At 44.6% G+C, this 288358-nt stretch overlaps 1 protein-coding gene across 6 annotated transcripts; it reads right to left on the bottom strand.

Annotated features, from left to right (window-relative positions):
- Positions 1–51634: 51634 nt before the first annotated feature.
- Positions 51635–271106, bottom strand: ASAP1 (ArfGAP with SH3 domain, ankyrin repeat and PH domain 1). Of its 6 annotated transcripts, none has more exons than XM_060243208.1 (31): positions 270643–271106; positions 231820–231906; positions 186210–186339; positions 146463–146535; positions 135371–135516; positions 132120–132194; positions 131755–131804; positions 126346–126475; positions 123183–123268; positions 121552–121627; positions 119368–119454; positions 110684–110784; positions 107308–107377; positions 97117–97161; positions 92595–92682; positions 91932–91980; positions 85600–85763; positions 84919–85052; positions 84519–84610; positions 82203–82389; positions 81557–81642; positions 79535–79650; positions 78508–78575; positions 76706–76813; positions 73097–73328; positions 67857–68027; positions 64610–64676; positions 63328–63386; positions 62022–62380; positions 57609–57731; positions 51635–54600 (listed from the first exon to the last, which is right to left on the bottom strand). In XM_060243208.1, exons 2-31 carry the CDS (start codon positions 231876–231878, stop codon positions 54526–54528), a joined length of 3306 nt encoding a protein of 1101 aa, XP_060099191.1. In that variant the 5' UTR covers positions 231879–231906; positions 270643–271106; the 3' UTR covers positions 51635–54525. The 6 variants fall into 6 exon arrangements, with proteins under 6 accessions (XP_060099191.1, XP_060099188.1, XP_060099192.1 ...); XM_060243205.1 differs by having other exon boundaries at positions 61878–62380; positions 270643–271103; XM_060243209.1 differs by lacking the exon at positions 67857–68027 and having other exon boundaries at positions 61878–62380; positions 270643–271103.
- Positions 271107–288358: the final 17252 nt, after the last annotated feature.

The raw sequence follows: 288358 nt of genomic DNA, 5'->3' as shown, positions 1-288358 counted from the left end.
TGATGGTGGGGGCTTCGAGATCCACACAATAGCCGCCCTGAGCCTGCCTTGCTGGGGAGGGCGGGATATAAATAAAATAAATAAATAAATATGTATGAAAGAGCCACATGTTTGGTTCCCCTGTATTCCACAAAGGTGTAATAATAAACAATTGATAACAAGTGGATCATAAGAGAAAGTCCATCTTGAGAGTCCAAAATGCCAAGTTTGAAAAAGGCTGCAATACAGAAATATCTTGTCCCACACAGCGATCTCAAAGTGCAACATGGCCCCTAGGTGAAATTTGCATGTTTCGATAAGAATTCTTCCTCAGGCAACTATTCTCCGGAACCGAAGCTCACAATTTTAGGCATTGCATGAGTCTAAACATTCAGAAGCGGCTTCCACAATTCTCCAAGACTTGTTATCAATTGTTTATTATTATACCTTGGTACAATACATTGTGCTCACAGTAATGTATTGCATGATTATGTTACATTAGAGAATAATCACTCGGGAAAAAATTGGTGGTTATAAGTCTTGTCTTCACGATTTCCTTCAGTTTTGCTCCACCTGGATGTTGGCAACCCTCGTTTTCAGTTTAGAAACCAAAAAGATCAAAACCACATTTTGTTGAAATGGAAAAAAAAGCACCACATATTGGAGTATAATATATTTTCCCACTTAAACCTTGACTTTTACATTTTGGAGGAAAGTTCGTCTCTGCGGAGAAGCCAAGGCACCAACCGTAGTTGCAACACCTCTCTCTAAATTTTTCATCTTAACGGCAACCAAAGGAATAATAGCCAAGAAGAGTTTTGAAAAATACAATTGCAACAGGACACAACGGGGGAGGCAGGAACCAGCCCTTAGCACAGAGCTATTACAGTTCAGGGTATCTTCTCTTGACAACTGTGGGCTTTGCTGGTTAGCAGATCTGAAAACAAGCCAAGGAAACTTTTGACCCACATCGATCAGCCGTTCGGATTGTTAGAAGGTAAAAAAAGAAGACAGGCCTGGGTCTGTGAGACAAGATTGTAGAACGGAAGGAGGGAAAGAGAATTATACTCTGCCGATTTGGCTCCCGGCATTTTTCCCAGCCAATTCCGCTGCTTGATTAGTTCTTTCTCTTTGATCCCTATAAATCCAATCTCATCCCTGACATATGCAGTATTAAGAAGTCCCCCACTGGGAGCGCGCTGCCTCTCAGAGCTTTCTCGTGGCTTAACAAGAGCCGGCGTGGCAGGGATGAGGTGGGAGAGCTGTGAGCTGGCAGGTCCCCAGGCTCCAATCTCACCTTGACTCACAAGGTGGCCTGTCTGGTTATTATATAGCGAGTTCAGTCAACCTGAGGTAAGCAAGAACGTTTATTGAACAAGAGCAGAACTGAAGTCAAACAAGCCACGCCACTCCTTATATCCACTTGGCTTGAGTTAAACACACCCCCTTATGTGGGCAGCAATCCACGCTATTGGTCTCTTCAGGATCCTTCATTTGCATTTGAGCCACTTGTGGGAAGGGCGGGATATAAATCTTAAATAAATAAATAAAATTTCCTGAGAGAAATGCCTCACGTCCCGATTGGCTGGTTCTAAAAGAGCAGCCAATAGGAATGTAGGCATCAGGCATCCTGGAGGGCAATGAAGCGTGCTTCAAGGTCAACTAATAGACGTAACAAAGTAGCAGTCAAAACAACCAATACACAACACCAGTTGACCCCTTTTTTCCTCAACTTCTGCTTTTCGAGCACAGTCAGTGTGTCCTTGAACATAGTCAAGAGCAGGGCTTTTTTTTCCATTATAGCCTATGGGAATCAGTCTCCATAGGGAATAACGCACAGGCACTCAGTTCCAGCTGGCTTGGCATCCGGGGGTGTGGCCTAATATGCAAATGATTTCTACTGGGCTTTTTCTACAAAAAAGCCCTATGTGAAACAACTGTGTCATCAGGGGGTGTGGCCTAATATGCAAATAAGTTTCTGCTGGGCTTTTTCTACCCAAAAAGACCTGGTCAAGAGACTTGGGATGCTACAGGACTGCCAAGAGGGTCTTGAGGCTTTCCCCCAAGTCTTGGGGGGGGGGGGGCGCTCTTCCTTCTGTACCGGTCCTAGGGTTGCCAATTCCTGGAGGTTTGTGGGGGGGAGGAAGTCTATGGAGGGAAGGATATAGGGAGGGAAGTAGAGTCGCCAGCTCCAGGTTGGGAAATATCTGGAGATTTTGGGGGTGGAGCCTGAGGAGGGTGGGGTTTGGAGAAGGGTGGGACTTCAATGGAGTATAATAGCACAGTCCACATTCCAAAACAGCCATTTTCTCCAGGTGGATTGACTTCTATTACCAAAACAAAGTGGGAGTCCAGTAGCACCTTTAAGGCCAACCATCTTTTACTTAATAAAAGGTTTGCAGGTCTTAAAGGTGCCTTTGTATCTGACAAAGTTATGAACACACAGAAGTCCTATTAGACAACCACTCCAAATGTACGTGGGAATGGAAAAAGTTAAAAATAGCTTCAGATTATATGGCCTTCTATCAGGCCCTCGAGTAACTGTTGTCATCTGCTTCCTTCTCCTTCTCTCTTGCTTCCTTCTGCATCGCAGCTTGCTTTGCCAGGCTTGCTCAATTGCACAGGAACTACAGAGCAAAGTCTCTGTTTTCTTCATTGGTTGAGGCTCTTCCCTTTGGGGAGGAAGGGGGGAGGAATAGCTTGCTTTGCCAGGTTCTCTCAATCGCACAGCAGAGCTGCAAAGCCAAGCCTCTCTTCCTTCTATTGGCTGAGGCTCCTCCCCCTCCTGGTCCCCAGGGAAGGAAGGAAAGAGCCAGAGCTTCCTTTTGCCCAGTTCCCTGGATTCAATGGGAGAAATACAAAGAAAGCACCTTTAAGACCAACTAGTGCTAACATTTTGAGCATGTTTTAAGTTTTTAAAATATATATATATATATTTAGTTGTGTTTGTGTCCTTTATAACGTATGTATATCTCTGCTACCTAATCTTAAGTAAGTACATACATGGCCTGGCCCAGCAAGGTCTCATTTATGTCAGATCCGGCCCTCATAGCAAATGAGTTCGACACCCCTGCCCTAGGCTCTATCGCAGCCATTTGGCACCCACTGGAGGAGCAACTGAGCTTCCCCATATGGTAAAATGACCTCTTGTCTCTCCTCCCCTTCATTTAAGCATCACTTTTAACCAGCATGTGCTCAAACCTGGAATACTGCTGACCTTGTGCATACTCTTCCACCCCTGTCATACAGAGAATCCCCACTGGAAACACTCCCATTACTTGTGACTTACAACCGGAGATTCATAGGTTAACCTGTTTGTTTCCCTCTTCCTTGCGGTGCGCGCTCTAACTGGGACTCTAAAACCAGAGCTGAACAAGCCAGCTTTTGCACATGAGCCGTTTTAATTCGATTAGAAACAGCATCTGGATGCACCCGCCCCACAGACAAGAGACGCAAGCACAGATCAGCATTTTCTACAGCAATGCCGAGTTAACCATTGCTGCTCAATCATTGACTTTTTTGTGTGTGTCGATGAGACTCTATTGCTGGCCTTTGGCAGCCGAGCACTTTCATCTCTGCCCAAAGAGCACTCTATTAGCCGCATTTGGCTCAAGAACGATTCACTTATCAGCTGCCCCCGCCAGAGAAGGCCAAATGAGTTTTGGATCATTCCCGCCCTCTGACATTATATTCATTGATTGGGGGAGAGCTCTGAATAGGTGTCACAGTGCCGTCTGGAAGAGCAGGCCCTAAAAGATTGGGGAGCCACCTGAAATCAGGTCTTGTACCATTTGTGGCCCAATCCAGCTCCAGACTGGGAAATCCTTGGACCTTGCTTAACATAAGAGTCACATAGAATTAATGTCAGATGTTTGAGAGCCACAAGACAGGAATGTCAGAGAGAGGGAGGGAGGGGGGAGGGGGGGAGATACATTTGAAAGCTTCTACACAGAATAAAACTTTGTTGATCCGTCTCTCTAGCTATCTGTCTGGCTATCTATCTATCTGTCACTGCTCATACAGCTAGAGCCTTAAGCGCAAAAGAGAGCGGTTAGAATAAAATAAAATGCCTCCCTTGGTATTTCTTCTGCCGCTTAAATATTGCCCCTACAAGTTTTGCCACGGTAAGAGCATCAGAATCATTCGTATCCGATCACAACCAAGTCCCCTGTGCCCTCGTACTATGAGGCGCCTCGTTAGACCTTCCCATCTTCACTTGGTGGAGCTTAAAAGGAGCCACTGGGCCCAAACTTTATTCTGCTTCTTCAGACCAACACGGCTATTCAGCTGGATCTACCCTTGCTGGGTCATTGCAAAGAGAAAATGGAAGAGAGAACGCAGGATGTTGCCCCCAGCACCTTTAAAGAAAGAGTTGGATAAAAACACAGAGACAGAACGCAAGCTTTTCTTTTTTTCATGGCTAATGAGACTTTTTTGTTGACATGGGAAAACATTTTTTCGCAGGAACTCCTTTGCCTATTAGGCCCCACACCCCTGATGTAGCCAATCCTCCTGGAGCTTACAGTAGGCCCTGCACTAAAAGCCCTGTAAGCTCTTGGAGGATTGGCTACATCAGGGTGTATGTGGCCTAATAGGCAAAGGAGTTAGCCACCGCGTATTGTTGGAACTCTCTGTCTGGGGCAGTGATGCTCTGTATTCTTGGTGCTTGGCGGGGGCAAAGTGGGAGGGCTTCTAGCCCCACTGGTGGTCCTCCTGATGGCACCTGGGTTTTTTGGCCACGGTGTGACACAGGGTATTGACTGGATGGGCCATTGGCCTGATCCAACATGGCTTCTCTTATGTTCTTATGAGTTCCTGCTACAAAAAAAAAAGCCTTGACAAAGAGTATCATCTGCTTCAACTCTGCCAGTAAGTCAAAGGTAGAGGAATTGGAGGGGGGTGGGGCACGTGAAGAAGCTGGCACCTACACTTCCCTTTCAAGTTCACCGCCTCAGCCCAACAAAGTGAAAGGGAGAGGGACATCAAGGTATCCGGTAACTGGGTTGCAGAGATATTTGCTTCGGGGCCTTGCGAAGCTTAGAGATGATGCTGATCTGTTACCTTGTGCTGCTGGTGGTGGCGCTTTCAAGAGTAGGTGCCCTGTCATGTTTTCGAATCGGGTTACGCTGCGGTAAGCAAAACAGTTTGTCCTTAAAGGCCAATTTCTACGAAACACTTTCCATGCAGAGGACGCATTACAAAGATGGGAAATTTGCAGTTGCACCATCGCATCCCCCCTCCCCCCACCCCGAAGTGGAATGGGCCTACAGGTCCAAGACTGTTGGGGATTCCTGATCTACTTGCAGTACCTTTCCAAAGTCTCAGGGAAGGGTCTTTCCTTAAACCCCTCCCTCCCCCCCCCCAAAAAAAATCCCATTCATGACTTAGCTGGAACACCGAACTTCAAGCTCCCCACCCCTGGATTCTGTCACTATAAGCAGGGCTGCCAATCTCCAGGTGACACCTGAAGATCTCCTGCTATTATGATGGATCTCCAGACAAGTCCCCCTGGAGACAATGGCTCCTTTGGAGGATGGGCTGTGCAGCACTGTACCATGCTGAGGTCCCTCCCCTCCCCAAACCCCACCTTTCCGAGGCTGCAACCCCCACCTCAAATCTCCAGAGCTGTCAAATCATAACGACAAGGCCAGCGGAGAGGGTGCAAATAGGTAACCACCATTACATTGGCTGTAGCTCCATTATGAAAGATTATACGTGATCATCCCCAGATCCAATGAACTGCAGTCTTACACTTGTAATGTTTCTATAATGTGTGAACTGACCCTCCCCACCCCCAAAGTGAGCCTCTCTTTAAGTTTTTTTTCTGACCTCAAGAGGGGCTTTCCCCCCTCCAAATCTAGGTACAAGAAAACCTCTTTCTATGCCCTTAGTGTTCAATTCCCCCTCCCCACAGAGATCAGAATACTTAAGAGGACAGCTGAAATTACATGCCAAATTGGGGGCAGGGACAGGGTTGCCAAACCCTTGCTGGGGGTGGGGGAACCCCTGGTTTTGCAGGACACTTCCCAGCTGACAGCCAGCTGGCCAGTGTTACCTCTCCGATGTCAGCAACATGACATCACTTCCAGGTGACGTCAGCAACATGATGACATCACTTCCAGGTGACGTCAGCAGCATGATGACATTACTTCCAGGTGACGTCGGCAACATGATGACATCACTTCCAGGTGACGTCAGCAGCATGATGACATTACTTCCAGGTGATGTTGGCAACATGATGACATCACTTCCAGGCGACGTCGGCAACTGACGTTGGCAACATGATGGCGTCATTGCCAGGTAATGTCGGCAACATCATGGCATCACTGCCAGGTGACGTCTGCAACATGATGACATCAATTCCAGGTGACGTCGGCAACATGATGGCATCACTGCCAGGTGACTCCAGCAACATGATGACATCACTTCCAGGTAATGTTGGCAACACAATGACATCACTTCCAGGTGATGTTGGCAGCATCATGGCATCACTGCCAGGTGACGTCAGCAACATGTTGACATCACTTCCAGGTGATGTCATCGCACTGCATGTGCAAAGCATACACAGCAAAAGATCCCGGAAAGGACCCAGGATCCCCTCGCTGGCAGCCAGGCAGGACCTAGCAACCTAGGCGAGGACAAGCTTGAATCTCTGTGCCCTGTTTCTAGGGCCTATCATGTCCCCCCTGAGTTGTCTCTTTTCTAAAGTGAACAGTCCCAGACTCTTCAGCCTTTCCTCATAGGGAAGGTACTCCATCCCCCTAATTTTCATGGAGGCCCTCTTCTATACTTTTTAAGAACATAAGAATGTAAGAGAAGCCATGTTGGGTCAGGCCAATGGCCCATCCAGTCCAACACTCTGTGTCACACAGTGGCCAAGAAAACCCAGGTACCATCAGGAAGTCCACTAGTGTGGCCAAGACACTAAAAGCCCTCCTGTGGCAGTGAATTCCACATGTTAATCACCATTTGGGTGAAGAAGTACTTCCTTTTATCAGTTCTAACCTGACTGCTTAACAATTTCATTGAATATCCACGAGTTCTCGTATTGTGAGAAAGGGAGAAAAGGACTTCTTTCTCTTCCTTCTCTATCCCATGCATAATCTTGTAAACCTCCAGCTATGCAGTGTCTTTTTTGAGACACAGTTACTCCCAAGATAGCTGTATGGTGAGATGTTGTGCATTCTCTGCCCCACGGATTCTCACACCCTTTTCAGAAAGCTACAATTCGGGAAATGATTATAAAACCATGGCACGTCCATGAAGCAGTTGGGTCCTCAGTTAATCATAAAGAGCTCAACAAGACACACGGAGAAGAACTATCTTTTAAAAAATCATTCTGGCAAGATAAAAATAAGCTATCAGACAGGTTGATGATGGTGCCAAAGTGTGGATTTCGCAAGTTCACAGCATTCAAATTTAAATTATCTCAGCAGATGCCCCAAGAGAAAGATCTAGGAATTTTCTTGGTGACTCTTTAAGAAACTGTACATTTAACACCTACACAATGTACACACTGGAAATTAAAAAAAAAAATTTAAAAAGTGGATTAGATTAGATAGATTCATGGAGCAGAAGTCTATCAATGGCTGCTAGCCATAGTGACTGAGGGGGGCTTCCAGGCTCATCCCAGAGTCAGGGGGCAACATCAGGGGAAGGCCTCCACCTCTACAACGCCGGTGCGCGGGAGTAGGCAGAGTAGGTGGCTGCCTAGGTTGCTACCCTGCCCTGGGGTGCCACCAGGCGCCCCATTACTCCCCTTTGTCCATACAGAGCGGTCCTCTGATCCTGCCTTGAAGGATTGGAGGAGTGCTACACAATGTAGTCTCCCAAGAGTCTCCCACTGTTTTAGCAGTGCCCAGCCACTTTTGGGTTGAAAGCGGCCGAGGAGTACCTTCCCATTGCGCTCATCACTACACTGCTCGGCCGCTTTCAACCGGAATATGGCCCTGCACCGCTATTACAGTGCATTCTTCAGAGACTTCCAAAGAAGCCTCCAAAGAGCGTACTGCAGGGGAAGTGGAGGCAGCGCAGCAGCACTCTTGTGTGCCGCCCATCGCTCCCTCGTCCCCCGCTCACCTAGCCTGAGCGATGACATCACTTTCGGTGACATCATCGTGCCACGCACATGATTATTAACACAGAGGAAGCTTGCGAGGAGGGGCGTGTCACAGGGGGTCTGCCTCGAGAGCACCAGGGCTGCACCTCTATGCCCTGTTGTTGGCCCTCCAGAGGAACTGGTTGGCCACTGTGTGAGACAAGATGCTGGACTAGATAGACCACTGGTCTGATCCAGCAGGGCTCTTCTCATGCGCTAATGAAGGCCTCGGCCTCTATGCCCTGTTGTTGGCCCTCCAGAGGAACTGTTTGGCCACTGTGTGAGACAGGATGCCGGACTAGAGGAACCACTGGCCTGATCCAGTAGGACTCTTCTGATGTTCTAATGAAGGCCTCGGCCTCTATGCCATGTCCAGAGGAACTGTTTGGCCACTGTGTGAGATAAGATGCTGGACTAGATGGACCACTGGTCTGATCCACCAGGGCTCTTATGTTCTAATGAAGGCCTCAACCTCTGTACCCTGTTGTTGGTCTCTAGAGGAACTGGTTGGCCACTGTGTGAGACAGGAGGCTGGACTAGATGGACCACTGATCTGATCCAGCAGGGCTCTTCTTATGTTCTAATGAAGGCCTCAGCCTCTGTGCCCTGTTGCTGGCCCTCCAGAGGAACTGGTTGGCCACTGTGTGAGACAAGATGCTGGACTAGATGGACCACTGGTCTGATCCACCAGGGCTCTTCTGATGTTCTCTGTTTTCCCCCGTTATATTTTCCTCTCTTTCTCTGTCCCTCTCTCTCTCCTTTTGCTGACTAACAGCAAATGAGAATCACAGTTCTACATAAAACCTGGAAGCCATTGCCCTAGTTACTAGCTGGGAAACTGGCATCACAAACCAACGGAAGACTTCGCATTAGATTGCTCTCGAATCTGGGATAGTAATCTACTTCCCCTTTAGGAAATATTATTTTTAATAAGTTCCATTTAAGGCTACTGTGTAAAACCTAGCTGAGTTATCCAGAGGTGGAGGAGGAAGCTGAAGGCACCAAGGGTTTCTCCCAATGCCATTTTAAGTAAAATTACTCCCAATGTTCCTCCTAATTTTTTTTTCTACTGAGCAGAGCAGTCCACATGGGCAGTACAAAACCCTGTGTGTCTCCAGACTGCCGCTGAGCACGGCTTCCTGTGTTAATAAGCAGCTGCTCACCCCCATAGCTTACAAGCAGGGTTGCAAGAAGATCAAATCAGTCAGTCCTAAGGGAAATGAACCCTGACTGTTCCCTGGAAGGTCAGATGCTGAAGCTGAAATACTTTGGCCACCAAATGAGAAGGGAGTACTCACTGGAGAAGACCGTGATGCTGGGAAAGACAGAAGGCAAAAGAAGAAGGGGACGGCAAACGATGAGATGGCTGGACAGCGTTGCTGATGTAACAAACATGAATTTGAGCAGACTTTGGAGGATGGTGAAAGACAGGAGGGCCTGGCGTGACTTGGTCCATGGGGTCTCAGAGTCAGAATCGACTGTGCGACTGAACAACAAAAACTGTGTTTTATTATTTGTAAAGTTTTATTATGGATTGTATTCAGGGCTTTTTTTTTTGCAGCAAGAACTTTTTTGCATATTAAGCCCCACCTCCCTGATGTAGCCAATCTTCTAAGAACTTACAGGGCTCTTGGTACAGGGCCTACTGTAAGCTCCAGGTGGATTGGCTGCATCAGGGGTGTGTGGCCTAACATACAAAGGAGTGCTTGCTACAAAAAAAAGCCCTGATTGTATTATTTTATTAAGCTGTACACTGCCCTGAGAGAGCCCCGTGGTGCAGAGTGGTAAAGCTGTAGTACTGCAGTCGGAGCCCTCTGCTCACAACCTGAGTTCGATCCCAGCGGAAGCTGGTTCAGGTAGCCGGCTCCAGGTTGATTCAAGCCTTCCATCCTTCCAAGGTCAGTAAATTGAGTACTCAGCTTGCTGGGGGGAAAGCGCAGATGACTGGGGAAGGCAATGGCAAACCGCTTCATAAAAAGTCTGCCATGAAAATGTTGTGAAAGCAACATCACCCCAGAGTCGAAAACGACTGGTGCTTGCACAGGGGACTACCTTTACCTTTACACTGCAGTCTAAAATCTAATCTAAATAAATAAATTAGTATTTGAATAACTGAAGACATATTTATCACATATACAAAAAATGCAGGTGTTTATTGCAGAATGATTTTAAAACAATTACTGGCCCAAATGCAGCCTCCGCTCAGATTAAAACCATACAGTTTTCTCAAACGAAGACCTTATGCGACCCTGACCAGATGCGTTTCGGCCTTGCGGCTTCCTTCAGTGATCAAGCATCATTATTATATGTTAGCTTCAGACAGCGCAATGTTATTACAACAATTACTCAATACAGGGCCAAGTTGAGATTGTTTTCTAATCAATATCCGTGACTCAAGTCACAGATACAATTAAGAGGCCTCCTTTGAAATCACCTTCTGCCCTAGTCAGGTACGCATATCTTGACTGGTAATATAATTGTGTACCTTCCTACTGTGGTCCAAAGAATATCAATGTCAAGTGCAGTATGGAGCCAGTGTGAATTATGTTATTCTCCTCTCCAGAGCCAGTTTGGTGTAGTGGTTAAGTGTGTGGACTCTTATCTGGGAGAACCGGGTTTGATTCCCCACTCCTCCACTTGCACCTGCTGGAATGGCCTTGGGTCAGCCATAGCTCTCATAGACCTTCTTCCCCTGTAGTGGTTAAGTGCGCAGACTCTTATATGGGAGAACTGGGTTTGATTCCCTACTCCTCCACTTGCAGCTGCTGGAATGGCCTTGGGTCAGCCACAGCTCTCATAGACCTTCTTCCCCTGTAGTGGTTAAGTGCGCAGACTCTTATATGGGAGAACTGGGTTTGATTCCCTACTCCTCCACTTGCAGCTGCTGGAATGGCCTTGGGTCAGCCATAGCTCTCGTAGACCTTCTTCCCCTGTAGTGGTTAAGTGTGCGGACTCTTATCTGGGAGAACCGGGTTTGATTCCCCACTCCTCCACTTGCAGCTGCTGGAATGGCCTTGGGTCAGTCATAGCTCTCATAGACCTTCTTCCCCTGTAGTGGTTAAGTGTGCGGACTCTTATCTGGGAGAACCGGGTTTCATTCTCTACTCTTCCACTTACAGCTGCTAGGATGGCCTTAGGCTTGCCAATCCCCAGGATCCAGCAGGGGTTCTCCCACTTTCCCAGGCTCCTTCCTGCTCCCAGTCAGCTGGCTGGTGGGGGGAAGCCCCGCCCATACAGCCACCATATGCCTTTCCACCTTCGGAGGCTTCAGACTCCGCTTGGAAAGGCTTCCTCTTGGGATGGTTGCTCTGTGTTACTTTGAAGAAGTTGGAAGTTCAGCAACTCATGAGTAGAGATGCCAATCCCCCGCTTCAGAGTCATCAGAAACGGGGGGGGGGGGAATGTCTGTTGGGCACTTCATCATTCCCTATATGGAGATCGATTCTCATAGGGTATAATGGGGAATTGATCTGGGGGTATCTGGGGCTCTGGAGGGGCTGTTTTTTTTTAAGTAGAGGCACCAAATCTTCAGCATAGCATCTGATGACTCCCCTCAAAATGGTCTCCATGTTTCAAAATGATTGGACCAGGGGGTCCAATTCTATGTGCCCTGAAAGAAGATGCCCCTATCCTTCATTATTTCTAACGTAGGGAAGGCATTTAAAAGGTGTGCAGTTCCTTTAAATGTGATGGCCACTCCTTTTGGAGTTCAATTGTGTTCGTCATAACTTTGCTTATGGCTCCACCCCAATGTCTCCTGGCTCCACCCCCAAAGTCTCCTGGCTCCATCTCCAAAGTCCCCAGATATTTCTTGAATTGGACTTGGCAACCCTAAATTGCCTTAGGGTCAGCCATAGCTCTCACAGAGGTTGTCCTTGAAAGGGCAGCTTCTGGGAGAGCTCTCTCAGCCCCACGCACCTCACAGGGTGCCTGTTGTGGGGGAGGAAGATAAAGGAGATTGTGAGCCGCTCTGAGATTCGGAGTGGAGGGCGGGATATAAATCCAATATCCTCCTCCTCTTCTTCTCCTTCTCCATTTTATCCTCGCAACAACCCTGTGAGCAGGGCCAGCCCTGCCACTAAGCAAACTAGGTGATTGCCTAGGGCGCCAGCCTTCTGGGGGTACCAAATCGGGGCCCCCGCATGTGATTTGGTGATGTTATCAGTGCAAGGGGGGCATCAGAAGTTAGCCTTGCCTAGGGTGCCAGACAGTCTGTGATGTAGGTTAGGCTGCCTGTGATGTAGGTTAGGCTGAAAGTTTCTGACTGGCCCAAGGTCACCCAGCGAGCTTCCGTGGCACACGCCAGAATTCAAATCCGGTTCTCCCACATCCTAATCCGACACTCTTAACCACTACGCCACACAATGTGTGCTACACGTTCTGAGAAGTCGGAGAGGGAGCAGCAAAGATCGGAGGGCAACCTGGAGAAGACGACGGCTCAGGAGCATCCGCCCTGTGATAACTTTCGCTAGCAATTCTGGCCATTTTATATCTACATTCAATAAGCTGAGAACTGGCTTTACAATAAACCTCTTAAGGGTCTCTGTTATCTGAGAGCAACGCGACCGCAGCCTGTCTCGCTCCCTTGTCTCTACCCCGCTTTAAAGCCCAATTAGCTCTGCTAAGTCATTTCTTTGTTAAAAAAACCCGCATGGCATGATACTTTGCCGGCTTCTGGAATTAATAATACCGAGAATGTGTATGTTGAAACCATACGGCATGCCTTATCTCAGCTACTCCCCCCCCTCCCCCGGCAGCTCTGTAAAATAAGCCAGCCGTCATCCCTCACTTCAAAAATGTGGAGCGGAAGCTACAGATGTGTGATTTGTCTTAAGTGTGCTACGGAAGCGAGATTCGAAACAGGGTCTCCCTAGCTTACGTAGCAACACCACATCACTCATGCACAGATGCAGCATGTGCATGTCCAGCATAACTGCATAAAAGCCAAAGAGACAACAGAAGCATTTCCTGGAAAGGGGAAGGGGATGAAATTGACTAGAACAGAAGGGGGGGCAGGTTGCAAGAAACTCTGGTCAATTGCTCACAGTTTGGTGTTGTAGTAAATGCTCCCTCTAAGCCAGGAGTCCCCAACCCCTGAGCCGTGGACGAGAGATGTAAAGTTTTTGGAAATTTTGAAGCTCGGGGAAAACCCCCGATTTTTTCCCGTTTTTTTTCTTTTAAACGGAAATTTTCGGAAAAATTGAAAAAACAGTGCTGCATTAGCATTTTTTTCTTTTTCAAATTGAAAGTCATTCTGTTACTTTAGGAACATAAAATATGACTGTGGGCAATTTTACTTAGCATGAAATGATCACAACTAGCATATTAAAAATATAGTGTATCCAAACAATTATTACAAACGGAATTTACTTTTAAAATAATATTTATTTGTAATTGTAACAAATGGAGCAACAATCTCCCGATCTGTTTACTAGTTTATGTGGAACAGACAAAAAACCCTCCACAAATCAATTTTTAAAAATCCAGAAGTAACCATGATTCATATTTCCTTTCCACAGTATTAAATAAAAATAAAAAACTCATTCTCATAAAAAGAATTGAAGAGGGGGGAAGTGTATAGAAGGGAGTGCAGGACTAAGTTTCAATGAATGGGCATGACCTAGGACTTGCTTGTCTTCAGTGCACAGTGCACAGAAATTAGAATAATCTGATACCATACATATTCTTCAGAAAGGATTTGGAAAATATTTGAACACCTTGTCTTAAAATATTTTATTCATTATGTTAAAATAAAAAGTTCCATAATCATTTTTTTCTTTTTTTTTCAATTTTTCCAATTTTTTTTTTGGGGGGGGGGGGAGGCTTCAGGAAAAAAATAGGGAAAAATCGTTTTTCCCCAAAATTTTTCTGGATTTTTTCCAGGCCGTCACATCTCTACCATGGACCAGTACCGGTCCGTGGCCTGTTAGCAACCAGGCTGTGAGCTGCATAATTATTTCATTATATATCACAATGTAATAATAGGACATTGGATTTATATCCTGCCCTCCACTCCGAATTTCAGAGTCTCAGAGCAGCTCACAATCTCCTTTATCTTCCTCTCCCACAACAGACACCCAGTGAGGTGGATGGGGCTGAGAGAGCTCTTACAGCAGCTGCCCTTTCAAGGACAACTCCTATGAGAGCTGTGGCTGACCCAAGGCCATGCCAGCAGCTGCAAGTGAAGGAGTGGGGAATCAAACCCGGTTCTCCCAGATAAGAGTCCACATACTTAACCGCCACACCAAACTAATAGAAATAAAGTGCACAACTGCATCATCCTGAAACCATCGCCCCTCCCCCTGCTCCATGGAAAAATTGTCTTCCACAAAACTGGTCCCTGGTGCCAAAAAGGTTGGGGACCGCTTCTCTAAGCTGCGGAGTCTTGTGAGCAAAATTCTACTTCATGAGCTACTGGTATTAAAAGTTGTGAGCAAAAAATTTGGCTACTGCATAAATTAGTCTGCTCTGTGGTCATCCTTCCTGAGCTAAGACAAAAATGTGTGAGCCAGAGGCTAAAAATCTGTGAGCTAGCTCACACTAACTCAACTTAGAGAGACACTGGTAGTGGTTAAGTGTGTGGACTCTTATCTGAGAGAACTGGGTATGATTCTCCGCTTCTCCACATACACCTGCTGATGTGACTTGGGTCAGCCACAAGTTCTCTCAAGGCTGTTCTGCTCAAGAGTAGTTCTGTCAGAGCTCTCTCAGCCCCACCTACCCCACAGGGTGCCTGTTGTGGGGAGGGGAAGGGAAAGGAGATTTGTAAACCACTCTGAGACTCTTTTGGCTAGTGAAGGGCAAGGTAGAAATCCAATCTCTTCTTTTCGCAAGTAAATGTGCATGGGATTGAAGTTGAAAAGACACACACAGAGAAAGAGAGGGAGAGACACAAAGAGAGAGAGATTCTGTAGCAAGGCTACTTCATACTTTATGGATTACCCAGGCTAGGTCAGGAGGTCCCCCCACCTCGTGTCAGACACAATCCAATAACATACAAACTGTAAGTTCTCACCAGTTTTTTTGTGTGCTACACTCCATTAGCATCAGATTCAGGATCACAGTGTGCTTGGAGAAGGGGCTTCTGCCTTCCCCCTCCACCATTTCACCAGCCCATAACTGGGGTGTTGGGAAACGCACAGGTATCCCAGAGAATACAGGGGTCTCTCCATGTTCCCCAAACAGCTGAAATTACTTCCCTTTGAAAACTCCTCCTCTGTGAGTGTTGATTTCCAGGTATTTTTCGAATATTCGTATCTTTTGTGAGGAAAAACCCCCTACTTTTCCTAATATGTGCACATCATGATCACCAACATGGTTGCCAGGGCGCCTGGAGAAGTAAGCTTGCATCCGCCTGGCCAGTGAATGCGAGTGATGCTACCCAGGAACTACATAAGACTCCAGTGTACCTATTAACAAGTACATGAGCGCTTGAGTCAGGCACAGAGTGTCTGCAGCCGCGCTCTAACCTGTCCCCGCCATCACGTGGAACCCGCCATGGCAAGGAGGAGGCTACGCCGCCACGGAGCTGTCCAGGCGAACGGTGTGAAGCGTTAAGCATGGAAACCACTGTGTTTTGCTTACACCACATGTAGCCATCTTCCTGCCTGGTTGGGCTTCATTCCTTCTATGTGGGAACCTCACGTACACACCTTGAGTCATTCCTAGCCCGCAAGCAACCCACTTAGTTTATGAATGGATTAATGGCTCCACTATTAATCCTGATTGCCCAGTGGTTTCCTAAACAACTGTCTTCACCCCGGAGAGTTGAGAAAGAGGAAGAATCTCTCCTGATACCATCAAGCCTTTTTGTCTACACCGGAATACCTAGGTGCATATCTGACTCTCTATTGTCCCTTTCCCAGTTAATCCCATCTCCTCTCAATCACCCAGTCATTCCCACATTGATATCTACGGAGCCGCCCCAGGCCCTGTCGCAACCTGGAAGTTTCCAGGATGCCCAGGATGAAGGTGATGTTCATTGGTTGAAGTACACACCCAATCAGGTGTCGCCATTAACCCACCATTGGTCCAGCCGAAGTCCAGCCTTCTTGGTCATCAGCAGAACCTCCCATTACCACCCCCAGTCACCTCCCATCCCCTCAGGACTAAGGTGACTCTATATAACCTGTGGACTAGCTACCCACAGGTGTGCCTTCTACTCAGTAAACCCCCATTCCCGCTGGGTAGTAACACCCCCGATTCCTGATCAGTTTCGGGACCTTTCCCCCATTTCCTCATTCGTCGCCATCGGAGCCTTCCATTGGAGTCTGCGAGAGGTAGTATTGCCCTGTATGTCCATTCCTTTATGTTCCCCTATCGATCTCTCTATTTTTCCTAGACCTGCATGAATGTGTGATTGATTTTGTACCTTGTGTGAACGAACTATTGTTTCAAATAAACCACAATTGATTTTATCAAATTAGAGTTCTTTATTGAGCATTGACTCTCTGATCGGTTGAGCCTCGTATACATAGATAAAAGATTCCGTTTAGGGGCTAGCTGTCTCTCACTCTAATTCCCCAACTTTATTTTGAGAGCAGTTTCCCTAACACTTTGCAATCTGGATTTGGCATCACAGGCTATTTGATTTGCAGATTTGATACTGGGAAATGCCAAATTCCATTTAGCGTCCTGCCACCTATGAGAGTTTTTGATTGATTCAGCTGATATCCAAGGGTGGAATTCTAGCAGGAGCTCCTTTGCATATTAGGCCACACACACCTGATGTAGCCAATCCTCCAAGAGCTTACAAAAAAGAGCCCTGTAAGCTCTTGGAGGTAGGGTTGCCGAGTCCAATTCAAGAAATATCTGGGGACTTTGGGGGTGGAGCCAGGAGACATTGGGGGTGACAAGCATAACTGAACTCCAAGGGAGTTCTGGCCATCACATTTAAAGGGACAGCACACTTTTTAAAATGTCTTCCTTCCATAGAAAATAATGAAGGATAGGGGCACCTTCTTTTGGGGCTCATAGAATTGGACCCCCTGGTCCAATCATTTTGAAACTTGGGGGTACTTTGGGGAGAGGCACTAGATACTATACTAAAAATTTGGTGCCTCTACCTCAAAAAACAGCGCCCCCAGAGCCCCCGAAACCTCCAGATCAATTCCCCATTATACCCTATGAGAATGGATCACCACATAGGGAAGAATGAAGTGCTCAGCAGACATTTCCCTCCCCCCCCACACCCCGTTTCTGGTGACTCTGAAGCGAGGGAGTGGCCTCTCTACTCACGAGTTGCTGCCAACATCTTCAAAGTAACAAAGACACACCATCCCAAGAGGAAGCCTTTCAATCGGGGACTGAAGCCTCCGGAGTTGCAAAGGCATATGGTCCTCTGGGGGCGGGGCTTCCCCCCACCGGTCAGCTTACTGAGGGCAGGAAGGAGTCTGGGAAAGCGGAAGAACCCCCACTGGAATCTGGGGATTGGCAAGCTTACTTGGAGGACTGGCTACATGAGGGGGTGTGGCCTAATATGCAAAGGAGCTCCTGCTAGAATTCCACCCTTGCTGATATCAAAGGTCAAGATGGCAATATTACTAAACAGCTCAAAATCCAAGGTAAAGATTATTTTCAGATTTGCATGTCTGAATATTCCAAGTGTCACTTTCAAAAAAACATTTTTTGCAAACTTCCCCAATATTTTCAGATGTTTCAGATATAGAGTTATCAGTTGAGGGTTGGGAAATACTGTTGATTTTTTTTGGGGGGGGGGGCGGGGGTGGAACTGCAGAGGGCAGCGTTTGAGGAGAGGAGGGACTTCCAAAGGATATAATGACTTAGAGTCCATCTTCCAAAGCACCCATCTTCTCCAGGAACACTGATCCCTGTTGCCTAGAAATCAGTTACGATCCCAGGAGATCTCCAGCTACAACCTGGAGCTTGGCAACCCCATCCAAGGAATGCATGCTAATGCAAGAACTAGAATACAGACCAGCTCTCAAATGCCCTAAGCACAGATGCATTTCCCTATGCCCCAGTAATACCCCTACGCTCCAGTAATATCCAGTTATGGGCTGGTAAAATGGTGGAGGGGGAAGGTAGAAGCCCCTAGAGAGCCAGTTTGGTGTAGTTAAGTGCGCGGACTCTTATCTGGGAGAACCGGGTTTGATTCCCCACTCCTCCACTTGCAGCTGCTGGAATGGTCGTGGGGCAGCCATAGCTCTAGCAGAGGTTGTCCTTGAAAGGGCAGCTGCTGTGAGAGCCCTCTCCAGCCCCACCCACCTCACAGGGTGTCTGTTGTGGGGGAGGAAGGTAAAGGAGATTGTGAGCCGCTCTGAGACTCTTGGGAGTGGAGGGCGGGATATAAATCCAATATCATCTTCTTCTTCCCCACTTCTCCTTCATGCACCTGTGTGTGTGTGTGGGGAGGGGAGCATGTGGGTTTCTCCCGCCTCTCTGCCAACCTGGAGCGATGACGTTGAAAGAAACTGACCAACCCCGGAAACTCGAGCCTGCTTCTTCCCAAAGTGGCTGCTGGAATCTGGGTCTCTCTTCTCTAAAGGTGATTGTGACCACTCTGAGACTCTGAGATTCAGAGTATAGGGCAGGATATACGGTAAATCCAATTATTTCTTCTTCTTTTCTTTACACAGAGACCAGCTAAATCCAGGCTCAGCAGAGAGCCTTTATTGCAAGACGGGGCTGCCTGTAACAGGTGCACCATTCGCATCAAAAAGGCAAGGATGGGTATTCTTTGGGCCAGCATCTGCTCGGCCATAAGGGGATAATCTGTGCTTATTCAAATGAAATCTCACCGGCTCAGCCTGCACTAAGTGGCCTAGCACGCAAGCGGATGCTCACATTCCCTTAATTACGGCCAGCCATCTTAAAAGCCTTCCCTGGAATGTGTGAAATTAAATTCCATTCCCTGTGAACACTTGTAGAGTTGGTGTGTTCTAGGCGAGTACCCAGCCCCCTTCAGTTTCCATCTCCTCCTTCTTCTAGCGTAGTTCAGCAACACTTTATGAACAGAAGATGTTCGCAGAGCACTTGTGGAATTTATTGCAAGGTGAGGAAACATGAAAGCCCGTTTGGTGTAGTGGTAGAGTGCGTGGACTCTTACCTGGGAGAACCGGCTTTGATTCCCCACTTCTCCACTTGCACCTGCTGGAATGGCCCTGGGTCAGCCATAGCTCTTGCAGGAGTTGTCCTTGAAAGGGCAGCTGCTGAGAGAGCCCTCTCAGCCCCACCCACCTCACAGGGTGTCTGTTGTGGGGGGAGAAGATATGGGAGATTATGAGCCGCTCTGAGTCTGTGATTCAGAGAGAAGGGCGGGGTATAAATCTGCAATTCTTCTTCATCATCATCATGGGCTTTATGGAACTTAAGACTCTTGGGCTGGGTTTGGCTTTTGCTCATCCTTTGTTTGATTCATCTGTCATACAATCAGGGCTTTTTTTTTGTAGCAGGAACTCCTTTGCTTATTAGGCCACGCACCGTTGATGTAGCCAATCCTCCAAGAGCTTACAGGGCTCTTAGTACGGGGCCTACTGTAAGTTCCAGGAGGATTGGCTGCATCAGGGAAGTGTGACCTAATATGCAAAGGCGTTCCTGCTACAAACCCCCCCCCTGCATACAATACTGGGTTTGCGTCTGGGGAGAAGGGTAAGGCAGGAGTTTCCAAGGAGTAGCTACTGGTAGCTTGTGGGCTGTTACAGAGCAGCTTGTACATCACCTAGAAGACCCGAGAAAAGATAAAAAGGGTGTTGCGCTTACCTGTAAGCAGGGGTGGAATATAGCAGGAGCTCCTTTGCATATTAGGCCACACACCCTGATGTAGCCAATCCTCCAAGAGCTAACAAAAGAGAGCCTTGTAAACTCTTGGAGGATTGGCTACATCAGGGGTGCGTGGCCTAATGCAAAGGAGCTCCTGCTGGAATTCCACGCCTGCCTGTAAGTATTGTTCATAGAGTTGTCTTCTGTGCAGGCACACATCCAGCCTGAGCAGACCCAATGCAGGTCCACATAGAAGACCAAAGATGAACAAAAATATCTGCTCTAGACTTAATCTTTAAAAGAAATGTTTATTTCATAGGATATATTTCACAGAGGTTAGATGGCTGTGTGACAGCAATGCTGGGTCCATGAATCAGGCAGATCACGAGGGGGAGGGCAGGAAGGGCTGCATCAGTGTTTCGTTCTCATGGTCCTTTCTTACATGCCCAGGGAAATGCTGATTGCCACTTTGGGGTCAGGCAGCAATTTTACTCCAGGCCAGTATGGCCAGCAATCCTGGAGAGGTTGTGTGTGGGGGGGAGGGGGGCGTCTTGCCATTTTCTGGGAATGGAACAGGTTTCATTGGGTGTGCGTGGAGGGAGGTACTTGTTAATTTCCTGCATTTGTGCAGGGGGTTGGACTAGATGACCATGGAGGCCCCTTCCAGTTCTATGATTTGTTTATGTGCTACTTTGCCAATAGATTCTCTTTTGAGCCCATGTTCCATTTCTAGGATAGAACAAAACTGGGTAACATGCCCAGAGGTAGGAGGAATAATTCAGGATCAATTTTTCCTCTAAGCTGAGTTTACTGTGAGCTAGCTCAGTTTTTTTTACTGTAACAAAAATTTTTATTTGTGATTTATTTGTGATATATTGAAAAGTATTCTACTATCAGAATCTAAATATAGTTCAGGGGTTGGACTAGATGACCATGGAGGCCCCTTCCAGTTCTATGATTTGTTTGTGTGCTACTTTGCCAATAGATTCTCTTTTGAGCCCATGTTCCATTTCTAGGATAGAACAAAACTGGGTAACATGCCCAGAGGTAGGAGGAATAATTCAGGATCAATTTTTCCTCTAAGCTGAGTTTACTGTGAGCTAGCTCAGTTTTTTTTACTGTAACAAAAATTTTTATTTGTGATATATTGAAAAGTATTCTACTATCAGAATCTAAATATAGTTCATCAATACATTACACAATTTCCTACCCATCCCACCCTCCAAATTGTGACCTCCGCCGGTATACAAAACAAATTAAAAAACCTTTTAAAAGTAAAAAATTTATCTTAACTAGCTCAGTTTTTTAGCCTCCAGTTCACACAGTTTTGTCTCAGCTCAGGAAGAATGGCCCCAGAGCAACCTAATTGATGCAGTAGCTCACAACTGTAATGCCAATAGCTCACAAAGTAGAATTTTTGCTCACAAGACTCTGCAGCTTAGAAGGAACATTGTTCAGGATATATTTTGTTACTCAGAAGTAGCTTTCATCAAAGAAAATGGTAGTGGCCAATGGAACAAGCTTACATGCTGATCCTTATGCTAAGGTCTCACTGGGTTGCTTCTAGAAATATTGGGCAAGTGCAAGAGAAAATTAAACATACCTTGCAATGGATGCATCAAGCTTTTCCCCAGTGAAACTGAGACTTCAATCTGCTGAGCTTTTGTTGTGATCGAAAGATTTCATTCCATCCTTCTAGACAGCTTCCAATCCTCACCAAATTAAAAACGCCCCCGCAAAAAAGTCTTCAAAAATCACAACAGATCAAATAACAAGCTAGACACTGCTGAGGGAGGGAGGGAGGGAAGGAAGGATAACACAATTCATAGCTGAATATCTATAAAGCCTCCAGAGAAATGCCTAGTGACACAACTGTTGCCTCTTAGATGGGCTCACAGACACAACTTTGTACATACACCCACCCCACGGAACAGCCACAATTGCCTGGGCTAGGTTCCGAGTGGCTAGCAACGGGGACGTCATTACGCTTCTACATTACGTTGAGAAGGAATATAGTAAAAGGTGAATGCAGTGACGCATGGTGTAGATTTGCCTCTTTTTAAAACTACAGTTTGATGCGCTAACCATAATCAGACGGTATCTGGAGAAGTGAGCTTTGACTTATGAAAATACACCCCCTGGGAATTTCTGAAGGTGTTTAAGATGCTACCGGCCCAGAATTTTGATACGCTAATGGAAGCATGTCCTGACCTGGATGACCCATTCTCATTCATCTCGGAAGCTAAATGGAGCTGGTCCTGGTCAGTATTTGGATGGGAGACCACCAAGGAAGCCCAGGGTTGCTACACAGAGGCAGGCCATGGCAAACCACCTTCTGTTCATCTCTTGCCTTGAAAACCCTGTGGCACAAGTCCTCTGCGACTTGGTGATGCTTTCCACCACCGAGGGAAGAATACAATTGAAAGCCGGTTTAGAATTTGACCTGCTGCTTCCATTTCCATATTTCTTCCCCCAAAGAAGAATTAACCCATGGAATTCACTGCCACAGGAAGCGGTGGCAGCTACAAGCACAGACAGTTTCAAGAGGATAATGGAAAAAACATATGGAGCAACTGGCTGTCATCTGCTTCCTTCTCCCTCTCTCTTGCTTCCTTCTGCATCACAGCTTGCTTTGCAAGGCTTGCTCAACTGCACAGGAACTACAGAGCAAAGTATCTATTTTCTCCATTGGTTGAGGAGATAGCTTGCTTTGCCAGGCTCTCTCAATCACACAGCAGAACTACTGAGCCAAGCTTCTCTTCCTTCTACTGCCTGAGGCTCCTCTCCATCCTGGTCCCTGGGGAAGGAAGGAAAGAGCCAGAACTTGCTATGCCTAGTTCCCTGGATCCCCTGGGAGAAATACAAAGAAAGCACCTTTAAGACCAACGAGTGCTAATGTTTTAAGTTTTTTTTTTTAAAAAAATATTTGTGTTTGTCTGTCCTTCACAAAGTTTATATCTCTGCTACCTAATCTTATATAAGTACACACACGGCCCAGTCCAACATGGTCTCATTTATGTCAGATCCAGCCCTCATAACAAATGAGTTTGACAACCCTAGTATAAATGGAACACTCTGTCTGGGACAGTGATGCTCTATATTTTGGTGCTTGGCAGGAAGGCAACAGCGGGAGGGCTTCAGGAGCTCTATCCCCACTGGTGGACCTCCTGATGGATGAGTTTTGGCCACTGTGTGGCACAGGGCGTTGGACAGATCCAACATGGCTTCTCTTATGTTCTTATTTGTATTAACACACACTGCATTCATGCTGTCTCATTCACAGTTCTCAGTCCAGATAACTCCTGTCAACTGCGGACCCATCAACAGAAAAACTAGGAGGAAATCAGAGGAACAGAAATCGCGGTCATAAAAAGAACTCTCTGTCTCTCTCTCTTTTCAAGAGGAGTTTCGTGGCCAGTAGCCAAGAGGAGTGTCCCATCTGGACAACACATGAACCGCCTCAGAAGATAACGCTCATTTCTGAATGACACGGAATTCTGTGGCTGGCAAAACGGAAATTGTGTGCAGCTTCTGTGTAACATCCCAACACCTCTGATCAGCCGTTTTCAGAAGCACAGGCATTCGAAGCACCAAAACTAGGTTGGGAACAACAGAAAAATTCTATGCATTCACAGCCCCCCCAAATTATTTTCACTACAGGAAACAGCCAACACCCTGACTTGGATAGCCCGGGCTAGTCTGATCTCATCAGATCATGGAATCTAAGCAGGTTGACCCTCGTTTGGATGGGAGACCACGAGGGACATCTAGGGTTGGTACATGAGGCAGGCAATGGCAAGTCACGTCTGCTCAGCTCTTGCCTTAAGAGCCCTATGGGGTCACCAGAAGTCATCCCACCACCAGAGAGAAGAGGTAGGACAATTACTAAGTCCATAGATCTGGATGGGCCAGGCTAGCACAGTCTCATCCGATCTTGAAAGTTAAGCAGCGTCGGCTCTGGTTAGTACTTGAATGGTTGCTATGCAGAGCCAGGGAACAGCAAGCCATCTCTGCTCATCTCTTCCCTCGAAAGCCTTAAGTCAGGGGTGTCAAACATCTGGGCCGGGGGCCAAATCAGGCCCCCAGAAGGTTCCTGTCAGGCTACTGGCTGTTGTGTGCTTCCTTCTCCCTCTCTCTCTTGCTTCCTCCTGCATCACAGCTTGCTTTGCAAGGCTTGCGTAATTGCACAGGAGCTACAGAGCAAAACCTCTATTTTCTCCATTGGCTGAGGCTCCTCTGTTGGGGAGGAAGGGGGGGAGGGAGAGGTTGCTTTGTCAGGCTCTCTCAATCGCAGAGCAGAGCTCCCGAGTCAAGCCTCTCTTCCTTCTACTGGCTGAGGCTCCTCCCCCTCCTGATCCCCTGCGGAAGGAAAGAGTCAGAGCTTCCTTTGCCCAGTTCCCTGGATCATGGGAAAGATACAACAAAGCCTCTGTGTATGCAATTTAAAACAGCCTGACTCAGTTACTCATATTCTTCTTGACTGTCCCCTATATGATGATATACGCCTTAATATTTTCGATCCAATTTTGCTCAATGTGACAGGCTGCTCAGATGCTGTGAAGGTGCCTCGTCTCCTGAATGATTCATCAACCGCAATAACTGAAAAGGTAGCCTTATTTTTAAGTTTGGTAATTAAGGATCGATTGCTTAATGTTTAGATGCAGATGATCAACATACCTTTTCTCCTTGTTACCCCTATACCTGTTCACTGTTTTATTTACTATTTGTTATGCCAATAAAGGCTACTATTGAACTGATACAAAAAAGCACCTTAAGACCAACAAGTGCTAATGTCTTAAGCATGTTTTGTGTTTGTCTGTGTCCTTTATAAAGTTTATGTCTCTGACACCTGGCATGACATTTCATGACACACGTGGCCCGGCCTGACAAGGCCTCATTTATGTCAGATCCAACTCTCTTAACAAATGAGTTTGACACCCCAGCCTTAAGGGGTCACCTCCTGGGAGAGCCAGTTTGGTGTAGTGGTTAAGTGTGTGGACTCTTATCTGGGAGAACCGGGTTTGATTCCCCACTCCTCCACCTGCAGCTGCTGGAATGGCCTTGGGTCAGCCATAGCTCTCATAGACCTTCCTCCCCTGTAGTGGTTAAGTGCGCAGACTCTTATCTGGGAGAACCAGGTTTGATTCCCCACTCCTCCACCTGCAGCTGCTGGAATGGCCTTGGGTCAGCCATAGCTTTTGCAGGAGTTGTCCTTGAAAGGGCAGCTGCTGGGTGAGCTCCCTCAGCCCCACCGACTTCACAAGGTGTCTGTTGTGGGGGGAGAAGATATAGGAGATTGTAAGCCGCTCTGAGACTCTGATTCAGAGAGAAGGGCGGGGTATAAATCTGCAGTTGTCATCTTCTGAACCAGGACGGCTCAGGCTAGCCCGATCTCATAAGCTAAGCAAGGTTGAGCCTGGTTCGTGTTTGGATCGGAGACCACCAGGGAAGCTCTGGGTCGCTACGTAGAGGTAGGCAACGGTGAACCACCTCTGAACATCTTGAAAACCCTGTGAGGTATCAGTTAGTCAGCTTGACTTGAGGGGGGGTGGAGTAGCTTTTTGAAACGCAGGCACACAGACACCCAAAGGCCTTTGTCTGCAGAGCCACTATCTCCAGAAACGAAGTCAGGCTGTTTGCAATAATATAATGGCCTGTTGGCACATCTGGTGATGAGGGGTGGAATACTCTTCCCCCCCCCACCCCGCAACCCCCACCATGAGTCCATGACCACCACCACCATGAGTCCAAAGCAAATCCTGCCCACAAAATGACCCTTCATCCAATTAGATAAGGTAGAGAAAGAAGTACTTTTCTCCCTTTCTCACAATACGAGAACTCATGAACATTCAATGAAATTGCTGATCCGTCAGGTTAGAATAGATAAAAGGAAGTACTTCTTCACTCAAAGGGTGATGAAAACATGGAATTCACTGCCACAGGAGGTGGTGGCGGCTACAAGCATAGCCAGCTTCAAGAGGGGAATGGATAAGCATATGGAGCAGAGGTCCATCAGTGGCTATTAGCCACAGCTTATCGTTGGGTCTGGGGCAGTGATGCTCTGTATTCTGGGTGCTTGAGGGGGGGCACAGTGGGAGAGCTTCTAGTGTTCTGGCCCCACCGGTGGACCTCCTTATGGCACTTGGTTTTCTTGGTCACTGTGTGATACAGAGTGTTGGACTGGATGGGCCATTGGCCTGATCCAACATGGCTTCTCTTATGTTCTTATGTGACACAGAGTGTTGGACTGGATGGGCCATTGGCCTGATCCAACATGGCTTCTCTTATGTCCTTATGTGACATAGAGTGTTGGATTGGATGGGCCATTGGCCTGATCCAACATGGCTTCTCTTATGTTCTTATGTGACACAGAGTGTTGGACTGGATGGGCCATTGGCCTGATCCAACATGGCTTCTCTTATGTCCTTATGTGACACAGAGTGTTGGATTGGATGGGCCATTGGCCTGATCCAACATGGCTTCTCTTACGTTCTTATGTGACACAGAGTGTTGGACTGGATGGGCCATTGGCCTGATCCAACATGGCTTCTCTTATGTCCTTATGTGACATAGAGTGTTGGACTGGATGGGCCATTGGCCTGATCCAACATGGCTTCTCTTATGTCCTTATGTGACATAGAGTGTTGGATTGGATGGGCCATTGGCCTGATCCAACATGGCTTCTCTTACGTTCTTATGTGACACAGAGTGTTGGACTGGATGGGCCATTGGCCTGATCCAGCATGGCTTCTCTTATGTTCAATTAGCCAGTGCCTCTAGCTTAAGTGAGGAGCTGCTGCTGCAAAGCGTCAGGAGGCAGGTAGAACTAGAGGACTAGGCTCTTGAAGGGCTTGAAGGTGCCAATACAACCTCAGGCTTCCTGGAGCATCAGCCCAGTTGATTCTCAGTAGGCAGAGAGGGGCTGCACATCTGCAAAAACACCCAAACTGCATTTTTAAATATAATAAAATATGCATGCTGAGGTTACTTTGTTGTGCTTTTTAACGTCACAGAGACCACAGATCCAATCTGCATGCCGCAGAAATGGGCAGACGTAGGCCGAGACACAAGCCCACCCTCCACCCCAACCCCTGGAGGATACCGGCTCCAACAATTGGGACCCGGCCTGAGGGGTAAACTGATCCTCCCCAATCTTGAACCAGGGGTCAGCTCATAGGGTTGCCAATCCCCAGGTGAGGGCAGGGGATCCCCCATTTTGGAGGTCCTCCCCCTGCTTCAGGGTCATCAGAAAGTGCACGTGGGGGGGGGATGTTTGCTGGGCACTCATTATTCCCTATGGAGACTGATTCCCATAGGGTATAATGGAGAATTGATCCACAGGTATCTGGGGCTTTAGGGGGGATGTTTTTTTAAGGTAGAGGTACCAAATTTGCTGCATATCATCCAATGGCTCTCCTCAAAACACCCTCCAAGTTTCAAAAGGATTGGACCAGGGGGTCCAATTCTATGAGTCCTAAAAGAAGGTGCCCCTATCCTTCATTATTTCCAATGGAGGGAAGGCATTTAAAAGGTGAACGATCCCTTGAAATGCGATGGCCAGAACTTCCTTTGGAGTTCAATCGTGCTTGTTACAACCTTGCTCCCGGCTCCACCCCCAATGTCTCCCGGCTCCACCCCCCAAAGTCCCCAGATGCCCCCTCTTAAATTGTGGAGTCCCGTGAGCAGAAATTCTAACTCGTGAGCTCCCGCCATGAAAGCGGTTAGCTCCTACATGAATTAGTGCTGCGGCAGGGGTGGGGAGGTGGGGGCATGTTTCTGAGCCAAGATAAAAATGGGTAAGCGGGAGGCTAAAAAGCTGTGAGCTGGCTCACACTAACTCAGCTTAGAGGGAACGCTGGTTCGGGGTGAGGGTCAACTTCCTTCACCATCCCGGGAGCAGGGAACAGAACCTCTCTCTCCACAAGGCCTCGGATTCAGCAGGAGCTCACAGGAGAGCAGCTCCTGAACCTTTCTGAGGGTTCCCCCTCCTCCTTCCCACCTTGTGCATTGAATAGCAGGCGCAGCTGCATAACAATCCCTGGATGAGCTCCACCACCTCTTTTTCTACCAAACGACCCCCTGCTCTCCACCCCACCACCCCCAAAAATCTCCGGTTCCCTCCAATCTCACCCCACCCCCTGCTCAACAAACCTCATTGCAAAGACATACATCCATCTCTCTCTCTCTCTCTCTCTCTCTCTCTGTCTCTGTCTCTCTCTCTCTCCCTCCCTCTCTCTCTCTCTCTCTCTGGACCTTGGAGAAAACAAACTAAGAAATCAGGCCGGGCAAGAAAGGATCTCCGAGCGTGCTTCCTCGCGAGTAAGCGCCCCTCCTCCGCCCTCCCCTGGCGCCACAGGGGGACTTACTTCCGACTCAAGCGGGAGGGAGGGGGGGAGGACGCGAGCTGTTGACATCCAGGCATGCATGCATGCTTTCCGCACCCAGCTCTAATATGGGAGCCCCGGGAGGGGGGGGGGGCAAAGCGTTGGCAGCAGTTTGGAGAACCTCTCTCCCCCCCCACACACACACCTCCCCGCCACCCGCCTGCCAACTTCCTCCTCCCCCCCAAATAAACCAACCCACCGTTAGCTGCAATAGCCCCCAAGAGGGATGTGAATAAAGAACAATTCTCCTAAATGCCAACGACAGCAGAGTCCATTTATATTATGCACGATATGATTGCCGCTTGCATTATTGCCACCAACAACCCCCCCCCCCCTTGCACAAGAAAGAAAAGCCTTCCCCGCTTGGCAGCGGAGCCGTCTCATCAGCATTAAGGACCGCAGGGCGCTTAAGCAGGTCGCTCACCACTCAGATCCCCGGGGCGATGGAGAGGCAAAGGCAAGGCACAGGGAAGAGAAGAGAGACCCAGATTCCAGCAGCCGCTTTGGGAAGAAGCAGGCTCGAGTTTCCGGGGTTGGTCAGTTTCTTTCAACGTCATCGCTCCAGGTTGGCAGAGAGGCGGGAGAAACCCACATGCTTCCCCCCCCCACACACACACACACAGGTGCATGAAGGAGAAGGGGGGAAGAAGATGATGATGATATTGGATTTATATCCCGCCCTCCACTCCCAAGAGTCTCAGAGCGGCTCACAATCTCCTTTACCTTCTTCCCCCACAACAGACACCCTGTGAGGTGGGTGGGGCTGGAGAGGGCTCTCACAGCAGCTTTCAAGGACAACCTCTGCTAGAGCTATGGCTGACCCAAGGCCATTCCAGCAGCTGCAAGTGGAGGAGTGGGGAATCAAACCTGGTTCTCCCAGATAAGAGTCCGCACACTTAACCACTTCACCAAACTGGGGAGGTTGGGGGGCACACACTTAAAAAGAAGAATTGGTTTTGTACCCCCACTCTTCACAACCCAGAGGTTTGAAGTCTCCTTCCCTTCCTCCCTCTTTTATAGCATTGGAAAAAGTGCAGAAAAGGGCAACTAGAATGATCCAAGGTTTGGAACACTTTCCCTATTTAGAAAGGTTGAAACGCTTGGGGCTCTTTAGCTTGGACAAACGTCCGCTGCGGGGTGACATGATAGAGGTTTACAAGATTATGCATGGGATGGAGAAGGTAGAGAAAGAAGTTCTTTTCTCCCTTTCTCACAATACAAGAACTCGTGGGCATTCGATGAAATTGCTGAGCAGTTAGGTTAAAATGGATAAAAGGATGTACTTCTTCACCCAAAGGGTGATTAATATGTGGAATTCACTGCCACAGGAGGTGGTGGCGGCGGCTACAAGCATAGGCAGCTTCAAGAGGGGAATAGATAAGCACATGGAGCAGAGGTCCATCAGTGGCTATTAGCCACAGCGTATTGTTGGAACTCTGGGGCAAGTGATGATCTGTATTCTTGTGCTTGTGCTTGGAGGGGAGCACAGTGGATGGGCTTCTAGCCCCACTGGTGCACCTCTTGATGGCACTTGGGTTTTTTGGCCATTGTGTGACACAGAGTGTTGGACTGGATGGGACATTGGCTTGATCCAACATGGCTTCTCTTATGTTCTCCGCAACAGATGCACTGGGAGGTAGGTGGGATTGAGAGTTCTGCCAGAAACTGCTCTTGAGAGAACTGGGACTGGCCCAAGATCACTCCAGCAGCTGCATGTGGAGGAAGACGAGATGGGATTTATACCCCAAGGTCATCCAGCTGGCTTTATAGGCGGAGGGGGGGGGGAGAGAATCAAACCTGGTTCTCCAGATTAGAGGTCACCTCTCTTAAGCACTACACCTAACTGGCTCTAAGCCAAACAGGATTCCTTAGCCACCTTAAAGACCACCACATTTATTATTGGCACATGTGGACTCCAGACTACCCAAAAGGAGCTCTTTGAACTCTCCCCAACTGTGATTGGATTGATTGAAAATGTAGATATTAGGAGGCCTCAGATTCAGCAAGAGCTTAAAGGAGCACAGCTCCTGAACCATTCCGATGCCCCCCTCCTCCTCTCCACCTGCCTTGTCCATTGAATAGTAGGTGCAGCTGCATAACAATCCCTGGATTAGGAGAGCGGGCAGCCAGCCAGCCACCAGGAGCTTTGCCACACTCCCAGCAGCCCTCCTTAACCCCTGGAGAAGCCCACCCTACCCTTTCTCCACTTCTTATGTGATTTTGGGTGGCGAGTGGGTTGCTGGCCTTTTGGCTGGAGGCGGGGACAGCCCAGAAGAGCCCCAGGCGAGTGAGGCCTGCTTGGGCCGGCTGGATCTCTAGCCTGCCCAAGCAGGCCTTGCTCGCCTGGAGCTCTCCTTTCTTGCATCAGGTTGCTTTTGGCTGGGGAAGGATATATGCTAATGAGCTCCACCACCTATTTTTCTACAAAACAACCCCTGGATTAGTATTTAGGGGGATTGCCCAGTTGGTCTACATACCTGTTGTATCAACCTGGTTGTGGATTTTATATCCTTATGTGCTTTCTGTGTGTCATTCTGCCATACAACAAATAGTAAATATGAAAGATATTGGAAAGTGAGGACCAGGGCTTTTTTTGAGCAGGAACACATAGGAGCGCAGTTCCAGCTGGCTTGGTGTCGGGGGGTGTGGCCTAATATGCAAATGAGTTGTTGGCAGGCTTTTTCTATAAAGCCCTATCTGAAACAATGATGATGCCAGGGGTGTGTGGCCTAATATGCAAATCAGTTCCTGCTGGGCTTTTTCTACAAAAAGGCCCTGGTGAGGACAGAGCAGATCCTCTACAGGGGTATCAAACATGTGGCCCGAGGGCCAGATCAGGCCCCCAAAGGGTTCCTAGCAGGCCCATGAGCCTGTCATCTGCTCCCTCCTCTTTTTCTTGCTTCCTTCTGCAACACAGCTTGCTTTGCCAGGCTTGCTCAATCGTGCAGGAGCTACAGAGCAAAAACTCTACCATGACATTTTATGACACACATGGCCTGGCCCAACAGGGTCTCATTTATGCCAGATCTGGCCCTCATAACAAATGAGTTTGACACCCGTGCACATCCAATGGCCCCTATATTAAAAAAGATGGCGTGAGGTCACCTCCGAGAGGAGAGTGATGGAACGTAGCCGTCTGTTAATTACTCTTAGCATCCCACAATTAAGAACATAAGAGAAGCCATAGTGGATCAGGCCAATGATCCATCCAGTCCAACACTCTGTGTCACACAGTGGCCAATATATGTGTGTGTATATATATTAAGAAGAATTTATCTGCCCAGTCGCCAAGTTTGATCTATTTATTTCCCTTCACTATTTATTTCCTTTGGAATTAAACCCAGACAAATGTAAACTGTATAAACCCGGGGTGGCCAAACTTGCTTAATGTAAGAGCCACATAAAATAAATGTCAGATGTTTGAGAGCCACAAGACATGAATGCCAGATGCTTGAGAACCGCAAGACATGAACGTCATATGTTTGAAACCTGCAAAATGGATGGATAGAAGGAAGAAAAATAGATGGGGGAGAGGGAGGGAGAGGTGGGAAGAAAACAACTTTTAACTTTAATTGCATTCTCTACACCGCTAGCTGGCTTAGCTTGGTGAAGTGATTTAAAGAGAGAAATTCCTTCTCTAAGCCAGTCGGTGGGGCAGTGGGGGCTTCAAGAGCCACACAGTATGTGTGAAAGAGCCACATGTGGCTCCTGAGTCACAGTTTGGCCACCCCTGGTATAAACTAAGCGTGTTATTCCAGTTTGGGTTTTACATCCATTAAACACCCTTATTATGCTGTATGCTAATTTTCTGGTCATTCTCTACCTATGCGTGTGGATCTGCAATTTCCGCTTTACTGTACCTGAAGAAGTGTGCGTGCCCACAAAAGCTTCTACGCAGAATTAAACCTTGTTGGTCTTAAAGGTGCTGCTAGACTTGAACTTTGTTCAGGAAAACAAAGATCTAATGAAGCTGGGCCATCCAGACCACCCAACCCCTCCTTAAAGTCACATAATACCTTTTGTTATGGCCAACGAGAATAACCCAATGAGCAAGCATTAGAGTTCACCAGAAATCTTCATCTGCATGACCTAGTGAGCCACCAACCAGTGCTGAGGACCAAACTGCACCTTACAGCAGAGGTTGGGGCTAATTTTGGTTCCTACTTAAAAGCAACCGTGTGTGGGGGAGGGCGGGGTGGTATGTTTGAACTCTTTCTCCCTGTGCCATTTGCTGGGAGATTACTCATTCAGTTGACGGATCACTCAGTCTTCGCCAGCCCCACAGGGGAGAATGAAGGTATTGAAGGAAGGCTGCCAAAAACAATTCCATCTGGGCGAGTCAGAAAGACACGCCTGGTGAGATACATTCAGCTGGTGCTAGAAACACATGCTGGTAAGGCACCCAGTTCTGAACTTACATTCATTCATTCATAGAGAGCCAGTTTGGTGTGGTGGTTAATTGTGCGGACTCTTATCTGGGAGAACTGGGTTTGATTCCCCCACTCCTGCACCTGCTGGAATGGTCTTGGGTCAGTCATAACTCTCATAGACCTTCTTCCCCTGTAGTGGTTAAGTATGCGGACTCTTATCGGGGAGAACCGGGTTTGATTCCCCACTCCTCCACTTGCAGCTGCTGGAATGGCCTTGGGTCAGCCATAGCTCTCATAGACCTTCTTCCCCTGTAGTGGTTAAGTGTGCAGACTCTTATCTGAGAGAACCGGGTTTGATTCCCCACTCCTCCACTTGCAGCTGCTGGAATGGCCTTGGGTCAGCCATAGCTCTGGCAGAGGTTGTCCTTGAAAGGGCAGTTGCTGTAAGAGCCCTTTCAGCCTCACCCACCTCACAGGGTGTCTGTCACGGCAGGGAGAAGATCTAGGAGATTGTAAGCAGCTCTGAGTCTCTGATCCAGAGAGAAGGGCGGGGTATAAATCTGCAGTCTTCATTCATTCATTCATTCCGTTAGATTTATATCCCATCCATTCTACAAAGACTCAAGGTGGCTAACAACATAAAACAAACAAAGGCAACATTAGAACCAGTATTAAAATCATAACAATAAAACAATCAAGTAAAATAACCATGATGCTACTGCATCTATTATAGGCAGATTGTATGGTGACATCCTCTCTCCAAGGCCATCGAGTCTTTGGCAGTTGGTATTAATACAAGATGAGTCCAGGTGGGGTGGCAGCCCTCTCCCATTTAGACGTCTTATTCCATCTTAAACAATTCAGTCTTACAAGCCTTGCAGAACTGTGATAAGTCCCGCAGGGCCCTGATGGCTACTGGGAGGTTGTTCCAGATCGTTGGGGCTGCCACAGAGAAGGCTCTGGTGGAATTTAAGAACGTAAGAGAAACCATGTTGGATCAGGCCAGTCAGTGGCCCATCCAGTCCGACACCCTGTGTTACACAGTGACAAAAAAAAAAAACACCCAGGTGCCATCTGGAGTTCCATCAGTGGGTCCAGGACACTAAAAGCCCTTCCACTCTGGCCCCTCCCCAAAGCACCAAGAATACAGAGCATCATTCCCCCAGACAGAGTTTCATCAATCCCCATGGTGGCTAATAGGCACTGATGAACCTCTGCTCCATATTTTTATCCAATCCCCTCTTGAAGCTGGCTATGCTTGCAGCCGCCACCACCTCCTGTGGCAATGAATTCCACATGTTAATCACCCTTTGGGTGAAGAAGTGCTTCCTTTTATCCACTCTAACCTGACTGCTCAGCAATTCCATTGAGTGCCCATGAGTATTGGGAGAAAAGGACTTCCTTCTCTATCCCATGCATAATCTTGTAAACCTCTATCATGTCACCCCTCAGTTGACGTTTCTCCAAGCTAAAGGGCCCCAAATGCCTTTAAGCTTTCTCCACAGGGAAAGTTTTCCCACCCTTTAATCATTCTAGTTCCCCTTTTCTGGACTTTCCCCCCTTTCTTATTGACTGAATGCCCTACATAAAATATCCAATTTTAACTCCACAGCCAAAGAGAACTGAGGTGTTTGTGGTTGCAAGATCTCCTCAGGCTTGCAATAGGCTTGGGAGGGAGGACTGATCATGATGGTTTTAGAGCTGATCTCTACACACACAGACACACACAGACACACACACACACACACACACACACACACATGCCGCCGCCATCTGTAAATCCTAGTTTGTTAATTAACTTAGAGCAGCTTTGCAGGCCAAACATCCCCCTCTGCTGTTCAGAGGTGGTGATGAGACGTAACCCAGCTTGAGATGGAAACGGAGGGCAGAATTCCTATGCCCATAAAAGAGGAGGGGGGCAGGGGGTCTTCAAGAGCAGGGGTCCCCAACCCCTGGGCCATGGACTGATACCAGTACGTGACCTGTTAGCGACCGGGCCATGAGTTGTATAATTAATTCATTATATATTATAATGCAGTAATAATAATAAGACGACAACATTGGATTTATATCCTGCCCTCTGCTCCGAATCTCAGAGCAGCTCACAATCTCCTTTATCTCCTTGCCCCGCAACAGACACCCTGTGAGGTAGGTGGGGCTGAGAGAGCTCTCCCAGAAGCTGTCTTTTCAAGGACAACTCCAGCGAGAGCTATGGCTGACCCAAGGCCATCCCAGCAGCTGCAAGTGGAAGAGTGGGGAATCAAATCCAGATCTCCCAGATAAGAGTCTGTGCACTTAACCACTACACCAAAATAAAGAGCACAGTTGTATCTTCCTGAAACCATTGCCCTGCTCCTCCCCCCACCCGGTCTGTGGGAAAATTGCCTTCCGCAAAACCGGTCCCTGGTGCCAAAAGGGTTGGGGACCGCTGTTCAAGAGGATGGCCCACATCCTGATGGTGGAAAGTGCCATCAAGTCAGAGCCAACTTATGGTGACCCTATAGAATTTCCAAGGGTCCCGTGGTGGGATCAGCTTTTGCAGATGCCTCTGCAGACATCTACAGAATTGGGGCTGAGTTGCATCCCACTGAGGTCACTACTTGGGGGGGGGGGTCTACGTGTCTAGGGTTGCCAGGTCCCCCCTGGCCAGTGGCAGGAGGTGGGAGTGGAGGGTTATCGGATCCAGTTAGGGAAACTCCTGGAAATTTGGCGGGGGGAGAGTCTGGGGAAGACAGGGTCCTCAGTGGGATGCAATACCATAGGGTTGGCCAAGTCCAACTCAAGAAATATCTGGGGACTTTGGGAGGGGTGGAGCCAGGAGACTTTGGGGGCGGAGCCAGGAGCAAGGGTGTGACAAGCAGAATGGAACTCCAAAGGGAGTTCCGGCCATCACATTTCAAGGGACCGCACACCTTTAAAATGCCTTCCTTCCATAGGAAATAATGGATAGGGGCACTTGCTTTGGGGGCTCATAGAACTGGACCCCCTGGTCCAATATTTTTGAAACTTGGGGGGTGGTTTGGGGAGAGGCACTGGATGCTATACAGAAAACATGGTGCCTCTACCTAAATAAACAGCCCTCCCAGAGCCCCAGATACCTGTGGATCAATTCTCCATTATTTCCTATGGGAGTAAGTCTCCACATAGGGAATAATAGTGTTCCCAGCAGACATTTCTCTCCCTCCCCCCCCCCCACCGCTTTCAGGGGAAGGACCTCCAAACCAGGGGAATCCCTTCCCCCACCTGGAGATTGGCAACCCACAAAGAGCTCTGCAGATAGTGGAGCAGGAAAACGGGAGAAACCCTCGGCAAAAACCAGCCTCCAAATTATAAACAAAGAACAATTTTCATTAGTAGCATAGATAACTGAAGCTTCATACAAATATTGCATAAGTTGACAAAAGTGCATAAGGAACACCAACTCGCACCCAGGGTCCTTTAAGAGACAAGTCGATGTCCAGTCCTTCTCAATAGTTGGGCATAGGAGTCAAGTTGCGCCTTTAAGACCAACCAAGTTTTATTCAGAATGTAAGCTTTCGGGTGCTCTAAGCATTCACACGAGAACTTATGTTCTGAATAAAACTTGGCTGGTCTTAAAGGTGCCACTTGACTCCTGCTTTGTTCAACTGCTTCAGACCAACCCGGCTGCCCGCTTGGATCCAACTCTGACCTTAACGCTATTGATTCTTAAACATAGTAGGCCTGGGAATGTGCTTTTAGCGTTCAAATCGGCAAATCTGTACACATTTCTTCCTGTTTCAGCAATGTTCTTTACTGTCTCATCCTTGAGAACAAACAAATGGCTTTATGCCCAGAATCCATCTCAGAATGAATAGAACACATTTGGAAACAAATCTTCTTTGGGAAAGCGCCATTCAGTGCTCTGAGGTGTCTAATATCGCACCTTCTGAGGAAACTAATTCAGTGGTTTAATGAAATCATGTGAGGTTTGCTATGATCGGGACTCTGAAACTATGGCAACTGTTGTTTCTACAACAGAAGGAGAGTCAGGAAAAACAGGAACTGGGGGTTTGGGGTGGGGAGAGCACACTTAGCCTACCTGCCAAAGGAGGAGATGAACGGGCATTATAAAAACCTGACTGGGGAAGAGAGATGTGGGCAAGGTTACCAGGTCCAGTTCAAGAAATAGCTGGGGACTTTGGGGGTGGAGCCAGGAGACTTTGGGGGTGGAGCCAGGAGCAAGGATGTGACAAGCATCATTGAACTCCAAAGGGAGTTCTGGCCATCACATTTAAAGGGAATACACACCTTTTAAATGACTTCCTTCCATTGGAAATAAGGGATAGGGGTGCATTATTTTGGGGCTCATAGAATTGGACCCCCTTGTCCAATCTTTTTGAAAATTGAGGGGTGTTTTGAGAAGAGACACGAGATGCTATGCTGAAAGTGTGGTGCATCTATCTAAAAAAAAAAAAACAGCCCTCCCAGAGCCCCAGATACCAGCAGCTCAATTCTCTGTTATACCCTATGGGAATTGGTCTCCATAGGGAATAATGAATTGCCCAGCAGACATTTCCCTCCCCTCCCCTGGTTTTCTGATGACCCTGAAGTGGGGGGAGGGCCTCCAAACTTGATGGTCCCCTGCCCCCACCTGGGGATTAAAAAAAACCCAACCAAGTGAAATGCACTGGAATTCACAGTGGCCTTGTGAATGGACCTTTAACAGAGCAAATTAGGTAGTTTATGCATTACACCTGCAATCCCTCCATTTTAGGTGGTCAGTAATTGACAATTTTTACTGGCTGGTAGCCCTTTGGGAACAATGAGAAGAAATCGGTTACAGACTAGAAGTGAGATTTAATCACATGGCAAAGGTATGTGAGGTTTCCGGAGGTTTTTATTTTTCTATAAACAAATGAATCTGGTTATTAAAATGTATTTTATTGCTATTTGGCTTTGAAAAAGCCCACAAAGGTGAAAACAAGGCTTAAGGTCCCTGGAGAAGCCTGTTTGCAAGCACTTATGAAATCTGATAAGCGGCCCCATGGCGCAGAGTGGTAAAGCAGCAGTACTGTGGTTTGAACTCTCTGCTCATGACCTGAGTTCGATTCTGGTGGAAGCTGGATTCAGGTAGCCGGCTCAAGGTTGACTCAGCCTTCCATCCTTCCGAGGGCGGTAAAATGAGTACTCAGCTTGCTGGGGGAAAGTGTAAAAGACTGAGGAAGGCAATGGCAAACCACCCTGTAAAAAGCCTGCTGTGAAAACGTGAAAGCAATGTCACCCCAGAGTTGGAAACGACTGGTTCTTGCACAGGGGACCTTTCCTTTCCATGACATCTGATAAGAACTAATTGCACATCAAAGAATCTTTGGACTAGCTCCAGCACGTTTGAAGCTATTGGAGGAGGTCCGTCTTCTTCATATTGTATACAGCCAAGCAGGAATAAATACTACTGTATAGTGGGTTCTGTAAGGGCCCTGTGGCGCAGAGTGGTAAAGCTGCAGTACTACAGTCGGAGCCCTCTGCTCACGACCTGAGTTCGATCCCAGCGGAAGCTGGTTCAGGTAGCCAGCTCTGGGTCGGCTCAGTCCCTATGGCTCCAGTGAGCTAGGCAGTAACACCCAAGGTCTTCCCTTGAGCCCACATACATAACAAACACTGGGACAACAATTTCAAGAAAAGGATTGGTCCTTTAAGAGAGTCTGGATCGGTATCGGAGAGTTTATCCTGCCTGTGTTTGTCTGTTCTGTTTTCATAAGAAGTTTTGTTGTGTAATAGGAAAATATTTTTGTAGTGGTTTGTAAGATTAGATAAGCTGTTCTAGTTTCCGGAGTGTGTGGAGTTTGTGGGACATTTTGCACAGCGGCTTGCCTTTTAGGTCTTTTCCTACCTGGGGATTGGCAACCCTAGTGGGCTACATATGGCAGGATCTGACTGGCCAGGCATCTCTCAGGGGGGCAGCTGGAGTCCCAACTCTGGATTGGGTATGTGGGTGGAGTCACCAAAGCAGGCAGAGGTTTTAAAAGGTGGGTTCCTCCTTTGTTCTGTATTCAAACACTTTGCCCAGACACTGTGACCTCGGGCCCTATCTGTCGCAGGCAGTGGGGAGGTTGAGGGATATGTGCTGTTCCATTTAAGGTCACTGGGGAGGGGCCATGGCTTAGGGGAAAAGACCATCTGCTTGGCATGCAGAAGGTCCCAGGTTCAGTCCCCGGCATCTCCAGATAAAGGGACCAAGTAGGAGGATGGGAAATCCCTTTGCCGGAGGCCCAGGAGAGCTGCTGCCAGTCTGAGTAGACAATACTGGCTTTTTGCTTTCTTTCTTTTAAATCACAAGACACTCAACTTTATTAAACTGTAAGTAAACTAATCACAGAGCGAAAAGCGCAGGAGAATCATACCGTTTACCCAATGTCTGACCAATAGACAATACTGGCTTTGATGGCCCAAAGGTCTGGCTCAGCATCAGGCAGTTTCATGGGATAGAATTATAGAATCACAGAGTTGGAAGGGACTTCCAGGGTCACCTAGTCCAGCCCCCTACACCAGGGGTCCCCACGGCCTGTTAGCAACCGGGCCATGAGTTGAATTATTTCATTATATATTACAATTTGGTAATAATAATAATAAGACGACTACGACATTGAATTTATATCCTGCCCTCCACTCCGAATCTCAGAGTGACTCACAATCTCCTTTACTTTCCTCCCCCACTAGAGACACCCTGTGAGGTAGGTGGGGCTGAGAGAGCTCTGACAGAAGCTGCCCTTTCAAGGACAGCTCTGTGAGAGCTATGGCTGACCCAAGGTCATTCCAGCAGCTGCAAGTGGAGGAGTGGAGAATCAAACCTGGTTCTCCTACATAAGAATCCGTGCACTTCACCACCATACCATACTAATAGAAATAGCGTACAATTGTATCATCCAGAAACCATCCCCTCAGTCTGTGGAAAAATTGTCTTCCATATAACTGGTCCCTGGGGCCAAAAAGGTTGGGGACCGCTGCCCTACATAATGCAGGAAACTCACAAATACCTCCCCCTAAATTCACAGGATCTTCATTGCTGTCAGATGGCCATCCAACCTCTGTTTTAAAACCTCCAAGGAAAGAGAGCCCACCACCTCTTGAGGAAGCCTGTTCCACTGAGGATCACATGTCTTGTTTGGTAACTTAACTAGACTCGTGTTAGACTCAAGGTCACGTGCACCTTCTGAGGTGACCTTGTGTCTGTCACAAGTTCTCACGGAGCTGTTCCTCTCAAGAGCAGTTTTGATCAGAGCTCTCTCAGCCCCACCTACCTCACAGGGTGTCTGTTGTGGGGAGGGGGAGGCAAAAGCGACTGTAAGCCACTCTGAGACTCCCTTCAGGTAGTGAAGGGTGGGGTATAAATCCAATCTTCTCCTCCTCTTCCTCATCCTTCCTTCTATTTTGCTGTATCTCCTACCTACGGTAGCTATTTCTCACATATGTGTTCTAGTTTGATCTGTCATAATGAAGCTTCTTTCCTGTTTAAGAAAGCAGTCTGTGACTCAAGCCATTTTCCGTAGACTGCTCTTACATGCTAAGGCAAAGGTGGCCAAACTTGCTTAATGAAAGAGCCACATGGAATAAATGTCAGATGTTTGAGAGCCACAAGCCATGAATGTCAGAGGAAGGAAGGAAGGAAGGAAGGAAGGAAGGAAGGAAGGAAGGAAGGAAGGAAGGAAGGAAGGAAGGAAGGAAGGAAGGAAGGAAGGAAGGAAGGAAGGAAGGAAGGAAGGAAGGAAGGAAGGAAGGAAAATAGATGGGGAAGAGAGGAGGGAGAGAGAGGTGGAAAGAAAGCAACTTTAATTTAAAATGCATTCTCCAAGCTGCTGGCTTGCTTGGCTTGGTGGAGTGATTAAGAGAGAGGAATGCCTTCTCCAAGCCAGCTGATGGGGCAATGGGGGCTTCAAGAGCCACACAATATGTGTGAAAGAGCCACATGTGGCTCCCAAGCCACAGTTTGGCCACCCTTGTGCTAAGGACACACATACATCACAGGGTAAAGTAGCTGGAAGCTCTGCCTTTTGTACTTGCTTAGAAGCCGCCTCACTAGGGTCCCCCAAGGCATTGGTCACAAAAAAGCCCAACAGGAACTCATTTGCATATTAGGCCACACCCCCTAGTGCCAAGTTAGCCGGAACTGCATTCCTGCTAAAAAAAAAAGTCCCGGGAACACCAAAGTAGCATGTTTGGGTGGATGCTGGTTAAATACGCCTTTTTTGACAACCAACCTTTGCACTAAAAACAGACATGCCAAATTAGCCCTTAAGCCTGTGGAAACAGACCTGGTAGTACCTGGACTCAATGGAACCAAAGAGGTGGGTGATTGGGGCACCTAGTAGTTAGGAGCAAGGGGTCGGGGCTCTTTCCTAAAGCAAGCAGAAGAAGATTTGGAGATGGAGAAGATGTTTTGTGTTACAAACAAGCTGTTCAGAACTTGCCTAGGCTTGAACTGAATTTCAGCTTCAAGAATAAACAGTCCTTCCTGTTTTTCACCCTCTAAGACATCCTGCTTTCTGCTGAATGACTGTAAAGCCTAACACAACAGCTGGGATCTCTGGATCGAGATGGTCTGTTCTTATTATTGTTTTATTGAAAATTTCCCAGATATAAAAATGAAGAAGATATTGGATTTATATCCTGCGCCCCACTCTGAATCTCAGAGTGGCTCACAATCTCCTTTACCTTCCTCTGAAAGAGCTCTTGGGTGGGGCTGAAAGAGCTCTTACAGAAGCTGCCCTTTCATGGACAGCTCTGCAAGAGCTATGGCTGACCCAAGGCCATTCCAGCAGCTGCAAGTGGAGGAGTGGGGAATCAAACCCAGTTCTCCCAGATGAGGGTCCACACACTTAACCACTACACCAAACTGGCTGAGAAAAAAAGACTTAGAAGGGGGGGGGGGAGAAAAAAAATGAATTGATGATCTATGGATTTGAGGAGCAAAGAGAACTTTAAATATCAGAAAAAAAATAGGATTGGTTGATTAGCACCAAAAACTGTTGTTTTAAAATTGTATTAATATTTTTAAATTGCAAATTGTTTAATTTTAACTGATATTATTGTAATTGTTTTTATTGTTTTATTGTTGATATTCAATGTTGTTAGCTGCCCTGAGCCTGCTCTGGCGGGGAGGGCAGGATATAAATACGAAAAATAAATAAATAATAAATATGAATAAGATATTGTGTAGTTACTGTAATTGTAACTATAAGTGAGTATATTTGGTTTTATCACCAAAAAACTTTTTGAATTTTTAAGAGATATGTTCCTCTGGGATATGTCACTTGTTCCCAGAGTTCAGTCCAGGCTGCTATTTTTTTTTAAAAAATCTCAGTCTTAAACACAGTTTATGGCATGCATATCTATCTATTTGTCTGTCTGTCTGTCTGTCCGTCCATCCATCCATCAAGACCGCTGGCTAGGTTCTGTTCCCAGATTTATAACGAACGCAAAAAGTGAGACAAATAGGCCAAACTGTAAATCTTAAAAGTGTCTTTTTAAAAGGTTTAAAGGGTTAAATAATAATTTTTTATATTCTTTTTCACTGTTATAACCCTCAAGTCATCAAATCTTAATATGTAAATGCTTTGTGGGACTTTTTATAAGGTACTTTTAAGGTTCTTCTAAATGACTTACATGTTCTGGTCAATGACTAATAATAAACTGACATCCATCCATCCATCCATCCATCCATCCATCCATCCATCCATCCATCCATCCATCCATCCATCACATGCCATAAACTGTGTTTAAGATTGAGATTTTTAAAAACAGCAGCCTGGACTGAACTCTGGGAAGAAGCCCAGTGACTTCCTCCCAGAAGCACCGTCAAGATAATTCCACTGGGTGGTTTTTCTAGATCGTCTTGGTGAAGAATAGGCGGACCAGCTGTAAAGCTCTGCTGCAAAGATGTCGTGTAAAAGATCAGCGCAGCAAAGCCACGCCACTTCCAGAGAACTCTTTGAAACAGATGCAGGTTGTCAGTTTGTCAAGATAAATTCAGTGCTCAGTGATCTGTCTTCAGCCACCCTCACATGGCCTAGATGCTACACTCCCTTCCTTCCTTCCTTCCTTCCTTCCTTCCTTCCTTCCTTCCTTGTAGTGATGCGGCTTCCATATCCCAATAGGCCTGCTGACATATGAAGTTGCTTCATCATGAGTTGGATGATTGGCCCAACTGGTTTGGTACTGGCATTTGGTCTCAAACCAGAGAAAGCAGCTGCCCAGATTTCACTCCTGGGGAGCTTTGAGAACTGACCTTTGGAGCTTGTGTAGGCAATGCCTGGGACCGAACAGTAAGCTACAGCTGTTCTCTGTTCTTCCTGTCAGTCAGACACTTCTCTTCCAGTAAAACAATGGGCATAGAAATAGGGTTGCCGATCCCCAGTTGAGCAGGGGAATCCAAAGCATAAAGCTACCATGAAAACCAGCCTCCAAATAGACCAATAATGCAAAAATTATACAAACAATTTCCACCATTGAAGTGTTATTCATTGTTGGAAATTGTTGGCGTTCTGACCCAGTATTTGAAATATATTGCGAGAAGCTTGAAGACGCTAACGCAAAACAGGGGCACTAGTACAATCCTGTTGCCTTTGTGGATTGCTGGCTGCATATATTCAAGACATTGGATTTACTTGGACATTAATTATTTTCACTCAGGACTTTCCTAAACAATTGGCATTGATCTGCAGAAGAAAAAGGAACTGGTCTCCTGGTGAATACGTTCCTTGTATGACTCAAAAGACTGATTGACTTCACTTTCTTGGAACAAATATATTTAATGTTTGTGTGATTTTTGCATTATGGGTCTAATTGTTTATTTGGAGGCTGGTTTTCACAGTAGCTTTATGCTTTGGATTCCCCTGCCTTTCTTTGCCGCGATTCTCTGTTTTGGTTGCACAAATCCCAGTTGAGGGCAGAGTATCCTCTGGTTTGGAGGCCCGCCCACCCACTTCAGGATTATCAGAAAGTGTGTGAGTATGGAGGGGGGGTTGAATGTCCACTGGACACTCCATTACACCCTATGAGACTGGTCTCCCTAGGGTAAAATGGAAAATTGACCCGTAGGTATTTGGGGCCCTTGGGGGTATCATTTGAGGTAAAGGCACTAGATTTCCAGAATAACATCCGGTGCTTCTCCTCAACCCCCACCCCCAGTTCCAAAAAGATTGGACCAGGGGGTCCAATTCTATGAGCCTCCAAAGAAGGTGCCCACATCCTCTATTATTTCCAATGAAGGAAAGTCATTTAAAAGGTATGTGTTCCCTTCAAATGTGATGACCAGAACTCCCTTTGGAATTCAATCATTCTTGTGACAACCTTGCTCCCAGCCCCACCCCCAAAGTCTCCTGGCTCCACCCCCAAAGTCCCCAGATATTTCCTGAGCCAATCCTGGCAACCCTACATAGAAATAATCCATGCAGGTTAAGTCTCTGATTTTCCATCCCTCTAGTTTCCTCTGATTTCTCAGAATTAAGTCCACCTATCACGGCAGTTTCAGAGGTTAGCTGTGTTGGTCTGTACCAAAACACTTAGATTCGAACAAAAAATTTTGAGCCCACCTTTAAGGCCAACAAAAGTTTAATCCTGGGTGGAAGCATCCGTGTGCAAGCCCACTTCTATAGACCAAACTTTGTTGGTCTTAAAGGAGAAGGAAAGAGCCAGAGCTTCCTTTGCCCAGTCCCCTGGATCCCATGGGAGAAATAGAAAGAAAACACCTTTAAGACAAAACAAGTGCTAACCTTTTAAGCATGTTTTAAAATTTTTTTAAAAATATTTGTGTTTGTCTATGTCCTTTATATAAGAGCCCTGCGGCGCAGAGTGGTAAAGCTGCAGTACTGCAGACGGAGCTCTCTGTTCACGACCTGAGTTCGATCCCAGTGGAAGCTGGTTCAGGTAGCTGGCTCCAGGTTGACTCAGTCTTCCATCCTTCTGAGGTCGGTAAAATGACTACCCAGCTTGCTGGGGGGGAAAGTGTAGATAACTGGGGAAGGCAATGGCAAACCACCCTGTAAAAAGTCTGCCATGAAAACGTTGTGAAAGCAACGTCACCCCAGAGTCGAAAATGACTGGTGCTTGCACAGGGGACTACCTTTACCTCTTTTAATGTCCTTTATAAAGTTTATATCTCTGCTACCTATACTTAAATAGGTACACACATGGCCTGGCCCAACAAGGTCTCATTTATGTCAGGTCTGGCCCTCATAACGAATGACTTCAACACCCCTGTAAATATAAAACATGTGACTCAAGGTTGCTTTGAACTCCACACTTTGTAAAAGCCAAGTACAAACTCTCAAGTTGCTTACCCTTTCATTCCAATGCTATTATACAGCTGACAGCTGAAGACAATGTACAGGAATTGTTTATCCCTTCCCACTTGAACGGAGGCCTTTTTCATTTATAAGTTCTGCTAGGCTAGATAAAAGCCGCCACCTGTGAAATAAATTTCCAGCTACACACTAAAGTGTGTCACCTTTAAGAGTGTCTTATGCAGCTGGACTGTTGCCGACCGCATTGTGCGTGGCTCAGTGTGAACACAGGGTGCTTGCTCTGATGTGCCATAAAAGCTAAACTTCTCTCCAAAAAGCCCAGTCCTGTTTCTGGTTCGACAGAGACTCCCATGGTTTAGAGCAGGGGTGTCAAACTCATCTGTTATGAAGGCCGGATCTGACATAAATGAGACTTTGTCGGGGCCGGGCCATGTCGGACTGGGCCATATGTGTACCTGCTTAAGATTAAGTAGGAGAGATAGAAACTTTATAAAGGACACAGACTAACATAATTAAAGATTTTTTTTAAAAAACCCCTTAAAACATGCTTAAAACATTATCACTCATTGGTCTTTATGGTGCTTTCTTAGTATCTCTCCCATGGGATCCAGGGAATTGGGTAAAGGAAGCTCTGGCTCTTTCCTTCCTTCCTCAGGGGAACAGGTGGGGTAAGAGCCTCAGCCAATAGAAAGAAGAGAGGCTTGGCTCAATAGCTCTGCTGTGCGGTTGAGAGAGCCTGGCAAAGCAAGCTCTGCCTCCCCCCCCTCCTTCCCAAGGGAGGAGCCTCAGCCAATGGAGAAAATAGAGGTTTTGCTCTGTAGCGCCTGTGAGATTGAACAAGCCTCACAAAGCAAGCTGTGATGTAGAAGGAAGCAAGAGAGAGGGAGAAGTAGATGACAGCCAGTTGCTTGGGGGCCTGATAGGAACCCTCTGGGGGCCTCATTCGGCCCCCAGGCCGCCTGTTTGACACCCCTGGTTTAAAGTCTTCAATTGAGATGTAATTTTATACTGCTGCATAACACTATTGTATATGTATACGTGGAGTTGTTATTGCCAGTCCACATTTGGTCTTTGACCACCCATCACTTATGATACTATAAAATAATGCAAAGTGTATCTGTACTTTATCAGGCAGTACAAAGATATTTGTTATGAGTTTATGGTTGATGGTCTACTGTAAGTCTAATTTTTTGCTCTGCTAATATACACGTGAAACTGGTCGAGAAGTAAGGGTCTGAGAGAGGGTGTGTGGATTCTCCACCTATCAGCCCCATCTGCCTCTCCCAGGGGTTGAGTGAGAGACTGAAGCTTTATTTATAGCATGGAAGATAGTAGCATTTTGCGAAACTACGATGGAGCTCATGCATCTAGCGCCAGCAAAAACTGAGCTAGAGAAGTTATAGCAGGGGTGTCCAAAACTTTTGGCTTCCCTGGGTCACACTGGAAGAATTGTCTTGGGCCGCACATAAAATACACAAACACTAACGATAGCTGATGATGAGCTTTAAAAAGTCCACGCATAATTTCCGTGATATTTGCCATCACGTATAAGCATAAGGGGGGGGGGGTGGAATCAGTTTTTAAAAAGTCCCATTCCTCCCCAAAACACAGGGCCTTAATGTCCTTTCTGCTTCCAAGTCTTGCTGCAGATGGCTCAGAACTGAAACAGGAACCAAGCCAGGCAATGCACTAAGCTAGGGGTAGGACAGGCAAAGGTCTAGCCTAGGGTTGCCAAGTCCAATTCAAGAAATATCTGGGGACTTTGGGGGTGGAGCCAGGAGACATTGGGGTGGAGCCATAAGCAAAGTTGTGACAAGCCAATTGAACTTCAAAAGGAGTTCTGGCCATCACATTTAAAGGAATTGAACACCTTTTTAAATACCTTCCCTACATTAGAAATAATAAAGGATAGGGGCACCTTCTTTCGGGGCTCATAGAATTGGACCCCCTGGCCCAATCATTTTGTAACACAGAGAGCATTTTGAGGAGAGTCATCAGACGCTATGCTGAAAATTTGGTGCCTCTACCTCAAAAAAACAGCCCCTCCAGAGCCCGATACCCCCAGACCAATTCCCCATTATACCCTATGAGAATCGATCTCCACATAGGAAATAATGGAAGTGCCCAGCAGACATTTTCCTCCCTGCCCCCCGTTTCTGATGACTCTGAAGCGGGGGATTGGCATCTCTGCTCATGAGCTGCTGAGCTTCCAACTTCTTCAAAGTAACACAGACACACCATCCCAAGAGGAAGCCTTTCCAAGAGGAGTCTGAAGCCTCCGGAGGTGGAAAGGCACATGGTGGCTGTGAGGGCGGGGCTTCCCCCCACCGGCCAGCTGACTAGGAGCGGGAAGGAGCCTGGGAAAGTAGGAGAACCCCCGCTGGGACCTGGGGATTGGCAAGCGTAGTCTAGCCTGGGGTAGGCAGCAGCCAGCAACAGACCACCAGGCTACCTCAGTCACCCACCCCAACCATAAAAGAAAAAAAGCACATCATCAGAAAATGTACCAATATGGTGCCTGCCAGGAGCAAACAAGAACCAGGCCAGACTGCAGCAAGCCCCACAAGCCCAGACAACTATAGTGACCTCCGCAACAACTTCCACAAGTCCAACTCCGCCCCTCCCCCCTCACTCTCTTACCTGGAGTCCAGAGAGGCGTATTGCAGGCTGCTCACAGAAGAACAGGAACACTGAAAATGTGGAACAGGCTCTGCTGGCTGGTGAATAAGAGAGGCTCAACCAGGCTGCAATGCTCACTACTGCTAGTAGAATGTTTGTATCTGGCGGGTGTCTATATCAATGTTGTGTAGACCCACCTACTCTTAAAACTGTCCAATTGAGAGCCTGATCCACTATGACAGCACTTTACACCAACAAATGGGAATAGATCCAGGAGGAAAATGGGGGGAGGGGGTCACCCACTCTGCCTTCCTCATAACGAGTGGTTGTTATAAGGGAGCCCCCTATCCTGAATCTTCCCTTCCCAGCCAGCATAGCCCACCTACTGCTCAAACACCCCTCCCCGCACTGTTCTCAGGAAAATGCCTGGCTTTCTGATTCTTGTTTTCTTTAAGAATGATCAATGAGAAATGGAGAGCCGGGAGGGAACTTAAGTTTCAAGCACAACAAGCAAGCAACCTTTAAATGTCCTTTGCTTTCCAGAGAAAATTCTGCAGCTGCATGCTTCTCTCTGCACTATGTTCGTTTCTTTCAGATAGGTGAAGGTGGGCTCCTTATACAAAGTATCAGTGGGCGCTTTGGTTAGCAGGAACAAAGGGGAAGAGCAAACTGCCCATTTGAAGGTGTGAGGCAGTCCGTGAGGGACTCAGGCTCCGTCCCGCCTTCTTCCTGATTTGTTATCCCCCCTGAAGCCTGTCCCAGCCCCACTTAATCCAGCACTCAGTCTCCTTAGCACCAACAGGTGATACGAATGAGGGGTCCAGAGGAACTGAGGCTGCAGAGGGGGCCTATAAAAACTGTTAGGCAGGCAGGCCCCTTGGTAGCTGTGGGGTTGGGTGGAAGAGATGTTTGTTTTGCTCAGTTCCCAAACCATACCTCTAAAATGTCCAACACAGGGGGAAGGGAAATCATTGGTCCCTCTCAGAAGCTTGGAGCAGAGGAGGGGGGGGGAGGGAGTAGGCAGATTTTTTTTTTCACACCAGGCCCTGCTTCCTAACTGAAGCTCAGTTTTTGCTGACAGACTTGGCCTTGCTTTTAAAGCCATCCTGAGCACAGAGGACTGTCAGGAGCAAAAAAAAAAAAAAGTGTGTGTGGGGGGGGGGGCTGGGTCCTTGATTTGTTTTTAAAGCAGGAGGCCTGTTTTTTCTGCATGCTTTTTAAAAAAACCTCTCTCTCCAGAGACTTCTGTTTCTGTGCGTCTCTTTTCCAGTCCAGCTATAGAGAAGGGTAAGGGGATTCTGGAACTCCCAGTGAGGAGATGGGAGGGGGAATGCAACAGAATCCACCCGAGGCAATGGAGCATCTCCATTTTGGGGACAGCAAGCCCAGCTCCACCGCGCACAACCCCACCTCCAACCTTCATAGAGAGGGGCCAGCAGCCCCCCCAAAGGGAAAACTACCGCCCCACCGCACAAGCCCACCCAGGAGCTTGGGAGGCTCGCTCTGCTACTCCCCAACTTTCCCAGAGAGGGGCCCACAGCCACCCCTGATACCTCCAGAGCACAGCCGAGGGCTTTTTGTCCTGGGTGGGAGATCCAGAGGGGCCACAGCAGGAAGAAAGAAGAGCTGGAGAGCGCCCAGGAGCAAAGGAAGAGCACTCACACACACATGCTCTGAGTCAGCTCTGGCACCGTCTCTGGTAGTAGGGGGGAAAAGCAAGCAGGAGGGAAAGCAACCAGATGTAGCCTCAGTCCCAGGATCTGCTACCGTTGCAGCACACAGTTCCAGGTGCTGTTTTAAGAAAGTTTATGAGTTTGTGTTTGGGCTGCAGGTTGGACAAACTTGAGTTATAGGATAAACTCTTTCTTTAAACAGACTGCTACACAAGAAACATTTTGTCAGTGAGATTCAGACTGCATGTCCTTCTGGTAAGGGAGAAGTGAGGGGCCATGGTTCAACAGTAGAGCATCTCTTGGCATGCAGAAAAACCCAGGTTCAATCCCTGGCATATCCAGTTCAAAGACCTGGCAGTAGGCACAAGGATGGCACGGACACTAGGGAAACTAGGTGATTGCCTAGGACGCCAGCCTCCAAGGGGCACTGAATTGGGAGCCCCCCATGTGACAGAGCCCCGTGGCGCAGAGTTAAAGCTGCAGTACTGCAGTCCTAAGCTCTGCTCATGACCTGAGTTCTATCCCCAGCGGAAGCTGGGTTTTCAGGTAGCCAGCTTGAGGTTGACTCAGCCATCCATCCTTCCGAGGTCGGTAAAACGAGTACCCAGCTTGCTGGGGGGGAAAGTGTAGATGACTGGGGAAGGCAATGGCAAACCACCCCGTAAAAAGTCTGCCATGAAAACACTGTGAAAGCAACATCACCCGAGTTGAAAATGACTGGTGCTTGCACAGAGGACCTTTCCTTTCCATGTGACTTGATGTAGAACTTCCTTAAGTGAAAGCCTGTCCTTTTTTAACATGATAGGGCATGTATAGTGAGAGGAAAAGAGGAATTGCGTTTCACCTATTTCTTTTGTATCCGTTGTTCAATCTGGTGCTGTGCTAGAGGTATGCTTGTGAACATTTTCTTTTTATTAAATACTTTATACCTTTGATGCTGGAAGTGGTTCTTTGTACCACATAGACCTCCACTGTCTCTGACGTGCTATTTTAAAAGGAATGCTGGGGGAAGACAGGCAGTGGGCAATTGGCTATACTTCCAAGGGTGCACATGGCAGTAAACTGTACCTTGTGGTGACCAGGCATTGGGCAGCGGGAGACACAGAGGCAAGGCACCAAAACTTAGAAAGGAAGCTGGAAGCCCTGGCCCTCCTGTGACCATCACCACATCCCTCTGGCAGTGAATTCCACATTTTAATCACTCTCTTGTAAAGTAATGTTTCCTTTTGTCTGTCCTGAACTTACTGCCCCATCAGCTTCATTGGATGCCCTCGCCCCATGCAAAATTTTATAAACCTCTATCATGTCCTCCCTTCGTCATCTCTTTTCTAAACCGAAAAGTCCCAGGCCCTTCAGCTTTTCCTCAAAGGGAGTGTGCTCCGACCTCCGCACCCCAATAATCTGGATCACCCTCCTCTGAACTTTTTCCAGCTCTGGAATGTTCCTTTTGAGGAAGGTTTTTAAATATCAAAGGTGGAATCTCAAGGCATACAGACAAATATGACTTTGTAAACTAACCGAAATAAACTAAACCAAGGGTCCCCAATCTCTTGGCAGTGGACCAGTACCGGTCCATGGACTGTTAGCAACCAGGCCATGAGTTGTATAATTATTTCATTATATATTACAATGGAGTAGTAATAATAATAATAAGGCGACATTGGATTTATATCCTGCTCTCTACAAATTTCAGAGAGCGGCTCACAATCTCCTTTACCTTCCTCCCCCACAACATACACCCTGTGAGGTAGGTGGGGCTGAGAGAGCTCACTCAGAAGCTGCCCTTTCAAGGACAACTCTGCGAGAGCTATGACTGACCCAAGGCCACTCCAGCAGCTGCAAGTGGAGGAGTGGGGAATCAAAACTGGTTCTCCCAGATAAGAGTCTGCACGTGTAACCAGCACACCAAACTAATAGAAATAAAATGCACAACTGTATCATCCAAAACCATTAGGGGTCCATGGAAAAATTGTCTTCCACTAAACCGGTCCCTGGTGCCAAAACGGTTAGGGACCGCTGACCTAAACAAACAAACAAAATAGCCTGATGGTGATTAAATATCCTCCAGAATTGATTCCTCACAGGCTCTCTGCACTCAGCAGCAGGTGAACGCTTTCAATCCTAGCGTGATCCGAGGGACCCAGAAACATCTGTTTGTGCATATAATTTAGGAAACGCAGTGAGCCTGGTGGTCTCCCCTGAATACACAGAAATGGCAATTCTCATTTTAAGCTTTGCATAGCATTGTAAGGGTTTTCAAGGACAACTCTGCGAGAGCTATGACTGACCCAAGGCCATTCCAGCAGCTGGAATGGGTACAATAAAAGAAAGGATGGGTACAAACAGTTCAAACAAACAGGTAGATAAATAGAACGCCAAATTAAGCTGCTATGTGTCTCTCATAGCCTTATCCTTTATTATGGAGTCCTCTGATCTACTAAATAAACACGCGCCATCTACAATTTGAGACCAATGAGACCTGCTCTTCCCTCAAACTGAAGACTCTAGGTGATAAAAGGACATTCAGATGTTTTGGGATCAACTGAATACATTTATTTAAAAGCAATTTTAAATATTAAAAAAGTAGAAATTAACACATACAGTACTCAAACTGTCACATTAAACACATGGGAGGAGACGAGTGTATTGGTGTAATGATGACTGCAACATTCAAAGGAGACTTCGGCTTCTAACTAGGTGGGACTAATCAGATTTGCCTTCTATCCATGTTGAAGCGCTGGGTCATAAAAAATAAATAGCCATTGCTGTTCAACAGTAAAACGACACACCTTTTTGCAGAACAGACTTCCCTCTTCTGGGGGAGGGGGGGGGGGAAACAAAAAAACAAACAGAATTCCCAAATACGCCATGTACAAAATTGCAGATAGTGGCTCTTTGAGTTCAAATATAACACTGTACTTAAACTCAACCTATATTATCATACATTGTTTTTTTTTAATTCTCCTATGGACTCTTCAAATCACCCAGAATAGTCAGCTCTTGTTCTTTTTATTATTATTATTTTTTAGAAAAAATTCATATTATACTACTTCAAAAAAGCATACAAAATAATAGACATTTGACTCTACATCATTTTACACATCTTGATCTTCTTTATATGCTTTGCCGCCCTTTTTTTTGAACGGTGGATTTTGAAATTGTTGTAAAATACACTTGACAAAAAATAAAGGTAGATCAGCTTTGTTCTTTTAATACATCTGAAGCACACTGCGTTGATAAGCGACATGGAATGCTAAGTCATTTGAGTTCTGGCTTTTGTAGCAACGGCATGAGTCTGAGAACACTGACAATGGTAACACTGCAGAGGTGAGGCCGGTCGGCTCATTCACACGTTTGCACACTTAATCTCTTTCAACAAAATGTGTCATGAGACGGAGGAAGCAACTATTTTTTTTAAAACCACTTTCCAATAATGGCTGATAAATATTTTTGCTATTCTTCATGCACGACTTTTTGATTATTAATTTTTTTTTTGCATGTTAACCATTTAAATAAAAATAAATATTCACCGAGTGTGGGGTTTGTAAGACGTTGAAAGCGAAAGCCTCAGAAAGGTTTAATCTGAACTTGTGCTTTAGTGAAAGGAAACACTTTGACGGGGGGATCACAGGCGGAATCAGTTTCGAAGTAAAAAAAGATAAGATAAGGAATACATTCCGTTGCCGAAGTAATATTGCCTTAAAGCAACATTATATGCCAGGTAAACCTAACAGGACACACGGAGTTGCACGACAAGCCGCTCCTGTTGATCGTAAACCAAAAGGCAGCCCTCAGCTCGGGTTACGATCAAAGATCAGACTGAACGACAATAAATAAGCCTATCAGAAATGATTATGCCCTTAATACGTTAATAGTCTTGATTAGGATAAGGAAAGGGCTGAAGCAGCAAGTAATACGATTTTATAACTATAAAGCTACCACAGGTCAAAATGCATCCTTCCAAAGTGATCAGCTTTGTGGTTCCATGATTGCTGGCGAATGCTCAGAGCTCAACCCTGAACCATAATTAGGATTCAGTAAAGAAAATGTAATCTCCCCAGGGACGCACTGCTTCTCGGGTTTCTCTAATTAACAGCTGCCAATTTTGGAGGAAAGGTTATCTTTCACTTTCATTTTCAAAACCATTTAACACTTTCCATTTTCCCAGACCAGGGCTTTTTTTGGTCACAGGAACTCCTTTGCATATTAGGCCACGCCCCCCTGATGCAGCCAATCCTCCTAGAACTTACGGTAGGCCCTGTGCTAGGAGCCCTGTAAGCTCTTGGAGGATTGGCTACAGCAGAGGTGTGTGGCCTAATATGCAAAGGAGTTCCTGCGACAAAACCCCCCCCCTGCCCCAGACTATTCCACTAAGTGGACATCATAACTTAATATCATCCAGTGAGTCAAAGACTATTGGGGAAGGAGAGAGGGAACCCCCTTAAATCCCCCCCAGCCTAATTATTGTCTAGGGGAGTCAACTGGTTAGAAACAAATACATTGGCTCATCTTTTGACCAACCAAAGCATCCCAAAGTTGTACTGCTCAATGTTATGGGCTAATATAACATTCCTGCATGAACACAGATGGCAAGGAAGGATCTGAATTCATAAACAGATTATTTTTCTTGCACGTCCCTGGTTCGGTGAAGGGAAATGCTCTCCATCAGATACAAGTTCTTTTGTTTTAATTAAACACAGACGGTGTCAAAGTGAGGTAAATATCATGGGGGGGGGGGAACTGCAACTAATATAATACAAACATGAAAATGCTGTTCACCCACACACTGTGAATTACTACTGTTTTATCTGTAGCGTCAGTGAATATTTCTTTTGCTGGATGCGTACATTGAACACTTTCAACAAATACCGAGGAAGTGGATGTCACAAGCTGGAAATCCGAGTACAATGGGAGCTGGAAACTTGGCTGGAAACGAGCCAAAGCAGTTCATTCTGAAAACTGAACCTAAATTCTCCGCTAGTTGTCTATTTTTCTTTCTTTTTTAAAAAAAAGAATACTGGTTTACTTGGAATGGTGATTTCTGTACAGTGAAACGAAACGGAATGAGACCGACCACATCTTAAAGAGCTGGTAGCCCATCCATACAAACGGACAAGAGAGATGGAAGTGCTTGATGCCGACGGGAGCTTGAGCAAACTCGGGAAGGTGTGCCAGGTCCCAAGGCTACCGTAATACTGGCAAAGGCAGAGGAACACCATCTATTTACAAGACGAGGGTTAAGTCACCGCACGGGGTGAGCCGTAAACGAGCTCTCGTTCTGTAACAGCCGTTTTATATATATATACATATATATCCACAATTGTGCACAGAATTACAGGGAGGCAGCAGCCATTTGCTTCATGCTAAAAAAAGCCCGTCTGAAGGGGAAGGAGGTGCCAACGCTCCGGTTTCCCGTTCGATTTAGTCAGACAAAATGTGGACAAAGGATACCGGGAAGACCCCTTTTCTCTCCGGCTGTCCTTCAATGTGGCCAATCTGCAACGAAGGAAAGACAGTGTTGTTTTGGGGGGTGGGTGACCGCACTTGTTACCCATGTGATGCTTTCAGGTATTTTCACAATAAAGACAACGACGACATTGGACTTATACCCCGCCCTTCTCTCTGAATCAGTCTCAGAGCGGCTTACACTCTCCTTAATCTTCTTCCCTCACAACAGACCCCCTGTGAGGTAGGTGGGGCTGAGAGAGCTCTCACAGAAGCTACCCTTTCAAGGACAACTCCTGAGAGAGCTATGGCTGACTCAAGGCCATTCCAGCAGCTGCAAGTGGAGGAGTGGGGAATCAAACCCGGTTCTCCCAGATAAGAGTCTGCACACTTAACCACTACAGGGGAAGAAGGTCTATGAGAGCTATGGCTGACCCAAGGCCATTCCAGCAGGTGCAAGTGGAGGAGTGGGGAATCAAACCTGGTTCTCCCAGATAAGAGTCTGCACACTTAACCACTACAGGGGAAGAAGGTCTATGAGAGCTATGGCTGACTCAAGGCCATTCCAGCAGGTGCATGTGAAGGAGTGGGGAATCAAACCCGGTTCTCCCAGATAAGAGTCTGCGCACTTAACCACTACAGGGGAAGAAGGTCTATGAGAGCTATGGCTGACCCAAGGCCATTCCAGCAGGTGCAAGTGGAGGAGTGGGGAATCAAACCCGGTTCTCCCAGATAAAGAGTCCGCACACTTAACCACTACACCAAACTGGCTCTATGTATTAGCTAGGCTGACAGCAGGAATCAAATAGGTCTGTCTCTTGCCTTCAAGAAGCACATAGGTCAAGGAATATGTATCTGTTCCATCCTGAATTCAAATGAACCCAGCTCGGAACAGCTTTGCGATTAAGCTAGTTTGAAACAATCTGGGATACTTTTAAATAACAGAAGTTTCAGAAGCCTACTGGCCTCCCCTCTTTCCCTGCTAGGGATCAATTAATTGTACATATATGCTTCTTCCTTTCTGCTCTTGTCTTTACCTTGCAGATATCTACAGCTATTCAAGATACACCGGTCAACTGGAATCCCGCTTTTAACCATTAACCATGTCACCGATGGTCCTCAACGCTCTATTCATATTATAGCATGCGGCATGTAAATACTTGTGCAGGCAAGAGACTCCAGAGATGGTTTGCTATTGCCTGCTTCTGGTATTTCTTAGTGGTCTCCCATCCAAACACTAGCCAGGGCTGAACCTGTTTACCTGAGAGCCAGTTGGTGTAGTAGAGTATCTGGGAGAACCGGGTTTGATTCCCCACTCCTCCACTTGCACCTGCTGGCATGGCCTTGGGTCAGCCATAGCTCTGGCAGAGGTTGTCCTTGAAAGGGCAGCTGCTGGGAGAGCCCTCTCAGCCCCACCCACCTCACAGGGTGTCTGTTGTGGGGGAAGGAGATAAAGCAGATTGTAAGCTGCTTTGAGACTCTGATTCAGAGAGAAGGGCAGGGTATAAATTTGCTATCTTCTTCTTCTGAGATCTGATGTGATCAGGCTAGCCTGGCCTAAATAAATATTAAAAACTGGTCTCCAAAAACCTTAACCTTCCCCAAGCAGACTCTTTCCCCCCTTTACCTAACTCCAGTCTATCCCAAAAACTCACTGGGAAAAACTCAATTCCGCTGTCCTGCTGGAAAGCCAGGAGGGTAGGACCCCTCTGACCTTTTCTGGGAGGGTGTTCCAGAGGAATCAGGCAGCCACTGAGAAAACCTGGGCACAGACTATGGCTGAAAATGGTTTAGAACAAGGGGGCAGGGATTACCGACAGTAAATTTTACTGGAAAAAACAAAGCTGCCATGCAGGAACATGTTAGGGAGAAGTGACCCTTCAAACGAGCAGGCCCCAGGTCATTAAAGGCGTTATTCTAAAAATACTGTCCCAAATCCCCTTAAATGCATAGCACTATTTGCACAGCTCCTTGGATTTTGACCTAAATATTTATTTTTTATCAACCCACCATATGAGGGAGGGGGTCCTAGTTGTGCTCACAGGACCTTGCTGCTTTCTTCCCACCCTCTTTTGACGTGGAATGCTGCAGCATGGCAGTGCCCTGTCACAATCCTGTACTACTAGAACAAGGAAACTTATGCCTGCCCCTATTCCAATTTTGCCTTAGGGCAGCTGATTGGCTTCAGTCATTCTCCCATTGAAGCTAAGGATAGGTTTCTGGTTGGTTTTACAACCTAAGCCTTATTTCATTGAGAAAGATTAAGATGGGTAGCCATGTTGGTCTGTCCGTAGCAGCCGAAAAGAGTAAGAGTCCAGTAGCGCCTTAAAGATTAACAGCATTTGTGACAGGGTAGGAGTTTTCGTGAGTCACTGCTCACTTCAGATATCTTTTGCTTTTTTCTGCTGCCATAGACAAATATGGCTTCCCATCTTGATCTAGAAGCTCTCGACATGACAAACAGCAAATGGGGAACATTCCAAAGCAGTCTTGCTTCCCGCCATGAAGTAACACATCACCTCAGAGCAGGGGCCATTTTGTAGAAAAATAGGTGGTGGAGTTTATTACCATAACTCATTAGCATATGCCGCCCCCCTTCCAGCCAAAAGCAACCCGACGCAAGAAAGGAGTGCCCCCCCCCTGGCAAGCGAGGCCTTCTTGGGCTGGCTAGCGATCCAGCCAGCCCAAAAAGGCTTCGCTCGCCTGGGGCTCTCCTGGGCCGCCCCCAGCCCAGTCAAAAGGCCAGCAAGCCACCTGCTGCCCAAAATCACATAAGAAGTGGCATGGGCTTCTCCAGGGGTTAATGAGGGCTGCTGGGGGCGTGGCAAAGCTCCTGGTGGCTGGCTGGCTGCCTGCTCTCCTAATCCAAGGACTGCTATGCAGCTGCACTTACTATTCAATGGACAAGGTAGGAGGGGAAAAGGAGGTGGAACCCTCAGAAAGGTTCTGGAGCTGCACTCCTTTGAGCTCAGAAACTGCCTCAGAAACTTCTGGGTGATTCCTCTTTTATGGAAGATTCATTTTACTTTTTAAAAAGCAAAATGCAAAACGATACATACCCACCACTCTTGGTCCTCTTCACCAGTTACAATGATAATTTCTCCTTCGACAAATGTAAGCTCGTCGTCATTGTCTGCTTGGCAATCATAGATTGTCTTCACTCTCCTAACTTTGTTCTTCCCCTTTAAAAAAAAATCTTATTTTAGTTCAGAGAGTTTTTTTAAGGATGGGAAAATGTGTTATTTACGTAAGGTTTAATACTAGGAAACCACTGACAAACCAGGATGTTTCTGCCCTTGTTTAGAATATCCCCCCCTCAAAAAAAAACAAACACCTAGCTTTGAAAACCCCCACCAATGTCTTTTCCTAGGAAAACACTTGTTTTTTTCACCTTCTTTAAAAATAAATATTCTAATACTTTCTACAACTTATGATATCCTGGCATCATAAAAGAATTTTGTATGTTTCCTAAAACACTTTTTAAAAACTGCCACTCTGAGAAGCAGCACAAGGCTTGAGGCACCTGACTGCAGCCACAACTACACAATGCAAGTGTACAACCCGGGAGTTCATATAAGAACTTGGAAAAGGTCCCTCCCTCTCTCACACACGAAAAGCCTCTCCACACTCCTATTTCCTTAGCATAATCTTGCCCATGAAGCACATTAGAGCCACTAGTTCAAAGTATCTGTAACTTAACCCTATGTCACAGGCTCTGGGTATTATATACACCTTTGTTTCCTGCTGCACTGCAGAAGAATGTATTTACTTAGACTTATTTAGAACTTGTATACTCTGCCTTTCTCCCCTCAAACTGCACCCCCCCCCCCAGAAAACAAAGAGGGCCAAGAAGCTGGGATGATGAAAGAAAAATATTAAAAGTTCCAAAATGCTGAAACTGGCCTCAATGTTGCCTCCATTCGGATCTAAGACCAAAGTCTCTAATATTGTAACAGATATTAATAGTATTTTGACCCATCCATCAAGTTCGCAGGAAAAACCTGTGAACTTGCTTAGCACTTTCCGTGTAAGAATGTCATGAAAAATGGTTCGAGTACCAATGAACGCAAAAACCCTACAATACTTAATTTTGCCTCAGATGCTAAATACAGACTTGTGGCTAGTAAACAAAAGGACAATTTCTAAATGCAAAACAGAATATTATTCACTCCTATACAATTGCATCAGAAGGGTTTTTTGACTTTCAAAAGTTTTAATACCTTGTCGGTCTCTATTACAGATCGACACAATAGAAACCATGTTTACACTGTACATTTGCAGGCAGGGATTCTCTGTTTTATGTATCCCATCTGATAACTGAACAGGAGCTAACATTGTTAATCTGTGGTCTATAAAAGAGCCACTGGATATTTCCACCTGGGTTATTTGCTTCAAGCGTCATACTGCTGGGAAGTGATTTTTTTTTCTCCTTGCTTCTCCACAACAGTTTGGTGCACCATCTATGCACCTCTCAGTGTTTCCTTAGCTTTTCTCCAATCTTTCTCAAACCAGCTTCCCTCTAAAGTTTTTGGGAAAGACTGCAGCAAAGCTTGGACGGCTGTTTTGTGGGTGTGAAAGTTCAAATTTTCTGAGCAGCATCCATTTCCCCTATGGTAGCTATTTATTCCCCCCGCTGCAAAGGGTTTATCCTTTACTCACCCCTCCAATCACAAGTTCAATAGTATTATATCAATATACCTTTATACCAATATATGCATCAAGGTCTCTGAATTCCTAACGTTCATTTTTTAAGACTCCAGCCCTTTTCCTTGAGGAGGAAAAAGACTGATCTCCTGAAAGAACAGGCCAGAGACTTACCTTAAAAAAAAAAGGAAGTGGGGGGGGGGGGGAAAGCTGGGAATTCACAGATCCAAATTCATATTTTAGTAAAGCAGGATATTGATATACCGGATTCGTTACAAAGTGCTGGTCATTACCTTTAAAGCCCTATATGGCCGAGGACCTGCCTACCTGAGGGACCGTCTTTCCCCATATGAACCCCAGAGAGCACTGAGGTCAGCAGGGAAGAACCTGCTGACTATCCCCAGGCCGAAAGAGGTAAAACTACAGAGTACCCGCATGCGGGCCTTCTCTGTGGTGGCTCCACACCTATGGAACCAGCTCCCGGAAGAAATGCGGGCCCTGCGGGATTTTGAACAATTCCGCAGGGCCTGCAAGACCATCCTCTTCAGGATGGCCTTCACCGATTAAAAAGAGAGACTGCTAAGTAAATTTACCATCTGCTGAAATAGCACCAGGATGTTAATTTTATTGATTTTATTAATTTTAGAATCTTAATTAAATTGTTAAACTAGTTATTGTTTTAAACATTATTGTATAAGTTAATGTATTGACTTGATGTTGTTAGCCGCCCTGAGCCTGCTTCGGCGGGGAGGGCGGGATACAAATAAAATGATGATGATGATGATATAACGCTATTAAATCACTGGAGGGAAAACACCTGATCTGTACTGGGGAAACCTGTTGTGTGGAACCCCTGCTGCCACTGCGCTGTATTACAAGCTACAGGGAAACTAAAGAAGCCTGTTGCCACATGTGAACTAGTCTTCCTCAAAGCCACCATGGTGTTGGTTAGAGTGTGATCAGGGTCGCACAGGTTCAAACGTTTGGGCCAGTCACTCTCTCTTAGCCTCACGGTGTTGCTGTGAGGATCTGTCCCCTCTATGTTCCTCTCCCTGCAGAGAGCCTGTTGGTATCCTGGCCTGTGTGGTGTCAGGGAAGAAGCCAAAATCTGTTATGCCTGCATATCATGGGAAACCACAGTTAAGTCTAACCCTGGTTAAAAATGCCAGATTCAAACCACGGTTTCAGCTCCTGGTTTCATTAAGCCCCGCTGACGAAAGTTAGTGGACGATCTGCTTTTGGATGACACTAACCACAGTTCAACTTAACAAAGCCCAAGAAACAACATATATAATATATATTTGAAGCTAAGAAGGCCGACCCTGCTTAGCTTCCCGAGATCTGACAAGATCAGGCTAGCCTGGGCTATATCTGGGTGATTAATGTTTTTTAAAGACAGACATTCACACTTCGTTGTACTGTGTAACCTTTGGCTTTGTATGCTGTACTGATCTCTGGCTTAAAACTGGGATGGTCAGTGTTCCCTCTAAGCTGAGTTAGTGTGAGCTAGCTCACAGTTTTTTAACCTCTGGCTCAGACATTTGTGTCTTAGCTCTGGAAAAATGGCCCCAGAACAAACTTGATTTATGCAGTAGCTCACAACTTTAATTGCCAGTAGCTCACAAAGTATATTTTTTGCTCACAAGATTCTACAGCTTAGAGCCTGGGGCATCAAACTCATTTGTTATGAGGGCCGGATCTGACACAAATGAGACTTTGAGGGGCCGGGCCATGTTGGGTTGGACTGAGCCATTTCGGGTTGGGCCACATGTGTACCTATTTAACATTAGGCAGCAGAGATATAAATTTTATAAAGAACGCAGACAATCACAAATTAATATTTAAAAAAAACTTTAAACATGCTTAAAACATTAGCACTCATTGGTCTTAAGGATGCTTTCTTTGTATTTCTCCCATGGCATCCAGGGAACTGGGCAAAGGAAGCTCTGGCTCTTTCCTTCCTTCCCCAGGGGCCTTGGGGGGAGGAGCCTCAGCCAATGGAGAAAATAGAGGTTTTGCTCTTTAGCTGCTGAACAATTGAGCAAGCCTTGAAAAGCAAGCTGTGATGTAGAAAGAAGCAAGAGAGAGGGAGAAGGAAGCAGATAGCCAGTTGCCCAGGGGCCTGATAGGAGCCCTCCAGGGGCCTGATTTGGCCCCCAAACTGCATGTTTGACACCCCTGGCTTAGAGGGATCATTGGTGTATGTGTGTGTGTGTGTGGGGGGGGGGGATTAAAATGTATATTTTCCAGAGATATACCATATAGCATTGTGCAAGTCCTAGACCAGGGGTGGCCAAACTTGCTTTACATAAGGGCCACACAGAATAAACATCAGATGTTCATGAGCCACAGTACATGAACATCAGATGTTCAAGAGCCAAAGACAAAAAGGAAGGCAGATAGACAGGCAGGCAAAGAGATGGGGGGAGGGAACAGTGAAAAGAAAGCAACTTTAAGTGCATTCTCCCAGCTGCCAGCTGGCTTGGCTCGGAGAAGTGATTTAAACAGAGAAATGCCTTCTCCTAGCCAACTGATGGAGTGGTGGGGGCTTTGAGAGCCACACAATATGTGGGAAAGAACCACATGCGGCTCCTGAGTCGCAGTTCGGCCACCCCTGTTCTAGACAAATGATGACAGCAGCAGCAAAGCCCGTCTGCAAATACAAAAATAAAAATTCTACATACCGTGTTTATCTTTCTAGGGAGTGGCACTGGGGTCTCTGGCAGGGCATGCGTTACATCATTGGAGTCTTCTGATGCTTGCTTTTGGATGGTCTCTCTAGACTGTACCTTTGGAGAAAGATCCACAGAATGAGATTTTTGATTTACCTCCAAGGGCTGAGGCTTTGGCGATACTTCTCCACCTTGAATCTTAGCCAAAGCGTCTCCCAGCTGAGGCTTTGGAGGAAGGTCCTTTACTTGTGGCTTGGGAGGTAAATCTGCTAACTGCGGTTTGGGTGGCAGATCACCCAGCTGAGGTTTCGGGGGTAGTTCTCCTGGTTTGGGGGGTAGGTCTCCAATTTGAGGTTTCTGAGGGAGCTCCAGAGGCTGTGGCTTTGGGGGCAGGTCTCCAGGTTGGGGTTTCTGTGGCAGGTCAATAGAAAGCGAAGCTGACTTCTGGAAGATTTCCAAATGGGAGGACTTATCGATTGAAGGAAGGTGAATGGTTTCTATTTTTCTTAGTGCCACTGAAATAGAAAGTGAATTTCAGTATCAGCCTTTAAAAAAAACAAAAAGCTTCAGACCTACTATTCACTGTCATTCTGCAGCTGCTAGCTAACCACCACTGTGGGATTATCTCAATACCTATCAATGTCAAGTATCAGAAGCAAAAATGAAGACCTACAAATAACCAAGCAGTTTTATAACAACAAAAATTACAATGGATACTTATATCTGGCACCCAGCGCCGGTCTGTGGGTGCATGGCGCCCCAGGCAGACTCCCTGCCCACTACCCCCCCTGCCCGAGAAGAGACTTCGTTCCCCCTCCTTCCCGAAACTGGAAGTGAGGGGAAGCGAAGTCTCTTTGCATCGTGGGCTCTTCAAAGAAGCTGCGCCAGCTGCATCAAAGCCAGTAAGGACCAACCTTGGTGCAGCATGGCACGCCGGGGGGGGGGGGGGGATGGGACTGGACGCAGTGATGGAAGGGGAAGGGGGTGGCGGCAGGGGGCTTGCGACAGGGAGGGAGGCAAACTAGGCATTTGCCATGGGCACCGGGGGTGAGCCCAATTTGGAGCCCCCTACCTCCCGGTGCCCTAGACAACCGCCTAGTTTGCCTCCCTCCCCGCCACAAGCCCCCTGCCGCCACCCTCATTGCGTATTCTAGGCTTGCGCCAATTCATGTAAACATAAGGTAGCACTACAGTGATTACTTTTCATGGCTATCTCATTCTTCCAGTTATCTCAAGAAACATGCATGCAGCAACCTTCACATAAATGCAAGGCAGTGCTACAATGCTTGTTCTGTCCTCCTCTAAGGGTGCAATGGTAAACAAACAAACTTTACCCCACATCTGGCAAATCTACTGCAGCCAGTTATCACTTCCTTGCATGGATTTCTATTTACCTCTTTCCTTTCTTCCAGATGAAATTCTAAAGCACATATAACACAGATACATTATGAACAGCCCTCACCTTTTTGAGGTAGTTTAGGAAGGACTCTTGGGCCCAGAGCAGTCTTAGCGGTACTGGTGCTGATGAACAGAGATGTATAAGATCACAAGTTAATTCTGAGTTTGATGCGTTCAAACATAAGATTAATAAAACGTCTCACAGTATTACTCAGTAGATGTAGTTCTCTATGTTTGCATAGTCGTATATTCAGAAAAGGAGTTAGTACAACAACTCTGGAAGAGGTTATCTTGAACTGTCCATATAAGAGACCGTAAGAATGCAAAACATGGCACTGGAGAAACAGAGAAGAGAAACAGACTAATTCCACCTTAAAGACTAATCAATTTGTGGCAGGGTATGAGCTTTTGTGAGTCACTGTTCACTTCTGCAGAACAGTGAGCAGTGACTCACAAAAACTCATGCCCTGCCACAAATTTTGTTAGTCTTTAAGGTGCAACTGAACTCTTGCTCTTTTCTATTGCTACGGAAAGATGAACATGGGCTACCCATCTTGATCTACCTCCACTGGAGCAAGTTAGCTCTTCGGATTCCGAGAACTGCACACAAGTCTATTTTAGGCAGGATCAACAGGTACAAGTACATACAGGCTCTAACAGGAACTTCAGCACCTGCCATGAGAGGTGGTGTTGCTGTGGCAGTTAAGAGTGTCAGACTAGGACCTGGGGTAATGGGTCTGAATTCTCACTCGACTATGGAAGCTTGATAAGCGGCCCACACTTGACTATCATTCATGCGTGTGTGTGTGTATGCAAGGAAAACCCAGCGGCTTGTTTCAGTTCTATAAAACTAATTCCGGCTCTACAAAGCTTCTAACAGATTGGTTGCAGGTCTTTTGGCAGTTAACTGTAGCAAGCATAAAAACTTTCCCCCCTCTTGTCATTCACTTCTCTACATTAAATCATGGTATGCGAAACAGTAATGATACATTTAATCATCTGCAAGATGACATAATGAGAATTGGGCAAAGTGTAGCTTGAGTGCTACAACTGCCTTGTCAAGACTGCTTGCTACGGAAAAGCTTCTTTCCTCCGCCACTGTCCAAAGGACATATCTAAATTGGGGGTGGGGGGGCAGGGCACTGCAGACATGGCCTGTGAGCTTCACATTATCTGCTACACGAAACATGCGTCCATGAAATGACATAGCCAACTGAAAACCAAAAACGAGTTCTATCACAAATAGACATACTGGTTTTCTATGGATCTGTGAAAGTCTAGCCATACATATGGATTAATAATCTTTCATAGCTGTAGCGAATATAAAATATAATATAAAATCTTACCCTGACTGTTGAGACATGCCTTCAAACTTGTTTGCGGCCTTTGTTGCTGGTGGACCCAAATCATTACCTAAGTAAACAAACAGATTTCATTCTAAATGTAAAAAGTAGAAGGCAGCACCATAAATTGCACAAAGTAAGATTTTTAGGGAATGTACCTATTTTTTTTCCATGGATAACAATGTAAAATCAGAAGGGGTACTTATGATCTACAAGCCAGTGAACTGTGGAGCATCTGTCTGAACGATTAAAACCAGATATTACTATATTTACGTAATTCTTTCAAGCTCCTCAATGTTCCTACAGAAAATAATATTGATCAACACTGTTTGTATGCGCACATGTGCTTTTGTGCTCAAGGTGCTATGAAAGAAGTTGAACAAAAAGGTAAAACTTCTCGATCAAAATTTAATCCACATTCGGGAATCACTATTTCTGTATGGATTCCACTAGTCAGTTTACCAAATTGTACCCAAACAGTGGAAGGAGACATGCTTGAAGGTACTAGTTCAGCAGAGCAACAACAACAGTAAAGGTTTCAGTTTATGAAAATACTAAATATTCTTTCACTATTTTGTGTGTGTGCATTTTTCGTATCACCTCCTTTTACTACAAAACAGAGAATCTACAGATTACAAGAAGTACTATTTACAAAGCCAGTTAGCAACAAATCCAACCTTTCTGGAAGGAATTCAGTTACAACCTAGCAACCAAAGAGAAGGTACTACATTTAAGCTACATGCACACAAAAAAAAGCATGATGGTTACCTGGAGTGCCACTACAAAATGAAAGACTGCCATTCAAAAATGTCTGTAGCCATGCAATAAAAACTGCAAGACGCTGCAAGTTGCTTAAAACAAAACAGCAGATTGCAGAGCATCCTCAGTGTTTGTTCCATTCCAAACAGATGCTTATTTGTGCAAAAGGTGGCCTCACACAATAAAATCAATGACACAAAAAAAGAGACACATCCTTGGTAAGAAATAAGGGCAGCACAGTGGGTATTCTAAGACAAATGGATTTATATACATAAAGTATATTCCCTGATGCTAATTAGAGTTAGCACAAGGCACAAATGAAAATCTGGAAAATGATGGTAATGGCCAGCATGGGTAAGAGAAAAGGTGACATTAGGATAGCGTTAAAACAAGCTGTTGTCTATGGCAGGGGTGGCCAACGATAGCTCTCCAGATGTTTTTTGCCTACAGCTCCCATCAGCCCCAGCCATTGGTCATGCTGGCTGGGGCTGATGGGAGTTGTAGGCAAAAAACATCTGGAGAGCTACCGTTGGCCACCCCTGGTCTATAGTATCACATGAAATCTGATCTAAGGAAAGGAAAGCAGCAGTCTTAGCCGCCCACCCAAATATTTAAAAGCAAATTAAGTGGGGACAATTTCATTGGAGGGTGGGAGTGAGAGCACAACATTAGTGCAATGGCAATTCTCACTTCATTTTAAAGCCAACAAAAACCTCCAGAGCTCTCTCGACAGATACGCAACCACTTAAGTTTTCGAATCAGAAGCAGCACACAAATGTGAAAATAAAAAAAACAGAAGCCCAACAAAAATGGTGAATAAAGGCTGACTACAGGCATTTCCATTTGTCATACAACAGCGGATGGCTTACTAACATCTTTAAAAAAAAACCAACTAAGTCACATTAGGCTATTTGGCTGGGCTTATGACAGCTGGAAATAAGCGGGGGGCGGGGGGGAGAACATGCTTCAAATGGTGTTGCTAGCTCTGCCCCAAGATGCCTGTAACATCTGAGATGAGTCAGAGGAACATTGTTACCTGCCACCTTTGTAAAAGATTACTCAGTTTGGCCCGAAGTATTTAATTGAAGAGTGAGTCAGAGGTAATTTTCCATCTTCCCTGCTGCTAACATTTCATTTCTTTAAATTCTACATTTGATTCATCATAAACTTGCTTGGGTGTGTATGATTGTTGCTCGTCAGCTGACGCGCGGAGGTTAAAACACTAATTTAGATCTGTAAGCCTCTGCTTGTTTCATGATAACATCTTACACCTACTTCAGAGCTGTGATGCCAACCCTTGTGCCATTTCCCAAAATGCCGAGTACCAGTCAAGCAGAGGATTATATTTCATTCTTCAGAGAAGCCTGATCCTTTTCACTAAGTCTAACTGGACCTTTTTTTTTTGTTTGGTTTATTGAAGACTGGAGTCAAGTAACCTACAGGCCTTGGTGCACTTGCAGAGAGGTAAAAATTGTTTAAGAATTGTCCTACAAGGCCAATTTGGGTTCAAAAAAGCATCACGTTTTCCCCAAGGAATTTAACCAATGGTAGGCTTCGGAAGCCAAGGGATTTCTTTGGTGAAAAGCACAGAAAAAAATTCTGCTGTCTTCTACAACTTGCTCTCTACCATGAAACTTGGGACATTTTCAGCAGACATGAGACAGTGATGATGCAGTAAGGAAGGGGCAGATGGCTCAAGAGAGCCGCACTCCCTCACTCACCTTCAAAATACTTATTAGGAATGCCTCAAGAAGGTTCATGTGGGTATTTACATCTCTGTAGACTTGGGGGAACCTCAAGAAGGCTCATGTGAAGATTTACAACTCTTTGCAGACTGGCTGAACTTCCCATATTACAAACAGAAAATTCAACATCCAACTAAACAAAGCTATGCTACCAAAATTCTGCTGCACAGATACATGATTTCCTTCTATGTCTTACCACCGGCAGAAACAAATGGGACATTCTCTGGACTAGCACAGAAAGCCAGCAGGTTTGTCAGGTGGAATGAGCAATTTATTAATTAGCAGCCGTTGGTTCGATTTAAATGGAAGCCAAACCATCTTCCGTTCTGACAGATGCAAGTAGGCAGCCGTGTAGAACAAAGTAGAACAAAGTAGGAGCCCAGTGCCCCTTTAAGACCAACAAAGTTGAACTCACGTTTTGAATAAAACTTTATTGGTCTTAAAGGTTCGCTTGACTCCTGCTTGCTTCTACATCTTCCGTTCTATAGCCCTAGTTTACGGTCAAACCATGGTTTAGATCCGCTTGTCTGTCTTCACTTCCAGTGTGCTGAATACTCCGTGCTCTATTTGCAGTGGCCTCCGGTGTGAAATCGGAACTGAGCTGAGGCTATTCATGATATCCATATATACACGCACCACGAACAAGAATGATCTACATAACAATATCTATCTATGCACACACATACACACATATATATATTTATACACCTCTCCAAGTTCTCCTTCCGAAGTGTTTTCAAACTCACCCCAAGGAATTTGGCCCTTATTCTGGGGTCCATGAGGTAGTGGGCTTGGTGGGTCAGAGAGGGTTCTTTTGTGTCCGGGGGGTGGGGGAGGGGGCCTCTTCTTAGACAGGGTGGAGCTGCCGCTAGTGGTTTGAGTGCCTAAAGGGAGGGTTGAAGGTGGGCCAGGCGCACCTGTAAAACCAAACAAACAGCTGCTTACCAACACAAGGATGAGTTAACACCAAAGCAGCACGGAAGGAATGAAAAAAAAAAAACCCAGACCACAGTAAAGCATGGCAAAGCACTGAAAACAAAACAAAACAAAAAAGCAAGCCATTCCAAATTTCGGTACAAAAAACAATCAACACCACTCCTGAAATCAACAGCAAGGTCTTTTGCCTTTCTGACTACGCAAGCAGTGTGACTTGAATGCCACACACACACACGCATGCGGGTCGAAGCGACTGCAAGCAAGCACTAGAGCTTAGTATTTAGACACAGCAAGAAGCTTAAATTACTTAATCTTTACAAATTTAAAATTACATGGGACAGAACAGCTGCGGCTTGGAAGCTGCTATCTATAGAACACACCGCCGATGAAATAAAATATTATCTGAGATAGCTTTCTGTGTAACAAATCTGGCAGATTCCATAATTGCCGATTTATTACATGTTTGCAGTTTTCATTTATAAAAACATTATTTAGGAAGGCCACTGCCCACATCTCTCACTTGCAATCGTTTGTAATAAATAGTTCACAGTTCGTTCAAAGTATGGCACAGGAAGGGATGGATGGGGAAGCGTATTAGAATTCCCTTTGCATCAAACAAAACAGATCTTGGACACAGAGGATCCACACTCTCCTAGCCTCGCCTCCCCATCTAAAACCCAACGCTAAAAATGCAAACTCACTTTACAGGATTATTGTAAGAAATATACAGTTAACTTTATGAAGCAATCTGAACACACTATATAAATTCAAAGGGTTAGCATCATCACGGTGATGGAACAGGCCGGCTTTGACTTGCAGACCACTGCTGCTGCTCACTCACCCTTGGGTTTACGGCTTCCTTCCACCAGAGTACTCATTGCCGCCACCTGTTCGTTTTAGAAGACTGCAGATTTATACCCCACCCTTCTCTCTGAATCAGAGACACAGAGCAGCTTACAATCGCCTATATCTTCTCCCCCCACAACAGACACCCTGTGAGGTGGGTGGGGCTGAGAGAGCTCTCACAGCGGCTGCCCTTTCAAGGACAACTCTTGCGAGAGCTATGGCTAACCCAAGGCCATTCCAGCAGCTGAAAGTGGAGGAGTGGGGAATCAAACCTGGTTCTCCCAGATAAGAGTCCGCACACTTAACCCACTACACAAAAACTGCCTCTCTTTAGGGATTTCCCAATGGGATTAACAAGAATCCCAGTTCCCCTTCCTAGTTTTGAGGCCTGGGCTCGGGGAGTCCTGCTACCCAGAGACTGGTTACCATGGGGACCAATTACAACTTTGGGGCTCCCTTGCACACAGACTGCTTTCCTCCCAACCTGGGACCCCTCTTGCATTAGCGTGTCCAAACAGTGAGGATTCTAGGTGGTATAGAGACTGAGAGCCAACCTCCAAAGTCAAAAAAGATTAACTGAAAAGAAAATATTTACCAGCATACATAAGCGCAGTATTAGATCAGCAAATAGATTTCAGAGGAAAATTGGTCATGAATGAAATCCCCTTTCCCTGTTCTAGCAGAAAAAGAGGAACTAACGGCATCTCTGGTACCAGGAACTGCAGATTCAGAAAGAAGGGTGGGGTATAAATCTGCCGTCTTCTAGTCGCTGTATGCTTCAACAGAATCTCTGCATTAAGTCTTCTGGCTAGCTCATCCTTAATCTGTATAAGCACTCAGACAATGCTCATGCAAGTGCAGTTAACCAAGCCTTACTGCAATCTGTAAATCGTATTTTTACTGTGTTGCATAAAACTCTAAAATAGTTCATGTAAAATGTGAAAAATTGCCAGTGCCGAGTTAATTAAAATAAGCTGAATGTGATCACATTTTACTAGTTATCTCAAAACAAGGCAATTGTTTTGGGACTCACGTTTCCGTAACATTTGTTAACTTTACCAATGCATCTGCTTTATAGGTGGGCAGACAGAGACACCAGGATGCAGTTCTTTAGATTAATTAAGTGGGCACAGTTGGGAAGAATCCAGTAGTGCTGGCAAATACTCCCCTATTAAAACTAATGAAGGAATTTACCAAAAACGTTCAAATAAAAAAAAAACCAGTGTAAGAAAAACACTGAGAACGTGTTCTGAGCATAACTTGATTCAGGGTGTGAAAATAGTAACTGAAAACCTTTCGCAGAGATGACTGCATATTCAGTGTTGAAGACAATGCTATCTAAATTGTAAAATAAACTTTCCTACTAGATAATATTGATGTGTTCCCCTACGATACACCTACCAAACATAGTGCACTAATTTCAGGCTTTTGAAACCTAGGAGTTTACTGTATTTTAGCATAGGTGGTGCTGAATCAGAATTAATTAAGAGGGCCTATACTTCATCAGTAAATACTATGCAGGGCCTTTATCATCCAGTGCAGAGGTCTCAGTGGGAAACAGAATAAACACACACAAATAAACAAGATATAATGGAACCATAATTCCTGTTAATAACATCTCTAGTACCAGAAGAAAAAAGGATTTTGTTAAAAATAGCACTTTAACAGCATCTGTGGGGTTCAAAACGGAGCTTGAGGAAATATAAGTTGTTCACTGATACTTCAAAAGAGACCTGTACAGCTTCCACCTCTGTGCAGTATTGCAGAACTCTGCATGTTAGAAACCTAATTTCTAAACAAATCTCATTAAATGCCATTTGTTCCTAACAAATCTCATTAAATGCCATTTGTTCATATCACAAATTTGGCCCACAGAATATCTTAAGGGAAACTCTTTGAGATAACAAAGCAATATAGCTGGAGCTGTGCTGAAAGTTCTGGCATTTTGATTTTTGACTGTAGTGTCCTCAAAAGACCTGAAATGTTTTGAAAAAAGCAAAATAAAACCCAAACAACAGCAAAAACCTCAACCACATACATCCTGAACTGTGTGAATGTTTGTTTATATTATTTCCCAGGGGTGGAATTGTAGCAGGAGTTCCTTTGCATATTGGGCCACACACCCCTGATGTAGCCAGTCCTCCAAGAGCTTACAAAAAACAGCCTTGTAAGCTCTTAGAGGAATGGCTACATCAGGGGTGTGTGGCCTAATAGGCAAAGGAGCTCCTGCTAGAATTCCACTCCTGCTATTTCCTACTACTTTGGTGCCATTTCTCCCCATTCTCATTACTTCTTTCTTGTCACTCAGATAATGATCCCAGCTAGTTGGGGATAATGAAGTGAATGGGATAATGTCACAATGCTAGGCATCCCAGTCAGATGCAATATTTAACTACCACTGAGTACATTAGAACAAAGGCAATGCCGGGTCATGCGGGCCATCCCAGTCATGTTGGAATGGGATGGTGTCCTAACACTACATAACCAGATTGGGTTACCTGCCAATGTTACTGAAAGTGAATTGCACCAATTCAGGATGCCTCCTGAACAGACAATCACTAGGGACCCTCCCCATACACACACTGAAAGCGGTATGTATGCTTTCTGCGACTGCTGAAAAGTGATACTGCCCTGCACCCTTCTTAGCTCAGGCCTAGTTTTGGCTGCATTATCTAGAGAGAATGCTCAGCTACCGAGTCTTGATGCAGTGTCTATGTGCTCTAGTGGCACCATTCTCCTGTGTATCTGATCTCACTTTGTAGTCCATGGACTAGGAGACTTGATCTTCATGACAGCCAATGCACATACATGGATAATGCTCAGCAGGTTTCACACCTTTATCTGCTGGCGCAGCAGCAGTGTAACCTTTCTTAAGTTATTCTTTACACAAACTATGAGATGCTGGCTTTTAAAAAAAAAGGCCAAATGAACTGAGGATCCATAATCTTTAAAAGGGGATAGTTAAAGACCACTATATCCTCTGTAAGGACTAGACTGGGAGAGACGGTCACAATATCTAATAGGGCCTGTGAATTTTGTACAACATTACATGCAGCAATTGTGAAATGCACAATCGGGGCAGGGGGGCGGAGCTGATGTCACCCAGCAGCCACAAGCCAAGTAATGAATAAACAGAATACCCTCATAACAGAATGTATCTTAAGTGAAAGGGGGGGGGGGAATGCATATTTATTGTCTTAAATCCTGATTGAGCAGAAAGGCACAATGTTTTAGCCAGTTTTGCTGCACTAGACTTTAAAGGAAAAAAAAAAGGTAGACCCCTGTGCAAGCACCATTCATTTCCGACTCTGGGGTGACATCGTATCACGACGTTTTCACGACAAACTTTTTACGGGTGAGTTTGCCATTGCTTTCCCCAGTCGTCTACACTTTACCCCTAGCAAGCTGGGTACTCATTTTACCGACCAAAGAAGGATACAAAAAAAATGCAGATGACCCTGGCTGGAGAAGAGCAGCAGGCAGGTAGAGTTCCCCCCTAAGCCATTGTTTCACAGGGGTAGCTATGGTGGTCTGCAGTAAGAGAGCAAGATTCAAGTCCAGTAGCACCTTAGAGACCAGGAAGATTTCCAGGGTAGAAGCTTTCACAAGCCAAAGCTCCCTTGGTCAGATACATTTTGCAGTAAATACACAATCCCCACCCCCCCGAACTCACAAATCCTTTTTGATGACAAGGAAGCTATTCTGGTGGAATGGTGAGAAGAAGCCAGATACATTGCAGGACAATTTGCTAAAGTGTTCAAGAACTGTAGCTGTATTTTTCCTTCATATTTGCTAAAGGCACGAGAGTCATCCTGTAGCCTTCTCCCGATGCTCTGAACTCTTCTCCGCAGTAATTTATGAAGCACCAACCGACAGCACAGCATGCAACATTTAGTTCTCACAACCTGGATTTTTGTTTATTGTCAATTTTCTTATTAAAAGGCAAAACTGTAAAACAAACACACACACATAACCCCCGAGAAATACAAAGAACTGCATGCTTTTTGCCTCAAAAATATTTCAGATGGATTTTCTTACTAGTTATTGCATGAGCTGACAAATCTAAGTGTTTCAGTTTGAGCGGTGACAAACACGGTATTTCAGAAAGCTAAATCACGCTGAACATTTGTAGAAGTGAGGAGGAAAAAAAAATAGCCCGTCATGGTAGAGAACAACAAATGCTTACGAATACTTAGCGACATACCTTTGCCAGCGTTTCTGGGAGGCAGCGGAGGGGCATCAGCTGCAGTGGGAGAAGTGGCCGAGTCCATGCTTGCAGAGACAAAAATCTGATTGGGGAAAGCTCCATAGGAGAGTCTCTGTTTGTCTCTCGGAGTGCTGAGGCCAGGAAGAGCCATTTTGTCTTGGGGGGAAATACTAGAAGAATGGCAAAAGCTCTGGGGTCTCGGAGAGCGTTCCTTCTTTATCGGACTGGGCTGCGGAAAGATGTAACAGTTATAAATATGTGCTAGGTGGTTCCACTGAAAATAACTGAAACAGAAATGAGCATTAACGAAGAATTTTGGATTGGATCCTACACAGGACTTCCCTGAGTGGAAGGGGGGGGGATTTTTGCTGGTTCCCTTCCTTCCTACAGACTCCCAACTCCCCATTTTTGCTGTTCCTGGGGCTCCTCTGTGCACCCCCCTCCTCCAAGCGACATTTCAGGAGGCATTCCGACATGCAGTGAGAGGTGAAGAAGGCATGCTTCACTGATGGAAACATCTTCTTTCAGAGAAAATGTTCCGCAAGTTCCAAGCCTTCGAGCGCTGTAGTTCCCTCATGATTATTCAAAGAGGAAACGGTCCAATTTGGAAGCCGTATTCTTGAACACACCAACATGTGCCCATGCCTCTGACGTGCTCAAGAGCTTTGTCGTCCAACGGCGGAAGTAGCTTTACAGGATGCATGCAAATCTGATACTGGCCGCAAAATGAATCGGGGAGATTCCTAAATCTACGAGAGACTGATGAGCACATTGGGAGTCACATGCATTTTTAAGACAGGGAAGACAATTTTATACATTACTCAGCTACATCACACTTTGTGGTGAGGAAGTCTTGAGGGGTGGGGGAGAAAGATTAGAGAAACAGCTTTTCCCACCTGTCTTCCAAAATATGTATTAAGAGTTCTATGGAATGTAAGTACCCCTCCCCGGTAATTCTCCTGTCAAAGTGTCCCCCAAAGTTCCTCTTCTTTAGAAAGAAAACGGCACTGGTGCTGTTCTATTAGCATTCCATTTAATTATGGAGTCATGCTCTTAGAAAGCCACTTTTTGAGATGGATGTATAGATGTGACAGAGCTGTGAAGCTGCACAGAATGATACCACCACATCCAAGAAAGACAATTCTAAGACAGGGATTGACTTAGGGTAGAGAGAATCTGGCAATTATTTGGGGGTGGAACACTCCATCAAGCCAGAGCTGACTTATGGCAACCCCAAAGAGCTTTCAAGGCAAGAGACATTCAGAGGTAGTTTGCCACTGCCTGCCTCCGTGACATGACCCTAGTACTCCTTGGTGGTTTCCCATCCAAATACTATCTAGGACCGACTCTGCTTACCTTCCAAAATCTGACGAGATTTGGCAAGCCTGCGCTATCCAGGTCAGGGCCCAACAATTAATTAACAGTGATCAAGATTACACAATTTGTTCTCTGATTTTGTAAAGGAGTAAACACCCACTGAATAGCCAAAATTCAGAAAATCTAAATAAAACATGGTTGCACTCACCTGTAATTGTGTCTCCTGTGCGATCACACATGAGACTGCTTGAGAGCAAGCCTGCTGCAGAGAAATCTTCTACAAGCTTTTAGGATTTTACAGTTGAGTGCTCCCCTTCCCCTCGGTACAACAGAGCTACAGGCTCTGTTCTCGCCCAAATGGCCAAGTGACGAGGGGTGGATGGAGCATTCTTTCCTTAGTCCTCTTTCTGCCACTGTAGAGATTATGAATACTGAGTATGGTCCACAGCGGGGAAGGAGGGAGGAATGTGTGTCTGCACAGAAGACACTCAATGAACATCAGTTACAGGTGAATGCAACCATGTTTTCATCTTCGTGTCTTCTGTGCAGTCCCACAGGGGAGAATAGCAAGCTCACTTACCATGGGGGTGGGTGCGGGCCGGTTAACAGAACAGTGATTGCAACGCTGCTTTCCCAACAGCTGCTTCTCTCCTAGAATGTACAGCAAGAGTTTAGTGTTTGATGAACGTCAATGGAGAAGACCGAGTTGCAGCTCTGCAGATTTTTCTGATGTCAAGGCTGCACTGAAAGACTGCTGAGGATGTTTGTGCTTTAGGGGTGAAGAGGCTGCATGCCTTACAAGAGGATGTATTGTGCCCTTCCCCCAAGCATGTGAGGCACTGCTAATAGCTGTCATTTTGTGCCACAATTGTGGCATTTCTTAAAAAGCTGCCACCTGTGATATTTTTTAAAAAAAAAAAATAGTTTGTGACAAAAACATACAATTTCGACAGAAATTGTCTGAAGAGATCGTTCAAAGCTGTAGTAGGTCCTACTTCAACAGTGGCAGAAAAAGGACTGAGGGAAGAATGCTCCTTCCACCCCATATCACATGATCATTTGGGTGGGAACAGAACCTGTAGCTCTGTTGTGTCAAGGGGAGTAGGAGCACTCAACTGTTCTAGAAAACTCCATGGCAGGCTTGCTGTCAGTCAGTCCCACATGTGCCTGCACAGAAGACACAAAGATGAACACGTTATGCCCGTTCTTATTCAGTGTACATGCCACCGTGCAAACTACGGGACTTCAAGAAGCACCTGGTGGATTAAGACCATTTATTGTTTGCTCTCACAATCTCTGTGTAATCCCTGAATGGATGTTTGCATATTATTTACAGTCAGCCTTTCTCACAGGGAGTCAAGGCGGATTACACATATGACATTTAGTATTGACACATCACCTTACTACTTAACACAGCATCTTAAGTAGTTTACAATCCACAAAACCATGCAGTGACATGGCATAACATTAAACGAACATTTTAAAGCACGCAAGGAATTGTCATTCCATTCAGGCATTCAAAGGCTCTCCGGAACAAAAACATTAACATGAATCACCAATGTATAAACACTAAGGAACAATACATCTGACACAATTAGGCACACAGAGCTGCTTAACCCCAGTTATTATTGTTCTTTGAATATGTTAGCAATTTAATGACTTCAATCCAATCCAATCTCTACATTTTTTTAAGCTCAATTCCTGTTTCTGAACTTTCTCCTTTTGTCCCCACCACCCCATTCTACCATTTAGCACCAATCATCTGTTGTACTGGCAGGCATTTGGAGACATTCAGCCATAAATGCATTTGGAGACATTCAGCCATAGGTGCATGCGTGTAGCCTACTGCCATTCAGGACTATCAATGCATTGGGGCATTTATCTACCATTAATTACATTCTACAGGCGAAACTAGACAATACCATGCCCCTGTGTCCACCGAGGGCATATGGCGCCACTTTAGAGCCTTTTAAAAACTTTTAAATCTTGCCCCAGTGTTTCAGCTCGTTCCCTCGATGCTGTCTCCACTGGGACTCCCCGCTACTGCAACTTTAAAAGTGAAACAGGCTCTACAATAGCAGACCTAGAGTCATGGAATCATCTAGTTTGGCCCTAAGAAGGACATGTCTGACTTCCTTCTAAAACCACAATACAAGTGCTACATCTGTAGGCCAAAGCAGCAGCTCTCCTAAGCTTCAGAGGCCAAGGTGCAAAGACGGAGGCACGGAAGGTGCAAAGGCACTACTACAAATCCAAGATGGAAAACGGTCACCCAAAGCTCCTCTTTACCTTGTCATCCAAGTCATCATCACTTTCATCAATTTCTTCCTGCCGAAGATTCCACTCATACTCTACATGTACATGTGGGTTTAGCTTTCCGGCTTTGGCCTGAGAAAGCTGAAAAGACATAACTTGGAAATGTGAATCTTGCATCTTAAAGGAAAAACTTACTTCATTTCCCCACATTTAATGTATGGGTCACCTGGCTGTACACAAGAGGTCTAGAGTGTCCATCTAGGTAATTCTACGAATAAACCTTATATTGAAACATCTTAGCCTCTATAAAAAAAGAAAGAAAGCTAACTTCTTTCCTTGCAAGAGTAGCACTTTGGGAAAACAGGGAAGCTCTTTGTTGCCAAGGGTGGTGGTGGTAAACGAAAGTTTCATGGAGCACTGGGGTGGGGAATATATGAGTTGCGAAAATGCTGTCTGACTAAAACACGACAGGTGGCCACTACCTAAGAGTCCTCATGCTCTTTTTCAAATAAAAATTCAGGATTCTGTATTTTGGTGCTAGGTATACAAGGGTTGAATCCTAAATGCTGGGAGCAAAGCTGCACCCCTTCTTATTATAGCTGTTTTGCTTCCTGACATTCAGCTGAGTCAGTGGGCCCTTGGGAGTAGTATGGAAAAACAGATTCTATACAGATTCTATACAGAATTGCCCTGCCAATTAGATATCGGTATCATTTTAATCCCACAACTATATCATGCGTGGGGTTTTCTACATGGGGATGTGCTTGGGAGCTACTGTGGTCATTGATATAGTGCAACAGCAATGGGGCCTCTGTATTCTCATATGTTCCTGCCCCAGTCCCCCAGGGCAGCCACCCCATGTCACTGGGGGCTTTCTCTCGCTCTCTTTTTGTTTAAATTGGCAACTGACATATCATTGTAACTGACATAACATTGTAATGACTAGGTCCTTTGAATTCCTACATTTGATTTAAACAAAGAAGTCTGCAGCCCCTTTTGCTGCGGAGATATAAGAGGAAAGGCAATATCTCCACAACGAAATCACAGAATTATAGAGTTGGAAGGGACCTCCAGGGTCTCTTCCCAAGGTCATCTAAGTCCAACCCCCTGCACAATGCAGGAAACTCACAAATACCTGCCCCTAAATTCACAGGCTCCTCATTGCTGTCAGATGGCCATCTAGCCTCTGTTTAAAAACCTCCAGAAAGGAGAGCCCACCACTTCCTGAGGAGGCCTGTTCCACTGAGGAACTGCTTTTTTTTATTTTTTGCAATACTGGTAGTTCCAAGGAACTAGTAGATAGTTAATAATGCTATAACAATATATGAAATGCTGATTTTAAAAAGCACATAAAATGACTTCCTTGGGGCCTAAGGGAGAGGAAATGGCACAGATGTGAGGACTGCCCATGTGGTAGTCACCTCCAGCATTTCTTAAAACGCTGCAGCAAGGTAGGAGTGAGAAAGTTTGCCAGAAAACTGAGGGAAACCCAGTGGGCACACGAGAGCACTGTGATGCTGTGGGGAAGTGTGGGGACACCCAGCTTCCCAATAGCATCCTGTGTGTAACTGACCTACATTTCCATAATAAATTTATATCCTGCACTATCACCCACATGGATTCATAACGGCAGCTTCCAACATCAACAAAAAGAAATACAAAATAAAGAATAAAAATGACACACACTACAGCATGTCAAAACCAGTCATAAATCAAATGGACTGTGCCACTGAAATAAAGCAAGCCATAAATTCCGACATCTGAAAACACAAGAACCGTAAGATGAATCACCCAGCACAGATAATAAGGAAATACGATACTATTTTTTTTCTTACCAAGTCTTCACACTGAGTTGCTTTCAATCGCTTCGCCACATCCAGAGGTGTCTCTCCAGTTTGGTTTACTAGTACATTTAAATAAGTTAAATAATTATTCAAACTGTGCTATAAAATGTTAATCAAATTCAGTATTCTGAAAAGCCAATTGAAAGCAATATGATTAAATGAAGATCAAACTATAGCTAAACAAGCTAATGTTCCTCAAGAATAATTTGATTGTATTATCTTATTCTTTGCAGCTTCAAGTTATTCAGAAATAAAACTTCTGAACAAGAATTCAAATGCTACAAAATTACCATAATTAAAATTATGGTTTCAAAGAGACAAGGAACATTCATTTGGGCTGGCCAATTTACAGAATGAAAAAGAAAATCAAGGAGGGCAAGTGTATAGGTTTAGAGCAGCATACAAGATGAGATTTGTCTTTCTTGGGACGTAGAAGAATAGAGATGTTAGGGGAGAAATTGAGTGCTCTGAGTATCAGGGATTCAGGAACAATGCTGATTTTGTCTCAGGAATAAATACCACTGGGGTGCTGCTGACCATTCCTCTTCTATGTGTAAATCTGCAAATTTATGGATTTTCAGGGGGATACTTTAAAGCTCAATATTCTAAAACAGCTGTTTAAAAAATACATACACATAAAATTGACCTTGTAGAGGTTGCCCTAAATTTTCACAATTTGGGAAAGCAGGGGCAAAACGGGGGTCCTTTTAACAAGCTAACATCAAAGACAAAATAGCTGAGCTCAATCATCAAAGGTGAATTTTAAATATAAAAAAACCCTTCAGATCAGGAATCACCGAGAGATTTGCCCTAAGGAAGAAGGTATTTTTTAATTACTCGAGAAAGATTTTTAAGAGCTTCAAGGCTTGTGATCCAAGTTGAAAATGCTTCCTCTAAATGGCACAGCCATACACTTTTGCAATGAATTCTAGTACCCATTTAAAGACAATGTTCCTTTTAAAAAGTTGCTGTATTGCTTTTAAAAAAAAAAAATCCCAAAAGAAGCAGACGCGCTCACCTATATCAATAGTTGGCTTTCCCTTCAAAAGCAGTTTCAAACATTCAGGCTTATTATATATACTGCAGTAGTGCAGAACTGTATTTCCCAATGCTGCCTGTTTATCCAGGTTACCACTAACATCAAAGGGGGAAAACGGTATTAGTCCACAATGAGAGATAATTCAGCTTCACATTATGTGTTCCATATAGTTCACTTGGTCACAAATGCACATGGACTTTTACTCTATAAAGAACAGTTAAGAAAAAGAAATATTGACTTGGATCAACCATCTGTGCAAAGAATGCAGATGTCTGATGTCTCCCTCTCTGTTGCTGCAGTTCCTTTAGACTCCCCAGAAATGCCAGTCCTGGGATTGTGAGATCTGCAAGGAGGAATCGCTGTGCATGTCAGAGGGCTTGACTGAGGTAGGACAAAGGAAACAAAATTGTTCCTCCTCCTTCCACAAGCACAGCTTTGTTGAGGAGCAGGTATCTCCTCGCTCTAGCTCCCTGGTCTGTGCAACTCTTCTCCATGCAGATCCTGCAGTCACAGGAATTATCATTCTGGGTATTAGAAGGGGCTGCAGAGATAGAAAGGAATATGGGAAAACTGCACATGGATGGCCAGCTAACAAAACAGCAGCAGTAGCTTTGATGCTGCTCTGAGTCCCCTGAGCAATGATATCTACACTATTCTTATCTGAGTCCTCTGAAATACAAAAGTAATGATACCTACACGTACTCTTTTCTGCAGTACAAGTCATCCCACCATTCTGGCCTTCTCCCTGGTAGAATATTATACAGAAAATATTCTTGTTTGCCACATTTGAGAAGAGGCATGCATGAATTTCTAGTTACGTCACAACTGCAGATAAGTTTCCCAGGTCTGTTGATGTCGCAATGGCAGAAAGGCAGGGGGGTTATTGTACCCAAACCCAGAAATGACCATAAAGACTTCCGGAAATTTTTATCTTTCAGCCTCTCAGAAGCATGCTGGGGGGAAAAAAACACTAAACTGCTACTTAACATAGGAACATCAGAAAAGCCCTGTTGGATCAGACCGCAGGTCCATCTAGTCCAGCATCCTGTTTCACACAGTGGCCAACCAGTTCTTCTGGAGAGCCAACAACAGGTCACAGAGACCAAGCCCTGTTGTTGTCTTCTGGCTCTGGGATTCAGAGCTTTAGTGCCTCTGAATGTGGGGGTACCCCTCACTCACCATGGCTATAGCCATCAGTAGACTTACATGATGATGATGATATTGGATTTATATCTCGTCCTCCACTCCGAATCTCAAGAGAGCGGCTCACAATCTCCTTTACTTTCCTCCCCCACAACAGACACCCTGTGAGGTGGGTGGGGCTGAGAGAGCTCTTACAGCAGCTGCCTTTTCAAGGACAACTCCTACCATAGCTATGGCTGACCCAAGGCCATTCCAGCAGGTGCAAGTGGAGGAGTGGGGAATCAGACCCGGTTCTCCCAGATAAGAGTCTGCACACTTAACCACTACAGGGGAAGAAGGTCTATGAGAGCTACGGCTGACCCAAGGCCATTCCAGCAGGTGCAGGTGGAGGAGTGGGGAATCAAACCCGGTTCTCCCAGGTAAGAGTCCGCACACTTAACCACTACACCAAACTGGCTCTCTCTCTACACAAAACTGGATCTAGCAGAGTTCCTCTTATATTTGATTGGGACAGTGGATGTTGTTATTCCATCGGCTTGGCCTCCCTCGCCTGTCATGATGCTATCTTATCTTAATTTATTATTACATCTTTGGGCCTACAGCTGTACTGTTTTATAGAATGTGCCCAATGGACATATATGCTGCTTGTTTTTATTGTATTCTTATGGTTTTAATTTGTAGCTTTTAGTTGTTTTAATTTTTGCTGTTATCCGCCGCCCTGAGCCCGTTCATGGGAAAGGGTGGAATACAAGTTAACAAAAAAATAAATACATAAATTTAAATTCATTCAGAGAGAGAGATTAGGTCAGGAACATAACCAGCACATTCGGAATAGAATAATAAGCAAATAATTTTTACCAGTTTTGTACAAGGAAGTCAACGAGATGGAGTGAGGTCTGGTCAGCCGACCGGACTGCTACATGAAGGGCAGTTTCACCTGGCTCCTAGAAACAAGACAAGCGAGTGTTAGTCAAAACAGTTATGATACAAACACAGCTCTTGTTTCAGACAGAATACACTAAAGACACTCACGGAATTATTCGCCTCTCCCCGACTGTTATAAATTCAGGAAGTCAGGCATTCCTAATGTAAAGTAAATTATTTCTGGACAAAGGAATACACAGTGACCGATTTCCAACTCACCTTGTTCCGGTTTCGTTGCTCCTTTTCCCTGGCACAAGTTGCCCCAAGCTGGCGAGTTGCCCCACCCTTTTTCAAGTTCCCTCCACAGCAGACAGAAAACGGTTTTCAGAGGATCCTGCCTGCTGCGGAGGGAACTTGAAGAGAGGTGGGGCGACTCACTGGTCCGGGGCAGCTTGTGCGAAATCCAGCAGCAGCCCCACAGAGAACAGGAGAGTGAAAGTGCCGTAAGGCTAGTGGAAAATCGGTCAGTGTAACAGCAGCCCACTTTGAGATAAGCTGGACTGCTGCATTGTTCTGATGCAACTCAGGCACATCTTTCTAAACCTTCTCTGAACTGCTAATACTTTTTTAGATAACTTACCTGTCCAGGCTCCAGCAGTGGCTCCATTAGCTCTACCCCTTCTGCATAGACTTGTATTAGTGCAAGTAAATCCCTGGATTTAATAGCCTCAAGTAGTTCATTCAATTTAGCTGCTGCAGATGCACAGGTCTTTCTGGAGAACTTGTGATCTACATACTTAGCGGTAATAAATTCTTTACGCGCAGTCCTGAAAATGAGAAATACGTTGTTTGAAATCACACGGGCACCAGCAAGCAGCTCTTAATAACTTACCAGAGAACAAATTAGCAGTATGGTAATCTGTCAGTGCTTCCCCGCCCCCTCTTTTTCTGCTTTTACTAAGAAGAGAAGGCATAGAAAAAATGTTCAATCCCTGTATCATTTAAAAATGCAAATGTCGAGCTACTGAGACCAAATGAAAGTACTATCCTGAGTATGGAAGAGAAGTATTGATAGCATTTTCATTTTTTAAAAGAAGTATATATCCAAACCCTTAGAGCAAGGGTGGCCAAACTGTGGCTCGGGAGCCGCATGTGGCTCTTCCACACATACTGTGTGGCTCTTGGAAGCCCCCGCTGCCCTGTTGGCCAGCTTGGAGAAGGCATTTAAAGTTGCTTTCTTTCCACTCTCCCTCCCTTCCCCCATCTATTTGCCTCCCTTCCTCCCTCGTGGCTCTCGAACATCTGGCGTTCATGTCTTGCTGCTCTCAAACATTTGAAATTTATTCTTCGTGGCTCTTAGGTTAAGCAAGTTTGGCCACCCCTGCCTTAGAGGAATGAAGAAAACCTTGACAAGATGGCTTAGACATGGTGCCCTAAGCAACATTTCTCATATTCAAGCAACCTAGGAAATGTGGCTAGCCCACAGGTCCTGCCTTGCCTGTACGTCGTGCGGAAATGCTAGAAGGGATGTGTGAAAGGGTGACAGAAGACAGGTGTTAAGACAGACATACTCTGGAAGCATTTTGGGCACAAACAATTCAGAAATAGGTTAAGTGGTGGCTGGAGGCAATAGAAGACCACAGTGTCGCTTTGGAATTAAAAACAGAAGGTGTTCCTTTGAATTTAAGTGGTGCTGTAGCCAGAAGCAGGGCTCAGCACATAAGCAGACACGCACAGATAGCTATAATCTTTTCATATCATGAGACACAATGCAGAAAGCATACAGAAATGGAATTTTTAGTTAGCTAGTAAAAATGTTAGCCTATAAACCTAGTTTGTCTTGCATGAATATCTGAAAATGACTTCCCATTTCTTTACACAAACAGTCAAAATAATCTGGCAAAGGTGACGAAAGTACATTCATAAGAAAAACTGTCTAAAAATTGGTTTAGTGCCATATGTTGAGCTCTGTGAATTCACTGGATGCTATGAACTGATGAGGATCTTATTTTACAAGGGAATAGCAATCTACAAAAAGCAGTATCTAAGCTGGTTCTAGATGTCCTCTCTCTCTCTCTCACACACACACTTTCACCCACCTATTAATATCTCCTATCCTTTCTTTTCTCTTTGTCTAATCAAAGTTCTATGGCTCAATATCTTGCCAATCGTATTTTTATAGTTCAAGCAAGCCTCTTCACTCAAGGATGAAAAAGGACGCATCTCCTGATCAGGTAACAGGGTTAAACTACTTATCTGGCAAAATCATGACATCAATGCTACTTAGAGACTTCTTTTTGAAAGGTTTATCTAGTCTTATCCCATTGCATGAGTATGACTTCAACCAGGTGAAACTAGCAGTTAGGGGATTTTTTAAAAAATCTGGAAGGAAAAAAAAGCCCTTACATTCCTTGAGGGATGCCATGTGACACGGAAGTTTGCTAGCTAAATTAATTTTTTTAAGTTTGATGTTATGTTGTCCCTCTTGATCCAGGAAAAGAGGCAGCTGTTTTCAATCTTTTCTTTCTTTTTTACGTATAGTAAAAACTTTGTTATCAAGCACTTGAATACCCAGAACACTATGCTGCCCTGAGGACCACTGTCTACTTCCTAGCCGCCGTACAGCTGCATCCTAAGGCACATGCACTCTGTTCCCTCCTCTCCAGAAAGCCATTTTGATGCTGTGAGTTTTTTGGTAGCTGGTGCTGCCAGCTGACATCAACTGCTGCTGGCCTGCCTGCTGCATGGTGTAGCTCTGTGGGGGAAGCATAAAAGTCCTACCAGGCATGATGGCAGTCTCCAAGGAGTTTGGTCACTGTTGTTTTTTTCATGTAAGAAGGGTGAGGCAGAGTAACAAGCTCAAGTATCCAGAACATCTAATTAACTGGTAACACCCACTGCTCATGACTGACGGGTAACAAAGCTTTTACTGCACAAAGTTTATTTCATTACTTACATATCACTTGTTGGAGTAGGCTTTGGAGAAGGACTTGGTAAATTCCCCTCCATAATCTCATTAAAACTATTGTTTCCTATATTCTTGGCCAGCTGTGACAGGAACAAAAGATAGGGTCATTAGGAGCTTGCTTTTGGTATAGGATTTTTGAAAGAAGTTATTTTGAAACTTAACTCATGTTTAACATGTAATAATACCGGCCAACCCACAGAACTATAGAAGAGACATATGAGACACCCTTTCCTTAAGAAACACAATGTGTCACTAATAATTTCACATTTAGACTATTACAGAATCAAGATCCCTGCTGAGAGAAAAAAATAACACATTACTAATACCATCAGTGGTAACAGCTAGTATATAAGTATTCTAAAGATAGCCGTTTTTAAACATCGCTTACCAAGAGTTCAGACGTTCCTAATTTGTCTAGCTCTAAAGACTGGATTCGAGAAATATGAACACCCATTTCTCTGTGAATTCCAGAACACTCTATACAGGTTAAAATGCCCAGGTTTGTGGAAAGCCATGTTGGATCTGAACAAAGAAAAGCAGAGGATAAAAAAGCACGCGATGTTTAAAAAGCATTTTCTCTGCCAACCAACTCAAAGTTGTATATGGTTTGCCACACCTACATTTTAGCCTCAAAGCAACCCTGTGAGGTAGGAGAGGTTAAGAGTGACTGACACAAGGTCTTCCAGTGAACTTTGGGGAGAGACTGTGACTCAGTGGCAGAACATCTGCTTGGCATGCAGAAGGTCCCAGGTTCAATCCCCAACATCTCCAGTTAAGAAATCCTTAACTGATGTGAAAGACCTCCGCTTGACACCCTGGAGAGCCATTACCAGTCTGAGCAGACAATATGGACATTTTGATGGATCAATGGTTTGATTCCGTATAAGGAAGATTTGTATGTCCATGTGTGTTCAACTTCATGGTGGAATGGGGACTAGAACCCACGTTCCCCAGTCCTACTAAGGCATTCTAACTACTATGTCAATACTGAATTGATAGATACTTCAATTTCTATGTGAAAACTCTTAGCGATTATGTCACCTATAACACATTTAAAGTACATAAATACCTGGTGATCCGCAATCACAGCAGACGTCGTTGCCAGGTAATCGCTGTATGTCATCAATAATGGCTTTTGTAAGATCCTCTAAACTATTTTCGCCCGCACTTTGCTCTCCACGGAATGCCATATTTAAAGCTTCTTCTTTGCTATTGGTCAATACGGATATCCATCTAATATAAAAATATAAAAAGTTTTAAATTAAATGTAAGGTTATTTTTCTAATACCACAGTCTAGGGAAGACAAGTGTCCGATGGAGCTGCAGCAGGACAAGCGGAAGTGTGCCAATGATAAAGACTTGAAACAGTGCACTTAATGGGGCCTGAAATGGTGTCCATTTTACAGCTTTAGAAGAAGATGAAGAAGATATTGGATTTATATCCCACCCTCCACTCCGAAGAGTCTCAGAGCGGCTCACAATCTCCTCTACCTTCCTCCCCCACAACAGACACCCTGTGAGGTAGATGAAGATATTGGATTTATATCCCGCCCTCCACTCCGAAGAGTCTCAGAGCAGCTCACAATCTCCTCTACCTTCCTCCCCCACAACAGACACCCTGTGAGGTAGATGATGATATTGGATTTATATCCCGCCCTCCACTCCAAAGAGTCTCAGAGCGGCTCACAATCTCCTCTACCTTCCTCCCCCACAACAGACACCCTGTGAGGTAGATGAAGATATTGGATTTATATCCTGCCCTCCACTCCGAAGAGTCTCAGAGTGGCTCACAATCTCCTTTACCTTCCTCCCCCACAACAGACACCCTGTGAGGCAGATGAAGATATTGGATTTATATCCCGCCCTCCACTCCAAAGAGTCTCAGAGCGGCTCACAATCTCCTTTACCTTCCTCCCCCACAACAGACACCCTGTGAGGTGGGTGGGGCTGGAGAGGACTCTCACAGCAGCTGCCCTTTCAAGGACAACCTCTGCCAGAGCTATGGCTGACCCAAGGCCATGCTAGCAGGTGCAAGTGGAGGAGTGGGGAATCAAACCCGGTTCTCCCAGATAAGAGTCTGCAAACTTAACCACTACACCAAACTGGCTTTACAAATGCTCTCAAGGGAAATTACGAGAGCCACCAACGTAGCTGGATCAAGACAGGTGGTCATGTTAGTCTGCCTGTAGCAGTAGAAAAGAGCAAGAATCCATTAGCACCTTAAAGACTAACAAAATTTGTGGCAAGGCATGAGCTTTCGTGAGTCACTGCTCACTTCTTCAAATGCCTCAAGTGACTCACGAAAGCTCAACATACAACGCAGCTGTGTTGTAGACTTAATGCAATGTGGTTCGGGTCATTACAGGCCAGAGCTACGCATTCCTGGAATTACCTGATTAATATTATTCCGCAAAATCTTTTTCATTGTAATGGTCAGTAGATAGCAACTTCTGACTAAAGCGTCTGAAAACATTTTTTCCACTTTGTACCCAAAGGTTTGAGAGTTAATCCTTAAAATATCGTTTGCAGATACAATTAAGATTTATTACTAAGAATCTGATTAGTCACCGAGCAAACATATATTTATGTTTTATTTTAATCTCTACATTTTAGCTAGTATACTTTATGAGGCGGATTCTGACATGTTAAAAACCGTGATATAGCCATTTGTTGCCAACCAATACATCAGATACACTGCAAGCCACATTAATGTCTCACAGAGATACACGATGCTGTGTGATTAATTTATAAGTAATTGCTTGAAACAAAATGCATTTGAACAAACAGCACTGCAACGATTTGTAATGCTTGTTTAAATTTCTACGACCGGAAAAGTGTCATTAGCTTTCGTTAATTTATAGCAGTCATTGCAGTTCTATTCGCAGACTTAAGAAATCCAATTTAGCACTGACAGAGCATTAAACAATGCTCTTAGCAGCAGATTCCTAGCCACTGAAGCTGAACAGCGTTACTTTGTTCTCTTGCGCTGTAGCTGATAGGAAAAGGAACGACCATTTCCCCCTCCTACCACTAGACTGCGCTGCTCCCTAGCTGTATGCTCAGATGGATTCCACATCTCTCCTTGCTTGTGCAGAATCCAGGAACCAAGGAAAACAGAACTGCAGCTAAGGCCTTCTGCTAAGCATAGTCATAATGTGTAAGACCAGGGCTTTTTTTGCAGCAGGACCTCCGTTGCATATTAGGCCACACATCCCTGATGTAGCTATTCCTCCAAGAGCTTACAGGGCTCTCCTTACAGGGCCTACTGTAAGCTCTTGAAGGACTGGCTACATCAGAGGTGCATGGCCTAATATGCAAAGGAGTTTCTGCTACAAAAAAAAAAAGCCCTGTGTAAGACCACTCACACAGAAACCTGCCAGGGAGCAAAGGATGGACAGACTTACTGCAGGCAAGGTAAATTATTGCATCTCCTCCCCCCGCTCCCGGTAATGACAGTGAACAGTTTAGAAGGGACAAAATTGTTTTGCAAGACTGGCTTTCTCTTTGCAGCAAAGGAGTAAAGAATGGAAACCACCTAAGGCATTCCACCTTGTTTACGTCCCATTTTTATGTCCTATTATAGAGAGGAACTGAAAGAGAGAAGAGTAAGGGCAAGGGGATGAATAGCAGCCAGGTATTCAATGTAAAGCTGATTCTCTAGGTACCTGCTCTGGAAGATTCTACAGCCTCTAGAACAAGGGAGGCCAACCAATCTGGCTTCTAATTTGTTTCAGGGTACAATTCAAGTGGGTGGGATGGATTTTCAAAGTTTGGGACCAACTCAAACGACCACCTACTTCCTTAGAAATCTGACCTGCCATTACGGTCACCTTTGGAGGCCCTGCTTCAGGTAACCCTGTCTTCTGAATTTAGGTGGGTGAAAACTCAGGAGAAGGCCTTCTCAGTCATGGCACCAAACGTCTGGAACTGTCTCTCCAAGGAGATAAAGTTTTCTCCTCTTGTGCCGTCTTTTGCCAGCAGCTGAGATTTGTTTTGTCTGGCGTTCCTTTATTGATCCATCCTTCCTGACCAACATACTAATTGCTCTTTTTATTTTGTTGTACATATTTTGGCCCTTTAAAAATTGTTTTAATGATCCATTTCTGAGGGACATTAACTTTAATGGCTTTAAAATGTTATTTTATCCTGTATGTTTTAATTTGGCTGACTTTGTGTCCCTTGTGATGGCAGACAGCTGGAATATAAATATTAGATGGATAAAACTTTGATAAGTGGGCAGAAATTCTCCTCCCAGAACTGAATTGCCGATCAAATTATGCCTACAAATCACAAGAGGCGGCATGATTCATTTCACATTAGGCCAAGAAAGAACATGATTTTGGTCTATTTAACAAGAAAAAATAAAAATGATCTACTGCAAATATGTTTGAGCTCCATGATTCATGTTTTATATAACACACTGCTGATTGAATAGTGTAAGGAGAATTTGGTACGTCTCAGAAACAATTTTTTTTTTCCGGCATTCACTTCTCATTCAAAATCTGGGTAGCCAGTGCTAAATTCTGCAGGGCAAAATTATGTCATTCAATCTATCACTATTTCTGGCCTCAGATGTTTGCTTCCTCACATCAGCCAAAACTACATACACGGATTTAATACATCAGACAAAAGGCACGTGGGAAAGAAAAATCTGCAAAACAATCTTTATCAGTTCCTATTTGCACGGCTATTATCAAGAAAAATATTTTATCACTGTCTCCAACAGCAGGAAATTAGCCTTCCCAGTATCCACAGAAATGGCTATAACAATAAAGACCCACTATCTAAGGATAATGTCATGGATTATGGAAGGACAAACACCCACCGTGGGGATGCAGCTAAACCTAGCTCTTAGTCCATACGCCTGTTCAGCATTCCCACTTGCAAATAAGTTTACCTCAGTTATATTTTCACACTGAAACCGATGGGCAGCAGGTTCACGATGGACAAAAGGAAATACTACTTTACACTGAGAGTGGCTAAAATAAAATGTGGAATAAACAGCTTTAAAAGGGTATTAGATACCCTTCCCACAAAAGACACCCTGTGAGGTAGGTGGGGCTTTGAGAGCTCTCCAAGAGCTGCTCTTGAGCAGAACAGCTCTGAAAGAGTTATGGCTGAACCAGTCATTTCAGCAGACGCACGTGGAGGAGTGGAGAATCAAACCCGGTTCCTGCTCGTAAGTCCATGTGCTTAGCCACTATATAAAACTGGTCTGAGCCAGCAGGGCTCTTCTTATGTCCTTATAATGGCCACAAGCATAGACAACTTTACAAGCGGATGAGAAAGATTCATGAAGAATAAGCCTATCAATGGCTACTAGCCATAGTGACTTCGGCAACCTCCATGTTCAGAGATAGTCAATCTTTGAATCACAAGAGCGAGGAGGCAACATCAGGGGACGGTCTCAGCTCTGATGCCCTATTGGTGGCCCACCAGCGGAACTGGATTGCCACTGTGCAATAAAGGATGCTGGACTAGATGGACCTCTGGCAGCAGGGCTCTTCTTATGTTCTTACACAAACACATCAAAATCAGCCACAATGCAAAGCAGTGTTGTTATCACTTTTTGATGCTCTCCTCCTTCTGGAGGCAGTTTACCACTGCTTCACTTGCAGCTGCTGGAATGGCCCTGGGTCATCCATAGCTCTTGTAGGAATTGTCCTTGAAAGGGCAGCTTCCGTGAGAGCTCTCTCAGCCCCAGGAACCTCACAGGGTGTCTGTTGGGGGCGAAGAGGTAAAAAGGATATTGTGACTGCTCTGAGACTGAGTATGGGGTGGGATATAAATCCAGGATTCAATATAAATCCAATATCTGAAAAGACTTCTGAAAATTGGCAGACCCGCTGGACCAGCGCTCCGAGAGGAATGGGAGGCTGCAACTGGGCAAGAAAACAGGAAAGCGGTAATGCATGCAGGCAAAAACACTGGGATTGAAAGGAGTTCTTTTCCAGGGTTGTTTTAGCTCCCAGACAACCCGCTAAGCAACTCTGCTCCCAGGAAGGAGGACTGCATCCTCAGCCTACTTGCAGACACCATATTCGATTCATTTTCGTATTTTTCTTGCGAACTTTTCCAGAAAGTATGAGTGCATTTTCAGTGTGCAGCTTTTATTAGAAAAGTTTATTAATATTATGTACAGAAAAGAAAAAAAATACAAAGTTGACATAGAAGGCTAACTGGGTGGTATTATGTAACAGTTGGAGGGGTTGGTGTCCTGTGTCCTTCAAACTAAAGAAGACGGGATTGTGGCTGAGGGGTGGGTGGGATCTTTCCAGGGTGTTTTTGCCCCCTAGTCCATCTTTAACCAGTTGAAGAACCTATCCCACTCTCCCTGCAGAGACTATATTAATTAATTCCCTTGTTCTTCTAAACCCATTCCTTGTTTTATGGTAATTGCTATGCTTAGCTCCTCTGCAGAACACCTGAGCTGTAAGCAATAAAACCATCCTGGCTGGCTATACCCGGGATTCATGAATGAGAACAATAAAGGTTAGACTCTACTTTATAACTAATTCGTTTTGGAAGACAGATGTAAACATGCTTGCAGAGGAAACAACAAAATTGGGATGCAAGAGACAACACGCATGCTCGAAAGGCTGTGTGCAGGAGTGGTTGTGTGGCTACCCCACCCCCATGAATGGCTTGCTGATCAGCTGATAAATCACTGACATAGTTATCTAAGTTTCGCAGGGCCTGTAAGACGGAGCTCTTCTGCCAGCGGGTGTTCCCTGAAATCATTGCTTCCCCCAGCACCTTTACCATCTAGGTGTTTATGTTATGCTGAACACTACCCACCTATATGTGGTTTATGATTTGTTGCCAATGATGTGGATCATGGTTTCTGTTAATTCTGTAATTATGACATTATTTAGCTTGGATGTAGTTTGTTTAGAAGAAGATGATATTGGATTTATATCCCACCCTCCACTCCGAAGAGTCTCAGAGCGGCTCACAATCTCCTTTACTTTCCTTCCCCACAACAGACACCCTGTGAGGTGGGTGGAGCTGGAGAGGGCTCTCACAGCAGCTGCCCATTCAAGGACAGCTTCTGCCAGAGCTATGGCTGACCCAAGGTCATGCTAGCAGGTGCAAGTGGAGGAGTGGGGAATCAAACCCGGTTCTCCCAGATAAGAGTCCGCACACTTAACCACTACACCAAACTGTTTGATGTTTTGTAAGGTTTTTTGTAATGTTGTAAGCCACTCAGAGTCCGTTTGTGGGACAGGGCGGGGTATAAATAAAAAAAAATTAAATTAAAATTAAATTGAAATATTTGCACTTGATGATTATGAGGCAATCCAAATCCACAGGAGTTTGAGCATCCCTATTAACAACATGCAAAGCGGCCCCACCCAAAAACTAGTTTCAAAAGCAGCACAAGTATTAAAACACTCTTACGCTACGTAGTCTTGCTCATCCTCTGCTTGAAAGTGGTATGTTCTGTTATCTGGAATACAAAAACATGATCTTCAAAATACTGAACACGTGTAATAGATTTCATATTGTTTTAAAGGTTTCAAAACTTTGATTACTAAAAATATTTAACTGTAAACCTATGTTGAAATGAATCAGAAAAGCCACCAAATATCTACTTTTAGCAGGAAGTGTTTTAATTGCATCAAGAATGGATGATGCTAAAGTTGCTTATAAAAATATCTAGCAAGGATGATCACAAAGTAAATATGTGATTTAGGCTTATCATCCCAACAACCTAAACCCTCTCAGCAAGACTCCCTAGGCTGATGTATACCAAAGATATGCTAACATATTTCAGTGTAGAAAAAAGTTGAATTCCAGTAGCACCTTTAAGACCAATGGCATATTGCTTCATGCTTGATGGTTTGCAGCATGGTTGCTATGGTCTTTGGTGCAACCGCCATGCTGTTTGCACCTTTGAGAGGGGGGTCTCTTCTCCACATTTACCCTATGCTTAGCAAGCACAGGATATCAGCTCCTGCCACTAGCATGCAAGGTCTTAATGCCCACTTCTTACTAATCTTTAGAAGATCAATCCACTATCTGCATTCAATAAAATGCTAAAAACTTTAAAATACAACATACGTGATATCAGGTCAAATGATTTCTTATCTTCAGCGTTTGGTTTGACCTGGCAAGTTAGTAGATTCAGTTTAGCAGGCTGCCTGTTTGACTAAAAAAAGGAAAATTAATTTTACTTATAGCACTATCGATTCTCAGACAATACATCACAGGTGTCTGTTTCCTTCCACTATTGCAATTTTTCTGTTCCCACTCCGTGAATCAATTTATCTACAGGTTGATATTATCAACAGTTCCCTATAAAAATGTGACCAGCTCCCTATAATAATGATAGAAGCAGCACAATCAGGCAACCCCACAGGTACGGCAGGGGATTCTACATACTTAGGGTTCTCCCCTGGAATCCCAAGAAGTGTTGAGAACACAAGAACATAAGAGAAGCCATGTTGGATCAGGACAATGGCCCATCCAGTCCAACACTCTGTGTTACACAGTGGACAAAAAACCCAGGTGCCATCAGGAGGTCCACTAGTGGGGCCAGGACACCAGAAGCCCTCCCACTGTGCCCCTCCCAAGCATCAATAATACAGTGCATCACTGCCCCAGACAGAGAGTTCCATCTACCCTTTGGCTAATAGCCACTGATGGACCTCTGCTCCATGTTTATCCAACCCCCTCTTAAAGCTGTCCGTGTTAATTTATAAAGTAATCAACAGAAAGGGAAAATGAAACAAAAATAGGACCTCAGGAGGACTGAACATGTTCCAAGAAACACAGAACATTGAAAACACTTAAGAGTCAATTAAAGGAAGATGGGGGAGGGGGGGGGATGGCCTGCTTTTAGGCTCTTGAGAACTTATACTTTATGAAGAGGAATATTTTGGGTGTGGAGTATTTCTCCCCTCCAACAATTCCTTATAGACCCAAAGCTTGCGTGCCCCTTATTATGAGGCAGAACAACTGTACTTTTTGTTCACTTAGTAAAATGCTTGGGAAGATGAGTTTCTCTAAAAGAAAACTTATTGTGATTCAAAGTGCTAGGCAACCTATTGGTTATCATTTGCAGCATTGTTATTCTTTAGAAATACTCCAGTATACATCTCAGGGAGCTTCTGACAAGTCCCTAAGTACATGATGCACGGATGCCTGTAAACAAACACTGACAGCTCCCCCCCCCCCCCACACACACATCATGTCCATTCCAGTGAAAACAAGAGGAAGTCTCGGCAGAGCTCTCTAACAAGCCCCTGCTTTCCTGTCCAAGGAAGAGGAGGATACCTTCCAGCATGGAGACAAGAAGCTACAAGTTGCCGCTGCTTCCTGCTCCAAGGGGAAGAATCACCCAACTGTCAATGATGCCTGTCTTTAATGAGAAAACTCCTTCGGCAAAGCTAGAACAGAGGACGAGAACAACTGCTACTCACTCCAAATGGCCCCCCTCACAAACATCTTTTCCTTAAAGCGGGGGGGGGGATAGCTATCGGTACTCTGACATATGTTTATAGGTAAGCCCCTGAATTGTTTGGTGGTATTTTCAGATTATCAAGAAAATTACGTACCTAAACGTGGTTAGAGATTCAAGTGGGGAGCTGCGTTGTTCCGAAGCAACAGAGCAAACAGAACCTTTAAGGCCAACAAAGTTTAATTCTGGGTATAAGCTTTCATGTGCAGGAACACCATCAGTTGGATTAAGTGCGCATGCATACAAAAGGTTATACCCAGAGTTAAAATTTGTTGTTTTTAAAGGTGCCATTAGACTCAAACTTTCACCTAACATGGTCATGGTTTGAGAGACTGACAGCTTGAACACAAGGAAGCAATAGAACAACGTTTGAGTCCAGTGGCACTTTCAATACCAACCAAGTTTTACTCAAGGTATGAGGTTCAGTGTGCATGCACACTTCCTCAGATACCATGAAACAGAATTTAACAGTCCATACATATAGGCAGAAGAGCCCCGTGGCGCAGAGTGGTAAAGCTGCAGTACTACAGTCCGAAGCTCTGCTCATGACCTGAATTAAGATTCCGGCGGAAGCTGGGTTCAGGTAGCCGGCTCAAGGTTGACTCAACCTTCCATCCTTCCGAGGTCGGTCAAATGAGTACCCAGCTTGCTGCGGGGAAAGTGTAGATGACTGGGGAAGGCAATGGCAAACCACCATGTAAAAAATCTGCCATGAAAACGTTGTGAAAGCAACGTCACCTTAGAGTCAGAAACGACTGGTGCTTGCACAGCGGACTACCTTTACATATAGGCAGAGACTGAGCAGTAAATTAGCATACAATATAACGGAAGATGTTTATCAGATTCGGGAATAGTTTATATGGGCAGTATCTACTAAAGGTTCAGATATCAAAGGTAGTTTGATGAGGCCTATAATCCTGTTCTCTAGCTTCATACCTTCCCTTGAAGTAGCTCACTTAACTTAGGCTTTACTCCACCTCTCCCAAACTCTACTGAAAGAACTCGGCAACAAATTCATACAATTTATGCATTGTTAATCGTTCAATCATATGAATAGCATAAAATATCTGGTGTTCTCATTTGCAGTCTCATAAGAGAAAGTCGAGTTCAGAATTTTGGACCTCCATGGCCATATCAGTACAGAACCTCTACAAATGCAGACATGCCTAAAAATGTCCTATCTTCTAAAACATGCATTAGGTAAGAAGAACAGAGTTCTCCTGTTCTTCCTTTAATGTAATACAAAGGACATTCAATCCACTAGTTTTCTAGAACATTTACGGACTGGATTTGATTTTGCTTTCCCATAAAATTAAATATTTGAATCCACCATATAGATTAATTTGTCCACCCCCAGCTATTTCAAAGTGAAAATCTATTCCCCCAAATGTTTATCTGTTGACAATATACACTTTTACAAAAAAGACATTGCCAATTTCATCATCTAACACTGTAAAGGCAAGCATTTATTTGTGCCCTGTCTAGGACTGACTTTTGGAAATCTGGCTCCCCTATGCCAGATTTGCCTGAAGTAACCACAGACTTCAACAACACATGTTCACATTACTTAGAATCAAGGTGTGACTACAGTATCACATCCTGTCTACAGTGATGTCCAGGTTCTGTAAAGATCGCAGTGTCCCTTTAATACATAGCCATTGTTTTTAACTGACTTCATGGGCAAAAGACCAAAGTACTACTTCTGCATACAGAAACAGATTTTTTGCTTGTGGAGTGATGACTTCCCTCATGCAATCTATTTATGCAAGCTACTGACGGCAGAAAAAAAGAAAAGCAAGCTGCATCCGAAGACCGCCTTCTGTGCATGGATTGCTCCAACCTCTCAGTTGTTTGTTGGGCTTCTATTGCAGTCCTTTTAAAGTTTTGAAGGGACTGCAGAAGGCAGCCTGAGGATCAACTGTGCAGAGGGCGCAGAATGTCCTGATGGCTCGGCTTAGGGCTGGCTTCTCGTGCAGCCTAGTTTAAACTGGGCTCCAGGAGAAGCAAGCCTCAGAAGTTGCTGTGCCACAGGGAGCAATTTGCTAACCATGGCACAGGAGATGCTGGGGCCAGCTTCTCCTTCAGTGTGATTTAAATCATGCTGCAGAAGAAGCCATCCCAGTCAGGATCTGCGTGTGGCGGGGACAGACCTTTCCGTGGCATGCAGACCCTGCGGCCACCTTCTCAAACTGCACTGCAGGAAAAGCCATCTCAGCCAGGTCTGTGTGCAGCAGGGAGAGATCTCCCCACGACACACAGATCCTGGAGCCAGTTTCTCCTGCAACATGGCTTAAACCGCACTGCGAGGGAAGCTATCCCAGCAAGGTCTATATGTGGCAAGGAGAGATTTCCCTGTGGCATGCAGATCTTGGGGACAGCTCAGTGCCGGATTAAACCCTGTGGAGGCCCCTAGGCAGTCAAAATCTTGGGGACCCCTTTGCAAATTTATCTCAGAGTCGGAGAGCCTACCCTGACACCCACAGCCCACCCTGCAGCCTGCAAGTAACTTCTCAGAAGCCCCTTTAACAAAGCTGGAGGGGAGAGGCAGAGAGGCAAACTTGGCAACACCACCAGCAGCAGACGACGCACCAGGCAAGTTGAGCAAAGAGCAGCTCAGTTGCTGGCTGCATGTGCAGGCTCTGAGGGCTGCAAGCAGGGGGGAAACCCAGGGTGGGGGGAGCTGGCACAGGGTCCCTCAAGGTGTGGGGGCCCATAGGCCAGTGCCTACTTGGTCTAATTGTTTATCCGGCCCTGGGCCAGCTTATCCTGCAGCACAGTTTAAACTTCACTGCAGGAGAAGCCAAGCAAGACCCAGGATTTGGCTGGATATTTTTTACCGGTGTTTTTCTTCTCAGGCCTATTGGATCTGGAAAAAAATTGGGATTTCTGAAAAATTCCTGATCTTAATAGCATACAAGAATTGGGATACAGGATTTTTTCCAGGTCAAATAGATCCAAATAGTATAATTTAAAAAAAAAATGGCACACCCCAGTCTCTACAGATATTTGAATCAATTCCCAACCACTAGACAAGTCCAAAGAAAATAGAAATAACAGATGTGCACTGACAGAGAGCAAGGACACTGGAGTTTCCACACTTAAAACATCACATACAAAACTAACCTGAGGTATTTTTACAAATCTCTTTTTCTCCGATACTTCCGGGGGCTAAAGAAAAGGTCGTGTTAGACTGGGTCAAATTGACTTATGATGTCACAATATTACGCTGCATAAAACTGTGCCACAGAGGGAATCAGAGCAGTGTGGCATAATCGAGTACTTACAAGTCCATGTTGGCTTCTAATTCACCATTTTAACTATTAACAGTACAGCAGAGCCAAGGGGGTGGGGGAGAGTACTTTTTTTGTGAAACAGTTTGCACCCCTGCAACAAGAACATCCTCATTTGGGTGCTCTTTTATGCTTCCCAGCAGAGGTGAGTATTATCATCAAGAACACAATCCACACACTCTTGTGAAGAGGGGAACTGCTGGTTTGCATTCCACTTTTTTGTGAATCACCTCCTCTCTTATGTCAGCAGTCATTTAACAGAGGTGACTGGACAACGGAATCCATCCACCTGCTCTCTTGTTAAGACAGAGCTAAAATTCACATTAGAGGGAAGACCAGCACCAGCCAAAACTCGTGATTTTAGCCTAACCCAGGGGTCATTTTGTAGAAAAATAGGTGGCGGAGCTCATTAGTATATAGTGCTCCCTCCCCAGCCAAAAGCAACCCGATGCAAGAAAGGAGAGCCCTTGGCCAGCAAGGACTGCTTGGGCTGGCTAGAGATTCAGCCAGTCCAAGCAGGACTCACTTGCCTGGGGCTCTCCTGGGGCCGCCCCCCCCCCCACTCAAAAGGCCAGCAAGCCACCCGCTGCCCAAAATCACATAAGAAGTGGAGAAAGGGTGATGTGGGTTTCTCCAGGGCTGCTGGGGGTGTGGCAAAGCTCCTGGTGGCAGGCTGGCTGGCTGCCCACTCTCCTAATCCAGGGATTGTTATGCAGCTGCACCTACTGTTCAATGGACAAAGTAGATGGAGAGGAGGAGGGGGGCATCGGAAAGGTTCAGGAGCTGCATTCCTGTGAGCTCCTGCTGAATCCAAGGCCTGGCCTGACCACTCTCCATTTGTGCAACTTAGCAGCTAAGAGACTGAGCCGTCAACAAGGAAGCTTCGGGAATCTCATCACTACAAAATGATAAAATGTGCACTATGTCAACCTCCTTGCAGCTTAATCAAATTCTTCTAAAAGTAGCTACTACAATATTAAACCATAAAAATCAACAATGGCTGAATGTAGCTGGAACTGCTGCCTTTCTCAGTAGCTCATATATTCAATTCAAACTCAATTATACGGCACACTTGGGACCCCCCCCCCGACAGCTGTACAGGTACGGCCCCTTGACCCATGGGGCTAACAGCAGCTGAGGGAGCAATTTAGATCAGGAAAATGTCATGAGAGAAAAGAGTTAAACACCTGATCTCCCAACACAGCTCCTTTGATTAAATTAGCAATCCCATGGCATTCCTTTGGAGAAAAAGAAAAGCAACAGATAAAGTCTTACAGGCTTCCGACTTGAGTCTTACAGGCTTCCGACTTGAATGGCAGCTAAACGTTAGAGCAGATGTATTCATATATATATTTGTTGCCAGGGGTAGAATTCTAGCAGGAGCTCCTTTGCAAATTAGGCCGCACCCCAATGTAGCCAATCCTCCAAGAGCTTACAAGGCTTTTTTTTTGTAAGCTCTTGGAGGATTGGCTACATCAGGGGTGTGTGGCCTAATATGCAAAGGAGCTCCTGCTAGAATCCTACGCCTGTTTGTTACCCTGCAGATCTCCAAATTCTGCAAGGTGGAGGGAAAGTCTTCATCCTTTCCTCCAGTGTCATTTTTGCCAGGAGAAGAAGTTATTTGCCCCTTCCCTCTTCACAGTGTTTGGAGCTGGGCGGAGGGACAAAGACATTTTTAAAAGGCAGTCCTCACTAATTTGGGTTGGGCACCTGTGTCCTGACACATGGCAAATGTAATTGTATTTCAGCTTTCAGTCCTTTAGACAGCTATTATTATTATCTGTAAGACAGATCTTAGCTGTATCAGGTCTGTATCAATAGAGAATTAAAATCAGTACAAAAATGTTACATTTCAGAAGAACAAACTGATCAGCATTTAGTGTTTTCAAAAGAAAACTGAGGGGAAATCCTTCGATTTGTGCAAGTGTCAGAGCAGGTCATCAGTGCACCATGGTGCAGAGTGGTAAGCTGCAGTACTGCAGTCCAGGCTCTGCTCACGACCTGAGTTCGATCCTGACGAAAGCTGGGTTCAGGTAGCCAGCTCAAGGTTGACTCAGCCTTCCATCCTTCTGAGGTCAGTAAAATGAGAACCCAGCTTGCTGGGAGTAAAGTGTAGATGACTGGGGAAGGCACAATGGCAAACCATGAGATAAAAAAAGTGCTGTGAAATCATCATGATGCGATGGCAACCCAGAGTCGGAAACGACTGGCGCTTGCACAGGGGACTACCTTGACCTTTTAACACTCATTTGTTTTCAGCACAGAAATAATTCTCTGGTAATACAGTTATAAATTACATTATGCACAAAACCAAGTGATGAGTTTTTCCTTCATCTTTGCACTAGGATGCATTGGGGTCATTAAAAAGTTCACTCAAGAGCTCTGAACAGAGCAATGACTTCCTTGTTGCTATCTAGTGACTGCAGAAGCAGTCAGAACAAGTAGCTTCCATTATCTAATACAATTTGATCCCATACTTCCTCTAACAAGCTCAGAACGGTGTATGTGGTTTTTTCCCCCCTTCCTAATTTAATCCTCACAACTGCCTTGTGAAGTAGGCAAGAATAAGAGTTGGGGACTGACCCAGCAAGCTTCATGGCTGATCTGAACCTAGTTCTCTCAGATCCTAAATCCCACACTCTAACCACTGCAAGGACACTGGCTCTATGGTCATCTGAAGACTTCCAATCTCACACATTTAGGGGCTGTGGGCAAAAATGTGCATATTCATATATTAATTCAGGTCACTTCCAATATTCTTTTTTTTAAAAAAAGGCAACAAGCAGTACACATATCAGAAAAGACTGGTGTTACAATGTGCACCCCCAAATGAGAAAGGGCCCTGCAATATCAAAGATTTCAGGTTTTCACAGCTGGTAACATCATTAGGGTTTGTAGAATCTTTCGGGCTCAAGTGCCATGTTCTACTGGAGAAAGTTTTCCTTCCAGACGTTTCATTCTCAGCTGCGGAGAACATCCTCAGTTGCTCTGGCTGCAATGCCACTGAGGATGTTCTCCGCAGCTGAGAACGAAATGTCTGGAAGGAAAACTTTCTCCAGTAGAACACGGCACTTGAGCCCGAAAGATTCTACAAACCCTAATGGCCCTGCAATACATTAAAACCTAACAAATGCATTGCAATATAAGATTTCTACAGGCCACTTCACCAGATGGACAAGGAGATTTTATCATTATTTACTTCATTTTACCTCGCCTTTCTCTCCAATGGGGACCAAACGTGACTAACATTGTTCTCCCCTCTTCCAATTTATTCTCACAATCACCCTGTACTACACTGGCTAAATCAAGGTTTTAACAAAGTAAGTTGCAAGCTTTTTGTCCCCAGAATGTTCTATCAGTATGGCTGGAGGGCAGGAAAAAATGGCAGAGCCCCAAGTTTCATGTGTGTAGCTTTCCTCAACTTGAGACCATGAGGTGTCTTAAGAAAAAGTTATGACACTACTATTTTTGGATTAGTTCCATGGGTCCAGCATAGTTACCTACAATTTAATTGAGAAACAATGGAAGAAAGAAAGGTGTTTTTCTTTAAAACAAAACCAAAGCCTTTGTGTTATTGCAAGAGTCAGCAGTAAAGCAGAAATGTCATTCCACACAGAGCACAAATGAACATACAACCCCATCAAGTGAATACAAGATTCAGTCCACGTCAGCCAGACCAGTTTAGTCTCTGCTTCTTTGGAGCAACAACATTCAGTTCATAAACATTCACAACTTGCCCAAATACCATCACAGCTGGTCACATACTCAAGAAAGGAATGACTGCCAAAAAAAAAAAAAAGTAAAAAACACCGAGTTGTGCTGGAGAGAACAAAGTAGCAGAAATGAGACATGAGCTAAAACAATGTGTATTGTGTGAAGTATGGTTTATAATCTCAAAAAAACATTTTTGCAGTATGGTTTAAATGCTTAAACAGCAAAGAAAACAAAAACCTCTGCATGGTGAAAGAATGACATTTTCCTGCTTTGACATTTAAATGACCATTTGCTATTTTTATATCCCTTAAAAGCCTTGATACAATTTTTTAAATTCTCCTTCCAGCCTCTACACTTGCCAGATTTCATCAGATTTAACATCTCTTTTTTGCATTTCTTTTTATATTTCAATTTGACTCATGAAAGTCAAGTAGTTATGTAAGACTGAAAGGATGAGATATTAACATTCATGCCGCTCACACAGAGAGCAGTAGGGTTAAAGTATGCATCTAAGTGACATTTCACACACAAGGAGGGGAAGAGAGGCAAGGCTCGCGTGTCACTTTCTACTGAAAAATGACCAAGGGACCTTTTTGGCTCAGCTCATCCATCTTCTTAACACAAGTCTCCTTAGTTTAAGGGATTTGTTAAAAAATCTATTATAGTTTCTGAACGCCACACAAAAGTTACAGATAGGGATGGGCACAAACCGGTTCAAAATTCAGGTTGAGCTCGGCCCAGTTCAAAGCCCCCTAAAACGATGTTTGGGGAAGGCGCCTTCCCTGAACATTTCCTGGACTTTTGTCTGGTTTCACAGCAGGCCACTTAGACCCAACAGCTGAGGTCAACCGTTAGGTTTAAATAGCTGCCAGCTGTATCAGCCTAACAGCGGGCAGGCACCCCAGTTTTGCTGTTAGGCAAAAATGGCTCCCGGCCATTTCAGCTCTCTGTTTCACTTCCTCCCACTTCAAAGCGGGGAGTGGGGCAAAATGGGCAGGTCTAACAGCTGCCAGCCATTTAAACCTAACAGCTGATGAGTGGACCCACTGTGCTACCAGCCATTTCTGCTCTCTGTACAGCTCCCCCCCCCCTGCTTTGAAGTGGGAACGGAGTGAAACTGATGGGTTGAATGGCTCACAGCCATTGAAACTTAACAGCTGACAGGTGGACCCGCCATGCTGTTGCGTTTAAATGGCCGCCAGCCATTTCAGCACTCTGTATGCTTCCTTCTGCTTCAAAGTGGGGAGAAGCGAAAGGCTGCTAAAGAGGATGCTAGCCATTTCAACTTAACAGCGTGGTCAGAGGGTCAGCCCATCAGCAGTTAGGTTCAAATGGCTACGTGCCATTAAAATGTTTGCTTCACTTCCCCCTCAGGTGATCTTCCCTTTCTCTTGGCCACAGCTGGGAGAAAGGGGGATCTGAACTGGCCAGGTGGTTCAGACATTTTCGGTTCAGATCAGGAACTGCCCCGAACCTTGAAATAAACCAGAATGTTTGGGGTCATGCCCATCTCTAGTTACAGATACTTAGAGCAAAACACAAAGCCTTGCAATAGGAATTCTTGTTAGGTATCACAACAGAACGTTGTTTTTACACAAAAGTTTTAAAAGCATCTCTGGTTTCCACAGCTTTGCATTACAAATGTAGAACTATAATAGCCAGAATTTTCATTCACTGTACAATTGTCTCTCTTTGGCAATAATAACAATTATAAGTTAATGGGTCATTCAGGCTTTATTTCCAAAAAACCCTCTAATGCTGCAGCATACACTATTAAATTACTTGGAACTTTCACACATCGCCAGCAACACCAGGTCAAGTTCAAGGCAGATGCAAGTAAGCAGAACCTATCATGATGCTTTGGTCCATGCTGCATCATAATTCATACAGCAACCTCATTGTCCAGCAATCTCATTCAATTATTACACAGCATCCATAGGAGACACAAATTTTATGTCTATTTTGCAGATGACTCCAGGAATAAAATCTCTCAACGTTGACATTCAAGGTGTGAATGCTTTTCAGACATAGGGCTGGATTCAAATAGGTTGTCTGCTGGCATTATGATACTTAAGTCAGTGGAATGGCACTTCTGTTGGAGGAGGAACAGGTGGCAATTTCTGTTCTTATCCTTCCCCCTATTGCAAACCTTCCCTTCATTCTCATGCATGAGGGCTCCTGATACCCAGAAGCAGAAATTCAGGAAGCTCAATGGCAGGAAGCCAAGGTCAGGGAAGACAAGAAAGTCCCATTCAATGAGCCTCATTCCACACGCAGATCTTTGGCCCAAACCCATGATCAAAAAACCATGGCGCACAAGAGCCTAAAAGATGACACTGAAAGCTTTTTATACCCCACTTTTTGCTATCTTAAGGAGTCTCAAAATGGCTTACGATCACCTTCCCTTCCTCTCCCCACAAGCACAATAAGGTAGGTGGGGCTAAGAGAGTTCTGAGAGAACAGCAAACAGCCCAGGGTCATCCAGCAGTCCTCATGGGGAGGAGAGGGAGATGAAACCCACGTTCTCCAGATTAGAGTCTGCAATACTTAACCTGATGCCTCATCCATAATCACAGATTAATATGGTTTAGAGTAGATAGGGTATTTCCCGATCTCTTTAGAATGGTTAAGAAGTCAGAACCACCTCTTGGACTTGCGTATTTCTCACAATCAAATCTTCCCATTCCTTCTCTTTTCAGGGCTACACTTCTGCAAAAACCATTTCAACCTCTGTAAACTAGAGGCTGAACACTGCACCTAACCATGGACATAACATTAGCCATTGCTCATGCTGCAGATGGAGAGATGAAAGAATGCAAGCGGGAGAAAGGAAACAGGGTAGCACCCAAGTTTGAGAGGCAGTTCTAATCTCCTAAACATGGCTAAGAGAAGGGTAAATCTTTCATTAATAGTGGAGTTGCATGACGCTGAGAAACAATTAAATTGAGGAAGAAAGGATAGACTGAAACTCAAAATATTCAGGTGGTTAGCTGTGTTGGTTTAAAACAGCAGAACAAAGTTTGAGTTCAGTGGCACCTTTAAAACCAAAACTTTGTTGGTCTTAAAGGTGCCATTGGACTCAATTTTTTTTTTAAAAAAATCAATATTACTTCTGAACACGTAGTCTAATTCCTAAGGACACTTATGCATTTCCCTATTTAAAAAGAAAGCAAAGGATGATTCATCTAAAAAGTTATCTAGCAAACAAAACATTTACCTAGTTACTGTGAAACACTGCTCTCAGACTTCCATCTACCTCTGGTGAAAGCAAAAACAACAAAAAAGTATTTCTTATAATGTTGACTGTAAATTATGTACTTTTAAAATAAACTCAAAAGTTAGCTGACTTTCCCTTCAGTTGGGCAAATTCACCAACCTATCCAATTAAATGATCAAGAAAACAAAAACCATTGTCTATGAAATTTATGATCGCTTGATTTTCAGACCCAAGAAATATTACTCCATAAGGCAGGGGTGGCCAACGGTAGCTCTCCAGATGTTTTTCTGCCTACAACTCCCATCAGCCCCAGCCATTGGCCATGCTGGCTGGGGCTGATGGGAGTTGTAGGCAAAAACATCTGGAGAGCTACCGCTGGCCACCCCTGCCATAAGGTATTGGGTTGTACAGGAAACCAAATACTGTGCAGTTAGGGAAAGAATTCATGGAGATAAAAAAATGATACTTTTGAAGATTACATGTGAGCAAGAACCCCATGATGAGCACTTTAAACTTTTCACATGAGGGTTCTTTCATATGCACAGTTTATTTGCTATGATCACAGTATCATCTCCACACATTTAAGATAAGCATGAAGTGCCAGATCTGTGAAACCACAAGTCACTGTATTTGTTCGCTTACTCTATGACTACAGTCCCATATGCATCAATTTCCTGTGACTCTATGTGTTGGTAGATTTATACAAATACCATCTGATCTTATTTTCTGTCAATTCCACCACGTTTTCAGCCTCCTAACACTGTTTGCATGTCAACTGCAGTACTTTCCCATTTCTTATTTTCTAGATTTTTGCAATGTCCCTAGAGGCTGTTCTTTTTTCAGCATATCTCTTTCTCCTCAAACAATATAAGAGGAGCTGTTCCATTTTGGATACTGCCTTACTTTATATGGCTGTTATAAGATTTTGGTGAGAAATGCCTAGGACACTAAAAGTGTGACATAAATGGTAGTGGAAAAAAGCAGAGGGAAGCACCACGGCAGCCCATTTCTGTTTCCCAGAGGCCAAACATCTCATGGTCCAAAAGAAACCCCCAATTATAAAGGAGTATGCAAGGATCCAAATCCTCTTGTCCTGTCACAATGGTTACCCAGAAGGAAAAGCAATGATCCCACCAATGCCCCCCATCACTTATAGAAAATATTTAAACAAATGCTTATGCCACTTGCGCTGTGCCAGAATTTTGTAGCGGTTAGTGTGGGATTAGCATCTGGGAAACCTGGGTTCAAATCCTGACTCTTCCATTAAACCTGCTGGACCTCTGAACTCTATGGAGAAAGGGTGGGATAAAAGTGTGATGAACATGACAATGAGCAGATGCACACAGTTCCATTTCTGTGTAATTTTTTAAAAGGCTTTATCAAATTGTGCCAAACAGCCCAGTAAATTCAGCATATCTAATTAAATAGCCACCAAAAGTGGCCATAGATGGAGATGTGTAACCGAGTCTAATGACAGTTAATTTTTAAAACAGTAGGTGCTTAAAGTTGGTCTCCATGCACAGACTCTTAACAAAAATCTACTACTAGAATAATAGAATCATGGAGTTGGAAGGGATCTTCAGGATCATCTAATCCAACCCCCTGCACAATGCAGGGAATTAACAAATGCCGCCCCCCCCTAAATTCACAGGATCCGCATTGCAGACAGATGGCCATCCAGCCTCTGTTTAAAAACCTCCAAAGAAGAAGAGTTCATATTCTATATTTAAGGAGGAAGAGATAAGTGGTAGGAGACAGCTGGGCTTGTTCAGAAGTTCCTTATTTGACTGCAGTGTTTGGGAAAGCTTTCTCTTCTGTTCATTATAGAAACCAGACTGACCACTCTCCTGAACAGTATCTACTCTCCATTCTTTACTGTAGATAAGAGGGAACAGTGGTGGCACATGTAGTCTTTTTCATTTGCAGCCTGCTCTCTTTGGAAATATCAGCCCTGTGGCACAGAGCGTTAAAGCTGCAATACTGTAGTCCTAAGCTCTGCTCATGACCTGAGTTCGATCCCCGGCGGAAGCTGGGGTTTCAGGTAGCTGGCTCGAGGTTGACTCAGCCTTCCATTCTTCCGAGGTCAGTAAAATGAATACCCAGCTTGCTGAGGGGAAAGCGTAGATGACTGGGGAAGGCAATGGCAAACCACCCTGTAAAAAGTCTGCCATGAAAACGTTGTGAAAGCAACGTCACCCCAGTCAGAAACAACTGGTGCTTCCACAGGGGACCTTTCCTTTCCTCTTTGAAAAAGCTTGCCCCCAAATGTAAAGAACTCTCCCTCTCTTTCAAAATTCAAATGAGATTGCAAAACTGAGGGTTTTAGGGCATTTGAGGTTCCTTGACAGTCTTGAATTTTTCCAGGGACAGAGTTTTACAAAGCAGGCATTGTGGAGTTTTAAGATATGTGGTTTTAAAAAAAAAATTTGTGGAAATATGGTTTCAATTCACTGTCATGAACCTCAGGGCCCTCTATTAAGAAGAAAATATTAAAATAAATATGTAAACTATTGCTTATCTCTTTGCCTATTTTGATGATATGGCTGAGGCAGTGAGAGTATTAAGAAAACACAAAGCCCTTCTCAACTCCAGAAAAAAAAGGAAAACGATTTGAAGAATAGTAGCTGATAAGACTTTTACTCTTAATGAGGGTTAGATGTGTACTCATGAATACACAATTTCAACTTCTGCACTTAAGGATCAATGAGCAACACATAACTCAAGCTGGTGCTATTTCTAAAAAAACCCCTCCCTTCCAATGTATGTTCCTTTGGTAGAATTAGCAACCGGATTCTAGACAAATAACACTAAAACACCATTTATTATTCCAAGCAAGAATGAGTGGGTTGGCAAGTTTTATACTTGGACAAATGGAGGGTAGAGGGATTTCAGCCAGGCAAACTGCAAAGAAAGCAAATAATTCTGTCTCTTTGCACAGTGCCCAATACCTTGTGGTAAAACTTTTAAGTCACCATAGTACCAGCCAACACTTTAAATAATGCTGATTTCAGTAAGAGAAACACGCCAGTGCAGTATATTCATCTCATTATATACATGTGAGCAATGTTCAATTTGAATAGAAACACTACTTACGGTTGCATGTGATATGGTCAGAATACCATTTTTGACAGTGCATTTTCTTCTTTGCCATACTTTTCTTAGCCTAAACATGAAATAAAGGGACAATGAGCCATATTTCATAAGCAATAGTTAGAAGCAGTGTTCCCTCTAAACTGAGTTAGTGTGAGCCAGCTCAGGTTTTTTTTGGCCTCTGGCTCACATATTTTTGCTTTAACTCAGGAAAAATGGCCCCACAGCAAACTAATTTATGCAGTAGCTTATAACTTTAATGCCAGTAGTTCATGAAGTAGAATTTTTGCTCACAAGACTCTACTGCATAGAGTATTGGTTAGGAGTCATGTTTGTTAATCTCCTCTGAACAAGTTAAACACACTGGTTCTATGACAGGTTCTACAGAAACAGCACATTTATGCTGATTGGCATAAATTAGGGTCAAACATGAATTTTATTAGGATGGGTTTTGTGACCAAATGTTTACCTCTCCCTGAATTTTTTAAAATCAATATCTGAACAATAGGTGTTTTAAGAATGGGTTTATATGCTGGGGGATCCCATTCCTCCTATAAAATTTATGCATTTTTACAACCCTAACACCTATGAATCCTAGAAAACATACTCCTGTGCTTTGCAATATAGAAAATAACTAGCTTGCTACCTACTAAGAAACATTTTAAAGGGGTTTTTTTTGGTGTTCCAAAAACCCCAGCTTTTTGTCGTTCTACATTTTCTTACCATTCCCATATCTCAGACTCACTGAAGTGACAACCTTCTAAATTGAAAGTTTTCCAGGTAGTTGCAGACACACAGGAAATGGGGAACAACAGCATACCCTTTTATCTGTAAGTTCTGCTGCTCAAACTTTCACAGAATTAGAAGCTGGTGAGAGTGAAACTACAGGAACAGGAAGTTGTGGGAATCAGCTCATCCCTAGTATAAATTCTAAAAATAAACATACTTCAACTAGGTATAAATCTGGTTTCGGTTTTCTATTGTTTCTGGTTTGGTAATGTCTGTTTTCTATGTCGTTGTATACTGAGGTAACTGACAAAATGAGCTTTGATTCGTGAAAGCTCATCCCCACAAAATCTTGTTGGTCTCTAAGGTGCTACTGGATTTGAATCTAGCTGTTCTGTTAAGCTGAAATCAAGACTGTTATCCTTCATTTCTTATACAGTTCATTTCAAAGCAATTCCATTCCAAGGAAATGCAATAGTTGCACATACGTTTTTTATGTGCACTGGGAAGCTCTGCAAGGGAGAAAATTGTATTATTTTCTTCTTCAATGTTTCAAAATCCCTATATTTCTTCAGAAAAGTCATTAGACTCAAAGCTTTCTATACTGTATTTCTTGAAGGACAAAGCGTTCGGCTAGTGCCACTTTTTCAATATTGCAGCTTGGCTTTATCTGCGCTTCATTCATGTAAGTGAAAATCCCACATACAATTATGTATAAGGAAGTCCTACTGCTTTCAATGGTAGTTCACACAAGTGGAGGAACACAGCAATCTTTAGACAAACAGAAGAAGGGACTCAGGTTCCGCCCCCCCCCCCCCAATCAAATTGCAGCTGGCTTATAACCTATAGAGACTCTGTAGGGTTTCCAAGGCAAGAAGTATTCAGAGGTGGTTTGCTATTGCCCTTTCTCCATGTCACGACCCTGGTATTCATTGGTGGTCTCCCATCCGAGCATTGACCAGGGCTGACGCTGCTTAGGTTCTGTGATCTGATGAGATCCGGCTAGCCTAGGCTTATCCAGGTCAGAGCAAAGACTAAAGTTAGATTTATACACATCTATAAGCACAAGCTTAATTGCACAAGCTTAGTCTTGATAGGAACACAGATCGTAATGGCCTAATAGAATAGAATTGCCAATGGTGCCATAAAATCTTCTGAAGATATCCATCATTATCTATGGATATATCAATTACTTTCATATATATCCATACAGATACAGAAATGTGGACAAACACATCAATGTCCAACAACCACAGACTAATAAGTATGCAGGTATCCTATAGTGGAGAGCCAGTTTGGTGCAGTGGTTAAATGTGCGGACTCTTATCTGGGAGAACCGGGTTTGATTCCCCAATCCTCCACTTGCAGCTGCTGGAATGGCCTTGGGTCAGCTGTAGCTCTCATAGACCTTCTTCCCCTGTAATGGTTAAGTGCACAGACTCTTATCTGGGAGAACCAGGTTTGATTCCCCACTCCTCCACTTGTACCTGCTGGAATGGCCTTGGGTCAGCCATAGATCTCATAGACCTTCTTCTCCAGTAGTGATTAAGTGTGCAGACTCTTATCTGGGAGAACCAGGTTTGATTCCCCACTCCTCCACTTGCACCTGCTGGAATGGCCTTGGGTCAGCCATAGCTCTCATAGACCTTCTTCTCCAGTAGTGATTAAGTGTGCAGACTCTTATCTGGGAGAACCAGGTTTGATTCCCCACTCCTCCACTTGCACCTGCTGGAATGGCCTTGGGTCAGCCGTAGCTCTCATAGACCTTCTTCTCCAGTAGTGATTAAGTGTGCAGACTCTTATCTGGGAGAACCAGGTTTGATTCCCCACTCCTCCACTTGCACCTGCTGGAATGGCCTTGGGTCAGCCATAGCTCTCATAGACCTTCTTCTCCAGTAGTGATTAAGTGTGCAGACTCTTATCTGGGAGAACCGGGTTTGATACCCCACACCTCCACTTGCACCTGCTGGAATGGCCTTGGGTCAGCCATAGCTCTGTCAGAGGTTGTCCTTGAAAGGGCAGCTGCTGTGAGAGCCCTCTCCAGCCCCACCCACCTCACAGGGTGTCTGTTGTGGGGGAGGAAGGTAAAGGAGATTGTGAGCCGCTCTGAGACTCTTTGGAGTGGAGGGCGGGATATAAATCCAATATCTTCTTCTTGTATTTCTTGAAGCACAACATATTCCCACCAAATCTCGGAAGCAGGGTTGGTATTTGTATGGGAGACCAAGGAAGACTCTGCAGAAAGAGGCAATGGCAAACTGCCTCTGCTTAATCACTTGCCTTGAAAACCCTATGGGGTCGCCGTAAGTCAGATGCAACTTAATGGCACTTTATACACACAAATACACCTATACAAAACTTAGCTCAAAGCAAGATACAAATTCTCTGAGGAAGCAACGTTAAGTTTATCACAGAATATTTTACATTTATGCACATACTGAATTTTTATAAAGATGCTGGCTTCAAATGCTGGAAACAGTCACCAAAACACGGCTTCTTACTAGGTTTTCAATGTAACAGAATTGTGAAAGATCTTATGAGCTAAATTAGAATGCTCTGCAAGATGGATCTGTGACATGAAACAAATTCATCACCTGTTTAATAGTAAGAGGTAATTCCTTGCTTATTATTATAGTTTTTCTAGAGTACGTACCCATCACTTTTCTTTAAAAGATACCCTTTCTTCTCACTGCCATATTCCTTATTTCCCTGAAGCTGGTGCATGCTGTAGCCTCCTTGCCTACTCTGCGAATCCTAGAAACAATGAAAGAAACAAACATTTTTTTTTCCTTTTACTAACCATTTTTAGAAGACGCTGTTTTGCATAATGCTCCCAACTCATTATATGAATCTTTTTGAGCAGTAAAAAAATTAAGGCATATTTTGAGAAGATGATGAAGGCTTTAAATGAGAATTATGGAATAATGAAGTAAAAAAAAAAATGACAGAATTTTGGGAAAATAGTCAATAAACAAGTAAAGCTATACATGCAGCATGATATGTATACAATTACCTTATTTATTTGGGTTTACTACAATAAGCTACTGGGTTTAGTTTATGGTTTTTAAAAAAAAAATGGAATGAAATCCCTTATATACGTGTGTGCAGGCCTATGTGGTGTGCGAATGTGTATATACAAATAGATGGAAACACAGAGGGTAGCACCTGATGAAAGAATGCAGTGACAAAATGGTCTGCAAATTCATTACAAAAGCAATGATTCATTAAAGCATTGACTTACTCTCCTAGACTTCCATCAGGAAAGGCAAAGGCAACATAGGAAGAAAAAAGTAGAACATTTTAAGACAGCATTATTTGATAATAGAAGAATATTTTTGCTTGTTTTGCAGCCTCTGCATTTACATCGTTTACACTGTAGCAGCATCAAGTAATGGTAGCTTGATATTCCATAGCCACTGCATGCTGGGTAATGGGCCAAATTTTACATCACTCCTTTCAGAAATGGGGAAAGGGGCCAGTGATGGCAAATAACAAATGACAACCATTTGACAGCATGAATTGTTTTGATGCAACTGTCTCTCTTTTTCAGTCTGAGATTCCCTGCTTCACCAGCTAATGTCTAACAGCTACAACTTTACTGCTTACCCCTTCCTTTTTAATACTTGCAGAACAGGGTCCACAAATAAAAATTGCTCTGGAAGGGTAGCCATGTTAGTCTGCTGCAGCAAAACTAAACAGGCAGCTGGTTTCCCACCTCACCTAAGCACCATCAAACAATTGTCTTTATTTACTTGTTTGTTTGTTTGTTTACTGTAGATTTATATGCCGCCCACTCTGCAAGCGGATTCTGGGTGGTTAAGAGTCATAATAAAACAATGTAAATACAATTATAAAAGAATAAAACACATTTAAACAATTTAAAACTACATTATTAGGTGCTATAAAAAGATTTCAGAACAAAGGCGGCTTCTCCGTATCTCAGTTCTCTGTTCTTTATATTACTCTATTAGTGGTCTTGCAGATGATATTGTTTAGCAACATAACAGTGGCAGCCTCCTCCCACATTACTTGTTGTAGACCTGATGGAAAAGTTTGGTTTTACAAGCCGTGCAGAATTGGGAGAGGTCCCGCAGGGCTCTCGTGGCCTTTGGGCAACCTCTGAGCTCTTGTGGCAACTCCAGCAGGGGACTTTCACGGCATGTGAGAAGCAGAAAGGTTTGCACCTTAAAAGATTAAGCAGCTTAATCTTTTCATGAGTCAGAGCTCACTTCCTCAAATGCAGAGAAATGTACATCTACATCTATCAGGCTGCAGTAGATACTCAGGAGGAGTGGGAAGAAGTTCGAATCAAAAGAAATCAGTTCACCTAGAATAGGTGTAAGATATTTTCAACCAACAAAAACAGATCAGAATGAAATCCAGTCTAAAGTTTACTGTACTGTTAGTTGGGGAGCTGAGCTCTGATTCCTGAAAATTCATGCTCCAGTAAATGCCATTAATCTTTAATATAACATCAGATTCTTCTGTAATTTAAATAAAAATAATGTATTTCAAGGTGCACTTTAAGCCCTATTCATACATTCTGCTCTCCCTGGATAGAATTCTGTAATGGCAGGCAAACAGCAACATCTGAACCAACGAATCCATTATCATGTCTGCCACTGGATGCAGTTTGCGGGGCAGATTCCCAGTGTGTTCTTTACCCCTTAACATTCTACCTGTGGGCACAGTCAACTCAAGATTGTTTATAAAAATTAAGCAGCAGTGGGTGGAAACGACAGACTCAAAAGAGACAGAACCAACTATACATCAAGGGAAGAGAACACAAAAGATGGATCAGAAAGGTATTATCCTACAACTGTCTGCCGTGACTTAGATCTTAGCCAATTGATGTAGCAATCACCTTCCAGACTTTAGTATGGTCTTCTGCAGCTTTCCTTCCCAGCCCTTAGATACAGGGCTTGACACTTTTGGCAGCATCTCTGTTACCAGTGTGACTTTTTGGCATTTTCAGATAACCCTCCAGCCTTATAGGCACCTATTCCTCCCAGGTTTTGTTAAATGCATATTTGAACATTTTATAATGTTCATATCACAGTGGCCCACACCACCAATGCCAAAATAGTTTATTTTAAAATGCTCAGCTTTAGTCACATAATATTAGAATTCTACAGAAGGTATATGGCAAATTCCAAGTCATATTCCGTTTATGAACAAGACCAGTAATTGTACAAAAACACATCAAGACAATTTCCGTACTTTAATAGACATATTCTGACTACACACCTCTGAAAAACAAGATTCTACACTACTAAGATTTCTTCTCAGGAAAGTCACTACTGCTATAATCAATACTGCTATTTTGGTTTTAGCTTCATTTTAAAAAATTCTGAAATGAACTTCTCATGCACACAACTATTATGTTAATCGTGAAGACTGATACCTGAGGCACAAATAATTACAGCATATGCAATAATACAAAGAGTTTAAGAAAACTGGACAACAAAACAGTTAATCTCAGAAATGCTAATCAAAATCCAGTCCTTACTAATGTTTATTTAACTTTATTTGTTTAAACACTGTTTAGCCACCTTTCTACCTTATAGGAACTCAAGGCAGCAGGGGGGATGGGAATGGGAAATCTGGGCCACTTGGGAAAGAACAGTTAAGCCTTTGCCCCTCTCTCTTTTTTAGGTATTTCAAAATTTATCATTTGGCAGCCAAAAGGCTCTTGTCCTCTTACTCTTCAATTGTGACCCTGCATAATCTTAAAAGGTCTAGAGAACTTCTCAGGATTTGGAAAGATACATGAGAAGGGAATCTGCCTGCTTGGATATTACCAAGTTTGGCAACCCTACCAGAATGCAAATTTCTGGATTCTTCCCATAACACTCATTTCTAGAGTTTGTGTGCTTATGTACGCGAGCAGGGATGTGTTTTATATAAGTCTCAAAACTGCACGTTGCAGAGCAAGTATATATATAAATATAAATAATACGACTGCATGTTAACTGATAGCCAAAGGAAGGAGCTCCTTAAAATGTGATTTCAAATTAGCTGAGCAATAATACAGCTATTCTGCTATGTTATATGCCCAGGGCCCAGACATCCCCTTAAGCACATGCAAATGCACCAGGCTCCTCCCTTTTTTGTTCAAACGTTATTTTAGTGCACTGCAGTGGAGGTCAGCAGATGTGCAGAACCATCTTGAAGAAGTAGGTCACAGAAGCACCACTGTACAGACACTGCTGCACACAAGGCCCTTTTGGGTCCTGACACAGGTGCTCGTTACTAATAAGGTTGTTTTATTAAAATACATAGCTTTGGAGTACTGAGGGGTTTTTAAAAATGATTTTAAGAAGTATGACCAGAATTTATTCTACCCAAACTTCCCTGCCAAGATTCTTTAAACACATCCAGACCCGCTCCCTGTGCTGCTCCCGGGGGACCCCCTTCCCTCAGGAACAGCATTTTGGGCCGCAGTGAGTGGGGAAGGAAGAGAAGTCCCACTTTGCAGTCAGAAATCTCCTCCCTTTGTAGAAAATTCCAGTGCACTGAACTCATTGGCAGCTACTTCAGACAAAAGAATATTAAAGTATTATACTGCAGATAAAATATAATATTATACAAAGAACACTAAAACATTAAATGATAGCTAAGGTGTACCTCAATTATGCTAATTTATAAAGGCTAGAGAAACTTCAGCTTCCCACTACGAAATGTACATCATTCTGTTCCTTAATGCAAGACTGGGGACAGATATTTGCTAGCTTCTCTTCAAGGTACAATTTTTATGGTTTACTAAGCAGACCATCTGCTACAACTATAATTAGAACATTATTTCCTACGTAACCAAGCAATACGCATTTTAAATATTCTAAAAGGTGCCCTTTAAAGAAAGATGTTAAGCAGCATTTTTTACGACTGGCTGGAATCAAACACAATATTTAACTTCCCATCTGACTTTCTATGTTCACATCTCAGTTGATGTCATATTGGAACTTAAGTGTAGAAGTACATCAATACTTTTGCCTGAGGCAATTTTTTCATGATCCTTTCAGCTTACTTGGAATGTAACAATATACCCAATCATATCAGGAGACCCAACCTGTTTTTAAGAGCTACACACTTTAACGGGCTTAATGAGTAGATCAATCAACTAAGAAGCATTTCAAAAGGTATAGAAGCATCTTAATTGGCAGAAATTGCACGTTAACACAGGTATTTTTTTGAGGCTACAATAAATTCTGGCATGTGACATTCTGTTTCCTCTAACAATGGTAGCTTTTGTTTGTTTGATTCCATTATTTCACACTTCCTTCAATATCTCATGGTGGCGTATTTATCGGAGTTTTGAAAATGAGCCATTCATTAAAAATCAACTAACTAGTTAAAAGACAGATGAACAACTACAATTGCTTAAGCTGACTGGCAGCATTGCTGACGATGCAAAGCACTTAACAACACTCTACCTTGCCTCAACAGATGACTGAGGGCTTTTTTTGTAGCAGGAACTCCTTTGCATATTAGGCCACCCCCCATGTAGTCAGTCCTTCTGGAGCATATAGTAGGCTCTGTAGGAAGAGCCCTGTAAGCTCCAGGAGGATTGGCTATATCAGGGGGGTGTGGCCTAATAGTCAAAGGAGTTCCTGCTACAAAAAAAGCCCTGCTCCTGTCCATCTTTATCAGAAAGTGTGAGAAAATAGTCAGCAGCACTTTGTGGCAAAGGTCAATGCTTTGGGGCCTCCGGTGTGGGATGGATCTGGTGGAGCTCTGCACACTCAAGGGCACAGGGGTAGCAATTCCTGACCTCTGAGCCATATGGCATTCTGTTTTGTAGTGCTTCCCAACCTTCAGCAGTAACTTAGGTGGGAAGAGGGTGCAAGGGGGGTTGAGACTCCTGTAAAAATTTGCTCACGTGCGTCCTAGATCTAATCTGTTTTTCCTGTTCACAAAGACTAAGGCAATAGGGGGAGGGGGAAGAATTCGAGAAAAAAATCTATAAAATATCTAAAATACAATTAAAAATTATTATATGCATTCCAAAGCAGGAAAGTTGCCTAGAAGGTATGCGAGGGGGAGGGGGGGAGAGATTAGAAGTAAAAGGCAGAGATGCTCCAAATTTGGATAATTTGCATCAATCTTCTGTACAGAAGATGGTTGCAATAATATCCATGCTTGACGTAAAATTATCTTTCCTGGGGGGATGTACCTAGGGAAGTACGGCAAACAAAAATGACAGATGATGAAGGCTTAGAATTAGTGGGCAAATCAGAAAAGATTCCTTGGAGCTAGATGGAGTTCTAGTATGATGAACTTAAGGGTGAAACTGCTATGCTGCTGAAAGCATCTTCCTTAGCTGAATGGGAAGGTAGCCAAAGCAGCTTTTAAAACAGAATCCTGCAGGTGGGTATGAAGAAATCAGAAAATTGCAGTCCCATGAAATTCTGCCACAAGTAAACTGGTGGCAAGCATTATTAAGGCTAGAGTTATGAATTATGTAAAAGAAACACAGCTTCCCAAGAGAAAGCAACTTTGTATCAGCAAAAGGAAATCTTGCCTCTTAACTTTTCAGAATTATTTGTGAGAGTCAGACAAGTAGAGAAGGGCAAAGCAAGCAGATATTACACGCTTAAGGTTTTCAAAGAAGCTTTCAACAAAGCCTTCTTACTAAGAATTTTAAGAACCCAGCAATCATGAGATGATCCAAGGAATGAGAGCTCTTTGCTCCAGCTTTTGTGTCCTTCTCTCTTCTTCTCCACCTTCCCAATGCAGATTTTAATCTCTTCCTCATGAAAGCTTTCTCAGAAGCCAGAGGTTTGGGACAGAGGGCATGCGAGAGGCAGAATGAGAAGTGTATCCCATGTACTCTATGCTCCAAGCCACCACTGCTGCTGTGGGTGGGTTGGAGGGGAAAGCGTCTCTGATCCAGATACCCTATCAGCTGGGTACTGCATGAAGAGGCTTGGAGAAGAGGGGTAGATAGTGTGCATGAAACACTGAGACCAGAGCAGAGAACCTTCTCCCTCGCCAACCTCTCCATTGGAGCTACAGTTTATCTCTATTTCCTCTTCCTAGCAGGGCTCCCTCTCTCTCTTTTTCTCATCTCCCCCCCCCATCCCCTCTCTCTTTTACTGGCATGGTTGGGCTCTCTCCCTCTCTCTGTATCATTTCTTGTCTCACTGCAGCCTTCTATCACACTTCTGCTGCCACACTGTAGTATTTTTGTGAGGTTGCTAGGCAACCCATAACGATGGCTGAGAACTTGAAATATTATGTTGCAGGGTCTCTTAAAAAAACCAAAACAAACCTTTTATATCTTTCCCACTTTCTCTTGTCTTAATGGTTTTTTTGCAATCCTGGGAGTTTCCTGAAAAATCCTTGTTCCCTGTACATGGCCCTGATGCGTGGATTTAATAATCTACATCTAGGGCCATTTTCTGAATTAGATATAAAACAGAGATGCGCTTACCTGTAACAGTAGTTCATCAACATCTTCTGTGCAGACACACATTGGGACTGCGCTTGCACAGGCAGGCCATGGACATTTTATTTTCTAGCTTAAAAGCTCAAATGGGGGCTCCTTGCCCCTTAGGAAGCTGTGCAAGAGCAGGGTTTTTTACTGAATGTGTCACATGCTGCTGAGGTGGATGCCCCTCTTTTGCTCAGTTCCTGTGTAGCTGCCTAGAGCTCTCCAGTGTCTTTGTACCATAAAAAAGGTAAAGGTAGTCTCCTGTGCAAGCACCAGTCATTTCCAACTCTGGGGTGACATCACATCACGACAGACTTTTTTTTTACAGGGTCCCCAGTCATTGACACTTCGCCCCCCCCCCCCCTCCAGCAAGTTGGGTACTCGTTTTACTGACCTCGGAAGGATGGAAGGCTGAGTCAACCTTGAGCCGGCTATCTGAACACAGCTTCTGCCGGGATCAAACTCAGGTCATGAGCAGGGAGCTTGGACTGCAGTACTGCAGCTTTACCACTTGCGCCATGGGGCTTCTTTGTACCATATCCAATACTTAATTAAAAATATCATACACATACGCAATGCCTCGTCTGAAACCAGGTCCACGGGTGAAGAGCTCTTGTGTGGCCTCAGATTTGGTAAGTTAGTTGGTATCGCTGGTACTGATTGGACCAAAGGAGGGCCGGAGTGTGATTCCAGAGAATTTGAAACCACAGGAGTGGTTGACAATGATGCCATACTAGGGGTTGGTTTTCTCGGATCGGAGGCTAACACCTTCTCCTAAAGAGCAGCCTTAAGTCTTGAGGCTCTGTCAGATCTTGCTTTGGGAGTAAATTTTTGGCTTATTTGAAAAGCTCCACATTACGGGCCTCTCTGAGACAAATTAAGCACAGTTGATCTTCCTCTGTGTGAGGCACGTTAGTCCCGTGATGGGAGTATTTTCTAAAGAGTGCCTTGGACGTCATTGTTTCCGAAACCACAGGCACTGAGAAGAAAACAACGAAAGTCCTGAAAAGATAATCTCCACTGTAGGAGTAGGCTCTCAAAATATTACAAGAGCTTAGAATGTTGAAAATAGTTATAGGAAAAAGCAACTCATAGAGAAGATTAGAAATATGACTTGAGTCTCATGGTAGCAAAAAAGGAATGGGGGTGTCTGCCTCAGGAGTACGTGATACATTCAGCACAAAAACTCACATATGCACAGGCTCCTAATGGGAGCTATTTTAAGCTTTTAAGCTTGAAAACAAAATGTCTGCAGCCAATGTGGGGCTGCACAGTAAGAAGGAAGATGAATGATGCTGGCACACAAAAACACACGCACAAAAAGAGGATCGTAACACCTGAATTAGGTCTTGAACATATGAAGCTGCCTTCTACTGAATCAGACCCTCAGTCCATCAAAGCCAGTATTGTCTACTGAGATTGGCAGCAGCTCTCCATGGTTTCAAGCTGAGGTTTTCCACACCTATTTGCCTGGACCCTTTTTAGCTGGAGATGCCGGGGATTGAACCTGGGACCTTCTGCTTACCAAGCAGATGCTCTACCACTGAGCCACCATCCCTCCCCTGAGCCACCGTCCCTCCCCTGTCTTTGCCCAACTTAGCTACTACATTTGAATAATTCTACCAATATGTACTGAAAGCATCCAATTTTAAAAATGCGCAGTAGTGGCACTACTAGAAATGAAACATTATTTATGGTGAACATTTTATTGACAAACCAAGCAGAATATTGCATTAAAAATGTCTGCATAAGCGTCATGTATTACACCTTAGCAAACATCACACATATAGCAAGGGGGATATGGTCAACCTAAATTACATATCCGTAACATATCCACAGCGGAAAACACATGCTTATTGAGTATGTGTAAAGTGGCATGTAAACTTTCTGCTTTAGATTCTTACCTCCTTCTGATCAAGTTGTAGTGAGGATTTTATCAAGTCTCTGAGTGCGGTGAGCTGCTTCTTTTCTTCATCTTGCGTCTGCTTTATCTAGAGAGACAAAGCAATACCTATTTATTTAAATATTCTACTCATAATTATACATATCAATCATGAAGTTAAACAGTAGCATCAACTGAACATTACGATGGATTCTGGTGGACAGCCGTGTTGGTCTGAAGCAAGAGAACTAAGTTTGAGTCCAGCGGCTCCTCTAAGATCAATAAAGTTCAATCCTGGGCGTAAGCTTTCATGTGCATGCAAGTGTGGATGCACATGAAAGCTTGCACCCAGAATTAGACTTTATTGGTCCTAAAGGTGCCAGTGGACTCAAACACTGTTCACTTGACCATTATGTATGCTTTTATTCTATACTGATATACAGAAATTCAAGAGAAATTTAAATCAGAAGTGGCAAGGAACAATCAGCAGATGTCTGGCAGCAGAGGAAGAGGTGGATTTATATTTCCTCCTTCACTCGGGGTCTCAGAGTGATCTCCTTCCCTTCCTCTCCCCACAACAGATAACCTGTGAGGTCGATGGTGCTGAGACAGCTCTGAGAGAACTGTGACTGACTGTCACTGACCCAAGGTCACCCAGCAGGTACAAGTGGAGGAGTGGGGAATCAAACCCATTTTCCAGATTAGAGTCTGCCACTCTTCACCATTACACCAAACAGGCTCTCAGCATTTAGTATGAGCACAAGGGCACAGATGGGTCCCTGTTCACTCCAAAGCAACTGTCTTACTGTCCCAGGGATAAGTTTCCAATGTGGCCTTCTCAGAGTGTTTTGGCCTTCTTCAGGACATCCTCAAAGCAGGCTGGCCTGAGAAGTCACTCCTTTAGTTTCCTAGAGCATCCAGTCAACACCAGCTTCATGAAACTTGGCTTACCCTATTGCTTGACTACAAATTATAAAAAATCCCCAAAACTGTAAAACACGATCTTCCCTAACCACCTACTTTTAAATTCAGGCCCTGCACCTGGGACTCTCAAGGTGGCTGGGTAAGGAGTGGAAGGTTCTGATTATGTACAGCAGAGGAGAAAGTTGGCTTTGTGCTCATGTTGTCACTGGGAACAAGCTTTTGCCTTCTTCATAAAAACGTCTCTTCTGGGACATGAAAGAAGTTATACTGTCAGTGCTGGAGCTCTGAACAAAGATTGTGGGAACAATTGAACAAATGCTGGGAAAATTTAGGAAACTACATAGCTATAGGAAGTTGGAAAGGAGGAGGGGGAAAAACTAATTCAGGTTAGAATTTCACATGCTTGGGAAGCTTCTTGATGGGGATTAACAACTGGAAAACAGAAGAGCTTTGGGTTGATTCAACAAGGGCAGTCTTATTTTTGGTTTTAAAAAGTCTGAACATGTTTACAGCTACTGTGACCACAATCAGAGGAGAATTTTTTGTGCGTGAAGTGAACAGTGGTCTGCTAATGATCATATGTTAATTCGCAATTTGACTAACAGTCTTTGCTTAATTTCTATTATACAAGTACAAAAAGATTTTAATAAACTTAAGAATACAAATATCCATAACAACATTAGCGTGCTATTAAGTCACAAATACAAAGTACAAATATCAACAAATCTATTAATAAAACATAAATATGTCTCTTCAAATGCAGAAATCATAGGCAAGCTAGAATTTAATACTTCATTTTAAATGCTAATGCAATTCAATGATCTGTTACCAGATACATAAATCCATATAAATACATCAATGAATTTCTCTTGCCCATTTGTTTATAGTAAGATTAGTCATTTTCATAATTCAACAGATCTTATTAAGACACTGGAAGATGCTCTTAGTAATTTTCATAATTCGCCAAAGTCTTATTAAGACACTGGAAAATGTTGCTTTTCCTAATCTCTAGACAGCCAGTATATTTTATTTTTCAAATAAATTTGATATGCAACTCTCAAGAGGACAATAGAAAGCAGTATCATTGAGTTTCAAGTTGCAATCTTCAAGCTATTGCCTTCAAACTAATCCAGTGGGACTATTCCGATCTGTTTACATGGTATGAAGATTGTATCCTCCAACGAAGATAATTCTTTGGCGAGTTAAACAACTAAATATTTCTTTTATCCTTTGGTAAGAATCCTCAGACAAACAGAGAATATATCCAGATCGTATTACTTACATTATATAAATCAGCAGCCAATTTTTCAATATACTGTTTTAGTTTATCAGCTGTTTTCAAGCCATCTTGGAAGAAACTATAACGGAAAATACCTGTGATTTATCAGCAATATATGAGTTCAATGTTTTTAAAAAACCACCAGTGCTTAAGAAAACTGAACATCTTAATAAAAATCTGGAGTATACCCCTCATATGCCCTCCCCCACAAATATACAAAAGTACAATAAATATTTGCTTTGCATATCATTTGCATATGGAATAAATATTTGCATATCATTTGCAAAACCATAGCTATTACTTCAGACAATTAAAACTTACATTTTAATTCTTACATTTATATATATGCAATGGTTAAAAAGTAAGGATTAAAATGAACTTGCATTTAATCATATGCATGAGCGCCCGTTCATTAACACAGGAAACCTGGCTCAGCAGCAACCTGGAGCAGTGCAGTCTTGCACTGCCCACTGCACATTTTAACATTACAGCAATGACATTCAGCTCAGGATGCAAACTGCTCCACTCAGCCGGGGGGGGGGGGGGGGGCGAATTAGAGGAACAGTGAAGTACTGTTTGATATGACAGGGGCTAAATTGCTCCTTAATATCAGTTCAAGAACTGCTGGATTCATCAGATACATATCAGTTATCAACCTCTTCCACAAATATCTGCATAGCCTCTGACCAACCTGTTTTGCTGGAAGGCTACATTTCCCATCTCCCCCATTTGTCTTTCTAGAACGGTTCACATTATCTTGTACAAAGCTGCCAAAATTTCAGCTGATACTGACAGTACTCTTGACAAACCAAATTTGTGGCTCAGTGGTTAGCCATCTGCTTTGCATGCAGAATGTATGCCATTCAATCTCCATCATCCCCAGTTAAAAGGATCAGTTAGCAGGTGATATGAAAGACTCTACCTGAAAGATGGGAGAACCACTGACTGTTTTGAGTAGAAAATACCAACTCTGATGGACTAATAGTCTGGTTCCATATAAGGCAATCTGATGTATTAATACATGTTTGTTAAAAACTAGAGCCCATATGAAAAAGTTGGCCTTCCACATGAAGAACTAAGCATTACTTTATTTGTACTGAATAAAAAATGCTATGATTGAGGTGAAAGAAAGATTAAGCAAGAATTCACCAGAAGGAGGGGGGAAAGGGTATTTTTAGTTTGAAAATGGAAGGAATATTTAAATCTTGCAAGCATACAGTTAACACCGTAACACTTTGGTCCATCATCGCTCATGTATTCCTCTGGTGCAAGCTGCCTTCTACCAACACAAGATGGTCTCATGCCAATGCAATAATGCATTTGGTGAACAGAAGCCACCAGACACAAGAGGAACACAAATGCACCAATGGGACAAAATAATAACATCCAACACTCAGTACACAGGGGGATACATCAAAGAATAAAAGGATACGTTACATTTTAATGCATATAGTGCATCTAAATAGCAAAGTGATCATGATGTGTGTGTTTATGTGCTTTTCATTCAATTTTATAATTTTAACTGTATTTTTAATTGTTTAAATATTTTAATGTTTTTCTCTTTGCTGCCTTATGGACATTGACTGGGTGGAAAGTTGGAATGAATATGTTTTAAATAAATAAATCATACTTACTTGCACTGTGCATGATAATATTTAATAAGGTTCTGTAGAAGATCCACACCTTTTTTTGTTTTAATTTCATTAACCTTAATGAGATACTGTAGAAAGAAAAAGCAAATCTTAGTAGATAATTTTATACTGGTACCTCAGATGTGTTCAAATACAGGTTCTAGTTCAGATCTGTTTAACAAATTCAGCAATTATCTCAGAAGTTGCCTTGCAGCTGACATCTAAAGCTTTCTAATAATACAATTTTTTTTTAAAAAAAATTGTGTACAGAAAAGATTAGCCTTTCACAGTAATCTTGCATCTATTTCAAAGTCATTAAATCATGGGAAATTGTTTCAACTGTACCTTTTTCCTACAATCCACCTTTTGAAGTGATTTCTGAGAAGCATAGCAATGATGTAATCACTGATGAAATCACCACAGACATATTAAAGGTCTTATTCAAATGTTTCCCTTTTATACACAAAATATCATGAAAAATGAATATATTGCCCTTTGATCCCAAACGTCTAACAATTACCATTTTCTTCATTTGCACAATTTATTCTACAATACTTTTAGATTAGTTCATCCTAATTCTATTTTGAACATTTTATTATTATAGTTCTACCTCCTGTCCACTGGAGACAGTAACAGTCATCTTCTAACAACATTTATCAACTTATAAATCCTCCAAGATGTAGTGGTCATGGACGAGAATGTCTAGGATCGCACTGCCACTTGACCATAATGTTTGCTCACTGAGTGATCTTGGGCCCCTTAGTTTCACTCAGTCTAACCTACCTCATAAGGTTGTTGTGAGGGTAAAGGTAAGAGGGGAGCTCCTGGCATCCTTAGATGAAGGGTGGGATAAAACATTATTGATAATGGACAAAGCATAAGGTACTAGAGACCAGGTGCCAACGGGCATAGAGAATGCTTTAAGCGTAGAGCTACAGCAAACAAAATTTGTATCAAAACAAATATATTTATTCTATAAGTGTACACAATAATATAATTTAAAACATAGGACCTGAATATCAGGCTACATTAAGAGTAACCAAGAATAAGCTTTACATAAACTGTTATAATATCTTATACAAAGCTGATGATAAATATCAAATGTGACCAACACAGGACCATATGTGTTTTGGCCTCAAAAGCCTTCTTCAGTTGTCAGTAATACATAACATAGTTTTAAAAAACGTATGGAAAATAAACAATATAAATCAATCCTGACCACGAGATGTTATCTGATATTTGATATTTATAATTTCCAATACAAACCTGATGATACTCTTAATGTAGCCTGATAGTCAGGCCCTATGTTTTGAATTATATTACTGTGTACTCTATAGAATGAATACATTTCTTTTGATACAAAATTTACTTGCTGTGGCTTGACCCTTGAAGCATTCTCAGTGAGTTTCAGGTTGAGCTTGCTTCCTCCCTTCTCCTTTGTTTGCCAACTGGAATGGGTCAGGAAGCGGGCTGAAAGGTAACATGGACAAATGTGGCCTACACTTGGGTAAATGGAGATGCCAACATTTCAGTGCACCATTATATGGACTCTAGAGGCGATCATTGGTAGAAGCAGCCTCCTTGGAAAAACTTAGATTTGCTTATGCATTAAAGCAATTGCACAACTGTTTTACCATCCAAACTTGGCTTACATTCATTTTAATACAGCTAAAGGAGTAACGGTATAGCACAATAATCCCCAAAACATGAAGAACCGTCACTAGGCAAGCAATAAATTACTCGGAAACTGCAGCTAGTGCAGAACACAGCAACGCGGCTGTTAATGGGGTCCCCTTGATGGGAGCACATTCAGCCAGTGCTGAAAGAACGGCACTGGCTACCTATTGTGTTCTGAGTCTGTTTCAAGTTGTTGGTATTGACCTTCAAAGCCCTATATGATCGGAGGCTTGTCTATCTTCCGGACCTCCTTTCTACACATGTTCCCCAGAGAGCATTGCGTTCAGGTACACAACATCTATTGTCCATTCCCGGACCAAGGAAGGCCAGGCTGTGCACATGGTCCAAGGCCTTCTCACTGGCAGCACCTGAAATGTGGAATGCACTCCCAGAGGCCATAAGGGCCCTGCGGGACCTCTCTCAATTCTGCAGGGCCTGCAAAACTTGAGTTATTTCAACAGGCCTTTGGTACCTAAACCAGGAGAGGACTGCCACCCTATACTACTGAGAATTTGTGATCACTACGGGCTGTTAATAAAGGATGATCCCGTCTAGGTTGTTGCTTAACAGCACCATAAAATGTTTTAAATGTATTTATTGTTTGAAGTTATTGAACTGATTGTTAGCCGCCCTGAGTCCGCTTGCAGAGAGGGTGGGATAGATATTTAAGGAGATAGATAGATAGATAGATAGATAGATAGATAGATAGATAGATAGATAGATAGATAGATAGATAGATAGCCAAAGCACTCAATTCCACACAATGTTCTGGGTACCCACAAAGTCCATATGAAGACCCTGGGTTATTTATTCTCTGTTTCAATAATAAAATCTTCCACAGTGGTGTAAACTTAAATTATTCACTGAGGACTCCAAGAAGGAACGTAACAATCAATCCGGCAGAGAGGGCGGGATATAAATAAAATAAAATAAAATAATAAAATAAATCATCTGTTATTTACTTCAATCTCTTGTCCTTCATGTGAACTCCAAACCAATGACTGGATTCAAGCACAGTATCGTTAGGAAGGGTATAGTTAGTGTTGATCCTACTTCCTATGAAGCACTCTTCTTGGCATCCTCAGTGAATAATTTAAGCTTGCACCACTGTGGAAGATTTTATTATTGAAATGGAGAATACATAATTCGGGGTCTTCGTATGGACTTAGTGGGCAACCAGAACATTGTGTGGAATCGGGTGCTTTGGCTAATTATTGATTATTAATTAATTGTTTGTCTAGTGATGGTTCTTCATGTTTTGGGGATTATTATATTGCATTCATTTCAGCCGCATCTTACAATGTATGTGAATCAGCCCCAAGAGGAATCTAGGACCCAAATAAAATAAATAACTAGAGACAAAACAATGATAATCAAATATTGCTTAGCACTCAATACACATTTCCTTCCAAAGAGATTTCTTCACCAGGACTGACAGAGTGCTTCATAGGAAGTAGGAACAACGCTAAACATTACAGTGATTACTTACTTCACACATCTGGAGCTGAAATAGTCGCCTTTCTTTTTCCATTTCTTCTGCTATCTCTGCCCCCGTAATCTCTGTTCGTATCATCCCATGTTGTTTTGCATGTTCTCGTTTTTCCTTTTCAATTTTTGTACTGTAATAGTAAGAACATAAATTCTAGAAAGGTGAATGTGATTTCAATAAACCTAGAAAAGTAGGGATTCTGGTAATACAGAGAGTGACCCTGCTTCACAAACAATAAAATATTTTTATCTCAAGTGTCTGCAACAGACAAATCACGTTAAAACATGTTCCTCTTTTAGAATTATCTTGAAAATTGATTAAGCTGATTAAAATAAATCAGATTATATGTGATCATAAGACATAGGTGTATCAATAATGTGTCAGCCAAGCTAAACTTCATTTAAACATGGGTATACTCGTGTCCAAACCATCCTTATTGTCATGGGATTGATCTGCAGTACTCTTTTTGGGGGGGGGGGGGGACAACAGCAGCAATCCTTCCTGTTATATGGCCAGTAGTCTCAACTAATCTATCTCTTGGAGTCTCTTGTTGTCCTGAAGATATATGAAGGCAAGCCAATCGTAATGTGAATATAGTCATAAGCGATATAACTAGGGATGCTCCAAAAGTGGCTACTTCAGCTCATTTCCCATTCTCCAGCAATGATCAGGCAGCTATTTATTTTATTTACATGCTGCCTTTCTCCCCAATGGGGTCCCGGTGCAACTTGCATTGTTCTCTTCATCACCACAGCCTTGCAAGACAGGTTAGGCTGAGTGCGTGACTGGCCAAGGTCACCCAGCAAGCTTCCATGGCTGGTCACAGCTTGTTTGCATGTCTTCAACAAGAGCCAGCTATTTGCAGTCATCAGAAGCCAACTCCCAGCTGCTGAAAAATCAGCTGGAAGGGAACCAGCTTCTGATCTCTTGCTGAGAAAATGTTGTTCTACATCCGACAACTTGAGGGGGAAGGAGGAATCAAGAGCCAACTCCCAGCTGTTGATCTGAAATCTGAGTTCTTGCTGAGATGCAGCAAATTCAGTGGAGGGTGGGGGTGGAAATTTGTGATCAGAAATGTAAGTGATTTATTTATTATTATTTATTTATTTATTCAATTTATATCCCGCCCTACCCGACCAAGGCGGGCTCAGGGCGGCTTACAATTCCAAAAGCTAACAAAATCAGTTTAAAATACATTAATAATTATTCAATAAAATATATAAAATACATAGAAATACATAAAATACATAAAACTCACATCGATATGCACTATGCTACCTTTTCAGAGATCTCTCTTCTCTTCCCGCCACATCAAGCTACTGGTTTAGGCTCCAGAGAAAAAGAGAGGAACAAACTCTTTCTCCTCTCCCTTTTGTAATGCAGTGATCAAAAGCATCACTGCTGTCCCTGCCCAGCTTGGAGAGAACGTAAGAGAAGCCATGTTGGATCAGCCCATTGGCCCATCCAGTCCAGCACTCTGTGTCACACAGTGGTCAATATACGTGTACATATACATACACACACACACACATACATACACACACACACACACACACATACACACACACACACACACACACACACTGTGGCTAATAGCCACTAATGGAACTCTGCTCCATATTTTTATCCAATCCCCTCTTAAAGCTGGCTATGCTTATAGCCACAGTGTGTATATGTGTGTGTATATATATATTCAGAACTGGACTGTCTTCAGAACTGATTCACCCACAGTGATGCAGGGAGGGTGATAATCTTCCTGGGGTGCAGGCTGGTGGAGAACTTCTGTCTTCTTCAGACTAACTTCTAGGCCGAATAGCTTGGCAGCCTCTGCAAAGCAGGACGTCATATGCTGCAGAGCTGATACCGAGTGGGAGACGAGTGCAGCATCATCAGCAAACAGTAGCTCTCAGATGAGTTTTTCCATTGTCTTGGAGTGTGCCTTTAGTCGCCTCAGGTTGAACAGGCTGCCATCGGTGCGATAGCGGATGTAGACACCATCGTCCTCATCTAGATCTACTGTGGCTCTTTGAAGCATCATGCTAAAGAAGATCGTAAAGAGAGTTGGCGCGAGAACGCAGCCTTGCTTTACACCTGTGCCTATTGGGAAGGGCTCCGAGAGGTCGTTGCAGTGTCTGACTTGGCCTCGCTGGTCTTCGTGTAGCTGGATGATCATGCTGAGGAACCTTGGGGGACATCCTAAACGTTCCAAGATTTGCCACAGGCCTTTCCTGCTAACGGTATCGAAAGCTTTGGTAAGGTCGACAAAAGTCACATACAGACCCTTGTTCTGTTCCCTGCATTTCTCTTGGAGCTGCCTGAGAACAAATACCATCATCATCTCCTCAGATGCCAAGATCGACAAGGAGATTGACAACAGGCTGGCAAAGGCAAACCGTGCATTTGGCCGACTGCACAAAAGAGTGTGGAGCAACAAGCATCTGAAAAAAGGCACAAAGATCAATGTTTACAAAGCGGTTGTGATGACAACCCTCATCTATGGCTCCGAATCGTGGGTTTTATACCGTCATCACCTGCGACTCCTTGAGCGCTTTCATCAGCGCTGCCTTCGCACCATCCTCAACATCCACTGGAGTGACTTTGTGACCAACACTGAAGTCCTCAAGCGGGCAGAGGTTACCAGCATCGAGGCACTGCTGTTGAAGACGCAGCTGCGCTGGGCAGGGCATATTTCTAGGATGGAAAACCACCGCCTTCCCAAGATTGCCCTGTATGGCGAACTCTCCACCGGCCATCGAAATAGAGGGGCACCAAAGAAGAGGTACAAGGACTCCCTGAAGAAATCCCTTAGCACCTGTCACATCAACCATCACCAGTGGTCTGACCTAGCCTCAGATCGCAAAGCATGGAGGCACACCATCCACCAGGCTGTCTCTTCCTTTGAGAACACACGCATAGCTGGTCTTGAAGACAAAAGGAGATTGAGGAAGAATCGCACTGCTACAGGACCAACGCTAAATCAGACTTTTCCCTGCAGCCGCTGTGGCCGGACCTGCCTGTCCCACATTGGTCTTGTCAGCCACCAGCGAGCCTGCAGCAAACGTGGACTATTGCACCCTTCTTAAATCTTCGTTCGCGAAGCCAAGCCGAGAGAGATATATATATATATAATTTTTTTTTGGCCACTGTGTGACACAGAGTGTTGGACTGGATGGGCAATTGGCCTGATCTAACATGGCTTCTCTTATGTTCTTAAGTCTCCTGCCTAGCAGCCCAAATTTTTCCTCCAGGAGCTCACGACTGCATTTCCCCCCATCGTTGGTGCCAACATACACCACGACCACTGGCTCCTCCCCAGCACTGTCTATCAGTGCTGGGGATTGATTCAATCCCTGGCATCTCCAGGCAAATAGGTGTGAAAAACCTCAGCTTCAGACTCTGGAGAGCAGCTGCCAGTCTGAGAAGACAATACTGACTTTGATGGACCAAAGGTCTGATTCAGTATGAGGCAGGTTCATATGTTCAGCCTATCTACAACACGCGTAATGTCCGCGAAAGGAGCTCTTGCAGCTTCACCAGGTATCTATTTTGCTGAGTGGATGGATCAGAATCAGACTTTCAGTTGATTTCTAGAGCAGCTGGGAGTTGACTTCTGACCAGAAGGCAGCTGCAATTTAGGTATGATATCTCATTTCAGTTGTTCGATGCAATCCAAATGTATCCCTGATTGGCTCACAGTCTTATCATGAGAACTGAACAAGGTAAGCTCAACTGCCAAACAGATTTGCTAGGAAATTCATGGCATTCTTGATTATAATAATAATAATAATAATAATAATAATAATAATAATAATAATAATAATAATAATAATAATAATAATAATAATAATAATAAGTTTTATTTATACCCCGCCCTCCCTGCCGGGGCAGGCTCAGGGCGGCTTACAATCTATCATGACGTAGTATCATGATATGACAATACAGGTAAAATCAATACACAATATAAATACAAATACAGATACAAATATAAATTAATGTTAAAAAGCTAAAAACTATATGGTATAAAAGCTATATAATAGCAGCAAAAATAATACTTAAAAATATTACGTTTTTCTTAAATGAAGATAGGGTAAAGAATACATGGTCACTTCACTGAAGTAACATGCCAAACTTTAGAGCAGAAAAAAACATTTAGTTTTAGGGAAATGTATATGCCTCCCAAGAAATGCTTGCAGCAACACGCAGTTTAGTACAGGTCACTGGCAATCTGAAAGTGTACAGTACCTGGCCTCAACCCACTGGGGAAATACACCTTGCAATTCATGCCCACACCCTACTTCCTGTTTTTTAGCATCATAATAAATGCTCATTTTACCTCATTATTTTCTTAGACATGAATCACAACAGGTCAAAGAAACAACAGAAACCATGAAGAATGCAGAAGAAAAAAACAAGCATTTCAACATGTCACTTCTCATACTGGTTTCTCATACCAGTGTTTCATGAATTTAGGGGGCGGGACGGTGGCTCAGTGATAGAGCATCTGCTTGGTAAGCAGAAAGTCCCAGGTTCAATCCCTGGCATCTCCAACTAAAAAGGGTCCTGGCAAGTAGGTGTAAAAAATCTCAGCTTGAGACCCTGGAGAGCAACTGCCAGTCTGAATAGACAATACTGACTTTGACAGACCGACAGTCTGATTCAGTAGAAGGCAGATTCATATGTTCATAGTCAACGAATGGGCAAAACCTAGCTCAGAACTCCCTGCAATACTAATATACTGTATTTGAAGAACAAAAGCAAATGATGCAACTTCTGCCAATCCATAAAACACTGCTCCAAGCAATACCTTTCAGAGTAGTATTATTTGTGCATACACTGCAAATGTATAAGATACACATAACTTACACAGTAAGATATAAAGTAACAGAATACTTTAATTACTTGCACATGCAAGCCCCGTGATTTCACATACCCACAAAAAGTTGTTCTTAGCCTACAGTTTATGGATCACACTTGAAACGTGCACTATAAAAGGTGTTTGCTAACTGAAACCACCCTTGGGTCACACTCAGTTCCTAACCAGCAATTCAACCTTGTCCTTGCAGGCAGTATGATTATGTTTCAGTACATTCTATAATTCTAATACATCTGCAGTAGTTTGATAACAATCCTTAGAAGCTGTTTATGTCACAAGCATGTTCTCTAAGTGACGGCTGAGCCTTAGGAAGCAGCAATGTTTTTACCTATATACACAAAGATTCCTGAGTAATCCTAAAACATTATTACATTATTACACATTATTTTCCTGGTAAGTAATTGCAAATCATCTACTGAAGCTTAAATAAACCACAGACAACCCCAGGACAACTTAATCATCAAGGCACGAAAGACAAAAGGTCACATGTTTTAATGCTGTGAAAATGTCCACCCAACAAAATGAACAATACTTACAATTTCGTCTCATAATCTTTCCAGGCTTTGTCAAAAGGCTTTTTAAGATCCTTAGAAAAGAGAAAATACACTTTAAAAAAGCCTTATAACAATGCTATATTAAAATGTATATACTTAAGATAGTAGTCCAAGAGAAGGAAAGAAGGAAGTATTTTTTTTAAAACTAAATATTGATTCCCCATGGATCTTAAAGGCATATATCTCAGGCTTTCAAGAAGGAACAAGACATTTAAGTGTTCAATTATAGCTAAGTTGTATGGAATTCTCATGCAAATGTTCTAGCACCCACACAGAAATACAGAAGAGAAAACAGCTGTAGTCCATAAAACAGTGCAATAGTAGTTAACAAATTATCTAACACTTACCCCTTTAACTCCTTTCAAATCTCCCTTTAAAAGGGAATCTAATGTGAAGATGACATTGTGGCTCAAACCTTGGAGCTAAAATGGGGGAGGGAAAAATCAATATTATGAATTTTTTACTTCAGATATCCATTACCATTTTATTTCTACTCAGGCAGTGGCACTGGAAGCAATAATTAAAATCATTCTAACAATTAGCAGCTTACCATAATTCTCATCATCCTCAATTCTGCTTAGAACATAATTAAAACAGCACTAACATGGGAGATGATATTCTGGAGTCAATTTTTATTTTCTCTGAACTAAAGCTTGAGTTGGAAGCGGCAGAAGTGGTAATAACTTGAAACAATGCCACAGGCAAATACTAGGCAAGGTACTTTGTCAAGAACCAAGATAGCTGCACAGATTCATAACAAAAAAAGAGAGAAAATTTTCCAGCTGCTGTAGATGGATATTTTTATTCTTAAAAATCGCCTGAAGCATTTTGAGCCTCACAGTTCATTTTGAATAGCATTTTTCCGTGTCTATGTTTTCCTTTTTCACTTGCTTTCCGCCCCTACTCATAAGAACATAAGAAAGGCCTAGCAGGATCTAGGGTTATCAATTCCTAGTAGAGGCAGGGGATCCCCTGATTTGGAGACCCTCCTCCTGCTTCAGGGTTATCAGAAAGTGTGGGTGGGGGGGTGCTGAATGTCCACCGAGCATTCCATTATACCCCATGGAGACCAGTCCTATGGGGCTCTGAGGGGAGCTGCTTTTTGAGGTAAAGGTATCAAATTCTCAGAATAGCATCTAGTGCCTCTTCTCAACACCGCCCCCTCCGAGTTCCAAAAAGGCTGGACCAGGAGGGTCCAATTCTATGAGCCCCAAAAGAAGGTGCCTCCATCCTCCATTATTTCCAGTGAAGTGAAGGCATTTAAAAGGAGTGCGGCCCCTTTAAATGTAATGGCCAGAACTTCCTTTGGAATTCAATCATGCTTGTCACAACCTTGCTCCTGGCTCCACCCCCAAAGTGGATCAGATCGGTGGTCCATCGAGTCCAGTGTCATGTCTCACACAGCGGCCAACCAGTTCCTCTGGAGGGCCACCAAAGGGGCATAGAGACTAAGGCCTTCCCCCGATCTTGCCTCCTGGCTCTGGGATTCAGTGCCTCTGAAGGAGGAGGCTCCTTGTAGTCATCATGATTAGTAGCTACTGATAGATCTATCTCCCATGAATCTGTCTAATCTTTTGCTAAAGCTGTATAATCCACCAATACGTCCCCTGGAACTGAATCCCACATTTTAATTACTCTCATTTACTGATTTACGAGAAAGAGAGCTTTAAGGGTTGAAACAAGTTAGCAAATTTCAAGACCTCTAAACATCCAAAACAAAACAAGTAAGTGCCCCATGGGGGTTATGATGAGAGAAGGGGGTCTGTAGTGAGAAGAGGAACAAAAATCCTCTTCCCCTCCTTAGGCAAGTGAAAGTACCTAGTATAATGTTGCCAGCACCCTGCTCCCAATCAGCTGGCCAGTGAGGGGGTGGGGCTTACTGGCAGGGGAGGCAGGCCTAGGCATCCCTCCTGCTCGTGGTAAACCTCTCCATCCCCACTGGTTGCTAGGAGGGACTGGGAACCCTAAACTAGTGGGAATGGAACAGGAGCTGTATGACAGAGTTCAGTCCAGTTTATTAGGTTAAAAGCCCACGCACCATCAAAAATTAACTTAAAACTTGCAAAGATTTTAAACATTTAAAAAGACAGTATGACAGAAATATGCCACATCTATTATACAATTGTGACACAAGCTGCTGCGGAAAAGCCTTAACCTTGTAGATTCCAAAAAGGAAGAAAAATTTAATAGCCATTTCGTTAGGAACTTTTCTCTCGCAGCTGCATGTTTTGGACAACGACAAAAAATGTGGGCTAGTGAATCTATAGTTGCTAATGGGCAGTCACAATATCGTTGACTTGCTGGGATGCCCTGAAAATGACCCTTCATCTGGGCAGATGGAAATGCATTGCAGCATGCCACCAAATATGCTCTTCTCAACTTAGGAATGGACAGTGCATACAAACAGTGCGGTATGTCAAATTTGACGGCATATTTAATCCCCACATAAAATGGTGAGTACTTCCATGTGCCATCCCTTTTTAACACATTCCAGCCGTGCGCCATTGATTTTACAATGTGCAACGTTCTAATTTTAGATGTTAAGTTCCCAGTTTTATGTATACCTAATTGTTTAATTTTTGTGGTATGACAAAGAGTGTTGGACTGAATGGGCCATTGGCCTGATCCGACATGGCATCTCTTATGTTCTCAGGATCTGAGCCAAAAGCTTTCTGCTTACACTTTGGACTGAGCCTGTGGCTTTGGTTTTAGCGCATGATAAAAATCCTGCACAGAAAAATGTTAAGAGCTGCCACTGCCAAGCAGATGCATTGCTGTGCGACCACCCACTCTGCACCCCCAACTCAACATAATCTACACAAGGAACCACACACAAACACACATCCCTCAAATCTCTCATGAAGGACTCCATGAAATGGTGCACTGGCACTCAGCTCAGCAACCATTCTTTGTAGTTTATGGACTTCACAGGTCAAGCGTGCATACCAAGTTAAAAATGACAGTACTGACTCTCCATCAATGCTGGCAACCAGCCAAAAATTCAGGCTCTGATACCAAAGTTCTGGCAACTGGCCCAGGGGTTAACAGAAAGGCTGGATCTTTTCCCTGCCCCTGCCTCATGTCCCTTGGCATAGTTTAGAGACAGACTTTAAACAACTTCAGTTTTAATGGAAACTATAATAGTGAAAAAACTAGCACAGAGTTGTATTTACCAAGGGTGATTTATTTAGCTGATCTGTCCATATAGTTTCAAAACACATTGCTGTCAGGGCTCAATCAAGTGTGCAGTAGCATTTTAACTCATTTAAGTCATATGCCTCTTTCTGTGTGAATTCCATGGCAGAGAATTATTGTTGTAATTCAGGTATTTTAGAATATAGATTCAAAGGGCTAAAAAAATCTCCAGCACCCCAATATATAGTGTTACTGCGCAAGAAATGTTAAGATTTCCTCCACATTCTTGCACACAGCTGGTACCTAAACTTTAATGCTAGATCTTGGAAAGTCAGAAGACATTTTTATAGGTGGGGTCATTAAATATAAATGTGCATTTTAGTACTTCTATAACAATCCAGTAAAGAAAACAATACTGGTTTTAAATATTTCAAACAAAAGGACAGCATTAGAAACTCCTTACCAGATTTTTCAGCAGTGTTGACAATTCTTTAGTTAGAGTGGAAAACTTTACAAAAGCCGTTCCCAGGTCTGGATTATCTCTACTTAAGAAATTACTTCCAAATTTATCTAGTACTTGTGCATAGTTCTCTTCATTTTGAACATGTTCTGTAAAAGAAAAGGTACAAAATAAATGTTGCAGCAATTGAAAGCATTCACATTGACAAACAGAAGCATTTCTCTAAAAGAGAGCAAGTATTCTGAAAAAGCCTTGGGTGTTTTGAAGTGAGAATGCTGTTATTAAGGGTTCTGTAGTCTTCTAAATCTCTTCGGAGATTATCACAGTTCCTTTGGCTTGGAAATGGGGATCGACATTCATCAAGTTAATGTCAGAGCAGGAATTTGAGGAATGGCTTGTAAGCAAGAGAGTAATGCAAAAGCGACATGTCATCACAAGAATCTCTTGTAATGATATGGTAGTTTCATCCAAACAAACTAAATGCCATTGCCTATTTATACAATCAGGATGTTAAGAAAAGTCTGCATGTTTTGATGTGACAACAGAATAAATATGATGATCATCCTTCTTTGAATAAGTGGCTTTATAAAAGAAAATGGCTAAAAATTGCTACTTTCATTGTAGTCAGTGACAAATGGTTACCTATAAGAATAGCCAGCCAGCTCTTTGGTGGCGTTTGAACACTGGAGGGTGTAATCTTAAAACTACAAAGCGCAAAAAAAAAAAAAAAATTAAAGACCACCAATATCACATCCATGTTTTGACTACCATGGTAAGAAGTAACTTAACTGATATAAGCATTCTTGGATAAATCTGGTTTTGGCTTTCAATCCCTTTTTCCCCTCACACCCTCCACACTGTACTTTAAAGCCCTTAACTATGCTACAACGCGTATGATTAAATGGAACCAGCTGTAGTTCTCAACATAGCAGACATGACGAACTGGGTTTTTTTAAATTCAAAACTCTGGAAAACTAAAATTTCCATCCTAAGCAGAGTTACATCTTTCTAAGTCCACTGAGGTCAATAGGTATAGAAGGATGTAGCTCTGTTAATAGTATCTCAGTCTTTGCACCTAGAGGCTCATACAAACATATGGCGTGACACTCCCCAAGAAAGACTACTGATTTATTCAAATGACAGTAACACTGCCATTTGAAGTAGAGTTTCCCAGCCTTAATGCAAAAGCCTTTTATTTAAAACACTGACCTGTAAGAATATTTCAAGAGCCTGATTCATTTTCAAAAGTAGAGGCAATTCTGCACATTCATTCACTGAGAGCTAGTTTGGTGTAGTGGTTAAGTGTGCGGACTATTATCTGGGAGAACAGGGTTTGATTCCCCACTCCTCCATTTACAGCTGCTGGAATGGCCTTGGACATATCACATAGCTATCTCAGGAGTTGTCCTTGAAAGGGAAGCTGCTGTGAGAGCCTTCTCAGCCCCACCCACCTCACAGGGTGTCTGTCGTGGTGGGGGAGAAGACAGAGGAGATTGTAAACCACTCCGAGTCTCTGATTCAGAGAGAAGGGCAGGGTATAAATCTGCAGTTGTTGTCTTCTTGTATGTTCCCTGTTCCCTTAAGCACAAATGTCCACCCTCCCACAGGTTGGAATCACTGTCCAAATCTTTTTCCAACGGAAATGTGAAACAGACCTCACACTTGGATGGTCCAATCTAGTCTGCTTTCATTATATCTCAGCTGCTAAGCCGAATCAGCTTGGGTTAGCACTCGGATAGGAGACCATCACGAAAGTCCAGAGGCAGGTAGTAGCAAACCACCTCCATCCATCTCTTGCCTTGAAAACCCTACTGGGTCACCATAAGTAATTTGCGGTTTGATGGGACTTTCCACCACCAATGTGACATATGGAATGAACATGAATCTATTCTGAAATGTGTTTTTAATAAACAAACTTTACTTGATGACTCTACAGTCTGAGTGATTTCATTTGTCCTCAGTGGTGGATCTGAACTTTTGTTTTGCTTTAGCTTCCCACAATATTGTATATACTTGCGCAACATCATAGAATAAAAAAAAATCAACTTGTGAAGAACTAGCACAACTATGAACAGTAGCAAAGCTTGCCACTTCAAATTTTGCCTTTTTTCAGTGGCAGGCTACGTCAAGACATAGAATTAAACTTAAACCAGTCAAATACTAAAATGCCAGATTATTCCTGGGGACTCAATATATACCTAGCTGATTTTAAATCTGCATTTAACAAGCACCATTTTTGAACTGCACTGAAGAAGTAAAAATATAACAGCCAATATTTCTCCTTATGCTCAGGAAACAAATGCTAGGAATCTTAAAGTCTCTCACAGATGCCTTCCATAAGCAAAAGGGAGGGGGGAACATACTGTAGAAAGCAAACAAAACTAGGACAAACTGAAAGAAGGTAAAAATACCGTATATACTCGAGTATAAGCCGAGTTTTTCTGCCCAAATTTTGGGCAGAAAAACCCCCTCCTCGGCTTATACTCGAGTCAGTGGTGTAGGGAGGGGGGGCGGGGAGGGCGGGTCGCCCCAGGTCTGGGGTGTCTGGGGGGCCCCCGCACATCGTCTCGCTGCGGAAGAGGGCCCCATGGCCGAGCTCGCTTCTCCGGCCCTCTGGTCACCGCCTCCTCGTCGCCCGGCTCCTCTGGCGCCACCCGCGGGGGCTGGCGGGGTCCTCCCTGCCGGGGACCATCGGCGGAACCGGCCGCCGACCCTTCCCAGCCGCAGCCGCTCCTGGCTGGACCCCTGTTTGCAGTGGCTCCTCAGGTGCTGGAGGCGGCAGATCTGGCTCGGGCTGGCCGGGCGCAGTCGTCGTTTCTTCCTCGTCTTCCTTCTGCCTCGACGGCAGCCTCCTCGCTCCCTCGCCGCAACTGCTCCTGCGGCGGATTCGGCGAGCGGAGGATCATGTGCAGCCCAGTGGAGCGGCGCCTGGCTGGGTTGCGGGGACCGCGGGCGACCCGGGGCTGGAGGCGCTCCTCGACCTGCTGCTGTGCGTCCACCAGGAATGCAGCAGCGCCCCCCTGCGGCGGGAGCGGAACGTGCAGCAGTTCCTGGCCTGGGGTGAGTGAAGCGGCGACCAAGCGCCACCCTGCAGGGCGGGCGAGCAAGAGGGCTTCTGCACATGTCTAGAGTGCTTGCTTTCAGTTCCGAAAAGTCTCTGCTGCGGGCGTTGGAGCTGGCAGGCAAGTCTGGGGAAAGGCGGGGAGCACGCTGAACATGTATAAAAAGAACAGGAAATCTACCTATCTATCCCGAACCGGATTCAGAACTTAAAGCTAGGGAGGAGAGTTTCAGCCTAAAAAATTAGTTTCAGTTATAGGGAACTGAGATGGGAGATTCCTGGAGTTTGGGGAGGGGACCCCAGTGGGTTATAATAATGCCATAGAGTCCAGCCTCCAAAGCAGCTGTTTTATTCAGGAAAACATCTCTTGGGTTTGGTGCATAGGCGGGAGCCGCGGGAGCACCAGCCACGAAGTAAAACAATTCACTGTATAGGGTATATGAAAGGTACCATAGGTTTACCAGTAACTGCTGTGTTTCCCACCCTCGGCTTATACTCGAGTCAATAAGTTTTCCCAGATTTTTGGGGTAAAATTAGAAGCCTCGGCTTATATTCGGGTCGGCTTATACTCGAGTATATACGGGTATATTTCACTAGATTAGATATCGTATCTACTATGTATCAAGTATTCTTTGGAACAATCATGCCAACCTGCAGCTATTGAACTAAAAGCACTGTAACACATGAACAAGTGAACGGGAGTGACTACTTCCAAACAAACAAAAAACCTTATAGCAGAAAGGAATAAAAGCGGCATTGAACCAAGCCATCCAAAAGTCAGCTGCATCAGTTACTCCATCGTCCTTTTTCTACCATTCCTTGAACCAAATGCATATTGTTTGGCAGGATACGTTATGATACTACACCGAACAGGAAAAAATAAATCAGTAACTTTTCTTTATATGATAACTAAACTTGATCAATTATAGTACAACTGGTCCATTATTCATGAAGTCAGAGCGACAGCATCATTGGCTAGATGGCCATTGGCAGCAATGCGAACTTAGGCAGATCATGAGAGGAAGGGCAGGAAGAGTTGCATCATCATCATCATCATCATCACCATCATATTATTATTATTATTTATTATTATAATTATTATTATGCCATCTTCTGGGCATGTAGGGGTATTTGTGAATTTCTTGCATTGTGCAGGGGGTTAGACTAGATTGCCCTGGAGGTATCTTCCAACTCTATAATTCAATTTATTCATTGTTAACAGTAGAGAAAAGTTCTGCAAAAGCACACCAACACTTTTTTAATGTGGAGGCCAAACATTAAATCCAAGTGCAGAGCAACCACTATGTTTAATATGTGTGCAATGGTTACACTGTCTTTAGTTTAACTTGTACTGAGAAACGAACTTTTAGTTTCTATTTACTGAACTGAGTGTTCTCCTATAAATGTGTTTGTGTTATCTAATTCACATAATACTGGCAATTTCACTTTTTGGGCGTACTGCTTATGTGGTCCTGAGGGGGTGACTGCAGAGTTTCACTGCCCACTCTCTCACCATTTCCTGCAAGAATTATAGGGGGTTTTCTACTTGTTCCAAATATTTGTTCTTCTGACTAGCTTAAACAGAATGAATAATTGCATGCATAAACACTATACTAAACCAGCAAACTTCTAACAATAGTTTGGTTCCAAAGCAACATGAGAAGACCTTTTTATGCAAAGAGACTTTCCTGCTTCCCCTTTCCTGCACTCTCCAGAAGTCAATTCAGAGGAACAAAGATGCTTCAACAACTCCAGAAGTCAATTCAGAGGAACAAAGATGCTTCAACAACTCCAGAAGTCAATTCAGAGGAACAAAGATGCTTCAACAACTCCAGAAGTCAATTCAGAGGAACAAAGATGCTTCAACAATGATATGGCATACTTTGGGGAGGGGGGGGTTGTGCGGAAGTCAGGGGACCCCCTCTTCTATATGGAAACGCCCTCTACTCACAGAATACAACCTTTGGATTTAATCCTGCACTGTTTACCCAACCTTTCTGGGGCTACAAACATATAAAGAGGAAGCAAACAATAAAAAGGTTACAATATAAGTTCAAAACTATGATGATTGTCCTACTCCCATAAAAACCTCCAGTTAAAGCTGAACGCCCTAGGTGAAAAGGCAAAAAAATTTATTAACCTTGTGTCTAAAAGTGGCAAAGTTCAGCACCAGCCAAACTTCAGCTGGAAGTTCTATGAGCAGGCAGCACTACAGAAAAGCCCGCTCCATTGGCCTGAAAAGGCTGGGGACTCCTGATTTGGACCTTTAAAGGTAACAAGGAAACTGAATTTAGCACAATGTCTTCCCTGAGGTGACCTCCCGATACTAATCTGCCTGCAGCATTTCTTATCACCTGAGTTTTCTGAACCAATTTTAATGGTGACTCCCAAGCAGACTGCATTGCAATAATCCAATCTGGATGCTATCAGAAAATGAACAATTGTAGTCAAATTGTGTCTGCTGAGAAAAAGCCACAGATGGCAACCGGCTTAACAAAATGAAGGGCAAAATGAAGCAATCCTCTGACAACACAGAAAAGCTCAGCTGGATGGCTTTTCATGGATGCAGCAGGGGCAGCGAAGCAGGCATGCTTCACCTGCCATCATGGCCATACAGCAGAGATGAGGATCTAAACTCCTTGGTTACAGTCAGCAGTTTTCTTCTACGTGCCCTCTAGCTGACTGATTTCATTCAGTGAACTAAGAAGCCAAATAGCCTCCACGGGTTGGTAGGGGACATCTAGGAGCAATCATATCACCAGCTGAGTCATGCCTGTACTCCAAAGATAAACCAGACCTTCGAGTACTAAATGGGTTTTTAACTTCTAATTGGAGGGCAGCAGTGAGAGGGCTATTGGAGTTCTGGCCCTGCTGGTGGACCTCCTGATGTCACCTGGGTTTGGCCACTACGTGACTCAAGAGTGTTGGAATGAATGGGCCATTTGCTTGATCCAACATGGCTTCTCTTATATTCTTGTATTCTTACTACTCTTAATTAACCCAAACAAAAGCAAACAAAAATACTAACTAATTATAACAATGATGGCAAGTCTATAGATAAGCATATGTAAAAAGGTTCCAAATATCTAAAAATTGCTGTCTATACGACATATGTCCAAATGCTGATTAATGTTGTAAGGTCCTCAGTCCACCTGATTACTGGAGGTGTAAGATGAGTCTTTTAGCAACATAAAGACATGAAGGGTCCATTTTTGTTAACCATCACTTTCCAGGAGACAGGCCAATAGTTTAAAATTACATAAGCATTCTCAATTATAAATGAATATTCTAATACAAAACTGATACAAGTAGATACTTCCTCCCAAAAGACTGAATAACTGAACAGGCCCAAAGCATGTGTTTAAGAGACGTATCTTTTAAATCACAGCACCAGCAAATAGACAAGAGAGAGAGAGAGAGAGAGAGAGAGAGAGAGAGAACCAACCAACCAACCGGATATCCTATATAACAGGGGTGACCAAACTTGCTTAATGTAAGAACCACATAGAATAAATGTCAGATGTTTGAGAGCTGCAAGACATAAACATCAGATGTTTGAGAGCCGCAAGGCAGGCAGGCAGACAAATAGATGGAGGGATGGGAGAGGTGGAAAGAAAGCAACTTTAAATGCTGCTGGCTGGCTTGGCTAAGCGAGTTAAAGAGACAAATGCCTTCTCCAAGCCGGCTAACAGGGCGCTGGGGCTTTGAGAGCCACACAATATGTTTGCCCAACTCTGCTATATAACCTAAATTTTTTTTTGTTTTGCTGGATAAGTTAAAATCTTAAAGCCTATAGAAACAGGCATAACATTTAGAGCTATATCCCACTGCTTTCGAGCTCCTTATTCCATCTATTTCTGATACTCTTTCTGGGGTCTCACATAGGTCATTCACATAACCGACTGCCACTTCCTTTGGACTGGAGGTGATGATAACAGTTTATATGTTATGTTTGTTTGCAAACTGAAATTAAAAATAAAAATGCATGCCTCCTCACAGCTTTAATTCAAGGAGGTCTTTTGGCTCACAAAGTAGAATTTTAGGACTCCACGGCTTAGAGGGAACATTGCCCAGACCTTCTCTTCTGGTTCTCTTGAGCTCCAAAAGCAGACACTCAGCTTGTTAATTAAATTTTGAATCATGGTGGGATGAGAACAGAAGAAGAGTTCTCAAAAATTGGACTTAAAAAGATGTGATCTGTTTATTAGGAATATAAACAAAAATATGTGGAAATAGCTCAGAAACAAAATATGCTAAGCCTTTTTTTTAAAAAGCCCTTTTAATTTAAGGGCACACATTAGCAGTTATTTTCTTTGGAGGAATTCATACTTTATGAAATAAGTTCTTGGAATGCCCTCTGTTTTCTTAAGATTCTGTGCAGGCTTCTCCTGATTCTAATGTCGTATGATGATCTTTTTGAAATAAATAAAAGGGCAATTGCAATATTTCATAGACTTTTTAAATAGTAACCAGGCATTTATTAGCATAGGAAAATGCACTGGGGGGAAGGAAATGGCAGATGTGTATAAAATAATGAGTGAATATGGAAAAATGATTCACTCACAAAATGCAAACTCATGTTCATTCACTGAACAAGACAAACACAAAGAACATTACTACCAAAGGAACTGCATCTTTGCACAATGCAAAATTAACCCATTCACTCATTGCCACATGAGAAAATAGCAGTCACACAAGTAACATTCAGAAAAAAAAAATCCATGGAAACAGTTCTGTCAGTTGCTCCGAGACATAGTAATATATATTACACGGTGTTTTTCAAAGGTCTGGTTTGGACATAAATGTTGGAAACACAGTTTAAAACATGGATTCTTCAATGGTGCTTAATATGAAACCAAACATGTTTCTAAGCTCACTTTTGACAAATCAGGGTCTCACCAAAAGTTGAGATGCTCTTTTAAACTAGATTTAGCAGCAGTCACAAACAATGCTGAACTCAAACAAAAGGGTGTGTGTGTGGCAGGGATGAGGAGACCTGTGTGGGTGTGTGAAATATTTTGTGGCCTGTTTCTTGTTCCTATTTCATGTTGTTTGGGCATCTCGTGTTATTTTTACATTGATTTTATAGAATTAGCCGACATTGCTATTCCCAAGTAAGAGACTGGAAACTGAGAGTGGTGTGCTTAAGATAACTCACTAAGTCTATGGAAGACACAACAGTTCAGCTAGGAATTTTTCAGGCTCAGAATATGTGCTCTTATTCCCTGTGGTATATTAACTCACTCAACAGCCATACATGCTTATCACCTGTGGTATATTAACTCACTCAACAGCCATACAGTTTGAGAGACAACATATCCCTGACAGCAAGACAGATGACAGAAGATGAATATCACCATCACATTTTGGTTTATAAACTTCCCTAAGAGTTCTGTCTGGGCACTGCTGATAGAAAGGATCATGAGCTACAGCACAGGATATACACACCGATTACTGCCCAACAGATTACTTTATGTTCTCTAGGCATTATGCACACAAATTTAATATTTTGTTAAGTGAACGTCCTTTTAGTAGTTAATTATATATTCAATGAAGGAAGAAAATAATCTATCAAGAAAGATGCAGAGTAATTTTTAAATCCTGCCACAAAATTTAGATTTACCATGTGTATTGTTGCTATAACCTTTCCACTCAATAATGCTTCTGCTACACAAAGAAAACTTAGTAGCTGTGAACTGACAAAAGCAGCACTGAAGACTACTTAGGACAGTGGGTTGGATCCAACCAACTTTCTTGCTCGTGAAAAAGGTCCATCGAAAAAAGGGTATGCTAGGAATTAAGTAGTCTGCATGTACATAAACCATGCAAGATGAGGGCTATAATAAGGAGGGGGGGAATTGGGTGATATTGAGTGAAAAGCTGGCTGGATCCAACCCATTGCCTTCCTATGGAGTCATTCTTCACAACCACTTAAGATTTAAATCTTCCTTTGAAAACTACTTGGAAGTTTCAATGGGTCTAGAATGTGACTGGTTAGGCTGCTGATTAAGTCTAAGTTACCAGGACTACACATCACCACTTTTAGAAGATCTTCACTGCCTACTTGTTTGCTTCAAAAAAACGCTGTGCAAAATATCTTTTCAGAAATTCATTAACAACCATTCACAGTTTCATCATCTACGTCTCACATTGTTTTTACACACAATACATATATCAGTTTTTGCACATTTGTTGTCCAGTATATATTTTTAGTCCATAAAGTAACTCAAGAAAAATCCAATCTCAGATGCTCAAAGAAAACGGTACCAGTCTCTGCTCAGATCTCAACTTCCAAATGCAGGTAATACCGTGTAGAATGCTGTATTGTATTTTTCAGGCAGCAGTCCTCAATCCAACCGGTGCAGCGACATGATTCTGGCTATTGTCATGTTTCATGTAAACTTCTACTTGGCCACAGTGATCAACTGGGAACCCGTGCTAAGGCACCCGCTCTCAATCGCTAATGCTTCAATCACATTTCCATGTAATGGATTCTCCAAACCATTACGTGCAAATGTGATTGAAGCATTAGCGATTGAGAGCGGGTGCCTTAGCATGGGTTCCCAGTTGATCACTGTGGCCAAATAGAAGTTTACATGAAACACGACAATAGCAAGCATTGTGTCGCCGCACCGGTTGGATTGAGGACTGCTGCCTTAAAAATACAATACAGCATTCTACATGGTATTACCTGCATTTGGAAGTTGAGATTTGAGCAGAGACTGGTACCGTTTTCTTCAAGCATCCAGGATTGGATTTTTCTTGAGTTACTTTATGGACTAAAAATATATGTTGGACTACAAATGTGGAAAAACTGATATATGTATTGTTTGAAAGAACAATGCGAGAAGATGATGATGAAACTATGAATGTTATCAAAGATTTCAGGTTTTCACGGCTGGTAACATCATTAGGGTTTGTAGAATCTTTCGGGATCAAGTGCCATGTTCTACTGGAGAAAGTTTTCCTTCCAGACGTTTCGTTCGCAGCTGCGGAGAACATCCTCAGTGGCGTTGCAGTCAGAGCAGGCGCTCAGACCTTCTTGGCTGCTGTGCATTGAGTGGGGCCAGGGCTACTGGAGAGCTGCTATTTCTAGGCTGGAGGGGGTATGATAATGTGAGACCGTAGAAAGGACTTCAGTTCTTTCAAAGTGGATGACGTGGTCCTTTCTACGGTCTCACATTATCATACCCGCCTGAACAGAGAAGCTATTGAGATTTACAAACACCAGCACAATTTTAACAGAAAGGAAGAAGGCATTTTCATCCACCAATCTTGGTACCCAGCTCTGCAAAACACCCTACAGGCTGTAAATTGCAGAAAGTCTCAGAACAACCAGCAAATTCCACAGAACAATCAGCTCTCCAGCAGCCCTGGCCCCACTCAATGCACAGCAGCCAAGAAGGTCTGAGCGCCTGCTCCGGCTGCAACGCCACTGAGGATGTTCTCCGCAGCTGAGAACGAAACGTCTGGAAGGAAAACTTTCTCCAGTAGTACACGGCACTTGATCCCAAAAGATTCTACAAACCCTAAAACTATGAATGGTTGTTAATGAATTTCTGAAAAGGTATTTTGCACAGCGTTTTTTTGTTTCTAATCATCCTTACTCTGTGGTTTCCTGTTGTGTTTACTTGTTTGCTTCAGGCAGCAGGGATCTGAAAGACACCCTTTTCGCATTCAAGCCCCCACCCCCCAGCCCAACTGAGATCCTCATCAGAAACCCTAGTCTGTGTGCCACCACAACCTAAGGCACAGTAGGTTAGCACCAAGGACAGGGAATTTTTGCTATAGTGCCAGCACTTTCTAGTTCCTTCCAAACAGGGACTAGATGTACTTTTTTAAGGTACCAAATGAACCCTCTTATTTTTGATTCGCCAAAGGTTTTAATTAGTTCCACCAAATTAACACCTTTAAACAAGTTTCCATCATGGCATTTTTTAAATTTTAAGACCAACTATAAACAACAACACATTAAAACAATTAAAGACAGAAGTAAAATACATACACAAAGACATTTTGAGAAATAAATCTTACCTTGCCCAGAATTATATATCGCTTTTACAGATTTTTTCACTTTCTGTAGTGCTGTCCTGTCCTGATCCAATGCCTGTTTAAAGAACAAAAATTGGGAGGGGAGACATTGTCAAGGTCAGTCCAACTTCTATTTTCAATTCTGTGCTTGAACATCAAACATTAGACTCTTATAAGCAAACACAAAACACTTCCAGGAATGGTAAGCACTGAAGAACCACTCTGGGCAGGTCTTGAGTAACTCAGTCCCTTCAGATCAATTAAAGAAGTCTGAACTGAAGAGCTCTCAAGCTAGATTATGGGAAATTGATGTGACAGAACTAGAAGAAAATTCAAACTAAATTCAGCTTGAAATCTGATAAATACAAGTTTGTAACAGTTTCACATTATCCTTACTGAAATTGCCCTGGTTTCCAAGTCATGTTTTTCTTACAGAAAAAAATGCTTTTATATTCAGTTACTAAAAAAGACAAACCTGTAAAAGCAGGGTAAAAGTCAATATGGACACAAGGCCCAGTTTACAATACCATATTTCCTCTATAGAGAAAGGGGAAAAGTTGGTCTAAAAACCATTAGAACAGGGTTAGATAAATCCCAGATACCAGGGCAGCATGACATCATTGTGGCACCTAGTATCTTCAGCGGGGGTCTTATTGTATTATCTCTTGGTAATCCTCAACAGAGTACAAAGTTTATTTATCATTTCACACCAGGATACATTTTGCTGCATGACACAGAAATACACTTGCATGAAGTTTTCGCCATTGCTTGTTAATATGTTAACTATATACCATTCAATGGCCGTATATGAATTTATGTCTTGTTTTCTATATTGGCTCTAATTCTTAATTAAAAGGAACTTTTAAAAAATTCAATTCATTTATTTAAAACATTTCTATCCTGCCTTATCTCCATGGACTCAAGGTGGCAAACAATGCAACAATCAGGTTGCAAGGACGTAAACGGCAATCGTCCAACTAACAAAATTAAATAGATTAAAAATACCCAAGTTACAAATTTAAAATCACTCAAAACTAGGGATGGGTATGAACCGGCTGATAAACGAAAGTCTGTCACAAATGTTGGGTGGTTCACAAAGCAACATTTGTGAACTGAAGAACCATCATAAAATTCCGTGAATTTCGATGCAATTCATGAATAGCAGAAAGCAGGGGTTGCTCTTCATGAGAAACTAGGGGAGCTTGCTAGCCTTGCAAAAACAATTTCTGTGCAGAGTTTTCTGTTTTCTGTGCAAAGCAATCACCTTCCTAGATAAGACCATGAACTCATATAGCATAGTAAGTGAATTAAATGTAGCTATATTTCTCTAAAATGTCCATTGACCTTTCTGCATACTCTTGACTATCATTTCTAAATAAATGCACACATTTTGGCTGATTTTATGGAAAGGCTGAACAGATTTCTCAAGAACTCAAAAAAGTGTACATCCATTATTTAAAGCCATGCTTATAGGAATCCAATAATATTTTTAAATGCAAAAGAATGGTACTGTTACCAAAGACTTAATTTATTGTAGTAATAGATTTCACTAGTTTCAAACAATAGTATACAGGCTATGAGTAAAAGCCACTTAAGTCCTGGCACAGAGAATTAAGACCTGGATACATTTTCAATTTAACGGATTATAAATTCCTGCAATATAAGTAACACATATTTTCATTAAGCAATAAACTCTCCTTGATAAAGTAAATGTATTTTAAAAGAACTCTAATACTTTTGCAGTTTTAGCAACATGTGCCAGAAATCAAAAGAACAAATATTTAGACAAACCCAAACAGAACACACAATGTGACCCCAAGTATAAGCAAACACAATTTTGATTCTCACTGTTCAATTCAGTTTGGCATCTTATAGGATGTATTAATGGGACAGACAAGCCTTTCACCTCTAGGTCACTAAACTAATCTGGTTCAGGTCAACAACTATTTGCAAATGTTACCATCTGTTGGGTGTCTGGTATCAGGGATAAAGTGACTTAACACTTTCAGCTCATTTCAACTGGTAGTAAAATGACCAAAGCTGAAATGAGGCATCTTTGTGGACACTCAGTAGAAGCTAAAATACCACCAAGCAAACAAACAAATGCTCTTCATCACTAGAAATTGTCTGGCTACTTCCAAGGTTTTGAATAGGATGCTTGGTAATTCTTTCCCTGAAATATTCCAAAAAGAATTACTGCCATATTTTGCATCTTGGTAGCGGTTTATAGTCAGATGGTTCAATTATATTAAATCAAATGTTTAAGAAGTGCCTTAGTTTTAAATTTGCCTGTAAGAGGCCATAATCTCTCAGCTGCTGGGACCACTGCAGTTTCCCACCTCGAGACAAAAACTGCAGGTACTTAAGTAGAGTTGGTCCAAAGAAAAATTCCAAAAATTTTATTAAACAATCAAAATGTCACAATATAAGCAAACTTTCAAGTTCTCCAGAACTGTTCATCAGACTCTATACTCAGTGCAAAAGGAAACAGGGGAGGGATCCAAAACAAACAGTTTTGAAAAAGTTTGGTTGGCCATTATCATCATACTTTTAAAAAAAAAAAAACTATTATTGCTGGATGTTGAGAATTACCTTCTGATTTAGTTAACTGCTTGTCCAGTACATGTGTAAGCTATGTAAGAAATAACAGGAACTGTTGATTTTAATGGTTTTAAAATGTGTTTTTATCATGCAAGTTTTAAATTGTTTGCCACCTTTGTGGACATTGTGAGAGCAAGAAAGTTGGGATACAATTTTTTGTTAAAAATAAATACTATATTTAGTATTTAAATATACTTATAAAGACACCGAGGTTTTAGCACCAAATTAACTGGTTTTAATTAGATGGTTTTAATGTAGGATAATAATATGTATATAGGATCTGTAATATGTTTTTGTAAACACCTTGTTTCAACTGTTGAAATGTAGCATATTATGTTATGTTATGTGAGCTGTTCTGAGCCTGCTTTGGCGGGGAGGGCGGGATACAAATTACAGATTATTATTATTATATAAAAAGTGAACAGGTTGTGCATTTATAAAAGTATGTTCCTCTGTCACTCTCTTTTCTGGAATGCAGAAAGGCAGAGAAAAGAACCTGCAATTCATTGCTATGTTATACATAATGATATAACAATCTAGTCTGGAAATGACTATCCCTTATATTTGGCCTAGTTTTTCACTGCGCAGGAAAAATCATCCCTTGTGGATACGCTGCCGATCCCGAATTAAATACTGGGATTTACTACCGAAACTAAATCTACTTAAGCCTTGATGTAGCTCTGGAAATCTGCAAAAAAATTAAAAAAAAAAAGCCAACAATCATCCTGTAGAATGGCATACCATTCATTCAGGAAACAGGAAAAGCAAATCTCTTAAACAGAAATGTGCCAAAAACGTGGCATGAAAGGCTTTTCAAAATACTTCTAACAGGAGCTACATATGAAAGTGTGATGCTGAAAGCTACATCTGCAAAGCAAACTCCACACTGTATTTAAAGTATTTTAATAGTTGATGAAAAAAACTGGCTCAGAAAAGAAACAGAGAGAGACTTATAAAATAGATATGATAGATAGCATGATAGAGGCTTATAAAATTATAGATGCAATGGAGAAAGTGATCCTTCCCCCGCCCACAAACACTTGTATGTACAATACTACAGCTCAGGGCATCCAATGAAGGCACCAAAACCAGGACAGAGAAAATGAAGCACTTCTTTACTACATAAATAGTATTGTAGAATTCACTACTAGCAAATGTAATGGGGGCTATGAGCATAAATGGCTTTAAGGGTAGATTAGACAGATTATTTATTTAGTGTATTTCTGTGCTGCCTCTTAAGAGTCTAGCTCAATTTCAGGATTGAAGAACCTAGCTGCTCTCCCTGTTGAGGCAGGAGAGCAACTGAAGAGGGTGACTCCCACAGGCTGAAGACAGGAAGTTGAAAAATTGTTCCTGCCTCCTTGATTGGATGGTGGGAATCACCCTTCAAGATGCCTTCCACCTCAAAAGGAGAACTTCCAAATGCCAGTGCTATGAAAAGCAATTCAGCGAAGGCCCAGGCCTCTGTAAACTCTGTTTTCTGGCCCTCCAGGGAAACTTATTAGCCAGTGTGTGAAACAGAATACTGAACATGATGGTCTATGATCCAGCAGGGCACTTATGATCTTATGTACTAAAACTGCCAAACACTTTGGAATTTGTTTTGAAGATGTTTTCAGCAGCAACCACATGCCTCCTATTTTTTTTAGGCGGGGTGTTGGACTCATTTGTTATGTGGGCTGGATCTGACATAAATGAGACCTTGTCAGGTCGGTCCATATTGGGACAGGCCATGCATGCTACCTAATTTAAGATTAGGTAGAAGAGATATAAACTTTATAAAGGACACAAACACAATGATTTTTAAAAACAAACAAATCTTAAAACATGCTTAAAACATTAGCACTCATTGGTCTTAAAGATGCTTTCTTTGTATTTCTCCCATGAGATCCGGGGAACTGGGCAAAGGAAGCTCTGGCTCTTTCCTTCCTTCCTCAGGGGACCAGGAGGAAGAGATGCCTCAGCCAATAGAAGGAAGAGAGGCTTGGCTCAGTAGCTCTGCTGTGGGATTGAGAGAGCCTGCCAAAGCAAGCTCTCTCTCCCACCCTTCCTCCCAAGGGAGGAGCCTCAGCCAATGGAGAAAACAGAGGCTTTGCTTTGTAGCTCCTGTGTGATTGAGCAAGCCTGGCAAACCAAGATGTTAGGCAGAAGGAAGCAAGAGAGGAGGAGAGGGAAGCAGATGACAGCCAGTAACTCAGGGGTCTGATAGAAGCCCTCTGGGAGCCTGATTCAGCCCCCGGACCACATGTTTGACACCCTGTTTTACAGTAACACACTAAAATAAACATGTAAATACAGATAGTATGAACCAAACTTCATCATGAATTTTGCTTTGTTCATGGTTTGTGAACCAAAGTTATGAAAGTTTACAAAAGGTTTACCATCACAAACTTACCTGAACTTTTAAAGCGGTTTGTCGTGGTTTGTGGACAGAGCAGAACACAGGGGTTTAAAAGAGCTCCAAATCCTTTAATCCCTGTTTTCTGTTCCCTATGAAAACTGCAAAAATAGCTGAATGGAGGGGAGCAGTTTCAGTCCCTTTCAATGGGGTTTGTTCAGCCATGAACCACAAAATGGTTTGGATCATGAATGAACCTTATGTTTCAGGTCATGACTCCATAATGAACCACAAACCGACATGAACAGCATTTTTTCTGGTTCGTGCCCATCGCTACATATAACTTGACCTAATCATGCTTCAAGTTTTCCTTTCCCTACCTCATATCATTGATTGCAGCTTGCAGGACTGAGGAAATGTGGAGTGCAATAAGCTCATGTGTTTTCTTTTAATAACAGACTTTACTAGCAAGGAAGAGGAGAAGACTCAGCTATTTTCAGAGGCAGTCATGTGTCTCCCAGCACACCTAATTCTTACCCAAGTGACTTCTGTAAATTGCTATCATTTTATATTAAAATCAGGCATTGCCTTCTGAAAGTAATTAATTTTAACTGGCTAGTGGGGCAAGCAAGTAGGTATTTTCTCTTTCTCTCCGAGGAACCACACATTTATTTATATAAAATATTTTTTATTCTACCTCTCCAAAAATATGCTTAAGGCAGCTTACAACAAAACAAGATACCATTAATGATAGCGCCGCCAACTACATGGAGAAAACCCCCCATCTCTACCCCTTTAACAGAGGCTTAATGGGATGTTATTTACCAGCCAATATTTACTTCCATGCTATAAAAAGCTTCACCTGTTTATTTCCATACATTAAGCCTTTAGTTAAGGGACAAAACATTTTTCTCCAGGTTTATGGGCTGCTGTAATCAATAAAAAGCTCTCAGAATAAATCAGTCAAATAATAAACATTTAAAAAGGTAAATCAATTCGCCCCCCCCCCCATGACTCCTGGGTCAAAAGCACCCCCGATTCCTTGGAAGGGTTTTAATAGAATAGAAATAGAATATTAGGCAAATGATTGGCCAAATTCAACTGCTACTGAAGGATGCCAGGGAGAGGGACATACAGACAACCAAAGGGAGGCAGTCCAAGGGGTGGGGGGATCAGCAGAAAATGTTTACTCTCTCATGGTGAACGACCATTGGTACTTATCGTGAGGGGTCATTCTCCTCTGAGTACAGGAGAACTTCACTTTACAGCTCTGTCTCATTTTAAAAAGGACATGGTGGATAGCCTACAATGATGATGGGAGAGGAGAATGATGTAAGCTGCTCTGCATTCCCATTGGAGAGAAAGGTGGGGTATAAATGATGTAAAAAACCCCCACACCAAAATGCATATCTGTATATGGGCAGCCTCATGGTAGACCATGATCAGTTTTGGCAGCCAAAACCAGCACTCTGAATTGGGACTGGAAACTAATATTCAACTTAGATCTCTTAAGCTTCATCTATTAAAGAGATTTCTATTTCACCTAGTCAGAGTTATGCTCCAGGCAGCTTACAATTAAAATAAATTATCAATATAAAAATGACAGGCCATAAAAACATGATAATGATGAATGCTACCAGTAACTTATCAGGCAGCTATGTTCTGGATCATCTAAACAGTTTTCAAAGGCAGCTCTATACAGTACTCTAATCTGGAAGTGATCTGTGCATTAGTTACTATGGCTAGATCCCATTTCATAAGGAAGCTGGAAAACAGCACTATAGACTATAGCGAAAATTTGCGTCTCCATCTGTCAGTCTAAATCTGCTTTCATCCCAAAACTATGAACCTGCTCCTTCAAGGGAGTGCTACCCAATCCCCAATCACTACCCACATCAATGCATAAGCACCTCCAGTCTTGTATGGGTTGAGTATTAGTTTCCTGACTCTCATCCAGCCAATTATCACATTCAGGTACTAGGGTCCAGAAAATACTTTCTTGATCTAGCTGGGAATGAGACATACGGTTGTGTACCACATCAACATATTGGTAACACTTAGCTCCATCAACTAAAACCTCTCTCAGTGATCATGTAGATAATAAATAACACAGAGAAGAGAATAGGGCCCTGAAAACACAGTAGTGGAAGTGGCATAGCCACAGTTCTGAAAAACAGTTGAAAACCGATCCCACTTCCTTCCACTTTGATCCAGGATTTACATTTTACTAAAGAATGATGAATAAACTGCTGTAAATTCAATTAATGATCTAACTTTTGATGCACAGTGAACTTCTATGTCTAGAGCCTGAGAGAATGATGAGGGTAGGGTTGGTGGAATTGATCTTTAGCTGTGCAACTTTTCCCCAGGACCCTGTTTCATCTCCTGAAAAATCCTGAGGGTCAGGGGATCTTGGTTTACAAAGTACACTACAGTACTAGATTATGGTATAAGGAATTAGGTGAAATTGATGTAAAGATCAATAACAGAACTCTGAATTGTGCCTGGGAACAAGCTGGAAGCTACTAAAGATCTTTAAGCTCTAATGGATCTGGGATTACCATGAGTCAGTTGTGACTTGAGGGCACACAATTATTAATAATGAAATACACACACCACAATGAGTCCCCATTAAAAACCTGCTATTGTATTCTAGGTAAGCCTGGCTGATAACGCATTGTAAGAGTCTAGCCTGGACTTAATACAGAGTACAGGGAAGTGTGACAAAATTGACCTTTTCCAGAAGGTATCACAGCTAATGCACCAACTGTCGCTCACTCAGGATTTTCAGAAGGAGAAGGCTGCTGGTTGAAAATGAATGTGAAAAAAGGCTGGCTCCACCAGCTCCTTGTATGAATTTTTCTGAGCAATCAAACCCATGTTCTACCAAAAGAACTGCTTCACCATAGAATGCAGAAAAGTTGAAGACTGTCCCAATGCTAATTCTCCATGGCATGACATACAATTTTCTTTTAGTATAATCATGCATACTGTACATTTCCATTTTCAGCACTTTCTATCATTTTATACTGTACTGCTGATACATTGCAAAATTATCCTTCAGCGATAAAGGACAGGAACAGAAGCAATGAACCACAAATATGGGGGTGGGGAAAAGATGCAGCTGACTGGTTTACAAACTTAAAGATACAGTTTATAACTTTATGCCATGAATGCTTAGTAGTATATCATCATACACAGTATAGCATTAATTGTGGGAAAAATAAGAATTATATTGTTTACTTTTGGAAAATACTATGAACAATTGAATTTTCCTACTAAAATACCTGATAAAATATACCGAACCAGTGTTCATTGTTAGATATGCAGAAGTCACATACTGAAGACAACCACGATAAGGAGATTTTTCTGGGATTGTTCCATATGTAAAAGTGCTTCCTTCAGTGCGATGCTGCCTATAAATTTTTGATCTTTTAATAACCATGGGATGAAATAACTCTTATTTCATTGTAATCAGATGAAAGGAAAAATGTACCAAGAGAGGAATAATCTATTACAGAGTGACAACTGTGTGTTTCTTAATCTTCTTTAAATTATACTAATTTGAGAATCTATAGGTTTTTCTCAATGAAATTAGACAGACAGGAATCTACATTAACCTTGAAAAATCAAGCATAAGCTGTCATGCATTGTTAAGAACTCCATGCAACTCAAATACAGATAATGTAGCAGCAAAGTCCAGCTCTTCTGGCACAGAGTCCAGGGTACAAGAGCTTCTGCTCTTTCTGGTTCACAGCATCACCACTCATAACAGAAAGGTGGAGCTTGAGTGGTTTGTTATCGCACAGGGCAGAGTGAAAACCAAGAAACTGGACACTTACCCACTGGGAGGAACTATCGGACTGGGCTCCCTTATCCTTACCTGTCCTCTTCCTCACTGATCAAACAAAGGATGCTTACGTGTGGAGGAAACTTTAAGAACATAACAGAAGCCATGTTGAATCAGGCCAATGGCCCATCCAGTCCAACACTCTGTGTCACACAGAGGCCAAAAAAACCAGGTGCCATCAGGAGATCCGTGGGGTCAGGACATTAGAAGCCCTTCCACTGTTGCATCACTGCCCCAGACAGAGAGTTCCAACAATATGCTGTGGCTAATAGCCATCGATGGATCTCTGCTCAATATGTTTATCCAATCCCCTCTTGAAGCTGTCTATGCCAGGGGTGGCCAACGGTAGCTCTCCAGATGCCTACAACTCCCATCAGCCCCAGCCATTGGCCATGCTGGCTGGGGCTGATGGGAGTTGTAGGCAAAAAAACATCTGGAGAGCTACCATTGGCCACCCCTGGTCTATGCTATACCTTCACTGTTAGGCTGCCATCACTGGAAGCAGAAAGAAACAGCAGCATATTCCCCATCTCCTCCCTTATTCACATTCCGAAACAAGCTCTCAACACAGAGTTTCCACAGCTTCCGGTTTGGTGTAGTGGTGAAGTGTGCAGACTCTTATCTGGGAGAAGCGGGTTTGATTCCCCACTCCTCCACTTACAGCTGCTGGAATGGCCTTGGGTCAGCCATAGCTCTGGCAGAGGTTGTCCTTGAAAGGGCAGCTGCTGTGAGAGCCCTCTCCAGCCCCACCCACCTCACAGGGTGTCTGTTGTGGGGGAGGAAGGTAGAGGAGATTGTGAGCCGCTCTGAGACTCTTCAGAGTGGAGGGCGGGATATAAATCCAAAAAATCTTCAAAAATCTTCTTCCCCTCCACAGATGTAACCTCTCCCATTTTACTGGGAAATATATGACAAATGACAGAATTCTGCTAAGAAAGCACAGTTTGAATTTCAAGAATAATTTTTGAAAAAGCCCAAGTTCTTGTTTCCAACATGGTATGTCACGCTATTAAATGCTTGAAGACACCTTGATCTAGTGGGACCCGCAAAAACAGGATGTTACAGCTTTCTCTCCATTATTTTTCTGATACAGAACCGCCATCATATACCTATCAGCTTAAGTGGTCCCATAGTTTGTTTTTCAGGGGAGGGCTTGTGCTGGGGGTGGGGAAGATGGAGTATGCTATTGACAGGATTTTAAAAGATTTTTACCCTGCCTTCCCACATAGATGAATAATTGTGTATCACAAGAAACTGCATCCAAGGAAACCTGGAAATCACATTTCAAAGTCTACAGTCAGACTGTATGCTTTTGGTCATAGAGAACAGCTGTTGTATTTACTTATGGCATGTATTCCATCTTTATCTACAGGAGCCCAAAGAGGTTCACCAAAAACACTCCAGAAGCCAATTAATTCAATCATAAACAGCAACAGAAAAAAAACAAACAAGCAAAGTTTGGATCGATCCTGGTTGATGACACAGTCTTACACAGACCCTAGGCTGTGAGCCCCTGCCCCTTGCCCAAGCGATTAATTCTTACAGGAAGAAAAGAACAAACTTATTTAGAATGTAACACAGCTGATGCCAGCAAGGTATTCCTTACCTCTCCCCTTTCCTGCATTCACTTTACCTAAAAAATCTCTGACAAGAAGGTTCTCAAGTATGTGTGGCTTTATTAACTAGTCCCTCACACCTCCATCTTCAGTACTTCTACTCTCAAGGAGGGCAGGCTAATAGAAGTGCAGTTCTAGTAAAGAACACACTTCATCCTCCAATATTTAAAATGCTCACTATTGTAACCCTCTGTCTTTCATGACATTTATGTCTATTTCATTTCTCCTGGAACTGCTATGTCAATTTCACTTAGGCAGAATGTACTACTGGTATGTTTTAGGACAGAAGCTGTGGCTAGAAGGCTGGTGAATATGGATCATATTCCTGGGGGTTTCAGGACCTGTGTAGACTATCAGCCACATGAATTGGGAGGCTCCAGCAGAACAGAGAAGGGGGCAAAACCACTGTGTTTCTTCTTTCCTTTCATTCGTAAGCATTCATAAGGCAAGCAGTATATGTTGCTCCACTCCTGTCTGGAGAGCTGACGGGGACAAGTGCCAGTCTTGCAAGGGGGAAAGTGGTTTCTTGACACCCACTGAAATCCTGTTGGGAGGGAGGCTAATTCCCTTGGCCTGATTAACGACATGGCTATCAGTACACTTATTATTACCGGGCTTCCCTATGAATAGTCTCAGACATCATGGATAGCAGAAGAACAGCAGTGGGACTGAAGATATAAAGCTTGAACTGGGCCTACTTGTCAAAACAGGTTTAAGGAACTAAAGCAGCTACCAAAAATTGTTAATGATTCACACAAATGTTACAAAATAAAAACTGCACAGCCTGTAAAATTAGGATCACAGAAGGGGGGGGGGGGGAGAACCCAGACACAGTGAACCCATTCAGCTGGCAAAAATGCCCACACACTTCGTTGCTCTGTGATTCCTGAACAATAACTGGGTTGGGAAATCATTTGTAACAACCAACATTTATTTAAACTCCAAGTTTTTTAAAAAAATGATCAAGATTCATAACCACAAATATTAATCTTATTCCGTTACTGAAAAGCAGCATGGTAAGGCTGACTCTTAAAGCCATACATAATTTTTTTTAAGTGCCACAGAGAAGTGACAGCCATAATCCAAAGCCCTGCTGGTGTTCAGGCAAGTAGGGGTGACCACATTCTTCTCAACATCTGGAAAAGTTTAGCATGCAGTTTGAAAGAATGTATGCTGACTTCTTTATGCTTAACAGAGATTCCCATGTCCACTGAAGCCAATTTTGTTTCAAGGTGTTTTACTTTAAATCTTTCTTTAAAAAAAAAAAACTCTTTTCAGATGACCTCACAGTTACTAGGGAAATGAGTTGCTCATATTATATTGAAAACCACTAATTTTAGATTTCTAAAAAGTACAGCTGTTTCTGTTCCTTTCCTCTACATTCACCAGACAAAAAAGTACAGTCAAACTGACCAAGAGACATTATGAATTTGTCGCCCCCATCTTCTATTTTTTCATATTCCATGCATTCCTCAATAAATAATACTTAACCAAATCCCCTTGCCTCACATTTTAATTTTAAGCATTTAAAGCAATTTACTGTCTGAGTTCCTGGAGTCAGGGACTAGAGAAAATGAAAAGAGCGCATCCACATTATATTTCCCAAATTTTCTCCTTGGTGTCTTTTTAGCTGGTATCATTTTCAATGAAATTCATAACATTTATTATTTTCAGCTGTTATCATTTTCAATGAAATCCATAACATATATATTGCTGATCAGTTGCGGGAGGTGACCCAATGGAAATAAAAATAATAAAATGTTATGGATATATAAAAATAGAGAAAGAGGTGAGAGCCTTAGTAGGTTCTGATAACAATGAATTCGCTTCACAACAAAGATATACCAACAAAGATATCCAACAAAGATATACCCTTCCAGGAAGCCCCACCAAACAATGGGCACATCCACAAACCAATTGCCCTTTCATCACACACCCTCCAGCCTACAAATAGCAGCTCTCCAGCAGCCCTGGCCCCACTCAATGCACAGCAGCCAAGAAGGTCTGAGCGCCTGCTCCGGCTGCAACGCCACTGAGGATGTTCTCCGCAGCTGAGAACGAAACGTCTGGAAGGAAAACCTTCTCCAGTAGAACACGGCACTTGATCCCGAAAGATTCTACAAACCCTAATGATGTTACCAGCCGTGAAAACCTGAAATCTTTGATAAAGATATCCACATTTGATTATCAGTCTATAATAAAAAGGTCCAGATATCCATCCATTCATGGAATGCATAACTCAACAGAAACTAATTCTAAAAGTCTCAGAAGTGGCCACCAATTCTAGGGTGATCATGAGAGTTGCAAAAATGAAGAGTATTGGGACATCCTAGACCAGATCACTCCTTGCTGGGTGAACCTGGCCCAGGCACACACACTCAGCCTAACCTAGCTCAGGTTTGTTACTGTGAGGATAAAATGGCAAAGTGGACAGTGATGTAAGCCGTTTGGGGTCTGCACTGAAAGGAATTACATCTATAATAATAAATTTTTTATTTACAAAACATTTATCTTGATTTACAAAAGCCTTGCTTTGCACATGGGCAACTTTATGTATGCTGCTCAAGAGCAGGAAATAGAAGAAAACTAGTTTAGTTTCTAAGAGTAACATAAGCAATGCCTCACTAGAACACCCTGACCCTTGTGAGGAAGAGGCAGAACAGGAGAACAGTCTTAAGGGAGGCATCGACACAGCTGCAGGCGACAGGAATAACAAGGAGAGTATATAGAGGTAGCTAAGGAACAAGACCTGGGCTCTGACAGCCAGCACTAGCTCCCTGTGGAGGAAAATCTACCTCTGCTAGTGTTAAAGGATGCAGCAATTGGAAGACTCCAAGAGAAGAGGGATAAAAGGCCCCAGCAGGAAGAAGTGGCTGACTGGCACAGGCAGGAAGCTGAGGAGGAAAGCAGCAGATAAGGGTAGGAGTCCTTACATATTGAAGGAACTATAAACTCAATGAGACCTGGGAGACAGTATTCCTGCCCAGAAATACAGAAGGTAGCACCTCCTGGGATATTGATAATTCAGTCACCTCAAGGCTTAACTCTGTAGGATGCGCATATAAACCTGTATCTGAGACTAAAAGGACCTTGGAAACTGGACCTGTGCCTGAAAATTGGAGGGGAGAACAGGCCTCCTGGCTGGAATAGGACCATTAATGGCATGAATTGGTTGCGACATAACAGCAACGAAAGAGACATTTCCTGGTGGTTGGCTTATTATCTGTGCGGGAGAGGTGGGTGGATGAGATACTCTGATGGGTGAGTGTCCCTTGGCCCTGGGGTGCTCACACTACAATAAATAATATTTTGCTCCTTTGTTTCAATGAGTGTTTGTTACCTAATATTTGTAATTTACTTCTTTGTTAGTTATGACTCTTTACACACAAAGGTTATCAATATTATTATTATCAATTTCATTTATAATCTGCCTTTCTCATTGTGATTCAAGGCAGATTACAAAATATGAGAAAAAACAATTACGTAAGTCAAACAGCCAGGTTGTCTAATGAACAAACAACATAACGGGGCTAAGTCTGAACTGGAAAACAACAATGCAAGCAAAAAAGAGACCCGTCCAAAGTCAGAGATAGGTAAAATGGTTGTTGATTAATATATACTGTTGAACTGAACTGTTGTGGTACTTTCTACGCCAAAACTATATAACACATGAACTAGTTGACGTCCAAATGTTGCATGTTGTTAAGTTCAAGTTTTTAAATAGGTTTCTTTGACAGAAGACAAAAAGGTCAAGCAGCCTCACTAGATTGCTTGTGCAGGTACCAGAGAAGGAAAAAACATATTTTTGTCAGGTGGGAATGAACCGGTTTGACCTTCTGTCCCTACTCTGTTCCTAGTATTTAGCCTTGTTGTGGCCAGCGGCACAAGCCAAACGACTCTTGGCCCTATGGCTCTCATCCAATGCCAGCTGGAATAAGAATATCAAACAAGAATAGTTCTCATTTAAACAACATGTAATGATAAATATTTCAGTGGTTGAATCCAGTTTCTGCTCAACAAATAAAGACGACAGCAACTACAGGTGGATTTTTAAATGTCTCTATTATTTAGCTGCAGAAGTCCCAGTCATATCATCCACTGAGAAGATTTATAAGATTGTCAAAGGCATTTTCTGTGCAACAGGCACTCTGTGAATTAAGTTGGCCAACAGCTCTCACGGTTTCCTCAGACTAGAACAGACTATTTCAAAGAGAAAGTGAGACATGAAGAAAAAGGCAGCAGAAGATATTCACTGGATGTGGCATTTCATATGTTACAGGTCTCTTAAGTAGCAAAATAACATTTGAGACATTTTCTTAACTTAAATGCTGACTCCTTTTAAGATACTGAAAATAGTATAATTAGTTGTACCTTTTTTTCAACCAGCTCAGTGGTTGAATAAAGCAATACGGAGACTTGTAAAATTAGAAGACTTGAAAACTCTTGCAACCAGATTACTGTATACTCTTCTGCCCAAGGGTGCCAACTCAGCAACCACAGTCTGCTCAGTATCAAAGGTTTCTCTGGTTCTGAAAAGCCACACTAGTGTACCATGTACTCATTTTTATTCAAGGACAAACATTTTAACAGTGCATCACTTCATAATACAGTAAGATTTTTTAAAAGTATCTTTCCTATAAACTATTTTGACATCAGCCTTCTCTGTTTAGCATATAGTGTTTCTGAAGATGTCACATTTGGTGATGCAATTTACAGGAAAAACATATTTAAATTACAATGATAATCTGCTCACACCAACACAAGTCATAAACTACTCAAAATCTTTTACTGCCACTGGCAAGAACATTCAGCTGGGAAGGCTGCCTTTATTATTAATGCTGCCACAGGTGCAACAGCAGTCCAGATTTCTATTTAAACATTGTGTTAACATGTAGTGCAGAGCAGACTGCAAAGGGGACTACTTTATACCCTTTCCCCATTATAACAAACAGCACACTCAAATTCTTGGAAACATGAACTCACACCTATCTTCCATTTGCACTATTTATTGAGATAGCAAACGCCCCTCCCACCAGCAAACTGAAGCAGCTTACAACATTGTTCTTCCACACCTTATTTGATCATCACAGCAACTGTCCTGTGAAGTATACTAGGCTGAAAAAGACAGCCAAACAAAATGCCATCACGTTTAGTATGGCTCAGAGTAACTGGCACAAGATCACCCAGCAAGCTTTGACAGCACAGTGGGAATTCAAACCTGTCTTTCCCAGATTCTAGTCACGTACTCTAACCACTGCACAACGTTAGCTCTCAAGCAAGGGTGAGTTCTTCAGCTTTTACTTGCTACCTTTTCCGATTGCAACATCACTGTATGTATCTCCCAATCTTCACAATAACCTTTTCAACTGAATCCAGAAGGAAGAAAATGATAAAACCACTTGGGATGCAATGTCCCCTCTAATTTTTCCCCCTACTGAGCAGCACCCACACTTAGGGATCACAACACACTGGAATGTGATTCAAGGCTTCACCCCCACCACCATTTTAAATTACGTTCTGAGTATGACCAGAGGAGGGAGGGAAGCACACGGCCATAGCAAGACTTGGCATGATATCTGAATGCAGCCACTTTTTTTCTGATTAGTTACCAAAATAATCAGAAAATAGAAATCACAGCACTGAAGCACAATAAAAAATAAAACTCACAGTAAAAAATAAAACTCCCAACTGCCCAGTTCTGAAAAGGATTGCAAGCACCAGGATGTTAACAAAAACAATTTCCTAACTCTTCTTAGTGCGCTGCTTTATGTATTTATTTTTAAATGTTTGTCTTACTTTTCTGTTCAAAATCTTCAAAGCAGCTTATCAAATAGACTGAAAATCTTTAAGGTTCTTAAGAAAATAAACAACAACAGTAAATAAAGATTATTAAAAATACTCTAGTAAAAATAGCAACAGTAGCAATAAAAACATAAGTGACTACTACTCATCAAAAGCATAATACAAGACAATCTTAGGATCTCCTGGCTATACTGCACATACGTATACTGCTACACAATAATAATTATTAGTATTAATAGTTTTTACATGGAGTCATATGGAGTGGGCAATCCATAAAAGCAAAATACCACCACAGAAAAGCCCTTGTTGCAGGTCAGCATTGACACCCGCTCACTGGCTACGGAACCACCTATGGCTCTTCCAAGCACTGGTTCCAAATTTGGCACTTGCATGTTTCGGGAAGTAGGCAAGGCCCTTGTCCAGTGATGACTGCAGTTGACAAGTAGTTCCTACTCTGAATCAATTGCTTCCAAAGAAACAAGGAACCTGCAGGCTCCATGCCAGGGATCGATATTGGCTCTTTTGGTTGATGGTAACTGCAAATGTGAGCCACGGAGCCTAACTTGTAAGGGAGAAGCACTCCGAACAATGCCTTGGGTAAGTTTTTTGGCAAAATTCATTTTTGTATTTTCATTGTTTTTATCAAATTAAGAGTTGTCTTAATTTGTTAAAACGTGAAAATTCTAAAATATTAATAACACAATCATGTTTTGAGTTGCTCTCACACAAACTCTATTCCTGTGAAATGTATCATTTTAGATTATTTATAGTGCAATCCTCTGCAATTCCTGTCTAATTCCTCTGAAATATGAATTGGGCTAATGGCACAGGATTGCTCTGTTAGACTGCCAGTAACACCAATAATCTATTACAAAAAAGAAAATCTAGTCTTAAATTATTTGAATTCCAAAAGGGGAAAAAACCCAGATAAAAACAAGTTCGGCTAACTGAACCAGGCTTTAATGTGTACAGCTTCACACAAGTAGTTCTAAATTAGTTTATTCTGTCACCTAGCACACATACACTTGTGCAAAATTATCAGTTATTATATAAGCACTTTAAGTACATGAACAGTTGAAGAACACTATCACAGTATATTTAGTCACATTCTTTTGGAATAAGTACGCAAGCCATTACCATACTGAGCAGCTGAATCCAAATGCATACTCTTGTCAATTAACTGCCAGAGAGCATGCTGAAGCACATCAGGGAATACTGTGCGTGTTGTGCTAGTGTCAACAACCTTATTTCTGCAAATATTTAGAAAATAATGCCCTAACAAAAGGCTGAATGTATTACTCTCCTTCTCTTTACTTGGGTGATCTCCACATAGCAAAGTATAAATAAAATGTTCCACCAGGCCAGACTGGAAGAGATGTTCTGCCAGGCCTTCAGTTGAGGACAGCAATTGTTCTCTACTGAGGTTGGCATCCTCTCCCTTTCCTCCCCAAATTCTGATTTGCGTCTCCTCTCCCCCTTCCCATAAAGTGGCCAGGCAGTCCAGAAATTGGGGATGCCATTTGGGATTTATTTATTTTTAACTCGTTTGACTTTTAATGTTTTTGCGTATAATTTTTATGGTTGTATGCCTTTATTGTACATCGATCAGAGTCCAGTGAAAGCTGGGACATGGCTAACAACAACAATAATATGAGTGGGTGGTATTCAGGTCAAGCAATATACTGAATGTTCAAGAGAATCCAGCAAGTCAACCCCTTCTCTGTTAGCAGAATGGTCATCAGAAACAACCAATAAAATCTCACCTTGCACATTGGTATCCATTCACCCACTTTGAAGAACTTCTTTTGGAGCTCTGTAGTCTGTGTGGATTGTCATTCCATAATTCACAGTCATCCACAAATCTGGCTACCTCATTACTTACTCCAGGGGTAGCCAACCTATGGCTCAGGAGCCACATGTGGCTCTTTCATGCATATTTTGAGGCTCTCGAAGCCCCCATCACCCCATCGGCCGGCTTGGAAAATGCATTTAAAGTTGCTTTCTTTCCACCTTTCTCTCCTTCCCCCATCTTCCTTCCTTCCTTGTCATGTGGTTCTCAAACATCTGACATTCATGTCTTGCCGCTCTCAAACACCTGATGTATATTCTATGTGGCTCTTATATTAAGCAAGTTTGGCCACCTTGACTTACTCCCAACTCCATATTATATCCCACTGATTCCAATATGGATCTTTTGAGAGCATTTCATTCTTCCTCTCATCCTAAGAACCATCCGGCTACTCCTAGCCACTGCTTCTTATTCTTTTAACTTGTTACCAGTTCATAAGAGGGATGTTTCTCACATACTTACAGCTTTCAATATGCCACAGTTTGTCCTTAAGTATGAAACACTTAATCCTGGGCCACATTAATAAGAGAACTTAAAAGTTGGCAAGCTTTTAAAGGCCATTTCCATATTCTCCAATGAGACTCATATCCTCCTAAAACCCTGCTTTCTATAACACTCAACTGGAAAGGGCTATGTACATTCTGTGCTCCAAACATTAATCTGGAATTAAATTAAATGCTTTTTCAGAAAACCGGTTGATTCCCAACTTCTCCCTCCACAACATTCAAATTATGAAGATGAATAACATTACACTTAATAACTAGAACATTTGCTTTCCATGAATTTTATGTTACCAGCACACACATATCTAAAACCTGCTGTGGTATTATTGCTCATCCTCACAGGAAACTAATGTAAAATCTATTCATTTGGAAAAGTTTAACACACATTCACCTAATGTCCTGAGATTACCCACTAAAACAGCCTCTTTAGTCAGGAAAAGACTACAGGATCAGGGGTTTTTAAAACTCTAGCCTTCAGTTTAAGTCATGAGGATGGCAATTCATTTGTTTATTAGAAGATTTATGTTGTTCTTTTCTATTTAAAAATACTGAAGATGGCGTTCAAGAAAAATCTATATACCACAGCTTAAAATAGAGAATAGCAGTCATCATATCACACGCACTGGGCATAAAAATGCCTTCCAGAATTTTAAAGAAGCCTGCAGTTGATACTAGGCAGCCTTTTAAAAAATGAACCATCTGCCACAGAAGGGGGTGAAAGTTCTAAAGAGCAGAGATGCCTGCTGGGAATGGGAATAACCAACATGACTCTATTAAATACAGGCAAAAAGACAATTCCCTGGGAGCCCTTCCAGAGTGAGGAGACTAAAGCCTTTCGCCAAGCAGTGAAACTAATTAATTTATTTACGTTATATTTATATCCCACCCATTCTATGCAGACTCAAGGCGGCTAACAAAATAAAATATACAATAAACAATAAGCAATATTAAAACAATCAGATAAAACTGCAATGGTACTACTTCATCTACTTAGGTGGATCATGTAATATTTTCCTTTCTCAATACATACAGTTAGTACTGAAGTGTGATAAATTCAGATGCGGTGGAAGCCCTCTCCCAAAACAGTTCAGTCTTGCAGGCCCTGCGGAACTGTGATAAGTCCCGAAGGGCTCTGATGGCTTCTGGGAGGGTGTTCCAGAATATTGGGGCTGCAACCGAGAAGGCTCTTGCTCTGGTAGAATTAAGCCTAGCCTCTTTTAGCCCAAGAACAGCCAAAAGATTTTGAGAACTTGATCGAAGTGCTCTCTGGTGAGCATGTGGGGCAAGCCGGTCCCGCAGATAGGTAGGTCCTTGAATGGTCCTTGAATGAGGGAACCAGTCTTTTTGGTGGCAGGTGGGAAAATTTGACTTGGAAAATGAGGAACTCCCACCAATTTGCAGAAAAATTCTTACAGAAGCTAAATTTTGGTCTAACAGAAGGAAAGATGGTCTGAAGCATGTGACATAGAAAAATGGTACAAAAGGATGGAAATTCAAATTGGGCAACCTTCAGATTATTCTACCTATGTCTTATTCAGTGTCAAAGAGGGGTAAATTTTAGATTTAGGGAAATAGGACAGCATTTATTCAAACTATCCTCCTTTTGCTCAGTATTTAAGACAATTCAGGTGGGCAGCCGTGTGGGTCTGAAGCAGCAGAACAAAGTAGGAGTCCAGTAGTACCTTTAAGACCATTAAAATTTTATTCAGCATGAACCAGTATTTTTGGTGGCAGGTGGGAAAATTTGACTTGAAAAATGAGGAACTCCCACCAATTTGCAGAAAAATTCTTACAGAAGCTAAATTTTGGGCTAACAGAAGGAAAGATGGTCTTAAAGGTGCCACTGGACTTCTACTTTCTTCTGTTTAAGACAATCTCACTCAAAATATATATTTTCCTTCCTGTAATTAACGGTATTAAGAATAGTCAACACTTTTTATCAGCTTGGCATTACTATATTCTGCATGCATATAAAGGCCCAGATTGACCTACACAAGGTACAAGAGGGTGGAGAATCTGAATTACAACAACAGGATAGACTCCCAAGATACAACTGACAGGATCAATTGGAGCTGACAGTAAAGGAAATGCCTTTGAACAACAAATGAATCAGAGTACTTGGAAGTTTTTTAGTTAGCAAAAGAGCGAAGAACAAACATCCCTACTTGATTCTATAGTCTTGGCTAATGGTCCTCTTGGTTAGAGACATTTGGGTAGCTCTGGAACTATCACCTCTTGTGTCTGATTCCCCTGAGTCTTGGAATAAGGAGCCAGGATGCCTGTCAGAAGAGTGGGATCTATGCATACATAAATTTTTCCACCACCATACTTAAGGAGTCCTCCCTGCTCCTCTGTCTAAACAATCTGAGGGTAAGAGGGGAATGTGATCTGGAGATGTTTGAACAATATCTTCCCCAAGATCTATGGGAGTGGGGGTGGGATCTAAACTACTCCAACATAAGGTTACCAGCTCCGGGTTGGGAAATATCTAGAAATTTGTGAGATGGAGCCCAAGGAGGGCAGGGTTTGGGGAGGTGAAAGACTTTAATGGGTTATAATGCCACAGAATTCACCTTCCAAAGCAGCCATTTTCTTCAGGTGAACTGATCACTGTCACCTGGTGATCAATTGTAACAGCAGGAGAACTCCAGCAACCACTTGGAGGTTGGCAATCCCACTCCTATATATGATTTAGCCAGCTCACTACCTCCAAAGGACATCCAGAAAACTGTTTTGTGGTTATGCTCCATCTCCCTGATTGCTCCACTATAGCTGAAAAGACAGAGCCTGAGTGTCTGTCATTCTTGTTGGAACAGAGGTACAGAATTATTGTTGCCTTTGGTCATTATTTGGGGAAATTAGCTTCAAAAAGGGAGAGCGCAGCAAGCGGTGGGGTATAGCAGGATCTATTATCTGTGTTTACAGAGAAAGTCCCAAATAGATCCTTTTATTGGAGCCAATGACCAGGCCACACATTGTTAAACTAACACACACTCAAGATCACCAGAAAAATAGTAGGTAGCAGAGCTAAGAGTGTGTATGGGGGGAGATTCATAGCCACCTGTCTGAAGAGTAGATGTCAAGATGCCCCCTCCCCCTTTCAGGGTAAAAAGTCTTGAGTTCTCTCTGTGTGTAGCCACCACTGCTTTGAGATACACCATAACATTTTCTAACTAGAAGAGAAACATGTATTAAAACAGACACAGTCTGGGAATATTTAAGTTTGACCCATGGATAATACAGGAACACGTGCAAAATGCAAACAGCACAACAAAAAATGCATAGTCTAGTTGCAAGATTGAAATAACAATGGGAGCCCTGATCTGAATAGCCCAGACAAGCCCGATCTTGTTAGATTTGGCAAGTACTTGGATGGGAGACCACCAAGGAATACCAGGGAAGGATGCAGAACCAGGCAATAGAAGTCACCTCTCAGAATGTCCAAGCCCAAGTAGGAGTCGACAGAAGTCAACCATGACTTCCAGGCATATACACAGGGAGGGAGGGAAATAACAATGGGAGAAATGTTACTTTTCAGGAGGAAGCTACATTAATTAGGTTTGCAAACTTTTTTACTTCATATGTTTAAGTACTGCTTGTCTTCTTTCGTTACTTTTCTTGTTTGAGCAAAAAACACAGCTGTTGGTCTATGGTACTATCATTATTGATGCAGCTGAAACAGGCAGATTTTCCATTTTCAGTTTCACCTTTAAAAGTAGTATTGGGCATCAGTGAATTCAGTCACTAATTCTTAATGGGTGGTACAGTAATAATACACAAATAATTGCAGAGACTTAGTGTGTTTAGAAGAATCGATCCTGAACATACAGTATTCAGAAGACTATCCACTTTCAAGATTGCCATTTATCTTCTATAGTTTAATTTATCTGTCAGTGGTAGTACTCTGTTACATCATATATGTTATAGCACCACAGTATACTACTCTTGGGGGGGAAATCCCGATCATCCAGAAACAACCATAGATATGATAGTGATCAGACCAGCTTACAAAAAATAGATAATTGATGGGAAAGGCCAGTTTGTTATGCAATGAGCTCTGTGTATGAGTGAAAACTTGCACGTCATTAAGATGGTTCAAACATTAAAACCAGGATTCATCAAAAAGAGCAGACAGTACAGTCAAATTGCTGGACAAATTGTATGAGAGACTGAACAGTATGCAAACAGCCTAGATGGTAAAATGGTTAACAAGGAGCTTAAAAGGTAGAGCAATGTCCACAATGATACTTTTGTATGCGTTTCTGTGGCAGCAGAAGGCAAATATGTTTTCCTTAAAGAAATGCACACTCATCAGAATATTTACAAAAATTAGCATAAAAAACAGTAACAAGCAGTGCAAACAAATTCAAATATATAGTAAATAGCTTGGTCATGGACAACACTGTAAATGTATCCAAGATGAGAAGAAATTTAGAAGAGAGCAAAGGAAGTCCAAAGCATATGATTTTTTTGATACACTTCCTAGCCAAAGACTTCAGTGTTCTAAAAATAAATGCTAATGTTGAATTTGCTGCTCTGAAAAAAGGACAAGGAACCAAGATACACTTCCCAAAAGACAGGCAATGGAACTTTAGTACTGGAGTGTTCTGAGAACTACTCCAAGAACTGGCATAGTCTGATAGTGGTCTGTGAATAAAATAAAGAAGAAGAAAAACTAGATTGGGCACTGCTACAGCCAAAGTTGTCAACACTGTTCTTAAGAGAAATGTTGGACACATGCTGAATATCCCTGAAGCCTATTTCTGTAGCCTTGAATAAAATGTAGAGAAATGGCTGTTTTATTGCTGATGGTATTGAAATTTGGAAGAAACTGACGTATTTATTTCCTTCATTATGTTTTCCCCTGGAATTAAATCCAAGCAACTATATAAACTAAACCCAAGTAACTATATAAACTAAGCTTGCTATTTCTGTTTGGTTCTTGAATTTGTTAAACAGCTTCATTATGCTGTACCTATTTGTATGGAAGACTTGGTATGAATTCAATAAGACACAGGCAAAAGCTCATTTTAAAGCGTATTACATGGCAGTGATGGAAGCAAGGAAACAACATCTTTCCTCCTTCATCGTGTCTACACAGTGAAGGCCAGCAGAGCTGTTCCGGATGGTCAGAGGTCTGTTGGGATCTGGCCTGCAGGGGGACATGGACTGTTCAGTGTCCTGTTTGGGACTGTTTTGCTCAGCACTTTGTTAATAAAACCTCTCACATCTGTTCCACTGACAGGGTCAGATGCTGTCAAGGAGCCAGCTTGTCCAACTGTATGAAATACTTTTCAGTTTATTCAGTCTGAAAATGTGGATGGGATCCTTGAAAGTTTAAAGCCTACCACCTGCCTGTATGACCATTGCCTTCCTGGTTATGTAAATATATGGGGGTGGGGGCTGGCTAAAATGGTCTGAGAACTAATTAGTGCTTCCTTAAGAGAGGGAGTGCATCCCCCAAGCCTTCTAAATAAACTTCTCAGACCCAGGATCTCAGTAATTATCAACCAGTGTTCCATTCTTGAGCCAGATAATTGAACAGGCAGCCGCTGGACAACTTCAAGCTTTCCTGGATGAGGCAAACTGTTTAGATCCTTTCTAATCTGGGTTAGGCCTGGTCATGGCACTAAAAGCGCCTTGGTTGCCTTGAGTGAGTGCGACTCCAATGATTCTCCTTGACCTCTAGGTGGCTTTCAATGCCATCCTTCTGGACTGCCTACCTGGGCTGGGAATGGGAGGCGCTGTTTTCTGGTGGTTCTAGTCCTACACCTATGAGGTAGGTTCCAGAAGATGGCACCAGGGGACTGCTGCCCAGCATCTTGGCCTTTGGCCTCTGAAGTCCCACTGGGTTCCATATTGTCCCTTATACTCTTCAACATTTATATGAAACCACAGGGTGAGGTAATCCAGAGATTTGGGAGTGGTCTGTTACCTATAGTCTCAAGTTTATTTTGCAGTTCTAACTGATCCCAGGGTGGCTGTAGAAACCCTGAAATGCTTGGATGCATTTTTCGAGTGGAAAACTGAAGCATAATCCCAACAAGATGGAAGTACTACTGATGTACAAAAGATCTGATCTGGGATTTAAAGTGTCGCCTATTCTGGATGGGGCTGAACTCCCATTGAAGCAAAGGTCCTCAGTCTGGGGATGCTCTTGGATCCAGGCCTCCTTCTGGATAAGCAGTTGGCAGCTATGGCCAAGAGTGACTGGTTAAGCCAAATGTAGCCTTTCTGGGACAGAAAAGATCTGGCCACTGTGGGGCATACCCTGGCTACAGCTAAATTAGCTTATTACAATGTGGTCTATGTAGGGCTGCTCTTGAAAAGTGTTTGGAAGCATCAGCTGGTAGAACTGGAAGCATCAGCTGCATCAAATGCTGCAGCCAGGATGCTGACTGGCATGGGTCATAGGGATGATATCACTTGAGTCTTGGTCCATCTACACTAGTTCTCTATTTGCTTCTGGGCATAATTCAAGGTGCTAGTATTGACCTCCAAAGCCCTGTATGGTTTGAGACCAACAAACCTGAAGGGCAGTTTATTCCTTTATGAACCCACCTGACCATTATGGGTGTCGTCAGAAGCCCTGTTTCAGGTGCCCCTACCTTCTGATATTAGGCAGGTGGCAACCAAGAGGGTGCTTTCTCAATTTTGGAACCAAAACTCTGGAACTCTTTCATTAGGGCGATTCCTCTGTCACCTTCGATTATCATATTCAGAGCATTTTTTGTAGCACCAACTCCTTTGCATATTAGGTCACACACCCCCAATGTAAGCTCCAGGAGGATTGGCTACATCGTGGGGGTGTGGCTTAATATGCAAAGGAGTTCCTGCTACAAAAAAAGCATGTTTCACTAGCGAGTGAAGACTTCCTTGTATTGTCTGTCATTTCCTCAGTACTCCTTTCTTCCTGGCCAATGTTTTGATATTTTTATATCACTGTATGTTAGTTCTACTTTTAACTGTTTTAAAGATGTGGGGGAGGCGTTTGGGGGGGGGGTTGGCTTTAAATGGTGATTTTATTATGTACATTTAATTTATTATGTAGCTGCTGGCAGGATATATATTTTGTAAATAAATAACAGAATTCTCCAAATATTCATGATTAACTTGCTGAACTAGAGATAATTCACCACCCCATGATACTAAATATCCAGTAAATTAAATCATCAAATCATCTTTCAGTGTTCTTTCAGCTGTAAAACTAATCAGAAAAGAATTCAAAATAAATAATTGTTTTAAAATGCATATATTGCTTTCTAAAAATGATGGCACTCACTGGTACTGAGTACTGGCATATTTTTTCCAAGCTCTCCCAAATCCTAAAGCCAGTTTGGTGTAGTGGTTAAGTGTGCAGACTCTTATCTGGGAGAACCAGGTTTGATTCCCCACTCCTCCACATGCACCTGCTGGAATGGCCTTGAGTCAGCCACAGCTCTCGTAGGAGTTGTCCTTGAAAGGGCAGCTGCTGTAAGAGCTTTCTCAGCTCCAGCTACCTCACACGGTGTCTGTTGTGGAGGGGAGGTAAAGGAGATTGTGACCACTCTGAGATTCAAGGTATAGGGTGGGATATAAATCCAATTTCTTCTTCTTCTAAACCTTGTGTGCTGGCCAACCCCACTCAGCCAGAGAACGAAAGTGATCCCTCAAGAACAGCACAGAGAGGACCTTCAGGGGGAAAAGGAAATTTGTGGAAATTGGCACAACCTTGTGTGTGTGCATAAAAGGTACTGGCCCTTTTGTTTTCTTAAACACAAAAAGCACTGAGAATATGTATTAGGTTTATAACAACCACCAAGAAAGTACTTTTAGATAAAAACCCATGATTAAATAGTCTTCTTAGTGACTTAAATAAAACCCACACTGTACCCAACTGTTAAACAGCAATATTCAATTCTACAAGTGCTGGAGTAGGGGCAATCTTCCCCGATTCCTCCCTTCTGTGTCGGCTGAAAACACATGTCAGAAATGTTCCTCTTGCAGGACAGGGGAACCCAGAAATAGCTTGTGCCCATGGAAATCCAGGCAGGATGTAAGTCATTGTCTTTCCACAGAAGTCCCTCGCATGTGCAAAAGATCATATGCTAAGAAGCCCATTTCAGCCTATTCTGCAGCTGTCCCATGGGCATTGGTAGACCCAAAGAATTAGACCTAGAGGAATTCCCCACCCTCTTCAATTTGTGGGGAGACAGGGTTGCCAGCCTCCAGGTGGGGCCTGGAGATATCCTGCTTTTACAACTGACCTCCAGCTGGCAGAGAACAGCTCCCCATGAGAGAATGGCTGCTTTGAAGGGTGGACTCTACGGCATTGTACCATCCTGAGGCCCCTCCTCCAAACCCCATCCTCTCCTGAATCCACCCCCAAAGTCTCCAGGTATCCTCCAACACAGTCTTGGGTACCTGAGGGGGGGGGGGGAAATTCATTTTTCAACACATCAAAACTTATTTTACTATTTTAACTAGAATAACTTACTACATAAACACATACTAAGAACACTGCACATAAAATTATACTGAGGTGGATCCAATGCCATGTTTCAGTGGACACAAGGACTTCTGCCCATGGAGCACAAGTTTGTTTGTTTTGCTCTTTCCTTCTGCAACAGCATAAATGCTCCCCCCCGCCCCCTCCTTCCAATTCCAGGGGCCATTTTAGACTGCTGCGGAAGGAAGGAGCCAAGAAAGTCACACTCCAAAGGTTAAAGTCCTTGTTCCTAATGCACTTGGAACTCCCTGAAGGTTTGGTCCATACGTAAATCTTCAAAGTACAAATGCCTTTGTTTGTCAAAAGCAGTAATTACCAAGATAACCATGTTAAAGACAAAGCTGCCAGCTGAGTGCTGAGGTACTTAAGTATATCTCAGCCTTTGCAAGCGGAAACAAAAGGAACAAGATAGAATTTGAAAATAGAAGCTGTTATGGATATATTTATAAAAGACCTGTCCTGTTTTCAGTTTCCTTCGGAAATCTATCATAGCATCCTGTCATTCCGGAATGGGGATGTGAATCAATAGAGTATCTTCCTAATTTGACATTTAAGTCCTATGCATAAAACATGATAGGATCCTAAGCAAAAAGTTTACCAGTCAAAGTCTCCTTTGGCGGGAGTTCTAAATTGGCAACCAAATTTTTGATGGGCCAAAATTTAACTAGACACACTGCCAGGATTAGGGATTATTAAAGTTGGAGGAAGTATGTTTTTAAGAAATTTATTTTTCTTTATTTATATGAAGCTTAAAGAGAAGACAAACAAAAAACCCTCTCACCTCGAACAGGCCTTCAAAAAGAACCTTGTTGCATTGGAACCAAAATTAAAATGAGAAAAATGCATCACCTTAATATAACAAATTACATTCAATACTCAGTAATGCTATAAGGTACATCTTAGTGATGACAGCATTTCCGTGCTGTACCTTCAACAACACTATGTTCTGGAAAAAACTAACAACTTTTCACGTAGTCCATCCTGTTTCCCACTGACAATTAAGAGTCAATGTACTAGCCCATTTTAAACCATCATTCCATAAGAGTGGCTCTTACTGTATGGCAGACATACAATTTCCACTTGTATATGGTGCTCCATCTTGCTTTTCGAGGCATCTGAGCATTCTCCCAGCTTCCCTGAACTTTGGAGGGTTTTTTTCTCCCTTTTTCAGTACCTCCACTGCCACAACCTGGCCTTTGTAAATATTATCCACAAAGACTGGGGTGTCAAACATGTGGCCCAGGGGCTGAATCAGGCCCCCAAGCAACTGGCTGTCACCTGCTTCTTTCTCCCTATCTTTTGCTTCCTTCTGCATAACAGCTTACTTTGCAAGCCTTGCTCAATCGCACAAGAGCTACAGAGCAAAGCCACTATTTTCTCCATTGACTGAGGCTCCTCCCTTGGGCAGGAAGTGGGGGAGGCAGAGCTTATTTTGCCAGGCTCTCTCAATTGCACAGCAGAGCTACTGAGCCAAGCCTCTCTTCCTTCTATTGGGTGAGGCTCCTCCCCTCCTAGTCCCCTGGGGAAGGAAGGAAAGAGCCAGAGCTTCCTTTGCCCAGTTCCCTGGATCCCATGGGTGAAATACAATGAAAGCATTTTTAAGACCAACAAGTGCTAATGTTTTAAGTTTTAACAAAATCTTTAATAGTGTTTGTGTCCTTTATAAAGTTTATATCTCTGCTACCTTATCTTAAATAGATACACACATGGCCCAGCCCAATATTGCTTGGCCTGACAAGGTCTCATTTATGTCAGATCCAGCCTTCATAACAAATGAGTTTGACACTCCTGCACTAAGAGGCCCAGGGCTCCCAACTATCCTACACTGCTCCAAGGCTCCACCCTGTGCTAGCATCTCCTGCTACCCAGCTCTGGTTACTACAGGGACAGCTTACTGCACTTGTGCTCCACAAGAGTGTTAGCGGTTTGCCAATGCACTGACTGCCCCCCCCCCATGTCCACTTTCAAATGGTACAGAGAACAGCTACCAGCATTAAAAATGCTAAAATACTTATTAAAAAGAAAATGTACACATAGTCTCAGCACAGCAACAGATTGAACTAAGGATCCAAAAGAAAAGCATGAACACATAATTTCTCCATCCCTCACTCTGTACATGCCCTAGCTGATCTTATTCTAAGGAAGGTTCTTTAACTTAGGGGCTGCAGTATTTTAAAAGCTGCTATGACCTTGGAGTCTTTGTTCAGGCCTGAAGCCCTCCACATGGCAATGGTGGCCTGCAGGAGCACAGCTGAAAAAGCTTCTTCCTCCTAGATGAAATCAGCCAAAAAAGAGCCCTCGCCTCTATGCCAAGGGACTATCTCAATTTGTCCATCCCTGAGGGTAAAAAAACCAAAACTTTGCCAAACTCAGCAGAAAGATACATTTTATCTTAGACCTCTCAAACCTAAAACCTCCCAAACTTATCTTCACTGCTAGATTATCAGCTTCTAGCCAGAGCACTGTCTCCAGGCAAGAAGGCTGTTAAAGCCTAACTGGGTGAGGCTCACCTTCCTTCTCCTGACTGTTCTCCTCTAACAGGGAGAAAAACTTTTGAAAACTCAAGGTAAAGGGTTTGTCCACTCCAGACCTCTGAAGTAAAATGCATTCCTTCACATATGCAAAAACAGTACTGTGGACAGACACAGCTGTGCCACTGCCACTAGCTACTCTTAACTAAGATCCATGTGTGATTTCCATTAATGAAACAATCCAGCATGCTTTGGGCTTCCAAACCAGGATGGTATCACAAGCTAGAATCTAGCTACTACATTTCTGCAGCCAAATCCAGACCAGATTACAGCAGTGATGGTTAAAACCAGATCTAAGCAAAGAATGAGGATCCAGCTTGTTTTAGAGGGAACGCAACCTCATCTAAAGAAACAGGTTCACACTTCAGGGTTATTGTAAAATTCATTTCTGCAGATAAGCAGTGCAAATAAATAAATAAATAGTGCCTTTAAATAATGTGATTGGATTCCCAGCTGCATGTCATCCTGGAAAAACAAGGTATGGCCACAACTATCCATGTTTTGATTACATCAGTGTCTGGTTATTGCAATCTACATGGGACTAACTTTGAAGAACATTCAGAAACTTTAGTTGACATAGAACACAAATGTTATACAACCAACTAGTTTAACTTCACAGGATTATCTCACCATGATTTCTAAACCTACACAAAACCTACTGTCCATCCCCGGACCAAAGGACGCCAGGCTGTGCTCTATACGAGCTAGAACCTTCTTGGTGGAAGCACCAGAAATATGGAATGCCCTCCCGGAGGCCGTAATGGCCCTGCGGGATCCTTCGCATTTCTGCAGGGCCTGCAAAACTGAACTATTCCGACATGCCTTCAACATCTAACTGGGAGGGAACTGCCACCTCACACCGATGAGCAGCTACGAACATTATAGGATCGTGAATAGGAACAGAAAAAAAAGACCCCTCCATATTGAAGTTGTATAGCACCACAAAATGTTTTAAATTGTATTTTATTGGTTTTAAATTGTTTTATAGAACTGATTGTTAGCTGCCTTGAGTCTCCTTGCGGAGAGGGCGGGATAGAAATTTAAAGTAATAAATAAATAATAAATAAACACAGTCAGTGCTAGTGCTTCATTTAAAACCCCCAGCAGTCCAGGTACCTTAGGGATCCTATTTTCTCTATAAACATGATTGACTGTTAAGAACATCCTCAGAAGCTATACACTATGCATGATCTTCTTTGGAAGCAAGATAAGCAAAGACAGAGAAGGGCTTTTCCAGTAGAGACATCTGATCTATGGTAATCCCTCCCTGAGGTTATTCACAGACAGATGATCCTTCTGAGCTTTAGGCACCATCAAAATGTTTTATTCTCCTGGGCATTTGGTGAGAACTTATATTTTAATTAGTGCTTTGGATGGCTTCCAATTCTTAATTTTAATTCTGTTGCTACCTTTGCATCATGGCTCTTTTACTACTGCATGGCTGTTTTTATTACTCCTGTCGAAATTTTAGAATTGGTTTGTCTGTTGTTTTAGCTATACTGTATTGCACTATTGTTTTATATCTGATTTTGAAATTACCAAGTACCTTCGGCTAGGAGGCATTCACTGTTTTAAATAATTATAAATTTGAATTCTCACATGCAGTTTAATGTTCTACCTCAAGTATGCATCACTTTGCACAAGGAGAACCACTGAAATGAAACAGAAAATGATTTATTGGAAGCAGAACAACATGAAGCATAATTGGAAAGTAATGTCAAATGCATGATATTGACAATGTTGAAGGTTTTTTCAGCCTCAAAAGAACTTTTGTTTGCCTACCATTACAAAACAATTGTTTTGCATGGCTTTTATCTCTGCACCTGGCTCATCATTTCCAGCACTGTTGTGTATTTTGAGTTGATAGCAGTCTTTACTCCAATATAGAAAGCATATTTAACCCTATATTTCCAACTTTAATACTGGCATATTAAATTCCCCAAAACTTTAAAAAAAACCCTCTTTAATATGTAATTTATTTAAAAGATTTCCATTGCCTCCCTCTGTAGAATCTGCCTGAGGCAGCTGTAAAAGGTAGCTGCACCTGTGACATATATGCATTATATAAAGTTATGTGTTAATGATTATTCACAAGTCTACTCAGTTTGAATAAACGTATCATGAATTATCATACGCATACAAGGTCTCATTTATGTCAGATATGGCCCTGAGTTCAGCACCCCTGCTTTATACAAAAGGAAAGACTACATGTCTGTCTATGCCAGGGATCCTCAACATGGTGCTTATGGGCACCATAGTGCCCACCAGTACTTCCCTTGGCATCCACTTAGCTTGTCCGAAACTGGATGGGGCGACTCTGAGGCAGGACTCATTGTTGGCTGCCCTCATCCAAATTAAAGCACTTCCCACCAGAGGATCAGAAAGACAAGGAAGCACCTGAGCTTTCCTTAGTCATGGTGTAGTTCCATTCCCCCTTCGGGCTTTTCTTCTTCCCAGGAGTTTTAAGGAGGAAGGTATTCCATTTGGCTCTGCCTCCTGCAACAACCATTTGGGATTCTGCTCACTACTCAATTTCAAAATTCCAGATGTTCCTGCAGGTTCAAAAAAATTCAGAGATCTGATCTGATCTAGGCAATGTGGTATCTTCTCACACTGATTTCCAAGCCAAAGTGCAACAATACACCAGCTAGACATCAAAGGCCTGTTGGAACAATTCAGTCTTACAGGCCCTGCGGAAAGTGGAAAGATCCCACAGGGCCCTTATGGCCTCCGAGAGAGCATTCCACAGTTCTGGTGCTGCCACCGAGAAGGTCCTAGCCCGTGTCAAACGCAACCTAGCCTCCTTTGGTCCAGGGATGGACAGTAGATTTTTTGTCCCTGAACACAGTGCTCTCTGGGGAACATGTGGAGAAAGGCGGTCCCGCCTTGCTAGTCCAATTTACCTATGATAACAGAGAGGCCCACATTAAGTTCCAAAATAATTTTAAGATGAAAAGAATTAATTGCAACATCGAAGGATCAACAAAATTTTTGCCAAATATATCTTAAAATGTACCAGTAAGGGAGCAATATTCAGAAACATTCCAGTTATTTCAGCTTGCAAAAATCAGTATGCAACATTTTTCTTTAAAATAATAGTCCTAGAACACAGCAGGGAAAATACTACATGAAAATAGCACACATTACCCTTTCAGCAGCATCCATAGCCCAGAGGCTCATAAGACTTTTGAGGATACCATATGTGTTTTCTTTAAAAGAAATACTCTTAGTTGTTATAGGAGCAGACAAAACTGAGGGAAGATTTACTCAATGATCAGGAAGAAAAAGCTAAGTAAGAAAAAAGGCTCCATGTTTTCTGGGGGAACAAGAACAGCATAACCTATCCTCGACAGAATTCATAGATCAGGTAAGCAGCTCCCTTACCATGCTTTTGCACCTGGAAACAAAGCTGCAACAGCTTTAAAAAAATAATCATCATCATTTATATTTAATAAGCTATTTGTGACCTCTCCTTAATGACCAGAATACAGTTCCCATAATTCAAGCTCATGTAGCCTACCGACTAGATTACTATAATGAATTCTCTGGGTGGTAGCTCTTGAAGGCTATTCAGAAGCTGCAGAATGCAGCTGTTCACCTCCTGACTAGATTTAATAGTAGGATGTATATTTTGCCAGCCTTGGCTCATCTTTAATCAGTTTGAGGTCATATGAGAGGAGATTCCCTCCTGTATCAACCTCTCAGTGGTTTTAAGACTGGCTCAGGAGGCTAAGCTCAAACACCAGCTATAAGTAGAGGAAGACCAAGAGATGTACATAACAACATGGTAGCACATTTTTAGGAGAGCCCCACGGCGCAGAGTGGTAAAGCTGCAGTCCTGCAATCCTAAACTCTGCTCATGACCTGAGTTTGATTCCAGCAGAAGCTGGGTTCAGGTAGCCGGCTCCAGGTTGACTCAGCCTTCCATCCTTCCGAGGTCAGTAAAATGAGTACCCAGCTTGCTGGGGGGGGGGGGGGTGTAGACTGGGGAAAGCAACGGCAAACCACCCTGTAAAAAGTCTGTCGTGAAAACGTGAAAGCAACGTCACCCCAGAGTCGGAAACAACTGGTGCTTGCAAAGGGGGACTACCTTTACCTTTTTTAGCACATTTTTACTGTGACAGAGTCTAATGCTTAGAATCCAAATTTCACTGGTGTTTCAGCCACTGTAATAGGATACATTTCTGTTCTCAGTATCAAACTCTAGGACAGTAACTCCTTGCATTCTTTCTAAAAAAACATCATAAAGTATCTTTCTCACCCATAACACTTCACTCTACATGGTTATGCCTCTTACTTCCAAAGACATGGAAAGTACCAAAGCTTAGTTTACATTGCATCAAAGATTTCTTGTTATCTATACTCTGATATTTCTTGAACCTTCCCACCGTAGCAATCAAAACTCAAATGGACAGAGGTTACTTCTTCATTAACAGAAGGAAAATCAGGTTGCAGTACAAACTCCTCAGAAACCAGTCTGTATCAGTGCTAGCCTCTACGCAAGAAAATTCAATATACTGTGAGTGCTATTCATTACATAGCCACAGGAGCAAAGAAATACTTTGAAAGGCAAAAAATATCGCAATAATTAAGGGTAGAACTTAAGGCATACATACTCTGTTTTTAAAATTCCAGTGTTGAGAACTACACAGACTTCTGGAAGATATTCATATCAGGTCCCTGACCTCAACGTTGGTATTCAACAGGGCTTTTTTTGAGCAGGAACACACAGAAACGCAGTTCCGGCAGGCTTGGCATCAGGGGTGTGTGGCTTAATATGCAAATGAGTTCCTGTTGGGCTTTTTCTACAAAAAAGCCTTTGTATTCAAGGTGTTGATTGCAACCTTTAAAGCCCTATGCGGTCTGCGACCCACATATTTGCAGGATCATCTCTCCTGGCACACCCCCCAAAGAGCATTATGCTCTTCTAATAACTAAATGCTAATGATCCTGGGACCAAGGAGTATTCACCTGGCTTCAACCAGAGCCAGAGCCTTCTCACTGGTGGCTCCAGCTTGATGGAATGTGCTTCCCACTGAGATCTGGGCCCTGAAGGATTTAGTATAATTCAGCAGGACCTATAAGATGGAAATGTACTGATAAGCGCATGTGGATGAGGTCAGGGAAATTCCCATCTATACAGATTCTCTATCTCTCCCTTCCCCTCTCTTTCCCTGGTGCCTATATAGCAAATCTATGGGCCATCTTAGAAACTGTATTGTTGGAACTGTTTTAATTGATATGTTTTAATCTTATACAGCACTTTTTTGGTGGAAAAAGCCCAGCAGGAACTCATTTGCATTTAGGCCACACCCCCTGGCATCACCATTGTTTCATACAGGGCTTTCTGTAGAAAAAGCCCAGCAGGAGCTCATTTGACTATTAGGCCACACCCCCTGGTGCCAAGCCAGTTGGAACTGCATGTCTGTGAGTTCCTGCTCAAAAAAAGTCCTGATCTTATATATGTTCTGTTTATTATATGCTGGAACTTGCTGAGAGCCCCACATCAGTGTGGGCAGCAGGATACAAATCAAATTTAAAAAAATATACATGAAGCTGACTTATACTGAATCAGACCATCAAGTCCATCAAGGTGAGCAGTGTCTACTTAGACTGGTAGCTGCTCTCTAGAGCTAAGGTAAAGAACTTTCACATCACTGACTACCTGACACTTTTAATGGAAATGACAGAGAATGAGCCTGGGACCTTCTGCAAGCCAAGCAGATGCTCTACCACTGAGCCACAAACCCTCCCACAACATGATAAATAACTTCAGCAATTTTCCTGTGCCATTCAGGCTTGTTACCTCCATTAAAGCAAACTGCAGCCGACAATCCATGGCCATTGCCCATGGACACTAGATAACAGCAAAAAGCCAACAAAACCAGATACTCTGAAGAAACACTTAAGTCCACTTTTTTTTTTATTTGCATTTTTTTACTAAGCCCATAAGCTTTCCCTTCCTATTAACATAAGATATGACTAATTTTCTTTGGTTTTAAGTGCTGGCACAAAAATTTAGCAGCCAGACTTATTTTTCAGCCTTCAGTTTTGCATCTTAATGGTTATATTTTCTAATTATTGCTACCACAAAGAACCTGTTAGCAGTTTCTTGCAATTTTATTCAAGCAATAAGAAAATTGTTGCAGCAAATAAACAGATACAAGGGGTTACCATGGTTGGCATCACCACAACAAAAGGCTAACCTCTACCTATAGCCTAACTTCTCCCCAACTTCTCATAATTAAATTACCGTACTGCTTTAAATTACTGGGACTGACATATCTGAGGACCGCCTTTCCCCTTACACGCCCTGGAGGTCATTGTGATCTGCCACACAACACCTCCTTGACCACCCCTGGCCCGAGGGACATCCATCTTGCCTTGACCAGGGCCAGGGCTTTCTCTGCTCTGGCCCCTGCCTGGTGGAATCAGTTCCTATGGAGATCCAGGCCCTATCTGAGTTACTACCATTTTGTAGGGCCTGTAAGATAGAGCTATTCTGCTGGGCTTTTGGCTGAAGCGGTGGACATCCTATTCCAGCTACTATTTCATCAGTTGGCCTCCCTTGTTGTGACATCATGTTTTGCTAGGGGGATATCTTATTTATTATTGCCATCTTTTCTTTTAGGGCCAAAAATTGCTTCATTTTGTGCACTTCCCGCCTGTGATGCACCTAACTTTGTTTTATTGTTCTTTGTTTGCCAATTTTATTGCATTGTTTTAAACTTAAAATTGTAGGTTTTTATTGTTGTTCAGTTTGTGTTGTGATCCACCTTGAGCCCATTAGGAGAAAGGGCAGAATATAAGCCTACTAGATAAATAAACAAGCAAGTTCCATTTAATTGCACATCAGAGCCAGCATACAAAGCAACTGGTTAAGCAATGAATTTATTACTGAACATTGTAAAGCTAAGTTGACATATAAACAAGCAATGACAAGAACTTCATTTTTACGTCATACAAAACATTCTGATGTGAAATTATAAACAAGCTTCGGGTTGGACTGAGCCAGCTTTTGCACTCAGTCTTGGTTGATTTCCCTCCTTACGGCAACCCCCATTTCCACAGTTTCTGTCCATGCTGGCCCCATGATCTTGGACACCCTTTTTGGTGGTCAAGTCAGACCAGGGATGGCCAAACTTATTTAACATAAGAGCCACGCAGAATAAAAGTCAGATGTTTGAGAGCCGCAAGACATGAACAAATATTACACACATCTTTATTAAAACTCTTCTTTCTCTGCACAAAGAAGAAAAATGTATTCATTTTACAACAAAACCATGTTACAAAGACTTTTTAAAAAAAAAAAAACCAAAACAAAAGCTGGGAATAACAGTCCCCATAAGACCAGCATAGGGAAAGGTTAGGGAATTATTTTTTGGCACCAGTGTGAAAAGGCAAGACACATGTACCATATAAATCACTGACCACTGTTTGTATCATTATTCATCTCTCTTTGCCTTGACACCAAGGTTAGTAAATACAGCTCCTACAAGAGCTATGAAACTAAGGAAGAACCCTCACTGCCCTCTTTAATTCCATCCCTCCTTCCAGTGGCTCCCACAGTTCTTGTGGTTTCTTTCCCCACTAGGTCTCCGGGCAACCTCTGTGGTGGAGGAGAAGAGCTTGCAAGCCTGCCTATTTCCTCTTCCTTCTATGTTTCATACACAGCAAAAACAGTCACCTACTTATGGGTCAGCACTCAGAGGCTGACTGAGGTCCTGATGCTAAGCATGCTTACTTGAGAGTATGTGTGCATTAGGTTCCACCTTGACCTCTGAGAGCCACACAATATGCATGAAAGAGCCACATGTGGCTCCCAAGCCAAAGTTTGGCCACCCCTGAATCAGACTCTTTCATTCCATTTTAACCTGAGGAGAAACTGGTTAGATTCAACACTTTGTACTTCTACCAAGAATTCTGCCAGTCACTACAACAAAACCATTGCTGAAAATACTAGGAGGAACAATGACCTGGCACTTGGGATTTGTGATGCCCTGAATTAATATACTCCATAGAATGCAAAGAGGAGCATACGGGGTGGGGGGAGTCTAGTTGATTTTAAAATGTGACCTTTTGCTGACCTGTGTTACGTGATCACATATAAAGAGAGAGAAGAACTAGAACTGCATTTAATTTTCTCAAGTACAATTTCAGTTTGTAATTTAAGAGCACTTCAGGCTCTCTGTTTCTAATGTTTCCTTTCTAAATAAGATACCGGTACTTTTTTATTAGACCCTCTTTTAAAAGCTTGCCACAGGGGGACAATTTATTTGCTTCAGCCACTCAGTACAAATATCTACTTCAACCTTTTCACTTAATACAATCACTAGAAGACCATCCCTAGGATTCTCTTTCCTCCAGCAAACTAAAATGCAGTAGTTAATATTATATAAAGTCACAAGGACATCAGTACAAAATCAAGCAATCTGGCTTACTTTGGGGGGGAGGGGGAGAGAAGGACACCATAATCAATAAGCGTAATAAAGTTTATTGCCTCTTGTCCCCGCTAAGAATTCATTCCGTTAGTTATGACATGAAAACAAGGAATTCACATTTCTCCAATGCCTTTTTAGCATTAAAAATAAATATGAAAACAATGTTCTGATTTCTCTCATAGACTTAATGAAAAGCAGAATGCTGATTCAAAAGACTAACTGAAGAATAGGATTAAGTGGGTTTTGGAAGCACTGAACTGGTCTTGATTTGTCTAGTCCTTCTTCTGTAGATTAACAGAGCTTTTTTGGGGGGGGGGCTTAACATTTTTAATAGTTTCTTTATAAAATTAACAAGTTTCTATGTCAGGCTGCAAGAGTAGCTCTGACTTCCTTCTTTAGAGGGATAATTAGATGTTTAGGCAAAATCAAGTCTGAAAGATAGAACAGTTGAGATTGGACGCTGTCATGCCAGGTTGTACACATGCTCTTCTGTAAAGAGCAATCTGGAATTAAAGAGCCAGTAACCCCTGAGGCAAAAGGAAGTCAGGACTGAATGAAGAGCTGGCTGCATTCTTGAGCCAGCTGACAACCGGCAGCAGTACTGGGCTGACTGCAAGGACAGCTAGAGACATGTGGACACCACGGTGTGCATGCAGGGACAAGTGCCCCTCATCTCAGGAGCGTGGCAAACTGAAAGTCTGAATTAATGGCACTCCAAAACCAAATGAGATTTTCCACACACAACTGACCTAATCCTCCTATTCTATTATCTAATTACTTAGAAGTACTGACGTTGTCAATATACGAGAACTACCTTTAATGGGAAGGCAAATAAAGCAAATCTTTTAGAATGTTGTTTTATGCTTCTCCTAAACAAAACAAAGGAAAAGCCTATTTAAAACTTCACTGTGCAGATAAATAAAAAACTCTCAGAAATACCTGCCCTATAATAAACTGCAAGGACACCATTATACTATTAGTTTCAAGTGAAGATGACGCAATGAATACCAGAAATGCAGCATCATATAAGGATTCATGTAGAGATGGTATGAATAACAATATGCCCAATCCTTAAGGTTTTTAATATCAGTTTAATAATTTCTGTAAACGTCTAACCATTACAATAAATGCAACGCTGAAAATACTAGTTTATTCTGTCACAATCCATCCCACATCGTATCCATATATACACACACAAACACAGCATCAAGTATCTGCATGTCTGTTCCTGATTCAGAATAATGATACTTAACTGCTATCATTCAGAAAGAAGAAAGTAATCAGACTAAGTTGATCAATGCTACAAATAGCCAGCATCATTGCATCACTGAGAATTGCCTTCCTCACTTACTCAGTATCATCCTCCACCCAGTGATCAGTTCCTCTACCACAGCATACCATTTGTAAGTGATCTCCAAGGCTTTGCCGCTTAATTTCCTATTGCTTCATTATGCTCTGCTACTCTATATAACCTTTTCCTTTATAAATACATCACCAAACATTTCTGCTTCTGCCGCATCTGCTATTACCATGAAGACAACATGAGCAAAAGGGCACAGACAAAACACTCATTTAACAATCAAACCCCCTATGAGCTCAGAAACATAAAGAGTGAGAATTATATACGCTAATTATCTGCGAGAATGATGCTACAGATATTTAAAAGGTTGGCCATTACATCAGTTGCCCCTACCAACATATAAACAGCAGAGGTGACAAGCGTTTAGTTACCTCTTCTAGCAGCGTGACGGTATTCCTGCAGTTCTGTAGCCGGGTAGTAAAGCTGGATGTTGTTGGAGAGTTGTAATCCTCTGTGGTCTCAGAAATAAACTCCGACACAGTGATCTGGTCCGGCATGATCCTGCCCAGCGGAGAAAGACAATCACGGAGAAAGAAGAGGAGAGACGGAGTATTAAAGACAAGGCATGGCACCCAGACGCTTTAGGGGAGGGAGGAGTGTCATGAGAATATATTTCTTCGTTCTGCACCCAGTTTGTCTCCTAACCACTCCGGCACCCTGGCTGGGAATGAAGGAGAACGGGAGATGCCCTTCAGATCCCGCAGCAGGCAGATGTCTTCACTGGGCTGGTTCAGCCCCAATGAATTATTAGGCTCCCCTGCTCTTCTTTTGGCAGAAGGCTGTGTGGGGCGGATGGGTGACCATTTCCACCTTAGAGCCTTGCAGCTCAAGCTCATTTCTCCTTGAAGGAGGGAAAGGAACATCCCTCACAGGCTCTGTCCTTGCCCCACCTTGGATCCCTTCTTTAAATAAAAGAGGGCATCCTCTTCCTCCACCACTGCCTATCCAAGTCTCCATTCCGTGTGTCCCCCCCACCATGGTCTCCAGCTTTACATCATCCTGGACCCTCTTGATCAAGGAATTGGAGGCACGGACATCCAGGACAGACTCTTTCCCCCCTCCCCAACAGATATTTAAAGAAGAGAATCCTCAGATACATTCCTCCAAGACCCCCTCCAAAAACCACCCTTTTATTAGAGGGGGCGTCTCCAGTACCTTAAACCCTCCCCCCTAGGAACTGCGGAATACCTGCTTTTTCACACACACACCCTCCCAGGTTTTTCTAAAGCAACATTCTGACTAGTTCTTGTGCCTCCCTGGCAGAAAAAGAAATGTGCGTGTGGGAAAGAAGAATTAGGAGAAAATAATTCCTCAGCGTTTCTCAGGTGAGGGTGCCAGTAACCAGCCCCACTCCGATCCCACCCGCACTGCAAACCCCCCCCTCCCCACACACACACACCTGGGGGGGGGGCGGAGACAGAAAAGTGCCTACAACCTGGGCTTCCCTGACCCCTTCCCATGGCCAAAGGGGGAGGGCAGCATCCTCACCCCCCATGCCAATCCCCCCCCCAAAAAAAAAACAACTAGCAAAGAAGTCCTCACTTCTGCTCTGCCTGTGGTCTCTCTCTCTTTCCCCCCCCAGCTGAAAATGGAAAAGGGAAAGAGCCAAAAAGGTCTTCACCAGTGTTCCCTCTAAACTGAGTTAGCACGAGCTAGCTCACAGTTAGTTAGCCTCTGGCTCACACCTTTTTGTCTTAGCTCTGGAAGGATGACCCCAGAGCACAATATATGCAGGAGCTCACCACTTGAATGCGAGCAGCTCACAAAGTAGAATTTCTGCTCACAATGCTCTGCAGCTTAGAGGGAACATTGGTCTTCACCCCCCCCCCCACAAAAAAATCCTCCTCGGACCACTCACTCTTTCCCTTCCTTCCCATTTTTTTTAAAAAACCTCCAGGCGTTGAGAGAAATGCAAGGGTGGATTTGCAAAAAAAGACCTCTCACTACCACCCCCTCCAAAAAAAAAAAATCCTCCTCGGACCACTCACTCTTTCCCTCCCTTCCCATTAAAAAAAAAAAAACCCTCTCCCCCCCCCCGCCCCTCAGAGTACTAACTTGCGCAGGCGGCCCCCCCTCAGCTGCACCCCCCAAGCCGGAGTTAGGGGGGGGAGGGAGGGCGAAAGAGGAGGAAGAAGAAGAAAGAAGAAGAGGAAGGCGGCAATTCCAGGAGCCGGGGCAGCAGCGAGACTCCCTTCTCGCTCCCTCAGCCTGCCCGCTCGGACGCGCGCCTCCGCCGTCCGCTGGCTCAGGCTCGCTCCCGCGCGGGCTCCTGCAGCCGCCTCCGCCTCCTCCGCGCCGCCACCCACGGGCAGGCGAGGCGCGCGCGCGCGCGGGGAAGGGAGAGAAGAGGGCGCACGCGCGGCAGGGGGGAGGCGCCCTCGCGCACTGTGACAGTTTTTTTTAAAACTTGTGCGAGGCGGCACGCGCTCGCTCCGCTGAGAGGATCCGATTCACCCCCCCCCCCGTCTCTCTCTCTCTCTCTCCCCCCTCCCTTTCCCTGCCGTGTCACGTGAGGAAAATAAGGAAGTAGATGTGCGCACGCGCTTTGTGCGTACACACTTTTCCTCCTCCAGCCCGCCGCCTTCGCTCTTTTCCCCCTCACCTCGCTCAAAACTTCCCCCTCGCGCGCGCGCGGGCTGCAGATTCCATGCGCGCTTCTCACCGCCGCTCTTTGCTCCCCCCCCCTCCCTCCGGGATCTAGTCGGCGAATGGGAGGTGCGGTTCTATCGCTCTTTCGCCTCCTTCCCACTGTCACCGGCGTTACCATTGGCCGGCGAGCAATCCGGGATTCAACGCTATGAAATAGGGAAGGTGAAGACCTGGCTAGGTTAGGATATGGTTGCCAACCTCCAGGTGGGACCAGGAAAACTCCACCATCAATACTGAGGAAATATTTGCTCCAGTTTTATTTCATCTTTATTCCAGTTGGGGAGCAGTGTAAGGATAACCATTTTATGTTTGCCATCTGAAAGAGCAAAATATTTTCTCCATTGGCTGAGGCTCCTTCGTTGGGGAAAGGGGGGAAGAATAGCCTGCTTTGCCAGGCTCTCTCAATTGCACAGCAGAGCTACTGCGCCCAGCCTCTCTTCCTCCTCCTGGTCCACTGGGGAAGGAAGGAAAGAGCCAGAGCTTCCTTTGCCCAGTTCCCTGGATCCCATAGGAGAAATACAAAGACCAATAAGTGCTAACGTTTTAAGCATGTTTTAAGTTTTTAAAATAATATACGTTCGTTTGTCTGTGTTCTTAATAAAATGTATATCTCTGCTACCTAATCTTAAATAGGTACACAATGGCTCGGCCCAGCCCAACAAGGTCTCATTTATTTCAGATCTGGCCCTCACAACAAAAATTCTACTTTGTGAGCTACTGGCATTAAAGTTGTGAGTTACTGCATAAATTAGTTTGCTCTGGGGCCATTTTTCCTGAGTTGAGACAAAACTGTGTGAGCCGGAGGCTAATAAACTGTGAGCTAGCTCACACTAACTCACCTTAGAGGGAACAGTGATTGCCAGGGAAAATACCTGGAGAAATGTATATATAAATGTATGTTTTCCGCAGCTGAGAACGAAATGTCTGGAAGGAAAACTTTCTCCAGTAGAACACGGCACTTGAGCCCGAAAGATTCGACAAACCCTAATGAAACTATTACTGACCCTTTCCAATGAAGCCCTTCCTGTTATAAATGTATGTTTTATTCTGAGTATCCTCAAAGTTAAACTCTTGGTCTTAAAGGTGCCACTGGACTCAGACTTGGTTCTAAAAATACACATAGTTTATAAAGCAATTGAATACACTGGCACTTTGCCATGACGATCAGAGAAACTGATAGTAGGCTCAGTAAGACTGACTTAATGCAATGCCTGAAGGACTCATTCTGTTTTACAGGAGCCGCAGGGCATGTGTCTTGGCAGACAAGAGCATCCTACCAGGCTGGGGCCATGATAAAAAAAGTCCTGTTCTGGTCGAAGTTAAATGAGTTACCCAAGTGCCGCTGCCAGGTATCACTAGAAGCCTGTGTGAAGCTGCTTCGGAAGGTGAACTTTTTGACATATGACCCTGCTGAGAGTCTGGACTAAAGAGATCAATTCCTCTGGAGAAAAGGGATGCTATGGAAGGTGGACTGTATGGCATTGTGTAACCCACTAAGGTCCCTGTCCTCTCCAGACCCCCTCCCCAAATCCTCACAAATAAAACATACATTTATGCATACATACCAATGTTCCCTCTAAGCTGCAGAGTCTTGTGAGCAAAAATTCTACTTTGTGAGCTACTGCCATTAAAGTTGTGAGCTGCTTAGGCTTCCCAACTCCAGGGCGGGAAACCCCTGAATTTGCAGCCTCCTCCCCCGCTCTCCAAAAATCAGAAGTGGGGGAGGGGGGGAGAACATGCCTGTAGGCATCATGTAGTTGTAGAGCTCCTGATCCATTTGTAAAATGTGTGCCTTTAAGGCTGCGCAGGAAACAGGAAGGGCTTCATTGGAAAGGGTCAGTAATAGTTTCCATGGAGAACGGCCCCTCCCTTTCTTTTGCTTTCGTTTTCACAGCAAGTAGAGTTCTGCAGGAAGAAGATCTAGTAAGTATTTGTGTGTGTGAGAGAGGGAGGGGGCAGGGAATTCCCTGGTTTGGAGGCCCTCCCCCCCTTTAGAAAGCTTGGGGGGGGAGGGAAATGTCTACTGGGCACTCTATTATTCCCTATGGAGAACGATTCCCATAGGGAATAATGGGGAATTGATCCGTGGGTATTGAGGGCTCTGGGGGGGCTATTTTTTGAGGTAGAGGCACCAAATTTTTAGTATAGCATCTAGTGCCTCTCCCCAAAATACCCCCCAGAGGGTCCAATTCTATGAGCCCCAAAAGATGGTGCCCCTATCCTTAATTATTTCCTATGGAAGAAAGGAATTTTAAAAGGTGTGCTGTCCCTTTAAATGTGATGGGCAGAACTCCCTTGGAGTTCAATTATGCTTGTCACACCCTTGTTCCTGGCTCCACCCCCAAAGTCCCCAGATTTTTCTTTAATTGGACTTGGCAACCCTAGAGCTGCTGCATAAATTATTATGCTCTGGAGTCAATTTTCCTGAGCTAAGACAAAAAGGTGTGAGCTGGAGGCTAAAAATCTGTGAACTAGCTCATGCTAACTCAGCTTAGAGGGAGCACTGATACATACATACATACATGGCGCAGAGTGGTAAAGCTGCAGTACTGCAGTCCTAAGCTCTGCTTACAACCTGAGTTCGATCCCAGCGGAAGCTGGGTTCAGGTAGCTGGCTCAAGGTTGACGCAGCCTTCCATCCTTCCGAGGTCGGTAAAATGAGTACCCAGCTTGCTGGGGAGAAAGTGTAGAGGACTGGGGAAGGCAATGGCAAACCACCCCGTGAAAAGTCTGCCGTGAAAACGTCGTGATGCGCCGTCACCCCAGAGCCGGAAACAACTGGTGCTTGCACAGGGGACTACCTTTACCTTTTTAATGTATTTAGTTATTTATTTTATTCTATTTTTAGTCCACCCTTCCCGTAGAACAGGCTCAAGGCGGGTTACATTATAAATGACAATCAACTTTTAAAACTGATTAAAATGTTTGCATTGCCTTCTAAAGTAGGGATGCCAGCTTCCTGGGGATCCCCTGGAATTACAGGTCATCTCTAGACTACAGTTCCACTGGAGGACATGGATGCTTTGGAGGGTGGGCTCTGGGGCACTGCACCCCACTGAGGTCCCTGCCCTCCCCAGGCTTCATCCCCAAATCTCTAGGAGTTTCCCAAGCTGGAGCTGGCAACCCTACCTCCCACCCTTCTGCATTGGTGGCCAGGGGAGACCTGCAAACCTAGTTTGAACATAGTACTTCCCCCCTCACCTTTTGAAAGAACCTATGACAACAAGTGGGAGCCGTTATAGATATACGCAGGTCGTCACGCTCTCAGGGCGCAGGCAGTCCAAGCCAGTCCAAGGTCAAAGTCCAGGAAGTCAAGCAGGGGCCAAGTCACCAAAGCAAAATTGCAAACCAGAATCAGAAGTCAGTGGCCAAAAGCCAAAGGATCAGAGTGCCAAGGAATTCAAGCAGGTCAGGAGCAGGAAGGAGCGTGGATGCAAGCCAGAGAATAGACTTGTTGCTACCACAAGGTTACCAGGTCCTGGGTGGGAGTTATATGAGAGCCTCAATCAGCCTGCTCCCTGGGTGGCAGCGACTTTGCTAGAACTCAGGGCTGAGATATCTGAAGCATAGGCATGCCTCATGTCTTTGCTCTGAAAGTTCTTTCTGGAGCCTGCTTCGAACTCTTGAGATGGGAGGGGGAGAGCTTGGAGGAGATTGATTGTCAACAGCTGACACTGGTGCCTGGAATGTGGGGAGAGTGATTGATGGGCCAGCTGCCCTTCGGCTGAGGAGCTGGCTGGCAACTCTTCCAGGTCTGTTGACCCTTCCAGCTCCCCCTCATCAGGGCTCATAACACTGGTAGTCTCAAGACTCATCCTTTCCTGCCTAATACAGAATCAGACCTTTAGTCCAGGGGTCCCCAACCCCCAGGCAGTGGACCGGTACCAGTCTGTGGCCTGTTAGCAACCAGGCTGTGTGTTGTATAATTATTTAACTATATATTACAATGAAGTAGTAATAAGAAGAAGAAGGAGGAGGAGGAGAAAAAGAAGAAGACGACGACGACACTGGATTTATATCCTGCTCTCCACTCCGAATCTCAGAGTGGCTTATAATCACCTTTACCTTCCTACCCCACAACAGACACCCTGTGAGGTGGGGGAGGCTGAGAGAGCTCTTACAGAAGCTGCCCTTTCAAGGACAACTCTTGCAAGAGCTATGGCTGTCCCAAGGCCATTCCCGCAGCTGCAAGTGGGGAATCAAACCCGGTTCCCCCAGATAAGAGTCCGCACACTTAACCACCACACCAAAATAAAGTGCACAATTGTATCACACACACACACCCCGGGTCCGTGGAAAAACTGTCTTCCACAAAACCGGTCCCTGGTGCCAAAAAGGTTGGGAACCGCTGCTTTAGTCCATCAAGGTCAGTATTGTCTACTCGGACTGGCAGCAGTTCCCAGGTAGAAGTCTTTCATATAGTGTCACCTACTGCCAAATCTGGAGATGGAACCTGGGACCCTCTGCATTCTACGCAACTGTTCTACCTCGGACACTTCTCCCCTTGGCACCTTCAGTTAAAGGATCATGGGTATTAGGAAAGACTTCAGAGAGCTGCTAGAAAGATGGGTTCCCGTTCGGGAGGGGAAGGACAACAATAAGATATGATGCCATAGAATCTATCCCCCAAAACAGCTGTTTCCTCTGGGGAAGTGATCTCTGTAGTCTAGAGATCAATTGTAGTTCTGGATGGGGTTGCCACCCTCCACAAGCCGCTAAGAGACAGCATAAATTTTAAACAAGAAGACAGTGTAATGTATAGGTCAGTGGTGTTTTGACAGAGCTTGCACATAGAACTTCAATTAGACAAGAGCATGCAGCAAAAAGACATTCACAAAAGACAGTTCAAAAACAGTCTTTCCAATCACAAAGGAGTAACAATATTCCAGTATTTAGTTCATAGAATTAAAGGAAGCCCTTCCAAAGACGTCTGTTCTAGATATCAAGACGTTTCATCCATCTTTCTTCAGGCTTATTTATCACTGGAACCCAATCTTTACAATACATTCACAGAAGACCAACAAGGTTTAGAACATGACTGTAAGATTTCCAGGTTCTCCATTCCCCAAAGCAGCTGTTTCCTTCGGGGAAGTGATCTCCGCCCTGAGCCACTCCTGGGAAGGGCGGGATATAAATCCCGAATAAATAAATAAAAAAAAAAAAAATCTCTGTAGTCTAGAGAGCAATTGTAGTTCTGGATGGGGTTGCCACCCTCCAGGTGGTGGCTGGAGACACCCCACTATTACAGCTGATCTCCGGGTGACAGATCAGTTCACCTGGAGAAAATAGCCACTTTGGAAGATGGTCTCTATGGCATTATACTGCACTGAAGTTCCTCCCCTCCTCACGGGGCACCCTTCTCAGGCTCCTCCCTAGGGTTGCCAATCCTCAGGTGGGGGCAGGGGATCCCCCGGTTTGGAAGCCCTCCCCCCGCTTCAGGGTCATCAGAAAGCGGGGGGAGGGGAAGGAAATATCTGCTGGGAACTCTATTATTCCCTATGGAGATTTATTCCCATAGAAAATAATGGGGAATTGATCCACGGGTATCTGGGGCTCTGGGGGGGGGGGGCTGTTTTTGGTGTAGAGGCACCAAATTTTCAGTATAGCATCTAGTGCCTCTCCCCAAAACACCCCCCAAGTTTCAAAAAGATTGGACCAGGGGGTCCAATTCTATGAGCCCCAAAAGAAGGCGCCCCTATCCTTCATTATTTCCTATGGAAGGAAGGAATTGAAAAGGTGTGCCGTCCCTTTAAATGTGACGGCCAGAACTCCCTTTGGAGTTCAATTATGCTTGTCATAGCCTTGATCTTGGCTCCAGCCCTAATGTCTCCTGGCTCCACCCCCAAAGTCCCCAGATATTTCTTGAATGGGACTTGGCAACCCTACTCCCCGCCCCCTCAAAATCTCTAGGTATTTCCCAACCCAGAACTGGAAACCCTAGTTCTAGAACATCTCCCTTCCCAGCCTATCAAAAACGAGATACTGCCATTCTTGTAACGGATTTGGGGCAGCAAGAGTACGGGGCAAAGAATACAATTTTAGCCTTCTCTCCTGTTGTTAGGAAAAGGAAAGGATTGTGGAAATGTCAGTGTTTGGGTTTAATCTGGCCCAGGAGCAAGACAATAGATATATCTTTCTGTCAGTGCCAAGAGAAAGCGGGAGAAGGTACTGGCTTTTCCTTTTTATTGTGAACAATTAGATCCCTTTGTTCTGCTTTGGTTTTTTAAGAAAAAAAAGGGATCATGCCAGGAGGAGGGCAGAGAACTAGATCCGTACTCAGCAGTGTTTTAAAAAAATCTTGGCCTGGGGTCAGCGCTTACGGAAGGCAGCCTACTGGTACATTCTTTCAGAAGAAAAAGACCAAGAGATTGTTTTTCTGTTTTAGTTCTCTCCCCCCGCCCCCCCTCCACTAGTCACACCACATTTTTTTTTTTTAAAAAAGAAAAGGAGCCTGACCCACATTTGCTTTGCAGATTTGTTCCTATCCTTTATTGTTGAATTACTGGGTGTTTTAAAAAAAAGTCCTTAAAAACCCCTCATGCTCAAAGTCATTCCGCCAGATCTCTAACCTCGCTAAGCTGAGCTACAAGGATTGAAAGAATCTAGGTAAAAGTCAAGCTGGTTTTAGATTCAGCTGCAGTAGCTCTTTGCGGTATTAATTTGAAAGCCCTTTTTACTGCAGCACCTCTAAGCTATGCAATTAGGTGCAGGGTTCCTCACCCATAGAAGGTACCAGTTTGAAAAAATATGTACTTATATATGTACTTTATGAATTTGAGCAGACTTCGGAGGATGGCGGAAGGCAGGAGGGCCTGGCGCGACTTTGTCCATGGGGTCGCAAAGAGTCGGACTCGACTGTGCGGCTGAACAACAAAACATGTACTTTAATTATAACAACCCACTTTTCTTCCCAGTAGGGGCCCAGAACAGCCTACTCCATTCTTTACTCTTCCGTTTTTTCCTCACAACAACCTTGTGAGGAAGGTTAGTCTGAAAGAGTGTGACTGGTCCAAGGTCGCACAGTGACCTCCCATTACATGAATGAGGATTTGAACTTGAGACTCCCGGATCCTAGTCCTTTACTCTAACCACTGTTCCACACTAGCAGTCAGACTCCGTTCCAAAATGGGAGCTGCATTAGTCCGTGCTGCCGGAGTTATTGCCTGTGGGCTTTTTGTGAGCTGGAGCTCACTTTGTCAATTGCCTGGGTTGCCAACCTCCAGGGTGGCACCTGGAGATCCACTATTGATCTCCAGAAGGCCAAGACCAGTTCCCCTGAAGAAAACAATGGCTGTTTTGAAGAGTGAAATCTGTGGCTTTATCCCAGCATCAAATACATGAGACCCAGAAACACTTTCCATAAACAATGGATAACCCTTTATTTTTCTTAGTATTCCACAGGGCTGGATTAACAGTTAGGCCAAGTAGACATTGGTCTATGGGCCCCCATACCTTTAGGGGCCCCGGGCTGGCTTTCCCCCCATTTTCCTCCTGCTTGCAGCCCTCCCAGCCTGCACCCGCAGCCAGCAACTGAGCTGCCCTTTGCCCGACTTGCCTTGTGTGGCTGCTGCTAGTGTCTTCGCCAAGTTAGCCTTTCACTGCCTCTCCCCCGCAGCTTAGTAAAGGGGGCTTTTAAGAAGGTGCCTGCAGGCTGCAGCGGTGGCCATGGGCCATGAGATAATTTGCAAGGCCCCGGCACCGAGATTTTGACTGCCTAGGGGCCTCCACAGGGTTTAATCCAGCACTGGTATTCCATCTACTTATAGGAACAGGCAAACATTTCCAGTTACAGATAACAAACTTACAGACTCTACTTTTGTTAGCAAGAATATCTAGTACATTTCTGTACCTGCCAGAAGCTAAGTCTTTGAAGCATTTTAAAAGCTAAGCTTCTAAGCTCTCATTCTTGCTCTTCTCTACACTCTATCAACCAACCTTTGTTAAAGATCTTTAACCAAGATGGCTGGCCTCCCCAGAACAGCCCTTTTGGCGTTCTAAGGAGACAGTAAGAGTATGGGAAATTTCTGAAGCTTTTATAGTTTCTACCATGTGAACCCTTTTCTCTTTTCACCTATTACATTGGGGAGCGAAGGGCCTTCAGCAGGGTATAATGCCACAGAATCCACCTTCCATTTTTCTCCAGGTGAACTGATCTCTGCTGCCACCTAACCAGACCCCACCTTTCTCAGGCTCCACCCCCCAGAATATCCTGGTATTTCCCAACCCCAGAGCTCACAAACCTACTGAAGTTTGCCATCTGCCATGTTTGAATCCAGAAGCAACTTCGATACCAACAAGACAAAGCTATCTAATGGAGAGAACTTTGACTCCCAAAAGCTTCTACCCCAATGTCCTCTAATGCTAGTGAATTTGAATCTAGGAATTATCTAGAAATTCCCCAACCCAGAACTGGCAACCTTTTAACTTTTTGCTCACACCACATGCTTAAAATCTCACCCTTGTTTATTCATATTAATTTGGAATAGCCAACAGCCCTTAGCATGGAAATAGTCATCACAGGCTGAGAAAGGATATTCTCATGGCTTTTTTCTCCCCAAATTTCCCCATAAACTCAACCATATCAAGATATGAGCCTCATATCCTGTTGCTAGGAGTGCTATTTTCAACAGCTGCCCCATACCATCTCTAACAGAGGGGGCCTAACAGTGGCTTGGGAGCAGCTTGGAGAATGCGTTTAAAGTTAAAGTTGCTTTCCACCTCTCCCTTCCTCATCTATTTTCCTTCCTCCCTCCCTCCCTCCCTTCCTCCCATCTGTCCGTCAATGAACATATGAAGCTGCCTTATACTAAATCAGACCTTTTGGTCCATCAAAGTCAGTATTGTCTTCTCAGACTGGCAGCGGCTCTCCAGAGTCTCAAGCTGAGGTTTTTCACACCTATTTGCCTGGACCCTTTTTTTGGGGATGCCGGGGATTGAACCTGGGACCTTCTGCTTCCCAAGCAGATGCTCTACCACTGAGCCACCGTCCCTGCCCTCATCCTGCAGCTCTCAAACATCTGACACTCATGTCTTGCAGCTCTCAAACATCTGACATTTATTCTAATGTTGAGTGTTTTCTTTTGCCCATGCTCCCAAATATTCACAGTGCTTTAGGACAATCCAGTGTGCAGTATGCAAAATGTGTATCATAGCCCAATGCCCCTCTTTAAGCAGAAAAAAAATATTTTGGGAGAGGACACTTAGGAACCAAGAATGAGTAGAGATGCTGTTTAATACATTGTAGGGATGGCAGCTTCCAAGTGGGACCTGAGGGTCCCCTAGGGTTGCCAACCTCCAGGTGATACCTGGAGATCTCCTTCTTCAACAACTGATCTCCAGATTCCCAAGATCAGTTTCCTTTGAGAAAATGGCTGCTTTGGAGGGTGTATTATACCCTGCTGAGGCCCCACCCCTCACTAAACCCCACCCTCCCCAGGATCCACCCCCAAAATCTCCAGGTATTTCCCAACCCAGAGCTGGCAAAGAGTCTTGTGCACAAAAATTCTACTTTGTGAGCTACTGGCCTTAAAAGTTGTGAGCTACTGCATCAATTAGTTTGCTCTGAGGCGATTTTTTTCTGAGCTAAGACAAAAATGTGTGAGCCAGAGTCTAAAAAACTGTGAGCTAGCTCACACTAACTCAGCTTAGAGGGAACACTGATGACGGACACTCATTTTCTGGCCATCAGAGCACCAGAGAGAGTGCGTTGGCATTGTCAGGCCCGCAGATGTTCACCAGATGGGAGTCAGTCAGAAAGTACGAGCGATTGCCCAACCGGCCCCGCTAAAACGAACAGAGGCTGCACAGCAGTGATGCTGGGTGGATTGTAACCCAAACGTAGTTGCCAAAAATCAGTTACATAAAGGATTTCTCAAGAGCTAATGTCATATTACTGGCAATGGGCACCCACCCTAGACTCTACCGCCCAAATCTCCAGGAATTTCCCAACCTAGAGTTGGCAATCCTATATAGCAGCCTGATTGCAGAAGACAATCCTTGCAGATCCTTGGCGAGGGGTTTTAAAAAGTGCCCAGATATTATCTGTGCAGGGCTGCAATCTAAATTGGGAAGTGAAACAAAGGGAGGAGAGATTTAACTGTTCCACAGCTGCCCAGTATCTGCAGCCGAAATCAACTCCTCTCCCGCTGTTATTAGCCCAAAGGTGGTGGGGATATGACACAAAGAATGGCTTCCTAGCTTCCCCCCCCCCCCTTTCATCTAACAATGCTAACACCAACCATGGTGGGAAGGCCTCCTCTTCTCACATGCTATTAAGGTCCCCACCTCACCAGTTTTCCACTAACTTGACTGGTTTCTCTCTTCACTCCAGACAGTTGCCCGATAACTTTTTTTTACCTCTCATACAATGGAGCACAAAGAGCCCCGTGATGCAGAGTGTTAAAGCTGCAGTACTGCAGTCCTAAGCTCTACTCATGACCTGAGTTCAATCCCCGGCAGAAGCCAGGGTTTCAGGTAGCCGGCTCGAGGTTGACTCAGCCTTCCATCCTTCTGAGGTCAGTAAAATGAGTCCCCAGCTTGCTGGGGGGAAAGTATAGATGACTGGGGAAGGCAATGGCAAACCACCCCGTAAAAAGTCTGCCGTGAAAACATTGTGAAAACAACATCACTCCAGAGTTGGAAACGACTAGTGCTCGCACACGGGACCTTTCCTTTCCTTCCACCTTAAGAGACCCATGGCGCAGAGTGTTAAAGCTGCAGTACTGCAGTCCTAAGCTCTGCTCACGACCTGAGTTCAATCCATGGGTGGAAGCTGGGTTTTCAGGTAGCCGGCTCAAGGTTGACTCAGCCTTCCATCCTTCCAAGATTGGTAAAATGAGTACCCAGCTTGCTGGCGGGAAAGCGTAGAGGACTGGGGAAGGCAATGGCGAGCCACCCCGTAAAAAGTCTGCCATGAAAATGTTGTGAAAGCAACGTCACCACAGAGTCGGAAACAACTGGTGCTTGCGCAGGGGACCTTTCCTTTCCCATACAATGGAGGGAGGAGGATTAATGGCAGGTTTTTAACAGTTTCGTCCCTTTCAAAGCAAAGGAATATGCCGTGTTGCATTTTTAAGATATTTGCAACACTATGGGTGATAACAGATGGCCGCGTTTGGGGCGGCTTGAAGCTGCCCCAAATAAAGCCAGCCGGAAATATAGCGCCCCAGAGCTTCTGGATAGCGCTTGGGGAAAGGGGTGGGTCGTGGGCTCCCAGGGAGCATCAGGAAAGCTCATGCGGCTCCCTGGGTGCTCTCCAGGTGCTTCCCAGCCTTCCAGACAGCTGGGAGGAACCTCAGAGGCGCCCCAGGGAAAAGGTACCACTCTTGAAGTGGTGCCATTTTGAGCCGGGTGGATTGGCATAGAGGACAGGGTGAGTATGGGACAGGGGCGGGCAGCAGATGTTGCTGTCTTGAGGGGTTTTTTGGGTCAATCTCAGAGGCGTCTCTGAGTCGACCCAAAGTGCCGGTCTGTTAGCAGCCTATAATTCAGGGGTGTCAAACATACTGTCCAGGGGCTGAATCAGGCCCCTTGAGAACTGCCATCAGGCCCCCGAGCAGCTGGTTGTCATCTGCTTCCTTCTGCATCACAGCTTGCTATGGCAGGCTTGCTCAATCGAACAGGAGCTACAGAGCAAAGCCTCTATTTTCCCCATCTGATGAGGTTCCTCCCTTGGGGAGGAAGGGATAGCTAGCTTCAAAGGAAGCTCTGGCTCTTTCCTTCCTTCCCCAGGGGACCAGGAGGGGGAGCAGCCTCAGCCAATAGAAAGAAGAGAAGCTTAGTTCAGCATCTCCGCTGTGCTATTGAGAGAGCCTGGATTGCATGGGAGAGATACAAAGAAAGCACCTTTAAGACGAACAAGTGCTAATGTTTTAAGCTTGTTTTATAAAAACTCTTTGTGTTTGTGTCCTTTATAAAGTTGATATCTCTGCTATCTGGCATTACATTTTATGGCACACACGGCCTGGCCCAGCAAGGTCTCATTTATGTCAGATGCGGCCCTCATAACAAATGAGTTTGACACCCCTGCTATAATTCAACTGCCAAACTTAACCCAAACTTTTCTGGGGGTGGAGCCTCAGTAGCAAGTTCTCTAAACACCGTGGCTATCTTGGGATACCCTTCCAATCCAAGCACACCTTTATGGGCATTCTGTTTCCCTGTCCCTGCTGATAGCTCTTCAGCCAGAGACAGAGAACTGTACCTTAGAGGAATTAATATTTTTGCTGGGGGTTTTTTCCCCTTCACATCGTCTTTGGAAACCTGGATTCTACCCCTTGACCCCACTGAGCTCCTCCTAGGGTTGCCAAGTACAATTTAAGAAATATCTGGGGACTTTGGGGGTGGAGCCAAGATCAAGGCTGTGACAAGCATAATTGAACTCCAAAGGGAGTTCTGGCCATCACATTTAAAGGGATGGCACACCTTTTCAATGCCTTCCTTCCATAGGAAATAATGGATAGGGGCACCTTTTTGGGGGCTCATAGAATTGGACCCCCTGGTCCAATCTTTTTGAAACTTGGGGGGCATTTTGGGGAGAGGCACTAGATGCTATACTGAAAATTTGGTGCCTCTACCCCAAAAAACAGCCCCCCCAGAGCCCCAGATACCCGTGAATCAATTCTCCATGATTTTCTATGGGAATAAATCTCCATAGGGAATAACAGAGTTCCCAGCAGACATTTCCCTCCCCTCCCTCTGCTTTCTGATGACCCTGAAGCAGGGGGGGGGGGAGCTTCCAAACCGGGGGATCCCCTGCCCCCACCTGGGGATTGGCAACCCTAGCTCCTCTCCTTGACCCTGCTAAGCCGTAATTCTTTGGTGGGTGGGCTCTGTGAAGCTCTGCCCCTGGATGGAATCCACCCCTTGCCTTCCGAGACGTGCCAACTCTAGTTACTATGTGGTAGGGTTGCCAAGTCCAATTCAAGAAATATCTGGGGACTTTGGGGTGGAGCCAGAAGACTTTGGGGGTGGAGCCAGGAGACATTAGGGGTGGAGCCAAGATCAAGGCTGTGACAAGCATAATTGAACTCTAAGGGAGTTCTGGCCATTACATTTAAAGGGACGGCACACCTTTTCAATTCCTTCCTTCCATAGGAAATAATGAAGGATAAGGGCACCTTCTTTTGGGGCTCATAGAATTGGACCCCTGGTCCAATCTTTTTGAAACTTGGGGGGTATTTTGGGGAGAGGCATTAGATGCTATACTGAAAATTTGGTGCCTCTACCCCAAAAAACAGCCCCCCCAGAGCCCCAGATACCCGCAGATGATTTTCTATGGGAATAAATCCATGATTTTCCATGGGAATAAATCTCCATAGGGAATAACAGAGTTCCCAGCAGACATTTCCCTCCCCTCCCCCCGCTTTCTGACGACCCTGAAGCGGGGGGAGGGCCTCCAAACCGGGGGATCCCCTGCCTCCACCTGGGGATTGGCAACCCTACTATGTGGGTCTCTCAGCATCTTTAGTTATGCCCTGAGATAACAAGGCCTGTAAACCAGGAAGTCCTTAATTCAGATCTCATCTCTGCCATGAATTTACGAGGTGGCCTTTAGACCAAGCCAGACTCTCCCATCTTTACCTCTCTTGCCACATTTTCATGTTCCACAGGGTGTTTTTTTTGTAGCAGGAACTCCTTTGCATATTAGGCCGCACACCCCTGATGTAGCCAATCTTCCAAGAGCTTACAGTACTAAGAGCCCTGTAAGTTGCAGGAGGATTGGCTACATCAGTGGGGTGTGGCCTAATATGCAAAGGAGTTCCTGCTATTAAAAAAGCCCTGCATATGGGGATAATACTACTCTACAGGAGTAGGAACGCACAGGAACGCAGTTCAGGCTGGCTTGGCATCAGGGGTGTGTGGCCTAATGTGCAAATGATTCCTGCTGGGCTTTTTCTAAAAAAAAAAAAAAAAAGCCTTGCTACCCTACCTTGCTGGGTTATTGTGAGATGATTAAGCTCATGCATGTGATGTTTTTTGAACATTCTAAGAACTCTCTATGACTCATATGGTATGTTGCTAGCAGCAGTTAGCCAACTTCTGTGGGGCTCAGCTGCCCTGTTTCTGAACTTTCCATCATGAGATGGAAAAATGACACATTTTAAAGCTGAAACCCAAGTTATGGCAGTGCAGTGATTTCAATCACATTTGGCACGGCAGCTTCCTTCAAGAGGAGAGAAATCAGCACAGTAATGCCCTATCTATTAAATCGGAAACTGTGAGAAGCAGTGTTTCAGAGATGTGACCTAGATCTGATTCACAAATCTCACATCACTAAGTTCAAATACCTTTCTCCCCACTCCCCCCAATCTCTTTTTTTGGCTGCAATCCGAAGAATATTTTCCTAGCCTGACTGAATAAAACTTACTTCTCGCAGAGTTGTCCTTGAAAGGGCAGCTGCTGTGAGAGCTCTCTCAGCCCCACCCACCTCACCAGGTGTGTGTTGTGGGGGAAGAAGTTAAAGGAGATTGTGAAGTGCTCTGAGACTCTGAGATTCGGAGTGGAGGGCGGGATATAAATCCAACGTGGTGTTGTTGTTGTTCAGAAATAATTATACAATCCATGGCCCGGTTGCTAACAGGCCACGGACCGGGACTGGTCCACAGCCCCGGGGGTTGGGATCCTCTGCTCTAAGACACCTAGGTTCAAATACCTACTCAAACTGATGGGAGCCACCCTGAGCCTGCGTCCGCGGGGAGAGCGGGATATAAATCAAATAAATAAGTGGGTGCTCTCTCTCCATCTAATCTACCTCACGAATGCTGTGAGGATGTATGCTTCAGGGCAGGATAAAAAGGTACTAAAGAAGTAACTAAGGGCAGGAAACAAATGTGCTAGATAGGAAGATAGATAGGCCTTCCCGTGTGAAAACAAAAGACACTTCCATCACTTCCATTTCCCCATTGCTTGTACGAACAGCTGTGATAACTGGGCAGAGGGTTTCTACATAGCTAATCTACCATTTCCCTGTATATATGTGTGCATGTGTGTATAAAGCATCTGTAATCCACCTTGAATCTCCATGAATAAGGCAGACTATACACAATGTAAATACATGGTGGAATCAGGAGAGACGGGGCGTTTAAAATCAATTCCATCACCTTCATAGGAAATACAGAGGAGGAGGGAGTGGAAGCTAATTTAGAGGTTTTCCATATATGCACAGTTTCCATGCAATGCTACTCCTCCCTTTCCCGGATGGTCAACCCTCATCCAGTCTCATCAGATTGCTCTATTTCTGCCACCTTGAACATAAGAACATAAGAGAAGCCATGTTGGATCAGGCCAGTGGCCCATCCAGTCCAACACTCTGTCACGTAAGAGAAGCCATGATGGATCAGGCCAATGGCCCATCCAGTCCAACACTCTGTGTCACACAGTGGCAAAAAATTTTATATATACACACACACACACTGTGGCTAATAGCCACTGATGGACCTGTGCTCCATATTTTTATCTAAACCCCTCTTGAAGGTGGCTATACTTGTGGCCGCCACCACCTCCTGCGGCAGTGAATTCCACATGTTAATCACCCTTTGGGTGAAGAAATACTTCCTTCACATTGGCATTGGCATTCCCCACATTACCTTGGCATTCCCCTGCTTCTTGGGGTGGTTCAGCTGGGGTGGTTCAGCTGCAACAATTCACACCCCGCAAAGGCCTCGCATGTGCCATCTGCCCTGCAGATCAGACGTACTCTGAGAGTTCCATGCTCAGGGTGTGTGCTGGTCTTATTTGGGTGAAGGCCATTGTGCCTAGTGAGAGGGGGCTGAAGCCTTCCCTTTGCACTGTTTTCCCCACTCAATATGGCTCCATTCAGGAAACTTAGGTGTAGCCCATCAGTATATGTGTACCCTCCAACAGGGCAAATAGTAGCTCCCAAGGGTATTGCAGGTGGGGAAGACGGCACAGTGGGAAGTCTTAATCGTCCTCCCTCCCTGTGTGCCACAGTCCTGTCCAAACTGAATCTGCACATGCGTGGGAATTTAAATTCCAAGTGCAGAAATCTGACAGTACATCTGCGAGTACCTTTGACCTAGGGAACCCACAGCAGACCTGAGAGCTTTGTAATGTGCGAATTGCAATCTCTGCTCCCTCCCAGGGAAGTAGGGGTGTCAAACATGCAGCCCGGAGGCCAAATCAGGCCCCCGGGGGGCTCCTATCAGGCCCCTGAGTGACCGGCTGCCAACTGCTTCCTTCTCCCTCTCTCTTGCTTCCTTCTGCTTAACAGCTTGCTTTGAAAACCTTGCTCAATTACACAGGAGCTACAGAGCAAAACCTCTATTTTCTCCATTGGGTGAGGCTCCTCACTTGGGGAGGAAGGGGGGGCAGAGCTTGTTTTGACAGGCTCTCTCAATTGCAGAGCTACTGAGCCAAGACTCTCTTCTTTCTATTGGCTGAGGCTCCTCCCCTTCCTGGTCCTCTGGGGAAGGAAGGAAAGAACCAGAGCTTCTTTTGCTCAGTTCCCTGAATCCCATGAGAGAGGTACAAAGAAACCACCTTTAATACCAACGAGTGCTAGAATTTTAAGCATTTTAAAAGATTTTTTTGTAATCTTTAACTGTGTTTGTCTGTGTCTTTTATAAAGTTCATATTTTTTCTGCCTAATCTTAAATAGGTTCACCCAAGGCTCGGCCCAGCATGGCCCGGTCTGACAGGGTCTCATTTATGTCAGATTCAGCCCTCATAACAAAATGGGTTGGACACCCCTGCTGAGTAAAGGAAGACCTCAGCCTTTCCTCCTAGGGCTTGGTCTTCAGGCCCCTGGTCATCCTCATCCGCTCTCCTCTGCACCTGCTCCGGTTTGGTGTAGTGGTTAAGTGTGCGGACTCTTATCTGGGAGAACCGGGTTCGATTCCCCACTCCTCCACTTGCACCTGCTGAGATAGCTCTGGCAGAGGTTGTCCTTGAAAGGGCAGCTGCTGTGAGAGCCCTCTCAGCCCCACCCACCTCACAGGGGGAGGAGAAGATACAGGAGACTGTAAGCCGCTCCGAGTCTCTGATTCAGAGAGCAGGGCAGGGTATAAATCTACAGTCTTCTTCTTCAGTCCACATCTTTGGAAGCGAGGCCTCCAGAACTGTACACATGACTCCAGGCGTGGCCTGACCAATACAGCGTTCTGCTGCTTCAGACCAATACGACTACCCACCTGAATCTATCTTAATGGTAGGTGATGACTGTACAAACTTCCTAGCTTGGCTGAACCAATTTAACCTCTGACATGATTGAGGAAACCTTCGTCTGGGTTCATGTCGAGAGAATGGCAATCAGACCTCCTGACAATTTCTAAATTGGCGATTTTGTAATCTCTTTTTGAAGTTGTTGAGGATGAACGGTTACAGGTTGGTAATAGAAAAAGACTGCAGATTTATACCCTGCCCTTCTCTCTGAATCAGAGACTCAGAGCGGTTTACAATCTCCTGTATCTCCTTCCCCCACAACAGACACCTTGTGAGGTGGGTGGGGCTGAGAGGGCTCTCACAGAAGCTGCCCTTTCAAGGACAACCTCTGCCAGAGCTATGGCTGACCCAAGGCCATTCCAGCAGCTGCAAGTGGAGGTGTGGGGAATCAAACCCTGTTCTCCCAGATAAGAGTGCGCACACTTAACCACTACACCAAACTGGCTCTCCCCTAGAAGGTCAAACGTGTTCTCCCACCACTTTCTGTTTCATATATAAAAAACTGAAATTTGTATCTGTTTCTGGTTTTAGAAAAATGTTGGCAAGCTCCCACAAATATTTATCTTCATCTGAAACCAACAAGTGTTTTCTCAGGGTCTTTTCACAATGAAGCGTTGTCCCTGATCACTCCTGGGGGAGGCCTAGAAAGAGCAGTATATAATACGGAGCGTGCAATATCCTACAGAGAATGAGTTTACGCAATGACCGCCCTTCCCGGGTACTCATCAGACTACCAAGATCCACTCCCCCTTTTCAATTATCAGAGGTTTATGCAATGAACTTTGGGAAGCTGTGATTTAAGTGAACTGGACGTGTCTGGGTGGAAGAGGCAGGCATTTATGCAGAACCGGTGTCATCTAGTAATGGCAGCCCGTGACTGACCTGGGGGGCTATTGACTGTTTGACCCGCACAAGATGAAATGGATGGTCCCAGCTGTGTCCAAACGGATAAATGAATTATAATTCCTTCCCATCCGCCTAGGATTGACATTAATGAATATTACCACCCATTTCTCTGTCTTCTGCTCTTGGCACAGGGGTACCCGAAACGATGGGGTCAAAGGGACATTTCCAGCGGAGACTTCTAAATGGATAACGCACCCCCCACCCCAGAAACGCCCCCCCCAATTGTCCCTCTCTCTTGCATGCTTATATCCTATGCAGGCCAGGTACAACCTATGAGCAGCCCATCTGTATGCAGCTGAGCTGGATAAACCATTTCTTTTTTAGTCTGCAGGTTGCAAGAAATGATGGTCTCTTGCTCAGTTTCATGCAGGGGTGTCAAACACGCAGTTTGGGGGCCAAATCAGGCCCCCAAGCAACTGACTGTCATCTGCTTCCTTCTCCCTATATCTTGCTTCCTTCTGTGTAACGGCTTGCTTTGCAAGATTTGCTCAATTGCACAGGAGCTACAGAGCAAAATATTTTCTCCACTGGCTGAGGCTCCTCCCCTGAGGAGGAAGGGTGGAAGAATAGCTTGTTTTGCCAGGCTCTCTCAATTGCACAGCAGAGCTACTGAGCCAAGCCTTTCTTCCTTCTATTGGCTGAGGCTCCTCACCCCCTCAGTCCCCTGGGGAAGGAAGGAAAGAGCCAGAGCTTCCTTTGCACAGTTCCCTGGATCCCGTCGGAGAAATACAAAGAAAGCATCTTTAATACCAACGAATGCTAACATTTTAAGCATGTTTTAAGTATATGTATATATATATATTTGTGTTTGTGTTCTTTATAAAGTTCATAGTTCTGCTAGAGAGCCAGTTTGGTGTAGTGGTTAAGTGCGTGGACTCTTATCTGGGAGAACCGCGTTTGATTCCCCACTCCTCCCCCAGGGTGTCTGTTGTGGGGGGAGAAGATATAGGAGATTGTAAGCCAAGTGTCTGATTCAGAGACAAGGGCAGGGTATAAATCCACAGTCGTCGTCTTCTTCTTGTATGTTCCCTGTTCCCTTAAGCACACATGTCCACCCTCCCACAGGTTGGAATCGCTGTCCAAATCTTTTTCCAAGGGAAATGTGAAACAGACCTCACACTTGGATGGTCCAATCTAGTCTGCTTTCATTATATCTCAGCTGCTAAGCCGAATCAGCCTGGGTTAACACTCGGATAGGAGACCATCACGAAAGTCCAGAGGCAGGTAATAGCAAACCACCTCCATCCGTCTCTTGCCTTGAAAACCCTACTGGGTCACCATAAGTAATTCGCTCTCTCTGATTCAGAGAGAAGGGTGGGGTATAAATGTGGAATCCTTCTTCTTCTATCTAATCTTAAATAGGTACACACATGGCCCAGCTCAACATGGCTTTGTCCAACCCGACTTAGTCCATCCCAAAAAGGTCTCATTTATGTCAGATCAGGCCCTCATAACAAATGAGTTTGACACCCCTGGTTTAGTGAGCCTAACTAGGGGATCCTGCTTTTCCCAGGCACACCCCTGGGTCCAGTAGACAGCACTTGAGAATGTGACTCACTCAGGATTGTCAAGCCTCTGCCTCTGCTGGGGGCAAGGGACCCTCCACTAGCAATGTCACGCCTCTCTAGGAATTGTTGGAACTATAGAAGGTAATTTATGATCCCTGAAGAGGACGGAATTCTTTGGAATGTTAAGGGCAAACCTAGATATGAAACGAGGTCTTGCAGCATCTTCACAACTAACTGGTTGATTCACTGTGGCATGAGCTAAAACCCACTTAATCAAATCAAGTAAAAAGGTAAAGGTAGTCCCCTGTGCAAGCACCAGTCGTTTCCGACTCTGGGGTGACGTTGCTTTCATGACGTTTTCACGGCAGACTTTTTTACGGAGTGGTTTGCCATTGCCTTCCCCAGTCATCTACACTTTCCCCCCAGCAAGCTGGGTACTCATTTGACTGACCTTGGAAAGATGGAAGGCTGAGTCCACCTGGATCCGGCTACCTGACCCAGCTTTCGCTTTGACCCCATCGTTCGAACTCAGGTTGTGAGCAGAGGGCTCTGACTGCAGTACTGCAGCTCTACCACTCTGCGCCACGTACAAAACCTCTATTTACGTCTTTAAAATGGTCGAGGAGGGCGTTTCTGCAAAGGAATGGGTGGTGGAAAGTGCCATCAAGTCACAACCAACTTAAAGCGAGCCTGTGGGGTTTTTGAAGTAAGAGATGTTCAGAGGTGATTTGCCATTGCCAGCTTCTGCGTAGCAACCCTGGACCTCCTTGGTGGTCTCCCATCCAAATACTAGCTAGGCCTGACTTCGTTTAGCTTCTGAGATCTGATGAGACCAGGCTAGCCGGGACCTTCCAGGTTGACACACTTAATTACAAGCAGGGGTTGTTTTGTAGAAAAATAGGTGGTTGAGCTCATTAGCATATGCCACCCCACCCCCAGGCCAAAAGCAACCCGATGCAAGAAAGGAGAGCTCCAGATGAGCGAGGCCTGCTTAGGCTGGCTAGAAATTCAGCCAGCCCAAACAGGCCTCTCTCACCTGGGGCTCTCCTGGGCCGCCCCCCACTCCAGTCACAAGGCCAGCAAGCCTCCCGCCACCCAAAATCACATAAGAAGTGAAGAAAGGATGGTGCAGGCATCTCCAGGGGTTAATGAGGGCTGCTGGGGGCATGACAAAGCCCCTGGGGGCTGGCTGGCTGCCTGCTCTCCTAATCCAGGGATTGTTATGCAGCTACACCTATTATTCAATGGACAAGGTAGGTGAGGAGGAAGAGGGGGAGCCCTCAGAAAGGTTCAGGAGCTGTGCTCCAGTGAACTGCTGAATCTGAGGCCTATTACAAGTATAAAAAGTGGTTCAGGTGGATAACTATGTTGGTCTTGTAATGTACTGAGACAGGAGACGTTGGTAGGGCAACATGCTTTAATGGAGGCACGTTACAAGAGAGAGAACACGCGGGCCGGGTCCCGCTTATGTACAATTCCGGGAACCTCCCTCCAGACAGGCCAGTCCAATCCTGGCCTGTTGAACTTCCCGCCACAGCTGGTGATTGGCTGGGAGTTCATGCCCTGCGCTGAGCAGCCTGCGGGCAGCCCGGTCACTCCGCGCAGGGTCGCGCTGGCTGGTTTTATGTTATTGCGTTATTGCATTGTATCGTTATCTCAATACACTACAGGTCTGAAGCAATCGAACAATGTTTGAGTCCAGTGGCACCTTTAAGACCAACCAAGTTTAATTCTGGGTAGAAGCGTTCGCGTGCATGCCCATAGAAGACTGCAAAGGGAACTAAGGGGTGGTGAGTGTGTGTCTGAGAGGGTGTCCACTTGAAGGTCACAGAAAGGCATTCTACAACAAGCAGAAGAGTCTGTTCCATCGTTTGTGGCAAACACAAGCTACAAAAGCCAAAGATACGTTTTTCCAGTTTGCAGGGACATTGTGTCAGTGACTGCCTCTTCCACCTCTGCCCTTTTACCATGGTATTTCAGCTATTGTGCTAGATAATCTCTGGCCCAGATACAGATGATGTGCCCCCTCCTCCGGATCAGGTCTCACCGAGTCTCCAGAATCAGCCCAGTTTTCAGTAGGCTGCCCCAAACAGATTACTGGTCTCCCAAGAAAGCGCTGGCACTAACCCCTTGAATCTGACCAGTTCCCGCCCCCATTCCTAGAATGGAGGAGGGCTGAAACCACACAGGGGGATTGAGACACAAAGGAATATAAAATCAGCAGAGAGCAAAGGAGGGGAAGAATCTCCTTCACTACCGTTGGGATTCTCCAATTCGAATTGTATCAGCTGCATCTAAAGCCGGCTTATGAATGTACGAATGTGAGTCTATGTGTGAGTGTGGATAAGGGGAACGCAATGATGTGGTGCCTTTGAATTTCCTTGATTGGAGCTTAATAAACGTTACTTCTGCATGCAAGAACTTAACTGCCAGTTTGATTCCCCACTCCTCTGCTTACAGCTGGAATGGCCTTGGGCTGGCCACAGCTTTCTCAGAGCTGTCCTTGAAAGGGCAGCTTCTGTGGTAGCTCTCTCAGCCCCACCTACCTCACAGGCAATGTTCCCTCTAAGCTGCAGAGTCTTGTGAGCAAAAATTCTACTTTGAAAGCTACCGGCATTAAAGTTGTGAGCTGCTACATAAATTATTGTGCTCTGTGGCCATTTTTCCTGAGCTAAGACAAAAGTGTGTGAGCTGGAAGCTAAAAATCTGTGAGCTAGCTCACACTAACTCAGCTTAGAAGGAACACTGCTCACAGGATGTCTGTTGTGGGGGAGGAAGATAAAGGAGATTGTAAGCTGCTCTGAGATTCAGAGTGAAGGGTGGGGTATGAATCCAATTTCCACTGCTCAGCAATTTCATTGAATGCCCACAAGTTCTTGTATTGTGAGAAAGAACTTCTTTCTCTACCTTCTCCATCCCATGCATAATCTTGTAAACCTCTATCATGTCACCCCGCAGTTGACGTTTCTTTAGCTTGGAGAAATGTCAACTGCGGGGTGACATGATAGAGGTTTACAAGATTATGCATGGGATGGAGAAGGTAGAGAAAGAAGTACTTTTCTCCCTTTCTCACAATACAAGAACTCGTGGGCATTCAATGAAATTGCTGAGCAGTCGGGTTAAAACGGATAAAAGGAGGTACTTCTTCACCCAAAGGGTGATTAACATGAGGAATTCATTGCCATAGGAGGTGGTGGCGGCTACAAGCATAGCCAGCTTCAAGAGGGGGTTAGATAAAAATATGGAGCAGAGGTCCATCAGTGGCTATTAGCCACAGTGTGTATATATATGTGTGTGTGTGTGTGTGTGTGTGTGTGTATATGTATATATATATATATATATATATATATATATATATATATATATCTACATATATATGTATATTGGACTGGATGGGCCATTGGCCTGATCCAACATGGCTTCTCTTATGTTCTTCTTCTGCTCCTCCTCCTTCTCCTCCTCCTCCTCCTCCCCCTCTCTCCCTCTCCTCCAGGAAAATGTCCTGCTGGGCCAGCGTGAGTTTGGGCAAAGGTCTGATCGCCCTTTCAGCTCCTTTGAGCTGGGCTTGGGCTCCTTTTGCCCTGACACTCCCTCTGCCCGGAAGTGAGGTTAACACCATTACTGCAGGCCTTCCCAAGAAAGCAGAAAGCATTCTTGCCGCGCGAGGCCTTTGCCTTGACGGAGCAAAAGCCAGTGCTGCTTTTATCGTACCGTTTAATTGTTTTCTGCATCCGCTGTCTTTTGGGTATTGCGCATGCAGTGTATTAACCAGTTTGATGTCAAGACTGCGAGCTGCCGCGGGTGCCCTAATCAAGTTAGAAAGGCAGTATAAAAATGTTGCCTAATAAATAAACGCAGCACAGTGCGCATTGACAGCAGTAAGTCACATGTCAACATCAGTGCTAAGTTACTAAGGAAGAAAAAGGTAAAGTCCCCTGTGCAAGCACCAGTCGTTTCCAGCTCTGAGGTGACATCGCTTTCATAACGTTTTCACGGCAGACTTTTTACGGGGTGGTTTGCCATTGCCTTCCCCAGTCTTTTTACACTTCCCCCCCAGCAACCTGGGTACTCATTTGACTTACCTCGGAAGGATGGAAGGCTGAGTCAACCTTGGGCTGGCTACCTGAACCCAACTTCCGCCAGAATTGAACTCAGGTCGTGAGCAGAGAGTTCAGACCACAGTGCTGCAGTACTGCTGCTTTACCACTCTGCACCACGGGGCCGCTTACTAAGGAGACCTCTGTCATAATTCAAAATGCTCTTGCGTAGCACAAAACACATAAAGTGTACTTGCGAGTGTCTGCGTGTCCCTTGGGGAACCGATTTTTCAGGGAGCGAACGGGGAGCCGATTTTGCGACACGCTGCCTGTCAACCCATTCAGGGCTGCTTAGCATTCCATCCTATCAGTACAATGCATAACAATGGATTTGTTGTGAATGTGCGTTGTTTTATAGCCCAGTGCAGTTCTGTTCCACTTCCACTGTGCCACTGCTCAAACCATTGTTGAAACACTTAATCCCTCGCATAATTCAGTCATAAAGGAATGCTTGGTAGCTTCAGAGGGCAGTTGTATTGGTCTGCAGTTAGAACAGCTAGATTCAAGCCCAGTAGCATCTTTGAGAGCAACAAAATTTCGGGGGTGGTGGTATATAAGCTCACAAAAAGTCAAAGCGTGTATCCGATGAAGGGAGCTTTGACTCTCAAAAGCTCACACCCCAAAACTCTTGTTGGTTTTTGAACCACTACTGGGCTTGAATCTAGTCCGGGGTGGCCAAACTTGCTTAATGTAAGAGCCGCATAGAGTGAACGTCAGATGTTTGAGAGCCACAAGACATGAATGTCAGATGTCTGAGAGAAGGAAGGAAGAAATTGAGGAGAATCTGCTACCCACATCAATACATTGCATTGTGTTCTCCGTAATATTCCAGTCCAGGGGTGGAATTCTAGCAGGAGCTCCTTTGCATATTAGGCCACACACCCCTGATGCAGCAAATCCTCCAAGAACTCACAAGGCTCTTTTTTGTAAGCTCTTGGAGGATTGGCTACATCAGGGGTGTTCCAGTCACTTACTGGATTGCCCAGGCTCTCCTGATCTCATCAGATGCTGGAAGCTAAGCAGGGTCAGCCGTGGTTGTTATTTGGATGGGAAATCGTCGAGGAAGTCCAGGGTCATGACACAGAGGCAGGCAGTGGCAAACCACATTTGAATGTCTGTCTCTTGCCTTGAAAACCCTATGCAGGGGTGTCAAACTCATTTATTATGAGGGCCAGAAGTGACATAAATGAGACCTTGTTGGGCTAGGCCATGTGTGTCATAAAATGTCATGCCAGGTAGCAGAGATATCAGGGACACCGGCAAACACAATTAAAGGGTTTTAAAAAACAACAACGTAAAACATGCTTAAAAGATTAGCACTCTTGCAATATTTTGTTTATTTAACAGTTTCTGATAGCTTACACCTCTTTCTCTGAATTATTGCATCAGAATCTGGAGACAATGTCTACACTGTAGCAATCTTGAGTAGGCTGTTCAGGTGTGTATCTGTTAAGTTGCAAACCTACTTTTGATTTATTGCCATTCATTACAGAAATCTCACGCCATCAGTGCTTTGAGCCTAAGACCCACGGAGAAAATATGAAATGGCTAGGCATTACGAGCTTTTGTACATAAATTCCATCATGTGCTGGTCAGCCAATGGAGAAAATAGAGGCTTTGCTCTGTTGCTCCTGTGCGATTGAGCAAGCCTGGCAAAGCAAGCTGTGATGCAGAAAGAAGCAAGAGAGAGAGAAGGAAGCAGATGACAGTGAGTTTCTCACGGGCCTGATAGGAGCCTTCTGGGGGATCTGGCCCTCGGGCCACAGGTTTGCCACCTTGCCATACAGGGCTTGCTAGAAGTTGCCTGCAACTTGACACTTTCCACCACCACCTACTGACAACATTTTAACAAGTTATCTCTAAAAGGCAAAGACGGGGACTGTGATTTATCCGGAAGAAAGACCGGGAAATAGAGTAAATAAGGACAGTTTAAGTGTTTGCAGTTCATCACTTTGAATCCATGTGCCACAGAAACATTATTCTTCCTCTTTTTGCAGCGTGTGCTTATTTTAGATACACCCACCAGCTGATTTTAGAATTAAAGCAACGAGCAGCTCAGATCTGAAGGGATCCGGGGGCGGAAGGGAGGGAGAGGTGAACAGGGAGGGTACAGCTCTTAATTAGATGCGGAAGCACAGGCAAACTATTTCGGAAATTGCATTGACAAATGGGGAGTGTTTGTTGTAAACTAGCGTCAGGCATAAAAGACCCATTTTAACATCCCCACCCCCGGTATTAATATGGTGGCGAAGGACTAGAAAAAGAAACTATTGTTTCCGTATGATAGATGACATTTTGCTAATGCTAACATTTTAACACTGTAAATGCCAACCAGGCAGAAAAGCCTCTCTGCTAGATAGCAGCAGGGGCAGGGAGGGGACTTCAAGAGGAAAAAAATAGGAAGGCAAGAGGAAGGAACTTGACAAAAAGGTCAGATGTTCCAGTGCAAAGGGAGAACATAACCTTTGGGAAGGAACTGAAGAGAGCCAGTGTGCTTTAATGGGTGAAGTGTTGGATTGAATATGCTTGGGTAAGGCTTTAAGGTTGTTGAGGGTGAAAGAGGAGAGCACAAAAGTAGGCTTGAAACTCAACATTTAAAAAAACGAAGATTATGGCATCTGGCCCCATCACACCTTGGCAAATAGTAGGGGAAGACATGGAAGTAGTGACAGACTTCACATTTCTGGGATTCAGGATCCGATCACTGCAGATGGTGACTGTAGCCATGAAATTAAAAGACGTTTGCTCCTTGGAAGGACAGCTATGGCAAACCTGGGCAGTATAATAAAAAGTAGAGACATCACCCTGCCAACAAAAGTCTGTATAGTCAAAGCAATGGTATTCCCAGTAGTAATGTATGGCTGTGAGAGCTGGACCATAAGGAAGGCCGAGCACAGAAGAATAGATGCTTTTGAGCTGTGGTGCTGGAGAAGAATCTTGAGAGTCCCTTGGACTGCAAGAAGATCAAATCAGTCAGTCTTAAGGGAAATCAACCCTGACTGTTCACTGGAAGATCAGATGCTGAAGCTGAAGCTCAAATACTTTGGCCAGCAAATGAGAAGGGAGCACTCACTGGAAAAGACCATGATGCTGGGAAAGGCAGAAGGCAAAAGAAGAAGGGGACGGCAAAAGATGAGATGGCTGGACAGCATTCCTGATGTAACTAATATGAATCTGAGCAGACTTCAGAGGATGGTGGAAGACAGGAGGGCCTGGTGTGACTTGGTCCATGGGGTCGCAAAGAGTCGGACTCGACTGTGAGACTGAACAACAAGAAAAAGGGTTTAAGATCAGTGCCTGCTCCTGGGTTTAAAAGTAATGGACAAAATTTCTTCCAGTGACTTCCCCATCAAGTGTGCCAACTAGGGTTGTCAGACCCTCCCCCCTCCAAATGGAAGTGGAGGTTTCCCTCTGCCTGACCTCACCTCCCCACCACTGATCAGCTGGCCAGCGGAGGGGGGGAACTAACCCCCCCCAAAAAGAGGGAGATGCAGCGAAGTTTCTATGACACTGCCCGTGTGACCTGGAAGTGACATCATCACATCTGGGTCATCGAGGCAACGCTCTGGTATTTTGGCAAGACCTCAATGGTAGTAGCCAAATTTATCATAGAGTTTTTTCCCAAATACCAGCTCATCACACCGATGTCCTGGAAGTGATGATCACATCAGATGGGTCTCTTTCCTGCTCCTGGGAAGTCCTCCCAGCCTATTGCCAACTCTGGTTTGGGAAATTAGTGGAGATTTGGGGGTGGGGACTGGGTAAGGTGGGGCTTGGGAAAGGAGGAGCTCAGTGGGGTGTAATGCCACAGAGTTCACCCTCCAGTGCTGCCGTTGGCTCCAGGGGAACCGATCTTTGGAGATCACTCATAATTGGGGAGGGGGGATCTCCAGGCCCCATCTGGAGGCTGGCAACCCTACCACTGCCTCCTCCTCTTCCTTCTCCGTCTGTCCCCTCCCCCGCACATGTGCACAGACAGGGCACATAAGCTACCTTTCTGAGGTTAGTTCCATCAGGGCTGCAGGCGGGCAGAGAGACTTGCTCCTCTGCAGTCTCCAACACGTGTCTGGCTAGGAAATGGAAGACCTTCCCAGAAGCCTTCATATTGCAAAGCTCCCAATTTTTTGGCAGGAGCACCTGCACTGAGCCAGGGGTGCACGACTCAGATGGAACATTATGGAGGTTGACTGGAGCTACATGGGCCACCTCATGGAACTTCCCATCTCAATTAAGACCCATGTAACTGAGGAGAGGGACTAGAATGCTGCCTCTCGGTTGTCATCCTGCTGACCCCCTCCTCCCCATGCACACATGGGAAATTTCCCTGTTGCATGCTGGGCACTTGTGTTTCTGTAGGACATTTCTCTGGGAGGAAGAGCTTAAGACCGGGGCGGGCGGTGGTGGGCTTTTTCTGCATTGCCACATCCTCCCACCCAGCCTTTTATTTCCCTGCACTGCACGCTTTGTCACTGAGTTTTATGGAATGAAATAGAGGAGAGGCATGGCATCCAAATCACAAGGTGTCATAGTCCCACAGTAGAAGAAGAAGAAGAAGATATTGGATTTATATCCCGCCCTCCACTCCGAAGAGTCTCAGAGTGGCTCACAATCTCCTTTACCTTCCTCCCCCACAACAGACACCCTGTGAGGTGGGTGGGGCTGGAGAGGGCTCTCACAGCAGCTGCCCTTTCAAGGACAACCTCTGCCAGAGCTATGGCTGACCCGAGGCCATGCTAGCAGGTGCAAGTGGAGGAGTGGGGAATCAAACCTGGTTCTCCCAGATAAGAGTCTGCGCACTTAACCACTACAGGGGAAGAAGGTCTATGAGAGCTATGGCTGACTCAAGGCCATTCCAGCAGCTGCAAGTGGAGGAGTGGGGAATCAAACCCGGTTCTCCCAGATAAGAGTCCGCACACTTCACCACTACACTAAACTGGCTCTCCACTGCATTGGTCCAGCCGCACCTGAAGTATCGCATGCAGTTCTGGAGGCCTCACTTCAAAAAGGATGTGGGCAGAACGGAGCGGGTGCAGAGCAGAGCAACAAGCGTGATCAGGGCCTGGACACCAAGCCCTATGAGGAAAGGCTGTAGGTCTTGAGAATGCTCAGTCTGGAGAAGGGAAGGTTGAGGGGGGGGAGGGGACAGGATTGCTCTCTATAAATATTTGACAGGATGTCACTTCAAGGAGGGCAGGGAGCAGTTCTGTTGGACTCATAAGAATGGATTTAAATTGAGAGCAGGAAGGTACCAGCTGGATATTAGAATCATAGAGTTGGAAGGGACCTTCAGAGTCATCTAGTCCAACCCTCTGCGCAATTCAAGAACTTCACAAGAGTTGCATCACTGCTTAGTTCTCAAGACTCTTTCTTACACACACAGGGAAACGCCGATTGCCACTTTGAGGTCAGTCAGCAATTTTTCTCCAGGCCACTTTGGCCAGGGATCCTGGAGGTTTTTGCCATCTTCTGGGCACGGAATGGAAGTCACTGGGTGTGTGTGTAAGGGGGGGGGGAGGTGTTTGTGAATTTCCTGCATTATGCAGGGGGTTGAACTAGATGACCCTGGAGGTCTCTTCTAACTCTATATTCTATGATGCCACACTGAGCTTGCTAGAGAAGGGCTGGGTTAGAAAATCAGTTAACACAGAGAGAGAGGATAAATGTATAAGCGCTACAAAGTCCTGCAGTTTTGCAGAGGTTCTTGTAGAGTAGCAGGTTTTGCTTGGGATTTGTCAAAAGTCTGGTAGACGGTGCCTGGGATGGAATGCCCAAGCACAGTACTAAGCAGGGCTTTTGGGGTAGAAAAAGCCCAGCGGGAACTCAGTTGCATATTAGGCCGCACCCCCTGGCCCCAAGATGGCTTCTGGCAGCCCCAGCAAGGGCCTTTCCAGGCAAGCAAGAAGCAGAGAAGGGTTGCCATTACCTTCCTCTGCAGGTAGATACAGCCGGTGGAGTAGCCATCTTGGTCTGAAGCAACAGAACAAAGTTTGAGTCCAGTGGCCAACAAAGTTTAATTCTGGATAGAAGCTTTTGTGTGTAGGTGCACTTTTTCAGGACACACAAAAGCGTTATCGTTCTTTGTTTTTCTTCCTCTGCTGTCTTCCTTGCAGGTCTCCCTTCCAAGTATCGCTGCCACAGGAGGTGGGGGCAGCTACAAGCATAGACAGCTTCAAGAGGGGATTGGAAAAACATATGGAGCAGAGGTCCATCAGTGACTATTAGCCACAGGGTATAGATGGAACTCTCTGTCTGGGGCAGTGATGCTCTGTATTCTTGGTGCTGGGGGGAGCAACAGGGAGAGCTTCTAGTGTCCTGGCCCCACAGGTGGACCTCCTGATGGCACCTGTCTTTTTTTTTTTGGAGGGGGGGCACTGTGTGACACAGAATGTTGGACTGGATGGGCCATTGGCCTAATCCAACATGGCTTCCCTTATGTTCTTACATTTCGATCCCACTTGGCTTCCAAGATGTGATGAGATCAGGCCATACCATGTCTCTTTCCCTCTACCTCTAAACCTCAGCTTTTGATGTTATGGCCAATATATATTCACATTTCCAGTCTCTCAAGACATGCATTTTACCAAAGACCCTTGCCTGGTGTTCTGTGGATCATCTTGGAGAACTGGGAGTGATCCCACCATGTTCTCAGGTCCAAAGAGGAACACAGCCACTGATGGCCTTATAGAGGAGGTCACCCATCCTCTGGGGCGTATTGTCTGGATTTCAGGGGTACTGTTTAAAGGACTTTAAAAAACTCCAGCCTCAGGATTGCCTTCTGAGAAGGCCGCTGGAAACGCAGAGTCATCCTGTTGACAGGGTTCTTCACAACAAGCTGTCTGAAAAAAAAATTGTCGCAACACACACACACACACAGCCAGCCCGGAAAACTAAGCCAGGCACACTCAGCACATGATAAAGCTGACTGATGTGCTGATTCAGTTTTGCCTTTGTTTTCCCAATGTTGTCATGCAAGAGCGAGTCACGCTGACAAACACATTCTGCCCTTCCAGGCTCACGGGAAGAACAATAAGCAGCGAAGCCCCGACTTTGGAACTGCTGCATCCGGCAAAGAAAGAGAAAGTGCAGCAGTTCAAAATCCAGAGCCCGGCTAGGGAGGCAAGAGGAGGGGTGCTGGGGAATAGAGCTGAATGGAAACTGACGGAAAGGGGGTAGAGATGCCAGCCTCCAGGTGGGACCTAGGATCCCCCAGAATGACAGCTCATCTCCAAACTACAAAGATCAGTTCCCCTGGAGAAAGTGGCTGCTGTGGAGGATGGATTCTATGGCATTATATCCCACTGAGGTCCCTCCCCTTCCCAAACTCATCTCCCCAGGCTCCATCCCCAGATTTCTAGGATGTTCCTAACGCTACCTTTCGTGAGCTGCCAGATACATTTGCTTTGGACTTGCAGAACTGCTGCATGTCCTGTCTGAACTGCACAGAGCAATCCTAGGTTACCAGGTCTGGGTTAGGGAATTTCTTTGTCTCCAGGGGTTTGGGAGGTGAAGTCTGGGCAGGCTTTAAAGTAGATCCCATAGAGGACAGTGCGGAGTTGTTTTCTATTGGCCCAGATGGTCGGATCAGTCAGAGCAGAACCAGTGGGTTGAAATTAAATGAAAAGAGTTTCCGGCTCAACATTAGGAAGAACTTCCTGGCAGTCAGAGTGGTTCCTCAGCGGAACAGGCTTCCTCGGGAGGTGGTGGGCTCTCCTTCCTTGGAGGTTTTCAAACAGAGGCTAGATGGCCATCTGACAGCCATGCTGACCCTGTGAACTTAGATCATGAGAGGGAGAGCAGGAAGGGTTGTGTCAGTGCTTAGTTCCCGTGGCCCTTTCTTACACACCCAGGGAAATGCTGATCGGCATTTTGGGGTCAGACAGTATTTTTTCTCCATGACAGTTTTGCTAGGGATCATGGAGATTCTTTTTTTTTTTTTGGCCATCTTTTGGGCATGGAGCAGAGGTCACTGGGGGTGGGTGGGGGGAGGTATTTATGAATTTCCTGTATTGTGCAGGGGATTGGACTAGATGACCCTGGAGGTCCCTTCCAACTTTATAATTCTATGAGGGCAGGGGAGGGACATCAAATGGGGTATAAGGCCATAGAGTCCCCCTTCTGAAGCTACTCCTTTCTCCAGGGGAACTGATATCTGCAGCCTGGAGATCAGATATTGGATTTATATCCCGCCTTATGCTCTGAATTGCAGAGTCTCAGGGCAGTCACAATCTCCTTTACCTCCCTCCCCCACAACAGACACCCTGTGAGGTGGGTGGGGCTGAGAGAGCTCTTATAGCAGCTGCTCTTTCAAGGACAACTCTTATGAGAGCTATGGCTGACCCAAGGTCATCTCAGCAGGTGCAAGTGGAGAAGTGGGGAATCAAACCCGGTTCTCCCAGATAAGAGTCTGTACACTTAACAACTACAGGAGAAGAAGGTCTATGAGAGCTATGGCTGACCCGAGGCCATTCCAGCAGCTGCAAGCAGAGGAGCGGGGAATCAAACCCGGTTCTCCCAGAGAAGAGTCCACACTATACCAAACTGGCTTGTGAACATTTTCTTTTTAATAAGTACTTTTACAACTTTTGATGCTGGTATTCAAGGAGATCCAGTTCATAATCAGGTTGCAGTCAAAAGAAGAGAGAGAAGCCTAATCTTAAGAGTACTTTCCCTATCACAAATGGCCAAATTCCCTATCATGTGTGTGGGAATATGAGGGCATTGTATGTACAGGAAGAAGAAGAAGAAATTATATTGATATCTCATCCTCCACTTTGAATCTCAGAGTCTCAGAGTGGTCACAATCTCCTTTACCTTCCCCTCCCCCCCAAAAAACAGACACCCTGTGAGGTAGGTGGGGCTGAGAGAGCTCTCACAGAAACTGCCCTTTCAAGGACAGCTCTGTGAGAGCTATGGCTGACCGAAGGCCATTCCAGCAGCTGTAAGTGGAGGAGTGGGGAATCAAACCTGGTTCTCCCAGATAAGAGTCCGCACACTTGACCACTACCCCAAACTGGCTCTTAATGTAACTCCAGGAGATCTTGAGCCACCAGCCAGAGGTTGACAACCTTAATTTAAGGACAATGGTTGTTTTTTTCTTCATCTTGAATGAGATGAACAACCCTCTGGTATGGATGATATCTAATGAAATAATGTTTTTCAGATGATATTTTATCACATTTTTATTGCATTTTTATTTGGGCTTTGCCATCACGTTTAGTGGTGCCTCCCAAAGGATGATGCAATTAAAATGAATTCATTTGGTCTGGAAACAATAAGCTTCAGACCGTGTGTGCCGTGTGAGTTACAGCGAAAAGAAATTTAAGTAGTAAACGTGTTGGGGGGTGGGTGTTGTAAGCTACATATAAGTGGTAAACAAGTTATATAAGTGAAGATGCTGCTGTTTCAGACCCTGGGCCATTGACAGACCAGAAGAAGAAACTTTTAACGAGAGATCCTCAAGATGTGGAGAAAAGGGAAGGAAAAGGATGTATCTTGACGCAAGAAAGACCTGTCAGATTGATGACAAGCTAAAACTCACTTCTTTTTAAAGGTGAACAGAGTTGGCCTGGCTGGCCAGACAGAGAATTCTGTAGAACTGATTAGTAAGGGCAATTTAAAAAGGAAATGATCTATGAACAGAGTTAAGAAACTTTTAATAGAGAATTATCTGTCTGGACTGTAACAGTGAAAATGCAGTAAAAACCGATGGAAAATGCAATATCTGGTGTACAAAGAAGAAGAGAAGATCCTAGAGGAGGCAGCAAGAGGACAATTAGGATAGTGAGGATGGCACCTTCTCTCCCCTGTTAAGTGTTATTCCAGATTGCTAATCTTAGTACAATTCCCTTTTTCTTCAGACGTGCCCCCCTTCTCTCTCTCTCTCTCTCTCTCTTCTTATACTTTGAACAAAATTTTTGTTGGTCTTAAAGATACCACTGGACTCAAAATCTGTTGTCTCAGAAATATAGTTAGGAACCTATCTCTGCCTCTCATCTTTCCTATCAAGTATGTTAGTTCTTAAATAAACCTTTAGTGACTTTTTGATCAGGTTGTGCACCTGTGTTGCTGTGTTCACTACTCTGCCAACAAAAGCAAACATCCCAATTTTGTCTTAAACCTGGTGTCTCAGAATGTCCTCCAATCAAAGCAGGAAATAAACCCTCAAGGCATGAGGAGAAAGGTCTGTGGGTAGTCATAGAATCATTGAGTTGGAAGGGACCTCTAGGGTCATCTAGTCCAATCCCCTGCATAATGCAGGAAACTCACAAACACCCCCCCCCCCAAATTCACAGGATCTTCATTGCTGTCAGATGGCTATCTAGCCTCTGTTTAAAAACCTCCAAGGAAGGAGAGCCCACCACCTCCCGAGGAAGCCTGTTCCACTGAGGAATTGCTCTAACGATCAGGAAGTTCTTCCTAATGTTGAGCCGAAACTCTTCTGATTTAATTTCAACCCATTTGTTCTGGTCCTACCTCCCGGGGCCACAGAAAATAATTCCACACCATCCTCTATATGACAGCCCTTCAAGTACTTGAAGATGGTGATCATATCACCTCTCAACCGCCCCCTCTCCACGCTAAACATCCCCAGCTCCTTCAACCTTTCCTCATAGGACTTGGTCTCCAGACCCCTCACCATCTTCGTTGCCCTCCTCTGGACCTGTTCCAGCTTGTCTATATCCTTCTTAAAATGAGGTGCCCAAAACTGAACACAATACTCCAGGTGAGATCTTACCAGAGCAGAATAAAGCGATACCATCACATCACGTGATCTGGACACTATACTTCTGTTGATACAGCCCAAAACTGCATTTGCCTTTTTAGCCACCGCATCACACTGTTGACTCATGTTCAGCGTATGATCTACTAAGACCCCAAGATCCTTTTCGTACATACTACTGCTAAGACAAGTCTCCCCCACCTATAACCATGCATTGGATTTTTCCTACCTAAATGCAGAACTTTACGTTTATCCCTGTTAAAATTCATTTTATTGATTTTAGCCCAGTTTTCCAGTCTGTCAAGGTCATCCTGTATCCTGTTTCTGTCTTCTTCTGTGTTTGCAACCCCTCCTAATTGAGTATCATCTGCAAATTTATAAGCATTCCCTCTGTTCCTTCATACAGATCATTTATAAAGATGTTGAACAAGACAGGTCCCAGGACAGATCCTTGAGGCACTCCACTTGTCACTCCTCTCCAAGAGGATTAGGAACCATTCACAAGCACTCTTTGGGTGTGATCTGTCAACCAGTTACAGATCCACCTAACGGTAACCGGATCCAAACCACATTTTACCAACTTGTCAACAAGGATAGTATGTGGAACCTTATCAAAAGTCTTACTGAAATCAAGATAAACGATGTCTACAGCATTCCCCTGATCCAGCAAGGTACTCATGTTCTCAAAAAAAAGAGATCAGGTTAGTCTGACATGACTTGTTCTTGAGAAACCCATGCTGGCTCTTTGTAATCACATCCATTCTTTCTAAATGTTCCAGGACTGACTGTTTGATGATTTGTTCTAAAACTTTTCCAGGTATAGACGTCAAGCTGACCGGTCGATAGTTACCCGGATCCTCTTTTTTCCCTTTCTTGAAGATGGGGACAACATTCGCCTGCCTCCAATCTTCCGACACCTCTCCTGTTCTCCAAGAATTCTCAAAAATAATAGCCAGAGGCTTAGAAATTACATCCACAAGCTCTTTTAGAACCCTTGGATGCAATTCATCTGGTCCTGAGGGCTTAGTTTCATTTAAAGAAACTAGGTGTTTATGGACTACCCCTATGCTGATCCTAGGTTGGAACTTCATACCCTCCTTATATGTTCTGTTTTTGCCATGTTGAGCACCATTTCCCTCAGAAGAGAAGACTGAGGAAAAGTAGGAATTGAGCAGTTTCGCCCTCTCTTCATTACCTGTTACAATTTCACTTTCTTGCCCTCGCAATGGGCCTACCATGTCCTTGCTTTTTTTCTTACTCTGAACATAAGAAAAGAACCCTTTTTTGTTGTTTTTAGCATCTTTGGCCAGCCTAAGCTCATACTGAGCTTTAGCTTTCCTAACTTTTTCTCTACAAGCACTGGTGATTTGTTTATATTCATCCTTGGTTATAAGGTCCTCTTTCCAATTCTTAAAGAAGTTTTTTTTTATTTCTCAAGTCTTTAGAGAGCTGTTTATGGAGCCACTTCAACTTCTTTAGGCTTTTTCCATTTTTTCTTCTCATAGGAATCGTCTGTGACTGTGCTTTCAGTATTTAACTTATAAGAAACTCCCACCCCTCCTGAATCCCCTTCCTCCTAAGTATTTCCATGGGATTTTACCCAGCATAGTTCTAAGTTTATCAAAGTTTGCCTTTCTGAAGTCCAACCTATAAGTCTGACTATATATAGCTTTCCCCTTCCCTAAGACTGTAAATTCCAAAATCACATGGTCACTACTGCCCAGGGTGCCCACTATTTCCACTTCTTCAATCAATTCTTCCTTGTTGGTGAGAATCACATCCAAGATAGCAGATCCCCTTGTTTCCTTCTTCACTTTCTGGAAAAGGAAGTTGTCAGCAAGACAAGTCAGGAATCTTTTTGACTTTTCATATTTAGCAGAGTTGGACTTCCAACAGTTGTCCGGGTAATTGAAATCTCCCATGATCACTGTATCCCTTCTCTTGGAGAACTTTGCAATCTGCTGTAGAAGTATCTTATCTAAGTCCTCTGCCTGACTTGGTGCTCTACAGCAGACCCCCACAATAATATCACTGTTATTTCTTACTCCTTTTATTTTTACCCAGAGACTCTCAACTGAGCTGCCATGCTGAGATTCACATATTTCTTCACAAGTATATACCTCCTTCACATATACTGCTATTCCTCCACCCTTTCTCATTTGCCTGTCCTTTTTAAATAAGTTCTACCCCTGAATCCTAATATTCCAGTTGTGAGTGTCATCCCACCAAGTTTCAGTAAGGCTTATTAAGTCATAGTCTCCTTCCTTTATTAGGACTTCCAGTTCCTCCTGTTTGTTTCCCATACTCTGTGCATTAGTGTAGAGACATCAGAAACCACATTTTATGCATCCTGAGGGTTTAATTTCTGTACAAGCCTGCAAGTTAACATTACCTAGCGTATGCGCCACTCTTTGCAAATCTTTAATGTTCTTATCCCCAGTTTCTGGCATCATACAGGGCTTTGAATTATTGTCTCGCTCCCCCATACAATTTAATTTAAAGCCCTCCTTATTAGGTTAGCAAGGCTGTTACCAAACACCCTTTTTCCTACCACCGCAAACCATCTCCCGATAGAAGACCACCATCTCGAAAGCGTAAGCCATGGTGCAGAAATCCAAATCTTTCCTGACAACACCATCGATGTAGCCAGTCATTTATTTGAAGTATTCTTCTTTCTCGTCCTAATTCACGGCCTTCAACAGGAAGCACTGACGAGAACACAACCTGTGCGCCCAGCTCCTTCACCTTCTGACTCAGAGCCACATAGTCTTTTCTAATACGTTCATGGCTATGACGGGCGGTATCATTCATTCCCACATGGATCAGCAAGAAAGGATAGTAATCTGTGGCCTTGATAAGTCTTCCAATCCTTTCTGTCACATGCTGGATGCGTGCACTTGGCAGACAGCAGACCTCTCGGGATGACAAGTCCGGTTGGCACATTTTGGGCTCCACCCCTCTGAGCAAGGAGTCTTCAATCACCACCACCTTCCTTTTCCTATATTGGGGAGCAGAAGCTCCAGGCTTCTTATCCACAGGATCCTGAGAAACTTTCTTCAAGCTTCGTGGAGGCTGGGGAAGTAGCCCTTGTTCCAGTGGGTCAGAATCAGTTACTGTGGGGAGATCCTGGAACCTATTGCTAAGCAGCAGGGGCTCAGAATATCTCCTGATTTTCTTTCTCCTTCGGGTTACATTTTTCCAGGAACCCTCCTCCTGTGTTGGGTTCTCTTCTAATTACTGAGATACCATTTCCTCTCCCTCTTCTTATCCTTTCAAGAATGCCTCATGTGTTTTGTCAAGAAAATCCTCACCTTCCTTTATACACTGCAGTGTGGACAATCATGCCTCCAGTCCCTGTATCTTCTCCTCCAGCAGGGACACTAACTTACACTTGCTGCAAGTGCAATTCATGCTACTCTCAAGTAGAAATACAGACATCCCACAGTCTTTACACGTCACTGCCTCTGCTCCCTCACCAGCCATACTGCTGCAATCCATTTCAAAATTTACTTTATCTTCACTTCTCTTTAAGTCCCACTACCAACTGCCACTTGAAATTAATTGTGGGTAACTACCCACCTTTCCACAGACCCCCAGGCTAGACCCCCAGGCTAAGAGCCACAGGCCAAGAGCCTCTGGCAAGGATGAGCCTTGCAAATTAAAGACTCAAGCCCCCACCCACCTCTGACTTGCTTAGTGGGCAATGGTGAAGCAGCCGTTCTGTATCCTGCTAGCAATTTCAGAAGTTGCTTTCCAGAAGTTTTTCAGAGGAGGGCTGCTTTCAGTTCCAGCTGGTTTGCAAGAAGGATCTGAAGGAATTCTGACATCAGCCATATTTTTCTTTGCTCATTCTAAGAACAGAACTACCTGATATTGTGCTGTGCCCCCCAGTCAGAAGATCTGTTTCTGGGTTTCAGTGCGCCCCTGGAAATAACAGGCTAATTCTAGGATCCTTTCCTCACCGTCGTGCGAGAAGAACATTTCATAACATCTACTAGTAGCAACAACGTTAACAATGAGGGATTAATGAACGAACATTTTAATTAACGTTCTCCTGAGTCAGGACAGCTCACCCATTGTTAATTACAAAAAGCATAGCAATGATTTTGCCTGGAGGTTCAATGCGAGACGTTGCGGGAGGGGCTGTGGCTCAGTGGAAGATCCTCTGCTTTGCAGACAGAAGGTCCCAGGTTCAATCCCCAGTATCTCCAGTGAAAAGGACCAGGCAGGAGGTGATGTGGAAGACTTCTGCCTAAGACCTTGGAGAACTGTTGCCAGTCTGAGTAGGCAATACTGCGCTCAACAAGACTCAGTATAAGGCAGCTTCATTTCGCAACGAGGTAGAGCTACAGATTAGTGACTTTGGTGTAGTAGTGGTTAAATGTGCAGACTCTTATCTGGGAGAACTGGGTTTGATTCCCCACTTCTCCACTTGCAGCTGCTGGAATGGCCTTGGGTTGGCCATAGCTCTCGTAGGAGTTGTCCTTGAAAGAGCAGCTGCTGTAAGAGCTCTCTCAGCCCCACCTACCTCACAGGGTGTCTGTTGTGGGGGGGGGGGAGGTAAAGGAGATTGTGACTGCTCTGAGACTCTGAGATTCAAAGTATAGGGCGGGATATAAATCCAATATCTCCTTCTCCTCCTTCTTCAGAATGTCCCAGGTTCAATCTCTGGCATCTCCAGTTAAAAAAGACCAGGGAGTAAGTGATGGGAAAGACCTCTGTCCAAGACCCTGGCGAGCTGCTGCCAGTCTGAGTTGACAACATTAACCTTGATGGACTGATGGTCTGACTCAGTAGAAGGCAGCTTCATGTATGTCCATTGTGGAAGACACTAAAGCAGCTGGCAGACTGTAAAGGCAGCTGGCGCGTGAGGATTATGCAGCGGAGGGAAACTGAGACGACTCATCGAGCCATATTGCAAATATTTCAATATTTTCAGTCTCTTGAATCTCCCATCTGTATCCAGGAAAATCTCCAGTTGATGCACACCCAGCTATGGCAGTTCCATTGCCAGTCTTGTGTGCTTCTGTGTTTGGTCTGATTTTTGTTTTTTAAATACTGCTGTCTGAGTACCCCAACGACAGACCATGGTGACAAAGCAATTAAACATGGTGGCAGAGATCCAGCATTGTGTCTTACCATGATTTTGTGTGATTTTTGGAAATAGCAAACCACGACGTGGGCTTGGCCAGCAAACCAGAACCAAGAACCATAGCCTGAAATGGGCCGGTGATCTTGATGGTTCAGCATGCATGGATCTCTAGCCAGCCCAAGCAGGCCTCACTCGCCTGGGGCTCTCCTTTCTTGCGTCGGGTTGCTTTTGGCTGGTGGGGGCAGTGGCAGCATATGCTAATGAGTTATGCTAATGAGCTCTACCACCTATTTCTCTACAAAATGACCCCTGCCCTGATCTAAAATATTGAAGTGGCAGCTGCCCTTGAGAGATGTGGGAAGGCAGTGTGAAAGCTCAGTGTAGCCTGAAAATTTGTGCAAATCCATATTTGGTAAAGAGGAAAGAGTCTCAAGAAAAAAGTCAACTGTGATATTTCACTCATTTGTGAACTCAGGGAGAAATGCCTCATGAATGCATCTTTAAAGGATTGCTCGACCTCACGGAATCCAAACGTCACAAGAAGACTGGCTTTCTTTCAAACAAGGAAACCCTCAATCATGCATAAGAGGAAGAGGGAGGAAGCATGCAAGGTTGAAGAATAAATAAGGCTCATTAGAATCAGAGGCTGTATTCAGATGCTACAAACAGCCTTATTAATGACATCTGAATACAGCTTTAGGCTTGGGTGAGGTATAGTGCAAAACCTCTGTTCATTTTAGCTATGGGTTAGTTTCTGATGCCAGGAAACCTGCTGGGATTAAACTAGGATGTCCAAAGATGTACACCATGCAAAATCATAAAACAAGCAAGACGGTCTCTAGCTGGGGTTGCCAATCTGGAGTCCTCCTGGAATTACACTTTATTTCCAGACTAGAGGGGTCAGTTCCCAGGGAGGAAAAGGGCAGAGTCTGTGGTATACCACAGAGTCTATGAGAAATTGAAGTCCTAGAGTGGCTGGGGACTCATTTTACTGACCTCGGAAGGATGGAAAGCTGAGTCAACCTGGAGCCAGCTACCTGAACCCAGCTTCTGCCAAGATCGAGCTCAGGTCATGAGCAGGACAGCGGCTTTACCACTCTGCGCCATAGGACTATCTATCTATCTATCTATCTATCTATCTATCTATCTATCTATCTATCTATCTATCTATCTATCTATCTATCTATCTATCTATCTATCTATCTATCTATCTATCTATCTATCTATCTATCTATCTATCTATCTATCTATCTACCTACCTACCTACCTACCTACCTACCTACTCTTGCTTCTGGGCTCCATTAGTTCTAACCCCCTGTAAGATCTGACAAACTTTCTAATATTTTTCCCCACAAAAAAATGGGAAAAGAACCCAAACATATCAAGCAGATAGATGGAACCCTTCATCATGCCACTGTGTCCACATAGGAGAAAGTCATTTAAAAAGTATGATGGGAGTAAGTTTTTATTAGGACAATTATAATTCAAGAAGCATTTTAAGGTAAATACTGAGCCGATATAATTTAGCACCCCTTCCGATGATGTCAGGGGTGTGTGGCATATGCAAAGGAGTGATGCAAATGAGTTGTGCTAATGAGCTCCGGCACTTCTTTTTTTAAGGAATGACCCCTGCATTTGTACAATCAGCTAGTCTTAGCTGAACAAAAGCATGGTTTTGCATGGCATATGAACCAAGCCCTAGCCATCTCATATGGCAACAGAGTTAAGGCATCTGTGTTAGAAAAGGACAAGATTATCCCTTTCATTGCAGGTGAGCTTTTGAAGTTGCCATAACCCTCCATCGTAAACTTTGCACTTGGATTCAGTGTGGACCTGCAATCACGCCCTTGGTTCTTCAGCTGCGGTCAAGCCAGCGAAGGATTTCCATGTTAGCTCAGTTGTAGCTTTCTGTGGTTTTGTAAAAGCACACTAGAAGCTTCAAAATAGCTCTCGGGCAACCACCGTTCACAGGGCGAACAAACAGAAAGTTTACGAAGGCGACCGTGGGCTGTTCCGCATTCTGCATGACTGCACGGGAAGGAAAAATGTGCTCTGTAAACCACCCCTCCCGCCTCCCCCTTCCACGTTCTCGCAACATTCCCAACAATGTCTCACATGACTCACATTGTGATAAGGAATGTGTATCTTTTTTAGCAGATTGAATGGACATTTATTACGGCACATTTTGATACCAGGGAAGGAAATCTGGCTTGCATTTTCACCCACATGCGGCACAGGCAACACGTAAGATACAGCAGCTCTAACTGGCCACACCAATGGCCCTTCTGTTTTATCTCCAAGGGGGAATCAGGACCCAGTGTGGAGTAGGTAGAGTTTCCTGGTCACCAGCAGGGGATGGGAACATAGAGCTGCCAGATCCAGGTTGGGAACTCCTGGAGATTGGAGGGTGGAGTCTGGGGAGGACAGAGACCTCAGTGGGGTAGAGCCCACCCTCCAAAGCATCTGGTTTCTCAAGGGAAACTGATCTCTGTAGTCTGGAGATGAGCTGTAGTTCCAGGGGATCCCCAGGACCCACCTGGAGGCTGGCATCCCTCGCTCTGGGGTTTTATTTTCCATATAACTATTTGGATAGTTCCCTGACAAAGATGGTGAGTGGTCTGAAGACCAAGTCCTATGAAGAAAGGTTGAGGGAGCTGGGCATGTTTAGCCTGGAGAGGAGGCAGCTGAGAGGTGATAGGATCACCATCTTCAAGGACTTAAAGGGCTGTCATATAGAGGATGGTGTGGAATTGTTTTCTGTGGCGCCGGAAGGTAGGCCCAGAACCAATGGGTTGAAATTAAATCAAAAGAGTTTCCGGCTCAACATTAGGAAGAACTTCCTGACCGTTAGAGCGGTTCCTCAGTGGAACAGGCTTTCTCGGGAGGTGGTGGGCTCTCCTTCCTTGGAGGTTTTTAAGCAGAGGCTAGATGGCCATCTGACAGCAATGAAGATCCTGGAAATTAGGGGGAGGTGTTTGTGAGTTTCCTGCATTGTGCAGGGGGTTGGACTAGATGTCCCGGGAGGTCCCTTCCAACTCTATGATTCTATGACCTGGCTGACCCAGGCTAGCCTAATGTTATCAGGTCCTAGAAGTTAAGCAGGCTCAGACTTGGTTAGTATTTAGATGGGAAACCACCGAGGGAGTCCAGGTTCGCAACACAGACTGGAAAGCCACCTCTGAAGGTCTCCTGGGAAGCCAGAGCTGCACATGGGAGCTGTCCTAAGTGTAACCGAATGGCCCAGATCCCCCAGTCCTGTGGGCTTGCAAGACATCACCCCTGAGCTTAGCCTGTCCCTCCTGTTTCCCGCCCCCACCAGGCCTCACAGTCATTGACTGTAAAATGGACATAATAATTACCATCTTCACTGAGAGCCCAGGCCAGGGGTCCTCAAACTTTTAAAATAGGGGGCCAGTTCACTGTCCCTCAGACTGTTGGAGGGCCGAACTGCCGTTACTGTACAAGGCCGCGGGCTGTCAGTTCTCCGTCTTCTGCATCTCTCTCCCTTCCCCACACCACAGACCCCGGCCTGGGAACTCACCTCACCTCGGTATCACCTCACACTGTGTCTCCGCCGCCTCAGCCCAGTGCCGGAAGTGTGCATTGCTAACGCGAGTTTAGGTCGAACGTCACTTCCGGTCTGATTCTGCCATAACCCGGTGGGCCGCATAAACATCCTCAGCGGGCCGCATCTGGCCCGCGGGCCGTAGTTTGAGGACCCCTGGCCTAGGCTGTTTGCAAGGACCGCAGAGCGCTTTGCAATTAGAACTCCCGAAGCTTCGACTGAGCCCTTCCTTTGACCTACATATGACCTCATCACTTCCTTACCGATTCCATAATGAATCCCTGGAGGAGAAGCTCGAGAGCCTGGAGGCCGACGATCTCATGTCTCATCTGTCACCACAAGAAAGCTACCTGCATTCAAAGAGGGAAAACAAAGCAAGGATGTCATTGAAAGCGTACAGAGAGAATGCATTCCACAACTGAACGAGCAGGAACAGTGTCTGAGGCAGAGGAATGCAGCGGTGTGAGAAAGCTCACAGCATTGGACATAGAATTTGCTCTGGAGTAAACAGCTGAACTTCTTCCATTGTTGTTGACACAGCCATATACAGCATGGCGTGGCAGAATCGGTTTCAATTACGCTACAGTTTGCTCACTAGGGTTACCACCCTGGATGTGAGAACTGGGGATCCTCTGGAATTATAGTTATAGTTCCTGAGTACAGAGGTCATTTTTCCCTGGAGAACATGGATGTTCTAGAGGGTGGACTCTATGATCAATCAACATGGATAGAGCATAAAAACATAAGTAAAAGTAGTCCCCTGTGCAAGCACCAATCGTTTCTGACTCTGGGGTGACGTCACATCACGTTTCATTGCAGGCATGTTTTACAGGGTGGTTTGCGATTGCCTTCCCCAGTCATCTACGCTTCCCCCCCAGCAAGCTGGGTACTCATTTTACTGACCTCGGAAGGATGGAAGGCTGAGCCAACCTCAAGTCGGCTACCTGAAACCCCAGCTTTCACCGGGGATCGAACTCAGGTCATGAGCAGAGCTTAGGACTGCAGTACTGCAGCTTTAACACTCTGTGCCATGGGTCTCTTAAGGTGGAAGGAAAGGAAAGGTCCCCTGTGTAAGCACTAGTCGTTTCCAACTCTGGGGTTGCTTTCACAATGTTTTCACGGCAGACTTTTTACGGGGTGGTTTGCCATTGCCTTCCTCAGTCATCTACGCTTTCCCCCCAGCAAGCTGGGTACTCATTTTACCGACCTCAGAAGGATGGAAGGCTGAGCCAACCTCGAGCCGGCTACCTGAACCCAGCTTCCGCTGGGATCGAACGCAGGTCATGAGCAGAGCTTGGACTGCAGGACTGCAGCTTCCCACTCTGCGCCACGGGGCTCATCATAAAAACATAGCAAGTTATTAAAATCTATGACCTCAAATTAACTACCAATAGATGGTGACCTGACACAATTCACAGATCCCAACCCAACCTACAGTACGTGTGCCATGAATGGAATGACACATGCAAGGAGGTTGGCCACAGAAGATAAAACAGGGCAGAGAGGGCCATTGTACTGTTGCCTCAACCATAGACCTGGATGAACATCTCTGTTTTACAGGCCCTGTGGAATTACATTAAATCCCACAGAGCCCAGATGTTACTTGGGAGAGTGTTCTGCCAGGTCAATGCCAGAGCTGAGAACCTCCAACCCTAGCCTCCAGGTGGTAGCTGGAGATCTCATATGAACATATGAAGCTGCCTTCTACTGAATCAGACCCTCGGTCCATCAAAGTCAATATTGTCTACTCAGACTGGCAGCGGCTCTCCGGGGTCTCAAGCTGAGGTTTTTCACACCTACTTGCCTGGACCCTTTTTAGTTGGAGATGCTGGGGATTGAACCTGGGAGCTTCTGCTTCCCAAGCAGATGCTCTACCACTGAGCCACAGCCCCATTCATGGCTCTCCAGGGTCTCAAGCTGAGGTTTTTCATTCCTATTTGCCTGGACCCTTTTTAGTTGGAGATGCTGGGGATTGAACCTGGGACCTTCTGCTTCCCAAGCAGATGCTCTACCACTGAGCCACAGCCCCATTCATGGCTCTCCAGGGTCTCAATCTGAGGTTTTTCACACCTACTTGCCTGGACCCTTTTTAGTTGGAGATGCCAGGGATTGAACCTGGGACCTTCTGCTTCCCAAGCAGATGCTCTACCACTGAGCCACCATCCCTCCTCCTGGGATTACAGCTGATCTCCAGGTAACAGAGATCAGCCCTCCTGGAGAACATGGCCACTTTGCAAGGTGGACTCTGTGGCATTAGATCCCATTGAAGTCCCTCCCCAAAACTGGCTCTCCTCAGGGTCCTCTCCCTCCCCCCAATTTCCAGGTATTCCCCAACCTGGAGCCAGCAACCATAATCAGCAGGCTCCAGACTTGCTGCCACGTCCAATGTCACCCATTGGCTGGTCGGCAGGGCTGTATCACACCTACCACTGGTTGGCATTTCAGACCAAGGCTAGAATCTCTAGTCCAGGGGTGGCCAAACTTGCTTTACATGAGAGCTGCATAGAATGAACGTCAGACGTTGGTGAACCGCAAGATGTGAATGTCAGATGTTTGAGAGCTGCAAGATGAATGGAAGGAAGGAAGATGGGAGGGGGAGGTAGAAAGAAAGCAACTTTAAGTTTAAATGCATTCTCCAAGCTGCTGGGCTTGGAGAAATGATTTAAAGAGAAATGCCTTCTCCAAGCTGGCTGACGGGGTGGTGGGGGCGTCAATATGTGCGAAAGAGCCACGTGTGGCTCCCGAGCCACATCATGGCCACCCCTGCATAGTCTGACACATCTTCTGAATTGGTGAACTAACATCTAGCATTTAACCTGTAAACTATGATTTGCAATCACAGCTCGCAGTGCCTGCAAATCATGGTCGGGAGGCAGGGCTAATCGCAGCTTCCTGGTTTGGATGTTATGGTAAACTGCAGACTGAGCAATCCAGAAAACAAGGAAGGAGAGGAGGAAAAGAGGATGGACAAATCGCTCAAACCGAAGAGGATTGGCAGACTGGTTTTTCATGACATCTGGATTAGGTGAGAAAATCCACCGCCAGGGCTTTTTTTTTTGTAGCAGGAACTCCTTTGCATATTAGGCCACACGCCCCTGATGTAGCCAATCCTCCTGGAGCTCACAGTAGGCCCTGTGAGAAGAGCCCTGTAAGGAATTCTAGCAGGACCTCCTTTGCATATTAGGCCACCCCCCCCCGATGTAGCCAATCCTCCTGGAGCTCACAGTAGGCCCTGTGAGAAGAGCCCTGTAAGGAATTCTAGCAGGACCTCCTTTGCATATTAGGCCACACGCCCCTGATGTAGCCAATCCTCCTGGAGCTTACAGTAGGCCCTGTACAAAGAACCCTGTAAGTTCTTGGAGGACTGGCTACATCAAGGGGGTGTGGCCTAATATGCAAAGGAGTTCCTGCTACAAAAAAGTCCTGTCCACAGCCCTCACCGAACTATGATTCCCAGAATTCTTGGAGTCTTGGAGTCTTAAACAGACTTCTTTGAGTCTGCTTTAGTCTGCTCCATTTCCTCTTGTATTGTCAACTTCTTGGAAAGGCCAAGTTCAAATCCCAGCTCAGCCATAAAACCTGAGTGGCCTTTAACAAGTCACCTTCCTTTTTTAGCTTGACCTACTTTACAGGGTTGCTGTGAGGATAAAATGGGTTAACTCTGAAAATGCCACCCAAGGGTGCTATGAGGAAAGGCCGGATGTGAATGGGATAATTAGACATGTTATTGTTTGTTTCTATGGCACAGGTGGAGACTTTAACTTCTCATGCACTAACTTCTCCGGATGCTGGGTAAACGTCTCTTGAGTCGGAAAACATGAGTCAGCTAAGTGGTGCAGTTTAAGCTACTCATCGTGGTTTAAAATGTGGATTTCAAATCCATTTTTAATTAAATCGTTCGTTAAAGGGTGCTTGGTGCTAAAGGTATTATTATGAGAAATCTATTTGTGGCTCATTATTTGAGAAAAGCATCTCAGGTGCTTCTCCTACCATGTTGTTTGCCTGCATTCTTTTGTCGGAGAAAGTTATTATCTCCATTAGCTCTCCTCAAGATGTCTTCTGCATTCCCACATTCTGTAAATTTATTCTAATTGGATGCGTATGCAACTAATCGATTGTCAGGCAAGGCATTTAATCAAATTCAAGAGCTTTTTAATTGGCTTCTGAACCTGATGCTCAAAATGTGCAGGGCGTGTGATTGGGGATGGAAGGAAAGAGCCAGAGCTTCCTTTGCCCAGTTTCCTGGATCCCTTGGGAGAAATACAAAGAAAACCCTTTTCAAGCGCTACTGTTTTAAGTATGCTTTAAGTTTAAAAAAAAAATCTTTAACTGTGTTTGTCTGTGCCCTTTATAAAGTATATCTCTGCTACCTAATCTTAAACAGGCATACACATGGCCTGGCCCGACAAGGTCTCATTTATGTCCGATCCGGCCCTCATAACAAAGGAGTTTGACACCCCTGCATTCTTTCGTCTGAAGAGGAAGGATTTCCTTTGCATTTGCAATTGTGTGTTGGACTTTTTGGAACTGGAAATTGCCTTGGATATGATTTGTATTGAAACATATATTGCTTTTTATAGTTCTTCGTAATTTGGGTCACAATAACTCCGTTATCCCGTTTGAAGCCTCCAGGTGGGGCCTGGAGATCTGCTTTTACAACTGATCTCCAGCTGGCAGAAGTGAGTTCCCCTGGAGAAAATGGCTGCTTTGACTTCACGGCATTGTACCCTGCTGAGGCCCCTCCCCTCCCCCAAATCCCGCCCTCTCCTGGATCCACTCCCAAAGTCTTCAGGTATTTTCCAACACAGACCTGGAGACTTTAACTCTGCTCTGGTAAGACCTCACCTGCAGTACTGTGTTCAGTTTGGGGCACCATATTTTAAGAAGGGTATAGACAAGCTGGAACGGGTCCAGAGGAGGGCAATGAAGATGGTGAGGGGTCTGGATACCAAGTCCTATGAAGAAAGGTTGAAAGAGCTGGGCATGTTTAGCCTGAAGAGGAGGCGGCTGAGAGGTGATATGATCACCATCTTCAAGTCCTTGAAGGGCTATCATCTAGAGGATGGGGTGGAATTGTTTTCTGTGGCCCCAGAAGGTAGGACCAGAACCAATAGGTTGAAATTAAAGCAAAAGAGTTTCCGGCTCAACATTAGGAAGAACTTCCTGACTATTAGAGCGATTTCTCAGTGGAACAGGGAAGTGGCGGGCTCTCCTTCCTTGGAGGTTTTTAAACAGAGGCTAGATGGCCATCTGACAGCAATGAGGATCCTGTGGATTTAGGGGGAGGTATTTGTGAGTTTTCTGCATTGTGCAGGGGGTTGGAAGGCACTGGAGGCCCCTTCCAACCGTATGATTCTATGGTTCTATGACCCTAGCGACTTACAATCACCTTCCCTTCCTCTCCCCACAACAGACATCCTGCGAGGTTGGTGGGGCTGAGAGAGCTCTGAGAAAGCTCTCTGAGGTCCCTTCCAACTCTATGATTCTATGAAAGCTGTGACTGATCCAAGGTCACCCAGCTGGGTGCATGTGAAGGAGGAGTGGGGAAGCAGCCCCGGTTCTCCAGAATCACTACACGATGATGGGGGTGTGCTGCATTTTTCTAAATAAAATAAATATATTTGAGATTTTCTTCTTCCAGATTTCATCTTGAGTTTTCTGAGCATGGCTGAACAAGAATTAGCCAAAAAAGAAAGGGGGGGGGGGACCACTGAACAGACAGTTGGCATCCTGCACATTATTGCTACAATAGTTGCATGCAGTACGGCAAAAAAAAAATCAACTCCCTTTTATCCTGAAACAATAGACATTAATCAGAGTTTTGACCTTGCTATGAAAATGCAAGCAGAGAGCAATTACAGCTCTATTGTCTATGTAAGCAAACAATTCCGTCTGTGGAGTTTTCAGGGTTGCTGGTTGGCCCTATACTTTCCAACAAATGTCTGGGAGAAAAAAAATATATATTGTGTGTGTGCGTGTGTATTTTCCACTATGAGGATGTCAGAAAATAAGAATGTGAAAATTTCACTGGGGAGAAAATGTCCGTTGTAGAATTAGCGAAGGAGAAGAAATGGACTGGGAGTATTCAGTGACACAAGAGAGGGGGTGTGGTGCAGTGGTGAGTCTCATTGCACTAGGAGAGCCAGTTTGGTGTAGTGGTTAAGTGTGTGGGCTCTTATGTGGGAGAACCGGGTTTGATTCTCCACTCCTCCACTTGCACCTGCTGGAATGGCCTTGGGTTAGCCATAGCCCTGGCAGAGGTTGTCCTTGAAAGGGCAGCTGCTGTAAGAGCTCTCTTAGCCCCACCCACCTCACAGGGTGTCTGTTGTGGGGGAGGAAGGTAAAGGAGATTGTGAGCCGCTCTGAGACACTTCGGAGTGGAGGGCGGGATATAAATCCAATATCTTCTTCTTCTTCTAGGATCTGGGCAGCTCAGGTTCAATTCTCTGTTCTGCCATGGAAGAGTGATCTTGGGCCAGAGAGACCTAAGCCTAACCTACCTCACAGAGTTGTTGTGAGCAGGGCTTTTTGTGTAAAAAAAAGCCCAGCAGGCATATTCGGCCACATCCCTGATGCCGAGCCAGCCAGAATTGCGTTCCTACTCCCCCCCCCCCCCCAAAAAAAGGCGTGGTTGTGAGGAAAACAGAAGAGAGGAGAATGATGTAAATTACGGTACTTCCACAGGGTCTCCAGTGGAGATCTTTCACATCACCTATTGCCCAGTCCTTTGAACTGGAGATGCCAGGGTTTGAACTTGGGACCATTGCATGCCAAGCAAACACTCTACCGCTGAGCCACAGCCCCTCCAACGTGAGAGATTTAGGGTTTAGGGATTTTTGGTGTAGTGGTTAAGTGTGCGGACACTTATGTGGGAGAACCAGGTTTGATTCCCCACTCCTCCACTTCCAGTTGCTGGAATGGCCTTGGGTCAGCCATAGCTCTCATAGGAGTTGTCCTTGAAAGGGCAGCTGCTGTGAGAGCTCTCTCAGCCCCACCCACCTCACAGGATTTCGATTGTGGGGGAGAAAGGTAAAGGAGATTCAGAATATAGGGTGGGATATAAATCCAATATCATCATCAACTTCTTCTTCTTCTCTGGTAGCACCTTAAAGACCAACAAAATCTGTGGCAGGGGATGAGTTTTCGTGACTCGCTGATCACTTATAGCTGGGATCTGAAGAAATGAGCAGTGACTCACGAAAGCTCACACCCTGCCACAAATTTTGTTGGTCTTTAAGGTGCTCATGGACTCTTGGTCTTTTCTGCTGCTACAGACAACTGACATAGCTGCCCATCTTCACCTTCGACTAATGACACGGATCTGCCCAAGGCTTCCCATTCTTCTCACCTGCAGCTCTCTCAAGTGAAACATTCAAGGTTTTCAAAAGTGATTGACAAAAAATTACTCAAATATTATAGTGTAAAGAACTTTTCTCCCTTTCTCACAATACAAGAACTTGTGGGCAACCAATGAAATTGCTGAACAGTCGGGTTAGAACGGATAAAAGGAAATACTTCTTCAGCCAAAGGGGAATTAACATGTGGAATTCACTGCCACAGGAGATGGTGGTGGCTGCATGCATAGACAGCTTCAAGAGGGGATTGGTTAAACATGTGGAGCAGAGGTCCATCAGTGGCTATTAGCCATATGGAACTCTCTGTCTGAGGCAGTGATGCTCTGTATTCTTGGTGCTTGGGGAGGCAACAGTGGGAGGGCTTCTAGTGTCCTGGCCTCACTGATGGACCTCCTGATGGCGCCTAGCTTTTTTGGCCACTTTGTGACACGGAGTGTTGGACTGGATAGGCCATTGGCCTGATCCAGCATATCAGAGTATCAGAGCCTTTGGAAGGTAGGGTTCTTTCATATCAAACACCCATCACAAAACATAGCTCATGCTTTTAGAAACCATAGTAATCACCACACATCAATGTTTAGGTTTTTAGCTATTGCAAACAGAATGAAATCATATGGCCCATATGCTAGCAGATGTTTTTGTGGTTGATGGAACAATTCTCAAAATCCTCTCATTTTATCATATAACCCGCTAAAGAATGTCCTTCTCTCTCGGCTTTGCAACTGGTAACTCAAGGGAGGGATGAAAAGTTCAAAATGCAAAGGGAAGAATTCAACAGGGGAATCATGAAATTAAGATATAAAGTCTTATAAAATCAGCATCTTGCCAAAAATCAGAATTTGAAACAACATCCGTGAAATAAGAACATAAGAGAAGCCATGTTAGATCAGGCCAATGGCCCATCCAGTCCAACATTCTGTGTCACACAGCGGCCAAAAATATATATATATATATACACACACACACACTGTGGCTAATAGCCACTGATGGACCTCTGCTCCATATTTTTATCTAACCCCCTCTTGAAGGTGGCCATGCTTGTGGCCGCCACCACCTCCTGTGGCAGTGAATTCCACATGTTAATCACCCTTTGGGTGAAGAAGTACTTCCTTTTATCCATTTTAACCTGTCTGCTCAGCAATTTCATCGAATGCCCACGAGTTCTTGTATTGTGAGAAAGGGAGAAAAGGACTTCTTTCTCTACCTTCTCCATCCCATGCATTATATTGTAAACCTCTATCATGTCACCCCGCAGTCGACATTTCTCCAAGCTAAAGAGCCTTAAGCGTTTCAACCTTTCTTCATAGGGAAAGTGTTCCAGCCCTTTAATCATTCTAGTTGCCCTTTTCTGGACTTTCTCCAATGCTATAATATCCTTTTTGAGGTGCGGCGACCAGAACTGCACACAGTACTCCAAATGAGACCGCACCATCGATTTATACAGGGGCATTATGATACCGGCTGATTTGTTTTCAGTTCCCTTCCTAATAATTCCCAGCATGGTGTTGGCCTTTTTTTATTGCAAACGCACACTGTCTTGACATTTTCAGTGAATTATCTACCACGACCCCAAGATCTCTCTCATGGTCAGTCTCTGCCAGTTCACACCCCATCAACTTGTATTTGTAGTTGGAAATCCTGGCTCCAATGTGCATTACTTTGCACTTGGCCACATTGAACCTCATCTGCCACGTTGACGCCCACTCACCCAGCCTCAACAGATCCCTTTGAAGTTCCTCACAATCCTCTCTGGTTCTCACCACCCTGAACAATTTAGTGTCATCTGCAAATTTGGCCACTTCACTGCTCACTCCCAACTCTAAATCATTTATAAACAAGTTAAAGAGCATGAGACCCAGTACCGAGCCCTGCGGCACCCCACTGCTTACCGTCCTCCACTGCGAAGACTGCCCATTTATACTCACTCTCTGCTTCCTATTACTCAGCCAGTTTTTGATCCACAAGAGGACCTGTCCTTTTACTCCATGACTCTCAAGCTTTCAAAGGAGCCTTTGATGAGGAACTTTATCAAAAGCTTTCTGGAAGTCAAGGTAAACAACATCTATCGGGTCTCCTTTGTCCACATGTTTGTTCACCCCCTCAAAGAAATGTAGCAGGTTAGTGAGGCAAGATCTTCCCCTACAGAACCCATGCTGAGTCTTCCTCAATAACCCGTGTTCATCAATGTGCCTACTCATTCTGTCCTTGATAATGGTTTCTACCAACTTTCCCGGTATTGAAGTCAGACTGACTGGCCTGTAATTTCCTGGATCTCCTCTGGAACCCTTTTAAAAGATGGGGGTGACATTTGCTACCTTCCAGTCCTCAGGAACGGAGGCAGATTTCAATGAAAGATCACAGATTTTTGTTAGAAGATCCACAAGTTCAACTTTGAGTTCTTTCAGAACTCTCGGATGTATGCCATCCGGACCCGGTGACTTATTAGTTTTTAATTCCTCTATTAGTTGTAGGACCTCCTCTTTTGTCACCTCAGTCTGACTCAGGTCTTTCAACACCCCTTCCAACATTAGTGGTTTTGGGGTGTGCAAACACTTCTCATCTTCCACGGTGAAGACGGAGGCAAAAAATGCATTCAGCTTCTCAGCCATTTCCCTATCCTCCTTCAGTAATCCTTTTACCCCATGGTCATCCAAGGGCCCCACTGCTTTCCTGGCTGGTTTCCTACTTCTAATATATTTGAAGAAATTTTTATTGTTGGTCTTTATGTTTTTTGCAATATGCTCCTCATAGTCCCTTTTTGCCTGCCTGATCACAGTCTTGCATTTGATTTGCCACAGCCTGTGTTTATCTAAAGACATTTCTACTGTATTCTCTGCACTCTTTCAAAAAGAAGTTGTATTATATCACCCCACCCTCCATTTTAACAATCATTTAAGCAGGGATGTAATTTTAGCAGGAGCTCCTTTGCATATTAGGCCACACGCCCCTGATGTAGCCAATCCTCCAAGTGCTTACAAGAAAGAGTCTTGTAAGCAAAGATTTCAGGTTTTCACGGCTGGTAACATTATTAGGGTTTGTAGAATCTTTCGGGCTCAAGTGCCGTGTTCTACTGGCGAAAGTTTTTCTTCCAGACGTTTCGTTCTCAGCTACGGAAAACATCCTCAGTGGCATTGCAGCCGGAGCAGGCGCTCTGACCTTCTTGGCTGCTGTGCATTGAGTGGGCCCAGGGCTGCTGGAGAGCTGCTATTTCTAGGCTGGAGGGGGTGTGGTGAAAGGGCAATTGGTTTGTGGATGTGCCCATTGTTTGGTGGGGCTTCCTGGAAGGGTAGTGATAAGGAAACTGGCTGTTGAATGTGACCATTGTTCTGTGTTAATTGCTGGGAGGGTTGGAAGGGGTGTGAAGATAAGGAACATGGTTGTTGACTGTGCTGATTGTTCTGTGGAATGTGCTCGTTGTTCTGTGACTTTCTGCAATTTATAGTCTGAAGGGTGTTTTGCAGAGCTGGGTACCAAGATTGGTGGATGAAAATGCCTTGTAAGCTCTTGGAGGATTGGCTACATCAGGGGTGTGTGTCCTAATATGAAAATGAGCTCCTGCTAGAATGCAACTGCTGCATTTAAGGCAGGAACTGACTCAAAATGTGCTGGTGATTTTCTTATTGGGATGCTTTAGCAATGGCTAGTTTGACTCACATTGTTTATCAGGTAGGAGCCAAGCACTTCGTTGTTGTTGTCATTGTTGGACAGTTCCACTGTTTATGAGCAGCTCGCTTCCAGTTGGCAAGTTACTTTCCATCAGGGCTTTTTTTGTAGCAGGAACTCCTTTGCATATTAGGCCACATTTCCCTGATGTAGCCAATCCTCCAAGAGCTTACAGGGCTCTTAACACAGGGCCTACTGTAAGCTCCAGGAAGATTGACTACATCAGGGGTGTGCGGCCTAATATGCAAAGGAGTTCCTGCTACAAAAAAGCCATGCACGTGAATGCATTCAACTCAGCAGAAGTCCTAATCTCACACCCACCCCCCACCCCGCGCAGAACTTCCATGTCTGCTCAGTGCTCCATAAACCATTCTTTAAATGGTAAGCAAACTTCTCAATCAGTTATTTGCTACCTTGTTGTTGGTTTAAAGTCTTCCCATGTGTTGGTTATCTCTGTCCATGTTAATCAGTGTTAATTCTCATATGAGCAGACCAATGTTCCCTCTAAGCCGTGGAGTCTTGTGAGCAAAAGCCCTACTTTGTGAGCTACTGGCATTAAAGTTGCGAGCTGGTGCATAAGTTAATTTGCTCTGCGGCCATTTTTCCTGAGCTAGGACAAAAATGTGTGAGCCAAAGGCTAAAAAACAGTGAGCTAGCTCACACTAACTCAGCTGAGAGGGGACACTGGTGCAGACTTATGGGTGTCATGGTCCCCCGACTTGTCATTTCATGACCTGACCCAGTCTTCCATGTCCCAGGTGGAGAACTGTATTCACTTACAGATGAAGAGGAGAAGAAGAAGACAAGGAGATTGGATTTATACCCCACTCATCGCTAGCCAAAGGAGTCTCAGAGTGGCTTACAAATCTCCTTTCCCTTCCCCTCCCCACAACAGACACCCTGTGAGATAGGTGGGGCTGAGAGAATTCTCCCTGAACGGCTCTTGAGCAGAACAGCCTTGGGAGAACTTGTGGCTGCCCCAAGGTCACATCAGCAGGTGTATCTGGAGGAGTGGGGAATCAAACCCGGTTGTCCCAGATAAGAACCCGCACACTTAACCACTACACCAAACTGGCACTACACCAAGATGGCCCAGGCTAGACCAATCTCATCAGATCTTGGAAGCTAAGTAGGGTCAGCACTGGTTAGAACTTGGATGGGAGACCACCAAGGTTGTCTGGTTGCTACCCAAAGGCAAACCACCTCTGAATATCACTAGTCTTGAAAACACTACCGGGGGACGGGGTGTCACAAATCGCCTGTGACTTTTCAGCACTTTCTACCGCCAGTTTTGTCAGAACGAACATCCATTTCATGCCAGATTCTGTCCCCTTACTGTGTAAGTAAAAGCAGCCCTTGCCTCACAACCGAAGCGGAGAGCACAGTCATTTGGATGACACTGTACATTTTCTCTTGTGCTTTAACTGATACTAAAATCAGTCAGCAAAGATCAATCCCACTGGAAGTGACTCTTTAGACATGCCTGGCTGATATGAACCAGAACTGCCTTGGAATGTGCAGCGGGCTTCTGGATCTAGCATGAAAGATTAAAATAATGATCACATTTCCCTCAAACAAGGCCGTGTAAAGTCCCCCAGTCTAATGTTTACTGTCCTTTTGACATCTCTGCTCTCTCTCTCTTGTCTCTCCCGTTCCTCATTATGTCAACTTTCATTTTGGTCATCTCTATTTGGCACAGACAGACATGGGGGGCATTTAGTTCCTGCAAATTTGGACGGTGAACTTTGACCCCGGGCTGTGTATTCTGATTGGCCACTTTTCCGAGCAGTGCAGTTAAGAAACATACCAATTTGCTGCTTGGAATTCTCAGCTCTGCAAAGGATTGCATCATTACTTTGCATTTCCAAGAATCATGGGGGGAGGGGGGGGGAGTCCAAGTCATGGGATTTTAGCAGTTTCAAATATATATTCCACCACTTTGGCTTGTGGCCTGGAGGCAGCATGGTGATCGTCACACATGGACTTGGATTAGGGTTGCCAATCCCCAGGTGGGAGCAGGGGATCCCCCAGTTTGGAGGCCCTCCCCCCGCTTCAGGGTCATCAGAAAGCGGGCGGGGGGGGGGGGTTGAGGTGAGAAGGGAAATGTCTGCTGGGCACTTTATTCCATTATTCCCTATGGAGGCCGATTCCCATAGAATATAATGGAGAATTGATTTGTGGTTATCTGGGGCTCTTGGTGGGGGGGGCTGTTTCTTTTGAGGTAGAGGCACTAAATTTACAGCACAGTATCCAATGCCTCTTCTTAAAATGCCCTCCAAGTTTCAAAAGGATTGAACCAGGAGGGGCAATTCTATGAGCCCCTAATGAAGGTGCCCCTATCCTTCATTATTTCCAGTGGAGGGAAGGCAGTTAAAAGGTGTGCGGTCCCTTTCAATGTGATGGCCAGAACTCCCTTTGGAGTTCAATTGTGCTTGTCACAACCTTGCTCCTGGCTCCACCCTCAAAGTCTCCTGACTCCACCCCTAAAGTCCCCAGATATTCCTTGAATTGGACTTCGTAACCCTAGCTTGGATCCTGCAGTGAATCTATGTAAGCACTTGGAGGACTGGCTACATCAGGGATGTGTGGCCTAATATGCAAAGGACTTCCTGCTACAAAAAAAGCCCCTCCGCAACAGGATCTAATTCATGGTTTGGCATTAAAATCTCCCACAAGGGCAAGTGCCACGAAAGCACAACATTCCATCAAGCTGACAACGATGGAAACTTTTCATTCCAGAATGAAGATGTTGAGGATTTGTTGAAAGCAAGATGGCATCTGACAGAGATGTTCAAAGCAACAAAATTCACTGCAGATTTCACTCTTTGCAGATTTTGGCATCTGATCACCCTGCTGCATCATGTCTTCTTCGCAGAATCAAAATAAAATTTCATTTATAGCTGCCCTGTGATGCAGAGTGGTAAAGCGGCCGTACTGAAGTACTGTGGGAGGGACGTTGGCTCAGTGGTGGAGCATCTGCTTGGTAAGCAGAAGGTCCCAGGTTCAATCCCCGGCATCTCCAACTAAAAAGGGTTCAGGCAAAAAGGCATGAAAAACCTCAGCTTGAGACCCTGGAGAGCTGCTGCCAGTCCGAGTAGACAATACTGACTTTGATGGATGAGGGCCTGGTTCAGTAGAAGGCAGCTTCATATGTTCACACATATGTTCATTGTGGTCTGAACTATCTGCTCACGACCTGAGTTCAATTCTGGCAGAAACTGGATTCAGGTAGCCGACCCAAGGTTGACTCAGCTTTCCATCCTTCCGAGGTCAGTAAAAAGAGTACCCAGCTTGCTGAGGGGAAAGTGTAGATGACTGGGGAAGGCAATGGCAAACCACCCTATAAAAAGTCTGCCGTGAAAACGTGAAAGCAACGTCACCCCAGAGTCAGAAATGACTGGTGCTTGCACAGGGGCCTTTCCTTTCCATCTGGCTTTGGGAGAATCAACAACAATGCCCTGTTGTAGAACAAAGTTTGAGCCAGTAGCTTGAGTATTAGCTCATACCCTGAATAAAACTTTGTTGGTCTTAAAGGTGCCACTGGACACAAACTTTGTCCAGTGGTTTGAATATGAGCCATAAAACCTGCTCTCTGAAGCTGCCATTTCTTCCAGGGGAGCTGCTGTCTGTGACCCGGAGAACAGTGTTAATTCCAGGAGACCTCCAGGCCTCACCAATGTAGGCAGTCCTCCTGGAGCTTACAATAGGCCCTGTTTATGTTTAATTCGACTTATACCCCTGTGGCGGGCTCAGGGTGGCTTACATCAAAATCATAGTATACTATGATCGCAATCATAAAATCAATAAAACCATTCAATAATATAAATTAAAACAATATACAACGGGTGCTAACAAATTAGATGTTACTCATATTCTCAGGACGACAGTTGTTCCAGAATTCTCTTACGGTCGATTGAAGGCTTGCCGGAAGAGAACGGTCTTACGGGCCTTGCGGAACAGAGTGAGGTCCCGCAAGGCCCTAACCTCTTCCGGCAAATGATTCCACCAGGAGGGGGCTGCCACCGAAAAGGTCTGATCTCTGGTGGTCGACAGTTTTGCCTCCTTCAGCCCAGGGATCACTAGGAGATGTTGAGATCCAGATCTTAGTACTCTCTGGGGAACTTGTGGGGACAGAGGGTTCCTCGGATAAACGGGTCCTCGGCCATATAGGGCTCTAAAGGTGATAACCAGCACTTAGTAATGAATCCGGTACACTATTGGTAGCCAGTGCCCTGTACTAAGAGCCCTGTAAGCTTTTGGAGGATTGGCTACATCAGGGGTGTGTGGCCTAATATGCAAATGAGCTCCTGCTACAAAAAAAAAAAACCCTGCTGGGAACCACCTGGGTTTTTTTTAAAAAGGGAGGGTGCCTATGGAGACAGCCAAGGAAAGTCAGAGAGATGAGAGAGATGAGAAGGCCTACGGGGGGGGGGGAGGGTGGTGGTGGTGGAATCCTCCTTTCCCCCCACCCCATGGTCTTCACATCTCAAGTCCGGAGCATTCAGGGAATAAGTGTGCCATGTTAATATACAGCAGTTTCTAGGGAGATGTTCAAATACCTCATCAGGTTTATCACCATGTGGCTGCTGAATCATATTCCAGGCTTGTTTCAAAGCTATAAAGCCTGCCCACCCCCCCCACCCCCCCACCCCGCTAGCACACATACATAAAAATAGACATATTGCAAGCATCAGGTTGGATCCAACCGGCTTTTTGCTGGTGGGGAAAAAGGAGAGGTTGCCTTTAGGGGCCTTCATTTTTAAGAGCCATGGGGGAAGGTTGCCAATCTCCAGGCAGTAGCATGGGATGACCCCCTCCTTTTGTTTTCTACCACCACCACTCTCATTGGCAGTGGGAGAATTTTCTTTTTTAATTGGCTGTCAGGCTGATTCTGTGATGCCACTTCCAAGGGAAACCTGGAAATGACATCTCTCTAGCAGTCTCTGGAAACGTTATGGTAAATCCATAGAATTTTCGGGGAGGGACGGTGGCTCAGTGGTAGAGCATCTGCTTGGGAAGCAGAAGGTCCCAGGTTCAATCCCTGGCATCTCCAAAAAAGGGTCCAGGCAAATAAGTGTGAAAAACCTCAGCTTGAGACCCTAGAGAGCCGCTGCCAGTCTGAGAAGACAATACTGACTTTGATGGACCAAGGGTCTGATTCAGTATAAGGCAGCTCCATATGTTCATATGTTCAGTGATTTCTGGAGAGGACTGATTCTGTGTTTCCCTTTAAATACATCAGTTCTCTCTAGGAATTACTGAAAGAAAACTTTTTAAAGACGTAAAGGTAGTCTCCTGTGCGAGCACCAGTCGTTTCTGACTCTGGGGTGACGTTGCATCATGATGTTTTCACAGCAGACTTTTTAACGGGGTGGTTTGCCATTACTTGAAGAGCCCCAAGGTGCAGAGTGTTAAAACTGCAGTGCTACAGTCCTAAGCTCTGCTCACGACCTGAGTTCGATCCCGGCGGTAGCTGGGTTTTCAGGTAGCCGCCTCAAGGTTGACTCAGCCTTCCATCCTTCCGAGGTCAGTAAAATGAGTGCCTCAGTAAAATGAGGCAATGGCAAACCACCCCGTAAAAAGTCTGCCGTGAAAACATTGTGAAAGCAACATCACCCCAGAGTTGGAAATGACTGGTGCTTGCACAGGGGACCTTTCCTTTCCTTGCCATTGCTTTCCCCAGTCATCCACACTCCCCCCCCCCCCCAGCAAGCTGGGTACTCACTTTACCAACCTCGGAAGGATGGAAAGCTGAGTCAAACTTGAGCTGTCTATCTGAACCCAACTTCTGCCACGATCGAACTCAGGTCGTGAGCAGAGCTTGAACTGCAGTACTGCAGCATACCATTTTGTGCCATAGTACCAAAATCATAGTCACCAGTTTGTGTGTGCATGTTTGCCAGTTTGGTACCAAAAGGTTTCCTGCAATTCCTAGACACCAGCGATGTCACTTCTGGGTTTTCCTGAAAGTGATGTCAGCAATGGAATCCTTTGACCCCGGCTCCCTGTCTCTCACTCTGGGCAGGGGAATACTTGGAGATTTGGGGGGGGGGGGGCACAGAATCTGGGGAAGGCAGGTTTTGGGGAGGGGAGGGACCTCAGCTAGGTATAATGCCATGCAGTCCCCCTTCCAAAACAGCCATTTTCTCTAGGAGAACTGAACTTTGGTTGTTTGGAGATCATGGGAGATCTCCAGATACCACCTTGAGGTTGGAAACTCTATGCTCCCTGGCCTGACAACCTTACCATATGGAATGTTGTAAGAAGTTAAGGAATTGGCTGAGATTGAATGAAAAATGTTATCTGGGTCCATCCGATGATATGTTTCCATCCACCCTATCCCAATGTTTTTCTGCATAATAAATAAATAATAAGAAGAAATAATAAATAACTGCATAACTGAAGTAGAAGATAGAAGATAAGATATTGGATTTATATCCCACCCTATACTCTTATCTCAGAGTGTCCACAATCTCTTTTACCTTCTCCCCTCCCCCATAGACACCCTGTGAGTTAGGGAGGGCTGAGAGAGCTCTCCCAGAAGCTGCCCTTTCAAGGACAACTCCTGTAAAAGCTATGGCCTACCCAAGGCCATTCCAGCAGCTGCAAGTGGAGGAGTGGGGAATCAAACCCGGTTCTCCGAGATAAGAGTCCACACATTTAACCACCACGCCAAACTCAGTATATAATTGTCTCCTTGCGTCAGCCTAGTTTCTAATTTTACAATCTTGCAAGCAGAAGAATAGCTTAGAATGCCCCTTTCTAGGGAAAAGGGAGCAGATTCCAGCTTGTTCTCGCTGTAGAGAATCTTCAAAGGAATTCACTTGCTGGAAGAAGAGAGGCTTATGAGGAACGCTCAGGACATTATATTCCTGTGTTGCAAACTGAATATGCACAGTCTCCATTTGTGTGAATGGAGCAATGCATACATTTCCCATTTTCAGTGTGTGTGAATCCATACCCTCAAAATCTGGGTGTCCAGTTATGTGTACCAAAGCTGGAAGATAAATACATTGCCTTATACGCACCAACTGGCAACCATGTGTACGGGGAAGGTCATAACAGCAGCCGCTCTCCCCTCTGGCCCCACACCTCCACGTTTAAGCATCACCCTTCCATAAAGAAAGTAAGAAGGGATAAGAAGGAGAACCAGAAAAATAAGATGGGTGCTCCCAGGGCTTTTTTTGTAGAAAAAGTCCAGCAGGAACTCATTTGTATATTAGGCCACACCTCCTGATGTCACCATGGTTTTGCGCAGGGTTTTTTTTTTAGTAGAAAAAGCCCAGTGGGAGTTCATTTGCATATTTATTTATTTATTTATTTATTTGTTTGTTTGTTTATATTCCACCCTCCCCACCGAAGCAGGCTCAGGGCAGCTCACAGCAGTCAAACTAAAACAATAAAACAGTAAATAAACAATTAAAATTTTAACAATTAATTAATACCAATTAAATAATTTTAAAACAGTTTAAAACGATTTAAAACAATTTTGGTGCTAGTGTTGATTTCATTAAGTTCAGCGATGTTCGGCTTCTACTTATACTATAATTCAGCTAAAGGCAAGTCGAAATAGGGCTGTTTAACAGGCCTTGCCAAACTGAGCAAGGTCCCGCAAGGCCCTTACTTCTTCTGGAAGTTGGTTCCACCAGTGGGGGGCCGCAACTGAGAAGGCTCTTTCTTTGGTAGCTCTCGGCCCGGGGATTGACAATACGTTCTGCGTCCCAGTTCTGAGTACCCTCTGAGGAACATGTGAGGAGAGGCGGTCCCTAAGGTAGGCAGGTTCTTGGCCATATTAGGCCACACACCCTGACACCAAGCCAGACAGAACTGCGTTACTGCTCAAAAAAAGCTTTGGGTGCTATGTTTAATTCAGTTTTGGCCCCCACATTCTAACTAAGAAACTTTCTTTCAAAAGAAAAATCAATTTGCTTGGAATGACAAGGGCTGAAACTAGCTTTTTCCTCCATCAAAACATTTTTGGAATAACTCCCATGGAAGGATAGATGTGAACAGTTTTTGTATGCAGAATGGAAAATGCATTGATTTTACAGGAAAGATTTGCAGGCAGAAACTATACAGAATGTGATTTCTGGCTGGCAAATCTTCTCTGCTAAATCCTTCCTGAGGTCAGGAAGGGGTTATGTTTCCCCTCCTGTCCCTTCCTCTGGAGGAACAAAATTAGAGACAGGATGTTGGATGGTGAGGAACTGAGTCCAATAAAATTGCTGCGAGATAATATGGAGAGCTGGTTTTGCTCGCCTTCAGGGCTGATGATCATGTTGCTTTGTTACCATACAGCTGCATTGTGCTTACAAGGGCAGTGTTCATAATTCAAATAGATGCACAGTGCAGAGCTTTTCCACTTACATGTGAAACAGTGTCATAGAGCATCAGAGCCTACTGAGAGGGCAGCCATGGCACCCTTTCTTATGGTACTTGCTTGTTCTTCGATTCTTGGGGATAAAATCTAAACTGAAAAGAAAAATAAGTCACTTTGGATGCTCTCTGTCAGCTAAGCCTGACGTTTGTACAACTACAGCAGGTAAACCCCACCCTTGGTCCCAATTTCAGGGTATTGAGAATCTGAGGAGTGTGTGTGCACAGAGCTAAAGAGCTCCAAGCTAAAGAGCACCTTTCTTGAGATTGGTATGGGTAAAGCAGGGGTGGCCAAACTGCAGCTTGGGAGCCATATGTGGCTCTTTCACACACATTGTGTGGCTCTCAAAGCCTCCACCTCCCCGTCGGCCGTCTTGGAGAAGAAGAAGAGGACATTGGATTTACATTCTGCCCACCACTCAGAGTCTCAGAGCGGCTCACAATCTCCTTTATCTTCCTCCCCCACAACAGACACCCTGTGAGGTGGGTGGAGCTGAGAGGGCTTCCACAGCAGCTGCACTTTCAAGGACAGCCTCTGCCAGAGCTATGGCTGACCCAAGGCCATGCTAGCAGGTGCAAGTGGAGGAGTGGGGAATCAAACCCGGTTCTCCCAGATAAGAGTCCACTTACTTAACCACTATACCAAACTGGCATTTCTCTCTTTAAATCACTTCTCCAAGCCAAGCCAGCCAGTGGCTTTGAAAATGCCTTGAAAGTTAAAGTTGCTTTCTTTTCTCTCCTCTGCCCCTAATCTATTTTCCTTCCTTCCTTCCTTCCTTCCTTCCTTCCTTCCTTCCTTCCTTCCTTCCTTCCTTCCTTCCTTCCTTCCTTCCTTCCTTCCTTCGAACACAAGAGAAGCCATGTTGGATCAGGCCATGGCCCATCCAGTCCAACACTCTGTGTCACACAGTGGCAAAAAAACCCCACCCAAGTGCCATCAGAAGGTTCACAAGTGGGTCTAGAAGCCCTTCCACTTTGCACTCCCCCAAGCACCAAGAATACAGAGCATCACTGCCCTAGACAGTTCCAGTAATATACTGTGGCTAATAGCCACTGATAGACCTCTGCTCCATATTTTTATCCAATCCCCTCTTGAAGCTGGCTATGCTTGTAGCTGCCACCACCTCCTGTGGCAGTGAATTCTACATGTTAATCACCCTTTGGGTGAAGAAGTACTTCCTTTTATCCATTTTAACCCGACTGCTCAGCAATTTAATTGAATGCTCACGAGTTCTTGTATTGTGAGAAAGGGAGAAAAGTACTTCTTTCTCTACTTTCTCCATCTCACGCATAATCTTGTAAACTTCTATCATGTCACCCCGCAGTCAACATTTCTCCAAGCTAAAGAGCCCCAAGCGTTTTAACCTTTCTTCATAGGGAAAGTGTTCCAAACCTTTAATCATTCTAGTTGCCTTTTTCTGGAATTTTTCCAATGCTATAATATCCTTTTTGAGGTGCGGTGCCCAAAATTGTACACAGTATTCCAAATGAGACCGCACCATCGATTTATACAGGGGCATTATTATACTGGCTGATTTGTTTTCAATTCCCTTCCTAATAATTCCCAGCATGGTGTTGGCCTTTTTTATTGCAACCACACACTGGCCACATTGAACCTCATCTGCCATGTTGACACCCACTCACCCAGCCTCAACAGATCCCTTTGGAGTGCCTCACAATCCTCTCTGGTTCTTACCACCCTGAACAATTTAGTGTCATCTGCAAACTTGGCCACTTCACTGCTTGCTCCCAACTGCAAATCATTAATGAACAAGTTAAAGAGCATGGGACCCAGTACTGAGCCCTGTGGCACCCCACTGCTTACCGTCTTCCACTGCGAAGATTGCCCATTTATACTCAATCACTGTTTCCTATTAATTAGCCAGTTTTTGATCCACAAGAGGACTTGTCCTTTTTCTCCATGACTCCTGGAGTTTACAGTGGGCCCTGTACTAAGAGCCCTGTAAGCTCTCGGAGGATTGGCTACATCAGTAGGGTGTGGCTTAATATGCAAAGGAGTTCCTGCTACAAAAAAACAAAGTCCTGGCTAGATGTAAAACCAAACTGATATCAATGCTGCAAACGTGGTCCTGAATGTTACCTTTATCTTCCCCTGGATTGACTGCCAAGCCTCAAATGTTTCCTATGTTTTCCTTCCCCTACTAATTCTCTTTCTTTGTACATCAAGAAGATATTGGATTTATACCCTGCCCTCTACTCTGAATCTCAGAGCGGCTCACAATCTCCTTTATCTTCCTCCCCCACAACAGACACCCTGTGAGATGGGTGGGGCTGAGAGAGCTTTCCCAGAAGCTGCTTTTTCAAGGAGAACTCCTTCAAGAGCTATGGCTGACCCAAGGCCATTCCAGCAGCTGCAAGTGGAGGAGTGGGGAATCAAACCCGGTTCTCCCAGATAAGAGAGCCCACACAATTAGCCACTACACCAAACTGGCTCTCCTCAGCTCATTTGCCAACATGCTGCATTTCTTTGTCATTCATTCCTGCGCTTGCCGCTCCATCAGCATTTATCTTTGCTCCTGAAGGCAAGGATGAATAAGCACTTTTTTTTTTTGCAGGAGAGCTTTGATGGGCTGGCTGAATACCCTGAATCTCAATTTTATTTTTAACAGTTCTCTCTCCGCCCTCTCCCCCTGCCCCCAAGTTCTTCCTTTCTTGCCTCTATCGACAGCAGATGAAACAAGTAGCCATGCAGAAATACTAAGAGGGTGATTCATATTGATCCAAGTCCACACACAGCTTTGCTTGGAGTTGCCATACCCATGGCCACCAGTGGGGGACGGGGGGGTACGGTTGCCATCTTCAGGTTGCCAAATCTCCAGAAAACTCTTGTTGATTAGGGGGTGGAGCCCAGGGAGGACAAGGACCTCAGTGGGGTACAATGTCATGGAGTCCACCCTCCAAAACATCCCTATTCTCCAGGTGAACTGATTTCTGGAGTCTGGAGATGAGCTCCAGGAGAACTCCAGGCCCCACCTGGAAGCTGGCATCCCAGCTTTGCTGTGGCAAAAAAAAAAGACGAGCAAGTATTTTTGCACTGAAGGAAGGATTCAAAGTTCTACAGGAAATAGGCGACACCCAAGCCTGCGTTTCCTGTCATTCCTGCAAGTAGAAAACCAGTGCATCAGAGAGATGAATTCTAACCCTTCCCACATTACTAGAGGAAGGTGTGTGGGGTTTTTTTTTTTTAAATCCATGCATCTAAAATCTGACAACATCCCCCCCCACCACCACCATGTCATCTGCTAGCCAGAAACAGGGTTGCCAACCTCCAGGACATAGAATCATTGAGTTTAGGGTTGCGAGGTCTCTGTTGGAAAATACCTGGAGACTAGGGGGGTAGATCCAAGAGAGGGTGGAGTTTGGGGAGGGGAGGGGCCTCAGCATGGTACAATGCCCTAGGGTCCACCCTTCAAAGCAGCCATTTTTTCCAGGGGAACTGATCTCTGCCATCTGGAGATCAGTTGGGAAAGCGGGAGATCTCCAGGCCCCACCTGGAAGCTGGCAACCCTAATTGAATGGAAAGGGCTCTCCAGGGTCAAACCCCCTGCACAGTGCAGGAAATTCACAAATACCTCCCCCTCGCAACCCACAGTGCAACGCGCTTCACACCCAGAAGATGCCCCCCCCCCCCAAAAGAATAACCCCTGGCCAAAGTGACCTGGAGAAAATTTGCTGCCTCACTCCAAAGTGGTGAACGACATCTCCCTGGACATGTAAGAAAGGGCCACGAGAACAAAGTACCGATGCAGCCCTTCCTACCCCTCCCTCTCATGATCACGTTTAAGTTCAAACCATCAGCACAGCTGTCGGATTGCAGAAATCAGTTCCCGTGGAGGAAACGGATGCGTGGGAGGATGGGCTGAATGGCCTTCTTCTACTCCACCCGCCTTCCCGCTCTGAAACTCCACCCTCAGTGGGCTCCACCCCCAAATCTCCAGTTATTTCACCAGCAGGAGTTGGCAAACCTAGCCTAGGGCTGCCAGCCTCCAGGAGGTAAAATAAACAACAAACGCCGTGTCATTATATACTGCAAATAAATGCTTTAAACATTTGACTTTCCACATAAACTTCTAATGAATCCAAAGTCCATAACCATAATTCCAGTGCTTAATCCGACTCTGGATACTTGAAAATAAGGTACCAAATTCTGCTGTCCATTACCTCCTTCTTGTTGACAGATTCAAGCAGTACCAATGATTAAGATTCCTTCCTGAGGTAGCAGTCCTCAATTCAACTGCTTTCTGAAAGTCTTTATTTGCACGAATGGATAGGGGCACCTTCTTTGGGGGCTCATAGAATTGGACCCCCTGGTTCAATCTTTTTGAAACTTGGGGGTTGTTTTGAGGAGAGACATTGGATACTATGTGGAAAATTGGTGTCTCTACCTCAAAAAACATCCCCCCCCCCAAGAGCCCCAGATACCCACAGATCAATTCTCTGTTCTCTAAAGACTTTCAGAAAGCAGTTGTGAGCTGTGACATAAGCCAGTAGTTAGCCTTGCTTTTGAGATGTGGTGCTGGAGAAGACTCTTGAGAGTCCCTTGGACTGCAAGAAGATCCAATCAGTCAGTCCTAAGGGAAATCAACCCAGACTGCTCCCTGGAAGGTCAGATGCTGAAGCTGAAGCTCAAATACTTTGGCCACCAAATGAGAAGGGACAACTCACTGGAGAAGACTCTTGAGAGTCCCTTGGACTGCAAGAAGATCCAATCAGTCAGTCCTAAGGGAAATCAACCCAGACTGCTCCCTGGAAGGTCAGATGCTGAAGCTGAAGCTCAAATACTTTGGCCACCAAATGAGAAGGGACAACTCACTGGAGAAGACTCTTGAGAGTCCCTTGGACTGCAAGAAGATCCAATCAGTCAGTCCTAAGGGAAATCAACCCAGACTGCTCCCTGGAAGGTCAGATGCTGAAGCTGAAGCTCAAATACTTTGGCCACCCAATGAGAAGGGAGCACTCCCTGGAGAAGACCCTGATGCTGGGAAAGACAGAAGGCAAAAGAAGAAGGGGACGGCAAAAGATGCGATGGCTGGACAGCGTTACTGATATAACTAACACGAATTTGAGCAGACTTTGGAGGATAGTGGAAGACAGAGGGCCTGGTGTGACTTGGTCCATGGGGTCGCAAAGAGTCAGACTCGACTGTGCGACTGAGCGACATCAGGGTGCCAGACCGTCTAGGGCCAGCCCTGGGTAGGGTTGGCCAACCTCTAGGAGGGGTCCAGAGGTCACCTGGAATGACAGCTGATCTCCAGCTGGTCAAGAGATCAGTCCCCTTGGTGACAATGACTGCTTTGAAGGTGGGCTGTATGGCAGGATGGTTCCTCCCCTCCCCCAATCCCCCTCCCCATTTTCAGATCTTCTGGAATTTCTAAGCCAGGAGCTGGCAACTAAGGTTGCCAAGTCCGACTCAAGAAATATCTGGGGACTTTGGGGGTGGGGGCCAGGAGACTTTGAGGGTGGAGCCAGGAGCAAGGGTGTGGCAAGCACGATTGAACTCCAAAGGAAGTTCTGGCCATCACGTTTAAAAGGACTGTGTGCCTTTTAAATGCCTTCCCTCCATTTGTAAATAATGGATAGAGGCACCTTCTTTGGGGGCTCATAGTATTGGACCCCTTGGTCCAATCTTTTTGAAACTTGGGGGTTGCTTTGAGGAGAGACATTGGATGCTATGTTGAAAATTTGGTGTCTCTACCTCAAAAAACATTCCTCTTAGAGCCCCAGATACCCACGGATCAATTCTCCATTATAACCTATGGGAATCAGTCTCTATACAGTATAATGGAGTGCCCAGAAGACATTTGCCTTTCTGAAGTGGGGGGAGGGTCTCCAAACTGGGGGATCCCCTCTCCCCAACTGGGGATTGGCAACCCTACTGGCAATTCTAGCAAGGCGATGTGGCCACTTTGGTAAACCCCGGCTCTTCTCGTGACTGCGCAGTGGTGCTGTTTGCATAACCTTAAAAACCCAGGCAGGTGCATGCGGATGCCAGCCCAAATATGGGAGGGCACTGCCGTCAAAAGCAACTGCAGGGAATGCGGCCATCTGTGCATTGCAAGAGATGCATATCTCAGTTACATTTCCTTTGAATAATTGAACGGGTCAGCAGGTGCTCTGTTGATCTCTGCCAAAGGCGGTAACCCAACCTTTTAGCAGAGCCATGTGGTGAAGCGTAAAAAACCCCAAAACACCCAGCTCGGAGGTGGTGCGCTCGGGGAAAGCAAAATATCGGCAAAGAAGCTCTTGAAACATTTCTCAAGGTATAGGTATGCGATGAGTCATCTTGCCCAGAGCCATTTCTTTTTAAGCTAGCTATTGGAATATCTGTGAAAGAGGCAGCAAAAGATCATGGAAGGTATCTAGCATAGAGGCAGAAGTCTAAGGGTCCTGAGTTTGGATCAACTGATCAGGTGAACAGATCTCTGTCGCCTGGAGGTCAATTTTAATCCGGGGAACTCTCTAGCCACCACCTAGGAGTGGCAACCCTAGGAGATCTCCCAGAATTACAATTACTCTATGGCAGGAGTAGCCAAAGTTGCTTAACGTAAGAGCCACACAGAATAAATGTCAGATGTTTGAGAGCGGCAAGACATTAGGGGAGGGACGGTGGCTCAGTGGTAGAGCATCTGCTTGGGAAGCAGAAGGTCCCATGTTCAATCCCCGGCATCTCCAAAAAAGGGTCCAGGGGAATAGGTGTGAAAAACCTTAGCTTGAGACCCTGGAGAGCCTCTGCCAGTCTGAGAAGACAATACTGACTTTGATGGACCAAGGGTCTGATTCAGTATAAGGCAGCTTCATATGTTCATATACATGATTGTCAGATGTTTGAGAGGAAGGAAGGAGGAGAAGAAGAAGAAGACTGCAGATTCATACCCTGCCCTTCTCTCCGAATCAGAGATTCAGAGCAGCTTACAATCTCCTATACCTTCTCCCCCCACAACAGACATCCTGTGAGGTGAGTGGGGCTGAGAGGGCTCTCCCAGAAGCTGCCCTATCGAGGACAACTCCTGCGATAGCTATGGGTAACCCAAGGTCATTCCAACAGCTGCAAGTGGAGGAGTGGGGAATCAAACCCTGTTCTCCCAAATAAGAGTCCGCACACTTGACCACTACAGGGGAAGAAGGTCTATGAGAGCTATGGCTGACCCAAGGCCATTCCAACAGCTGTAAGTGAGGAGTGGGGAATCAAACCAGTTCTCCCAAATAAGAGTCTGCATACTTAGCCACTACACCAAACTGGCTCTTCATTTGGAAATAAGGAAGGAGAAGAGAGAGGTGGAAAGAAAGCAACTTTAACTTCAAATGCATTCTCCAAGCCACTGGCTGGCTTGGCTTGGAAAAGTGATTTATAGAGAGAAATTTATTTTATTATTTATTTTATCAAATTTATATTCCACCCTTCCCTAACAGGCTACTTTCTCCGAGCTGGCCAATGGGGCAGTGGAGGCTTTGAGAGCCACACAATGGGTGTGAAAAAGCCACATGTGACTCCTGAGCCAGTGTGGCCACCCTTGCTCTATGGGATATTACCCTGCTGAAGCCCCTCCACCCCCCAATCTCCAGAAATTTCCCAATCCCCCTCCCTAGCTGAAAACCTAGTACTATGGACCCTTTTGACTGCACTGCTGATAGACACTTAAGACATACAGCCAAAAGTTGTGAGGAACATTTGACAAACCTCGATGAGTTAAAAGCGCCAATGCGGAGGTTTGGACATGTGTGAAAGTGGCCTCAGCCTACTTTTAGGAGGGAACGATCATTTGCGGAGAAAACTTTCTCACCATGTCATGACTAAATATAAAGCATGCACATTCCAGATGATGGAACTAAATTCAGCATTTCCGAAGCATCACAGGAGGGGGTGGGGTGCGATTCGTTAATTATGCCTCCGCCGGCTTCAAACTTCTCTTAATGTTATACATTTCGCTGGCGATCCGTTGATAAGCTGTTAATGTGACAAGGGGCATTAACTCCCACACGTTTGGTAACCTTTCCCGCTGAAAAGGACATATTTGTACTTTTCGCTATCGAGCAAAGACACCGGCCTTAAAGCTGCAGACAGGTTTTTAACGCTGGTACATGCGATCGCTCCGGCTTAACATGCGTTGTACAAAATTAAGCAAACGAATCAGGGGATCGGATGTTAATTATATGCTCAATGTTTCTGATATAATTTTGATTACTGTTTTTCCAGAAATGCTTTGTTTGGGGGGCCAGGGGAGTCAGCTATACCATAAAGGCAAAACCAGCAATCTTTCTGCATCGAGGTTTTGTATTGGGTTCATAGAATTAGAGAATTGTAAAGTTGGAAGGAGTCATCCAGGCCGTCAAGTCCAACCCCCTGCTCAATGCAAGAGCAGCCTAGTTTCGCCAAGGTTTTATCCAAGCTTTACACCAGGAGTGGCCAAACTTGCTTAGTGTAAGAGCCACATAGAATACACATCAGATGTTTGATAGAAGGAAGGAAGGAATGGAGGAAGGGAGGAGGGAGGGAGGGAGGAAGGGAGGAGGGAGGGAGGGAGGAAGGAAGGAAGGAAGGAAGGAAGGAAGGAAGGAAGGAAGGAAGGAAGGAAGGAAGGAAGGGAGGGAGGGAGGGAGGGAGGGAGGGACATGTGCACAAAGGGGACTCAATAGATGTTGTTTACTTTGACTTCCAGAAAGCTTTTGATAAAGTTCCTCATCAAAGGCTCCTTAGTAAGCTCAAGAGTCATCGAGTAAAAGGACAAGTCCTCTTGTGGATCAAAAACTGGCTAATTAATAGGAAACAGAGTGAGTATAAATGGGCAATTTTCGCAATGGAAGATGGTAAGCAGTGGGTGCCGCAGGGTTCAGTACTGGGTCCCATGCTCTTTAACTTGTTCATAAATGATTTGGAGTTGAGAGTAAGCAGTGAAGTGGCCATTGGCCTGATCCAACATGGCTTCTCTTATGTTCTTATCTGGGGGTGTGGCCTAATATGCAAAGGAGTTCCTGCTACAAAAAAGCCCTATATCTAGCCATAAGCAAATATGGGACCAGTGTAGGGCTCCCACCCAGACCCCCAGTCTAGGTAGGAAATTCCCTGTTTTTCAGGGCTTCTCTGGCACCAGCTAGCGGACTGACGGGGGAAGCCCCGCCCCCCAACAGCAACATCATACAGCAACATCCCCAATATGATGATGCCATGCAGAAGTGATGTCATCACATCAGTGAAGACACCCAGTAATGTCCTACTATTTGGGTAAAACTCTATAAGCCAGTTTGTTGTAGTGGTTAAGTGCATGGACTCTTATCTGGGAGAACCGGGTTTGATTCCCCTCTCCTCCACTTGCAGCTGCTGGAATGGCCTTGGGTTAGTCATAGCTCTCGCAGAGCTGTCCTTGAAAGGGCAGCTTCTGGAGAGCTCTCTCAGCCCCACCCACCTCAAAGGTTGTCTCTTGTGGGGAAGGAAGGTAAAGGGGATTGTGACTGTTCTGAGACTCTGAGATACAAAGTACAGGGCGGTATATAAATACAATTTCTTCATCTCCTTCTTATGGTCTGAGCCTAATTTTAATCAAAAAACAGAGCATTGCTCCTAATTTTGCCAATGCGATGACATCACTTCTACATGATGTCATTGTGTCAGGGACATCCCTGCCCACTCCCGGACAGCCCCCAAATTCCCCTGTTGGCATGAGGATTGCACCTGGCAACTCTAGGCTGGCATCAGTATACCGTCAAGTGGGGGAACTACCGGAACCCAGGGCTTCTGGTGGGATCCTCCGCTGCTGACTTCTGACCCAAAGATCTCCTCATAGGCCTGTTGTGCACTCAAGCTTACTGCCAGTTTTCACTGAAGTCCAGTTGGCAGGGCTTCACTTCAAACCTGTGTCTGCATTCCATACCTTTCCCCGCCTCCGATTTTTCTATTGGGAATCGTGTATTCTGCATGCGAATGAGAAAACATGGATAGTGTCACCATGCCAAAATGTCCTGGTCTTTTTTTTTTTTTTTGCAGTGTGGTTGTTCTCTTCTTATTGGTCAGTTCCGCACTGGGTGTTTTTTTTTAAAATTTAAATAGGAGATTCTTCAACCTGTATTTACTCTTGGATAGCCATCTTGGCCAATGGTCCATGGTTCTCGCCCCCACACCCCCTTCATTGGTCTACAAGCTCCTCTATTGCTTAGGTTTTCCATTTTTAAAACGTTGGGGATTTTTTACAAGCTGGTTCAGCCTAACCGGCTGTGGCATAGTGGTTAAGAGTGGCGGACTGTAATCTGGAGACCTGGGTTTGACTCCCCATTCCTCCAAACTTAGCCGGCTGGGTGTCCTTGGGGCAGTCATAGGACAGGAAGGGAAAGGAGATTGTAAGCTGCTCTGGGGAACTGAGTGAAGGGCAGAGGGTATAAATCCAATCATCATCATCATCTCCTCCTCCTTCTCTTCTTCTTCCATTATGAGTTTTTTGGTAATCTCGGAGAAGCACCAGGGAGCACACAAAGGAACAAAGGAAGGGAGAGAGTGAGCATTCAAGATCTCCCCACCCCCAGCATGCTAACAACCCCGGTGATGCAGGGACCTCGCAGGTTCTGATCTACACAACCCTCCTCCACCAGCCCCAAGTCAGATGGCTGTTAAGCTCATTCAACCAGCTGCGATATATCCTTCCTTGTGATGTATTCCTCACCCTCTCTCTAGCAAGACCTTCGGGGAGGGACAGTGGGCGGCTCAGTGGTAGAGCATCTGCTTGGGAAGCAGAAGGTCCCAGGTTCAATCCCCGGCATCTCCAAAAAAGGGTCCAGGCAAACAGGTGTGAAAAACCTCAGCTTGAGACCCTGGAGAGCCGCTGCCAGTCTGAGAAGACAATACTGACTTTGATGGACCAAAGGTCTGATTCAGTATAAGGCAGCTTCATATATGTTCATATAAGACTTGAGGAAAACTGTTTTAATGTACCTGAAGAAGTGAACATGCATACGGAAGTGTATACCCCAAATTAAACTTTGTTGGTCTTGCCACGGGACTCATACTTTTCTTCTGCTGCTTCAGACCAAGATGGCTACCCACCTGAATCTGAACCCATAAGTGTGGACCATGTGAGGTGGTATCAGAATAAGAACCTGTGGATCATTAAGACCATAAGAGAACATAAGAACGTAAGAGAAGTCATGTTGGACCAGGCCACTGGCCTATCCAACACTATGTCACACAGTGTACAAAAAACCAGGTGCCATTAGGAGGTCCACCAGTGAGGCCAGGACACTAGAAGCCCTCCCACTGTGCCCCACAAGCACCAAGAATACAGAACATCACTTGCTCCAAACAGAGAGTTCCATCTATACCTTGAGGCTAATAGCCACTGATGGACCTCTGCTCCATATGCTTATCCAATCCCCTCTTGAAGCTGGCTATGCTTGTAGCTGCCACCACCTCCTATGGCAGTAAATTCCATGTGTTAATCACCCTTTGGGCGAAGGAGGTCTGTCAGTGGGGCCAGGACACTAGAAGCCCTCCCACTGTGCCCCCCAAGCATCAAGAATACAGAGCATCACTTGCCCCAGACAGAGAATTCCAACAATACGCTGCAGCTAATAGCCACTGATGGGCCTCTGCTCCATAGGTTTATCCAATCCCCTCTTGAAGCTGGCTTTGCTTCCGGCCACCACCACCTCCTATGGCAGTGAATTCCATGTGTTAATCACCATTCCTCTTATCTGTTCTAACCTGACTGTTCAGCAATTTCATTGTGTGCCCATGAGTTCTTGTATCGTGAGAAAGGAAACCTTTGCCATTCCATGCAGAAGAGCATTTGCTTTGTACGCCCTGAAGAAGACTGTTGCCTGAGATTCTGAATATCTGCTCTAGACAATACCAAACTAGATGTCCCAACAGGGTTGCCAGGTTAGGCTGACAAGCTGGCGGGGGACTTATTAAGGGGCTCTGGAAGAGGGGAGGGAAGAAGTGCAACTGAACTCTACAGCCTGTTACATTTAAAGGGACAGTGTTCATTTTAAATGCCTTTCCTCCACTGGAAATAATGGAGGCATCTTCTTTGGGGACTCATAGTATTGGTCCCCCTTTTTGAAACTTGGAGAGTTTTTCAAGGAGAAGCAGCAGCAGCTACGCTGAAAATTTGGTGCCTTTACCTCAAAAAACAGCTCCCCCAAATACTCATAGATTGATTCTCCATTATACCCTATGGGGCCAGTCTCCATAGGGTATAATGTAGTGCCCGGCAGCCATTTTCTCCCACACACACTTTCTGAAGTCCTGAAGTTGGGGGAGGGGTTCCAAACTGGGGGATTACCCCCACCTCCAACTGGGGATTGGCAGCCCTATGTTCCAATAGCCTGTACTGGCTTCAGGAAGTATCACTATGACCTATGGATGATTTTCAGCTTGGAGCCCTTGCTTCTTGGAACGGGGCCTTTCACCATGGCAACCACACTGAGTCATTCCAAGCAATGATCTGTTGAGCAGTTGCCCCACGATACAAGCCAAAAGTGGGCTATATGAACATATGAAGCTGCCTTATACTGAATCAGACCCTTGGTCCATCAAAGTCAGTATTGTCTACTCAGACTGGCAGCGGCTCTCCAGGGTCTCCAGCTGAGGTTTTTCATGCCTATTTGCCTGGACCCTTTTTAGTTGGAGAAGCTGGGGATTGAACCTGGGACCTTCTGCTTACCAAGCAGATACTCTACCACTGAGCCACCATCCCTCCCCTAACTACACTGAGCCACCGTCCATCCCCTAAATTACAGAAATTAGAAACAACAGCAACATGTGATTCAGAGCACAGAGCTGTCTGTGCTGTACAAAACGCAAAAAATTGGTGTGGCTGACTTTGCACTGGGGATATAGAGCACAAAGTGTGCGATAAATCTCCATGAACTAAAAAAAACAACAACAACAAAAAACCCAATCCCACAACCAGGGCTTCTCCGTCTTTTAAGCAGGAATGCACAGGAATGCAGTTCCGGCTGTCTTGGCATCAGGGGGAGTGGCCTAATATGCAAATGAGTCCTTGCTGCAAAAAAGCCCTGGCAAGATCCATCATCTTCACTATCCATTCTTCTATTGTAGGTAATGCCAAACATTTCCATTTCTGAGTATAAAATAGTCTTGCCGCCGTTGTCATATGCAGAAATAAAATTCCATGTGTTTTTTCCAGTTGGCCATCCATTAATCTTAGCAAAAAGGTCTTTGGTTTCAATTGAGAGAGAGAGACGACCTCTATTGGCGTTAATGGTTTCAATTGTATATTGGTCTCTAAAATTGTCTGATTAACAGAATGCATTTGTATCCAGAACTTTCTAGCTTAGAGCATGTCCACCGTAAATGACAAAATGTCCATACTTGTTGCTCACATTCCCAACACTTATTTGGAATATTTTTGTATGTTTTAGCTATTTTTTTCCCCGGAGACATACCCCATCAATGCATCGAGACTGATTCCCCACTCGCCTTGTTCCAGTCTCATTGCTCCTTTTCCTGTGGCCCTTCTGCTGGATTTCGCACAAACTGCCCCAGGGCGACAAGTTGCTCTGCCTCTTTTCAAGTTCCCTCCGCAGCAGGCAGAAATTGGTTTTCAGAGGATCCTGCCTGCAGCAGAGGGAATTTGAAAAGAGGCGGGACAACTCACCCCCCCCCCCCCCGGGGCAGTTTGTGCGAAATCCAGCAGAAGTGCCGCTGGAAAAGGAGCAAGGAGACTGGAGCAAGGCGAGTGGGTAATCAGCCCATTTTTAAATAAAAGTTCTCTTTTAAATTAGCCAGGGCTTTTTTTTTTTCATAGCAGGAACTCCTTTGCATATTAGGCCACACACCCCTAATGTAGCCAATCCTCCTGGAGCTTACAGTAGGCCCTGCTGAATGAGCCCTGTATGTTCTTGGAGGATTGGCTACATCAGGGGTGTGTGGCCTAATATTAGGGTTGCCAATCCCCAGGTGGGGGCGGGGGATCCCCCGGTTTGGTGACCCTCCCCCCGCTTCAGGGTCGTCAGAAAGCGGGGGGAGGAGAGGGAAATGTCTGCTGGGGACTCTATTATTCCCTATAGCTATTTATTCCCATAGAAAATAATGGATAATTGATCCGCGGGTATCTGGGGCTCTGGGGGGGCTGTTTTTTGAGGTAGAGACACCAAATTTTCAGTAGAGCATCTAGTGCCTCTCCCTAAAATATCCCCCAAGTTTCAAAACGATTGGACCAGGGTGTCCAATGCTATGAGTCCCAAAAGAAGGTGCCCCTATCTTTCATTATTTCCTATGGCAGGAAGCCATTGAAAAGGTGTGCTGTCCCTTTAAATGTGATGGCCAGAACTCCCTTTGGAGTTCAATTATGCTTGTCACAGCCTTGATCTTGGCTCCACCCCAATGTCTCCTGGCTCCACCCCCAAGGTCTTCTGGCTCCACCCCCAAAGTCCCCAGATATTTCTTAAATTGGACTTGGCAACCCTACCTAATATGCAATGAAGTTCCTGCTACAAAACCCCCCCCCCCCGAATAATACTATCGCCATTTATAGGTGGTTTGCCATTGCCTGCCTTTGCGTCATGACCCTGGGCTTCCTTGATGTTGTCCTATCCAGATACTAATCAGATCCCACCCTGCCTAGCTTTTGAGATCTGACAAGATCTGGCAAACCTGGGCCATCCAGGGCAAGGCCGCTAAGGTGCTACTGGACTGAGATCTAGAAATCTCCCGGAATTTCCCCACCTGGGGTCGGCAACCCTACCGGAACTATCTGAACCAGCTCTGCATAAGGCAGCTTCTTAGGAGGAAGTACTTGTGAATTTTCCGCACTGTGCAGGGGGTTGGACTAGATGATCCTGGAGGTCCCTTTCAATTCTATGGTTCTATATGTAACATAAGGATGCATCCTTAGGCTTTTGCCCAGGCTGAACATATCACAGTTTTTGCAACCTCACATTAATTGTATTTAATATGGGCAGGGCCTTTTTTTTGTAGCAGGAACCCCTTTGCATATTAGGCCACACTCTCCTGATGTAGCCAATCCTCCTACTGTAAGCTCCAGGGAGACTGGCTACATCAGGGGTGTGTGTGGCCTAATATGCAAAGGAGTTCCTGCTACAAAAAAAGCCCTGAATATGGGCATCCTTACTATTTGCTCTCATTGGTAGAGGGCAGGGGTTGGTTGCCAGGAATGACTTTAGAGGCAAGTTCTCTCAAAGCTGTTCTGCTCAAGAGCAATTCTGGGAGAACTCTCTCAGTCCCAACTACCTCCCAGGGTGTCTGCTGTGGGGAGGGGGAGGGAAAGGAGATTGTAAGCCGCTCTGAGACTCCTTTGAGTACTGAAGGGCAGGTATAAATCCAATCTTTTTCTTCTTCAGTTTCTAATATGTGTGTGACTGTGAGACGAACCTATATGTGTTCATAAAGGTAGTCCCCTGTGCAAGTACCAGTTGTTTCTGGAGAGCCAGTTTGGTGTAGTGGTTAAGTGTGCGGACTTTTATCTGGGAGAACCGGGTTTGATTCCCCACTCCTCCACTTGCACCTGCTAGCATGGCCTTGGGTCAGCCATAGCTCTGGCAGAAGTTGTCCTTGAAAGGGCAGCTGCTGTGAGAACCCTCTCCAGCCCCACCCACCTCACAGAGTGTCTGTTGTGGGGGAGGAAGGTAAAGGAGATTGTGAGCCGCTCTGAGACTCTTTGGAGTGGAGGGCAGGATATAAATCCAATATCATCTTCCTCTTCTTTCTGACTCTGGGTGACGTTGCATCACGACATTTTCACAGCAGACCTTTTACGGGGTGGTTTGCCATTGCCTTCCCCAGTCATCTACACTTTCCCCCCAGCAAGCTGGGTACTCGTTTGACCGACCTCAGAAGGATGGAAGGCTGAGTCAACCTTGAGCCCACCCCCCCTTATATGTAAGGTTTAAGGAAGTCTGTTTCAATGTATCCGGAGAAGAGTGCATACCCCAAAAATCTTCAACCTAGAATGAAACTTTGCTGGCCTTAAAGGTCCCACTCCAGCTTTGGTCTACCTGGAAGGAGTCAGCATTCTTAGAGCCCTCCAGCAGCATGAGACAAGAACTCTACTCAGCTCTTCCCCTCATTTTCTAGGGCAGGGTGTGACCCAGAGAGGAAATACCAAAATACCACCAGAAAGCCAATTCCCACAGTGCGCCTGGCCTAATCCAAACCAGAAGGTCCTGGCGTTGTCCCCAAAAAGAGCTGCTCCTTGCCAGAGCCGCTGATCAAAGAGAATCAGATGAAGCCCAGATATTTAGCATTCCTTCCAAGTGACCCACCGAGAGGATGCTCTTTATTCTGCTAGCAATGATGGTTCTCCAAGCAATATCACGGCTCTCCGGTTCTACAACATCTCTTATTTTTAGGGTTGCCAATCCTCTAGTGGGGGCCGGGGATCCCCTGGTTTGGAGGCCCTCCCTCCGCTTCAGGGTCACCAGAAAGCTGGGGAGGAGGAGGCAAATAAGTGGGGTTGCCAAGTCCAGTTCAAGAAATATCCGGGGAATTTGGGGATGGAGCAAGGAGCAAGGTTATAATCCCCTTGAAAAGCCAGGTTTGCAGCTTGGAGCATTATTGAATCCACAGTGTGGCCATCGCACCCAGGCATGTGAATGGATGCCCATGCTTTCTGGCAACACATTATCCTTGAGGTTTAGCCCAGAACTGGGAATGAAACACACCACATTGTTTAAATTGGCTCTTACTGAGGCACCAAGAACATGCCTTTTGCAGAGCTTCGGTGGGGCGACGCACATGAGCGAAGATCCATATGCTGGATAAAGCCACCATTGGCTCCATTTCAAAAACGAATCTCAATTTTCCATATCTAAAGCTCCCAGCAGCTTTCTCTTCCCTCCCTGCAATACATCAGCAATAAAAATGGCATCGAAACAAGTTTGTGGGAAGGAAAAGAGCTTAAATTTGCAAGCCCACACTCCTTTCTCTCTCTCTCTTTTCCTCTAGACATCATATGTTGAACCACAGCAAGGAAATGGTTTCGTTGAGTAGGCTTTTGACAGCTCCTCAGGAGCATAAGAACATAAGAGAAGCCATGCTGGATCAGGCCAATGGCCCATCCAGTCCAACACTCTGTGTCACATAAGAACATAAGAGAAGCCATGCTGGATCAGGCCAATGGCCCATCCAGTCCAACACTCTGTGTCACACAGTGGCCAAAACCCAGGTGCCATCAAGCGGCCCACCAGTGCAGCCAGAACTACAGAAGCCCTCCCACTGTTGCTCCCCCCAAGAATACAGAGCATCACTGCCGCAAACAGTAGAACAAAGTAGGAGTCAAGTGTATCTTTAAGAACGTAAGCTTTCTTGTGCACCAAGCACACTTCATCAGACGAGGAATCAGATACAGTGAGCAGAGCTACATATAGCTGGTAGGCGGTGGTTTAGAATGCAAAATGGTACAAATTTAAGATCCAATGACAGAAGAGTAAAATTAACAAACTGAGCAAACCTTTGATCTGAGTAGCATGAGCATGCGAAAGCAATAAAACAGTAATATATCAAAATGTGAGAATGTCTGTTAATCACTCTATTGTATAAGCTTGGGCCAAAGAAAGGAGGGCATTTCTTTCTCAGAAGTTTTCCCCATCCAACTAATTTACCTTTTAGCTTGTAACATACATATAGTTTGCCAACAGAAGAAAAATACTTTAAAATATAGTAGAAGATGGGTTTAGTGTGAGATAAGCAGCCAATATCCCTGTTTGAGTATGTCAATACAGCTACAAGACAAATACATTGGATAGTGATGTTCTTGTCCACATAATTTACTATTTAACATGTAAACATCATTCTAGTTTGCCATTAGAAAAAAAGAATACGATAAAATATAGTGAAAATGGGTTAAGTATATGTAATGAGATAAACAGATGGAACAGTGTTCCATCTAAACCTTGTGGCTAATAGCCACTGATGGACCTCTGCTCCATATGTTTATCCAATCCCCTCTTGAAGTCTATGCTTGCAGCCGCCACCACTTCCTGTGGCAGTGAAGTCTACATTGTTAATTACATTTGTGTGAAGAAGTGCTTCATCCGTTCTAAACCTACTGCTCATCAATTTCATTAAGTGCCCACAAGTTCTTGTATCATGTGAGAAAGGGAGAAAAGTACTTCATTCTCTACCTTCTCTGTTCCATGCATAAACTTCTATCCAGTCTCCCCTTAGCCATCGTTCCTCCAAGCTAAAGAGCTCTAACCTTTCTTTTAAAACCTTTCTTCATAAGGAAAGCATTCCATCCCCTTAATAATTCTAGTTGCCCTTTTTTGCACCTTTTCCAATGCTATAATATTTTTTATGAGGTGTGGTGACTAGAACTGCACATAGAATTCCAAATAAAGCCGCCACATCGATTTATACAGGAGCATTATGATACTGGCTGATAGGTTTTCAATTCCCTTCCTAATAATCCTCAGCATGGCTTTTGCCTTTCTCTTATTGCAGTTGCACACTGAGTCAATATTTGCAGTGAGATATCTACCATGACTCCAAGATCTCTCTCTAATTTTTAAGTTCAGGAGCTGCTTTGCATATTAGGCCACACACCCTTAATGTAGCCAATCCTCCAAGAGCTTACAAAAAAGAGCCTTGAAAACTCTTGGAGTTCTACATTAGGGGGGGGGGGGCATGGCCTAATATGCAAAGGAGCTCCTGCAAGAATTCCACCCCTGCAGACCACCATGTTCTTTTTCACAAGCATTCTCTTCAATACTCACCTTGCAAAGAGCACTCCACTCTCATAGTCTGACTTGAAAGATTAAGAGTTTTGGGAAACTTTTGTTCTCAGGGCTTTTTAAAAAGCCCAGCAGGAACTCATTTCCTATTACACCACATACCCCTGACATAGCCTTTGTTTTGCACAGGACTTTTAAAGAAAAAGCCCAGCAGGAACTCATTTGAATATCAGACCACACCCCCTGACACCAAACCAGCCTAGACTGTGTTCCAGTGCGTTCCTGCTCAAAAAAAGCTCTGCTTTTTCTACTATCAAATTGTTAGTGTGAACCCTGTGTATAAAGTTAGCCCCTTCTGTGCCCCTCGCATTTCTTCCAACTTTCGCTTTAAGCCCAGAAATATTTGAGAAGAGACAAAAACAAAAAAAAAGAAAGAAAAAGGCACATGTGTTGCCCTGAATTTAAAAAACAAACAAACACTAAACAGGCAATCTGCATCAAGGCCTTTAAGCCACCTTTAGCCTGTTTCGGTGGGGAGGGCAGGATACAAATCTAATAAAATAAATAAATATTGAAAGAATACAAATCCCATTCAGCTGTAAGAATCCACTTATTGGTTGGGGGGGGGGGGGATAATAAACAACCCTATTGTGAATTATGAGTTTTTTCCACCAGTACTGGGGCAACGGAATTGAACGTGTAGCTTCTCAACAAACCCAGTTCTGAAAAACTTTGTTCAGCAGAGAAGTCCTTCAAAATGAGTGGCATTCTTTCCCCATGAGCAGGGCTGATTCACAGGCCGGGTATATATGTGCAGAGCGAAGGAGACCTTTCTTGTTCAAGTCGCCCTGAGAAAGAATTCCGTGCAAGAAAAGGAGCATGCATTTCGAGGCCATTGAAATGGGAAAGAGTATACCAGTATAGCCACTTCTGATTTTCAATTTGCACTTTGTGAAACAGCCCAAGTTTTTTCTTTCTTTCTTTTGCATTATGAACTATATATATAAAAAAGCAGCACTGGGAACTCACCGAGACTTGTCCAGTTTGAACTCCCATTCCAAAAGTGTCCACCAAGTCGAAGGCCATTATTCCATTGCTTAAAAACAAATGTGAAAATAATTTTTTCCCCTCCCACTGGCAGTTTTTTTTGGGGGGGGGGAGGGGAATAGGTCACACTCCTCCTCCTCTCCAGGAACGTGTTAATATTTGCTGGCTGGTTTAAAAGAAAAGAAAATCCAAATTCCAGCGGTGCCCAGATGTTCTCAGAGAGCCTAACAGTGGCAGTAAACTGCATCCATAAAAGCTCTGGCTGGTAAGGAGACACAAACGAAATTGGGACAGCGGCCGGAAGGAAAGTCTACCCATGTGAGCAGAAAGGGGGTTAAAACAAACAAAGAAAAGGGCCACTCACTGGACACCCCCTTGGAGTGATAGAGGAGATTTCAGGAAATCCAAACACTCAAACAGGAAATCTGAACGCTGGATAAACATTCCATAATCTTCCCCCGGTTAAAGTGCAACCTCTCCGGTTAACCCTTCCCCTGCTCTGTGCGATATGGACTCTGTGGAGCCAGCTTTGTTGTAACTGGATCGGCCTCACATTTCACAATGTGCTAGTGTGGGTCTCTGTGGGATAGCCGCTGCTCTGGAAAAGGTCCCACCCCCACCTCCCCAAACACATTGACTAACATCTGGAAAGATTGGAACGTTTCCCCCTCCTCTCATTGTTCCTAATCTCTACCTGGCAAGGTTTTAGTTTAAAAAAAAAACCTGTGGCAACTTTCTCTGGTTAATAGAACCCGCATGCTTGTAATGTAGGTCTGCAGGAGAAAGAGGAAGGCTTGCCTGGTTATTAACTATGCAGTCCTCTCCCCCTTCCTTTGTTTCCATTTTGTGACTTTCCCGCAATTATTTATCTTCATATGTCTCTAGGTTTTATTTATATACTTGGAGGTATCAATTTCAGGGTATCCTCGACCGATATATTTCATTATCTTTCTGGCTGGCTGTGAGGAGATAAGGGAGAGAAGATAGGAAGGGTTCTAGAAAGAGGGTATTTGAAAGAACAGATCTCTGGATCTTCTTTTATTGTTTCCAACTTGCAGGGGTGGAATTCTAGCAGGAGCTCCTTTGCATATTAGGCCATTGCATATTAGGCTCCTTTGCATATTAGGATGTGGCCTAATATGTAAACGAAAAAGAGCCTTGTAAACTCTTGGTGGATTGGCTACATCGGGGATGTGTGGCCTAATGGGCAAAGGAGCTCCTGCTAGAATTCCAGCCCTGCAAACTTGCAAAATCTTCTAGGGACTCTGAGCAGAAGACATGGGATTTGTTTTGGCTGTCTCAGTAACCCTGGCATGGTATTAAAAAGCAAGAGTCCAGTAGCATGTTAGAAACTTAAAAAAAATTGTGGCAGGGTGTGAGCGTTTTGTGAGTTATGGATCACTTTTTCTGCGCTGACTCAGTGCCCCAAATCAGGTGCTATCAGGAGGTCCACCAGCAGCGACGGAGCTCCAGAAGCCCTTCCACTGTTGCCCTCCAAGCACCAAGAATACAGAGCATCACTGCCGCAGACAGAGTGTTCCATCTGTACCTTGTTTGTGGCCAGGGGTCATTTAATCAGGGGTGGAATTCTAGCAGGAGCTGCTTTGCATATTAGGCCACACACCCCTGATGTAGCCAATCCTTCAAGAGCTTACAAAAAAAGAGCCTTGTGTATGACCTAATATGCAAAGGAGCTCCTGCTAGAATTCCACCCCTGCATTTAGTAGAAAAAGAGGTGCTAGAGCTCATTAGCATATTTGCATAACTCATTTGCACATGTCACACACCCCTGACATCACCAGAAGGTGTACTCAAGTCTATCAGCTCAGCAGCTACCTTAAAATGTTTCTTGAATTAGAATTGTCATAATAAAACATTACTCACATCATACTTTTTAAATTACTTTTTCCTATGTGGCATGAGGAAAATTTCCATCTGCCTGCTTTATAGGTTTGGGTTATTTTCCCATTTTTGGTAGTGAAAAATATTAGAAAGTTTGCCAAATTCTCATGGTGTGTGTGTGTGTGGGGGGGGGGGGGGTTGAACAATGGAGCCCAGAAGCAAGTATTTTTTGGGGAGGACAGGTAAGAAAGGGTACAATAAAATTTAGAGGTTCCAGAGCTCTGTTCCTGTGAGCTCCTGCTCAAAATGAGGCTTGCTTGTGGTGAATAGCCACTGATGGACCTTTGCTCCATATGTCTATACAGTCCCCTCTTGAAACTGGCTATGCTTGTAGCCGCCGCCACCGCTTCCTGCAGCAGTGAATTCAACATGTTAATTACTCTCCCCACCCCACACTGATTTCTCGATGTTCAGGTGACCAGGACTAAGATGCCCCCTACTTCCTTTGGAGTAAAACATTTGACTGGTGTCCCAGCCTTGGAGGGCGTTGTTTATGTGGACTCTGTGTTTCGTCTTATGGGTTAGTTCCTGCCTGGCTCATTGGAGCTTTAGGGCTGAGCTTGGGGATGTGGAAACAATGGGCAGCAGTATGCAAATCCCTGCTTCCCTGGACCAATCACCAGTCCCATGCTGGTTCAAACGACCCAAAGACGTTCTAGCACGGGAACTCTTGAGTGTATATAGTTGGCCCAGTTCAGCGGTCTCAGCTTGCATATACAATGCTGTAATCACCAGGGCTTTTTTTTTAGCAGGAACGCACAGTTCCGGCTTGCTTGGTGTCAGGGAGTGTGGCCTAATATGCAAACAAGTTCCTGCTGGGCTTTCTCTACAAAAAGTCCCGTGTTAAACAATGGTGACATTAGGGGGATGTGGCCTAATATGTAAATGAGTTCCTGCTGGGCTTTTTCTACACCCCTCCCACCCCCCGCTGGTAATCACTAATAAAGACCTGTGATCTACTGCTACAGGTGTCTTCATGTATCGAACCCACTATTTAACAGAGGATTGGAGGAATTTAATGTTTCCTTCACAATACGACGGTTGTATTTGCTGCTCGAGTCAGCTGAGGTTGTTTTACAGTGTCCAAAGTCCAATGTAGGCGTGAGTAAAACGAGTCTGTTTTCCTTTCTTTGTCATGGGCATTTTATTGTATGTCGCCGGATAGTGAAACTTGTGCCTTCCAACCTTTCCATGCATTGCTCAATAATCCTTAACTATCCTATAATAGATAAGGCAGGCTAGCCCAATCTTGCCAAATCTCAGAAGCCACGCTACATGGTATTGTTTGGTTTGTGTCACATAAAATGCCCCTTTCCCCTAATTATAAAGATTTTTTCCCTCCCTATTAAAGGTCAGAAATTACCCAAGAGATTCATTTTGGAGTTCCTTTGGAAGAATTTGTTGCTAGGGGAAAACCTGTTCGTGTTCCCTCTTCTTTGCTCTTGGACAACTTGTAGTTTGGGCTATGGAGATCAGTTGCCTCTCTCCAGCATCCTTGAATACAGTTTGGGGAAATGCATTTTGATACTTATAACCAGGGGTGAAATTCTAGCAGGAGCTCCTTTGTATATTAGGCCACATGCCCCTGATGTAGCCAATCCTCCAAGAGCTTACAAAAAAGAACCTTGTAAGCTCCAGGAGGATTGGCTACATCAGGGGCGTGTGGCCTAATATGCAAAGGAGCTCCTGCTAGAATTCCACCTCTGCTTATAACTCATTAACCCCAGCAAGTCTGTTCTCTATTCTTGCTTCCCTGAGTTTTTGAGAAATACAGGTTTTCTTTTCGATAGACGGCTTCAAGATGGACTTGATAAACATATGGAGCAGAGGTCCATCAGTGGCTATTAGCTACAAGATACAGATGAAGCACTCTGTCTGGGGCAGTGATGCTCTGTATTCTTGGTACAGGGGCGCTATGGGAAGGCTACTGGAGTACTAGCCCCACTGGTGGACCTCCTGATGGCACCTGGGTTTTTACCACTGTGTGACCCAGAGTGTTGGATTGGATGGAACACTGTCTATATCTAACATGGCTTCTCTTATACTCTTATGTTTTTATCCCAAGTAGTGTTGCCAACCTCCAGGTGAGAGTTGGAGCTCCTCTGGAATTCAAACTGATTTCTACAGTACATAAATTATGGCTGACCCAAGGCCATTCCAGCAGGAGCCAGTGAAGCAGTGGGGAATCAAACCCGGTTCTTCCAGATAAGAGTCTGCACACTTAACCACTACACCAAACTGGCTCTGTACAAGGTGTCTATTGTGGGGAGGGGAAGGGAAAGGAGATTAGATTGTAAGGTACTCTGAGACTCCTTCAGGAAGCAAAGGGCATGATGTAAATCCAGTCTGCTCCTCCTCCTCTTCCTTGTCCTCCTCCTCCTCTTCTTCTTAGGGTCCACTGCTCTTAATGGGGTTGTCAGGTTATACCCTGCTACTGGCAGGGGGATGCTGGACACAAAAACCAAAGCATCATTGCCCAGTGTCAGCAATATGACATCACTTCCCTGTTTCTGGGTGGGGATTCCCCAACTGGCCAGCCAGGGGCAGTGGATTGGAGCACCCCAGACTGGGGGATCCCCTGCCAGACCAGGAATCTGGCAACCCCAGCTCTTAACCACCACACCAAACTGGCTCTTCAAGTACCTTTGTTCCAAACCCTGTTGTTATTATGTGATCCGTAAGGGCTCTTTTTCTAGCAGGAGCTCCTCTGCATATTAGGCCATGCCCCCTGATATCGCTAATCCTCCAAGAGCTTACAAGGCTCTTTTTTGTAAGCTCTTGGAGGAAGGCTGAGTGCAGAAGAATAGATGCTTTCAAGTTGTGGTGCTGGAGAAGAATTTTGAGAGTCCCTTGGACTGCAAGAAGATCAAATCAGTCAGTCCTAAGGGAAATCAACCCTGACTGTTCCCTGGAAGGTCAGATGCTGAAGCTGAAGCTCAAATACTTTGGCCACCAAATGAGAAGGGAGTCCTCACTGGAAAAGACTCTTGAGAGTCCCTTGGACTGCAAGAAGATCCAATCAGTCAGTCCTGAGGGAAATCAACCCTGACTGTTCCCTGGAAGGTCAGATGCTGAAGCTGAAGCTCAAATACTTTGGCCACCAAATGAGAAGGGAGCACTCACTGGAGAAGTTTCTGATGCTAGGAAAGACAGAAGGCAAAAGAAGTAGGGGATGGCAGAAGATGAGATGACTGAACAGCATTACTGATGTAACTAACACAAATTTGAGCAGACTTCGGAGGATGGCAGAAGACAGGAGGGCCTGGTGTGACTTGTTCCATGAGGTCGCAAAGAGTCAGATTCGACTGCAGGACTGAACAACAAAAAAGTGTACATGTAGGGGGGCAGATGCCAAACGAATATTTTGTTCCGAACTTCAAACGCAGCTCACCCTGCCCTTAGGAAACCGGGTAGGACACACTGGCTGATTGTTTTGCTTCTTCTACGAGACGTGCTTCTGGGTGCCCTTGCTTTTCAAAACAATACATGCCACAAGCACTGTCACCAGACTGGAGCAGCTGTCTGACTGTGTAGAGTAATGCTACATAACAGTTTGGGAACAGAAGCGGAAAAGACTGGAGCCAAAGGAAACAGCAGGATAGTCGGCATAATGACTCAGAGTGAAACGTATCTAATCCTCCAACTGCTAAGAAGTCTGCATTTTGTGGACAGAAAAATAGCTGTTAAGGACTAGCGATTCGAATTGTGTCCACTGAGACCTTGTCTTCCTCTCTGGACACAGAAGAGCAGAGCTTTTTTTTCGTAGCAGGAGCTCCTTTGCATATTAAGCCACACTCCCCTGATGTAGCCAATCCTCCAAGAGCTTACAGGGCTCTTCTTCCAGGACCCACTGTGAGCTCTTGGAGGATTGGCTACATTGGGAGGGGGGGTGGCCTAATATGCAAAGGAGTTCATGCTACAAAAAAAGCCCTGCAGAAGAGAACCAGGGAGAAGATACAGGAGCCAATTGGTTGATCTTAAACCAGGGGTGGCCAAACTGTGGCTTGGGAGCCACATGTGGCTCTTTCACACATATTATGTGGTTCTTGAAGCCCCCACCGCCTCATCAGCTGGCTCAGAGAAGGTACTTCTCTCTTTATACAACTTCTTCAAGCCAAGCCAGCTGGCTTGGAGAATGCATTTAAAGTTAAAGTTGCTTTCTTTCACCATCTCCCCCCTCCCCCATCTATTTGCCTGCCCGCATTCCAGCTCTCAAACATCTGATGTTCATGTCTTGTGGCTCTCAAACATCTGATGTTTATTCTTTGTGGCGCTTATGCTGAGCAAGTTTGGCCACCCCTGCCTTAAACCGATCAAATATTTCTGGTTTTCAGTGTGCATTATTGTTTATCAGTGCTTTTTTTGTTGTTTTTGTAGAAAAGCCCAGCAGGAACTTATTTGCATTCTAGGCCACACACCCCTGATGTCACCATTGTTTCACACAGGACTTTTTTTTGCAGAGAAAGCCCAGCAGGAACTAATCTGCATATTAAGCCACACACCCTGATGCCAAGACAGCCGGAACTGCATTCCTGTGCCTTCCTGCTCAAAAAAAAAAAAGCTCCATTGTTTAGCTTGAATAAGGGCCGATAAAGTGCTTAACGATGCATCTAAAAAAACACTGGTGAGCCCCTGTGCTGTGCGGATGGTGAAAGCAGTGCCTTGGAGCCACTCCCACACAAGGGAGGGATCTCTAGTTCCCCGCGGCATTCCACAGGTACGGAGGGAAAATGACTTTGTAATTTGACCAAACGGAACCGTTAATGGGAAAAGGGAGGGGAGGGGGGAGGAGAGGAGAAATCAGCCTACTCAAGTCCTCTGAAAGCTTATTTAATTCTAGCGTGGTAGGATTTCCAAATTGTTCCCCCCTCCTGTGAAGCCTTGCAGCTCTCCCTGTAGCTAACAGTAAAGACATCGCCCCTCGTTATGCTAATGAGCAGCAGTAAAACTGGACCACCCACAGATGGCATGGCCTCTTACATATCCAGGAGACTGCCCAGGTTTTGGTGTGTGTGTGGGGGGGGAATGATTTTGTAAACTAACTCAGAGGAAAAATAACTCTCAGCCCTGTAGCTAGGGGCCGGGGGTGGGTGGGGGCCATGGAGGTGCCACAGGGAGGAGCCAGCCCTGGGGTGAGAGTAGGAAGCTATCCCTCTCCCTTTTGTGTGATTTAAACCACATGGGAGGGGCTTGCAAGAGCACCCACCACCTCTCGGGTATGGTTCAAATTGTGCAGGAGAGAGGGGGAAAGGAGTAACACTGTGATGGAGGTGAGGGCTCCCCAAAACTGTCAAGGGGGCCAGGCCTCTTGGGCCCCTGGAAAGCTGCAGGTCTGATTCTCCTTCTCCTACAAAAAGGGGGAGGGGGGAATAAATGCCTTCCTTCCATTGGAAATAATGAAGGATAGGGGTGCCTTGTCTTTGGGCTTATAGAATTGAACCCTTCTGTGCAATCTTTTTGAAACTTGGCGGGTGTTTTGAGGAGAGGCACCGGATGCTATGCTGAAAATTTGGTGCCTCTACCTCAAAACACCGCCCCCCCCCGGAGCCTAGGGTTGCTAAGTCCCCCCAGTCTCTGGCGTGGGATGAGTGGCACAATGACATCACCTGCAAGTGATGTCATCGCACTGGTGATGTTGTACGCCAGGCACTCTAGGCATTTCCGGGGAAACTCTATGGTTTTTCTGGATGCTCTAGCATTTTGGGAGGGAAAAACTCTATGGTATCTATTGTACCATAGAGTTTTCCCTCCCACATTGCCAGAGTGTCTGGAAAACCATAGAGTTTTCCTGGAAACACCTAGAGCGGCTGGCACACGATGTTGCCGGCACAATGATGTCACTCACGTGTGACATCGTTGTGCTGGCGACGTCAGGGGAGGTTCCCCTCACCAGTCCAGTGTGGGCCAGTGGATTGGGAACCTCCCAGGAGGGAGAGCCCCCACCCGGACTGGGGGCTTGGCAGCCCTACCCGATCCCCAGATACCTGTAGATTAATTCTCCGTTATACCCTATGGGGATTGGTCTCCATAGAGAATAATGGAATGCCCAGCGGACATCTCCCCTACTTTCTGATGATGCTGAAGTGGTTGGAGGGCCTCCAAACTGGGGGAATCCCCTGCCCCCAACTGGAGATTGGCAACCCTAATTGCCAGGCCATGCCTGGCAACTGGCAGGAAGCTTGGGAGTGGGGACATGGGGGGGTGCAACATCGCATGGGATCACTCTGGGAATTGCTGGAAACTTTATGGCAAAACCATAAAGTTTCCAGCAAGTCCTAGAGCTATCTGACCAGGCCCTGACCCAATGAGGACGACTGTACTTTTGTGACCGGAAAAGAGCACAACTCTCCCTTTTACATTGCTCTGGAGGGAACTGGCGGCACCTCCGTTTTCAGCACCTCCGTTTTCTCTTGTTTTAGCCTTCAGATATGAAGCTGGCCACATCCAGAGCACAGAGAGCCTCCACTGCCCTCCTCCGCTTTCATTCATTGTTCACATTTGCTATATTGTGAATTTGTTGACATTCCCATATTGTATGGTATAGTTATTTTAACATGATCCCTTAAGGTGAAAATGTTTAATTTCACTTTTCCCTTGCGTTGTTTGCTTCTGGTTCTGGTTTAGCAGGGCCCAGACCAGGCCTTGCTTATGTTCAGGGCTTTTTTTTAGAAAAAGCCCAACAGGAACTCGTTTGCATTTTAGGCCACACACCCCCTGGTATCCCCATGGTTTCACACAGGGCTTTTTTTTGCAGAAGCAGCCCAGCAGGAACTCATTTGCATATTAGGCCACACCCCCTGATGTCAAGCCAGCCGCAACTATGTTCCTGTGCATTCCTGCTTAAAAAAAAAAGCCCTGTTCTAATAAAATCCTGTTCTCTTTTGGTACCAGGTGCTGTGGAGTTACAGCATATTTTTAAGCTTACCTATAGAACTGCGAGGACTAGAATCTTGGGATGTTTGTTTTTGGGAAAAGAAAGTTGACATTTTCAGGATCCTGAACTTGGCAGCCGATGTCACATTTTTGCACTTTTGGAACGACAGGATGAAGACAGCCTCCCCCAAGGGTGTCCTTTGTGAGAATGTTGTGAAAGAAGAAAGAATGCCTGGCACTCTGTGGAGTTGTTTACTGTACATCAGGGCTGACCTTTCATGCGGGATCGTCTTGTACTGACCGCGTCTTCTCATTGTCTTTCCACTCCTCCCTTCCCTTCATACACAACAGCGACCCTTAAATCTCAGACAAAAAGACCTCAAACAGAAATAGCTGCCCAACACGACAATACTGTGTGCATAATCTTCCCTGGAGCAGGAGAAGGGGGGGGGGGAGTTTCTTCCTCTCGCAGACGTTTCTACTAGTTTCTTGATTTCGATGTACTTCCCAACATTCGCAGTGCCAAAAAAACAAACACAGCTCTCTCCAGTCGACATTGTGGATTTCACAACAATGCACAACGATGGCTGGCAAACGACTGCAGGGATTACTCCAAACACATATGGCAAAGTGCAGTAAACATCAGGGCTGGATTAAGAATTAGGCCAAGTAGCCACTGGCCTTTAGGGGCCCTGGGCCAGCCCCCCCCCGGTTCCCCCCCTGCTTGCAGCCCTCCCAGCCTGCACGTGCAGCCAGCCACCGAGCCGCTCTTTGCCCGACTTGCCTGGTGCGTCTGCTGCTGGCGTTGTTGCCGTGTTTGCCTCTCTCTGCCTCTCCCCTGCAGCTTTGTCAAAGGGGCTTTTGAGAAGGGGGCTGCAGTGGGGGGCTGCAGGGGGCCACGGGCAGCAGGGCTGGCATTCTGATTCTGAGACAATTTGTAAGGGGGCCTCCAAGATTTCGACCGCCTAGGGGCCTCCACAAGGTTTAATCTGGCAATGGTAAACATTTATAGCCTGGTTCCTGCTGGAACAGTGTTTTAATCCCCAAGTTGATCGGTTGCTGGGTTTCAAACAATGTGGGTCTGTCCGACCCCCTGGTGAGGGTGGGGGTCTCCTGCTGCCAGCTCTCACGTCTTCACCACTGGCCAGCTTGCCAGTGACGGGATTAGCCCAATGTGACCATGTGACCCAGAAGTGACAAAGGCACTGAGGGGAGGGTGACATGCTGATTTCGGGGCAAAACTCTATGGTAGAAACTAATTCTACCATAGAGTTTTGCCCCCAAACCAGAGTGTCATCCCTTGATGTACCTATATCACTTCCATGTTATAAAGGCACATTGCATTGATTTTTGCCATGCCTCCCTGTGCGGTAGCACGGTACAAAATTATTCACAAAGTGACTTAGACAAGTTATAATGGACTGCGGTCTGTGCTACTGTGAATAGTTGGTTGTAAGTTGGATCCTACCATGTAATTTTGCATCATTGAATGTGTTACATCATTTAATGTCTTATGCCTCGCTTCGGTATTTGTTTTTTAGACTTCTGGTTGGTTCTATCCATCTAGAGTCCCAGTGAGGAAAGCTTACAATCAATAATGTAAGTAAACAGATAAAAATTTCAATGTCTGCATGACTGGAATGTTCAGAATTGTGCACGTGTCCTTTTGAACTCGACTTCCCCCCCTGGAACCTCACATTTTGTGACTGATTTCCAGATTTGGCCCCTGTGTTCAATGGACCTAAGCGTCAGCCTCTCTCAGAGGTGGAGGGACACCAAGTTATTCCTCTTGTGGTGTAGCTGGATCTGCTGTGGTTGGTAGCATTGCTCCAAGACACTCAGCTGACACCTTTCTGTTCAGGTGAGCAACTCAGCATGCCTGGACATTTTGGGGTGTGTGTGTGTGCTACATCGCTTTAAGGGTGTTATCTCCTTGAATGGGATGCCTCTCTTTATCTTAACCTGGGAGCTGCCCTCTTTCCCCTCCTCTCTCTCTCAATTTGTCCTCTCCCTCTTTCTTTACATGGCCTTCCATGTCTCTGCAGGTCTGTCCTGTAGAGACAATGCCCTCATATTACTAAACCAAACACATGATGCCAGACAAGCTGGCCATTTGTGATAAAGTACACTTTAGAGAACCAGACCACCTCACGTGTCTCCTGAGAAACCTGTATAAGGGTCAAGAAGCAACTGTCAGAACAGGATATGGAACAACGGATTGGTTTAGAATAGGAAAAGGAGTTCGACAGGGATGTATATTGTCACCCTGATTATTTAATTTATATGCAGAGTACATCATGAGGAATGCTGGCCTGGATGAAGAAAAAACCCGAATTAAGATTGCCAGGAAAAACATCAACAACCTCAGATATGGAGATGATACCACTCTAATGGCAGAAAGTGAGGAGGACCTAAAGAACCTCTTGTTGAGGGTGAAAGAGGAGAGCACAAAAGTAGACTTGAAACTCAACATCACACCTTGGTAAATAAAAGGGGAAGACATGGAAGGAGTGACAGACTTCACATTTCTGGGATCCAAGATCACTGCAGATGGTGACTGTAGCCATGAAATTAAAAGACGTTTGCTCCTTGGGAGGACAGCTATGGTGAACCTGGGCAGTATAATAAAAAGTAGAGTCATCACCCTGCCAACAAAAGTCCGTATAGTCAAAGCGATGGTATTCCCAGTAGTAATGTATGGCTGTGAGAGCTGGATCATAAGGAAGGGAGTCCAAATATATATGTATTTGGCCACTGTGTGACACAGAGTCTTGGATTGGATGGGCCATTGGCCTGATCCAACATGGCTTCTCTTATGTTCTTATGTGACACAGTGTTGGACTGGATGGGCCACTGGCCTGATCCAGCATGGCTTCTCTCATGTTCTTATGTGACACAGAGTGTTGGACTGGATGGGCCATTGGCCTGATCCAACATGGCTTCTCTTATGTTCTTATGTGACACAGTGTTGGACTGGATGGGCCACTGGCCTGATCCAGCATGGCTTCTCTCATGTTCTTATGTGACACAGTGTTGGAATGGATGGGCCACTGGCCTGATCTAGCATGGCTTCTCTCATGTTCTTATGTGACACAGAGTGTTGGACTGGATGGGCCACTGGCCTGATCCAACATGGCTTCTCTTATGTTCTTATGTGACACAGAGTGTTGGACTGGATGGGCCACTGGCCTGATCCAACATGGCTTCTCTTATGTTCTTATGTGACACAGAGTGTTGGACTGAATGGGCCACTGGCCTGATCCAACATGGCTTCTCTTGTGTTCTTATGTGACACAGAGTGTTGGACTGAATGGGCCATTGGCCTGATCCAACATGGCTTCTCTTGTGTTCTTATGTGACACAGAGTGTTGGACTGGATGGGCCGTTGGCCTGATCCAACATGGCTTCTCTTATGTTCTTATGTGACACAGAGCGTTGGACTGGATGGGCCACTGGCCTGATCCAACATGGCTTCTCTTATATTCTTATGTGTGATACAGAGTGTTGGACTGGATGGGCCATTGGCCTGATCCAACATGGCTTCTCTTATGTTCTTATATGACACAGTGTTGGACTGGATGGGCCACTGGCCTGATCCAGCATGGCTTCTCTCATGTTCTTATGTGACACAGTGTTGGAATGGATGGGCCACTGGCCTGATCCAGCATGGCTTCTCTCATGTTCTTATGTGACACAGAGTGTTGGACTGGATGGGCCACTGGCCTGATCCAACATGGCTTTTCTTATGTTCTTATGTGACACAGAGTGTTGGACTGGATGGGCCACTGGCCTGATCCAACATGGCTTCTCTTATGTTCTTATGTGACACAGAGTTTTGGACTGGATGGGCCATTGGCCTGATCCAACATGGCTTCTCTTATATTCTTATGTTCTTAAAGCCCTGGCCCTTGTTGAGGACAGCCAGACCTCTTTCGGGCCAGGGATCACTAGCAGATTCAACTACTGGAGCGCAACGTCCTTCCAGGGACATAGTGGAGGAGGCGGTCCCGTAGATACATCGGTCCCAGACCACTCAGGGCCTTAAAGGTCCTAACTAAAACCTTGTATCTAACCCGGTACTCAATCGGCAACCAGCGTAGCTGCCACAGAATAGGTGCCATCCGTGGTGTTCTTGTCAGAACTCGTGCTGCCGCATTCTGAACCCGTTGGAGCTTCTGGATCAGACTCAAGCGTAGGCCAGCATAGAGTGAGTTACAGTAGTCTAGTCTGGAGGTGACCGTTGCATGGGTTACTTTGGATAGGTCTGAGCCAGATAGGAGGGGAGCTAGCTGCCGAGCTTGACAAAGATGAAAAAAAATGCCCAGCTCTCTTATGGAAATGTAAAGCTCTCTTATTTATGAGGCTGAAGAATCTGAGACTTTTCTGTTTAGAAAGATGACTGGGGTGGGGGGGGGGACATGATCGAGGTTCATAATTTATGCAGAAGAAGAAGAAGATGATATTGGATTTATATCCCGCCCTCCACTCGGAAGAGTCTCAGAGCGGCTCACAATCTCCTTTACCTTCCCCCCCTCCCCCCACAACAGACACCCTGTGAGGTGGGTGGGGCTGGAGAGGGCTCTCCCAGCAGCTGCCCTTTCAAGGACAACCTCTGCCAGAGCTATGGCTGACCCAAGGCCATTCCAGCAGCTGCAAGTGGAGGAGTGGAGAATCAAACCTGGTTCTCACAGATAAGAGTCCACACACTTAACCACTACAGGGGAAGAAGGTCAATGAGAGCTATGGCTGACCCAAGGTCATTCCAGCAGCTGCAAGTGGAGGAATGGGGAATCAAATAAGAGTCTGCACACTTAACCACTACAGGGGAAGAAGGTCTATGAGAGCTATGGCTGACCCAAGGCCATTCCAGCAGGTGCAAGTGGAGGAGTGGGGAATCAAACCCGGTTCTCCCAGATAAGAGTCCGCACACTTAACCACTACACCAAACCGGCAGGGGGTGGAGAGAGTTGACAAAGCAAAAAAAATTTCTCCCTTTCCCAAAATACTAGAACTCTAGGGCATCCATTGAAGCTGGTGGGCAGTAGGTTCAGGACTGACAAAAGGAAAAACTTCTGTACACAAAGAGCGATTAAAATGTGGAGTTCGCTGCCAGAGGATGTAGTGATGTCTACAGAAACAAACAGATTTAAAGGGGGATTAGATAGGTTCATGGAGAAGGGGTGTATCAGTGGCCACCCGCCATGGTGACTGAGGGGAACCTCCACATTCAGAGGCACTCTGAATCCCAGACCCTGGAGACAACATCAGGGAAAGGTTTTGGCCTCTACGCCCTGTTGTTGGCCCTCCAGTGTGAAACAGAATGCTGGGCTAGATAGACCACTGGTCAGATGCTCATGTTCTCATGAAGGCCTCAGCCTCTATGCCTCATTGTTAGCCCTCCAGAGGAATTGGTTGGCCACTGTCCTCTTTTTTGTAAGCTCTTGTAGGATTGGCTACCTCAGGGTTGTGTGGCCTAATATGCAAAGGAGCTCCTGCTAGAATTCCACCCCTGCTTATATTGAATCAAGGTCAATACTATCTTCTCAGACTCAGGAGGAGGTCTTTCACATTACCCTGCCAACAAAAGTCCATATAGTCAAAACAATGGTATTCCCAGTATTAATGTATGGCTCTGAGCGTTGGACCATAAGGAAGGCCAAACGCAGAAGAATAGATCCTTTCAAGCTGTGGTGCTGGAGAAGACTCTTGAGAGTCCCTTGAACTGCAAGAAGATCCAGTCAGTCAGTCCTAAGGGAAATCAACCCAGACTGTTCCGTGGAAGGTCAGATGCTGAAGCTGAAGCTCAAATACTTTGGCCACCCAATGAGAAGGGAGCACTCACTGGAGAAGACCCTGATGCTGGGAAAGACAGAAGGCAAAAGAAGAAGGGGACGGCAAAAGGTGAGATGGCTGGACAGCATTACTGATGTAATGAACATGAATTTGAGCAGACTTTGGAGGATGATGGAAGACAGGAGAGCCTGGCGTGACTTTGTCCATGGGGTCACGAAGAGTCAGACTCAACTGTGCAACTGAACTACAACAGCTGCCAGGTCCTTTTAACTGGAGATGGTGGGGATTGAACTAGGGGCTTTCTGCATGCCAAGCAGATTGAAGCATGGTGGCCCCTTCTCAAATAGACTCCTTTGCAATACAGTCTATTTTGGGTGCAGTTCTGGGGAGGCAGAAACCTGAACGTCAGAAGCTTCTTATTTAATCAAGCACACATCTGTTTTTACTCAAAACCTAACTGGTGCTGATTATCGCCTTCAAGAGATTTCCGTGCTCGTGCGCACATTTCTGCAGGGCCTGAGCATAGCGGTGCTCACGGAAACGATTGCTCCCTGTTATCTCCCTGCCCTCATCTGTCCTGAACTCTGCAAACCTTTTTTGTACTCGAGAATCTAGGGAAGGGAGAGGCAAAAGACCAACCGGATGATCTTGCTTGGAATTTCTGCCCTGGTTTTATCAGCTAATTGGTTCCCACTGTGGAACCATCTGCAGTGACTTCCGGGTGTTGAGTCACCCAGGAAGACGGGGACAAAAGACTTAATCAGGCTGCCTTTGAACAGTCAGTCAGAAGGGAGATACTTGGGAACCCGCTGAGATGGGGAGGCTTTTTTGGTCTGGAAAGGTTAAAATGAAAAGATTGGAGGGAAAAGCAATGGTCATGTGTTCCCTGTTTCCATGAATGGTGTAATGGTTCCAGAAGTAGTGTTACAGACAGAGCTTTTTTTGTAGCAGGAACTCTTTTGCATATTAGGCCACACACCCCTGATGTAGCCAATCCACATGGAGCTTACAGAAGGCCCTGTACTGAGAGCCCTATAAGCTCTTGGAGGATTGACTACATCAGGGGAATATGGCCTAAATGCAAAGGAGTTCCTGCTACAAAGAAAGTCCTGGTTACAGTATCATAATGCCCCTGTATAAATCGATGGTGCGGTCTCATTTGGAGTACTGTGTGCAGTTCTGGTCACCGCACCTCAAAAAGGATATTATAGCATTGGAGAAAGTCCAGAAAAGGGCAACTAGAATGATTAAAGGGCTGGAACACTTTCCCTATGAAGAAAGGTTGAAACGCTTGGGACTCTTTAGCTTGGAGAAACGTCGACTGCGGGGTGACATGATAGAGGTTTACAAGATAATGCATGGGATGGAGAAAGTAGAGAAAGAGGTACTTTTCTCCCTTTCTCACAATACAAGAACTCGTGGGCATTCGATGAAATTGCTGAGCAGACAGGTTAAAACGGATAAAAGGAAGTACTTCTTCACCCAAAGGGTGATTAACATGTGGAATTCACTGCCACAGGAGGTGGTGGCGGCCACAAGTATAGCCGCCTTCAAGAGGGGTTTAGATAGAAATATGGAACACAGGTCCATCAGTGGCTATTAGCCACAGTGTATGTGTGTATATAAAATTTTTTGCCACTGTGTGACACAGAGTGTTGGACTGGATGGGCCGTTGGCCTGATCCAACATGGCTTCTCTTATGTTCTTATGTACAGATAAGGATGCCAGCCCCCAGGTGGGACCTGGGGATTCCCAAGAATTGCAGCTCATCTCCAGACTGCAAAGACCATTTCCCCTGAAGAAAACGGATGTTTTGGGGTGTTATGTAAAAGAGTAAAAGGTGTTCCTGCCTGGTTTATTAGAGCCTGAAGGACTGAGCTTGGGGACGGAAGAACAATGGGCAGTTGGATCCAAATCCAACTGCCCGGCTCCAATCACAGACCCTTGCTAGTTTGATTGACCCAATAACATGCTAGCATGGGAACCCAGTGTTGTATATAGTTGGCCCTGCAGGACGGCCCTGTTCTTCTCTCTCGCTGTGCAGCCATCTGCAATGCTGTACTTATTAAAGAGTTTGTTATCACTACCACCTCACCTTATCTATGCATGGAACCCACTATATTATCTGGAGGGTGGACACTATGGCCTTGTAACTCACTGAGGTTCATAAGAACCTAAGAGAAGCCATGTTGGATCAGGCCAATGGCCCATCCAGTCCAACACTCTGTGTCACACAGTGGCCACCCACCCCCTTAGTGCCTTATGAGGTCCATCAGGACACCATCAGGACACCAGAAGTCCTCCCACTGTGCCCCCCCAAGCACCAAGAGTACAGAGCATCACTGACCCAGACAGGGAGTTCCAACAATATACTGTGGCTAATAGCCACTGATGGACTTCTCCTCCATATTTATCCAGTCTCCTCTTGAAGCTGGCTATGCTTGTAGCCACCACCACCTCCTGCGGCAGTGAATTCCATGTGTTTATCACCCTTTGGGTGAAGAAGTACTTCCTTGTATCCATTCTAACCCGACCACTCCGCAATTTCATTGTGCCCACGAGTTCTCATATTGTCTATCCCATGTATTCTTGATCCCTTGCATAATCTTGTAAACCTCTATCATGTCACCCCTCAGCCGACATTTCTCTAAGCTAAAGAGCCCCAAGCGTTTTAACCTTTCTTCATAGGGAAAGTGTTCCAACCCTTTAATCACTTTTCTGCACTTTCCCCAATGCTGTAATGTCTTTTTTGAGGTGTTGCGTCGCAAATGTAAACCACCAAAAAGCATTTGCGACGCAAAAGCCCCGGGACTACGCGGCTCTTCCTGGTGCTGCGCAGCAGTTTGTGTGAAATCCGCGCAGACGCAGCACGGTGAAGAGGGACGTCGCTCCGGCGTAAGGTAAGTGGGAAAACGGCCAATATTTTAAATTAATCTTTTCTGGAGTCTTATTCAAGATACTCCCAAGTATACTCATTAAATTATTTCAGTTGGCTGTGCTCTTGTCTCCAATTGATCTGGCTCAACGCTTCTATTTGCCCTGGGCTTCTCTTGAAAGGGCCAGACAAAGAATCCAAGGGAGTCCAATTTATGAAACCTAACAGGTGTATTCAATTGATTTGGGAGTACAC

Source organism: Heteronotia binoei, chromosome 7 (genome assembly GCF_032191835.1).
Source record: "Heteronotia binoei isolate CCM8104 ecotype False Entrance Well chromosome 7, APGP_CSIRO_Hbin_v1, whole genome shotgun sequence".
Taxonomy (NCBI): domain Eukaryota; kingdom Metazoa; phylum Chordata; class Lepidosauria; order Squamata; family Gekkonidae; genus Heteronotia; species Heteronotia binoei.
The sequence above is the reverse complement of the archived record's forward strand: the minus strand, read 5'-3'. Positions and strand labels throughout refer to the sequence as shown.

What these genes read in the sequence shown, in the direction of transcription:
- ASAP1 (XM_060243205.1), bottom strand. Translation starts at nt 231,878, where the DNA reads ATGAGATCGTCGGCCTCCAGGCTCTCGAGCTTCTCCTCCAGGGATTCA. An exon ending in AAAGATTATGAGACGAAATT is followed by an intron (nt 126,476 to 131,754) that starts GTAAGTATTGTT and finishes TTACTATTACAG; the next exon opens with TACAAAAATTGAAAAGGAAA. An exon ending in TGGCTGCTGATTTATATAAT is followed by an intron (nt 119,455 to 121,551) that starts GTAAGTAATACG and finishes TTGTCTCTCTAG; the next exon opens with ATAAAGCAGACGCAAGATGA.